The sequence below is a fragment of the Ambystoma mexicanum genome, chromosome 9, assembly GCF_040938575.1.
Source record: "Ambystoma mexicanum isolate Mex_15411 chromosome 9, UKY_AmexF1_1, whole genome shotgun sequence".
NCBI classification, from domain to species: Eukaryota; Metazoa; Chordata; class Amphibia; order Caudata; family Ambystomatidae; genus Ambystoma; species Ambystoma mexicanum.
Window position 1 is genome coordinate 938,202,656 of NC_090931.1, and position 288,358 is coordinate 938,491,013.

General features: G+C 45.0%; 1 long non-coding RNA gene across 2 annotated transcripts; it reads right to left on the reverse strand.

Moving 5' to 3' along the window:
- Positions 1-64,261: 64,261 nt before the first annotated feature.
- Positions 64,262-206,749, reverse strand: LOC138489761 (uncharacterized). 2 transcript variants are annotated; one of them, XR_011274889.1, is made up of 3 exons: positions 206,501-206,749; positions 174,652-174,846; positions 64,262-64,614 (listed from the first exon to the last, which is right to left on the reverse strand). It is a non-coding gene; the product is annotated as an uncharacterized lncRNA (long non-coding RNA). The 2 variants fall into 2 exon arrangements; XR_011274888.1 differs by lacking the exon at positions 64,262-64,614 and adding an exon at positions 65,296-66,213.
- Positions 206,750-288,358: the final 81,609 nt, after the last annotated feature.

Genomic DNA, 288,358 nt, shown 5'->3' on the forward strand with positions numbered 1-288,358 from the left:
TGCCCCACAGTGCTGGGGGGTGGGGGTGGTGGGAGACATGAGTTGGACATGGGTGGGGGCCTACTGGCAGGTGCCCCACAGTGCTGGGGGGTGGGGGTGCAAGGGGACATGTGTTGGTGTTCAAGGAGACATGTGCCTTTGCTGGGGGGCATGCCCATGTTGGGTGGGCTGCCTGCGGGACATGACCAGGGATGCAGGGTAGTCCCCTGTGGTGTGGGCTGCCTGCAGGGGCCGTGGAGGGTGTACAGGGTACACCTGGGAGGACCCACACTGTCAAATCACATGTGGGACTCCCCGGCACCCCTGAAATACACGTACCGTGCAGAAATCGCGTGTAAAACTTCCCGCGCACCCCTGAAATACACGCGCCCAGCCTATTCGCGTGTGGAACTTCCCGCGCACCCCTGAAATACACGCGCCCAGCCTATTCGCGTGTGGAACTTCCCGCGCACCCCTGAAATACACGCGCCCAGCCTATTCGCGTGTGGAACTTCCCGCGCACCCCTGAAATACACGCGCCCAGGCTATTCGCGTGTGGAACTTCCCGCGAACCCCTGAAATACACGCGCCCAGGCTATTCGCGTGTGGAACTTCCCGCGAACCCCTGTAATACACGCGCCCAGGCTATTCGCGTGTGGAACTTCCCGCGAACCCCTGTAATACACGTAGCCCGCTCCCCCAGGCCCGATCGCGTGAGGAACTTCCCGCGCACCCCTCAAATTCACGCGCCCAGGCTATTCGCGTGTGAAACTTCACGCGAACCCCTGAAATACACGTAGCCCGCTCCCCCAGGCCCGATCGTGTGAGGAACTTCACGCGAACCCCTGTAATACACGTAGCCCGCTCCCCCAGGCCCGATCGCGTGTGGAACTTCCCGCGCACCCCTCAAATTCACGCGCCCAGGCTATTCGCGTGTGAAACTTCACGCGAACCCCTGAAATACACGTAGCACGCTCCCCCAGGCCCGATCGCGTGAGGAACTTCACGCGAACCCCTGTAATACACGTAGCCCACTCCCCCAGGCCCGATCGCGTGTGGAACTTCACGCGAACCCCTGTAATACACGTAGCCCGCTCCCCCAGGCCCGATCGCGTGTGGAACTTCACGCGAACCCCTGAAATACACGTAGCCCGCTCCCCCAGGCCCGATCGCGTGAGGAACTTCACGCGAACCCCTGTAATACACGTAGCCCGCTCCCCCAGGCCCGATCGCGTGAGGAACTTCACGCGAACCCCTGTAATACACGTAGCCCGCTCCCCCAGGCCCGATCGCGTGAGGAACTTCACGCGAACCCCTGTAATACACGTAGCCCGCTCCCCCAGGCCCGATCGCGTGAGGAACTTCACGCGAACCCCTGTAATACACGTAGCCCGCTCCCCCAGGCCCGATCGTGTGAATAACTTCACGCGAACCCCTGTGATGCACGTACCCTGCAAATCGCGTGTGACACTTCCCGCGCACCCCGGTATACATGCACACGTATTTTTTGTCAGCGGGTGTCCGTGTTTGTGGGTACCCCTTTGCACGTCATTTTTCCTGGAGGGCCACAGTATGGGACATTCATCATGGCAGTATATAGGTGCTATTTGTTGGCGCACCTTTTGGCGCACATTTCTTACAGCCGCAGAGACGCTACCGCCTCCTTTCTTGTGGCGGTCGTGTTTGTGCCTGTGCGCTGGTTTGAGCGTGCGCTTTTTTCCCCTATTCTATTCCATGAATACGTGTTGTAGGCGAGCGTGTGGGCGTTCCGCGCACTTGTGCCCTGTACTTCCCCCGTGACGCCCACGTTTTGGCAAGTTGTTCCCCATTCCGAGTGTTACGCCCGTGTTCCGCCTACTTTTATTGCGTGCGCCGCGCTATGTGCGAATTTCGCTGTGGCCTGTGCGATTTTCGCTGTGACCTGGCGCACGCTGTTAGATGGCCTGTGCGCCAACGTGCGCCAACGTGCGCCGCACACTTTTTTTTCGCACATCCGCTGGTTTTCTCGCGCACGGCCTTCCATGAATCGACGTGCGCTGCTTTTCGTGCGATTTTCGCACGTTCACTGCGATTTTCGCTATTCCACTGCGATTCGCACGTTTTTGCCCACTTGCGCCGCGCTAATTATTCCATGAATCTCAATGTCTCTAGAGCTCTGGTCCTCTCCAGGCTTGGCTACTTTAACAGCATCTTCCTCAACCTTCCACTTTCCTCTCGTTGCCCCCTTCAACTAATCCAGAATAGGGCTGCAAAACATATCCTTGGCCCCATGCCCAGGGACTGCATCTCTCCAGCCCTAAAATCTCCCCACTGGTTTCTGGTTGCTGCGAGGATCAAATTCAAGACCCTCCGCATCTATAAGGCTTTCTGGGGCCTGGACCCTGCTAAATCCAGCTTTCTTACATTAAACACCCCCTGCTAGATCCCTTCGGTCCTCTAGCTCAAACTTTCTGCAGGTCAGACATTTCTCCAAGCAGAGAGTGGGGGTAGGTCTAGCTCTTCGGCAGGTGCCTCCCTTTGAAATAATGTCCCTGCCCCTCTCAGATTTGAGCCAGACCTCCTTAAGTTCCAGAAACCTCGCAAGACCCTGCTTTTATCATCTTCTTTCCCCCTCTCTCTCCCTTGCTAAATCCATTTCTGTCCCTCCAACTAGCGGCCTGGTCCCCTATAAGTCTTACAGGCTACCAGGCTTTCCTGAACCAGTCTATACCAGCACTCCCCCTGATCAGCACTTCCCTCCCTGACCAGCCTCCCTCCCGTGTCTGGCCTTCCCCTGTCCTCGCACTTAGTTGGTGAACTACACCTCCGGCATCCCCTGGTACTAACCATCCTGGGCTTCCTTCAGCACTTTAGCCCCTGGGCCTCCCCTCCCCACCTTCTGCACAGTACGCAGTTCCCCCATCCCTCCCCACCTCCTCTTTGCACTTCTTTTTCTGCACTTGCATAGCCCGAATGACACAAGGACTAGTAGGAGCGTTATTGTTTTTCATTTCCCGTTCCTTACCTTTTTGACTTGTGGTGCCTGGAAACACCATTTGTTGTATAGGCACCTTACAACTATTCAATAAATAAATAAAAATTAAATAAAAGGAAACATATTTTTTGTTGATTTCGCAATCACTGTTTGTATATGTGTGCACTACACAACCTGACATGGTTTTATTGTGAGCAGAAACGTTATAAAGGCATATTTGCAAACTAAAATGCTATGGATTTCAAAAGGAAATCAAAGTAACATGAGAAGAGCATATCAAATGCTGTACCAAGCTGTCCTTGCAAAAATGCATTGCGTCTGAAAGGGCAGCAAAAAGCAGAGCAACAATTAGCTTGCGAAGTGAATACGTCCTGCCCGAGATTTATTGGAAACAAAATGAAGAAATAAGTAAATTAGCACCGGGACCAGTTCTTCCTTTTCCGGATGGATATTTTGAAATGCTGCAGGGAAAATTCTAATTAAAACCATTTCTGTCAGAAGCCTTTGAATTATACACCTCCAGCCTGCCTGCTTGAGCTGCAGTGACAAATCTCCCCTTAATTGGTTCTGATGATGGCGCAAGTTTGCTGTGTTCTTCACAATCGGGAGGGGATGCATATTGCAAAACGCCATCTCTTACCAACACTAAAGAGACTTTTCTGTGCTCACCATTTCACTTAGTACCGAAATGATAGGCCAAAACCATGAAAATATAATGGAGCGTTTTACTCTTCAATAAAACCTAAATAAATCAATGGCTGTAGCTAATGTTTGAACTAATGTACTTCGATGTTCTGTTTTATAAGAATATTCAGTCAGGGGATTCAGCTTTTTTCCTAATTAGATTTCTGGTATTTTACAAATACGAGTTGCATTCAGGATGCAAGTTAAACGGGATGTCTTGGGGCATGATTTACAAAAGTGTTTTTCAATGGGAAAATCGTTTTTTCAATGGGATTTTCCCATTAAAAAATGCTTTTGTACATCAGGCCTATAGTCAGTGTACCTTCGAGCAAAACTATCCATGAAAGCATGTGAAGCCTTTTGACTTTTTTTGTGCGGGGGGCGGAGGGGTTGTAAAGGCTCCATAAAAAGCAAATATCTACTTAGTGAGAAAGAGCACCACTCTTATTAGACACATGCCATTTTGACATGTAATTAAAAAACGACGAACAGGTCTTAGAGGTGGACGCAGCAGATCCATGTATACTCTCTTCTGGGCGTGTCTCAACTTACCCATCTGTTTACCAATGGCGCTACACCAATAGTTCAAATGAATTCGACTAATCAATGTATTTTTTAAATGACAAATACACTTCCCAAAATTAGTGAATCATGTTTTAAACCCCATTATCAACGACCACATCAAAAAAGGCACATATACATACAATAATAAAAAATAATCACCAGGTTCCTGTCAATTGGTCCAGTGCATATACATATATTAAACAATTATTGAAAGCTGAAATCAATGACACATCTTCCCACATTAATCTGCACCAAAATACACTAATTGTAAATACCGAGTCACTGCAGCCTTTGTCCTTAAAACAACTAAGCCTGCTTTTAGTAAAAAACGAGCAGTCACCCAGTGCTTCAATGTTTCTTTCATATGAGTATCAATGCAAAATCTGCAATGTAAAAAGGTGCTCGGGCCTGTGGGTTTTTCCGGTATTTTACCCTTTCACTAGAATGAAATTGATTCAGCCGGAAGCTTAGGAAGGTGGCCCGGACTCTACATCACGTGTTTTAGCTTTGACTTTTATTTTTGGTACAAACATACTTCGTATTGACCTGATGAATCACGAAAACATGAAACAGGTGTCGGATACATAAACCCTGACACGTTTCATTTACTACTTTTGAAACCGAACGATCCAATGGAATCACGCAAAGTCTGGGCAATGCTGCAGTGCCTCACAAAGCGAGGCAGGGTAACTGCTGTTACCATCAGCAGGCCCGGAGAGGGGCAGCACAACCTCTCCCCCTCTCTGCTCCTCTCCTCCCCCTCTAGTCAAAGAGACACGCAGTCTGTCCAGCACAATGCTGAGGAAGGGTGAGGTGTGAGCAATCACCTCACCCTTCCTTCATGCAACTAGGTGCTAAGCACCGAAGGAAACCAACAGGCAGGCAGGGATCAGGTTCAAAGACCTGCGCCCCCAGGGGGCCAGATAGTCGGCTATCTGGACGGGGGCTGACACATAACAGCCCCCACTAATATACATATAAAAGACCCAGGGATCCCTTGGATCTTATAAATACAGAGCGGTATGCTATGAGAAAACACAATCAGTTTGTGGACCCTGAACGGGGACCCAAACACACAGGAGGTGCACTGTTTACTCAGTGCCTTCCAAGCCTTTGCTTCTTTAGCCCCTTTTAAAAGTTTGTTGCATTTCGCCGCGTCTTTTTTCTCTTGAACATTGACCTGTTCAACCCAACGAGAGCAAGCGGCGAACATTGACTAAGAAACAAAGTCTCCCGGGAAGAATCGCGGAAAGCATCAAGAACAATTACCTGAACAGAGCGGAAGAAATCCTGCAGCGCAGCTCGGCGTAGGCAGCGTTTTCAAGCATACATCTTCTTTACAAGGTAAGCTGCCACGTCGGGCCCCGTCAAGCACATTAGATACTTTGTTTTCCTACAAGAGTAGGTCAAAGTAAACATCTGCAGTCAGCCACTCCCCCGGCAAGACGCGGGACACGCGCTGCCCGGCTAAACTTACATAAAGTAAGCACAAGAGCTAAGGAGGAGAGCCCGGCCCGGGAAATCAACAATTTTACGGCTAAAGAAATGTCAGAAATAGCCTCAGCGAGGGCCTTTTGTAATTGTCAGTCTAACAGGCAATTTTTATCAGCTACATACTGAGCTAAAGCGAATGGATAGCCAGTCGCAGTGACACTGTCAGTAAGTGTCATGACTCATACTTGAAAGGTTTCGAACCAAGCCTCCAGCTCCAACATTCTGAATGGGTGGTCACAATTTTTCTTTATGACATCACTAGACACTTTCCCAGCACGGGAGACAGCAATTTGGGCCAAACTCAGCCTTTCATCCTTCAGAGGTCGATAAATGAGCACCACACACAGTGGGTAATAATAAGCAGCGCCCAGATACATGAAGGTTCGTAGCGCTATATAAAGGCCACATTATTCTTAAAAGACAACTATTACAGACAAACAAGAACAGGAAGCTCAATAGTTTGACAGCAGTGCAGAGTTTGCTGTCACAGCAAGTATCACTCTTTAAAATGTATCTTTACAACCGAAACAGGTAAAAAGAAGACATGGGTCCCAAACGAAAATCACGGGATGCCAACACACCAGCGCAAAAACCCAAGTCCCCACACCTGTTGGCAGCCATAGAAGCAGCAGAGCATTACGGTTGGGCTTGGGTGAGGGAGAATATTTACGGCCTGCCAAGGGATGAGATATCCATGCCACTCACCCAAGATGACGTCACTACACCGTCAAAGAGACAGAAAGTGACGGATGGCCCCAGAAAAGGTAACAAAAAACTGGCGAAATTGTGTGAGAACATGTCTGAAAAATAGAGCAGTTATTATGGGAAACGAGGGAGAAACAATTGCCTCAAACAGGGGAACAAGGGGCAGCAAACCTCAACATACCTTTAGAACCTAGCATATTGATGACCCCCCCACACCAGCAACAATCCAAGCTACCCCAACACCAGCCACAGCACAGCCACAAGTGCCAGCTGCACCAACAACTGCCCCCACAGTTGCCCCAACAGCAATCACGGCAGAACCAACAGGGGCCCTGAAGGCATGGTCAACTCCCAATACAGTTACAGTAGGGCAAACGGGGGAGAGCAACAACAACTCAACAGACAAAGCAATGATCTGCAATGCCCAATTAGATTTAAAAATGAAATCTTTCCAGAATGAAATACTGAACAAATATAAAAGATGCCTTGCATGGAATATCGATATCACAATTAAAGAAGCCATATGGGCCAAAGAAGTCATAGAAATCTTTTCATTAATAGAAGCCCAACGCAAAAGAAAAGATGCTTTTAGAGACCCTAAAAAGATAGAAGAGAAAGCTATAGCCAGAAACGCCCAGGTAGAACAGAACTGGGACAACTGGCTCCAAGTCTTTGCCATTTTGGCAACAATCTATGAAGAGAAGTTTCCCCATGATGGGAGAAAAATATGGGCCTACATGAATAAAATAAGAGAGGTGAAAGTCGCACAGAAGGGGAAGACCTGGCTAGCATACGACATCAGATTTAGGAGAAGCATGTCAGAGAGACCAGCCATAGAATGGGACGAGGTCCAAAACGATTTGTATATGTTAAATGCTGAACCCCCAGCGGAGGATGAGGCCTCCCCGACCCCCTCCAAAAATACCAAAAACACAGGTCCCAGAAATAGCAATAATGAGAAGCATAAAAAGGGAGAACAGCCTTTTCATAAAAAACAGCCTGGGCGGCTAAGTCCAATACCCAAAGGCAAAACAAAAACCATAGTTCAAAAGCCAACACTCCGTGCAGGAATTTTGGAAAAAACCAATGCTCTTGGGGTGAGGAATGCTAGTACAAACACACTTGCACAAACTGCAATGGTGATCACGCAGCAAGCAACTGTACCAGACTACCAGCCAAAAACCCAAAAAACTAGTGCCAACCACGTTTTTTCAACCATATTTTTGGCCCCAGGTAGTACACCAATCAACCCAAACAATTTTAGAGATGCGCTATTGAACTACCCAGACAGAGAAACCAGCGAAAATATTTGGCGGGGTTTCTCCAAAGGTTTTATCATACCATTTCAGGGCACAGGGTCACAGAACATCCCACTGAACCTAAAACCAGCCAAGGATAAACCACCAAATAGTGGAAAGCAAAATCAAGAATGAACTGCTTTTAGGCAGGATCGCTGGACCTTGGGACCACATGCCGCTCAAAGAGTACATAATATCACCGCTAGAACTGGTCCCCAAAAAAGAGCCAGGAAAAATGAGACTAATCCACCACTTATCCTACCTCAAAGGCCTATCCCTAAACAACGGCATTCCGCACACAGAATCTGCAGTATCCTACACACACTTCCTGGAGGCGGTAAGACTCATACAGGAATGCGGCAGGAACGCCCTGATGGCCAAACTAGACATTGAATCCACTTTCAGATTAGTGCCAGTCCACCCTGACTCCCAGCAATGGTTAGGTTTCACTTTTAACAAATCTATGTGGACAGATGCCTCCCAATGGAGTGCGCAGTACCCTGCGCCCTATTTGAGCAATTCAGCTCCTTTTTTCAATGGGCTTTTCAAAAACAGAGACCAGGGACCAAAGTAGTTCACTACCTAGATGATTTTATGGTTATGGGCCCAGCAAACTCAGAAGAATGCAACAGGGTCCTGGCAAAACTAGAACGAATGGCCGCACACTGGGGCATACCCCTAGCAAAAGAAAAAACGACCAAACCAGCCACCAACATAATTTCCCTGGGCATTGAAATTGACTCTGCACAAGGACTATACAGGATCCCGAAAACAAAAATCACAGAACTCTTAGAGAAAACACAAGCCCTGATAACTAAAGACAAGGGCACAGTCAAAGAAATTCAATCTTTAGCAGGCAGTCTCAATTTCGCTGCCAGAATAATCCCTCAAGGGAGGATATTTCCCAGAAGCCTGGAACTGAAAATCAAATCATTTACCAAACCCCACCTACACATCTGAATAGGCACAGAGGTGAAACAAGATCTGGAAATTTGGAGGAATTTCCTAAAAAATGTCAATGTGTTCTCACTTTGGCGAACACCTTTGAATACATGGACAAAAAGAGTCCTTTTCACCGATGCAGTCGCGAGCAAGGGGTTTGGAGCCATACTAGACACAGAGTGGGTGGCAGGACACTGGCCTAACTCATGGCACCAGGCAGGGTGGACAAAAAACATCACCCTCCTAGAAATATTTCCCATCTGGCTAACATTACACATTTGGGGCAGGCAGCTCGCTAACACAGAACTCTTGGTGTGGTGCGACAACATGGCAGTAGTAGGCTCTATAAACAGAAAGTCTACCAAATGCTCCTTAGTGCTAAAAGTCCTATGAGCCATCACAGCAGTCACATTACAAGAAAACATTGTGATCAAAGCTAAGCACATTGCTGGGGCAGATAATAACATGGCGGATGCCTTATCTCGCTTTCAGTGGCCAAGATTCCGGGAGCTAGCGCTGCACGCCCAGGAACAGATGACGCCAATACCGGCGGAATTCTGGGAAATAATGGGAAAACAAAAATAACGGCATCAACGCCATAGAGCTCAGGCCGGGATGCACAACATGAATCAGGCACCTCAAATAAGGGCGTCAAATAATATAACGGCATCAAAGCCAGTGCCAGAGAGCCAAGGCCGGGATGTCCAACAAGAACCAGGCACCTCAAATATGGGTGCCAATAATATAACGGCATCAAAGCCAGTGCCAGAGAGCCAAGGCCGGGATGTCCAACAAGAACCAGGCACCTCAAAGACGGGTGTCAACACCTCTCTAGGCTTCCTCACGGAGATGGCAGGGAAAGCACTGGCAAGCACCACCGCAGCCCAGTACAGTAAGTGCTTACAAACAGTTTTTAAAGCCACAGGCATAAAACACGTAGAGTTAATAACGATTAAAGACATAGAAACATTTTTAAAATGGGCACATGAACAAGGCTTCAAGGGAGACTGGGCTAAAAAACATTTAGTCGCAGTCTCATACTTTTCTCAAATACGGGGTGATTCAGACCCCACGCAAAGTCCCCTCATTACTTATGCATTAAAAGGTTGGAGCAGAATAGAGGGCCCACAGGTAGACACCTGCCGCCCTCTTGAATTCTGCAAACTGGTACAAATTGCAAACCAGCTGGAAGCCATATGCTGGCATCCATATGAGATCTTACTGTTCAGAACAGCGTTTTTCCTGACATACTTCGGGGTCTTCCGGGTGGGTGAACTCATTGATTCCAGAACCAAGGCCAGCAACGGGCTGGGCGTCATGGAAGTCAGGGTCAGACAGGAGAGCATCAACATAGAAATACAACAATCAAAAACTGGGGCAAAAAGAACCATCAGCATTTCTTGTATCAATGAGGCAGTAAACTACCCGGTATGTATCACCAACCTTTACTATGCGCAAAGACCCAAGGTTGGGGGGAGGTTCTTGATCCATAAGGATGCCTCGGCACTAAGCCGCTACTAATTTAAAGGGGTGCTGATGAAAGCAATCAACAATGCCGGGTGGGACCCCAGGGGTTTCGGCACCCATTCCTTCAGAATAGGTGCCGTAACCTCAGCATGGCAGGGAGGTTTAGCCCCCACAACAACTGAAAAACATAGGGGGCTGGAAATGAGATTGTTACAAAAGATACATGAGACCACACGTAATCTAGCCAACCACCCTCACCCCCTTTTCTTTCTCCCCACCATACAGAATCACCAGGCGAAGGGAGAACCACGCTTCAATCAGCATGGATAGTCGGCCACTCTTTTATCTTCAGGACGGGGCGATGGGTAAGCAGAGACCAAAGAAAGGCCACCGTTCACGAACACCATTTCATCATGGTGGGGCTACAGAGGCCTGCGATGGGCAGAAATTCATGAAACATTAGCAGAGCTGGTCGCATACAGAGACCCGCCAGAATTTCTGATCATACACTTAGGTGGCAATTACCTAGTATCAGTGGGGAGGAGGCAGTTACTCAAGGACATGTGCGCCTCCCTTGCAGGCATTGCACACAATTGGAAAGGAATGGAAATATATTTCTCAGCCATCCTACCTAGAATGAAATGGCAAGGGGCCAACTGCTACAAATCTGTAGACATTTCCAGATGGAGAATCAACAGGGGGCTAGAAAAATTCTGCACAGCAAGAGGACTGGGCTTCATAAAGCACCCAGCCATTACACTGGGTGATCCGGACCTTTTTCACAAAGACGGCACCCACTTATCAATCAAGGGCATGCAACATTTCTTTCGAGAAATTACAGCAACTCTAGCCTCCAGGGGTTGTAAATAAGAGATACTTCTGGGGGAACGCGGTCAGCCGTCAACCTGCCCACGTGTGGCGGCACAGGCCAGAGGGGGTAACCCCAAGACCCGGTGCCCAAAAGTATTGTTTATTATCTTATGATATGTGATTATTGTTATTGGCATAACCATATCTGTACAATAAAAAACCTACGGCCTTTTACTGCCAACACTTGACAAACAATGTGTGAACCAAATTATTCTGGGTAAGGGTATGGTTTCGGCAAAGTACAATGATGCATGCATATGGGTTCAGCAGTTATGGGCAATGCTGCAGTGCCTCACAAAGAGAGGCAGGGTAACTGCTGTTACCATCAGAAGGCCCGGAGAGGGGCAGCACAACCTCTCCCCCTCTCTGCTCCTCTCCTCCCCCTCTAGTCGAAGAGACACGCAGTCTGTCCAGCACAATGCTGAGGAAGGGTGAGGTGTGAGCAATCACCTCACCCTTCCTTCATGCAACTAGGTGCTAAGCACCGAAGGAAACCAACAGGCAGGCAGGGATCAGGTTCAAAGACCTGCCTCCCCGGGGGGCCAGATAGTCGGCTATCCGGCCGGGGGCTGACAGATAACAGCCCACACTACTATACATATCAAAGACCCAGGGCTCCCCTGGGTCTTATAAATACAGAGCGGCATGCTCTGAGAAAACACAATCAGTTTGTGGACCCTGAACAGGGACCCAAACACACAGGAGGTGCACTGTTTACTCAGTGCCTTCCAAACCTTTGCTTCTTTACCACAAAACCCTCCCACCCTACAAAATAAGGGAGAAGAAAAAAGGAAAAGAAGTACAAGGCACTGTACGGTTCCCACAACAAGTCGTGGGTCATAAGAAGGCGGGCAGGGGCCAGAGGGGGTAACCCCAAGACCCAGTGCCCAAAAGTATTGTTTATTATCTTATGATATGTGATTATTGTTATTGGCATAACCATATCTGTACAATAAAAAACCTACGGCCTTTTATTGCCAACACTTGACAAATAATGTGTGAGCCAAATTATTCTCTGTAAGGGTATGGTTTCGGCAAAGTACAATGATGCATGCATATGGGTTCCACAGTTAAATGAATAATGACCACATTAAAAAAAAAGTAGCACAAACCAGTTGAAACAGTGTAATGTTTGCATTGGCAGGAGCCAGCACCGTTCACATCCTTATTCCAGGTTAAGAAAGTATGCTGAGACAATGGCTATAACAAGAATAGGTGCAAGCACCTTATGCTGCTGGTGTCAAGCCAAGCAATCCATTTTGGCACGTTAATATGCAAACCAAACAATAAATAGAAAGGAATACATAGTTGATGTGTTGCACGCACTATAAAAATGTCACACCTTTACACCTATGCTAAATCAATAATTTGTCCAGGCAGTTATTCCCGCAAAGTCTGTTTATAACAGGGCTTGAATTCAAATAAGTTGATTTCAGACCTCCCCATAACATATTGCAAGACAGGCTGATAGACCAGAGCACTTAGAGCAACTCATATAAGTGACTTGTTTACTGCTGGACAAGAGAGGCGTTTAGAATATTGTTGGCGAGGATAGAGGAGATTGGAAGACGACAACCTCATAACCTGTATCACTCAGAAAAGTATTGAGAATATTTGCAATGCTTGAGTAATCTCCAAATATGGCATGATTGGTTAGGCCCATGGTGTACATGTGTGGAGATAAGCCAGTAATGATTATGAGCCCACAATGCAAATTGGGACGCCCACAATTGGTTATCTGAAGATAGGTAGATTTGAACTTCTGAGGCTAAGAGTCTTTAGAGGAATATAGATAGCACAGGCCTACGACATTTCCTAGAACATTTGTGAAATAATACATGTAATACATTCCAGCAATCCAAAATACAAAACTCCCCACAAGTGTATGGTCATGACCTTGATTAAAAATAGGAAGATGGAGTTTAGTACTTGGCTGGTGAGGTACCTGAAAAAGAAAGAGACAAATGGCTGGCATTAGCCGGACATGCCCAAAAAAATGAATCTATGTTATTCTGGGGCATTGTGAAGGCCAGAAGAGGTGGGACCCTTATCATTTCTGGTGTACCTAAGGTTGCCTGGGAGGAATATATTAGAAACACCCTAGGGAGTTGTCCAAATGTCACCGTGCCTACAGGTATCCTGGATGCAAAATGAGAATATGCAATCTCCATCATGGAACTAGAAATTATTGTAAAGAAATTGAATAGCTCTCGTGCTGCAGGAACAGACAGCAAATACAATGCCCTGATTCTGGTATCTCGGAGGGACAGTTACATTATACTAGTGCATAATAAAGGATGTTGCATCCAATTATCGTCTCCTGGCTATGCTGGATATTTCGGCAAAGATATTTGCCAAAGTTTTGCTTCATCAACTCGCTGCCTTCAGTGGCATTAATGGAATCTTCCCCAAAACCAAACCAGCTTCAGGAAAGGTTTGTGTACAACATACAATTTATATACGTTTGTATCCCTGATTGAATACTCCTGGAAGGTGAGAGAACTGCCGGTTTATGCTGCCTATATTGATTATAGTGTAGCATTTGAAACCATGCTTCGTCATCAGTTATGGAAAAAACCAGTTGCTTGTTATAGTCTGCGAGGTCTTCTATCCTTGATCATCAGGCTATATTCTGATACACAAGTCAGAATTAGGCTTGATGCTACTGGTAATTCTGCTAATTGGATAAATGCAACATAGGGTGTTAAACAGGGCTGTATCCGTGCGCCTATATTGTTTAATCTATGCATGGCTAATTTGAAAGAGGCTTTAATGATACCTGCCACATATCCATAACATTTAGTAGATTTGTGGCATCTTGGTTTGGATATGCATATGACCTGCTGATCTTAGACTACACCCCAAAGGGATGGCAAATCGAACTTGAAGCGTTGGGGGTGTATCCTGAAGTAAATGGTCTAACAATAAATGCTGATAAATCAAAGATCATGGTTTTTAGACCCAGGAATATTGTCATAAAGAGATATTGTTGGAAGATCAATAATAATAAGAGTGAGCAGGTAACTAAATATAAATATCTGGGAGTCATTTTTGATGAAAAATTGAAGTGGAGTGACCACTGGGAATATGTGAGCAACAAGGTTTGATCTACCTCACAAATCCTACAAGGGGCAAATGAAAAATCTACTAAATGGTTATGATAGGAAACAGGTCACTCGTTGTTTATCCACTGAGGGTCATTGTTGTATATTTTTGGATTATTATAGACACAATCACCCTAAATACATTGAGGCTTATCTTCATGGTAACATTGTAGGATGTTATATTCATATCAAATTGAATCTAGTGTTTAATCTTGTGGATGCTCTTGAAATCATAGGTGTACCAAGGGGCTTGAGCAGGTCTTCTAGAGGCTGTAGATTGTGTGGTGATTGTGTACTTGAGACCATCAATCATTTGCTGATGTATTGTAACAGTTTGGATGCTATACACCACCAATTTATGAAAAAATATTCTTCGGCATGGAGGGACAACAGAATGAATGACCTATGGGTAGATTTCATGGCTGGAAATGACTGTAATTTATTATTTTATATGGTTAAGAATTATTAATTTGTAAGGGGTATCCTTAAATGATTGTTTTTAATATTTTGTGTTTTTAATTTTTGGGGATTTTAATGGTTGATATGTAGTATTTTGATGATATTGTGTTATTGATGTGTTAATTGTCTATAAGGTCATTTATATGACTATATGTAGGCAATAAAATACAAAAATAAAAATACAATAAAGTGTAGTAGATGAAAAACAAAAAGGAATATCATTTTTCTGCCTTGCTAGCACAGTGCCAACCTCTGTTTCGTACATGAGACATGTTCCTTGCTTCAACCAAGCTTACCCGATAATTCAAACTGCAAGAGCCCATAGCTAGGAAAAATGAAAAAGATGCAAAATATTAATGTTTTTCAACTTCAGTCCACGTGTCCTTAAAAAGGCAATACCATCAGACACCAAGGTACTGCATAGCAAACTGCAGGGGTCCTGGCATAAACTCTGTGTATGCCTGCCGATGCAGAGAACATGTAGGCACTGAAGAATCTAGCATGTCTGTCATGACTAAGCATTATCACATCTTCCCTAATAAGATGCTGAAAGTGGAATTAAGTCTTAATTGGTCTATAGTAGACTGAGGCAGCCATACCAACCTCACTAATTAGGCCTCCAGTGATAGAAAAGTGGAAAATGTTAGAGACATGAATTGAGAGATATAGAGAGCTGGTATAAAATAGGAAAATTGATGGAAAAAAAGAGAGGAAGGAAATGTTGAAAAATGATTAATGGGAAAAACCTTTGTTAAAGGTTGAATGGAAACAAAGATACAAGAGGGAAGCTAACACATATTGTATTTATTTATTTATTTATTTATTAATTTAAATTGCACCGAAGGCCGTAGGCATCAGGGCGCATACATTTAGACAAGGACGACATAGTAATAGTCTCGACAACTGTGTGCTATTTATTATCCTAAGGATCTGCTACAGCTATCTAAAAATAGCTGTCTTCAGCGCTTTCCTGAAAACTAGGTAGTTGCTCTCTAGTCTAATTGCCTTTGGTAATTATTTCCATATTTGGGCAGCTTTTACTGAAAATTATCTGCCTAGACAGTTTGAGCGCTTGAAAGATGGGCAGACAATCTGTCCCAGCGATTCAGATCTTAACGAGTGGCCAGGTGTGTAGTGGGATATATATTCCCTCAGGTAGGCAGGGGACCGTCCATTGAGACATTGTTGGACTATGGTCATGGCTTTGAACGTGATCCGTTCCTTGAGTGTCAGCCAGTGCAGGGCTTTTCTGTCAGAGGTAATATGATCCATTCTAGTTTCTTCTTGACAATTCTAACTGCACTGTTCTGAATAGTCTGACATCTAGCAATGCACCCCTTATTTGCTCCCAACATTAGAGTGTGTCCATAGTCCAGCCGAGATAGAGTCATAGCTCTGGCTATAGTGGCACGGTTCTTTTCATTAAAAATGGTCTAATGTGGTTTAGCAATCGTAAGCAGTATTTGCAGCTTCTGTTCATGTTACTTACATGGCCTTCTGCGCTCAGTGATGCCTCCAGAAAGACACCCTGGATCTTCACTTTATCAAAGGGCCGTATGTGAGAATTTCTGATCTGTAAGGTCTCGTATTCCTTGCCTAGTTTGGCACGTGCCTGTCATGATCCAAATATCATTAACTCTGTCTTACTCCCAATTAGACACATACAATTGGCTGTGATCCAGGTCTCTATGATGTTATAAACTCTGTCTCATAGTTACCACTCTGCACCATCACCAGCTGAGTGTAATTGTGTAGTTTGTAAAGAAGGCTCCAGTGTTTAACAAGCACTGTGCAGAGAAATCTAAGGTATAGATTGAAAAGCAAGGGGGACAAGCTAGCCCCCTGAGAGACTCCACAGTTAATGGGTGTCAGAGGTGAAAACATTTCCCCCCAGTGTATTTTTGATCTTCAGTTGGCTATGAAAGAGAGTACCCATCTAGTTGCCTTTGCCGATCAACCACCCATATGTTTCAGGGACCAAAGGAGTTGATCATGATCTAATAAATCAAAGGGCGCAGACAGGTCAAGCAGCACCAGTATACCTGACCTGCCTTTGTCCATAATGCTAAGCATGTGTGTCTGGTGATCCAGCAAAGCTGTTTCTGTGCTATGAGCCGTCCTGAAGCCCAATTGTTGCTTATGCAGAATGTTATTAGTTTCCACAAATGCTTGCAGCTGCAGCACGGCTGCTTTATCAAGGCTCTTCAATAGGAAGTTACAATTGGTAATTGGACGTAGATTACTCGGGTCCCTATTGTCCAAACCTGGCTGTTTTACTAGCGGGGTAACTGTGACAATTTCGATAGCATCTGGTATATGACTGTCTCGAAATTATGCATTTAGCAGTCATGTGAGGAGGGGTATAAAGATGTCTCTGTTTTCTAAGACAATCCTCAGGGGTAGTATATTCTCCCCACAGGATGTGGGTCTCATGGATGCCAAAAGAGACCTTAGGTCCTCTTTTGTAATGGGTAGGAAGTCAAATGTTCTGCCTTTCCTTGCTCCTGTGGGTCTATCAGGGGGTTTTGCCAGATGGGTACAGTGACATGGGTGATCCTGATTGCGTCTCTAGCTTTTGAGATTTTAGCAATGAAGGCCTCCTGTACTTTTACACACTCATCCTGTGAGGGTTGTGCCAAGGGGATAACGATTTAGGTTTTTCTAAGAATCTAAGAATCTTGAAGAGTTTACTAGTAGAGTTTGATGCTGTAGTTATTTGCTCATTATACTTATTCTTATTTTCAGTAGTTGGCTGTTTTACCCATCAAGATTGCAATTTCCTCTTATCTCTGTTTAGAATGGCTAGTTGGGTGCTAAATCATTTTTGACGGTTTGTGTTTGCCCTAACTAATTTCCACCTGGTCGGAACCACCTGGCCAACAAGTTCTGAACTAATATGTTGTGTATCGAGACAAGGTTTTTGCACAAGTCTGCCTCTATTGTTCATGCCATAAGTAAAGGAGAGAGGAACAATAAGGGAAAAGTGCAGAAGGAAGTCAATGAGAAAACAAAAACAATATAATCAAAGGCTCAGAGAAGGTCAAATATGATCTTGTATCCATGCAGGATCACCATGAATCCATCTGACCACCACTAGACCAACATCATAGAAAACACTGTGAATTGATTAGAAGGAGCTCAGTTAAGAGAGTGAAATCTTATTTTGCCTCTCCAACCACACCAATTATCCTGCTTTAGTTTTTGTCTATGTGGACAAAACACAGCAGGTGTTAACACCCAAAGTATTTAAACACTATCAAAGAAATATTCCAATGACAACGGCATACATCTCTTTGATGGTGAACTGCTCTTGCATGCCCAGCCTTTGAACATTAATCCAACTATGACAGGTGGGGACTGGCAGCTGGATTTATCTAATGAGCTTTTGGCTTATCTGACATGAGGCATGTGGATATGTGTCTACAGCACACAGTACAGTAATACACTGGGTTTACTTTGGCCTAGTCTGTAATACCCTCAGACCTACTCTTCAAATGCATAGTAAGTGGCTGTGGGGTCATGTCCTCAACTGCATTAACCTCCTTATCATTGATAGTGACCCTACCCTTCACAGAGTTTATGTCCTCCCCTGTATCACACTATGGAGCACCTCGATTTGACAATTGAGTCACAGATCCATTCATTGCCCACTAATGAAGCAAAAGTGTAAAAATGATTAAAGTGATGGGGAATATGGACATAAGCATGTGGGGAGCTCCTAAGGCAAACACAAAAGAACTATGGGGTGGGAATGCACAGCTCATGTAAATCAGGATAATTGATGTGGAGTAGAAGCACACCAAAGGTGTTAGTTCACACTATTAAATAAAGAAATAATGTCAATGAATTTTATGGTAAAATTTCGGGTGCAGGCGGGCTAACGTCACAAGACCACTTGGGACAAAATATCTAAACAACCTAAACTACCTATTGCTAGGCAGTAAGCCCAAATGCACTCCTACCGAATCTTCGTTCGGGAGTTAAATGTTGGCTCTTAGTTGATCAATTAATACTCTCATGTGGAGAGAGTGTTAATTGAGTCTTGACTTTAACATATTACAAAATAGAAAATAGATAACATCAATAAAGGATAAATCAGGCATGTAAGATCACTTATGTAACCAATTATACAGATCTGGTACTGACCAATACTTTTTGATACTTTTTAATAGACCTCTCAGGGTCTGTTTTTTCAAACAAATAAACAATGTACAAAAGAATTATTCAGACAATGGTGAAGCATCCAGGAATTCTCATTCCAATTAACAAACAGAGTATAACCTGGTTTGTAAAGGTACATAAATGTAACAAAAGCAGAAAGCAAGTAGCTCAAAGCTTAGCCTTATTATTCACATCCTATAAATGTTCAAAGGGACATGTATACATTTCATTAACAAATTGTAAACCAGCGATATAAATTTAACAAACAGCAATAAATTCACTCTTAGGGTTTTTGTATTGTGAAGTAACACCATTCAGGGAAGCCCCTTTTAATAGGTGACATAGGTAACCAACGCGTTTCGGATCGAATGATCCATCTTCAGGGTGGGGACTTCACTGTTTCTGTATGTAGTAGAGTAGTGATTGTTAAATGCGTTCTAAAAGCCTTTCCTCAATCAGAGGCTGATAAAGTTCCAATTCAGACCCAGTCAACAGCTGAAATGCGCCGGAGGCCGGGAAGTGACAGAATGCGGCCAGGACACCCTGCTCCTGCCGTCTCCCGCTCAGGTGCCTTTCCACGTTCCTTCACCGGCTCTCCGGAGGTTCTTCCCTTCGGCCTATATTCCTTGCTCCGTTAACCAACCTCTACTACTCTCGATCTGCTGTTTAAGCTCCACAGCAGATCGAGAGTAGTAGAGGTTGGTTAACGGATTAACAATCACTACTCTACTACATACAGAAACAGTGAAGTCCCCACCCTGAAGATGGATCATTCGATCCGAAACGCGTTGGTTACCTATGTCACCTATTAAAAGGGGCTTCCCTGAATGGTGTTACTTCACAATACAAAAACCCTAAGAGTGAATTTATTGCTGTTTGTTAAATTTATATCGCTGGTTTACAATTTGTTAATGAAATGTATACATGTCCCTTTGAACATTTATAGGATGTGAATAATAAGGCTAAGCTTTGAGCTACTTGCTTTCTGCTTTTGTTACATTTATGTACCTTTACAAACCAGGTTATACTCTGTTTGTTAATTGGAATGAGAATTCCTGGATGCTTCACCATTGTCTGAATAATTCTTTTGTACATTGTTTATTTGTTTGAAAAAACAGACCCTGAGAGGTCTATTAAAAAGTATCAAAAAGTATTGGTCAGTACCAGATCTGTATAATTGGTTACATAAGTGATCTTACATGCCTGATTTATCCTTTATTGATGTTATCTATTTTCTATTTTGTAATATGTTAAAGTCAAGACTCAATTAACACTCTCTCCACATGAGAGTATTAATTGATCAACTAAGAGCCAACATTTAACTCCCGAACGAAGATTCGGTAGGAGTGCATTTGGGCTTACTGCCTAGCAATAGGTAGTTTAGGTTGTTGGGAGCTCCTAAGGCATTCATCACAATGGACAGGTGACACTGGGGCAACAATGGCTTTACAATGTCAATATGCTTACAGGTTGCCCTTGGGTATGTCAGCACTTCTCTTTCCAAAGAGGGATTGGTTTCTTCTTCCATGTATTGTTTGCCAAACCAACATCTGCCTCTGTGTAATTTTTGCACCGGCATTCCGGACTTTCCATCTTTTTTCACAAGTTCAGGCCTGTGTACATATATGTTCTCACAATTTGCTTCATTCATTTTCTACTGCCAGATTTTGGCTGGATCAATGTTATTCTCCCGGTCTTCTTCAGGCCCATACCAATGGTGGTAGTGGAGGCATACAGACTTCACTATGTTGGCTATCTCTCCCATGCTGAAGTTGAGTGCCCTGCCCCCCTTACGAATCACTGTCTTCATGTAGGGTAATTGTACAATGGATGGTGCTGGCTGTAGGAGACATATGGCTGTGGGCTTTGAACAATTGGTGACCACACAGTGGATTACGTTTTCAGAGTTTTCTCTGAAGGAACATGAAGGATGCACTGCATCATACGTTATGCAGCATGCAATGGCATACAGTTGAATTAAGAACAGCAGTAATGCAAGTGTGCAGTGAAAGTCCCTGCATCAAACGCACGGGTGTACCTTCAGTTAATATTCTGTGTACAGGTGGCATATGTGTTTGGAGCAAGTATGTGTGACATCAAAATGTGGGATCCATATGAAAAATGCAGCCTTGTTATGCATTTGCTAGCTATGTGAAGTCATTTTTGCTGATGTGTTGTACTCATGTGTGGTCCAGCAATATTTGGTGATGCATGTGTGCATGTCACATTGTGGGGCATGTGCTCGTATGGGTTTTGCCCTTCATATTCGAGTGTCTGGGCAGCTATGTGGGGTTCAATCACAGCCCAAAGAAATATAACTGAAAGGCCCACTGGAAAAATGGCTGGCAAGCCTTCAAAAACATCCACACTGAAAATGGGGCAGATATTGCACTCTGTGTGTGAGTTTCTGCAAGTAACATAAGGAATAGTTGTGATAAAATGGAAATGTTCTGTAAATGGTAAATGACTGGAAATCAAAATGCCTATCTTTCATAACAAAGGAATAGGTCAAACTGAAAAAAGAAGCCTTACATTTGCATATGCAAGAGAAAATGAGGGCCGCTTCTACATGAAAAGCAGGGGTTTCAAATACTGAAACTAAAAAGTCCTTCGATGTGCATTTTGCAGTTTTAAATCAAGACAGGAAAGGAAAGGTTCCCCTGCTAAAATAAATATATCAGGGAAAACACTTGGTGTGCATTGGCAACATGCAATGTATTTAAATGTATGATATGCTTCAATGCAAAATACTGGCAACAATTGAAAAATGCTATTTTGTTTCCATAGGTCACATGTAAATCTCATTTAGGCCCGAGACAGACCATGTTTCTTGTTGTTGGGCAGATTTTCAAGGACTGCCTGGATCCTTACCTGGAAGGAAATTCTCTGTGAACCAAAGCATTTACAACAAGGCCAGATCAATACAGAACCATCCCTGGATGGGGAAAATGCTTGGACATCTAAAGGTTGACATCAAAATTGTGGTCAACTTCAGATAACAGGACAAAATGCTAGGTGTCAGCATGGCATCACAGGGCAGAGGTGAACGGTCTGCTGCATGATAAAGATCTCTTCAGCCCACCAACTTTCAAAGAACAAAAAGCTAATGGCTTTTACCTCGGCCTTTAACAAACATCAATCTCAAGAGGCTGTAGCAGGTCCAGAGAAATTAAACCTATATGGGGAAATGAGAGTTAAACTTTGTATACATGCTGAAGATTTCCCATTAGTTTAAATGGACTATCATAACTAGTGCCTTTCCCAGCAACGATAAGTCACATTGCATCCCTTCATATGTCATTTTAAATATAATTTCATGGTGATTTTGTTGGAATAAAATGTATCCACATGTGATTTATGGAATTCCAATAGCAAGCTAAACTGTGTTTCTGGCTGCCTCAAAAAGTTCCTGAATTTAAGAATTGGCGAACTGATGGGTCATAAAATTAGGTATCTGGGGATTAAATTGCATGTTCATAACTATTAAAATATTTGTGAAAAGGGTGAATAATCATAGTGTGCCTGTGCAATAAGGTTCCAAAATGAAAGTAAGCTTCATTGATCCATCATGAGGAGAGGAATATTAATATCTATATATCATGGCATGTATTGGTACATTACAAAATGCTACCATGTAGGGACCTCTCCGTAAAAATGGACATGAAAAAAAAAATGTGAATCTCAAAGGGGAGTTGCACAATTTATTTTTTAGACTCCTGAACCAATCCTTAGAGAGGGGCTGGATTTGGGGGGTGAAGAAAAATGTAAATATCCAATCCTGGTTACAAGATCATAAGTTAGCACTGCCTAATGTTTACTTTCCATGGGAGGGGCTTAGAGAGTAAAAGGTCTTGCACCATGGAAAAGGGACAGCTGCTAAAAATCACCAATGGGGATCGGCCAAAAAACATCATCTGGGTGGAAAAGAGGGCTGGAGATTTCCATTGTTGGGAAGACAGGAAAACAGAGGCCATGATACTTCCTTGGAGTCATAGAGGGAGATTTCCAGTGTTGCGGGATCCCATTGACTGAAGTGCTGGCCAGAATCATGTTTTTTCCCTAACAGCAAAGTCTTGCTTGGTTTCCATGAGTGTGAAGCCCAGAGATTTCTAAAAGTAAGTAGATTGTCCAACAAAATGTCTGCATGGGGATCTAATTAATTAACCCATTCCCTTTCATTAGTGGGTGGGGGTAAACGTGTGTAGACCCTTAGCACATGTGACTGTATATTAATTTACTTTTTTTTTTTTTTTTACAATTTTATAATCAAATAATTGATTTTTTTGCAACGTTTGAACTTTGAGTTTGTACAATCCTTTCTCTTTTGTTCTTTTTTATCTTTCGGAGAGCACGTACACAGATGTTTTGAGGTATTTAGGTCTGGGAAAAGAAAGTCTTAGTTGTATTCCTTTTGTTTGAGCTCTAGTTTTTCAGTTAACTGTTGTAAGATCTTAAAGGTCGCCAATTGCCATGATGTTCGATGTCCGCCAATCATCCGAGCCCACCATATGTCTTCATCAGTCGTTAATGAATGTAGCAGAAGAGTCCTCAGGTAGGGCAAGCATAACTCCTTTGTGTCTGGGCATGAGAGCATTAAATGGCGAAGTGTTTCCTTTTCTTTATTACAGAATCTGCAACTATTTGATAATGACAAGCCTCTAATGTATAGTATTTCATTAGAGTCAAGGAGGTTCAGTCTTGCTCGCATTATCAAGTTACGTGCTGATCGGCTCGGGAATTTTTTAGATGTAGTTTTGTAGGGTGTTCAATTTCATTGCCATAGGAGGAAGATGCGAAGTAAGTTTATAGTTAGTTGCTGTATTTAGCGTGTTGATCCAATCCATCTCTTTTAATTTCTTAAGTATCCTTGTTGGATTATTAATCAGTTCTTCTTCAGCACACTCTATTATATTTAGCAGATCTACATTTTCTTTTTTCCACTGGATGAGCATTTTGCAGCTTGATATTTGAAGTTCTTTGAAGATCAGACCGTGAATGAAAGTACCGTCTGGAAGTATGCATTTCCTATAAAGCATGATTGAGTTGCAGTCAACCATACTCTGGAGGGATAGCAAACTCAATTCTCGACGAATCAATGGTATAGGAGTTAAGTTTGGTAGGTAGAAAACTGACCTCCAAAAGTAGGCTTCCAGCTTAGGCCAGAGAGTTTTGGGGAGGTATGGCATGGCTTCCGCAGCATATGTCACAGTAGGCACCACCTTTGCTTTATAGAAATTTAAAAGAGGGATTGTCGAAAATTTCCCAAATTTTCTCTCAATGGCTTTTCCCTTTGTGGCTAAGCTGTGAATTTTGTCCCAGAGGTGGTCTTGCATTGCCGACTCTTTTGTTGTGGAGTCTAGGACCGCACCCAAGTATTTAAAGTTCTTGACTTTTTCAATCATTGTTTTATCGATGGTCCAATTGAATTTTTCCTGCTTTTGTGACGAGCCTTCCAACACCATTATCTTTTTCTTTTCGATGTTAATTTCTAAATTGTTTTCGGAACAGTACTCATGTAAGTTTGAGAGTTGTCGTTGTAGGCCTATTGGGGTCATATCTAGTAAAATGAGGTCGTCCGCGTAGAATAGTCTGCTGATGTTCGTTTTTGCAAGTTTTGGTGGAAAAGATCTGATCAAGGGTTCTGTGTATTGATAGTCTCCCATCTAGGCAAGGAAAAGTGCTGGGGCACGAGGACAGCCCTGTTTCACACCTCTACTGGTGGCAATTTCAGAAGAAAGGCTTCCTAGTTGGTTCAGCCGTATCTTAATGTTGGTATCTGTGTGCAGGGCTTTAATAGGGTTTAGAATAGCACTTGGGCATTTCCACAGTGACAGTTTCTCCCAGAGTCTAGAACGGTCGACACGGTCAAAAGCCTTAGAGAAGTCGATGAAAGCCATGTATGTTCTCGGGTTTCCCTCCTTTACCTTGGCTTTCAAAGTGGATATCATAAAGATGTTAATGGCTGTCCCCAACGACTTCTTGAAACCTGCTTGGAAGTTGTCGTTGCATGGCGCGCTGGCTATTAATTTACTTAACGAAGTGGGAGCTTGGAAGTATTTGAAATGTTCACCCTCTCTCCTAGGTACAAGATAGTCATTTAAAGTAAATGTGGTGCCTTGATTTTTCCTGTTCACCCCTGACTTCTCTCATAAAAAGGGGTGAGCTTCCCTAAAACGAAATGCCCAACTGAAATTCTTACCAAAACATATTTTAAACAAAAGATATACTTGCCACCAAAACAAAATTCCCAATTGTCACCATCCCCAAACCTTGCATTTCACACCACTTAAAACGAAATTCCCAATTGAAATGTGTTCCCAAAAACGTGCTTTTAAATAACAGGTATACTTATCTTAAAATGAAATTCCCAGTTGTCACCACTCCTTCAACATTGTTTTTAACAAAGGGTTCCCTTGGCCCCAAACAAAACTCCTTAACTGTCCCCACTCTGTAGAACTGGGCTTTAAACAGCGTGGTGTTGCATATCACCGCTGCACAGGTTTTGGGACTGGGTAGAGAAGTGTTTTGCAAAGTAAAACTAGTCTAATTCCCAGTGATCAATATGCACTCTCTCCTGAAAGTAATTGACCCTGATAGCAGAATGATTTTGCATTGCTTTTGGGGGAAAAGGAAACAGGGTGCTATTTGTCACATGCATTTGTTCAAATCTATGTCTCCAAAACTGCAAGCAATTTTAAGTGGCAGGGAAATTAACCTAACTAATATTGCTGTTAGATTGCCTTGAAAATCTAAATGTGTATGTGATTCAAAGTATACTGTAATCAAGAAGTGCTGATGGTTATGCTCTAGTCATTTTACTAAGTATTCTTAAATGTGACAAAAGGGGTTTGTGGGACAAGAGGATTGAACTGGATATTTAGCCTGTGTTCCATGTTTGTGAGACAAAAATAACTGTAGAAGAAGTGTGTTTAAAAGTAGCATCCTAAAAAGTGTGTTTTGTAATTCAAAGCTTTGTTTTCTAAAACAGTGAAGGTGGCGTGTGTGTGTTTGAATAACTTACTATTCATTGAACTTATAATTTAAATAAATAAATATACTTTCTATACCCGGGCCTGGTTCTTGGTTTACTGTTGGCACAGGGGGGAAATTTAGGTGGCTCTATTTGAGTCGGCAATAGGGCCAGCGCTAACAATATATATGCAAATTGTTGTCAGGCTCCTTGATTGGGGGGGACTCCCCAGGTTAAGCCTGGTCTCAATACTTTTTTTTCAATTGAATTAGCTGATAAATCAGCTTTTCAACAATAATACAATGCATTTAGCAATAATAAAATGAATTTAACAACAATACACATTCAAATTCAACAAATTAATAATTTCACATACATGTTTACATGTTATTAACCACAACACAAGCATTCATATTCACTGTTATTAAAAACAAAAATTGTTATTCGCTATTGAATGCCAATAAAAATAGTAGTACAACTAATACAAATGATCTTGAAATTATAATTAAAAGATTCAGCTTTCTTCAGAAGTATGATCAAAATACATCAAAATACATCTATACATTCAATCACAATCTCAAACATTTCATTTCAATGATGATAAAAACTCAACTGTAGCTATTCTGATGCTCACTTTGGGTGTTGAAAAAAGTAACTTCCAACGGACAGCTGCACACAACAACCCTAAGTTCATGTAATGTTTACCAAAGTGCTTTTGTCTTATTGCTATCAATGCAGCACAGTCCATTATTAGATGTTCCAACGTTTCTTTACACTCTGCATCGTTGCAAAATCGACAAATGTTTCTATCAGATGGTATTAATCTTCAATTTGCCATCATATCGCAGGTCGGCCAAATGTTCAATCTAAATCGAAGGATTGCTGATCTAATAATAGGCGTTGGTGATTTATTTAGATATGGTTCCACAATTCCCAGTTTTTTTTTTAATCTCAAATGGATTATTTGCTATATTTTAATAGGTCAAGCAGCTTCTCCTCATTTCAATCCAATCTGCAATGTAGATTTCAATTTTGGCCCTTTCTGGATTTAATAAGAGGGTTTCAATAGAGACACCTGCATTGGCCAAAACGTTATAAATACTAACTGTCCATGATTTAGGAAACAAATGGTTTGACAAGAAAATATATTCAGACAAAGTTTTGAGTATTGTGTTTGATTGATTCTCAATTAAAGATTTTTGACATAAAACACATAATCTCTACGGATGTATGGCATTCAAAGAAACAAGGCCCAATTCATATTGCAATAGAGCTACAGGGATGCACTGCAGAAGTTGTAGCACCTGCCTGCAGAATGTGCCCTCCAGTCTATTAAAGACAACCCTTGGAACAATGGATCTTGCATCCATTCCATAAAGGAGAGCAGGGGTCACTTTTTGTTTATAAAACATTATTGCCAGATTCAGAGAAAACTTACCATATCTATATAAGATGATTTTTGTCTGGGATATGGCAGTTGAAAGTTTACATTCTAAATGTAGAAGATGACTTTTATGATGAACCTCCTGATCTATGAGCATCCCCAAATAGGTATAATCCAACACAACATCAAAGCGAACATTATCAATTGTACATGACATTTTCCCACATTTAAGATTGCGGCCAGTGCATGAAAGAACCTGGGTCTTCTTTAGGTTAATCATTAATTGATTCAATTCAATGTATTTGGCTAGGCAATTTAGTAGTTTTTGGAGCCCTATTGGAGTTTTCAAGATCAACACCAGATCATCTACGTAGAATAAAGCTTGAATTTGAAAGCCATTCAATTTGGGTGAATCAGAGTTAATAAGCCTGAATTCCTCTCCAGCATCATGTACAAAGAAATTGAAGAGGGCTGAAGCAAGGATACATCCCTGCTTCAGCCCTCTTGCTGTGTGCGCCGATGTTGAGAGCAGAACCTCTGTAGTTAATCTTATCTGGACAGAGGTATTAGAGTGAAAGGCTTGAATAATATCACACAATGTTGATGGGCAATTTGCTTTCTTTAATTTGGACATTAGTAGGACTCTGGAAACTGAGTCAAAAGCTGAGTGTAAGTCTATGAATGAAAAATAAATTGGTTGCTTTGTTGACAGGGCTTGTTCTTTTGTTGCATTAAGGCATAAAAGATGCATTCCTGTCCCCATTCCAGCTACAAACCCTGTTTCATTGGGATGTCTCTGCTGGTGCGTTTTGGTCCATGCATTTAGATCTCGTAGCACAATGCGTGCAAAAACTTTACCCGGCGCATCCAGCAAAGCTATGGACGTATAGTTTGTGAGGGAAGAACGATCACCTTTCTTGAAACCATGATAGTGGAAGTGATCACTCTATAATTACACTTTGGAAAATGTTATACAGGATACGTGCCCAATTTACAGGATCTGCCTTAAACATAAGTTGCTCAGACCGTCAGGTCCCATAGCCCTTGACCCACTCAGTTTTTTAATTATGTCCTCAATAGTTTCTTCAGTAAAATGCAGATTCCAAACATCATGTGGTTTATAAAAAAAGTGTCAAATCATCATATGCTGAATCTGCATATAGATTAATATAATGTTCTAACCATTGATGTTCAGAAATGCCATTCACCTGACTACTGACTTGCATATTACATTGTGTGTTATTCAAGAGTTGCCAAGTTTGCACAGAGTTCTTATTTTGCAGTGATCTCAGCATGGTCTCAATGTCATGCTGATACCACCACGTGCGTCAACCTCTTGTCCAATTACGATAGCGGCATTTAGCAGATTTCAAGGCCCTAGATCTCTCTGTAGTAGTGAGGTTCATTATGCTTTTTTTCTCCTACGCCATTCTGCCTTTCTAGCTCTAAGCTCCTTGTCGAAAGAATGTTTGTGATAAAAGGTATTAGAGGGAGCTGACATCAGAGAATACCTAAAATCATTCAAAATTTCGCCTCCATTCAAATTCCGTTGTCTAAATTTGCTGCTTAACACTTGTAAATTGTCCTCACACCAGCAGAAACGTGTTTTGGCATTGTTGACAATCAATAATTGCCCATAGAATTCTGACTGCACCACATTAGGTCCCTGGTGCCAAGACCAAGTTAAGAAAAGCATACGGTGATCACTATTCGGTTGTTGTATAATTTCAAATGTATCCACTATCGTGAATAAGCGATCTTCTAAATAGATGTAGTCAATGATGCTTTGAGAGTTCCCTCTCCTCCATGTGTTTTTGGGTGGCACGTCGCCTAGGAGGGACCCATTGGCCATTTTAAAGTTATGATCGTTTATTAACGCTTTCCATCTAGTAACCTCTCAATTTCTTGCCCTGGGACCAGGGTTGATGCAGTCTAAATTCAAATCATCCATGATTATGGTAGTGGAGATACTGGTGGTCATAGAGATGGTGTCAAGCAATACTATCAATGCTTTATAGAATCCATCGTCATTTATGCCTGCCGGATTTCTGTACAGATTTAATAGGGCGATTTTTTTATTAAAACAATCTATTTGGACTAATTGCATATAAATGTTGGGACTCGCCCATGTTTGAATAGAGAATCCCGCACTTCTTTTACTGCTACCAGTAAACCAGAGGTTGTTCTACCTCTAGGAGAAGCCTTGGCTGGTGATAAAATTATATGATGATTATCCCATATTGGTGTGGTCATAAAATAAGTCTCCTGGAGGACGACAGTGTCAAATTGATCTATTTTATTTTCACTGGAGCATTGTAAGTGAGAATGACCGCAAGTATTCCAACTCGCCAACCGTATCTATTTTTTATGGTTCTCTACTGATGGTTATGCTCTTTCATGTTGGTGTGAGGTTTGATGATGAGCATTAATATGTTCATACGTTAAGCAGCTCAATTTTGTTTCATTGCTTTGCTCACTTATGGTAGGTGTTGGCTTCCATTCTGGATTTTGTGCTATACTAAATCCCAGTCTGAATAAATCCATCTTCAACCGCCAAATGGCATTCAAAACTAGCCCTGATGGAATCCACAGCCTAACTATGGATAAATCCATATTGTCTAAGAATTCGACTTGTTCTGTATCCACCGTTGTAACATCCTCCAATACTGGTACCTCTACAAAGATGTTAAAAATACTGGTCCTGCAAAGATTATATTTATTATTTGGCAGATCACGGCACTTCATTATCAGTGCATGACTTTGACGCTGATTTTTATCTTTGCACTTGATATGACATGCGTTACTTTGTTTTTTCTAGATTTGTATTTATATTTGATTTATGGATGGAAATAATATCAGTCCACTTAGGTTCAGATATCACATGATCCTCTTCGCCAATTGATGGATCTCTGCTGTAAACTCTCACAATAATCAATGCTGTTGATTCAACTACTTTTTTAACTCCTTCGGTGTTTAAACTCAGAGTTTCATTATATTAATGTTCCATCAGGTAGGCATCTACAGACTGCCTATTAACTGCTAGATCTCTTTCTTTTTCCAAAAATGTATCTTGTTTCTTTGGTTGCGATGGCTCTGAATTTACTGATTGTCTAGACTAGTCTTCTATTACCGTAATTAAATCATCTAAGGGTTTATGCACTGGAGGATGTTCACTGTGAGTATTCAACAGTGGAATTGAATTTGCTGTTTCTTTTGGCAACTTTTTATGCCTGACTCTTTTAAAGACTCCTTAGCGCCTTACAAAGAACTCGAAAAAACGGGTTAGCACTCTTTATATTGGTCGATTTCTGGCCTCGCATATTTTTCGATTTTTTTGGAATCATGATTCAGTAATTTAGATTTTACCGGATGTTGTTTTCCTGTTTTAGATCATTTTTTGCCAAATATCTTGAAGGGATTCACTTTGATGTCAATCTGTTGCACTGTATTATTTGGCTCAATGCTTGTCCAAGATTCATCTATTTTCACCACTGAGTCGTTTTGCAACTGCTCACCTATGGGTCCAATTACATGATAAAATTGAGGTAGTACGGACAGGTGAGCCATTCTCTCTATGACTGTTATTTGAGTAGGGGAGCATGAAGAGGTTGGACATTCTTTGGATTGAATGCCAGGGATTGAGTCTGGTTTACTATTTAATCCTTCCCTCATAATCCAATCTGCTATTGTATGAATTTGAGCAGATTGTTACGACATTTTACTATTGAGAGATTCAAATCATTTAAATAAACTTAGTATGGTGGTATTAACTGTTGTTAAAGTTATCTCGACCATGGTGCTCATATTTGTATGGGTTGAAGGCATTCCTACTTGTGACAAAATGCGCTTACGTGGTGTAGGCTTAACATAAGATATTGAGTGAATACTGGAGTCCATGGAACATCTATCATAATAGTTTGGAGAAGATGACTGACTCATATTATCAGACATTTCACTAACGCTCGCATGAATTTATATGTCAGAGATTGCATGATGTGTGCTTGGTGGGGCTATGTCTGATGCAATCGCCGCCGGAGGTGATGGGGATTTTATGGGTACGAGGCAAAGTGGGTGGAGCCAAGAATAGCAACTGGTAAATCCGATAATAATTAGCGCTCTCCTAAGGAAAGTGAGGAAAGTGTAAGTGGTTGTAAAGAAGTTCATACAGCAATAGTTGCAGTCTATAAAGTTTGTTTACCACTGCTGTATAGTCGACGATTCAAATCCAAGATGCAAATCAGCAGGCAACAACACAACATGAGCAGCAAAGCCGTGCTTCCAGGTGCTTCTCACTGGTGGTCTCTCAATATAATGTTTCAGCTATATGTCTTGGGTCACACGTATTGAACTAAAGCCGGTTTCAGTAGCAGGTGCCTCGAGTTCTGTGATGTTGGAATTGCATTACATTGGGTTTCGTGTGGCTTGGGCCAAGTGCATACGCACATCGAAGGCTTCCAGCAATGCCCTGTAGAAGTCATGGCACAACTCATCATTGACAAGAATACTGCCTATCTCCAAACCATTTTAGTTTGTGTGTTGCCTGGAACTGAGCACCATGGGTCTGAATGGGCAAAAAGCAGTTGGTTCCTTATGTTTGTTGGCTTATGCTCTGACCCACTGCTCTTGCAGAGAGGGGCTGTGGGTTCAGTCCACCACGCATTGCCATGTTTTGCAAGATGCAGCAGGACAGTAGTATCCGACAAATCTTTTGCGGTTGATACAACCGCACCTCTCCACTGTGGTCTAGACAACAGAACGTACATTTCAGGATTCCAAATGCATGCTCAATACTCCCCCGCTTTTATGTGTGTGCTGAGTTGTACCTTCTCCAGGTATTGTTGGCCTTCAGATGGATGCCATAAGGTAGCATCTTAAGGGGTAACCAGCATCATCTGTTGTACAGAAGGTCAATCGTTTTATTTGTTTAATTTTGTATCATGTTGAATGGCACTGTTTGCTACGCGTGTGCACTTGTTTTTTGTTTATTTATTTATAAAGCGCACAAAACCCAGAGGTATCTTGGAGCTTATACCTGAGAGATTGGTTACAGTGCTTATGGTTACAGAAAGGAAGCACAGGAAGTGATTACATCACAAGCAAAGTGCAAAAAGAGTTCAAAGTGAGCACATTCATGGAGCCTAACCCCATGTTGCAGGACGGCAGCGACACAGAGATTCAAAGTCAATCAAGTGGACACATTAATGGAGCCTAACCCCATGTTGCAGGGCAGCTGCGACACTTAGATGCAAAAGTCAATCAAGTGGGCACATTCATGGAGCCTAACCCCATGTTGCAGGGCAGCTGCGACACAGAGATGCAAAAGTCAATCAAGTGGGCACATTCATGGAGCCTAACCCCATGTTGCAGGGCGGTGTCAGGTTTCTTTTCCTTTATCTCTTTATTATTATTATTATCCCTGTTAGATTGGCCTTATGTGGGTGGGAAGTTTTCTATTCTAGTTGGTTTGGCCTTAACTTCTTAATACTGAGTCCTGATTCTGACCCAAGGGAAGATGGAGTTTCTCAGTGACTGCTCTGATTGGCTAGAGAACCCTGCAGAACAACAATGAACATTCTAAACTGTCACTCTTTGCCTTTCATCATCTAACACCCAGCTGAGAGGACGTGTGTAGTGGCTGCTCCTGCTTTAGTCTTGGGGCTGGTGGATTTTATCCTTCAGGCGCTAGCAGTTGAGCGGCTACTCTCTAGAGGGTGTCAGGAGAAGATCTTTGTTTACCTGGAAAGTGATCTGAAGACAGGAAACCCTGAAGATATTTAGAAATCGTTTTGGAGATAAGTGACTATTTTTTGAGACTTTAATTCTACCGCTTTGCCTTCATCTTGAAGTCGTTTGAGAGTGAATTCGTAAAATGTTTTCTTGGAGCCTTTAACTTTGAATTGTTTAAGTGCGTGAACTTTGGTGTTCATTTGAAAGTAAGCGCGAGGTTTAACGTGTGTTGTGCGCATGGGCTTTCAATCGCGAGAATTCCTCGGCGCGAGAACTTGTCTGCGCGAGAACTCTACTGCTCGTGTGTAACCAGCGCGTGTGTTTTAGCGCGTGAACTCTGCAGGGCGTGGACTCTTCAGTGTGTGGGATTTTAGTGCAGGTTTTCTTCAGCGCGGGTGCGCTTCAACACGTGGACTTTTCAGCGCATGTGATTCTAGCGAGGGTATTCATCAGCGCGGGTACACTTCAACACGTGGACTTTCCAGCGCGTGTGATTTTAGCGTGGGTGTTCTTCAGCGCATGTGCATCTTTGCGCGCGTTTCTTCAAGAATCTACGTACTCAATTGTTTTGTAAATAGTTTGGAACTTAAGAAAAGAATGAAACAAAGACATTACTAAAGACAATCTTACTGGAACAATTTGTCAACTTTGAAAAGGCAAGAGCAAGACTTCTAAGGTTTGCCATGAATAAGAAGTTGCTGTAAATTTCAAAAGACTCAAGTAAGAAAGATTTTCAACTACTTCTGCAAACTTCTCTAAGAAGTTTTAGGAGAAGAACCAGGTATGATTCTTAACTTATTAGTTATGGATTTTGAAGTCAATTCTAATCAGTGAAGTTAAGAAAGTAATGAGAGGATTTGCATCTGTTTCTTTGTATTCTCTGCAGGTTCAGTTTCGGTTAGTCTTGACGCAGTCAGCCTGGTGTTTTTATGTTATCCACTTCCCCCTTTCCCTTAGGGGTGTAGTTAACAGAGCTGAGTAGTATTTCTGGTTCTGAGAATTACACTTCAGGGGGATTGTCGGGGGTTCAGCAGCTTCCGCGGACACAGGAACTCTCAGCCTGACAGTCGGCTGCGACACAGAGATGCAAAAGTCAATTGAGTGGGCACATTCATGGAGCCTACCCGCATATTGCTGGGCAGCTGCGACACAGAGATGCGAAGGTCAATCAAGTGGGCACATTCATGGAGCTTAACCCCATGTTGCAGGGTGGCTGTGACACAGAGATGCAAAAGTCAATCAAGTGGGCACATTCATGGAGCCTAACCCCATGTTGCAGGACAGCTGTGACACAAAGATGCAATAGGTCAGGTGGACACAAGGGGACAATGAGGTACAGGGTTCAGTCACACAGTCACATGCATACAACAGGGGGGACAGTGAGGTAAAGGGTTTCACCTTGGAACGTCCGGGCAGCGGACAGGGAGAAGACAGGGGCCTTGGGGTGGGCCTTTGGTGGGAGGGCTGGCCAAGCCTGCCAGCCTTCTGATAGGCCCATTTGATGAAGGCCCAGGCCAATACCAGTCCAGCTGCAACCTCACATTTAGCACTCCGGTGCTTGCGATGGAAACAGCCATCTTGATATGGCTAAGCAGCACAGATTGCAAGATGCAAAACAAAGAAACATTGCCCAAACGGGCACGAAAACCAAGCTCAAGCAGCTCATGTGCATAAATGCACAGGATGATGGTGCTGCATGTCCCAGTGGAAAATAAAGCAGACATCAATTCCGAAGTAGCGCAATCATGTGTGTGCTCACTTCAGCTGAGGGGGGGTTTACCTTTGTGAGGGAGATGCGTTGAGGGGCTCCAGATGGAGGGAGGAGGTAGTGCAGCAGCCGCTTCGGCGGCTCCTCAGTAGAAGAAAGGCAGTGGGAAAGAACCTGCTGATTGCAGGGGCCAGGAGTGGGCCTTCAGTGGGAGGGCCATCCAAGCCTGTCGGCCTTCTGATAGGCCCATTTGATGAAGTCCCAGGCCAATCCCAGTCCAGCTGCAACCTTGCATATAGCACTCTGGTGCTTGCGATGGAAACAGACATCTTGATATGGCTAAGCAGAACAGATTGCGAGAGTCAAAACAAAGGAACATTGCCCAAATGGGCACGAAAACCAAGCTCAAGCAGCTCATGTGCATAAATGCACCGGATAACGGTGTCCCAGGTCCCAGTGGAAAATAAAGCAAGCATCAATTTTGAAGTAGCGAGGTCATGTGTGTGTTCACGGCAGCCCGGAGGGGGGGGAGGAGGGCGGTCACCTTTGTGAGGGAGATACGTTGAGGGGCTCCAGATAGAGGGAGGAGGCAGTGCAGCAGCCGCTCCGGCGGCACCTCAGTAGAAGAAAGAGGAGTTTGAGTAAGTGTTGTCTTGATGTGTCTTGCAGTCCAGTACATGCACGGCTTGGACATATGTGTGCGTTTATAGTGTACTTGTGTGAAGTATGCAGCATCTGTGACTAACCAGTGGGCTGCATGTTGTGTTATTGTCCTTTCTCGAGCTGCGCTGCCACAGTTGACTGCATACATATATATACAGCAGTAAGCGATTGATCCTGCGTAGTTTACAAAAACCTTACGGTGCAACTCCTTGTCATCCCAGTTGAACTGCAGGTTTATAGACTACAAACTGTGCCTCTTGTGATACAGATGTTACGTTTGTTCGGGCGGTTGCAGGGCCATGTAAGTGCAGGCTATGGCACTCAACACTCATGGAAAATTAGCTGTATGGAACAATTCTGCTGCTGTGCATTGCATTTCAGCATGAGGGTGCAGCATGCAAATGTGCTGCATGCTCAAGTAGTGATGCAGCATATAATCTGTGTTATGGATTGTGGTTGGCTTGGCTGTAAAAATCCCTTTCATTAAGCTACTTGTCCTCTGGAAGTAACCAGTAGCGAGGAACTGCAGGGCTATCAGCACCTTGACCTGCAGAGAGTAGGGGTCCCCGCAATTTGTTGAGGCCTGTAATTCTGCACCCCACTGACCTACCATTTGTAGTATGATGTGAGGGGGAAAGCTGTATACCTCATCCTATGGCATTTCAAGTAGGGTTCTTTGTCCCCTGTACATGCAGGGCCGATAATGCCTGCAATATCGGTTTCCTAAGAAGGTCGACAGCTACACGTGAATGCAGGGCCGCTGCAATGGCTGGACTTGTGCTTGCTGCAATGCTTTCCTAGAATTAGTCCTGCTCTGAGTAGGTGTAACTTGCATGGGTGTGTCACATAGGTTTGTTATGCGTGTCTTGCCATTCACATCTTTAGAGTAGAGATGTCTATTTTTCTTAGTATTAAATCTCTTCAGTCCCATTTCTCCACCCACTTTTTGGGATTGTTACTTGTGGTATCTTAGTAGTCAGAAGGTTACTTGGTCATAAAGTACACTGCAGTATTGAGCATGAACTGGACATATTTTATGCCCACTGTTTAGAGCATAAGTATACTTGTATTCCGGTTACTAGAATCGGGCCCTATGACCGGCGGTATAAAATAAAAATAAATACATTCCATAAATTAATATTATTCTGTGTGTGCACTGAAGCCTATGGGTGTGTTGTGTGTGCTTTGTGTTAAAAATGAACAATAATAATAATAATAATAATAATAATAATAAATGCATAGAATGATATTAATAAGAATAAGAATATTAGCATGTGCCACACTTAGATAGAATTGTGAACATTAGCCTGCGTCACATCTAGGTAGGACTGTGAAGGTTAGCAAGTGTCAAACTTAGAACCGTGAATATTAGCATATGCCACATTTAGATAGAATTGTGAACATGAGCCTGCGTCGCATCTAGATAGGACTGTGGAGGTTAGCAGGTGCTGCACTTAGATAGAATTGTGAATGTTAGCAAGTCCCATACATAGAACTGTGAATATTAGCATGTGCCTCACTTAGATTGAATTGTGAACATTAGCCTGCGTCACATCTAGATAGGACTGTGAAGGTTAGCAAGTGTCAAACTTAGATAGAATTGTGAACATTAGCCTGCATCGCATCTAGATAGGACTGTGAATGCTAGCAAGTGCCACACTTAGAACCATGAATATTAGCATATGCCACATTTAGATAGAATTGTGAATATTAGCCTGCATCACATCTAGATAGGACTGTGGAGGTTAGCAAGTGCTGCACTTTGATAGAATTGTGAATGTTAGCAGGTCCCATACATAGAACTGTGAATATTAGCATGTGCCTCACTTAGATTGAATTGTGAACATTAGCCTGTGTCACATCTAGCTAGGACTGTGAAGGTTAGCAAGTGTCAAACTTAGATAGAATTGTGAACATTAGCCTGCATCGCATCTAGATAGGACTGTGAATGCTAGCAAGTGCCACACTTAGAACCATGAATATTAGCATATGCCACATTTAGATAGAATTGTGAATATTAGCCTGCATCACATCTAGATAGGACTGTGGAGGTTAGCAAGTGCTGCACTTTGATAGAATTGTGAATGTTACCAAGTCCCACACATAGAACTGTGAATATTAGCATGTCCCACATTTAGACAGAATTGTGAACATTAGCCTCCAATGTCCAATGTCATACTAACGTGAACATTACCCTGCGTTGCATCTTTATAGATTTGTGAATGTTAACAAGTGCCAGACTTAGAAATGTGGACATTAGCCTGCATCACATCCACACTGCAGTATTCTCAAATCTAGGTGTAGATGTAGCCTCCATCTCTGTCTATTATGTGTTAAAACCCACTCACTGCGGAAGCTAGGCCTTTCCCCCACTATACAGGACACTCAATCCAGGTAAAGCATCCATCGTTGTCTACTGTATGGTGTAACGTATTGTGAGACCTAGGCCTCTCCCCAACTCTACAGAATCATCAAATCCAGGTGTAGACTCCATCTCTATCTATCATATGCGGAACCCACTTACTGTGGAACAGGTGCCTTTGCCCACTGTACAAGACTCTCAATTCTAGGTATAGCCTCCATCTTTGTCTATTGTATGGTGAAATTTAGTGTAGTGTGAGACCTGGGCCACTGCCCTACCATACAGAATTCTTAACCCTAGGAATTTAGCCAAAATGTGAAGGTCAGCTGCGAGACATATAACCCACTAATCAAAAAGCTCAAAACTTCTGCATACCTAACTCATACAAAAACCTACAAAACCACCTCTCGCACAGCAAGCCACATGCACTTCACCACACCACAACAACAAAAAAACAACACATAAGCTGCACCAACAGCACACGAGGCCTTACATCGATCTGATACTCGCACCAAAGCTCAGCGCACAGTGTATACCAAACTGAATCCGCCAACCGGACACCACTTCTCTCACTATCCTACTCCTTCTTCACCTTTCTAACCAACCCTGCCTTCTCATTTACAGATCCGCCAGAGCACCTGGCAACCAATTCCGTTGGTGATGGTGCACGATACAAATACCTTTAACGTTAACATTAACATGATCTGCCGCCCCTAACACACTGTAGGGACACCATGGGGCTCATTACGCATATGCCGGTCCGAAAACAATGGTGGCAGTAAGCTTACTGGCACCATTGTTTCCGGACCGGCATACTACAGGTCTGCCTGCCGGAGCCGCCGTTCCCGACAGGTCTGACCCTGCCGGGCACAGCGACCACGGTAGGCAGACCATCATGGAAGCCTCTGGGACTCTATGGTAACGGGGAACAACATTTTACCGGCGCCTGACTTTCCAGGCCACAGGGGTTGTAATCCCACGGTGGCACTGGGAAGTCAGGCTCAGGTAAATATTTACGGGTCCATCAGCAACCCACCGGTAGCACTAGCATGGTTACCGCTGGACCTGTAATAAGCCCGCATATGTGCAATATGTTTGGAGGGAATAAACAAAATGCAAGACATCCAGGACACTGAAACTGTAGGGATGGACTTTTAGCTTTTCCGCTTTACCCAAATTAGGCCCACCTCTAGAGTTAGTAAATGTACCTTTTGTTCATAAATCAAATTTATTGTACAATAGGCCGAGAGGGGGCTTAGATGAGATCTAACAATCAGACTAAACCTGGTCTCCCTGAACCACACAAAGAACACATAATACATACAGTTTTCAACAGTTAATACACTCCCCAGGTACCGTTGCAAAGGCATCCCCCAAACATGATTGGTTGCCCTGTATAGAAAAATCTAAAACTTACATAGTTCATGGACACAGATATTATAATACAATCTCCTAAAAACTTATCATTACAAGATTTACATTTTGAACACACCCCTTCCCAAAAACCTCTCCATATTTGGTAAAAGCCTTGCCTCTTAGTTACAGAATAACAGAATTCCTATTAATGACACACACAGAACTGGTCTAAAAATACCTAAGCACATGAAGATGAGAGAAAGACACCTAGATTCCCTTTTGACCTATTCGTGTTTGATAACCACATTGCCCAAAAATGTCCGGTGTCTGATTTTTATGATGACTGACCTTTCCTATTCAAATGAATTCCGCCCACTCTATGACAACACAATCGCTCTCCTGAAATCTATTACTACTGATCTCCGAAAGTGCCCTGGGAGAAGCCACCTGTTCCAAATATCCCCGCTAGTTCACAAGATGCCTATCCCTTATAACAATGAGCTCTCCTGTTTACCAGAGATCATATCTTCACTTCACACTCCAGCAACCTGACTGCAGCCACCCTGTTGACCGACTTACAAAACCTGTTTCCTGACTGCTGATGGCCCTTTACAAGCCTTTGCCGCAAGCGCGAAAACACCCTTCTCATTAATCCACAATATGAAGACCCATGATACACAGTGAAACCACACCTCATATATTTCATATATTTTACTAAATTCAAAAAATACTTCCCATGCACGTATACCATTATGTGGTAATTTTATACTTATTATGATCTCCTCTCATGACCGCCATTCATACAGCTAAACTTGAATTTTATACCTAATATGATCTCTTCTCATGACCACCATTCATACAGCTAAACTTGAATTTTACACCTAATATGATCTCTTCTCATGACCACCATTCATACAGCTAAAACCCACGTGCACATATTGACCACCTGCTTTACCTGAGTGGGGAGGGGCCCTCCGTGTGACAATGTTTCATCGTTATGTTTCTGCACGCATGCAAATATACAAATGTATCGCCTCCACACAAAATAACACAAAGTAACCTAAATGTTACACTTATCACATTTAACATAAATACTGCAATATGTGTGGCAATTTGCAAAAGTGACAGAAATGACGATGATGACGTATCCAACCTCAGTCAGTGGTTTGATGCGCAAAGTTCAAACGTTTCAAATTTCCCAACAACAAAACATATTCTGCAAAACACACAAAAACATTGGTAGCCCCAGCACACAGTAATTCCAGTTTCCACTGTTTCTGGACTAAACAATAATGAAAAACAATTTACAAAACAATGTTTGTTCTGAAAAGAACATAACATGATCACTGCACCCAAAATATATCTGCACATTACACAATACTCCCTAGAAAAAAAAGGAAATCAGAGATATCTCTAAAAAAAAACAATGTACGGTTACTACCTATAGAAAGTTCAAATCTGTCACTGTTCGGAATTCCAGCAATAAGATTTAATGTATTATTAAATATTTGGAAGATGGGGCAGGTGTGAGAGCTAATCAGGTTGTTCAGAATGTGGACTGAACATCAGGATAAAATCCCATGGTAGCCTCTCCCAAAATGACCCATCGGTTGCAGTGCAGCTGAGCCGCACTGCTCCTCTAGAAGCCTCATCCAACATGGAAATGGGGCTTGGCAACGGGCCTGGCTTTAGGACCTCATTTCACTCGGTTTGTTTCCAGCCAGTGAAGCCCACGGAGCAGTTTATTATTGCTTAAACAGATATGAACATAAAATCAATATTGTTGGAAACTTTACTCACCCTCACAAATGGCAGGTAAAAAAGTAACATCAGCAAATATGTATTTCTTCATAACACACACCTACAACAAATCAACATACATAGCAAGCATTCAAAATATGTTTTAAAAAAACACAGGCTACCATTTAGGTTAATAATTTTATATACACCTTAAATTAAATGACCGAAACATTCTCCCATGCTTACTCAGAGTTCAACATTGCTTTAAAATGAGAGCTTAGTGGCTCCTGCTTCTAGCCTAGGGCAGCCTGCTTAGGTTGAAACCAAGAGAAAACAAGAGGTACTGCTACCAAATGCTGCAATTCGCTGTATGTCCGGGAATTTAAAAACAGGTACAGTAGGAAACTCATAGAAAGTATTTAAAGCGTGGTGGGTCATATGCACTGGACTGAGTTAAGAAAGCATAATTTCTTTCTGTCTCTGCATTACTTTTTATCTTTTGCTGGCTCATTCTTTTTTGTTTTTTACAATGGGTTGCTCCCATTGAAAAACACTTTTGTAAATCAGGCCCATAGACTTAATAGCATCTTCATAACACATTTCACAAGAAACTCACATTCACATTCTAGTTACAAAAAAAGCATTCACGCAACAGCAATATAAAAAAAAAACATTTCAGACACATGAACGCATTAACAACAATCCAAAAGAACAGGGTAAATTAAGGTTTCAGCAATTTTTGTTTTATTGTATCTTATGTTTCATCTTTGATAATATGTTAAACCTTAATGTTGTCATTCCCCACTGTCATAGATTTGAACTTTTTGCAGGTAGAAACCTTAACTTTTTTTTTTAAATATCCCCATAGTATAGACAGAAATATACGAAATACAACATACCAAATCCATCTCAATTCAATTAGGCCTATTAATAAATATTGCAAATGTAACCTGTAAAAGGTAGCATCCACAAGAAAGAACGTGAGCATCCTTTATCTCTACTTACATTCCTAAACACGCTGTTCCGAAAACAGTGGAATTGTTTCCAGTGGAATGAAAAACCAGGAAATTCTTTCAGCTGAAACAGTAGTAGCAAAGGTCATAATTGCACCGGCAAGTGCGAGAAATGCCTGCTTTCCTGTGCTAACAGCCGGATGCCACATTATTTACAATGGCACTCAGCCAGTACATCTTGTTAAGATGATAGAGCTAACATGACAATATGGCTGATCATGTCTTTCATCACTCTCCGGCCCCAAGGTATGCACTGTATTGTAAGGGGCAAAATAAAGTCGAGCGCCTGCATTTGGAGGGATTAGTGTAACTCGTACTACAGGAACTATTTAGAGAAATGCAGCATTATATTTTGCAAATCATTTAACTCAATTGCTTTCCACCCACGGTAGCATCAATCATAGAAAAAGGTACATTATAACCATGGTGTACTTTGATTTAAATCTGAAATAAAGTACATCTGCAAACCTGCATTAATCCTATTCTGCACTGTTACTTTGCTAATGCTTTCAAGGTCCACAGACCATTTGCCACAAACACACGCCTTGGGTCGGGTCACATAAATTGCACCAGTGGTGGACAATTTTTACCATGGACGGGTAAGTTACCACCAATATTAACGCAGATCAAAAGTTCAAAATGTGATTCTTGCAGTGGCCACTCAGAGCAGTTGTCAATTCTGCAATGGCCATCCAATTATTGCATGCCAATTTGGAGTTCTTAATTCAGTGAAAATGCCAGGGTAAAATTGCCAATCAGTTGGGCAAAATTGCCCCTCAACTGCGATAGATTGCCCATCACCGCTGGACTATGTGCTATCCAGGCCGTAGTCGACAGTGATACAAAGATTAAACATCTACCAACAGTATCACAACTCTAAATTCTGCATATTCAGAAAAAAACAATGTCTGGAATGTTCTGGTATGCATCCGTTACACATAACATAACACATTGTTTTGGTGATGTGTCACCTAAGAACCAACACTAAAAATAAATAACAACAGGTTCAGTGTGCAATAAGGAGAGAATGTACTTTAAGGCTGTCCCCAGGCTGTGCCCAGCTAGCCTGCAATTCCGCTGATGAGCAAATGCATAGTCAGCATGGCAGGAAACTGGTGTCTGCCCAGCTCCTGCATAATTAATTGGCTACAAGAAGTACAATGCATTCAATGCACAGTGTACCCCCTCAATGTCAACAAGTCCCTATATTAAATCATGATGTGTGCAGGGACGCAATGATGTTGTTTAATAACGATGGAGGACACGCGCGTCTGCTACCATGGAAACAAATTTGTTCCACAGCTGGGCAGACGCACGGTTCCTCAGAGATAGCAACGGTTCAGGTGAGGTATTGAGCCCAGTAAATCAAAGTGAGACCCGATCCCTTCTCGTCATCCACAATGCCAATAGGCTACACCAGTTGTGGAAGTGTGAACACATCCACATGGATAAGCAAGGACCAAAGGGCCACCTAAACTGATGTTGATTGCAGAAAGTAACACAACGTACACAAATCTGAAATCTGGAGAAATTAAAGAGCATAGGTGAATGAGCTGTCACCAGATGCCTCACATATCTCTGCCCTGTGGAACATCTGGCCAGACACCTAAACAAATGAGTACCTATACTCAATGTGAGACCCAAACATCATAATAAAATATGCCTCTCATCTACAAATGCCTCCCCACATTGCCACCAATAGACACCCAATCCAAAACATACTCAAACAACAATGATACGCCGACAGCAAACATGCATTGCCCCTGCATCATGAATGGCAACCGGCAAAGATGCCTTGCTATCCCCAACCTTGTGATGGTCCCCTCCCTACATCGGAAACACATGTCCTATTGACCATATGGGCAAGTCAATCAAAGTATGACCACCATACCTACATCAAATAAACCCCAACATGACTCAGAACCCATGAAAACATTTATAAAGGAAGTGCCATTCCAACCACAGCCTACATGGTTGACACACCCGCGCATAACATATCCATTAATGACCAACATGCTTGTTGGTCCAAGTAACAGGTGTGTATGACAAACACATGAAACACATGCAACTGAAAACATGTCATCTCCCTACATCTACTATTGTCCACATACGTACATTGGCCGTGATGGCATCATACTAACATCACGCTCACCTGAAACATGTACACATGTCTCTCAGCAAATATGACCCACAGAGTGTGCCCTAATCCCACATGATAGCCATAGGACATACTTAGTTGGAGATCATGTTTAAAAAAAAGGTGCACATGGACAAAGAAGCACAAACTCATGCTTACACCAGAAAGCCAAGACATGCTGCACATGGCACAAAGAGATGGCAAATGTTGTGTTGAATATCAAAATATAAATGTATTCATGCTAAACTATGTACATATATGCAAACAAAATAATACTCATGGAAGAAATGAATAAAACAAAAGGACCTACAACTACTGATCTATATACAAGAGTCAGCAAGGTAGGCCATGCAAATCTCTGACAATGCTTCAGTCAAGACTGATTCCCCATCCACATCTGCCTCTTGGAGGCAGGCCTCTGTTGTTTCCTGAAGGGCTTGCAGGACCTCCCTCATCCTCGACTAAGTCTCCTTCACTGCCCTGCAAAACTCCTCCAAGAGGGCAGCACGTGCCAACCTCTCTGCAGCCTCGGCATTGCCCTGGAATTTGCTACCTCATGAGGCTGCTGCCTCTCCTTGTCCTCCATCATAAGCAGGCCTGCCAACTTTTCTTCCTATGATGCTGCCGAATCAGGTGCGGAAGGCATATTGAGGGACGTGGAGGAGGGGCCACCAATTTATAGTCCAGATGCATTAGACCTACTTGAGTTCCTAGAGGCTGCTGAGTCTGAGGAGGAGAGCTAGGAGACCCTGGGACTTGCAGTGGAAAGGGTTGCTTCAATGGTGGATTCTGTGTTTGCCTCCTACAATCATGGAGTCAGCAGTGGAGGCTGATGTCTGTCAGAGGGTTATAGACTGCCAGCCTATGACAGCACACTCACTGTGATGGGCCCGGGCTTTGGTATTCCAGCTTGGAAGGACATGCCAACCAAGCAAGTGGTGGATGTGTGCCTGCCAGACACTTGGAGTGTGAGGAGGACTTGCTGTGGACAAGTGCCCAATGGGGTAACATCCTGCGAAAGATGGCCAGGGACATTCATCGCCTGGCGGAAAATGTCATCTTCTCAAATGCTGCACTCACTGCCAAACTACGCCTATTGCAGCAGGAGAGCACAGAGGACAGACAACACCTGAGCCAGCGACTCATGATGCGGGTTCTACCTCTAGGAAATCCCTGCTTAATGAGATTTTGGCCTCAAGGGATGTCTTGTGGCATGAGATGATCACCTCAAGGCAAACCCTGCGAACAGAGCTCTTGGCCTCAAGGGCAAGCCACCGATATGACACAGATTCCTTGAGACGAACTCTGCATGAGGAGATGTTGGCATCAAACAAATTCTGCCATTAAGACATGGATTCCCTGAGTCAATCTCTGTATGATGATTTGTTGGCTTCAAGGCCCCTCCACCGCCAAGCGATATCTGCCTTCCGGCAAACTCTCAACATGCAGTTGGAGATGTCAAGGGTCACCATGCACGCTGATTCTATGGCCACTTGTGATAGCCATCAGCAGGACCTTGTTTCAATTGGGGCCCTCATGCATGCATCCCTCTCACGAGTGGCCATAGCCGATGAGGACCAGGAATTTTGTGGTCAGAGTGAACCATCCGAGGGCTTCCAAGTGAACCACACAGGAATGCTATTGGCCATGTGCCCACTTATCCCTATCCATTTTTCCTGCACCTGGGTGGCCTGAAGCAGGTGGGTGTAGTATGGATTTTTCTATGATTTTTCCATGTCCAATGTGGACTGTTTGTATTTTGTACGAATGACAGGGACATAGTGAGTCAGCTGACCATTCTACTGTGCACATTATTGAGCGGAGGGACTGAGAATGCAGGCATGCACAGTGAAGTGAACTGACATGGTATCATTTATTGCTACGGCCTCCCACATACAGGTGAAGATACCATTGTACATTGATGTGTATATGTGCAGTCTGTCAGACAGACTCCTTTAGCACGCCCAAACAAATGTCCAATGTCATTTCAGATACTTGCCTCATTCAGTGCCCACATTTCCTGAAAGGGCATCCCGATTTTCACCCGATTTCCCATTGTCCCTGCTGGACACTGAACTTCCTAGCACCGATGGAGGTGGTGAGGGATGCACAGTAGCACAACAGGAGTACCACCAGGTAATGTTGTGCACTGTCAAGCATTGGAATGGCTGGTTATATATGCATCCCTATTGTGGCATGTTGTGGCACAAGTAGGGTTCAGCATTTCAATTAGATGATGGTGATAATTGGGTGATGGCCACTGTCACTTAGGTTGTAATTGTCCTACCTGATTGTGTGTGTGCATGTCTCCTTGATCAGCTATGCATATGCTTTGTATTACTGGTTCCAGCTCCACAACTTACTGCTTGGAGTCAGTCTACTCAGGATGCTCCTGTGCACATGTTTCTGGTGAAGGGCAATGTAGTAAGTTCCTGTTTGTGTGGCATTTATTTGACACTCCTTTTATATCAGCCTTGTATGCCATATCCTGACACATGTCATGTCAAGTAGCCACTCCAGGATTCATGTGCATGCAACACACCACATATGAGGATGATCCAGGATGCATGTGGATGATGTGTGAAGTGTGCTGTGCATTGCTGGTGAGGTGCAGATGTCAGAGGCCTAAACAACTTTCTCATCTCAGATGTGAAATGTTGCTTCTGTGTTCACATTAATGTGTACCAGAACTTTTGATTGTGAGTGGTTTGCGACATTACATCATTTGTCCACATGTATGTAGTCTGTGAGTGGCTACCTTGCATTGTGGAAGATTTGGAGAACACCTTCATGATAGGACAAAGGGCATGTTGAGGGTATCATAGACATGCATGAGTAGGGGATGGGTGGGTTGGGTGTGTAGTGTATAGCCATGGAGTGGTGCCACACCAACCAGGGGAGGTAACAGGGGCATGCAGCTCACACTGTCTCAGGTAGGGTGGTGGGTGGAAAGTGTGTAGAGGCAGTTGTTATGGTATGTCCTTATCTTGTAGAGGAGGGTCAAATGCTCTTACAGGAACTGTGAGTCCACTGTTGTAGGGAGGTAGTATGAGAATTTTCTTAAATGGGCTAAGTTCGCCTGTCTGCTGGATTTCTCATTAATGTCGTAACAGAGTAGTCTACACTTGTCCTCACTTCAGTTGTTGTCTCGGCCAGTGTTCAGGGGTGAATTGCAATGGAAGGGGGGCATGGACCTCAAGAGATGCAGAGGGAGTGCTTTTGTCTCATTGGTAGGGCATGTATGTGCCAGCTGAATGAATTGATGTCAGCCATGACAGGTCAGGTGGGGCAGAGGGGCAATGCCTCTGAGGTAGGTGTGCTGTCACAGGGAGTGGCAACGTGGTAGATAGTCGCACCATAGGAAGAGGGTTAAGACATGTGGATAGAGGGTAAGGTATAGGAGTGGTCGGAGTAGCGGGGGTTTGACATGGAGATTGGTACTGGTGAGGGCCTTGATACGGTGCAAGTGTGCTGACAGAGGTCATGGGTCCTGTGGTGATGGGGCATGGGGCAGGAGAAGACACAGGGAGAAGTAGGGGTTGAAGTTGGCAGATGTGGGGGTGGAAGGGTTGTACCTAAAATACATGGTAAGGTGTTATAGACACATGTGCCACAATAATTTATAGAGTAGTGGGGTGCGCTTGGGGAAGCAGGAGGGAATGTGTGTGCATGGGAAGGGCTCCACCAACAAACATGTCCACTGATGGCAAGCAAAGTGGTCCAGCCCTGCCTGGAGTGGTGGCAGGGCAACAGAGGCAGAGTGGGGCTACACCATGGTTGGAGGCAGTGGTGGGGGCATGAGGTGGTATGGCCACACACTCCATGTACATCAGGGTAATGGATATGCCAGTATCCACTCAGGTAGGAGCAGCGATGTGTTTGGATATCTGCCCACACTGGGGAGATATGATGGGTACAGTAAGGGTATGGGGGGTGTAAGTGGTACAGGGTGCTGCAGGAGTCATAAGGGGGCATTGATGGTTTTATGGACAGTGAATGATGATGACTGGAAGGAGCAACAAGACATTGAAGTGTGTTAAATGGTGGGGATGGGGTGAGTAGATTTAAGTGGCAGGGGTAGGGATGGTATTGGAGCAAGTGGAAAGATGGAGATGTAGGTAAACAGGTATGGTGGTTTGGCAGCTGTGGATTTTCCTGAATACAGTTGCACGTACATGGCAGCAGTGAGTAGAGGTGAGCAGGAACAGCAGCAATGTTGCAGTGGGACCCAGCAAGCATCAAGATGGCTTTCTGGTGAGAGTATTTTTTTTTCACTTGATGTATGCGACTCGGTGGAACACATGTGACAGAGACATCATGGCAAGTTCTGGCTTTTCAATATCAAGAATTTTGAGCATGGAACATGGACAATTTTCCTCCGACTTGACATACGCGTGGATGTGGATTTTGCACTTAATGTATTGGATGTCAATGAGTTGGCAGTGTACTATTGCTGTCATGGGGCACACTGTGTTTGCCAATCCATTACACACATTCTCAGGGTGGTAGTATGGGCAAGCTGGATCAGCAGAATTGCATCATTAATAGCCATCAGGGATGTGGCTTTACTGTGTGTGTTCCACAGGGGTTATAATTCATGTGAAGTTGATTTGTACTACCTAGTTGTGTGTGCCAAGTCCCTGCACCCTTTGGCCTGCTAAGGGAATGGGTGGTACCTGTGGATGAGAACGGACACCATCCTGCACCTCTACTGCTATGCCACTATATGTGGCAATATTATGCAGGACGCAACATGCCCCAATGATTTTGCATACTACAGGGGGTGCATATAGCACAATGCACTTCAGTGGTCAAGGGAGCAGAAGTGTAACTTAATCACTCCAAATATATGCTCCACTATGCCCCTAATGGCTATGTGTGCTCTTTTGTAGGACAGCTCACGTCGGGTGACTGGATTTCTTATCGGTGTCAACAGGAATGGTGACAGTGGGTAGGCACTGTCCGCTACAGAGGAGAAAAAGATCATTAATGGGATCATTCATGTATATGTGTTTTCTAGCCCTTCAGACCTTCCCTCCTATTGCCACTCATCGCCAACCATGCCACTAACCAGCAACATCCTGGATACCACATCACAGCAGTCTCAACCAAGTTAACGTATACCTCATCACCACTTTGGCATCCACCACTACACGAAAAGTGATGCTTGCCATTGTCTGCTCAGCAATGCAGCTGACATCACCGACCTCGTCAGCACACATGACTTGGATGACATCTTCATTACTGAGACATGGATAGGATCTTCCTCCACCCATATCATAGATGTCCTGAACCCTCAACGGCTGTAGATTTGTGCAACTGGACCATCCGAACAAGGTCAGCAGAGGCCTCACCATCACTCATGAGTGAGCATAGCCATGAACCTCTTTTGTTTAACAATCATGTAATTTCCTGCTCTGCCCAGTGGAAACAATCACTTTTCACCTCATCTGCAGACCACCCAAGCCCAACAACTCATTGATGGAATACTTCAAGAATTTGATGAACACTGTATCTCTTATAAATACCAACCACATCTTCATCAGTAAATGTTACTTCCCTGGAACCCACTAACAAAGTCAATGAAGGAAGGTCTGCCCTGCCTACTTGGCACACTGAACCTCACACAGCAAACATAAGTCCAAACTCACATGAAGGGTAATATTCTTGACCGCATCACCAACACCAGGCACACCCCATCACAGCTCCCCTATTTCTGTTGACTGTTCGGCCCATTGGTCAATCCTGTTTGACATTGGTCACACAACACCTCTCAGCCATACCCATTGTTTACCTTGTAAACATGCCTTGTAGTCCTCATGAACTTCCCAGAGACAGCTCCCATGGAAGACCGAAATCCACATCACATTGGCTGATCTACCTCTCACAAGCCAGGACTGTCACTTGCTTCTCCGAGAACTCAACACCACCCTCACAAATGACATCAACCACCATGTGCCTGTAAACCGGCACACCATGCAGCATTCACCTTCTGCACTCTGGTACACTAAAGAACTCAAAATCAACAGATTATTGCAACTTCCTTTAATACAGCGGTCTCAACGTCTGAAGAATACAGCTGCCCGGGTTGCTACTGGCTCCCCCTATGGGTGCCATACATCTCTTGTATTGCACTCTCTGCACTGGCTGCCCATTGCCCATTGTATTGCCTTTAAGGCAATCTGCTTGGTACATCGGGCCCTGCACCCCCGAGGTGCTGAATATCTCAGCAATAGGTTTTCCTGCTACCTTCCTACGCGGCCTTTACGTCCTGTTACCGCGGCCCTACTTGCCGATCCACTATTTAAACGTTCTCGCATTGTGGGGCGAGCCTTCTCTGTTGCCTCTGCTCGACTATGGAATAGCCTTCTATTGATCCTGAAAAATTCTTCAAATCATTTTATCTTTAGAAAGATATTGAAAACCTATCTGTTTTAAGATTGTGACTGTAGCCGAGGTTATTCTCTCTCCTTTCAGTGTCATGATGCCCTCGGGCGAACGAGCGCTTAATAAGTGAACATAACAAAACATAACAGAGTACCATCAGTATACAGGCATCACATTGGAAAATTATGCAGCTGCACATCTGACCTCAGCCTGCTCAAGGAACTCCATGCTGCACTCAGACAATTAATTGACCCTCATAAGGGCCACTACTACCAAAACACCATAGCCAAGGACAACTATGTAAGCAGAACCCTCTTATAAGCCATCAGGCACTGCATCAACCCTGTGCCTGACCCATGCGTAGCAAACTCCATGAAAAGATGGACCACCATCCACTCTTTCCTCGGCAACAAGGTCAACATGATCCGTCAATATATAGACATGAACGTCATGACTGACAGCACACTAGACATCCGATTTACCAATAACACAACTACCAAGTCAACTTTCAAACCACTAACTATGTAGGCCCGCACTGACACCTTGGCAAGCCTCAAGGACACATAGTATGCAGATGACATCTACCCTGCTTGCATGCTCAAGATCCTTCCGACTGTGGCACAACACTCTTGCCTGGCAATCATTAACTGCTCCCTAAGTGAAGGCACAATCCACTTGACCCCTCAAGACCGGACAAATCCTCACACATCTTGAGGAAGCAACAATGGACCCTGACAATCTCAGCAAATATCACCATATCCCCACTCTTCCATTACAAGGTATGATCCTTGATGAAGCAGTAGCCAAACACCTCCTCCAACACATCAAAGCCACCGTCCTCCTTCAGTACTACCTATCTGGCTTCAGATCTCGATACAGCGCTGAATTGGCTAACATAAAGGTGATCGACAATGCCCTTTAAAACATCATTGTTTGCATTTTTGCCTCCTAGTTCTCCTTCACCACTCAACAGAATTTGACACAGTAGACCACTACACACCCACAGACAATCTACAAAGCTGCATAGTGATTTGCAAGATTGTCCACTGCTGCTTCACATCCTACTTTGAAAATCAACAACAGTTCAAGCATATGGATTCTTAAACATCACCAAATCTACCCATTTCCTGTGATATACCACAAGGTGCCATCCTGTAGTCCGTGAACTTTGATCTTTACATGGAACCACTATAGACACTCCTGACTCCATGCAACATCCACTTCCACCAATAGGCAGATGACACAAAGATATACCTGTATCTCTCTCCCATCACAGACATCCTCAGACTCAAGGCCTGGCTCACATTGATCCAGTCCTGGATGCCCAGTGCTTACCTGATGCTCAACCTCTCAAATACAGATTTCATGAAGCTCACCAACACCACCAAATACCCTGACATCCAGACCTGACTCTCGGCTATGAACCTCAAAGGGCTTCATGCAACTACACTGTCACCCCTAAGATGTGTCCTGGGTGCAGCAGCAAGGCTCATCAATGGACTGCAAATTCATCAACATCACACCATCTTCACCTTTTTATCATGTGTGCCTGCATATTTAATGTATTGCGCTCTCAGCATTGAAAGAAATAATAATGGACAGATGTGATCCAGTTATGGAGGTTTAGTATTAAATAATAATATTAAATAAACATAGTATTATGTTTATTTTCAAAACGATAAATCAAATAATGTCCCCAGACACATGCCCTCAGATTCATGCCCTCTACGCGTGTTTGTTTAAAAATAAATGGATGCTCCTGCACTTGCCCAATTGTGGTTTTATGTGCTTTTTAACAATTGCTGATGTGCAAAAGCTTCAAAGAAAGTTCTATTTGTACGTTGACTCTAAATGGTTGGAAGCGCGGTCACGTGATGATATACATCACGTGGTCGCAATTTCTCCATTTTGGTTTGGGAACAGAAACATTTGAATTTTTGTTGATACCAAACATGCCGGATAAGGCTTAGTTATGTTATACAAGTCCGAAAAATAGACTTGATATTTCCTCCTGAAGATCTGTCACAAATTAAGGACAGTGAAACACGTGTAGAGGGCATGAATCTGAGTGCATGTATCTGAGGACATTGATTGATTTATCGTTTTGAAAATAAACATAATACTATGGATAAACCTCAAGAACTGGATCACCTCTGTCCATTATTATTTCTTTCAACGCTGAGAGCGCAATACATTTGGTTTTTGTCTCTTCTTCACAGAAAAGACAAATAGTTACATTAAGTTTTAGTCTGATCAGCTTCAGACCCAAAGAAAACCATGGTGCAGCCCAGTGACCAAGAGCACATTACTTAACGTTATCAATCATTGGAAAAATATGGCTCGCCAAAGAATTGTATTAAGCTGAAAATAAGCGACCAATTGGAACCTAAACATTATAGTGCTTGCATATTTACACCTTTTAATCAGCAGCTGTTTTTAGTATTTTTACATCACTGCTCATTTCTTTTGTCTATTAGCTTTTTTATTTTAGCTCATCTCTTTTATTGTATAGATGTTTTCTCAGTGTTCTGCTTCCTAGTTTTTATATTTGTCTGCAGCGCCCATTTGTCTTTGGGACTAAGGTGCTTTGCAAATGCAAAAATACATCAATACATATATAAATTAAAACCAGATCAAGCTGATGTGGCACCTGCTGCAGGAACTTATCATATTCACATCCTGTTGCATTATCTACAAGGCTGTGACTATCTTACTGAGAATCTCAGCATCTCAGGAGGTCTGCAATCCACAAGAAGTGAGCTAATGTTCAGATTCCAACTCTGACAGTGAAGGGAGAAAAGATACAGTGACCAGGTCTTCTCTGTTTACACTCCAAGACTCTGGAGCCTCCTCCCCATCGACATCAGACTTGACCCATCGCTTTGTGAGTTCAGGATAGAGCTCAAGACCTTCTTCTTCAAGGAATATCTCATCACTAAGTTGTGGGTCCACACACTCTGCCTTCCCTGGCCTACCTGGGACTATGTGATCTGTTCCCCATTCTCTCCTCTCCTGGTTGCTTGTCACTCCCTTGATGCGAACTGCCTACCCTCACAATCCCATGCTTGCTTCCCCGCTCCCTTTGTCTCTGCTTCCCTCACTGTGTTGTTCCTCCTATGATTGTGAGGCATTCCAATGCTTCCTGAACCTACGTCCATGGTCAATTGATGCTCTTATGACAATTGTCATGGTGATGTTGATTCATTTCATGTGTTTCTGTTTGCTATGTGACTGCTTGTGTGTGCATTATAGTTGTCACTCACCAATGAGCCAGGTGTTGCCTAGATGCCAGTGTCTAGTATATATGTGAATGATGCAAGATGTAGCTATCATGCATGCATCCTGGGTAGTTTACATTCACATGCATGATGTGTCCTTTGGCATCACAGATCACCTACATATATGTGGAATGGCAAGGTTTCCAGTTATGATACATGTGCTCTGTGTCTCAGGGGTGTGGGGGGGGGGATGCAGCGCTGCATGGGTGCAGTCAATGGCTCCCAGGACCCGTGAAAATGTGCAAATGCATAGAATTCCTGGCACACTCTCTGTCTTACAATTACAATGTGTCTATGCACATGTGCTAGGATGCAGCTCAAGACCTGGTGGAGGCAACTTAATTGTGTGGGCTGTGATATACACTCAACAATGGCTGTGGTACGCTGGAATGATCCAGTGGCCAGGAAGTATAAGGCTGATAACACTTTGACCAGATGTGTTACAACCTCTGAACACATGGTGTGAGCACATGGTGGGTGATGCAAGGTCATTCTCCCACTCCCTGACCATGTTTAGGATGACCCGCGGAGAGAAGTGGTATCTTCTATGCACCTCCTCATCCGGCATCCCAAATATTGTTATTTGGAGATGGACAATTCTGACCCTCCACCTCCATATTCCACAGCACAACATCCGATGTGTGAATCAGAAAAAGCCATTTAGCGCAGTGCAAAGTATACTTTTGCACACACAGTCACTTTGTGCCACGCTAAATGTTTTGAAAAATTAGTCCCAACACATTCAGCTTTAATTCACATGAGGGCTGACTGAGATGGAGGCCCAGGACTTTCCGCAAGCAGCTCTCATCCCCACAAGAATGATTGATGAATGGAACAACAATAATATCACCTTTTTAAAATAGTGGGTCATGCTGGATTCCCCCCACTTCTAAACACTGTTATTCTTACACAATTTAATGAGGGTGAGTTTATTGACCTCAGAAGAATGGATGGCTGAATCATTCCTGGTTGTAAAGTGTGGTCTGCTCCCTTCTCTGGGACAAGCACTTAGCTTGCCGAGCTACCTAGCAATGGCTTGGAAAATACAAAGGATTGGAGGAGAATGCGAGGATCTAAATTTCAAATTTCAATCATCTTGACCGTGATAGCTGCTTCATCTTGAGTGAGCTACAGGTTCAGTAGGTACTTCAGACCTGGAGAACCACACAAGTGACAGCTACAGAGTGTGAGAAAAATAGCCCCAATGTGTCCATTTGTTCTCTGATGTAGCTGAATGACTTGGACCAGAGGTGGGTTGTTTTCTGCCCCTGTAGATGCCTGCAGTGTATGTAGCTGAGTACTGTTACTCACCATATTGAACATGCCCTACATATCAAGGTTGTCTTTTCCAAAGGGCAGTTTGGGTTTTTCCCTTGAGGTGGAAGTCCAGGTGGAACGGAGGTAGGCTGTGATGTGTTTCCATGAACTTCTTGTGTTGGGCAACTACCACTTTTTCTTTCACATTCAGTGATAGATTAATTTGGGAGTGGCCCTGGCCAGAATGGAAGGGGTTCAACTTTATTTATTAAAAGAGCTGTGAATACAGATTTCCTGCTGAGCAATATTTCAGAAATGAGTGATTGGTTTAAGAAGGGACAAAGGCCCTCATTTTAATTTGGCGGTCTGGGAAAGATGCTGGCAAAAGTGCTGGTAAATCCATGACAGGCTTTTTTTTCCAGACCGTCAAACCACAGGTTTGCCAGTGGGTATTAACTCATTTACCTCCAGCCAAGAGCTGGAGGTAAATTAGGTCCCCACCGGCAAAATTTAGCCTGTATTTCTGGCACCCGTTTTACCGGTGGCGGAAATATCGGAAATCTCAGAGAATGGGGAATTACCACCCTTTCCACCACCTGTAATATCCTGGTAATTCCGGGATATCAGGCAGTGAAAACGATAAGTCCTTTTTCTGGTATACCACCGGCATTATCAGCGGTGTACCAGCAGCCTTGTAATGAGGGCCCTTGTCTACGAAGAGGTTGCGGAACTCTGCCATTACAGGAACATGGACCTAATTTAACTAACACTGAAATCTTTGCCTCCCCAAGGACACAATGAGTGAAACATGTTTCAAATCATGAAACTAGATTGGGTTACTGCAAGAACATTTTAGTTTGAAAGTAATCACTGAATCCAAGATGCTACTAGCTATGTGGTCGAGTAAAAACAATATTAAGGAGAAAATAGAAAAAAATGGGAAAATCAGAGAACGCAGAAAAGTGTTAAGTGCCCCACTCACCATGAACACATCACATGATTCAAGAGTCAAATAGCATATATGATTTGAAAAATGACAAATGAAGACACATTTAAAAACTGTAATAGACAGATATTTGACATTGGAATTTCGGCCTTATCACGTTTGCAGTTTTTATACGAACATTTTAAAGTAATAACAATTATGATCTACTGTCTCCCCATGTTTACATAATATGGCTTGGATAATTTTGAAGAAAGTAGACATCTGGAATCACGGAATGTGTGTAAAATAACATTGAATTTGCTACATTTAACAAGATTAGTAGTTTCAAAATGAAGTACACTAACTGGGTTTGCATTCTGCAAAGCGACGTTTCTTTAAAGTAATTATTCTGCTTTACAAAGTGACAAAATAAGTCAATTATAGTCTCCTGTGCCAGAATCTTTTTAGGAATATGTTTGATTAACAAAATCATGTTTATCAATGCATAAATGCCCTTTTTTCAAGCTATAACTGGGCATCATTATTTATGCAAGTGTAGAAATCACACATGTAGGATGAACCTTAACCGAACCCACGGAACCCTCTTTTATCACTGTTCCATGACCAGCACTCTCTGTATATGCTAACTATTCTCTGTGCCCTCGGCAGTGTGCCAGCGGTAAATGCTATGCTGCACAGACCTTCGCTCTCCCTAGCCATTTGGGGCCTGATTCACGTAACGTTTTCCTATGGGACTGCACCATTATACAACACTTCTGTGAATCAGGCCCAAAAAGTACACTTTGTTATATCCCGGAGCAAGGTTTATGCTCATTAAATGCTCATTAAATACAAGAAATAAAATTAAAACATTACATTTAATCAATCGGATGTTACATTAGACAGTAGCACAGAAATACATGTGATAATGTCTATCCTATGCCGATTCATAATTATGTTGGAAACCACTAAGGATTTCTGCAAGGGAAAACACTGAGTTTGTTTATAAGGGCATAGAGCATTTAAGTGTCTGGCAGTATCATAAGGAGGACTGGATTCCTTGTAATGAATGAGCAGACGTAATCCCCTCTCCTAGCTTTATCCACTTCAATATTGTTGTTATGCGCCCTATAATGCACAACATCTGACGGGTGGAGGTATGTAATACAAATTGTAAAGTTTACTCTGGAAACAACCAAGATTTTTTGCCACAGAAATGTGTTAAGTAGTTTAACTTGGGCTGGTTGGAAAGCCCAGTTTATAATTTATTTGCGGCATTCCAGACTGTTATGAGACGACACCAGGTCTATAGCTCTCTCTAGTTCGGGAGGGCAACTGTAGAAGTGTTTTTATATTTTCATAATCATGTACCTTGTATGTTAGATTAGGTTGTGTACATAGGGAGAGTCTTATCCCTCTTTTCTGTTAGACAGGCGGCACACCACTGATGACCTAGGGATAGCATCCCCTGACAGGGACAGAGTGTGCCTCTGTCTAGGGATAGTGGTAGTGGAACAATAGATTGATTTCATATATATTTATATGTGCTCCATACCCATTATTGTGTGCTATAAGATGTTGGAGATATAATGGTGCAGTGTATACCCGGAGAGGGTTCTAAAATTACTCTAGTGCCTGACTGTTTAAGTGGCACTTCTACATGCACCACCTGTAGTATGCAAAATGATTGCATCATGTTGTGTCCTGCATAATATTGCCACACGTCTTGGCATAGCAGTAGAGGTGCAAGAGGGATTGCGCCCTCATCTACAGGCACCACCCATTCCCTTAGCAGGCCAGAGCACAAGGGTAGTACAAACCTACTTCTCATAAATTACATCCCATGTGGAAGACACACACTAAAGCCACATCCTTGGTCACCTTCACTGATGAAATCTGCCAACTCCAGCTTGCCCATAACAACACCCTGAGAATGCTTGTCTTGGATTGGCAAACATTGTGTGCCCCATGACTTTAAAAGTACACTGCTACCTCATCAGCCTCATTGCGATAATGTACACAGATAATGGGCAAAGTAATTTCAAGTTGAAATAAAATGTTCCCTGTCACAGCCCAAGCATACAAATATAGCTAAGCTTGCCACTGGCACATGTCTCCATTACATATGTTCCCCTCTGTTGCGTGCATCAAATGCAACCACAAAGGCTCAGTGAGGGCCATGTAAGACAACTACGTACACAGAACAAATTCCTGGTTACTGTTTGCACGCTGTCCCTTTCCCCTTCCCTCCCTTTCAACCTTGATGGACCACCTTGCCTTGTCCCTCCATGTGTTCCCCTGTCCTTCACCCCTCACCCTACTATCGCAGTCTTCCCTGCAACATCCACCCCCTTGCGCTCATCCCCCACCGGCAGTTCCACATCAACATACTTATCACCAGAGGACCCTACAAATGCACCCTCCTCCTCCCTCAACCCCCTGGTGTCCCACAAACGACTTCACAAATCCTTGGTTCACCTAACTCCACCTCATTTTACATGCCATTAACAACTCAATTCCATGCTTACCTCAGTGCCACCCTGATGTCCGATCCTACTGCACTATTGTTGCTGGTCGTGCTTACCTCCAGTCACCTATTCCATGATTGTCTGAGGGTAGCCAATATATTGACTCTAGGCAATTGTAGAACATGTATATTACATGGAATGCAAATGTTGGCAGAATGCAGCCTCTATAGTCATTTTGGTTTCAGAATGATGGCACCTTAATGTATCTACCCAGATGTTTAAATTCTTGCAGAATGTACCGATTCTAGGGATTCCTTTGAATATAACCATTGCATTTTTCCTCTTGCACCCTGCGTTTATGGAATTAGCCAAAGGTGTGGCCACACTCCCGAATGGATTTGCTTTCACGCACAACTCGAATTATATTGTGCACAACACTTCTACAATAAGAATGCAGATACCTTTCATGACAAAAATTCAAACTGTAGCTACACACATAAGTGACTATCCTCTTGCGCACCCCCTCCAGTTTATTTCTCTAGTGTACCTCTCTCCACCCATCAATATGCATTTAGACATGGGTGGCTAGCAGGGACTTGGCCTCCCCTCATAACCTTTAATGGCCATTATGCACACACGCATAATAAAACCTCCCAACTTCCCATACTTTGGACTTCGGTCCCTCCAAGGGTGTTCAACCTACAGCGTAGTGGGACCAAACCTAAGGTGAAAGGCGCTTTACAAATGATGAAAATTAAAAATGAATGAATGAATGTGCATGCTCCTGCAAGAGGAAAATCATCTGACCATCCACCGTACCTGTTAACCTTCCTCTCCCTCTCCTCTCTTCCCCTAATCCCAACCCTATGCTTACCAATTACATCTACTTACCTCATCTCCACTACATATCCCTCTTCAATGCTCTGTGCCTCCCCCCAGTCATCATTATGTCTTTCCTCCAAATCCATCAATATCCCCTCATACCTCCTGTAGCACCCTGTAGCACTTTACATCCCTCATACTCCTAGTGACTGCCTCCTCCACATCTTACCAGTGGGGGGGGACACAGCCACACATCTCTTCTCCTACCTGGGCGAGGCCAGGCCATCCCACTACCCTGCTGCTCATTGCAGGTGTGGGCATACCACCGGATGCCCCCACCTCTGTCTCTCACCATGGCAAAGACCCACTTCTCCTCTGCTGCCTTGCTGCCACAATTGGCAGCGTTGGACAAGTTTGCCTGTCAACTATGGCCACGTAGGTTGATGTAGCACTGCCCATACACCCACTCTCCCTCCTGCTCCCCAGTGAATGCCCTTTACCCCTTCCATGGACAGTTGTGGAATAGGTGCTTACACCCCCTTTCCACGGCCCTCATAAACCCTGCATCTAGTGGGTTCCAGGTCTCATTACTCCCCTGTCCCTCTTCCTTGTCCTGGTACATAACAATACAGGTGACTCCACCTCTGCCACAGGTATCATAGCATGTACAATCGAAGTTGCCACTTAAGGGGAATTGCAACTTAACTCACACAATGTGAGAATGACCTCTCCTACTACATCAATGCTGACTCCCAACACGTGTTCAGTATCTGTGCATGTGTTTGGCAGTACAGGTATGGTATGTAGGCGATCTATGGCCCACCGCATATCAGGGTGGATCCCACTGTGGCTGTCAGATGGTATGTAAGACGTCCCTGTTGCCTGTGCTGCATTACGCACCTTCAATGCCTAGCATCAAGTCACTCTGAAATGACCCAAAAGCACTGGTCTTCACAAACTCCTGGCAGGCAGGTTGCAGTTTCCTTGTGTTCTCCTTGTCATTTGCAGATATCTCACAGATGTGCACTATGTTGCCTAATGTGTCTAGTGACATATCAATTTTACCCTCGCAGCAGGCCCTACATGCTACACCCTCTGATTTTTGTGAATGGGATGAGGAAGAAGGAAGAGTGCGTGACATGCCAATAACCCAAATGCAGCCCAAATTCCAACCAGTGCTAACATTACTCTGCCAAGTCATGTGTCCCAGGCTGCCCTCCCACCTGGGTGCATGCCACAACACTATATAATCCCTTCAATGCACTACCCTCCTACCCCTGAGATGTGCCCTGCAAGTAGATGTACAAACCATCAATGGACTCTGCAGTTGAGGCCACATGAATATTACACACATGGCCTTGTGCGGTCACCGATTCCATGACTTTATTAACTTCAATTCCTGCTGAAACTTATACAAGGATGCCAGCCTGCAGTCTGTAAACATTCTCAAATACAAACTCAGGATCTCTGTATGCCCATGTTACACCAGCATTGGGGTCAACAGTATACTACTTCTATGCTGGTACATTCATGTAAGATTCAACAGAAAGGTCTTCTTAACATATGTCCAAATATACTTATACCTCGTCCCCAAACACTACACTCTACACTCATTGCCATAGTTCAGTTCCTGAAAGAGTATTTTAGCCTCCTCTGCATAGTAAAGACAATCCATGACACCTGACTCTATACACCGCCCACTCACCACACTACTTGAGACAGTGTGAGCTGTTTCCTCCTGTTACCTCCCCTGGTTGGTAGCGCATCCTTTGATGGGCATACTTGGCCACCCCCTCCCATGCCACCACCTTCCTCATGCATGTCTCAACTACCCTCAACACGACCCTTGCCCTATGCTGAACTTGTTCTACATATCTTCCAGGAAACTGTGTTGCCCCCCACAAAATACACAAATATATCAACATGAAGAAAGATCTCACACCTATGGCTTTCATCAGTTCTTGACATTATTGGCAACACAACAGCAACATTATACATAACACATGAGAAATACACTTTGCCCTGCAACATCTACACTTCACCAGCAATGCACAGTGTACTCCACTCTTCATCTACATTCATACTTGTCAAGATCACACATTGGGCTGCGTGTATCTGGATCCACCTCTTACGTGGATTGTGTTACAGGGTCATCCTGCTCCTCCTGATACCAGTGCTCATCCATCTCCCCCATGCCACCTCAAGCATTCCAGGCACTGGGCACTCGGACACCAATAATACACTAGACCAGAATTGGGGTGAAAAGCAATGTAATGCAAACACCCGCCAGTGTATAGGATTGCTGCACTTTGCTCTGCCCCTCCCAGGCCTGGCTCATCCTTATGTACAATGGAGTAGCTAGATCTATTCTCCACCCATTAACAGCACATATGATAGCAAACAGGTAATTTCGCCGAACAGGGGGAAGAAAGTACATTCTGCAACGGCAAGCTGTTTCTGTGAGGCAGGCTCTGGGAGCCTTGGGATTTTAGCCAGCAGGGTCATCACTGTGTACTCCACAGGAAGGGCTGTGTGTGCCCGGCAGTTTGAGACATCACAGCAATCCACAGATCAGCTATGCTCTGCGGCATCTCTTGCCATGGATGTTCAGCTGTTAGGCCAGTCTCTTAGACCACTCCATTTGTATCCGATGAATCTCAAAGAAACCAAAAGAAAGTGCAGAATCATAAATTTAACATGTGCCCAATTTATTTCCCTCTCTTCTCATTTCATCTATGATTTGCTGACCGAAGCCTTGCACTACTTCTACATAAAGCACACTGCAATGAAACTATTCTGATACATACAAACTCAATAAGGAAGTAAAAAATGAAACTGATCATCAAACCAAGGCAAAGCCATTAATTCCTGCATTGGACTGCATAAACACTGCCCCACTTATTAGCATCAGCCATAATCTATGGTGCATCTAAAATAACAAATACAGTTATAATTACATGTCCCTCCCTTTCTAGCTCTGAGCATCCCAGTCACTCTGACAATCAGCACCACCGCCTTCATGTGTCTGTCAAGTTTATTTGCACTGTCCAAGTCAAAGACAATGTTTCTCTTATTTTCTAGTATATAGTCAGACTCTAGTACCTCCCAGTCCCTAGGTGCACCCACAGTCAGTGTCAGCAACAACTTGTCATTGCTTGTTATTTTTCTCCCATATAGCATCTTGCATGGTGAATACCCGGTCGCTGACCGCTCTCTCAGTAGTCCATGGAGAACAAACGACAGCCAGTCTTCCCATTGTGTGCTTTTCACATTCATCTACTTGAGCTGCTCCTTCTTTTGCTCATCTTTCTGTCTTTTCTTCCAACAAGTCACACAAAAGTGCATGTGCTCCTGCCAGCCTTCTTTTTCTGTGGGCCTCCAAGTCATCTCTGTCGGGCACCACTACTCATTGTCTTGCTCTTTCTCTGCATTTATATATTGCATGATTTGTTCATCCTCCCCTTTTTGATTAGCCAGGAGCCGCTCACATTTCCTTTGATCCTCCTTCTTGCTCTTCTGTACGATAATCTTCAATGCATCAAACTGTGGGCCCTCTGCCACATGCCACTCCTTATCTTCTATGGATGCCATTAGCTGTGGCTGTAAGTCATTGTCAGATGTCATGGACAACTCTTGCTCAGATGCATTGATCTTCTTTCTTCCTAGAGTCAACACCACTGATTGTAATTCCCCAAACTGTGCTCTTTGCCCCCCAAATACTATTGAGTCACGCTGATGCTGACCACTTCCTTTATATGTGGGTCAGTCAATGTCCTTCTCTGGTGCACATGCCCTGAAATAATCCTGTTGTGTTTTGACAGTCTCTGACATGCATTCGCCTGACACTACCCCTTTCACTGGCATTTTGTTCACTGCCCCGTCTAAGTTGCACACTGCACAGTCATCGATTCTTCTGAAATCTAGTTTATTTCTTGCCCCTTTGTAAGTGCAAGTCTCCCACCATGCTGCCAGAACCCTGTTTGTGTGTGTTAGAATGTGGGTGGTAGCTGCCGTAACCAAAACCATTGGAACTACTAGTAACCTACCTCCCTCTCCCTGCAGGTCCGTATTTGGCAAATCTGTCATTGCACACATTTTTCCAGAATGTCTTACCTCTCCACTGTTGCACACTGTTGCCTGCCCTGGTACCTAGCCATCGAGTGTCTCCTCCCTCTTCCTCTTCCTCCCCTTTCTCCCTGTTCTGCATCATCCACCCCAACCACAGACACAGGTGCTAGTACCTCACAATCCTTCCCCTCTATATGTTCTCCTTCCTCCCACTCCTTGCACTCCTTCACCGGCACTGACTTTCTCACTGTCAGCCATGCGTCATCAACTGCATTCAGAAGGTATGCCCACCACCGGGTGGACCTTAAGTTTCCTCCACATCCACATTCCATTCCACCATCCTCATTATCTCGCCTGGCAACAGTCGCCATAATGTGGCCCTCATGAATGTTTGTGTAAGCATTACTGCAAAATCTGAGGGTCTCTGATCCTTCCCTATCTTCATCCCCTTTGTGATGTCTTTGTGCTTCGCATGTAGATGAGCACTATCTCCCCTTTCCCTTACCCGCTGTACCCTTTGTAACTGCTGTTCCTGTGCGACCCACACCTTCGTATTCCTTTGTACCAACTGGGCGACCACATCTCAATTGTCCACCATGCTCCTCAACCTCTCCAGCACTGACCTCGACCCTAACTTACATGACAGCTATACTTATATATAAGACAGATATACTTATACAACAGATATACTTATATGACAGATCTGCCCCCTTCTCTGGCCTGCTCAGTTGACCAGCATCTGCCATATTGTAACCAATACTGTAATCTGTAACTGTAATCCCAAACTGTAATCTATTCTACTGCATGCTAACTCAGGCTTCTGACCTCACACTCAAACCATGTGCCCTTTACAGCATCAACCCTACACTGTCTCTACACAACAGGTGACAGACTATATTACAGGTGCCTAAGAATGCTCTGAATTGATTGCAGTCTTGTAGTTGCCCTTGCAACCCTACACTTTATCACTGCTGCATTCTGACACATCTCCTTTTTATTCCGAGTCCCTATAGACTCCAAACTCCAAAAACACGTTTTTCACTTACCAGTTGTATTGTTGTAATTCCAATTCATGCACATCAGGGAGGGGAGCTCCCGGGGATCGGCACCATCTGTTACAGGCTTTTCCTGCTCCCCCTGATACCAGTGCTCATCCAGCTCCCCATGCCACCTCAGGCATTCCAGGCACTCGTCATTCAGACACCAAAAATACACAAGAGACCAGAAGTGGGGTAAAAAGCGCTGTAATGTAAACACACACCAGTGCATAGACACCAGTGCATAGGAGGGCTGAATTCTGCTCTGCTCCTCCCAAGCCTGGCACATCCTTATGTACAATGGAGTAGCTAGCTCTAGTCTCCACCCATTAACAGCACATATGATAACAAATAGGTCATTTCACAAACAGGGGGACAAAAGTACATTCTGCAACTGCAGGCTGTTTCTGCGAGGCAGGCTCTGGCAGCCTTAGGATTTCAGCCAGCAGCGTCATCACTGTGTACTTCTCAGGAGGCGCTGTTCATGTCTGGTAGTCTGAGGCATCACTGCATTCCACAGCTCAGTTGTGAAGTGCTCTGCAACATCGCTTTGCATTGGTGTTCAGCTGTTAGGCCAGTATCTTAGGCCAGTCCATTTGTATCTGATGAATCTCAAAGAAACCAAAATAAAATGCAGCATCAGAAATGTAACAGATTCAGGTGTGTTGCACACTCATGCCTAATGGAGTGTCCACTTGACATGACATATTTCAGGAGATGGCGTGTAAGTTTTACATGAAAGGAGTGAAAATGAAATGCCATTCAACAAATACGTATCTGCATCATACCTCACTAAAAATGTGCACATAAACATCCGGAGGAGACTGACTCCATGTAGTATTTAGCTGAGCTGTAACCAATATCAGAAATTACATGCATAGCTGATCAAAGACACATGTCAACACTTAATGATGTAGGAGAACTCCCATCTTTGGTAACAGTGACCATCACCCATAATTCACCAGAGTGACATATTCATTCTCAACCCATACGTATACCATATCATGCCACCATTGGAATGCATACATAAACACCCATTCTAATGCATGACAGTGCACTACTTGACCTGGAGGTAGTTCTGGTGTGCTGTGAATCCCTCAACATCTCCACCTAAAAATGGGCCTCCACATTAGTGCTAGGAAGTTCAGTGTTCAGCAGATTAAATGGGGGCTTGGATTAAAAGAGAGGGCTTGGTGTGTTTTCTCAGGGAGTGTGAGTCCTGGATGTGCTAAAAAAACTGAGATGACATTGGAAATTGCTTAGGAATAACTAAAGGAGAATGTCTGACTAACTGCACATATTATCCACAGCATTGTTCAAAAAAATGTTCACCTATATGTCGGAGCCAGTTGCAATCAAAATGACCACTTCAGTTGACTTTGCTGAACATGTCAGAATGTACAGTCTGTGGCTAATCTGGACCATTCCTCCCTTCTCCCTAGAGCGTAACCAGCCCCTTTGAGGCTAGGGATGTAAGCCCTCTAGCCAAGACACTCCCTATGGGTCTGGGCAAGTGGGATCTCACTGGGAGTGACTCCCCTCTCGAGGATAAGAACTCCCATTCCTGAAAGTGACTCCCTTTTTGGAGCATGCCAACTACCTACATGGGAATCGGGAAACTGATGCTAACCCTGTTTTGGATTTACCAATTAGTGACATTTTTATAATCTCTTTGACTTGAGGCAATGCTGGACTCTGCCTGAACACGCCATAGTCATTAAAGAACGACACACCCCTTTTGTTTGTGATGACGTACATAAGACCTTGAATGGAGGAGAGTGAATCCTATGCAGAGATGAGCCTCTGACAGGAAGATTTACCTGGAGGGGCGGAGCCATGCTTTACCACTGAGCCAACTGTAGTGTGTAGAGTGAAAACTCCTGACAGCTGGCATCCTGACCACTGAAGAAAGAAAGCTAAAGAAGGAGATGGAGAAGGTGAAGTGACAGACTCACCTGATGACGTGGCCACACAGAAGCTGTACTTGGCCTGGTACACATTAACCGATGCCGAGACTAGATTGCAGTGGAGAGTCCAGATCCCCGAGCTCCACACGAGAAGTGCATTAGCTGACGAGCCGAGCAGCAGAAGGGAAATGAGGCTGGTAAAGCCACAAAGGTTATGGGAGCTTGCCAAACCCAAGCGGCAGACACCCTACCGGAACCAAGCTAATGAAAGCTTATCAGAGAGCCAGAGGGTTTTGGCGAGCCCTGGAAAAACAGGAGACATTAACAGTCAAAGCACCAAAAGGGTCACGGGAGATGGTAAAACCAGAGCGGGCAGACAGCCCACTAAGCTGAGATAAAGCATGCCTACCAGAGGACCAGAGAGCTTTGAAGGGCACAGACAAACAGAAAGACAGTTTGAGCTGGAAAAAAGGGTCAGTTGACAATATGTTCCACCGGGCAAACCCATTGTCTCTAGGTTAACTCAATTCTTGAAACCCTTTCCAAATATGTGAACAAATATCTACGCCCCTTTGTGTTGAAGATGCAAAGCTAAATACATGATGCTAGAGATTTGATAAATAATATTGAAGGTCTACCTTTCAACTCCAACAAAAGGTGTTGCTATGTCTGGATATTCAGTCTTTATATACGTGTATACCCCAACAGGCTAACTTGCAAGTTAATGAAGAGGTATTGCTTAAAAAAGAGGATGATCATCCTGTGAGCAATTCTTTCATCACGTGGTATACTGAAACCGCATTGACTAATACCATTTTTCAGTTTCGGTGACAAATATTTGTGCAAATAGAAGGAACTGTGATGGGGGGTGCTATGGCAACGAATCTAGCAAATCTGTATGTTGAGATGTTTGATGAGACTACGATGTATGCCATGTGGCTCCGCTACATAGACAATATCAGGTGTTGTGCGAAGGAACCAATGAAAAAGAAAGGATACGCACAGTCTGCACACCTGGTGGTATCAAGGAAGTTCTGTGTGATTCATAGATATTTAGTGAGGTGCAGAGGAGAAAAACATTACCTTGACACTAAGTAGTGGTACTAAGAACAGGAAAAAAGAGTCCACAGGCTGTGGAACACTCGCGTCCCCTGCACACTCGGGTCAATGCCAAAAGCAATCAGTAGGTTATGACTTATAGTTATGTCCAACTCGTGGTAATGTGCTTCAGTGTTCTATGTGTATACTGTAGTAATTTCTGTTAGTAAGGTAAAGCGATGTATCTAGGTTGGAGCATAGGGCTGTCTCCCCAGAGAAACACTATAAGAGTTTTTTGTAGTAGTCTATGCTTAGAAAATATTTCCTTGGATCCTTTCTTAGTCTGGGCAAATAACAATAATAATTCTCGATTGATTATCAATCTCAACAGACAGAGTCAATTTTAGTACTACATGCCATTCTATATTCAACAATATTATGCAATGTTGTTCTTCATATAGTGACATTTCTCACAACAAGTAAAACATACATCTTTGGTACAGTAGAAGCCTGACTACTGTTTTTTTATTTTTATTTTATTTAATATTTGTAGTGCGCCGGTAGCTCGCGAGCCTCGGGGCGCAGAGATAGGAACACGATAGACAGACTGACAGTGAGACGGACATATGAAGACGGGAGGGAAATACAAGGATTACACTGTTCAAGTGGCTCAATGCGTTTCGGGAAGTCAATTCCCTTCTTCAGGAGCAAAATACTCAATTACTAACAGTTTTAACAATTGTACAAGTACCAGATCCAAAAAGTTCTTGTGGACTGTCTGTTTCCGACTAGAAAGAAAATTACAGAAAGTAGACCTTAGACCTTTTAGAAGCATATTGATGTACAATGCCCCACACCGATTGATGGGGATTGCTTTTGATGTGCGCATGAGACAGATTTGAATTAGTGATGCATTCCACTATAGCATGTTATCTGGTTTACTCATTAAGTTGCGAATGCCTATAAATACCAATAATATTTTTTTTAACACCCTGTTCATGTGTTCCCTCTTTTATTAGATACTGAGGGTAGATTTTGCTTTGAAAATCCAAGGTCTCTTCACAGTTCATTATGCTTGTGAGAAGGCACAGGAGGCCTAGTAGGTATGCAGTCTTTTGTTTTGTACTTCTGTCCATTTAATCTGGACTTTAGTATGATCAAAGAATTGATCATGTGTTTCAGCAGATAGACTATTGAAATGTGTCTTGTATATGTTTGTTTTGGGGTGCAGAGCATGTGTTATGTCTGGTCCTGGTCCCTGTATGCATGGTCTAGTGAGTGGTAAGTGTGGAATGTCAGTGTGGATCCTTGTATGTGTGAGTAGAATGTGGTGTGGTTGGAGTTCTGATCCAGGCAGTTGGTAGCGATGTAACCTGGGTGGTGAGAGCCAGTGGGCTCTCCACAATATCTTCCTAGCTTCTTTGGTATTACCTGATGAAGCCTGTTAACCTAAAGTGGTTGAATAAACTACCTGTGAAGTAACCTACACCAAGTGTATCCTTTTAACTTACCTAGACTGCCTTGGGCTTGTCCGGTGTGACCATGACCAACAGCCGTCATCTACTAGTGGTGACGGAGACATTGGGGCACATGTGAGTCAAGATTCAAATGTGTCTTGCTCTGGTGTGTTCACAGCTGCAGGGCCTGCATCTGGTTCCACATCACTGCTAACAATATCAGTGGAGTCTGCAGTGCTGTAGGGCTGTAGTGCAGTATATCTGGTACAGGACATCAGCCACATGGTGTTGGGTCCATACGATAAGGCAGACTATTTTCATCACACTTGGCTAGGTCAAGCACACATGGGGGTCCCTTGGCTGCCAGCCAATATGAGTTTGAAGAGGAGTTACTGAATGCGAGCAGAAGACAGGGACACGTCCTGCATGTGTTGTCTCAGAATATGACCCAGATGGTGAATACAGTGGTAGCAGACACGGGTATCTTCACCAGGAGATGTGTGCATTGAAGTAGGATATGCACTAGAACATGATGGCAATGAGGGAAAGCATGCAACAGCACATGACGACATTGAGGGAGGGCATGTAGCACGACAATGCATGACTGTGGCAACGCAGGGTCAGACTTTGGCCGTGCATGTTTTGAGTGGTCTCTTGGTTCAGCATGATGGGTTCCAGTAACTGCAGACATGTTCCCTCTCCTAGATCGGCTTGCTTGTGGTATGCATGCTATTTGTTTGGTTGAGGTTGTTGTTTGGAATGACTGCTTGTGTGATGTGTCTTGTTGGCAGTGGAGAGGAGGTGTATTTGTGATGTAGTATGCTTTTGGTGTGGCCAACATATTTTGTTATACAGTTTGGGTTTGTTCCTCATATGAAAAGTTACCTTCCATGGCACAATCATGACTGTGATCCTTCACCTGAATTCTGTTTATTAGGTCCATGCACCATTATTGGCTTCTTCAGTTACGTCTACCCTGCTGGCATGAAACTGAACTAAGAAAATAATATTATAGATAGGAAGATTTTTTGCACAATGTGAAAGATTCCATAAAATTTCCACAATTTCAAAATATTCAGATATGCTAAATGGACTACAACAAGACAAATGTGACATTCAGTCACAGCGAGGGCACTGCTCTGCCACTTGTACACAATTAGATGTTGTCCTTTTGCAACATCTGTGTGGGTTATGGACTCTCACACAAATGAACAAAGTCTTCTACCAATGTGATGTCTGATTATGTGTATTATTTTCCATGTTCACAGGCTGTGGTGGCCTGGCGTTTTGGTGGGTGTGTATCCTTAACATGCTGGTTGCACTTTGTTATCTCCTGATGTATGTGGGTTTCTGAGGTTTCTGCATGGTGCTGGTATTGTTGGTGATGGCGATTATGTGATGATTGCACAAGTGTAGATCTTGTCTCTAGTTACTTTTAAACAACCTGTATTTTGTTCCTTTAGAATCGCAAATAGTTATAATTACGTTTGCCCTTATTCATTTGTTATTATTACAGTTTACATAGAAATAAACCAAAACGTTGTTTTTATCGCATTTTTTTTCCAAATCTGTTTTTGTCATCAGATGTTTTCATTGGCATCTTCAACACAGAACCATCTGTACAAGGGGTTTATAGCATACACACCAACTGTGTCGGGCTTGTATCCTTCAACTCATATGCCTGCTGCGAAAAAGGGAAAGTGCAGGCCCCAAGGTAATGTTAGATGTGGATATATTAGATTATTTATTAGGTTTTTTGGTGAGCAGGGCTGCAATTGAACATGAATCATAAGCAGCAGTTCTACGTTGCAAGTGAGTTTCCCGTACAAAGTGCACTATATTCCTAGAGCACTAGAGCTACAGAGGTGCTGGTGGTTCAGCATCTGGGCTGAGTATGGTCACAGAGAATAGCCAACAATTAGCCCATCCTCCCAGGACAAGTGGCTATCAGGAAATGTTTTGTGTTTCAAGGAGCAATATGGTCAATGGCTGGCCAAAACAATATTACAGTATAGGGTCAGCTGTTACAGAGTCATGTATGGATGCTGGCATGGAGGTTGTTAGCTGCTCCATGAATTCAGAAATTCAGTATCACCTTAGTAGTGCTGTGTTGGTGAGAAAGAGGTGCAGGCAGTGAAGGGGCTGGGAGTCCTACCACACCCAGCATCTCTAAAGTAATGATGGCACGTAGAATTCTGGGGCCTTGCATAATGGCTGTCAGTCTAAACCTCCCGAATGAGGTGTGCTTGTGCAACAATGGAAGAGAATGTCCATTAGTAAGGAAACAAAATACAAAACTCTTGGCCTGGGGTTGACTTTCCATCTAGAAGCAGATTCAAAGGCAACGTACTTCCAGGTGTTGTCAGGTGGTGCTCCAGGGTCCTCTGCACAGGTTACAAGGCGCCTTAGAGCTCTACACGTGGCTGCAAGTATCTTTTTTGCGATAATAGTGTCAACATCATATACCTTACTGCTTTTGGAAATTGGTGGCAGATATCAGTACTGCTGGGAGGTATTGCACCTCCAGTAGGTATTGTGGTGTTGCTCTTATTGATGAGTTTCCAAAGGAGAACATTAAACTATAGAGGTGCACTTTTGTTTTCTTTTAGGGATTGGCACAATGGCAGCACTGGATGCTCTGATGGCATGAACATTAGTATATCGCCAACATTCTAGGTTGTCTAGTGTCGTATGCCTTTTAGAGCCCCTGGTGTAGGTTTAGGTATGAGGGGTCAGACATTTATGTATAAATGATGCCCTTTATACAGGGCTACATTTGGCCATAGATCTATAGTGCTATGTATGGAGGTTGGTGGCAAGGCAAAAATGCCACTTTAGGATCAGAGGCGCTTGTCTCATTGTGTGAAACAGTGCATGTTGTGGCCTCTCTGAATCCTCAGGTCAGGGTATTTATGATGTGCTTTCCAATTGTAGTTTCCCCTAAGCCCTCTGTAGGGTATATTCTTTAGATATCTGCAAATATGCATGTAAGCATGCACTTAGTTGAGGTGTATGTTGGCAAGTCATGACTTTAAAGTATAGCTATTGTTAATTAGTCAATCCATTTGTTTTTATGTTGAACGTTTTCTATTTTAGGTTATGTTCCACCCCAGGAGACACTGCACTGTCGTGTGGGTGTTGTAAGAGCTGTTGATACTAACAAGTAATGGCATTGGGAGTATGACATATAGTTTATGAGTGTATGTAATTCAAGTTCATGTCAAGTTACTGTCAGGCATATACGTATATGATGTATGGGTGTATTAGCTTATGAGCATATGGAATATGAGCACATGCTCTATATGTCATATGAATGTATTTTGGATGGGTGTATCACAAATAAGTTATGGTGTATGAGTGTATGGTATCTGATGGCATTGCATAGGGCATATCAGTGTATAACATATGTTGTGTGAGTGTATGGCTTTTGCCTTTATGTCGAATGTGAATATGACCTTTGTTTGTATGGTGTATGAGTATACATCTCAGTCTATGGCATATGGTGTATGGCTTTTGTTATGTTATGTTATTTTGCATTTATATAGCGCCTTATATACCATTGGTATGTTCTGAAGGCGCTGGTAGGTTGAACGCCCTTGAGAACCGAAGTTCAGATCAGTAGAGAGAGTAGAGAGATTCAAAAGGTGCATGTGAGCACCGGGTATGTGTGCAGCTCGTGCGATATCCGTGTAGTAGCTGCTTCATAGCGGTAGGTGTGGTGGTTGAGAGATCAGGAGAATGTGTTCGTTCAGGCAGGTTTTATCCAGAACGGCTGTGGCTGCGTTAGGCCTGAGGAGAACGCATGGCTGGGGGTTGTGAGACCAGCAGTGTCAACTTAGAATGATGTGGAGTGAGCGGCGGATGTTGGTATGAGAACAGTTATACCGAATGGTGTCATAGTATCTCTGTGTTCTAGTTGAGTGGTGATGTTAAGGAGAGAGTAAGCGTGGTGGTATGATTTGATGAGTTATATGCTCTTCCAAACATTCTTTGCATTCTAAGCCAACCGCTCCGTACATCCATTCGCTCCTTACACCGATCCGCTCCATACACCCATCCGCTCCATACACCCATCCGCTCCATACACTCATCCGCTCCATACACCCATCCGCTCCATACACCCATCCGCTCCATACACCCATCCACTCCATACACCCATCCGCTCCATACACCCATCCACTCCATACACCCATGTGCTCCATACACCCATCCACTCCATACACCCATCCATTCCATACACCCATCCATTCCCTACACTCATCCACTCATCCGCTCCATGCCCTCATCCGCTCCATGCCCTCATCCGCTCCATGCCCTCATCCGCTCCATACACTCATCCGCTCCATACACTCATCCGGTCCATACACTCATCTGGTCCATGCACTCCTCTGTTCCATGCACTCCTCCGTTCCATGCGCCCATGCGCTCTATACACCCATGCGTTCCATTCCCTCGTCCGCTCCATACACTCGTCTGCTCCATACACTTGTCTGCTCCATACACTCGTCTGCTCCATACACTCATCCGCTCCGTACATTCATCTGCTCTATACACTGATCCATTCCCTACACTCATCCACTCCCTACACTCATCCGTTTCATACCCTCATCCGCCTCGTACATTCATTCACTCCATACATTCGCCAGGTCTGTAGAATCGTCCGCTCGGCGACAAACACACTCTCCGTACTTCCGCATTCATCAGCTAACCAGACTCGTTGGCTCTACATACTCATCTGCTTCACATACTCATCTGTTCTACACACTCATTCTGTATTTTGCTCATCCGTTCTGCACATTCATCCGGTTATCAGTGTATAGTGAATAAATGGCACATTAGTGTTTGGTATACAAGCACCTGGCATATGAGTATGTAGTGAGTAGGTGTCAGGATTGTGGTGTATGTGCATATCGAGTATGAGTATATGGCATATAAGTAGCATATGAGTGTTTGGTGTAAAATCATATAAATTACACATGTCCTACATGCCTCATATACTTGGAAATGCACATTAAAGTGAGGTTTGACTTTGAAATGAGTTTGTATACGTATATGAGACCTATAGCAATATTTCATTTCTTACATATATGCAATTTATATCTTGTGTACGTCTCATACATAAGAAAACTATCATCAAATATATATCAGTGAAGAAACTGTGTTAAATGAATGTTGTGGTTAAGTTGCACTAATAAAAACTTATCAAATTCAGTGAAAATACTTTGTTAAATGGACGTTATGGTTACAAGTAAAATAAAAAAAAAGAAATGTGCCAGTTATGGTAAGGTAAGCAACCATAACTTGTGCCACCACTGTGCACTGCTAAGACTGACACCCAGGACATCAAAGATGACATGTTTCATTTTTAAAGTAGACTAAAGAACAGTGTACTAAACTGAAATCTTACTTTAAACTTGCAAAAAAGTAGGCATTTTGTTTTCCCGGTGTTTCCATGCATTTCTTTTGCACCAACTGAAAAATACTTTGTATATTTACCAGAACTGCTTAAAGCATTCTAAACGTTTTGAAGAAAAATCTGATTACCCACATCAGTAAGATGTGCTCCATTGCTGCTGAAAATGTTGGCACGGTCAAATTTAATATTTTCATTGTGGAAAGACGTCATGCCAACATATCCCAAAAATGCACACAGAGCCTTATTGACATTGCGCCTCGCTTTCTCTGTTTTTGGAACGAATGAGCTCGAGCGCATCCACATCTGTCTCTGGGCAATACGAGAAAAAATCACTCTTGAATTGGGGACCATTTCCTTCAATTTTCCAAATGTCTCCTTTATTGCAAACTACAATGAATTTCCAGTCACATACCCTAAACTATTCCCTCCACAATGAACAATGATAATGTCTGGATGTTTTAGAGTGACCATCTTTACACAAAAAGGGAGCAAGTCCACCCCTTCATGTTGTGCACTCCATTCTACATGGAAATCATCAAATCCAAGATTTTCAGTCACTCCACAGTTCCTGACTTACACCTTCAGCCAATGGATCCACAAGTCCCCCAGAATCCATACACTCTGCCTCCTGAAAGACAAAGCATAGCCATCTGCAGTCATCCCAGGAAAAAAATCTTTTGCCAGCCTCTCTCCTTGTATACCACACCAAGGAAACCTGATTGGCTAATCCCCTGGGCTGCACAGTCCCATTTCCATGCCAGGCATCCTAAAATAAAAACAGCTGTGGCACGTGCCGTCCACGGACTCCCATTGTGTGCGCGGACAGAATGCCTAATTCAGGGGGTGGGGAGGTTTACACTTACTTTAAAGAATTTAGTGTACAATGGTGGCTCTTCATAGAACCTTTTTTTTCAGTTTTGATTTATTTAGAGGGCTTTTAAGTTTTTCTTTCATACAACTACTTTTCACATGCACTCTACATCATTTTTACAGGAAATTTCTGAGTGCATTTTGAATGTTTTGGAGAAAGATTTGATCTCCAAAATCAGCAAAAGTCATGCCATCACTCAAAAAATATGTGCACCATCCGGCACAATGTTCTCGTTTGCAGAAGAGATGTCATCCCAACACCATTCATAAACGTACATACCTCTTTGTTTACAAGGTGCCTTCCTGCTTCTTGTTGGGGACAAAACACATTGGTGCCTCTCCATACTGCCCTAGAATGTATTTGTGAAAAGTTCATCTTTCCACGTGAAAATAGTTCCATTAATGCTTGAAGCATATATTTCAATGCAATCTGCAAAGATATTGCACTAATGTAGCTGAAACTATGTCCTCCACAATGTACCACAATCAAATATGGACATTGACAATGAGACACACTTTTCCAAAATCTTAATAAACTCCCCCAGTGTTGGCTAGGCACACTATACCACTCCTCCAATCCAATGTTACCAGAATGCCACACATTTCTGTCTATTTTTTCAGATTAAGCATCCAAGAATCTCCCAACATCCACACAGTAAGCCTGCTCATTACAAAAACCACTGTCATCTTCCCTACACACAGCAATGAAAAGAACTGCTACCCTCTCTTCCTATAAATCACAACCAGAACACCTCATTGGCTAATCCCCACAGTCCACTTTCCATGGCAGGCATCCTTAAAAGACCCAGATGTGGCACGCCCTGTCCACGAACTACTGCGCTGTCCGCAGACCCCATAACACCGGACAGCCCTTCTTTCCTTTCCACTTTAATCTTTGTAGCACTCCCTCATTGGCTGCTTTCAAGCAGTCACACACCCATCCATCAATCACATCCAAAAACTCTACATCTAACTCTGTCATCTTAGTTCAACACTTCAGATGTACTGTTGAACTTTCAGAGTACATATCTCCTGTTACTGACAAGCATCTACATTAAGAATTACTGCAGAAATCTCCAAGATTTCTATTTGCAGATTCAACCCCATCTGCATCTCTCAAGACAAAGTACAGGTATACTTATGATTTTAACATTATATTTCCAACTCTTTTACAAATGCATCTAAACAGGGTTCCTGCCACTTATCCTGCATTAACCTAGTCAATAATCATACTCTCTCTTCTTCCACATCCTGACATCAAATGGCAGTTACTTACAATGATGTATGGTTACAAAGTTTTCTTTTAATGAGCATTTTCATAACAGTTTAAAAATACATATTTGTAATTCTAGCAACACTGGCTATGTCTTTTTTGTGAAAGAAAAGAAAACCACAATTAAAACATGTTGACAGCATGCATACTGGCCAACATGACCCATAATAATCTACGAAGTGTTATTTTTTATTTTGATTCTGTCACTTGTAATACCACTTCTCCCCGAAACAAAGTTACACTAAAACTCCCGCAATGCAAAGTCAAAACAAAAACTGCATGTATGTTACTGAAGCATGGCCTGTACATGGAATGAAAAATGGCAGAATGCAATGTGTTTAAAAATATTTATTTCAGTGCCATTTCAAGTACAACTAATAAATGGAGCTATACATTTACAACAGTACTGTGTGTAATTTTTTATGAAAAGAAAGAAAATGGAAACAATTTGTGCAACATTTTGAAATAACACTCAGTGTGTGCAACATTCTGAAATAAAAGTGTTTGCAATTTTATTAACTTTAATGCACATGCATACTTGCTTACCATTTCCCTTTCTAATCTGTATGTTTTTATTGGCTTGTAAATTTTTTCTGAGACTTATAGTGCACCTATTGTAATGCAAAACGTGCAACCACAACTCCCACAATACAAACAAAAGAACCATCATTTAATAAGCAACTACACATTGGAATGCATCACATTGGCAAGGATGCATATACTGACAACAGGATAAACTTTCACACAAGTGCCACTTAAAAGTGTGCCACAAATATTTTCCATTTCTGCTTCGTTTTTATATGAAAAAGTTACGCACAGTGCTGCTATAAATCCAGAATTTTTTTTTTTTTTACTTTCATGTTCAGCTTTCCAAAAAGGACAGCTTTTTAAACGCTCAGCATTTTCCAGTTTACACTGTATAAAAATGTCACACTTTCCTGCTGCAGCACCGTTAGGCATACTCATCACGAGACTACCGGCACCAATAGCAACAGTGCCAGTGCTCACGTGTCCCTATTCCCGTAGAGTCCCATGGGACTCAACAGGAATAGGGCCTAACATTTTCCGGCTCCTGACTTTCCAGGCCAACAGGACTTGTAATGTCCTGGTGGCACTGGGAAGCTAGGTGCCGAAAAATTAGTAGTTATCTGGTGGAAACCCGTCTGCAGCACCAGCAGGATTACCACAATACTCGTAATGAGACACAATGTTATTAACTCTTCTTCCCAACATCTCCTCCTACATACATAAATAATATCTTCTAGTATTAAAATGACTTCACCATTACAATATGTACCAACTCATTTTCTTCTTTCGCAATTGCAGTGAACAACAACCTCCAGGACTTCAACAACCTGAAGAAAACTACTCTTCACATCCTACAATGTAAGTGCATTAATATAGCAGTATTCTTTCTGTTACGCATACAGTCCAGTTTAGCTGCATAGATGCCTACAAATCTCCTTTCAAATCAAAAAACGTTTCTACCTTGCTAATTCCACCCCGGCATGTACACTCTTGTATTCTCACCTAAACACCATTATTATAGCACCCACTATTATCCTGAAAACATCATAATGTCCTCACTTATTCATTCACACTACCACTCTCTTACACACTAACCAAAGCCCTTCACAAATGTACACACACAGCTACACTTACATCTTTCCCAACCACAACTATCAACCTATTACAAAATCACACAGCTCTCTTTTTATGTCTGCCATCATATTCACACACTCATTCCCAATACACGCATATATATTCCACAACTTTCAAGCCCACACTTTCCTTTTTTTCCAACAGACGGAGCAAAATGCCCACTGAAAAGCAACTCCATAGAAAACAAAAAAGAATAGAGCAGATAAAAATAAAAGCATTCCAAATACTCATCCACCTCTATCAGAATGTATAGCAAATATTCAAACAAACTGATGATACAATCAGTCAACAAAACTAAACCAGCAACCACTAAAAAACGAGCATCTGAAAAATAAAAATAGTATAAAGAAAAAGAAAACTGCTAATGACCCATCTAACAATGTTAACGTAGCCACAGTTAAGCATTCCTAAAATTAATTTTACAAACATTTTTCCACCGTTCAGTACTTCACAATTCTATGAAAACAGCTGAAATGTCATGCTCAACCTTTAAAAATTACTCCAGAAGACTAATCCTCAAAGCTCTAATTGACAGCACAATTCTGCTGAAAAGGAAATTGTTTATATTAATTTTAAACATAATAAAACCACTAATAATATTAATCAGTAAATTACAAAAAGTACTTCTAAAAATATGCAATGTCAACATAGATACCTTTTCAAACTTCTGTGAAGGTGAATGGATTCACAGAAGCAGCACAGAACCATATTTCAATGAAGTGCCTTATAAACAATTATAAAAAAAAACAATTTCCATACATAGTAATGGCCAAGGATATGAAATAGTAGAAAACACCATTATGGCACAAGAAACCCTTATCGAAAAAACATCCCCAACAAACTTTCAATCAACGGTTACTTTTACCCAACCAATCCGTCCAGTCTACAAATGGCAATGGAGCTGAATGTGTAACGTACGCCAACAACCCTTCATAACTTTATGATAATTCCTCAATCAATATGTGAAAGTAAAAGACAAAATTAGAATAAAAATGTTACAAACCATGGACTCCTGTCCAGTGCGCAACTACACTGGACAGTGACGACATTCATTAGCCTGCATTTTGGGAACTGCTTGAAAAAGCACCTTTCACCAAATCAAAATGTTAGGAACACACCATTCCACTATACAGAATCTTCTGCACAGACTGTACTATGCAAAAAGTTCTGCTTTACAACTGCAATATTTTAATAACATTCTCCTACATGGAGCAGCCAAAGAACTCCTTCAACAAATAGAACACATCATATTTTGGAAGTGAAGATGACATAGAAAATTCAGTAGCTTTAGAAAACATTAGCGAAAACTTTATAAACACCAACCTTCTAAAAACACATACAAAAAAAGAAATAACAAAGTTTAAAAGCACATCTGCTCAAATAGAAACCAACTATGTATCTGTTGTTGTAGAACCTTTTATAAAAAGAACACAAACATTGTAGATATGATTTACAAAATAGAGGACAATGAGGAATCCCAATGGTTCCAATTAGCTTTATATCTTATAAACGAAAATAAAAACAAAATAAGTGACCCCTCAATACTTTGCACATACTGCAATACAAAGCTTGATAATAACCAAATTCCAACACGTGCTGTCTAATAACTTGAAAATATTCCCACTTCCAAAAGCTCTCCAACAACTTAATTTGTATGAGAGCATTATAATCCAAACAGTACACTAATAGGCATTTGTGGCAAAGTAGTATATTTGCAATTAGATCTTAACAAAAATGTAGAAACGCTGGGAGTACAATGGCCAAAAGAGCAATATTTGATTATCCTAGTTAATGGTGTACCAACAAAAGACAAAATAATTTGGCAACAACTAGTAAACTTAAACAAAGTTGGAAAAGCCCTAAATTATCGAAAAGAAAACAATGAATGCTACACAGATGTAAACAAAGAAGAGAATGCAAGAGAAACCACCCAAACAAGTCAGCATTCATCACCAACTGGCCAATTTGAACCTGTAGTTCCTATTACTGCAGCCAATATTCAGGACCAGTATACAATTGAGCCACTACACTGCAAAGACACCATAGACGATGCATTAGAAATGTTCAAATGCGTCAAGCCAAAGGAACTGCACTCAGCATATGGGAGAAAAGTATAGAAGCTCTACTCTTTCCTACAGGAAAAGGAGGCATATATGATGAAAGATCCATACAAATAACAGCATTGGAATATCGCTCTTCACAAATGTATTCTGAAGACCACAGATTCAGACAAAATGTAGAATACATATTCTACCTCTTGTTCGAAAATGAACTAGCAACTCTATGTTACAGAGTTGCACACACATTAAAAAACAGACTCTAATTTTTTAAACTAGTCTGCTACCCAACTGTTTCAAAAGATAAAAGACAAAGATGAAGTTTTGCAGTCAAGTATCACAAATCTCTTGGCAAACATCCATGGTACAAAAGAATACTGGTTCCAACGTCATGCTCATATACGTTGCATGCAAAGGAACCTCGGCCCACCTAAATGGTTTGTTACTTTAAGCTGGGCAGAATATGCATGGGATGACTTGCACAACTTCTTATGTGTAGCAAACCAAAATAAAGAAAGAATAGACATAAAAACACCGGGAGAACTCAGTTCTCTGCACCCTGCAAATGTATCAAGATATTTTCACCATTGTTTTATTGCCATGCTCCAATTCAACTGCAATAAAATTACCCTTCACCTCGGAGAAGTGGAACACTTCTTTTGCAGAAAATATCAATCCACAGGAGCACCACACAGCCACATGTTTTTTTGGATAAAAGATGCTCCTAAATTTGGTCATGACAGTGATGGTACTCTTTTAAAGTTTATTCACAAATACATATCCTGTGACATCCCTTCAGAAGCCACACATACTGATCTATGTACACAATTGTTATGCTTCCAAAAATGTAAGTGTGGCAAATACTGCCGATGTAGATATACTAACAAAGGTAAATAACACACCAAATGCTGCTTTGGTTTCTGCAGACCAATTTCAGCAAAAGGACAAGTAAACAGAATGATGTCTTCTGTTAGACACAGTGTGAAAGGCAAATTACAGCATTAAAAGAAACAAAGCTTCAAAGCACATCAATGATTACAATGCAATCATTGCCCTCTTGGGCAATGCAAACATAGATATACAATATATTGCTGACAATTCCACTGCTGTTGCAAGATATGTCACAGCCTATCTCACCAAAGCTGAGAAAACAGAGCTGAAAGACCTCTGGATGACATTGCATCTGCCAAAACACGTTCACAAACATTTTACAGCTTTGGCCTAAAAATGCTCTTCCATAGAGAATGCGGATGCTACGAAGCTGCAGACCATTTTACAGGCAATGCCTTATATGGCAAATCTGAACACATAGTCGACTAAGCCTTGGACTAGCTGTACCCAGAAAAAGAGTGATGAAATGATATGATATGATAGTTTATTTATTTAGCGCCCATACACAATATGTTTCAAAGCACTTCAAGGCAAGGGATTGAACAAGGGAAAATACAAAGACATTCTTACAGGCCATGAACAATAAGGATGTGAAATTAACTATCATACTCGGCCAGACGACATTTCAGATAGTGCAAGAGCTAAGACATAGATAAGGAAGAGAGGGGGAGAGTGGGAATGAAATGGAAACAGACATTTGACTACCATACTAGGCCTGATGACATTTGTGGTAGAGCCAGAGAAAACAAAAGGTAAGGGAGAGGGGTGCAGAAAGGGAGGGGAGGAACAAAACAAGTGACTATCATACTAGGCCTGACGACATTTCAGATAGTGCTGGAGGGGGGACAAATAAGGGGAGGAGGTAGGGAACAGATGAGGTTGCTATCATTCTAGGTCCAGGGACCATTCTGATAGAGTAAGTGCATATAAGAAAGTAAGGGGATGAGGGGAAGAGATAGGAAAAGGGAGAAAGGGAGAGAAAGAGAGAACAAAGAGTAAGCAGTCTAAAAGAGGGGAAAAGCAAGAGGGGAGAGCAAATACAATTGCAGAAGTTAGTAGTAACACATAATGTTGCAAGCCTGGATACAAGATGAATATGGAAACAGCATGATACAGGGCCACCATAAGAAAGGGTGATGCACCGTGAATCAACGAATTCCATAAAAGTCAGATCCAGCATTGGCCACAAAAAACAGTGATGGTGAAAGCAGAATGTATCAGGACAAACTCCTGCAGAGCTAGGCTGGAGGTGGGTTAGGGGGCAGGGTAAAAGAATCAAGCAAAACAGGCAACACCTGTGTGTAAGAAGGGGGGCACAAGGGAATATCACAAATATCCTACCAAGACAAAGAAACAAAAGCCAGAAAGTATCCCAACAGCCAGGACGTTTAAAAAGAATTATTAGACACATACTACCCAAACAGAAGTACTGCTTTGGAAAACATGTGCCTATACCACATAGCCCAAAACTACTCCTACAAAAATAATGTCAAACCAGATGAAAAAATTGGAAAATATGTTGTCTCAGCTCGTCAAACTTAGCAAACCCAGCCTAATTAATCATACATAATTATCATGTAAAACTCCTCAACATAGAGAACTTTATCACATTACCTTACTGCAATTGCAACTTTTTAAACCATGGAGAAAAGAAGAACTATTAGGTAACCATGACTCATTTGAAGCTGCATTCAATGCAAATGAAAGCAGTATAACAAATGTCAATTTCAAGCAATACAAACATGTTTTGGACAATGAACGCCAACAAGAGGAAGAAGTTCAAGCACAACAAAATGAAGACAATCCTGAGGGCAGTCAACCTTCTCTTACAGGAAAACAAGAACCACTTGGAGAGCCACTCATTCTAAATGAAGCAGAAATAGCCATAACTGAAGTAGAAAATGCCATGTATCAATATAAACAATCAGAAGAAAACTTGTCAGTGCTGAAAACACAGCTAAATGATGAGCAACTTACCATTTACCTAGAAGTGACTGAAGAAATTGAACATGGTTTGAAGCATGAAAGTAAAACTTGTAGCTGTCAAAATTATAAACCTCTGTTTCTCTATGTAAGTGGTGAAGCTGATTCTGGAAAAATATTCTTAATTAAAATCATCAGCAAATTCCTACAACACTTAACAAACAACAACCTTTCAGCTGTTGTAGCAGCCCTCAGAGGTTTAGCTGCATACAATATAGGAGGTGTAACTTCCAGTAGAACACCAAACAAATTAGAATACTACAAACTATCCGCAGAGGGTGCTACTGAAGTATGCATAATTCTGAAACAAATGAGAATGCTCCTAATACATGATGTAAGCATGGTTTCCAACCATATGTTGGCTTTAATTCACCTCAGATTGCAAGAAGTCCTAAAAAAACATATTACAAACAACTCTTTGGAGGAAAGCACGTTATTGTTTTTGGAGATCTCCTAAAGTTAACACCAGTGAAAGGTGAACCCATTTTTAAAACCTTAGGACACACACAGTGGCACAACACACTTGACAGCATAGAAAATATAAATCTCTGGCAACATTTCTAATACAGAGAACTAGCTCTAAACATATGTCAGTCTGCAGAAGTCACCTATGCCAACATTTTAAAAAGCATTAGAATTGGCCTTCTTTCTAAAGATGCACAATCCATCTTCAATAATAGACTGATCCATGAGCTATATGGGCGTAATACATCGGCTCCTGATGTCATGGAACAATTAGCACAAAAAAATCAAAAAGGCATGTCCTTAAGGCCAACCCTAGCAAGCTGTACTCAATTCAATGAGACAATGTTAAAAAAAAAATGCAACCAAAATTGCATATTAGCTCCACAGACAAACTGGAAGTGCACGGCATGGCACTCCCTATGTGTCAACAAGCACCAGCTCGACTAAAAAGCTTAGCAAAATCTATTTCCAAAACAGCTGGATTGGAGAAAATAGTAATGTTGTGTTTAAACTGCAGAGTAATTCTTAAATGTAACCTTGACGTAGAGCAAGGATTAGTCAATGGAGCAATTGGTACATTTGTTGGCTTCCAGACGTATCCACATGACAACATTCAGTTTGTCAACATCCACTTTGACAAATTTCAGAATTTAAAAGGATAGAATGCTCAACAGCACGATTCCTTCTTTTCAAAGACATGTATGTCTTCAGAGAAAAATTCTCTCTTTTTATTGCATATGCAGTCACCATTCACAAACCACCAGGTTTAACCTTAGATCAAGAACTGATTGACATTGACAGCACAGTCTTTGAAGAAGGTATGAATTATGTAGCACTTCCATGTCTATGTACACTCGAAGGACTATTCCTAGTCAATTTTGAAGCAAAGTCAAGGCTGACATTCCTTGCATACTAGAGTACAACACACTATATGCACTCTACACACCCAAACTAGAGATTAACCCTGTTACTCAAAAAGGTAAATTATTCAAAAGAAAATTAATGCAAACAGAACGTATAAGAGATCCACCAACAACACCACCAACGAAACAACAAACAACTGCTACTCCATCAAGCAGTACAACCACAAAACGTTCTAGTGCAGTCACAACTGCACACCCATCAGCAGATATAAAGAGAAATATTTATTTAAAAAAAAACAAGTGGAGATCCAGCAAATGACATAGACACAGAACTGTAAATTGCTATACAAATGTAGCAATCAATCTTCTGTTCCAGTTGCCACCAACTGTTCAAAGCATTTACTTGAACAGCTCAGACCAGTTGTGTTTGCAAATGTTCATCCTTCACTTTCAGTGTCTCGGGTTTAAGGCAAGAGTTGGACTACTGAACAGGAATAGTAAAATTCACCACAAACACACAGGAATATCTACAATAATTTCTAATGTACTGTCCTTTCTGTGACCCTTTTGCTCCCACTTCACCCCTTGCCTCCACACTCTCCTCAACTGAGCTGTTTGAGTCGAAGCTTTCGGAGGACTGGTTTCATCTGGAGAGGTAGTCTTTCTCCTTCTTTGATGGTAATTGCCTGTCACAGAGGGAAGCCACAGTGAACGCTGATGGAAAAGCAAGCCTGTGGCTCCCTTTCCGGGAACAAGCCGAAACACAAGGGAAAAAGCCAAGCGGCAGAAAAAACCTTTGTCAGGCACCGCAATGCACTCTATCCGACTCCAAGTAGGAACCTCCGAAGTGGTGTTGCAGACGGGAAGGAAGACTGGAGTAGGAAGCAGCGCAGACCCAAACAGCGAGGATCCGTAGCAAACATGGAGCCAGAAGGCGTGGCTGGTATCCAGTGCAACCAGGCAGGACACAGGGAGCACAGGACTCAGGTAAGAGAAGGAAAAAATGAAATAGGAAACAGACCGGGAATCCAACTGGAGAGGGGACCAGAGGACGGAGAGGAGAAAGCAGAAAGAGAACAGGCACCGGGGCTCGAAGGAGGGAGACGCGACCCGGGCGAAAGGACCGGCGGAAGCAGGTAAGAGGCAAAGTAGCGAAGAGAAGGAAAACTTCATACAGAGGACGAAGTCAGTAGCAGGAAAAAAAGCACTGACGATCCGGACGGAGAGTCAGCAGCAAGCATAAACCCGGAAGCTGGGAATACTATCCAGAGGGGTTGCAACGCAGTGTCCACCGGGAGGAGGTGGAATAAATACTCCCGGCGGGCTCCGTGCTGAGGGAACTGGGACGGCAGCTAGAGCCGTAAAAATAGAGGAAGGACTAACAGCCTCTAAACCCATACTGCAAGCGACACCGCGCAAGTATCCGCCAGTCTCGGAGGCGGCGGATGACATGTACTTACTGCAAGCACTGGCAAAAACATACCTATAAATGAAATCTTCCAGATTTCATACATGTGGAAACATACATGCACTCTCTGCAACCATTTTTCACAAGAGCACATCCCTAATGAACGATTTATTTATGTATCTATAGTAAATTGTGAATCCATTCCATTTCTTCAGCTGTTGCAAAATGCAAATCATGGCATAAATGTGCACTTTTTGCAATTCAGACAATCGTTCCTCCATGCACATAAACTCACATAGCCAATATCAGATACTAATGCTTTTACGGTACAACACAGATTTTACCAAAAACAACTGCATGCTTATTAGCGTCACACACAGGCAAGAATCTCTTGCCAAGAAAACCTTCACAACCGTAGGCATAATCTTCCACATTGGTGCCAAAACCACTGCAGGTCACTATGCTGCATACATTAAAAAAAGGAGTGGTTGGTTGGAATGCAACAACACATCAGTTTCTCTAAAACAAATCTAACAAATGCCTACCTAATATTCCTTAAACCTAAATTTAGTCACTGACCTACCTGTAAAACTATAAACAGATAGAATTCGACAACTGATATCTAACTGCATCCATAATACTGCAGTGCTACTTTTGAATAGCAAAATAGTTTCAATACACCAACCGGTATCTAAGTACTTCAAAAATACCTTTAAAAAAGAATACAATGGTACTTTTCAAAAACAGTTAGAATACGCCAACAAGTATCTAGCTGGTTCAAAAAATATCCTTCAGAACTATAAAACTATCAACTGTTAGAAATACACCAACTGGTACCTACCTAGATCTATACTATTGCAATGCTGCTTTTAAAATACAAAACAGTTTCAATGTGTCAACAGGTATCTAAGTACTTCAAAAATACCTTTCAGAAAATAGGATAACGGTACTTTTGAAAAGCAAAACAGTTAGAATATGCCAACAGGTATGTACCTACTTCAGAAATCCCCTTCATTACACCTCATTTCAAATGCACAATCGCGATTCTTCTTACTTCAACACTGCTTGCAACAACAAATACACTTATCTGTGGACTTTAAACATTCCCTGAAGTACTGCACACTACAAACAAACATAGGGCCTGATTCACATAACGTTTTCCTATGGGATTTCACCATTATAAAATGCTTCTGTGAATCAGGCCCATAGCGTCAAACTTAAACTCACATAAATGTAATATTCTTTTTTAATCCTGTATGGATTTCTTTTCCAAATGACCAACTAATTATGCAAAAGGAAACAGCAACTGTGCAGAACACACAGTAATGTTATTTTAAACATAGTGCTTACAATGTACTGATTATGAGGGTCAAAAATGTACATGAATATGTGAGCTTGTATGCAATGAAACATTTTAAACTTTCCTGCCTAACATATTATACTGAGGTTTTTTTTCACAGAGAAAGAAGCAAAGATTTCTCCTTCATTACCATGTACAACAAACTCAACGTATACATTCAATGGTACAGCAGTCATAAGTACTAGTTGCACTTCAATTTTATTATGTCACCATGTTACACATATTCTATACTGCCCCTACACTATCAATAATTACTATAAACATATTATTATAATGGTTGTATCCAGTGGGCGGATTACATTTCTATACACATATTATTATAATGGTAGTGGCCAGTGACCAGATTCTTGGGTGCATGGTCGTAATATGCTGGGGTGATTGTGGCCAGGGGCCAGATTCTTGGGCGCATGGCCATGCACCCAAGAATCTGGCCACTGACCACATCCACCACACCATAATTAAACCATACATAACAAGAACATAGAATACATATTAGAATAACACAACCCGCCCTCAACCTCCACTTCCCAATTCAAAAGACATCTGCAGACATCGGAATGGACAGCCAACACTATTTTTCACCTATGAAAACATCCCCATATCATCTATATTCCACTCCCCTACCCTGAACATGACTCTGTCCGCGGACTACCGCAGTGTTTGCGGACTACCACGCCACCCATATGCTCTTTTTCCACCTATACAAAGCACCATATCATCTTTTTTTTCCATTCCCCCACCCTTTCCTGCCCCTCTTTACAACAACAAATGACCCAAAATATGTTTTCTAGAATTTTCCCGCACCAATCATCCCACGGTCAGTTGCGGCTGTCCGCAGGTACAACATGGTGAATGCTTCGGAAAATATGACACACCTCATATTTTTTATTGACCAACCGGCGGGTTCACCCGATGTCCGCTGACTTCATGGCGCCCTCTGAACCAATCATTGGCCCGTCCACGGAGCGAGCAGGGAAGTGAGAACCTGGACCGATCCCAGATATCACACATATTTCTAACCTACTTTGCCCCATTTTTAAACGACAACTGGGCGGATTTACACCAAATTTACAAAAGCAGGCTTTCGGGACCAAGCTGCCGCTCCTGCCACAAATTTGGTGAAAATCTGTCCAGCGGTTTGGGCTGTAGACGTGAGCAAAATTCATTTTCCATTGTGTCTATGGAAAAAACTGAAATTGTTTCACCCCCTATAACTTTGCCCCCGTTGATGAAACCTCACCAGACTTTGTAGAATCAATCTGGCAGGGCCATATATGTGTTTTGCAAAGTCTGGTGAGGATTCGTTCAGGGGGGAAAAGTTGTAAGCCATCCAAAAAGTGCTCTATTTATGGGTCGAGCAACTTAACCATAACTAAAGGGCCGCTGCTGCAGGCACTGTAATATATATATATATATATATTTGAGTTAACATGTACGAAATCTACATCTCTGGCATGTTTGTGTACAGTTTAGAAGATGCACACCAATTACATGCATGTCACCTTCTATAAGTATGAAAACTCACAATCAAGAGAGGCCTAACCATTTGGTGAATTTATATGTGTAGAAGTTGTACAAAGGTTATACATTTATGTAATTTACATCTACTTTAAATCTCATAAATATATGAAAACTTGCATGAAAATAAGCCTGACTTTCGTGCAAGTTTTTTATGCATAGTAGTGTGCAGGTACAAAATGTACTTCTTTTAAATGTATGTGTACGGTACGAGCATGTGGCATAAGAGCATGTAGAATAAGAGAATGTGGTGTTAGAGTGTGACATAAGTTTATAGCATAAAAGGTGTAGTCCGTGTGCATGTGGCATAAGAGCACATGGTGAAGGAGCTCATGGAGTGAATGTGTGTGTATGTGTTGGGGAAGAGCATGTGGTGTAAGAATATGTGGCATAAGAGCATGTGATGTAAGAGCACGTGTGACATAAGAGCATGAGTCATAAGAATGTGTGTCATAAGAGAATGTGTCACAAGAAGACATGTCAGTGTATCATAAGTATGTGTTGTGTGTTGCAAGTGTGTGTGTCATGCAGGCATTTGTCATAAAAATGTGGGGCTTAAGGGCCTGTGTCATAAGACTGTGTAGCATAAGAGTGTGTGCTGCAAGTCCATGTGCCATAGAATTGTTTTGTGTAAGAGCACATGGCATAAGAGCATTTAGTCTAAGAGAATGTGGCGTAAGAGTATGGGCCTCATTACATGTTGTGCGGTAATGGAATACCGGTACCGGTAAAGTTTTACCGGTACCGTTAATTCCCTAAGCCAATCACGACCCGGACCCACCGCTGTCTGCGCACCCGTTAATTACGGTGCCACTAATAGCGGCAAGGCCGCGGGCGCGCGACCCCCAGGCCGGAATTAGCGGCATGGCGCTAATACCAGGACATCACAAGCCATGCGGACATGGTATTAGCGGCATGTAAAACACCCAAAAACCCCTTACCGGCATGGCGCTAATAACGGCATCGAAAAGCACCCGTTAAGAGACCTCAGCAGTGTACCCATCAACTACAGGTGGACACAATCAGCACAGGTGCATGCAATGGAGACAGGCAACACAAAAGAGCACACCACACCCCTACCCACACCCCTTCCCACACCAAGATGGTCCCAATAGCAGCAGCATGACATGACAGCCTTGACTACATGATAGCAGTGCAGCACCAACAACAACAGGCCACACCAGTGGTGACCCGTAACAGGTACCCATTCCTCACACCATACAGGCAATGCCAGCGATCCACTGAGGAGGTGGCTCCCAACCCCTGTACGGAACCCACAGAACCAGCAGGAAGAGGACAACAATATTGCACATCCCCGTACCTGCGTCGTGATAGAGCTGGCAGTCAGACTTCCAATGACAGTGCTCCGCTGCCTAAGCAGCCTGTGTGAGGCACTCCTGTACAGCCGTGTCAAAGTGGCAAAGATAACCAAGCCATGTGTAGAGCACCAAAAAATTTGCATATGATGGAATGTGCCAATGCCACCTGAAATTGACATGCAACCACCAGAAGAGCATGATGGGGATGTGGATGAGTACGGGTGGAATGCCCCAGCAGGACATGCAAGAGGCAATGCCAAGAGGGCACAACGATGTGCGTCAGCATCTGATTCTGAAATCCCATCAGGCACAAAGGTGAAAAAGCATGGACGGAGATGGATATTGTTGCCCTGGTGCATGTTTGGAGTACCATAAAGGACCCTGTCCGAGATAAATGACACATACGCAATGATGGAGATCACGCTTGGGTTTCAACTTCAGAACAACTGTGTATTGAACAGAATGTGATAATAAATGCAACACCCCAAAACACCCAAATGCACCCTTACCCCCCTCCCCCCCAAAACACCCAAATGCACCCTTACCCCCCTCCCCCCCAAAACACCCAAATGCACCCTTACCCCCCTCCCCCCCAAAACACCCAAATGCACCCTTACCCCCCTGCCCCCCAAAACACCCAGGTGAGTCTTATGGTGTCTATAATGTTTCCTGCACCACATGTGCCACCTGGTCCTTGGTGGAGCTAAGCATCAGGGCCCCCACCGACATTGGGTTGCTGTGATGCGGGGCGCCTCAGGTTGCGCAGGGAGCGGCGCAGGGGGCTGGTCTGCTGGGAACTCGCTGAGGAGGAGGTTCCCGGTCGATCCTGTGTTGGGGGTTGGTGATGCTGCTCCATGATGTCCCCAATACGTAGAATGGCCTGGCGGAGTTGGCCCATCTCCTGGCATATCCTGTCAGTGCAGGCCTCCATGGCCTCCTTTGTTTGCCCAGCATATTTTTGGAGGTCATCCCTTAGACGGCCTGTCTCGGCCACATGCTGGGCGACCAGCGCAGCCATGTCTTCCTGCCTCCGGCTGATGGTTGCAAGGTCTGCCAGGGTGGTAGGTGACGCTGGGCTGGACGGTGCTCCCTGGTCCATGCACCCGGCATCCGGTGAGGACAGCTGAGGGCTCCATGCACCTTCTACAGTGAGGGTGTCATGTGCTCCCTGGGTAGCAGATCCGGACGTTGCCCTCGGACTCCCCTCAATGGACCATGTTGGGCTGGGGTCATGGATGAGTTGTAGGACGTCGATTGCGTCCTCCTCGTCACTGGCCGGTGCGGTGGCTGCTGCCTCCCCAGTGGAGCTGGTGGCTGCGGAGTGCATGCCCTCCGTGCTCATCTCAGCAGTGATGGGGCACACTTGCGTGGGTTCGGCTACAACAGGAGCCGTGCCCTCAGGCTGTGATGCAATGGTGCTCCTGCTGCCCTTGGCCCTCTGCAGATGGACTGTCCTCCCACTTCCCCTGGAGGTGGTGGCGGTGTCACCCCTCTCATGCATTCTGGCTTTTTTGGCTTCTGGTGGAGTACGTGCTGCGGTGCTTGTCTCTCCAGTGTCTGTCGGTGATCCTGTGGAGGACATAAATAGGGTACATCATTGTTAATGGGTCTAGGTGCCTCATGCAGAATGTTCACATCATGCTGCTCTATGCATTGGGGCCTATTCATCAGTGATTCTTGTCATGGGGATGTTGGGTCAGTATTGCACGTGTATATGGTGATGCATGCATGTATGTGTGTGGCAGGACCAATGGCCTGGTCATCGACACGTGTTCGGGGTACCCCCTCACCCTTCACTGTGCATTGTTTGACGTATTCACTCACCTCCATCAGATGAGATGGCCACACCATGCTCCATGTCTCCGACCCCCTCTATGGCTTCGACTCCGATGGTGGAGGCACATGTCTCCTCCCACTCCTTCATCTTCAGAGGTGATTCTGCGCCTCCTCCTGTGGCCATTGCAAGGTTGCGGTTGACTGATAGGATATTCCGCACACGTAGCCGGAGGTCGTCCCACCTCTTGCGGCAGTCCTTCACGCTGCGGGTGGTAGTGCCCACCGCACTTACTTTGCGGGCTACTTCGTCCCAGATGGCCTTTTTCTTGATGATCGCCTCCCGCCGCATATCATTGGCGAATACGACCTCCGCATAGGCTGCAAGTGTGCTAGTCAGCATTATGAGCTCCTCTGGTGTGAATTTCTCTTTCCGCTGTCGATCAGAGGATTTTTTCAGGGCCTTTGACATCTTCAGGCAGTCCTGGATGGTTTTTGGTCAGAGTTCTCCGGTAAGATGTCCTGGATGAAGAGGATGGCACTGGATTGTGTTTTTAAAGATGGCCGCAGTTCTCTTTCCCGTTCCTGTGCGATGACGCTATTTCCGGTTCCGCTTTTTAACGGTGTCCGCTAATAGCGGTGACCGCTATTAGCATGTTGCGTGAGGGCGGAGGTGCTATCAGCACTGTGGTCGAGGCCGGTAATGGGCATTTTGTGGACTTTTGCGGCATGGCGGTAATGACATTTACGGCATGGCGCTATGCTCGTGTCTGCGAACTCGTAATGGGACGCTATTAGCGGTCTTTTGCGAGGGCGGACATGCTAATAGCGCCATGCCGTAAAATTCCGATTTTTACCGCACAACGTGTAATGAGGCCCTATGTGTCTAAAAAGTGTTTGAGTCAGAGTGTGTGTGATTAGTGTAAGGCGTTTGCGTTTTCAGTGTGTAAGTGTCTGGCGTGTGAGTGCATGGTGTATATGTAGCATATGAGAGTTTTGGTGTAAATTCAAATAAAATGTGCACATCCTATACACCTCATGTATATATGAAAACTCACATTAAAGTAGGCTTGACTTTAATATCCGTTTTAATATTTATACGAGGCATATAATAGTTTAGCATTTCATGCAGGTACTCAATTTACATCTCCTGTATGTCTCAAATAACTATGATAATTGGCATAAAAGTTAATCCTGACTTTGAAGTAAGTATTCATATGTATATTAGTGTACCTGTATGAAATGTCCATCTTCTACATGTACATGTACAGTTTGTATAACAAATTAATATTCATTGCACACAAGCATGATATATAGATGAATCATAATACTTGAGTGTCTCAAGATTGGCATGTTTGATTTTTAACATATTTTGAGTGCACCAAATCCTGATAAGATGTAGGCGAATGACAAACATCTCAAAAATCGAAGCTGCCAATTTTAAGATATTTGGCCCACTAAGTTCTTTCCATTTTCTATTGGTAAAGCTGTTCAAAAGGCAATAAAAACAACATTTATTTTATAAAATTAAGACATCCTTGAAAAAACAGAAGTGTTCCAAGTTGGGCCAAATGCCTTTAAAATGTACAGTTTACATTTTTCAGAATTATTCATGAAATTATATGAAAGTTATTTTAAAAGTCCAAAGAAAATCGATAGCCACCCTATAGTTAAGGTGAGTTGGGCTCCCATAGGAACCTCTCAAAATGTTATCGTTAATAACTTTTGATTCGGGAAACTGATTTGACTGATATTTCAAAGGTGATTAGGGATGCATCCCCCACATCACCCCGGCCGTCCGCCCCGACTGCAAAGTTCCATAAAGATATGCTAAAAGAACTGCCTACTTTCCCATTCATTTTCCCACATAGAAAGAATGTCAATTTGTGCCAAAGCGCACAGCCCAAACCGCTGCACGGATTTGGACGAGGTCTGAAACAACTTGGGCATGAAGCGCTGACTCGCAATCCATGCATGGTTTGGGGTTAAGCCCTGCAGTAGTTATTTAAAAATTTGAATATTTGATGGAGAAGGGGGTACCCCCTTCTAAAAAATTGTTTGCTATATCTCCCATGGTGCATTGCAGGATCATGATTTTCATAAATGAAACCACCGCCATCTTGTTTTTCTCTCAATGCTAGAGATATTTGAGGTTATAGCCCAGGATATGGAAAAATTAAAGGCAGGAAAAAGCTATTGGCAGGTCAAAAACATGTAAAAGCCATCAAGCTAGATGTGGGGGTGGCTAGAGGGCACCAAGTGAACCTTGGGAGTTGGAGGGGGTCAAGGGACTGAGTTTACAACACAAAGCTTTCTATAGCCTTGGCTAGAGCCACGAATATCCCACATCTCAATGCAAACTTCATCAAGGAAACTGCATGTGTTGTGGGGGGAAAGGAAGAGGGCAGGGGAGGTGAGGAGGCCATCTGGGGTGTGGGGGGAGCTGTCTCAGATAACGGGGGCACTTGGTGATGGGCAGAACGCATTTTCTTATCCATTTTTCTGATATTCGCAGGTATATAGGACTACGGATAGCCAAGGTTATGTGTAGTTCAGTACCCACGGTTACAGTTTCTTTTTTATTTTTTTAAAGATATCTTTACAGCTATAGTGATGTCTGGGGTGAACAATCAGTGACTCGATTGCCATCCAGGTCTCCCCTCCATGCAGTAACATGGACAAACTGTGCTTAGCTTCAAAGTGAGGAAGGTGCCAGCCTCCTCAGGATATGTTGCCCGATTAATGAGTCAAAGTTAAAAAAAACACTTAGAGATACAGGCCAGCCCTTTCCTTGCTATGCAGCTATGCTAGGTCAGTTTCCGCTTTGAAGCTAAACAGGGTCAGTCCCTGGTGACCGAATGGGTATCCAAATTATTCTTTTTTTTTAAACCGTGCTACTGTCAGTCCTTCAAAGTTTTGCACTCAGAGGCCATTGTTTGGCTTTTCATGAGTTGCATTCTTTTATTTGTTGTCTTCCAGTCAATAATAATAAAAAAAAAGAAATAGATATGTTTACAGCAACAGTTTCAAATCCCTGTGGTAACTGGGACAAACCCAGGTTAGCTTCAAAGCAAGGAAGGGGGTCAGCCCCTAAGGCCATGTTGCCTAATAAATGAGCCCACCTTGCAAGACCACTTAGCGAAAAATGGTCTAAGCGGGCTGGATCCTTCCTTGCTTCGAAACTAAGCATGGTCGGTCCTGGTTACTGCACGGATGGGAGACCACAGTTCGGAATGCTGTGTGTTTTCTTACTTTTAAATATTTCATAACACACAGCATCTGCATTATTTTTTAAACCATGCTTTGTCAGTCCTTGAAAGTATTGCACTCAGAGACATTTAATTTGCCATTTGCTGAATTGCATTCTGGTATTTGTAGTCTTACAGTCAAGATGGGGGAATCATGACACAATTGTATACTGTTTGTCTAACATAGTTCTATAAGCATTTGACACTATGGTATGTGTACCTTTCAAGTTATCTTTATAAATCAGAGTATTGTTGAAAACCAGAAATGAGGGTGATGAGGGGAAATTATGAGAGGGCAAGTACGTCATGAGTGGTTGCCCACAATGTGGAAAGATAGTTTGTAATCCTGGACACGGGTGCAGTTATTCTCCCCTGATTGTGGCTGCTTTTCAGGGCACTAGTAAAAGACACACAAGGGTGTGGGGTGCTTTGAAACAGTATTTATCTATTTTTTTCAGAGGCGGATGCAACACATGATTCTTTTTAGGTTGGCAAACATGATCAGATATTTGGCTACCAGGATTGTGCTCAGGATGTCATGTTACCAGTGCAGACGCCTACCTACAAGACCACAAGCACTTGTTTCATATTGGGATTTTTTTTTTTTTACCAGGGAATATTTCACAAAAGATTGCTGGGTTTAAAAGGTGAGAACCTTTTATACTTTGCCAACATATTTATTGGACCTTTTCCTCCCTGAGGTTATTTTGCCGGTGTTCATTACTTTTTTAAAAAGTCCAACGCTATTTTGTCTTGCGTACTTTCTTCTAAGGGGAAGGTCAAATTAACCACATTTGTATATTTCACTTTAGGATATATGTTTACTTACTGTATGTATATTCATGGGTGCCAGCTTTTGATTTTCGCTTTGGGTGCAGAAAGTGCCTGAGCATATGTTATTCTTGCAGCCAGTCATTTATTCCCCGTTTTCTGTGCTGCTTAAATGTGGTTAGTTTGGGTTGTGCGATGTACCACAACAGTCACCAAGAGACTGGCCATAGCCATAAAAAAAGATGCTTGGAGCACGCTGCTTAGCAAAAGTGTTTGGTCCATGGCAAATAACTTGATCTCCCTGTGCATTGCCTAAAAACATTGTAAATTCTGAAATCTTTTATACATAACAATACTGCTGTCAAAACAGGACAAAATCAGTTTGTGATTAATGAACATCTTTGAGCAATGGGTTGCAAGTGTTTTAAAATATACAGTGGCTGTGCTCACCGTCCATGGCCAAATGCCATGTCTTGTGTTCTGGTAGTGTTTTAATATGGACAGTGGCATGGCCAAAGGCCGTGCCCACAGACCATGGCCAAAGACCATGATAGTGGTCCGGAAGCATTCCAAAATTCTATGGAATAACAAAATCCTTGAAATTCAAGGAAAAACATTAGTTTCAGGGACGTTAACTGAACAATACATTGTAACAAAACCTTTGAAATTCAAGAAAAGAACTTTAGTTGCGGGGACGTTAAGGTGAGAACTTAATGAAACAAAAAAATTCAGCGAAAGCCACCTTAACTTTGCGCCCGCTCTTCTGCAACCTATGACCACAATGATGACATCACAAATCACATCACGGATGGCATCGGCATCACCAATTACATGTTGTATGAGAACACTGATGACATTACAAATGACATCACTGATGCCATCACTAATGCCAGCACAAATGTCATTACATTTAACTGATTACATCAATAATGGAATTAGACCTAACATCGTTTACAAGTTAGCTCATGGAAACTTTGAATACCTTAATAACAATTTAGGCAGTGGACTTGACCATGACAAAGGCTGGGGTCACTGGCCATCACCAAAGGTCAAAGTTAGTGGTTGGTGTGAGAAACCAAAGGGTGTCTCACTTGCTAGTCCCCGGGGATCGCTCTCTCAGGTGGCCAGGGATGGGTATGCCCAGACGTGGGTCCCGTGCCTGCTGGGCCTAGAGACCCAAGCTACTCCTCACTGATGAGCCCCAACAAGGGCGAAACATGTTTGGGGATGCTTGTGGTCTCGTGCAGAAGGGATGTGGCCTAGCAGTTCGGGCTGGACCGCCCCTTTTGGGGTGGGGCCAAGCCTGATTTGCATATGGTCTTTCCCTTCTGTAATGGCTTGGCAGGCGAAGAACGGTGGTCTGGAGGGTTGCCCAGAGCATTGCCAGTGGTTAAGATTAATTCTAAACCTTCCAGCCATCACCTCTTTGTTTTTGCCAGGGCGCGGCCATCACCTTTGGATCGAGACCCTGGGGGTGGACTAGTGAGGGAGGATCACCTGGGTGAGGGATCTTCAGGGAGTGGAGGTGAGGCAACCGATAGTGAGATGCAGTATCCCCCTTTTCCCATGCACATACCTGATCTGATTTTATAGGATTCTCCAGTGTTCCAACTCCCCCCTTTCTATACAAACACTGGGCCACGTAGAAGGACTAAGAGTAAAGAAGCTAACATTTGCATATCTCAGTGGACATGTCTCATTAATAAGGTCAGGTAAACTCAGGCACTTGACCTTAATTACATACAGCTGATAACCATTAGCTCCCACCACAAAGATAAAAGGCGGAACATTGAGACACACTCTGAGCAAGGTGAGACACGTGAAGAGCAGATCTTTTGGAGCAAAGGCGAACCGACTGGAGCAGGACAGCTGATTGAGGAATCTGGGCGAGGGGTAAAGAAACCCTAAAGATCCCTGCACGAGGTTGTTGCCTCCTGTAAACCATGAAGGATACACAGAGAAAGCCAAATCCCAGACAAGAAGAAGACCGCATTGTGTTTCAAGGACGCCAGCGACCCTCGCACATGAAAGACAGCATTGGGGAGGTGAGGCCAAGCCTGTGGTATCAACCTTGGCTCGTAAATCAAAGCCTCAGAAAAAGAAAGGAATTCACACAACCAGTGAGTTAGCGAAAGACATGCGTCAAAGAAAGATTGAAGCCACAACAGTGTAATTCTCAATTGAAGGTTGTGCGAGTGCTGATGAGAAGCAAAAGAAAGCAAACCAGTAGTGAACTTTAAAATTACCAATAACTGTGAAGCCAGTGATACATAGTAGCGGAGTGGTCCAGTGAAAGGAAATAGCCCACTCTAAATATATATATTCATGGAAAAATCTTTAGTTGCAAGGATGTTAAGGTGAGAACTTAATGCAACACAACCCTGGTAATTCAGCTAAAGCCACCTTACGTTTGTGCCCCCTGTTGCGCAGACTATGGCCACAATGATGACTTGACAGATCACATCACTGATGACATGACTAATTACATTACAACAGAACTGGCATTAAGCATGACTTTCAGCCATGGTCAGTGTGCATGGCCAAATATATTTTAACACATGAATGGGTACTAGTCATGGCCTTCAGCTATGGACAGTGGTCACAACCTTCATCCATGTGCACTAACAGCCTACCAACCATAGATTTGGGCCTTTACAAGCTCTCAACCGGGTTAGGCACTAGCCATGCACTTCAGCATAATACTGACCACTGGCCACAATCTTTGGCTATGCCCACTATATAATCTAACATATAAATAGGCCATGACATGGCCTTTGACCTTGCATAGTTTGTACATCTTTTGGCCATGTCCATTGAATATTTTAAAATAATAAAATGCAATAAGCGATGACCTTCGGCCATGCCCACTGTGTATTACACAACACTAACCAGCCACTAGTTATGACTTTTGACTGTGCCCACTGTACACTAAACAGCCAGTAGCCATGGTCTTCAACACAATACTAGCCAGTGGCTGTGCCTACTGTATATTCTAACATATCAATGAGCACTAGCTATGGCCTTTAGCCATGGCCAGTGACTGCAGCTTTCAACGTTGACCAGTGTATATTTTAAAACATTGATGGGCTACTAGGCATTGCTTTAACCATGCACATTGGTATCTCTGAACATGGTATGGCCTTTGGTGCTGGCCATTGCCCTCAGTCTGTGTCATGGCCAAGTCCAAGCCCTAAATTGTTATTAATGTAATCAAAGTTTTCATGAGCTAACTTATAAATGATGTGTTGTCTAATTCCATTATTGATGCAATCAGTTATATACAATGCAATTAGTGTTGTCATCAGTGCTGGCATCCATGATGTGATTTGTAATGTCGTCATTGTTCTCAAACAACATGTAATTAATGATCTTATCAGTGATGTGATCTGTGATGTCATCATTGTGGTCATAGTCTGCACAACAGGGGGCATGAAGTTAAGGTAGATTTAGATGAATTTCGAGGGTTTTGTTGCATTAAGTTCTCACCTTAATGTCCTTGCCACTAAAGTTTTTTACTTGAATTTCAAAGGTTTTGCTACAACGTATTGCTCACCTTAACGTCCCTGCAACTAAAGTTGTTTCCTTGAATTTCAAGGGTTTTGTTATTCCATACATAATTAACATTAATAATTCAGACAATTCGGCAAAAAAAAATATGTGTCTAGAATGTAAAATAAAAAGCAGTTGTGCAACCACATTCCCCCAAATAAACCTGTTGTGACAAAAAATATGTACGTAACTTTTTAAAGTAGTCACATAAAAGTGAGGCTACATGCAGCAATGACTGGGGAGGTTACCAGCTTGTGTGAAATGTGAAAATAGACGTCGACATCCTTCAACGCGGCAAAGTATCCTCACGTATCATATGCCAGCCAATCATATCACACACTGCAGCTCTGCACCTACACTTGACTTTTATGCCGTCTGACGTAACCCGTGCCTGCAAAATGAGACAATAGTACATCGAAACTCCTTTAACGCATCTACCAATATTCGCACATGATCCACCAACCACTGAAATCACACGCTGTGGCTGCGTGCCTACACATGACTTTTATGCGTGTCAATGAACGCGCCATTCAAACTTTGCAATATGGTGACACGGCTTCGCCCATGCCATTTGACAACATCCACGCGTACAAGACTGTCCAATGAGGCAGCAATTTGTAGCTGTGAATAATCACACACCCACAAAAAAGAAGTTCACAAGTACCATTGCTTTCCTGTATTTTTTGGAAAATGTAAGTATTGTACTGACTGATTTTTTCAGCTTTAATGAGGGGACGGGAGTGTCTTTAAATTTAAACACTTTGTTTAGTTCATAGTCAAGGAAGATGCCACATTTCACGAATGGCAGAAGGTAGTCGCACAACACCATATTACCTGTCATAGGTAGTTTTTCTTTTTAGCGGCAATTTCTTTTCCCCCGTTTCTACAAAAATACAAATAAAATACTTACAAATATTTTAATTCCCTTTGTTATATTTTTCATCCTTATGTGTTTTCCTCCCCATTCCACCCCACTCTTTCTATCTCCCAAAATGGCTTTTTAAGGGCCATCTTTTACGTTGCAAAAATGTATTCGAATATATATTGTCATTTATTGTATGCAGTTTCAGTACTCATAATTCCCAATTGTTGTCTGTTGCTGCAGTTAACAGGGGAAACCGTTTAGCCACACATAAAGGTACTCCAGTCATTGCTCAATTTAGCCATGCAAGAAAAATTCTGCGATTCATTGGCTAATAATGTAGCCGCGGCTAGAAATAATATTATTAAAAAATATATAACTGTCTGTATGTACATATATGCATACCACATATATATTTCTCAAAAGTCTTACCAAATACCTTAATAAGTGTTCGCCTCTTTCTTCCAAATTACCAACTAAATAAATGTACTTAATATAAACGTTAAAGGCCATTTATACTGCACACTGCACACCGACAGGCTGAAGCCTGCAAGCGGGAGAAGGCTAGGGGACAAGGCTGCTGTTTGCGGCTGTGCGCCGAAGAAGCTGGAGACATTACACCACGAGATTCTAAAGACCACAGGCGACTTTTCATAACATACCTATTTGCGATGCTCGTACTACTCCGTTGCCCATATCCATATGATAGCTCCAGACTTATCCAGAAACTCTGTTAATGCACCAGCCACCTTTGTTTGATGATACTTGTCCACTATTCATAGCATAAACGCACTCAAGTACCAACCAAACGTCGGCCCAATGGCTGCCACCTATGATAATACACATCATGCCGCTCGCGTGGTCACGTGACACAGTCCTGAAAGTCAGCGATGACATTGGACGATCGCAAACATCGGTGAACACGAAAACAGTTGAAAACGTTGTAAAAAGTGTATAGAAGTGTCGAAAATGATGCTAGAAGGGGAATGGCAGATTTTTAAGGTCAAACTTTCTAAATTGGAGACAAATATTGCTATATTTGCGGAAGGGGTGGTGGTGTACTGGTGGCGACTAGATATAGGGCCAGGAACCAGTCTCAGTAGCAGTGGTATGAGTTTGCAGGGAGGGATTTAGTAAAACATGACCATATCCGCAGGAGCAGCGCCTTAGTCTTGAAAGAGTGCTTTTGTAAATTTGGTGTAAATTCGTCTAGTAGTTTTTTTAAAACAGGTAAAAATTAGGTAAATGATAGGGGTAGCTGGGTCTGGTCCATGGACTCACTTCCCTATTCGGTCCACGGACACTGCCCTGGACCAATCAGGGTCCGGCGTGATGTATGTGGACATCGGATGCGCCCGCTGATATTTGTGATGTCATTTTTGATGTTCTGGTTGTTAGTGTTAGCAGTGCACGCTGGTGGCATGTGTTATACAGCTGCTTAGCTTAACATAACTGGTGAATTTCTGGGTGTTTTTGGTTTTACTTGTAACCATAACGTTCCTTTAACAAAGGTTTTACATTGAATTCCATAGTTTTTTGTTAGTGCAACTTAACCATAACATCACTTTAATATTTATTCATTGAATATATATATATATATATATATATATATATATATATATATATATATATATATATATATATATATATATTATAGATATCAAAATCCTATTGTTAATAACTTTTGATTTGGGTAATGGATTTGACTGACATTTTGAAAGTGATTAAAAGTCTGTGGCTCCCCCCCCAGACCCCTAACCCTCGCCCCAGACTGCAAAGTTTTGTAATGATTTGTTAAAAAATAATAAAGTTATTAAGCATCAAAACAGAAATTCCAAAAATGCAGCCTACTTCCCATTCATTTTCCCATAGACAGAAAAGGTACATTTTTGCCCAAACACACAGCAGAAATCGCTGGACGGATTTGGACTAGGTCTGAACAACTTGGGCATGAAACGTTCAAAAGAATGCTTTGCTTGGTTGGGGTTATTCTGTGCAGTAGTTATTTAAATATTTGATAGAGAAGGGGGTGCATTGCAGGATCAGAGTTTTCAGAAATGAAAGGACCGCCATCTTATTTTTCTCTTGATGCAAGATTTATTCGTGGATATAGCCGAGGTTATGGGAAACTGAAATGCAGTAGACAGCAATGTGTAGGTCAAAAAACATGGAAATGCCATTAGGGTTGAGGCGGCGGAATGGCTAGAGAGCGCTGAGTGAAATGTGGGAGATGAAGGGGGTCCAGGGTCCGAGTTCGCAACACAAAGCTTTCCGTAGCCTCGACTATAGCCACAAATAGCCAACATCTGAAAGCAAACGGCGTCACAAAAGCAGCGTGTGTTCTCGCATGAAAGGGAGAGGGCAGAAGAGGTGAGGAGGCCAACTGGGGATTGGGGGGAGCTGGCATAGATGAGGGGGACACTTGGTGATGGTCTGGGGGATCAGGGAAGCATTTTTTCTTCCAGCTGTTTTGCCGATATTCACGGCTATATCCGAGGTTACAAAGGACTAGAGATACCCGCAGGTAAGAGTAGTTCTGGGTTTGCGGCTATATGTTTTGGGGCGCCTGTGTTTTATTTAGGTTTGAAAGTTATTTTCATCTGTATAGTGACGTTGGGGGTGAAAAATCACTGGGCCAAAAAGGCCATGGTCAGTGACTCAAAGGGTATTTTAGAGTGCTATTTATTTGTGTTGTGTGTTTTTAGATTTTTGTACACGTGAGACTGTGGAGAAAAACAGAAGAGAATTGTTTTGAAAAGTTATTATTAAAAGTATGTTTTCTACTGTAGTTTTAGACACCCCATATACTGTAGTTTACTCTGTGTATTGTTTCTCATGCCATCAAATTTTGTGCATATTCGTTTTTTTGTGCTTACTTTATTGACATTACTTTTAGCTTTATTTAGTTGTCTCATACATTACTGCTTGAGTTGTGTTGAGGTTTATTGATGTTTTAAGTTTGTATTTTTAAATCTGAAGTGAGTCCCTCTCTTCTCGAGCAAGGTTTCGTAATCGCGGCTATGATAAAAGTCAATGAATTGAAGCCGCATGTATGGGAACAAATATTTTTTTGCATATTTTATTGTATTTGCATATTCATATGTCATAGGTCCTTAAAAGGACTGTTTTGGGGTACACTGAGTGCAGTATTTTAGTAGATCTGGAGCATTGATGTTATCAAGGAATTCTGCATTTCCTTCATCGGTTAGGTGTACTCTGTCATGTCTATAGAAATTGGCCATCTAGAACTGTATGTTGTTGGTTAATATCCATAATTGGTTGTGGCCTCTCATGAATGCTGAAACTGATTTGCTAACTTTTCTCAATGTTACCATTACATGTGGTGGTCCATCTCCATGTTTGCCTCGGAGTCAAATTGGAAAAGATAAAGATGGTGTGAGGAAATAGTTCTATTAGTTTTGCCATGTCTTGTTTCATTGTTAAAAGCAACACTCCCCGTACATTCCGTAAATCATTGCCTCTACAGTTAATTAGTATGATGTGGTTGTCCTGTACTTCTTAGACCATTTTGGAAAAACCTGGAACCAATGCATTCCCCGCAATCCAAACCATTTAATTGTAAAATCTCTCAACCCTAGGACCATGTTAATATTTACTTTCTCACAAAAAAGGGTTTATGGTCTTTTCAACAAAGACATTTCATCGAAAAGGAAATCCATCCAAGGAAATGCATCAAATGTAAATGCACCAACTTGCTATCTTTTACATGTAAAAGTGCATATCCATCGAAACTTGTCCATCGAATAGAGGAATGGACAAGTTTGTATGTACTTTTAAAAGTAAAATATAGAATTTCCATGCATTTATTTTACACGTTAAAACGTTACATGCAGCTGTCCAGTGCTGAAAATTTCAAAGTATTTCGGCACTGGCCAGCTTCATGTAACATTTTAGTGTTTACTATTTGATGGGGGTTCCGCCCAACCCTCCCAACCCCCAAGGCCACCCCCCTAACCCTAACCCAAACCCTAACCCTAACTCTAACCCAAATCCTAACCCAAACCCCAACCCTAATACTAACCATAACCCTAACCCTAACCCAAACCCTAACCCTAACCCAACCCTAACCTAACGCAAACCCTATTTCTAACTCGTGCCCTAACCTTAACCGTAAGCCTAAAATCCATTGAAAATGCATTTTGATGGAAAGTATTTTCAATGAATAAAATTTGATGGAAATGAATTTGATGAATTCATTTTCGATGGAAAGTCCAGATACCTACAAAAAGCCAGCAACCAAAACAGCCAACTGTCTCATTTGAGCCACACAGTTTTGAAACCAGCCATGATATCTGCAGGCTTTCTCTGCGTTCATGAAAATGATTCCTAGCTTGAATTTTGTAGTAGTTTGTATGAGCAGGGTGTATTTAATGTGTATGTTTTGAAGCTGTTGATTGGCTGATGGTACTGTTGTGATTATCCACGGCTATGCAGCAGCTACCTGGTACTCCTGCGATTCATTGTCTGATGCTGTAGCTGCAGCCACAAATAATAATATAAAATAAATATACAACTCTGTGTCTGCACATATGTGCATTTAACGTACACATATTCAAGGAAAAAACTTTAATAGCAGGGACGTTAAGGTGAACAATACATTGTGAGAAAACCTTTGAAATTCAGGGAAAAAACGTCAGTTGCAAGGGCTTTTAGGTGAGAACTTAACACAACAAAACCTCTGAAATTCAGCTAAAGTTTGCTTGACTTCACGCCCCCTGTTGCGCATCCTATGAATACAATGATGACATCACAGATGACATCACTAATTACATTACAACAGTAACTATCTTTAAAAATGGCCTTCAGCCATGGGGAGTGTGCTTGCCCAAATTTATTTGAATACATGAATGGGTACTAATCATGGCATTCATTTATGGACAGTGGTCACAGCCTTCACCCATGTGCACTGGATATTAAAAACACTAGCAGGCTACTAACCATAGCTTTTGGCCTTTACCCGTGGCGACAGCTTTCAACCAGGTCTGCTGTATACTATATACACTGATCAGGTATTAGCCATGGGGTTCACCACAATACTGACCACTGGCCACAACCTTTGGCAGTGACCACTATATATTGTATCATATATATGGGCACTAGATCTTTTGGCCATGTTCACTCTATATTTTAAAATAATAAAATGTAATAAGCAATGACTTTTGGACGTACCCACTGTAAATTATGTAAACCAGCCCACCACTTACCGTGTTCTTCAACAAAATACTGGCCAGTGGCCATATCTTTTGGATGTGCCAAATATATATTGTAACATATTAATGGGCACTAGCTACGTCCTTTCGCCATGGCCACCTACTACAGCTTTCAACGTTGGCCATGGTATACTTTAAAACAGTGATGGGCCACTAGGAATGGCTTTTAACCATGCACATTGGTATGTTTAAATACTAACAACTAGCTCTGGCATGGCATTACCTATGGCATGAGCTAACTTATAAATTATGTTATGTTATGTTATGTCTAAATCCATTATTGATGTAATTATTTTTATTCAATGTAATTCGTGTTGTCACCAGTGATGGCATCAGTGATGTGATTTGTAATGTCATCAGTGTTCTCATACAGCATGTAATTAGTGATGTAATTTGTTATGTCATCATTGTGGTCATAGGATGCGCAACAGGGGGCGTTAGCTCAATTTCAGAGGTTTTGTTGTATTAAGTTCTCACCTTAACGTCACTGCAACTAGTTTTTCCTTGATATATATCTATATATATATATATCTATATATATATATATATATATATATATATATATATATATATATATATATATATATATATATATTAGCACGGTGGTCGCTGCACTATAGTTAAGTATTGAGCTACATAGGAAACCAGATATATTAATTGCTAATAACCTTTGACTTGTCTGACGGATTTGGCTGAGAATATGAAGACTAAAAGTGTGTTACAGGCCCTATCAGACTGGACATTCTGGGAACAATCTGTTATATATCGAAAGGTTATTAAGAAAGTAAAACAATGTTGTTTCAACCTAGTCCCCATTCAATTTTCCGATGGAGAAAAAAGTACAGCATTCTGCACAGTGCACAGCAAACACCGCTGTATGGAATTGGACTAGGTACGAAACAACTTGGGCACAAATTTAACTGTGGCTTTCAACTTTGGGCAATGCTTAAAGACTAGCATACATATATAACTACTGTTTAGTATGTGTTGGTCATTCTGTAGTGTATGGGCCTAATTGTACATTGATATTACTCCACTCCTAAGAGTGAATCCAGAATGTTCTACTAGATTGTAAAGCACTCTTTTGCTTCTCGCGACTAGGTCTGCACTCAATAAATACCATAATAATAATAATAACTCTTACATTTGACTTCATTGGGGTGCAAGTCCCGTCCTCTTTCTCATTTCCAGGCCTGGACCAAGTTGATTTTGATTTTAGAAGAAGGGCAGAGAGGCTAAGAGCCCTGGAAGGTGCAGTCCCCAATGCACAGGAAATAGATGTATATCTGGCTGAACTTAGTGGAAATCCAGGTAGGTGCAGCCAGGTATTACCGAATTCCACACTTTGCTATGAGCCCACACACCTGTGGCAGTTCTGCTCTTACAAAAAACAAAGAAGCACAAAATAGCAATGGCATGGCTTTTTCTTCTCTTTTTCCTAATCTTTATTTCTTGTGTTGTTATGGAACTGTGCTACTCCCTTGTTGCATGTCCTTATGTCCTCCCTGTGCAATGTTTAGGCTGTTCCTTGCCATTCTAGGGGTGGTGTGCTGTTTGCGAGATACATTCTAAAGCCTGGATTTCCTTGAACATGGACTTTCTCCTACTCCTTGTGTTCTTGTACATGACAACCAAACATGTATTGATGGTGGCAACTGATAGTACATCATGTCATCATACTATCTGTAATGCATGCATGTGACTTTTGTAAAACACTGCTTTATTTACTGCCATCCTCTGTAAAAACAGTGCCCAGATGCCTCCGGGTTTGGGGCACTATACAAATTGCACAAATAAATAAATAGTGTATGGTAGTGTTTCATGCCACTCCTGCATTTTTTTTAAATGCACTAAGGGGTACTTTTGTCCCTAGTATTCATTACACAAAGGTTCCGAGCGTCCTCATAGGCTGGGAGACCACATGACCCTCCCACCCATGTCCTAATACATTTTCCTGGTAATGTCATTTATTTTTTACAACTGGGGAAAAGTGAACTCCCAGTTAGAATGCAAAAAGAACATTGCGTAGATATTTCTTTTTATTATCATTGTTTAAATAAAGGTGTTGTCGGCTTCAGTTTACCAACAGAAGATTGATTTAAAAATGAACACCATGACATGATCATGGATATTTGGTCTGTGGAATTAAGGGTACAGTTTGGCATGTAGTTGCAGAGTCGGCTGGTGATAGGTGTCTTTGTAAGGCGTACAGTGTCATTTAGAGTGGATAGATGTGGCATCAATACGTTCTAAATAAGCAGTTACTCATCCCCTCGTTAGGCATGATAAGGTTCACACAGCACGGGGGAGATTTCATCTGGTGAATTTATATTTCGACATAACATCATGATTTTATCTGCAGTGGTGTTTAATTGAAGATGTACTGACTATTCACAGACAATTATTTTTCTAGCCTCTAAAATGTGCCATATATCTGAGATGGGCGCCCTAACGCATATTACATCTTTCTGTCGCATCTCGTGACACGAAAGGCGGCAATCAGTCTCCCGTGTCAGGCGCTGTTCTGGCTGCATGACAGATGGGACTTTCAAAATGAAATGTACCTAGGACTGCTTGCTACTATATATATTAAACGTCTCATTTAGTCTCATCTGTGATTCTCCCAGAAGCGGATGTTTCCAGAAGCCATTTGTCTTAGTCCACGTGACTTTGCGTCATTGAATGAACACGGGGAAGCAGCTCTCTGACTTATTTTGAAAGGCACGTTTTCTTATTTTACAACAGGGTTTACTTTGAGGCCATGGTGGTTTCAAAGCAGTGGTAAAAGGACCAACATGAGACAAATGATGGCAGTAAGACAGAACTCTGTTTTCTGTTGTATTCTCGTCTTTTTAAGTTGTAATGAGAGATACGGTGGAGCTCGCCTTCTGTGCAGTTATTTGTGGGCAGTTGTGAGGATTCATGGCTCTGAGCCGCCATGTTCCTAATTCACGCATGAAGATGACTCCGGGATGCACGAGTTGATGATCTGCCTCGCTGGTACAGCAAAAGGGCCCATTTTCGCCATGAAACCTGATTTATTTGGATTTGATTGATTTTGCGATTTGCATTGCGCATATCCCTAAGGAACCAAGCAGGAAATGCATCCAGACACAGGTGGAACCCCTTAAGTGCCAAGGACGAGTATGCTCATCCTTTTTGCATTGACTTGCATAATCAAATATAGAGAAAAGCATAAACATAGTAAAAAATAGAGAAAAACTGTCAGTCTAGGGAAAACGTGTTATTGAAACAGATAGGTCTTAACTTTTCCCAGAACAAGAACAGAGAATCTAATTTCCGGAGTTCAGCAGGCAAAGAATTCCATGCGGGCGGACCGCCGATAGTTAAACTTCTATCTCTCCACGGTGCACGCAACGCGAAGATGGAACAGTCAAAAGATACTGACTGGCGGACCGAGGTGAGCGAGAAGGGCAATGAAGAGCAATGTCTGAGGCTAGGTAACTGGTAGCAGTGCCATGAATGCACTTATGTATCAGACAGAGGCTTTTCAAAAGAATGCTCTGCTGAACTGGGAGCCAGTGGTGATTTCTACAGAACAGTGATAAGGGGGCAGACCTAGGAAGACTGTAGAGGAGTCTAACTGCTGCGTTCTGCGCTACCTGGCAGTGTTGTATCTGGTTGGTTGACGTGCCAAGTAACAGGGCATTACAATAGTATAATCTAGAATGGACCAGGGTTCTGACAACAGCTGGCCGGTCAGATTCTGCAATCAGAGGCAGAATAGGTCTCAAAAGTTTAAGGTGATAGTACGTTGATTTATCAACATCACTGACATATAAGTTACAGCTTACGATCACCTGCCAGATACCGCCTAGATATTTTACTTTAAATGAAAAAGTGGTCAGCACTTCTGATAGAGCTGGGCAGGACACAGAGGAGTGAAAATCAGTCAATTTATTTTTTAGGACCAAACGTGATAACCTCAGTCTCGGAGAGATTATATTGCAGTCCGTTTTCGAGCATCCAAATGTTTTTTTTAGCACAATCTAGCAGTTGATTAATTGCTTCTGAGGGAGATTTAAGCCTAACTAAAATGTGTGTGTCATCCGATATTGCACAAGACTGGGGATATGAAGGAGCCCTAGACAGTCTGGAGATGAGGATATCAAAGTCTACCATGTCAAATGCCGCTGATAAGTCAAGCATGATTAGCATGCTCACTCCCCCTCCCCCAATATCAGCAGCCCTATGGACCTCATGCCAGTATCCCACAAGGGCAGTTTCAGTGACATAACCAGGCCTAAAGCCAGATTGGTAATGATCAAGGATGCAGTGTGCCTCCAGGGAATTCTGGAGCTGCGCAGTCACTACTTTCTCTAGAATCCTAGCAGGCCAAATCAGGCCAGTAATAGGTTGATAGTTGGAAAATAGGTTAAGGTCTAATGATTTTTTTAAAGAAGGGGGATAAATAAGATTGTTTTAGATCAGCAGGCCAGAGACTTGGTACAGTGAGGCATTGATAAAAACAGTAATAAAATAACTTTAAAAAGAAGCACGCTGCTTTGCAAGGCAGGTCGGAATTGGGTCATATTTGTGGTTAGTAGGCTTTGTTTTAAAATCAATTCCTCAACTTCCTCTGGAGAAACCGAATTAAACATGAATGAAGGTGAGTTAGGTAAGTGGGAGGTAGCCGCATCAGTATCTCACAAAAACGGTTGCAAGTTTGTAGCTGAGCATCAATGTTCTGCCTAATAAAATTGACTTTATTTAATAAAAAATGTATTGATCTCATTCACCAGTTTAGACGACGAAGGCAGACTAGAGGAGATACCAGGTGGGTGACTAGATTCTGTATCACAGTACAAAGTTATTTTGGTTTGTCATTAGCATGAGCAATCTGGCTTTGCTAAAACCAAGATTTAGCTAAAAGAATTCCCTTTAGTGGCCTGATGATTATTAGGCTCTCTGGACTTCAGCCAAATCTTTTCCTTTTTACTTTAGTCTTTCTTCAAATTCCTTAGTGAATCAGAATACCATAGGCTGTTTTTATTTTAGAGATGCAATTGCGTTGCAGGTGTTCTGTAAAGTGGACATATTGGCCTAATAGTAATCTTCACATTTAAGGTCAGGGGGAGAGGGTGTCAGTCCAGAAATTAAATGTGGACCTGTAATAGTATTAAGAGCGTATTTACTGTAGGAAGATTCAATTCAACACTACAGCTAAGTCAATGCCTAGTCTGGGATACTGAATGGAAACCCTTATTGATATATCTTTATGTCCAGTTCATGAGTTCTGGATGACTACCCCTATATAACACCCCTCTCTTAGAATCCCCCTGACCCCACTGAGCCAAGAAGTAGTTCTGTTTTGCAAGTTTAAAAGGTTTATTTGAGAAATAAGACAAAATATAGATACCACGCTTTTATAATAAATTAATAATCGATATCGCCCTTATAAATATAATGTTAATCAACAATGGGTAATCTGACACTAGCACACTTCTTTACAATCAATGAGGAGTTAGTATAGGATGGATAAAGTAGCAAAAATACTTTTATGATTTCAAGGGAAAAGCAATGAGGAATAAAATGCAGTACAGAAATACTTGAGATGATTTTAGCAAAAGATAATATAATCACTTTTTCTCTGGCAATTCACCCCCCTCCCCTATGCAATGTAAGACATGGAAGTAGATGGAAAGAGGAACACACAGTTCTCAGGAATGCAATCAAATACAATACGAAATTCAGTTCCCCCCCAACAAGCTTAGAGAAAACTGGTGTGAGTTTTAAAACACAGGCCCAAGTGCTTTGAATGTGGTGGCAATGAAGTGAGAAATATGCTAAAAATGCTTTTAATTCCCTTTAGGAGGTTCAGGGTGAGTGAGAGATACTTGGGATGAGTTCAGGCTCACTTTAGCAATGATTCAGTGATGGTGATTAAGAGGCAACAAATTTTTAGCAAGGAAAGAAATGAGTGCTGATGGTTACGCGTGGCTGGATTTTTAACCAAATCGCAAATCGCAGTAAAATTCGCGAGTGCGTGAATCGTGATTACGGCAAAAGTATAAGGAGTAGCAAGTCGGTTCTAGGTTCGTTGGAAAGCTGAGATTATAAGCTGAAAGAATTTCGTACCAAGCCCAAACGGTTCCAGAGATACGGACGATTAAATAAAGGTAGTTTTTCAGATTTAAAGTAAACTCAAAATGACAGCTTGCAGCTTCAGAATTGACAGGTGACAGTTGTGCAGCTTTACAAATGACAGATGACACGATTTCTAGGAGGCTGTTCTACTTAGGTTAAAATAGTTTGGATTAGATTATTTTAACTAAGAGATTGGTTCTGCACAGTTCTGCTAGGTACTCACAATATAAATTTGAAATAGGCCTCGCCACGGATCTGGTCAGGTTTTGGACTGGACTCCGGTTCTGGTCTCGGCACTTCACAGTGATCTGGGTCAGCTCTCTGGTTCTGCTCACAGCGGTCTGGGTCACTCTGGATCTCTGGTCTGGTCTTTCCGGATACAGCGGTCTCTGCACGGCTCCTGGATCTCTGCACTGGTCCTGGCAAAAGTTCTTGGCAAGGGATTCAAGCAGCTCGCCCGGCTGTGAGTAGCTTGCAATGATTTGAGGCCTGCTGCAGAGAACTCAGCTTGTGGTTTTAGGCCTCTGATTTAGGTTCTAAAGTATAAGTTCTAGGTTCTGGAGTATGTAGCTGGAGTCAGTCTGGAACTGGTATCTTCTGGATGTTGTGTGGTCCGGCAAAACGCTCCGCAGCAACTGGATTTGAATGTCTCTACCTGTCCCAGCAGTCTCTTTTTATGTGTTTTGAAAATGGGTGTGCGCCTGGGCCTAGCTAAGCCTGCCCCTCTCTACTTGTCATTGGCCCAATTCTCCCCTCTCCCATGATTGGGGGAAGGAAATGTGAGTCAGAGTGATGCTGTAGGTTTTATGGGTCAGAGGATCCTCCCCTGGTCAGTTTGCCCACAAATCTATATTTGATTCAAATACATCCTTCCCAGATATACAATTTGTTGAAATTACATGTGCACATTATATATTCCTTATGGTCCATGCTTGTCCGCCTCTGATCTTCCTGGGGGCTTGCATTCAAAAATGACAACATTTTGCGCTTTTTAACTGGTTTTGCAATATCGGACATTTACCCAAATTTACACACAGGTGCGCAAGGAGTATGGACATTAATTGATGAAGTGTCAGATTTTTAACATGCAGACATTTGGAGTGAGACCCTATTTTCCGCTAGCAACCCCCCAGAATACACCACAGGGTCCTAACACATCTCAAAATGTTCACAGAAAAATCACAAAAATAATGATATTACTTATATAATTCTGACAAGTCCGCACTTTGAGTTATCTATCTTTTTAAAATTATGCCCTGGTCAAAAAGGGGTGTGGCTTCCCACATCACAGGGTGAAATAACTGGTTTATCCACTTCCCCCAAGCTCATCTGCTAGCAGAGGCACTGCCACTCCCAGTTTCCCCTAAGAGGAAGACACTTTACGGCCCCCCAATATAACATTTGCCTGAGTCCAGGACAGGCCTTTGTTCAACTCCCTGTAGTCCCCAGCTGCTCCACCCCTAATCTAATCAACAGGGCCATGTGACCTCAGGATGCAGCCAGGCCTGGCAGCCAGGCCTGGGAACACAGCTGTTGATCCAGTATCAACTCCTGTCGGGGGTAGTTGTCAGGCAGAATTCAGTTTCATTAAGCCAGGTTTCAGCTAAATGTCACTTTTTGTTCCCAGTTTTCTACATTCAAATCAAACTGACAATTTTTACATATACATTAAATAATTACTTCCTTCAAGTTATTTCAGAATATAGTTTTACATTGTATCCACCTCTTAGCAAGTCTTTCCTTGGTCTGGTTTTGTTTCATTTGTTCAGTTTTACACAAAAGTCTGGTGGTTTTAAAACACCGGCTTTCTGATAGTGGTGAGTACTGGTAATGCAACCATTTTTGGGATTAAGAAAATGAATTTCCCACAAGAAGGTTGTATCTTTGGAGTGGTCTCGTGCCAACTGCACAGTTCTCCTATTCTGGCGTGAATGTGGGCGGCGATAGCTCATCCCCATATCCACCCAGTCAATTGATTCAACATGGGTCAAAACCCATGACATTACTAACTGATAGATTGGTAATGGTTGGAAGAGGTTCTGGGCCTACGTGGTTTATCTGAATGGTAAAGGTCACAAATAACTGGCATATTTTCCTGATGAATTATAGCCTCTGGAAATTACCAGAGCCAAACAGTGACCACACTTATGAGAGACAGAAGCTGATGATAGGGAAAGATCATGAGAATGAAGAATCGCAGTACATTTAATACAATCTGGGTTGTTTGGAATATGGCACCATGCATTAACAAATCCGAGGATTAGCAAATTAGAGTGGCATAGAGCTTCAGTGACTAGAAAAACCTCAAAGTTTTCTAAAAAAGAACCAGCTGGGCCGGGTGGACGATAACAGCGGACTAACTGGTAAGAATCATTGGGCGAAACAGAGAGGGTACAGGCAAGAATTTCTGGGAGTTCGCGATTAAACCATTTAATTTGGAAATTACCAGGAACAAGCAGATGGAATTGTGTAGTGGAAGTAGAGGTAAACCATGTTTTCGCTATAAAAAAAGCACATCTAGGTTTGAGGACAAAACTGGATTATTAAGTGCAATTGCATTACTCATCGCAGATCTGTCGTTGATCAGTGAGACACGCAAATGTAAATTACGGTAGTTTGATGTTGGGTGTGGGGGCTAAGAGAAAACTTTTGTTTCATAGATTTCAGCATCTCTAATTTTATTAATAGCACAGGGATTAAGTGAACAATGTCAGTTATTTAAATCTGAAAGCCTACCTTTAGGGTAATAAAGCATGGTTTATAAATGAGATACAATAGGATAATATACTGGCAAAAAACTGAGGAGAGGCACCGCAGAACATAAGAGGGAAAACCAGTAAAAGGGGAGAAACGTTCTAAAGCAGCAGTGCACAGCAATGTTATCGAATGGAATCCCCCGCCGACCGCCGAACTACATGAACAGGCACAATTAGGCTTTGCGTCAGCGCTTCCCTGTACCTGATCCTTTCTGTAATACCATCACATTAGAATGAGATGACAAGCGCTTTAAATTAATGTAAAGTGGTCGGCATGGACGAGGCAGTTCAAGTAGTTGAATTTTAGAACTGTTCCTGAGGCTCAAGGTCTGAGGTTCAACCTCACAAGTATACAAATGGGGGTAAGTAGAAAATCAGGACACTCTGTAGTTGGTATTTGAAGAGTCAGGAGCAATTCCTCTGAGTTGTACCTAGTTAGTGAAGGGATTAGGCAGTAGTGCAGGCTTAGTAAAAGTGTAGGTCATAGTAGTATTAAATCAATAGTACCACCGCCAGCGGGTGTGTCCAATAATCAGATTGCTCCAAAACGGGCTGAATCTTATGATACAAGCCTGGTTTTGATGCATACGGAACAGCGGAGACACCTGCTGACTTCTTCCCTCCCACTCCCTGCTCTCCCTGTCGGCCAGCCTGGCACCACCCCGTCCCTGACCCTGTCGCCAATCAGCACCCAATCACCTGTTGTTGCAGTGCCGTACCTCACCTGCCATCCATTGCCACTATGGAAATGAAATAGGGGCTCTGCATAGAGTCCCACCCTCTATTTCTGTGGCAGCCATGCTAGGTGAGGAATTGGATTCCTTTGTGTGAATCAGCAGGTTGCGTTCTTATGCGACCCCCTTGAGTAACACAAATGTACTGCTGTTCCCACCTCAAGGGTTAAACACAGGGTATTAATAGCAAAAAGCACCCATACTGGGGGCTTCACTGGGTGGTAACAGCACCAGGCCCAGCATTAGGGTCCTTGCTTTGCTCAGGCCTAAACCTTGGGCCCCAGGTCAGTTACAACCCGGTGAAGCCCCCAGAACAGGTGCTTAGCTCTATAATAGGGTCTGGGTAGAGTTAGGGAATTTTGGGGACATATGATTTGCAGGTGGAGGGAAACACACAAAAAAAGAGAATGCCAAAGTAGGGTAAGGCATAGGTGCATTTAGTAGATGGGGAATGCCAAACAGAGAGGACCACACATACGATTTGTAGGCATGGGGAATTCTAAGGCATTGCTAGGTATGCATGCACTTTATAGGTGGAAACATCCAAAAGCAGGGGGATCCACATGGGAATGTTTTGGGTGGAGGAGAATGCCAAACCAGGAAGAAGCAGATATGCATTTTGCAGGTTGAGGAGAAGGGCATAGCAATGGTAAGTGATAGTAATTAGGGAAAGAAGAACGTCAAGGCACTATTAGGCACACATGTATTTTGCAGGCAGAGGAGAATGCCAAGGAAAGTTTGCTAAGTAATGCTTCATGTAGCTGCGCATACCTGTGTATGCAGCACCTGCATACACAGTTATGTGTATTCGCAATCTGAATGACACAAGGCCTAGTAAAATCGTTGTTTTGTCCTCCTCTGTCCCCCCTCCCCTGTCTTGTTGCGCCTAGAAACACTTGTGTACAGGCGCGTTCTAAATGACCTATCATATCATATCATGCCTTGCCTGGTGGACTCCATAATGACTGCACAAAGATTGCAAATCTGCTAGTTATTTAGTGATGAGTAGAGCCAGCCTTGACCCATTACAATGATAAGGAATGCTGCAAAGATCCAGAATCAGCTCCTTGCTTTATGCAGCAGCACCCCAGATTACCATAGTGCAGGGACATGGCAAGCACACTATTTGCTGTGTTGGGAAATTCCTTGATGGCTGGGAACTGCGATGGCAAGAAGTATTAGCTAGATGGCATGAAGTAAGAATAGAAGAAGGATGCAGGTGGTGGAAGAAGCGTGAGGGAAAGGCCCAGCAAGACAAAAGGCAGTGGATGCCAGAGAAAGATAATGGACCTCATTACGACTTTGGCGGTAGCTGTGCCGGTAAAACCGGCATGGCTGCCGCCGGAGTCGTTTTTTACTACTGCACGGGAATGGACAATTACCAGGTCATTACGACCCTGCCGGACCCGGTATTTGCCCTTTCCGGGACACCAGTAAAAAATGCTCCCCATTCCCATCCGAGCCCCATAGGGCTCAATGGGAATGGGGAGGCCAGATGCACCGGCACCATTCAGAATGGTGCCGGTGCATCCGGCATGGTCTAGTTGCAGGTGCCAGTCCGCCCGGCAGGTTAGTCCTGGCGGGTGGGAAGGCACCAGCGAGCAGAACTCCTAGTTTGCCGGTACAGTAACAATGGTACCGGCAAGCTTACCGGTATTGTTGTTACTGTACCGGCAAACTTGTAATGAGGCCCAATGTCGAAAATGTCCAAAGATAATGTCCAGTGGCATAACAAGACACAAATGCAGTCATTCATAACCTACAAAAGCCTAAGACTCACAACAATCTAGTTACAATGTTAGCTCCACAACTCAATAACAATCCAGGTACCACAAAAGGGTCCACCCCCACTATCCCAACTCAACTAAAGTCACATATGTCAGACGATAGCTAAAAAATGTCACACAAATGCTTACCCACTTACCAAGATCCCAGACAATGTCAATGAGACCCTACATTAAAAAGGTGCTCTCATCAATGCCAGACCCATCACTGCTCATCAAATCCAATGACCTAGACTTCATAGCAGTCACAGAAACGTAGCTCCACACAGCTTCAGGCCCTCATCTTTCCCTAGCCATTCCAGAGGGTTACTCTATCTTTAGGAAGGATAGAATAACAACAAAAGGAGGTGGAGTAGCCCTACTAGCCAAGAAGGCCTTGAACATAAGAACCTCTATTGAACCCCCTTCATAACAGGTGAAATTATCACACCAAAAATCTCTCTTACACATTCCTGCACTCTCACACTACATATCATCTATGGGCCCACAGGCGCTATTTCCACATTCGAAGACAACATCACCTCACTTCTGGCACATAATATGAAACCTCACTCTAAGGCCATCATTCTGGGCGACTTCAACTTAGGCCTGAACGACCCACAGGATATGCATGCAGGCCTCCAGGCCAATTCCATGAAAGCCCATGGTTTTACACAAAGAATGTGCTCCCCTACCCATGAAAAAGGACATACCTTAGACTGGAGAGCTGACACTAATTGTGTCTCTAACATCCTCTCTAACACCCCTACGCCTTGGTCAGATCATAACACCATTATCTTCTCTACTACTCTTATCACTAAAACTGCAAAACATGCCCCACCAGTAACCATGGCTCCATCCAGAAGTATGACAAATATTGACCGAGATAACATGCTACCTCTCCTAACACCTTTACTAGACTTCACGTATTCTGACAACGACCCATCAGCATTGGTCAGTCAATACAATAAAGTTATGCTTGCGGCTATTGAAAAAATAGCCCCTTTGAAAAGCAAAAAAGTCAAACCTATTGCACACATTAACTCTTGGTTTAGCCCTGAGTTCCATACCATGCATGCAACCAAAAGGTCAGCAGAAACAACTGGCTAAAGTGACCAACACCTGTGAACAAAACCCTCTTCCAGACACTAGCCAATAATTACAAAAAGGAAATTATTGAAGCAAAGAGTGAAGTATACAACCAAAGAATGTTGAACGCCCAGTTTAATTCCAGAGAATTATTTACCATTCTCCGTGAACTGGAATCACCAGCACCTACCCCAGACCATACTATCAAAGATGAACATTGGTGTTCCAATATTCAAAATGCCTTAGCAGACAAAATCTCATTACTACAACAGAAAATAGTACTAAAAAAAGCCAAACTCAACCTCAACCCTACCTGCCCCTACCTTCCCAACAACACTTCCTTCAACGGAACTACTTAAGGTTAGCAAATTTGCCCTCATGCCACTGTCCACCTTAGACACAATTAATATTATTAAAGGCCTTAAACCTTCAAGATGCAAAGGCGACACCTGCCTTGCAACCTTGGTAAAATCATGTGTGATTGAATTTGAACCTTTCGTAACTTGCCTTATCAATAGCTCATTTGCCACTAACACAGTACCGAAAGACCTAAAAGCAGCCTGGGTTCTACCATTACTAAATAAAACTACATTAGACCCCAACATCCCCACTAACTTCCGTCCTATCACCACAGTATCTTTTTTACTAAAAACCCTTGATCGCGCAGCCTATTTGCAGATGCAGAAATTCTTGGAACACAATAATCTCTTGGGCCTAAGACAATCGGGATTCAGACCGGGTCATGGAACGGAAACAGCCCTTCTAGATTGGAAAAGGCAAATGGACCAATATAAAGATAAAGGTGACCTGTGCATCCTCCTCCTGCTAGACCTCTCTACAACTTTTGATTTGGTCAATCATGATATTCTGTGCCAACACCTTGAAACAGCGGCCCATTTTTCTCCTGAAGCCATTACATGGATCAAATCCTTTCCCTCCAATTGGACCATGAGGGTCTTTTCTGACACCTCAGCAGCAACTCCCCGCCCTGGTGACCTGTTGCGTAACGCAAGGATCCTGTGTGTCGCCTACCTAATACAATGCATTTACTAAGCTCTTATTCGACAAGCTTGACAAAATGGGTATCACGTATACAAATTATGAGAATGATACACAAATAATCATACCGATTACTGGATGTTATGACACAGACTCCAAAAACCTAAAAAAAACTACCTCGCAATCTAGGCTTGGATGGCTCTCAACGAATTGTGTCTTAATGACGACAAGAATGAGTTAATTCTAAGCTAAGCAATCTCCCACAAGAGTACAAATCATTCCACATCGACAGCAACACTATCACTGTCACAAACTAAATAAAAACTCTTGGGGTCTACATTGACTCTTCCCTCTACTGAAATAGACAGGTCATTGCCATAGTCTCCTCTGCTGCTTATACGGCTAAATTGATAAGAGCTAGTAAACCTTTCCTTTCTATGGGCAACTCCATCATTCTGACCAGAGCCTTGATACTCTCCAGTATTGATTATTGTAACTCTCTATTTGCTGGGACTAGTATCAGAAATATAAAAACAACTACAAACTGTACAAAATAACGGCATCAGAGGGGCACTGAATATTGCAAATAACGAACACATTTAGACCATTAGACGGAACATCCATTGGCTCCCAGTCCATGACAGTATCAAATTTTAAATTGTCATGCTCACACACATATGTACCTTGAATAATGCGCCAGTTTATTTTAGTAACCAGATCAGCAAAACCCAATCTAACAGACCTACTCGGTCATCATACACCAACCTGCTTACCACACCTAGATATAGAAGACAGAAAGCGGGAGGTTCAAGCTTTCCGGTGATAGCAGCTAAATTGTGGAACTCCCTCCCCACACAACTAAGAAACGACACATCCCTCTGGTCATTCAGGAAAAATAAAAAAATAAACCACTATTTAGGCCTGACCTTACACAACAGACACCCTGCCTTTCAGCTCACAGCCTTTATCTTGACTCCTTCACTGCCACCAGGACTAACACTATGCATACCTAGACTCTAGACATTGTAACTGTTGTTATCTTCGGTTTCTAAGTCAGCATGTCATTTTGAATGTGTAACGTATATGTGTTCCTATCATGTAAATGTATTTTCATGAAGTTCCAAAAAACTTTTAACCATCTTCTTAAGTCTCTGCACCTAGATGCCTTTGGGCTTTGCACGCTTTACAGATGAACAAATAAATAAAATAAATAAATAATAAATAAAAGCAGGAACGAAAAAAGGAACTCTGTAGATCTGGAGAAACGAGTGCGGAAATGCTTGGGAAAGCATAAGCACTGAAACATGCAGAGTCAAGGGAAGAATACTCTTTGCGGACAGCAGTTACCAATGTGGGTTCAGCCCCAGCATTGTTGATGTCTACGCCTGTGCTCCTGGCAGCAGTCCTGAGTCTGCTCCAGGCCGTGATACTAAACATGCTTTTCTTTCCACTTGATGCAAAATGATAGTGTCCATGCACAGAAGCAGCAGGGAGATCAGAATACACAGGCAGGGAGGTAATTTAGGGGACGAGACACACCTTCTGATTGTTTCCCCTATGACCATACTCTTACGGTGAACCACGCTTCATCTAACATGCATACTCAATCATTGAGCATGACGCTACACTGAACTACAGGATAGAGGTGACTGTAATGTAGTGACTCTTATCAGCCACCAAGGACGTTTCACCGAGACATAGATACGGTTTGGTCTAAATGCTCGAATTCTACTAATCAGAGAAGAGCTTGTAAAACTAGTTACACTGCAACTGTTCCACTGGGGACACACACCAGCAATGTCACTTATTATCTAAACACCTGATACCCGCAATCCATAGTTGGGTGTATCTGGAACCACTGAATGTTGTGACCCTTCGGGTCTACACCTCGGAAATGTTATGCCCCTGAAGAAGTTCCTGAGCTAACATCAATATTTGTAGGAACGAAACATGTAGAGTTTACCTCAACACTAATGTTAAGTGTCCTGAGTGGGATCAATAACCACACTTGTTGTTAACAATGCATTAGATAGTAGATGCACCAACCATAGAGTTACTTCTTAATCCAGTACCCTATATTCTGTTTTCCTTTTTTCTTTCCTTATTTGTGTGGTTTACAAACTTGTTAACTAGGATTCTGAGTTTACAGAAACTAGTGGTGTACATAATTGTGTTCATTTTTGTGTGTGTTGTAAATAGGTGTCTATATCATAACATTAACTTTGCATTTTGCACAGTTAGACACCCTTGAGGTGTCTTCCACACCATATTTGTGAATGCACGTGTCACTTTGGAATATTTTATAATTATTTTTTATGATGTTTTACTAAATTGTTTTTTATAATTGTTTATTAAAGATGCTATTGATTTTTACCAGTTGAAGTGCAATGTGGGTTCAGCCCCAGCATTGTTGACGTCTACGCCTGTGCTCCTGGCAGCAGTCCTGAGTCTGCTCCAGGCCGTGATATTAAACATGCTTTTCTTTCCACTTGATGCAAAATGATAGTGTCCATGCACAGAAGCAGCAGGGAGATCAGAATACACAGGCAGGGAGGTAATTTAGGGGACGAGACACACCATCTGATTGTTTCCCCTATGACCATTCTCTTACGGTGAACCACGCTTCATCTAACATGCATACTCAATCATTGAGCATGACGCTACACTCAACTACAGGATAGAGGTGACTGTAATGTAGTGACTCTTATCAGCCACCAAGGACGTTTCACCGAGACTTAGATACGGTTTTGTCTAAATGCTCGAATTCTACTAATCAGAGAAGAGCTTGTAGAACTAGTTACACTGCAACTGTTCCACTGGGGACACACACCAGCAATGTCACTTATTATCTAAACACCTGATACCCGCAATCCATAGTTGGGTGTATCTGGAACCACTGAATGTTGTGACCCTTCGGGTCTACACCTCGGAAATGTTATGCCCCTGAAGAAGTTCCTGAGCTAACATCAATATTTGTAGGAACGAAACATGTAGAGTTTACCTCAACACTAATGTTAAGTGTCCTGAGTGGGATCAATAACCACACTTGTTGTTAACAAGGCATTAGATAGTAGATGCACCAACCATAGAGTTACTTCTTAATCCAGTACCCTATATTCTGTTTTCCTTTTTTCTTTCATTATTTGTGTGGTTTACAAACTTGTTAACTAGGATTCTGAGTTTACAGAAACTAAGTGGTGTACAAAATTGTGTTCATTTTTGTGTGTGTTGTAAATAGGTGTCTATATCATAACATTAACTTTGCATTTTGCACAGTTAGACACCCTTGAGGTGTCTTCCACACCATATTTGTGAATGCACGTGTCACTTTGGGATATTTTATAATTATTTTTTATGATGTTTTACTAAATTGTTTTTTATAATTGTTTATTAAAGATGCTATTGATTTTTACCAGTTGAAGTGCAATTTGGTTGAATTTTCCATGTACGCCTATACAACTGTGTATGATGTTTAGTGACCAGAAGTGACATATACTCCAGAGTCTAGCGAGTTCCCTCACCAAACCTTATGAGTCAGGGAGTTTGCTGTGCATTGGTAAGGTATTTGTATCAGGTTTACGCCCGCCTCTCTTATACCTGATATCCCTCTTTTTTGAATAAGGTAATTTAGGGGGCGCCAGTGGTCGGACTTGCGACCCCTGAGGTCTGTCTCCCTTGCTCCCCTAAAAATATAATTTTTTAAAAGTGTTTTTTTTCTTCTTTTTTTAACAAATTGAAGCTTCTGGGCTGTGGCCAATGCCATGTGGCTCTTTGTTTCTTGAGTGGCTGGCTTTCTTGATCAGGCTTCTTAAAAAAACAGGGGAGTTCCACAAGTGTAACACTTTAAGAAGTGACCCTAAATAAGAAAGAATAAAGAATAGCAAATAATTTGTCTTTCTGGAATTCTATACAATAATTGCTAGACTCATTAAAGGTTTATTTCAGGTACACTTCAGGGGATGAGTCACTGAATTAGTCTGTTCTTAAACACCTCAAATTCACAATGCATACAAAATATTCCAAAAAGCATTAGGAGTAGAATAAGCATCCATTTAGGACTATGTATTTTGCTTTTCGCGAGTTGCTGCTATAGCATGTTTTTTTCTGCCGATACATATGGTGATTCATTCTTGTATGAAACGTTACAGCAATGTCGTAACCATATTTTTCATAGTGTACTTAGGAACAATGCTATGTGATGGCACTTCCTGTTTTGTCAAGGGATACAAGGTTGTGTTTCATCGCTTCCCATGATGTCACTTCGGGGTGGGGTGAAATGACATAACTTCCTGTGATGTCATCAGAGGTCAAGGGTCATGTGATGTCACTTCCGCTAACCCTGGCATTTTGGTGAAATGACATCCCTGTACGCAGGGTTACTTTGGTGGACAGGTACCAATGTGTGTACCCCCTCAAGTTAGGAGACTGATGCCAGGGTGGCAGAGTAACAGTGGTATGCACATGTGGTTTATATGCAGACGAGAACCTCAAAGCAGCCTCTTAAAGACTACTTTCTGAAACAGGTTGTGGGCAAACAGCAACGTAAACACTATGGCGTATTTCGGCTTCACAATAGACGTGATTACATGATGCTGCCTTCTTGCATCTTATCCTCCATCTTGTGATTAGCTACTTTATAACCCAGTGCTCGACACTTGATGATTTTGTGTGTGTGGTCTAGGAAGTCGGTGCCACTTTTGCTGCTCTAATAGTGCCCAAATGTGTTAGGAAAGATGCAGTTACACTCCCGCTCCTAACTGAAAACTGCAATTCCAACTCAGTGGAATTCAACCCTTCTAATGGTGGAGCATTGTGGTAACAGTGCAATGCAGTGACCAACTACTGCAACAGAAAGAGCCAGCAAATGAGTGACGTCTACCAAACACCTAGCCAGTGGAATATGTTGGGCAATGTTTATTCTTTACTGCACCCTATAAATAGGCCGCCCAGTTTGTTGTCCTGTATGATGCATCACTCATAAAGGTGCTGCTGTCACCTTTTAATCTATTGGAACTAAAACTGTCCAACCTAATACATGAACATGATATGTCTGGCAATACAGAATCAGGGTAACTGCTCACGAAACTGTTCTCTATCTTGCATTGGGATCGGAACATTATTGCGATGACCCAAAGCTTAAAGTCAAGGTGCCAACTTTTAAACATCTGTATAGGAAAACTGTGAGGGTTATCAGTGAGTCAGTTGTCAAATATCTTTATTTTGGGTGCACCATAGCTCACATAAAAGCACCCAAAAATAGAATCAACTGTCTCCAAAACATAAATACATTTGCATCACACATATAAAGCACACAAATACAAACAGGACTAAAGGCAAAAGAGTCAAGAAACAGGTACAAAAATAACTATTTCATAATAAGAAAAGCAATAAGCAGTAATAAATTACAATTGAGTTGTCATTAGCAAGATAATGTGCTATCCTTGTGTAAGCATGCACAAAAGAGAAGTTTAAAAGACCAAATGGAACAAGGAGTGCAAGCCAAAAGTCTCATAACAGCCACCTAGCCCAGGAATCCCAGTTTAGGCGTAAGTGCTATATAACACATTATCATTTGGCCTTGGACGTTTGCTAGCATTCACAGTAATGTGGTAATATGGGCCTATACACACTGATATTAATGATATATATGTTGAACTTGTATGAAATGTATATCACATTGCAGTGGTATCGTAGCCATATTTTCCGTAGTGTACTTAGAAACTATGCTATGTGATGCCACTTCCTGTTTTGCAAAAGTTGAAAGATTGGGTTCCACCGCTACCCGTGATATCACTCCGGTGTAGTGTCAAATTACATCACTTCCAGTGATGTCATTAGAGGTCAAGTTGTCATGTGATGTCACTTCCACTACGCGTGGCATTTTGGTGAAATAACTTTCCTGGCGGGTCCCTTGTGACAGTGTAATGGTCATGGAGCCGGTGTGTTATATGACACTCTCATGATGCTGTCAGAGCTAGGGGAGGATAATGCCTGACGTTTCAGGGTCTGTGGTGTATAGGTGCAGACGTACACATCCACAGGAGATCCTACCCTCCTAAATCCCCTGTATTGGAGATATGAGATCATGTCCTGTCTACTACCAGATATTGTACCAATACTGCAGCGAGTATTTGCAAGATGGTATCCATTAAGACAACCATATTGAATGTACCCTCGAGTTGATGACAGCCTGCAGGAGGAGCTTCCTGAAGGAATATAAGGAGCTAAGAAAATGGACTGATAACGTCATAAGAAGGTGTGCACAAGGTCCTGAAATACTGAATGAAGACAGTGGGCCTCATTACACGGTAGGCGGTAAGGGTTTACCGGTACCAGTAAGGGCACCGGTACTGGTAAACCCTTACCGCCTTACTACGAGTTCCCTTTGCGGGACCCAACCTTAACGGCTGGTTTTACCAGCCGTTAAAGTAGGGTGTCGCAAAGGGACCTCGGTGCTAATTACGGTACCGCAATTAGCTCCTTCCCCATTCCCATTATGCCCTATGGGGGCAAAAATGGGAATGGGGAAGTGCCTTGGTGAATGGGGAATTACCGCCCCCGCTCACCTTGGAGTAGGGCGGTAATTCCGCCATCCACCAAGGTGGACACAGTAAAATACAGGCGCAACCATGGCGCTAATAGCGCCATGGTTACCGCCTACGGTGTAATGAGGCCCAATGTATGAATCCTTGAGAAAAATGATGAAGTAAAGAATCAAGTGAAACTTAAACGTGCAAAAGAAGAACATTACACAGTTAAATGTGTTGCAGAAATCAGAAGTATAAAGAATGTACGTACTCTGAAATGCAAGATAGATCAAGTCATTGTATAGGCTAGATACAAGTAGTGAATAGAATGCAGGTGGAGCATTGTTTGGAAACTGGACATTGGTATCATAAAATTATAAACCAAAGAATCATGAAGAGAAAATGGAAGCCTGTGTCACAGTAGAATATCAGGTTGTTGGAGCTGCGTTGGGAGTATGTCTGGCCTGAAGTGAAGAACTGAGAAGTTAAGAAGCTATCTACGCTGAATAGGAATGTGTGTGCAGAGGATGAATGTTCACTCTTTAAGGTGCAAGAAACAACACAGAAGATGCCAAGTCTTAATTCATGTTAGCAGTCAAGGCTGAAAATAGGGCTCAAATTTGGAGTTCCAGACATTACAGCGAGTGCCCTCCCTCCCGTTGCGTTCCTAGGACAAGAATAATCTGCAAAGTCAAGCACAAAGAGAATTTCATGGCAGAAGGCATGGGTGATGTGAGATGCTGGGCTAATTGGGTGGGAGGGCAGCTTCATGTCCTATCTACTTGTACCTGGGTCTTGGCTTACATGCTGCTAATTGAACTGAATGATCCAGACATGGCAAAAACATGCCAAGCCAATTGCATTAGTCCATATAACGAAGGAGCTTATAGCTTGAGAAACCAATGGAACACTGTGTAACTGATTTTTCTTAAATGACACATATGAAGAGGTAGGCATAAGTTGTCCACCTGATATTGGACACCAATAACAAACCTAGCTCCTATATGATTGTATATTTAGATGTGTCCCTTAACCAATCCAAACCCATGATAGGTTTTTCATTATTGCCACATAGCATGACATCATTTAGACGCATAAAGGAGAAAATAATTGTATTTCATGTGGAAAATGCTGAGAGAATGAGTGTATGTTTGTTGATGTTCGCTGTAACCTGACTGTTTTAGATAATTGCTAATAAAATGGCAACTTTCCATATTCTTGTGTTTGTCCGGTTATTTGGACTCAGAAATATTCTGGTGTAATCCCATCCAGATCCACATTGCCAAGGGCCATATGCTCAGTGGCAGCTGATGTGTGCTCCCTGAACACATGCATATGCCACACTTTGCAGTGCGTGCGCATCATTGAAGTGTCCAAGGTGCTCTTGTTTGGGTTAACCTGCTCAACTGTTTCCATCATTCAGTGCCTGCATTGCAGTGTTATATGGGTATTTTGTATCTACATCCACTGATTTGCTATTTCAGAGTAGAGAGTATCTTCTTCCTTACCTCCTACCATGTCTATTGCTATCTGGAATTAATGCTCATTGTGCAAAACAACCCGTTCCACTCTCAGTCCTTTCTTTCCTCTTATTGTAACATTTATTTGCTTTCTGAAACTTGCATTTCTCCTTTTAATCTTGTGAGAAGGCCAGCAGCCAGGCTTAATGAAGACCGAGGAGGTGTCCCTCTGTAGGTGTGTTAGAGATAATGTGGGAGTCAAAGCTCGCTCTGGAGCTGAAGTGATTAAACAATCCCCAATCCCTGTTTTTCCTCTGTGTGCAATGTTAATGTGCAGGCCCTTGAATCCAACTATGCATCCTTCACACAATACATGCCAGTGTTTTTCTGATGTTGGCAGATCTTCAAAACTATCAGAGAGCAAATGGAGTGTTGGAGGAGCAAGGAGAAATAGAGTAAGGAGGAGTGTTGTGTATTGCCCATTTAACTGTGGGTGTATTGCCCCTTTAAGGAAACGAGTCATGACCTCCTCATGACATGTCTTAATAAAAGGAGGTCTGCTGGCATGTGAGGGTCACTGCAGCAGAGCCCCAGAAAGTGGCAGCTCAGACTTGTGTGTTTCATTGTTTCTGTCTTGCCGTGTGACCACGGTCTGTTGCCGCTACCCCGGCCTTGGTGCCACCTAGAGCCTAGGCTGCTATCAGCTGGATAACCCCAGCTAAGGTGTCCAAGTCTGGTGATCTGGACTCTGCAGTGTGCCCTCTTTGGTCGGTCCGCTGCGTGATCGCAGCTACATTGTTAACACTGGGTAATCACGGTATAGTGTGCGACCCACCCTGGTGTCTGTGGGCGGGGCGCCACATTGGTGACGGGGTGGTCCAGGACCCTGTACTTTGTTATAGTGCAGGCTGCTTGGTGCCTGCGAGGAGGAGAAACAGCATTGGGCCACATAACAAGAGGGCGTGGCCTGGAGTGAGCCCGGGCCTGTGGCAGTAAAGAAAGGAGCGCTCCGGCCTGGCAGACGACTGCCTGCGGTACCTGGAGTGAGGGACAGAGCAAGGAGCAGCTGTGGGTCGCAGCATGCCCGCTCCGCTCCAACAATGAGGAGGTTGAGGCCGCATGTGTGCGGCGGCCTCGGTAACTTCTAGCCGTCCCGGGGGTGAGGGACAATATAACAAGGAGGAGACGAAGTAACCCACACACTTTGACAGTACAAGGTGAGGCGGGGGCGTGCCCATCACAGGTGGAGCCCCAGTGGCTGTTCTTCCCCAGAGCATCAGACAGGGGCAGGGGTGGTGACCCCCAAAAGGCACACGTGTACTGGTGCAGCAGCAACGTGAGGGCCTGTGTCCCTCATGGACTACGTGCAAGCAGGCCAGACAACGCTTCTGCATTGCCGAGGCCCCCCATTACATGGACAGTGGACAGGGGTGGTAAAACCTCCCCAAAAGTGAAAAGAGATACTGGGGCTGGTGCAGGGGTGCCCAGCTGTCCCTGGAAGGAGAGGAAAGACCAGAGAGGTGCTGTACTCATCAAGTAGGGGCAAAGGACAAAACAGCCCCTCACAGCCTGTCAGCTACCTTTCCCCAAGAGGAGTGTCTGAGAAAGAGGAAGACACGCCTACTGTGGCACGGGATCCGGGCAGTAGGGTGCCCCCCCACATAGAGTCACTGGTGGTGCGACCAAGGAACCTGGAAGGGTAGCAGCTCCACAAGGAGTGCTCATGCGCCCTCAGAGGCACCCAACTCGATGAGCCAAGCCAGGTGCCCATCAGCAGTGAGCACCAACTGTGCTATGTCAAGCAACCATCATGGGGGATGAGGAAAATGAAGGGGCGTATCAACAGAATGGTCAGCTTGTACCCCTGTATCCTATCAGTGTTGTGGGTGACCCTGCCAGTCTAGGACCCCGGTGGACGACCTTGAGCTATATTTCGAGGCCGACGAGATCAAGGTCAGGGCAAAGCACCCAACTCACCTATATTCAGCCGGCCAGGATGTCCAGAGACTGTTCAAAACCTTGCGGCCCAGGTACCAATCGTATGACACAGCCATGGCAGTACTTTATACCCATGGTCAACCGGGGCTATGAACAGTTCAGGATGAGATGCGCCAGACAATAGGAAGGGGAGAGCCTCGATGCGTTTCATGGCAAGCTTCATGGCATCATGTTGTCTTGCGCTCTGGGCAACTTCGAGAGTGGCGAGATCAGGGCTCAGATAATTTACAGCTGTAGCTCTGCTAAGGTGCGGATACAGATCCTCAGGGATCGAGGGCTGGGCCTCTACCGAATCCTAGAACTGGGCCATGCCCAGGAGCTGGCAGAGGTGCATGCCTCTGCTATGGACCTCTCCAGGCAACAGCTCTAGGTGGAAGCCCACATGCAACAGGTGAAGTTGTAGGAGGTTTTGCATGTGGACAAATAGCAAGGAGGTAGGACAACAAGAAAAGGGGAGTGGCCACACAGAGAGTCAGGTGCCACACTATCCCCTCAGTGCAGATGGGGCCTCCCACATATGTATGAGTCTCCAGCCAAAGGATATATGTGCGGGAGGTGCGGAAAAGAGGTTCATTTTGCATGGGTGTGCCCAGCCCCGACACCTGCCAGCATGGTTGGGCCGGCCGCAGGGAGTACGTCAAAGGAGGCTACGGGGAGGAAGACCCCCGAAACAGTAACGGTCCAGGTGGCAGAGGACTATAGGAGGCCAAATGACTACACGGAGGATGAGGAGGACAAGAATGTGTTCTTTCTGTCCTGCAGCAACTCAAGTGGCCACAAGTACCTTCAGCGAAAGCTCAGGGACCGGAGTGTGACTCTCCAGGGAGGACAGTTTGATCCATGCATATTTTGATACCAAAATGGGTCACTGGACATCAAGTGGTGTGTGAACTGGAGTGCACCATAGTTTGCTGTGATTTCGTAGGTGATAGGAGTGGTGGGCGGACTGGAATGCACCATAGTTGTGGGCCCGCGGAGGGGGTCATTGTTTTGATGTTTGTTTTGGGTTTTGTTATAATAAAGGAGAAGTGTTGTGTATTGCTCATTTAACTGTGGGCGTATTGCCCCTCTAAGGAAACGAGTCATGACCTTGACATGACTCGTCTTAATAAAAGGGGCTCTGCTGGCTCGTGAGGGTCATTGCAGCAGAGCCCTAGGATGTTGCAACTGTGACTCATGTGTTTCTTTGTGTCTGTTTTACCTTGTGACCACGGACTGCTGCCGCAGCCCCAGTCTGGGTGCCCCCAGAGCCGAGGCTGCTCTCAGCTGGTTGCCCCAGCTAAGGTGTCCGAGTCTGGTGATCCGGACTCTGCATGGTGTGCCCTGCGATCCGTCCGCTGCGTGATCGCAGCTACATTGTTAACACTGGGTGATCCCGGGAAACTGTGCGACCTGCCCTGGTGTCTGTGGGCGGGTCGCCACACCAAAAAGAGTCAGCGAGGAACAAACAGTGCTGAGCCACCATTAGAACGGGACCATGAGAGAGAACCAGAGTGGAAAGCAGCTGGCCTGTGCAGTAGCATGTAGAGAGAGAGGTGCTGGGGGAAACCGCTGGCCTGCACAGCAGAGCCAGCAAGAGAAAGAGGATGGGGGAAAAAGCCAGCTTTCACAGCCATGAGATGACACAGTCCCGGAAAGAAACATCAGCGGGAGTCTGCATACAGGGAAACACCAATTAAATCATCATGGAGGGGTAGAAACACGTACCCGAACCAGACGGGAGGAGGTCAACCAAAATACAAACATTTGCCGAGGGCTAGGAACAACACCATTGAGCAGCAAACATTGTCGGGGCCAGTAGAGGGGCTTAATCCCTTTTGTAAAGATTTTACCTGCTCATTCACCTCCCAAGGTGGGCAGAGCCGCCCAGATTGGTTAGGGGAAGCGAACAGCTCTGGAGAAAGGGAGTGATATTTAAAGCAGGAACTGGAAATAGGGGCTCTGCGCTACCCCGGCGAGCTGTAGGTGTAGGACCAGGAGTCCAGCAGGAAGAAGGAAAGAGCAGTAGATTTTGGAGGCTTTGTTTTGAGAAGGTGAGTTATTGGTTTTGTGAGAACAGAGGTACTGCTATGTAAATGAGTGTGGCTGGAAAATGAGTGAATGCAGATTATTTTGTTCAAGGAGTGTTTGTGACGTGACTGTGCGAGTGAAAGAAGAATGTGAGAGAGGGAGAAGGAGTGTAGCAGTGGAAGGAAGAGCAGAGCAGTAGGAGGAAGTGTGTAGTAGTTTGAGAGGGAGTGTAGTATTGGGAGGAGGAGTGTAGTAGTGGGAGGACGAGTGTATTGAAGTGGAGAGAGAGAACTGGTGACATCAAAGGGTGGAGGCAAGAAACTTGGAGAAGTGGAACATCAGATTGATAAAGGACTGGCACGAGGAGTAAGAGGAGAGATGCATGGGTGTGAGTAGAGAGGAAGAGGAGTGCATGAACATGAATGAAATATCTTGAGTGCAAATGATTAAGTGCAAGGCACAGCCCCAACCTAAAAGCACATTAGAACATTATCCTCTTGTTAGAGTAGGGACAGCTAGAATGACCCTGAGGGAGTATAGATAGACTGTACTTAGGGAACAATCAGTAGCTAAATTAGGCAGTAGGGGTTACCGATCAGCAGAACTAATATGGGATTACAGGTGTCTGGGTAAGGGAAGAATTCCAAGGGAGACGAGAGAAAAAGGAATGGCCTAAGGGCCCACAAAATTACTTAGAAACCCTTGGACTGTTTCTGGTCTCTCCAAGTATTTTCTCTAAATTATTCAGACCATTTGTGACAATCTATAGATTTGACTTCTCCTTCTACTTCTTTTTCCAATTCTCCTTGTCTCTCAGGCTCTCGTGGAGGCACCACTACTGTATTTCATTCTGTGTGGCCTCTCCTACCTTCTCCTTTTTCTCATTCTACTTGTATTCCTTGTGAATGCCATTTGCATCCTTTCCTAAACCATATCACCTTTCCTTCTAAATTGTGTATCATCCACCTGGATCTATCATCTTTCTGTGGAGATAGTGGGGGTCATTACAAGTGGTGCGGTCCAGAAACAACGTGCCAGTAATTCTAATTACCAGCAATTTTTCTGGTCCGCACTACCATGAAAAGCAATGCCGGTAACAACGATGGCGATAACAGTGTACACTGTGCTACCATCGCCGATAGCACAGTAAATGTAAACTATGGGACCAACCGCAAGATGTGCCAGAAACACAGGCACAACGGTAATAAGGTGGTAACATGACAGCTTTTTTTCCGCAAAGACCCGCACAAAAACGCCAGTACTACAGGGAAAACTGGTGCTGAAAACACTAGCACCCTGGGGCAGGTGCTATCCAGGCCCCGGTGAGGGAAGAACAGGTCACTTGTGCACACAATGCCCCCAGCTGCATATAATAAGCACTAAGACCGCCGCTCTGACTCCCTCGATACCTTTGAGATGCAGCACAGTGCCATACCTCTCAACCTTTTTTGATACCAAGGCGGGTGAAAACCCAGAAAGGCCATAAACATAAAAGTAGGACTGCCGTAAAAACATGAAACGGCAGTCCTACTTCTATGTCGCTGACCTTTACGGGTGGGGGGTTGGGAGGAATGCTCCCAAGCACAATCCTCTCATTGGAGGAGAGCGCCAGGAAGGGGAAGGGGGAGGAAATGGGGGCGTGAAAAGCATGACACTTGCTTTTCACGCCTCCATTCGCGCAGGAAGAGTCGCGCCGTGACCCGATTTCGGGACCTCGAAATCGGGTCCCGGCAAAAATATGAATCGTAGCTCCCACCTTTGCCAAGGCGGGTGAAACAGATGAGCTGGCGGGTGGGCGGGTGTGTAGATGCTTTGGCGGGTGACACCCGCCAAAAACGGGTGAGTTGAGAGCTATGCAGTGCTGCATTTCTTCTCCCAGAACATCAACTTTATTGGGGAGGCCGTCCCGCCTCCAGTTGCCATGCTTTCCCTCTTGTGGGCCGAGAACAGGTTGTGGACACTCAGGCGGAGGTTGTCCCACCATTTGGGGTACGGGTCCCACAGCCAACACCTTCTCTGTCACCTCCTCCCATATTGCAGTCTTTCGCACTTTGCTAGTCCGCCTGTGGTCTGTTGCAAATAGTTCCCCAGCATTATCCACAATTGTGTCCGTTGGCACTGACAATTCTTGCTCTGTGAAGCCTGGTTTCCTCTGTCGGACATCTGGGACACGTGACTTCAATGCTGCAGATAAGATGTCGGTGTTACAGTGACCAGATGGCAATAGAAAGTGGGAGATTTTATATGGAATGTGTTTTTCAAAATGGCCACCAGTGAGCTTCTAGTTCCTGCGATGATGCTTGTATCTGGTCCCGGTGTTTCGGTTGCCAGTGTTTCCATTGGATGCATGCCGGATGTGCTGCCACTAGCATTTTTACTGATGGAAACACCAGCAGAAGTGGGCACCGATTGTGCTTCTGTCATGCCTGTCACACCATTTCTGGCATGTCAGTTTGCATGCTCCCGTGGTGATGTGCCAGTGATTCCATGGTTGCAGTTGGCGGAAACAGTGCTACCAATGTCATGGAATCACCTGCATATTACAGTGAAACTCTTAATGAGAGCCATTGACTCTTTATTGTCTTTTCTTCTTCCAGCTCTTCATTCTTTCTTCTTGATTACTTTAACTTACACCTTTACTATTCACACTCGTATTACTCTTTCTTTTCTATTATTGACTCTTATCTTCATTTGTCCTAATTATTGACTTCTCCTTCTCAAAATTGGTCCTTCCTTTGATCTCATTTTTGTCGCCTATTTCACGGACTATTCTGTCCCTGCATTTACTTTCCTTCCTCATCTTTGTCTCTTTCCCTTATATTATTCCCCACATTAACATTTTCTTTCTGCTCTAATGTTCCTTTCTGCATCATGATCTTCGTCACTTTGACACATCTTCCTTTTCCTCTCATGTTTATTCTTCACTCTCTCCTCTGGGTGCAGTTTTTTTCAACTTGACACTTCTTCTTGTTCTCTTCATTCTTCAGTTATGTTCAAAATGAAACATAGGCTGGTGTTGTGTATTTCCTGTTTCAGGGTAAAAAGTGCCAAATCTTTAACAATCTCTGACAGGATGTTGGTTGAACAGCAACACTGGTTGCAGATGGAATTTTAGATTTGCTGATTTCAACATTCCTGAAGTTTACTCCCGATTTGTTTTGCAATTTTTAGGTGTTAATTGATTTTTTAATGCAGTTCATTGTGAAAGGGTTAAAAGGGTGGCAGGACCAGTCAACAATAAGGGATTATTGTAGGTTTGGGTAGGATACTCCTTTTTGCATGGTGGCTTTAGGTATTCTTGGATGAGGTAATCATTGTTTATAAACGCAGTGAAGGTGGCCAGTTCTGTGTCTAATTTATGGCCACAATATAAAATGAAATAAACCAGGAAGATATTTTTCTGTTGGGTGGTCCATGACACATTCTATGAAGTGTTTGTTATATGTATGGGGATGGTAAAGGCAGATTACAACTGATATTATGTGACCTATAGATGGGGGTTTGCCCCTCAACTACCAGGACTTTAAAAGATGAGAAGGTTTAAGATCTAGTCTGTCCACAGGGAAGGTCGGTTTTAACAGTGTGAACCCCTCGTCCCTTTGTTTTCTTGGTTGGGTGCATGATAGAAAAGCACTGGGACTATTTGCTGTCCCAGAAGGATTGTGTGGTCAGAGAATCTTAGCTTTCAATGAAAAAGAGTTGGTCTGGAATGTACTATGCAATTCTGCCCATCAGTTCAGTGCCATTGGTGGGAATGGATCTGCAGTCGTGAAGCATACGGAGGGGTGGAGAGTTTACTGTGTTAATGATTTGTTTTCCATCATGTAAGAACTTTGGAAATCTGCATGTTATTTGTGGTGGCATGTCTGGTACTGTGAAATATGCATGGCAGTGGCTATGCTATGTTTGCTTTGGGAAACATAATTGATGAATGTGTGTCTTTTTTGTAGGATTAAGTTAACAATATTGGTCCTTTAAGCAAAGTTTTTTGTACTGATGTGCTGCGTTGTTATTGATATACACTAGCATACCTACAGTAACCACTTAGCCCTTTGGCCTTAGCCATTCCCTGGGCGCCTCTAAGTCGCCCATGGTATTCTTGGGGGTTGGCTTTTGGTGCCACAATAAACCAGGAACATGTTCTTCTTGCTCTGTAGACCCTTATAGTGCCCTCGTGTTGTATACAAACCTTGAAAGGTAAGTTACAAATATTTGTATTGATAATATAATATATATGTTTTACAACAGACATGAATTCCATTTATTGCTCAGCACACTGCTCTTACCTGTCTGCCTATTTCCATTCTAAGCCATACGGAATATTTACATCCATGCAGTGATGATAAATACACTCACACAAATTGCTCTTGCAGTACCCCATAACTAGATCTTATTAAATGAATATATATTTTCTTGACAGTGATGTTAGAGTGGTTCCTGACATATTTAATTCCCAAAATGGCATTCAAAGATTCGTCCTGAGGTCTATTGTCAAACACTGTTTTTGGTCACATACTATTTCTTATGGATAAAAATATCAAAATAAAACAATTTGTTAGAAAAAAGAGTTCAAACTAAAAGGCTTGTTTAAACCCAAAGCAGAGAGATATTTACAGTTCCCTAGACTAGTCTCGACTGAATGACATGTTCATCTTTGGTGCAGTAAACCACTTCATGTAACCACAGGTCATGCCCTGGATACCTGTAAGCCATCCAACAAGCCCAGCAAGCATGGCATGCAGCCATTGGCACTTTAACCATTCACCAGGCACCCAACAAACACCTCTTATGCCTAATGGGCATGTCCTGGGGTCATCACTAGCCATCCACATGCCTATGGCATTATCATCTGCACCCTGGGACCCACAAGCTACTTGAGGTGTACACAGTGCATGGCCAAACGCCATTCCTAGTGGCCACATTGCATGGGGCACAGAGTCGGCCTTGCTCTGGCTACCCACCAAACAGCTGGTGTCCCCAGTAACTACTTTGCCCAGGAAATAGCCTGCTTCCACGACCAGGAACCCCAAGCCATATGATGTGCCCTCTGCATAAGTGCGGGGTACAGTCATAGTGGCCATGTTGATTGGTAGATGACGTTAGGCCATGCTCCAAGCATCCCCGCACCATGCCATAAGCTATGCCCATTGGCCATTTTGTCTAGGGAATGGCACTTGGTGCACCCATGCCAATCAATATGCCCTCTGGCCATTGTCCCTGCGACTCAAAGTGTCAACTGTGCATTGTCTGGGGCCAGACCGTGCACCATATTTTTGTGGCCATACTAAATACTTGTTGCTGACAAAAAAAAGCCTTTACTGCCCCATTAGTCCCAACAGTAAATGAAGCGCGGAGAGCCACCAAGCCTCAAAAGTCTAATAAAAGCCCGGGCCAATACACAATACCAATCTACCTCTTTAAAGGTGAGGTGGGCATATAATACTATTTTATCAATTTATTTTGAAAATGACATGCAAGGCGAAGCACGTTTGGCACACAAATGCTTATACATCCTTTTAACATTAATTTACAGAGTAGACGACCAGTGACCTTAACAATAGGTGAGAGGATGTACCTATAAGCGCAGATGATGCAAGGGAGATAGGAACATGAACCAGGGACAAGGCAGTAATAATAATATAGGAACGGGATAGTGGAGGAAATGCTAATTTTTAGGATGAAGGTATGAGGGATAACTGCTTGGGGTTGTCATAGAGAGGTAGGTGGTGTGGAGAACAGGGAGATGTGGTGGCATAGAATGCTGTGCAAGTGGTTCTTCAGAAAGGAAGAGAGGTAGGAGGTTGGATTTAAATAGAGATAGAGCGGGAGCAGTGCAAAGAGGGAGAGGAAGAACATTCCAGAGTAAGGGACTGAAGAGAGGAAGAGAGCGTAAATGAGAGGGAGCGCAAGGGGCACGAGAGGTGGCAAGGAGGTGAGCCGAGGATGATGGCAGGGAGCGGGGGGGGAGTAGGGAGTGATATGGTCCATTAGGTATGGTGGGGCAAGTCTGGGTATAGTTTTGAAAATGATGAAAATGAGTTTATACTTTTCCCTGTATCATAAATAACCAGCATTACTGACAACGGGCTGGGGAGGTGGAGGTGAAGCCGGGAAGGTTGAAGAGTGTATGGACAGCAAAGTGGAGGACTTTGTCAAGAGGTGAAAAACTATAGTTGGGAAGGCCATAGAGTAGACTGGCACATTAGTCAGATAGAGTACTAAAGAGGAGATTAGGTGCTTAGCAGTGATGAAAGGAGGAAGATGTCTTGTTTTTCTGATATGATATTCAGGAGATTAAGTCTGGCTTTAATGGGAGATTTGGAGATAAAGAGCGAGAAGTTGTGAGATGGGTCGAAGATGACACCAAGGTGGTGAGCAGAAGAAGAGTAGGGAAGGTAGTCAGGAGAGAAGAGCAGAGGAAGAAATAGCCTGTTTGGATGGGAAGTGCAGAACCTCAATCTTAGTAGAGTTAGCATGAGCGAGTGAGATGCCATCCAGTATTTGATGGCAGAGAGACAGTTGGACATTTTGTACTGTAGCTCTGCAGATAAGGATGGAAAGGAGAAGGAGATCTGAGTGTCAACAGCGAAGAGTTGATAGGAGCAGATCAAGGTGCCAAGAGCAGAGGTATAGAGAGTGAAGAGAAGCGGACCCAGAGCCTACTGTTGGGGAGCTCCAACAGTAAGGGGTGAATGGGGAGGTAAGGCTTTTCCAGGACACCTGGAAGTGTCTGCAGGTGAGATATGAAGCAAGTCAAGTGAGGGCCTTGTCACTGATGCCTAGGAGAGATTGTGTCAAAAGAATGTCAGAATCGTTGATGGTATCAAAGGCAGTAGAGAGGTTGAGAAGTATGAGAAAAGGTGAATGGTTAGCATGATGAGTGGAAGAGATGTAGTTGTTGACATTAAGGAGAACTGATTTATTAGAGTGCAGAGGTTGGAAGCCAGATTTAAGCGGATCACAGAGGTTGTGTGTGTCAAGAAAACCAGTGAATCAGTTGAAAACTACACGCTCTATTTTGGAATGGTGAGGTAGAAGAGAGACATGATGAAAGTTGGCAGGACAGTCAGGATCTAGGCCAGGTTTCTTAAGGATAGGGATGTAGTAGCCAACATGTAAGATGACAGAAAAGTGGTACTGTCAAGAGCGCAGTTGAAGAGGGTAGTAACATATGGAGCAACAGGGGGAGCTATGAGTTTCACTATATGTGGGGATAAAGGATCTATGGGGGCACATGAAGGTTTAGCGCTGAGGAGAAGGTCACGCATCTCACCAGGGCTAGTGGGGGCAAAGGAAAACAACTTCGCAGTAGGGTAGAGGTGATAGAGAAAAGTGAGCAGGTGGGGGACATAGAAGGAACTTTGCAAGGGTATTTTGAATGTTGGACATTCATTAAGCAAATTAAGGAGCTAGATCATAAGCAGAGAGAGTAGAGGGGATGGAGAAGGATTTAGGAGGAGAGAGAATTGAGTTCAGATATTTTGGGAGATGCCTAGGTTGAGATGATTGAGACAAAATGAGAGCTAGAAGTTGCATTTGACAGAGCGCAGAGCAGAGGAGTAGTTTTGAAGAGCAGTGAGGTAGAGTTGGAGTGCAGAGGAGTGTCTAGATCTTAGCCAAGCGTCCTCTTAGCGCGTCCTCTCCCAAAAAGGATAAAAAAAAGGTAAGTGGGGTTGGGAGGGCTAGAGTGGGACTGGGGAAAAAGAAAGAAAAAAAAAAGTACCTGCGTCCCGCAGGATGGCCCCGCTCCGAGTCTCCACACGGCTGGAGGCCTCCCTCGTCCCCTGCCGGGGACGCAGGATCAAGAAGGTAAGTTTGGGGCGGGTGGGAGGGAGGGGAGGGAAGGGCAGTAAAAAAAAAAAAAACAAGACTTACCCGAGGGCCCCGCTTCGAGCCTCCTCATTGGCTGAGGGGCTGACACGCCCCCTGCCGGGGACAAAGGCCGTGGAATCCTGACAGAGGGATTCCCGGCCGGGTAGGGACCTGGCGAGAGCCAATCAGAATGCTTGTTGCATTCTGATTGTCTCTCGCCGGGGTACTAATTAATGTTTGCCCACGAATGGTCTCATATTACTCTTTGACCATTACATTCTAAACTTTACACATTTCTGTATGCTAAATCTTCAATCGATAATGTAGCATACAGAAGTGTGTACATTTTAGAGTTAAATAGAGCAGTATACATTTTGTAGCATTGTCAGTAGATCAAGAAAGAAAGCGTCCTGATGAAGCCACTGAAGTAGTAGAGCAGGGTTGAAACGCGCATGTAGATGTACGATGTAGAGGTTTTTGTAATTTTTGTACAGATAGTATCAACATCAAGCTATGTAGACATTTACACCTGTGACGACTTTTTAATGTGTGACGCTGTGAAGTTATGTGATTTGTTTTCGAGCACTTAGATGAATGATGTTAAGGCGCAGAACTTTACCCGCACATCCATTAAATCTCCTTGTTAAAATATTTAGCATACTAATAAACAAATAAAATATAAAAGTTGTTCTATGAAAGAGTACACTTTTTTTGTTTACTGGTTCCCATGGATACATGTCTGCGGCAGCACATTGAAGATCAAGCTCTAGGAAAAAAGAAGCCCGTTCCGCTTCACAATCAAACAGGTGCATCCCGCACCTGCATTGGTATTTTTTAGTATAAATTGCGTGGCAAAGATGTTTGTATTAACCATACCGCTTTCAAACAAATCATTATGAAATACAGACCCTGTACCTCATTAACAATTTTGTAAGTGTCATTTTCGTAGCAAAATATTCTATTTAACAAGTAACACGTATGTTCGTCCTGGCTGGAAGCTGAACATGTCAGAGTGATAGTGAATAGTGTCCCTGAGGCATGCTTCTTCCTTGCTAGGAAGAGAGAGTTAGAGACAAAATGCCGAGCATAGAGATTTCCAGAGATTGGACATATCACTGGGTTGCTGCAACCTTCTTTTAGCTCATTATTTCCAGGGTCATCTTCCAAACCATTGTGCAGTCAATTAGGGCTTAGAAAAAAAGCACTGCAGGCTTTAGAGAAAAATTTGACCCCAAAAATATCGATGGCGCACCAACCAAAGCCAAACAGCGCAGGCTCACTAAAAGGTGTGACTGAACAATATAAAAGGAGGATGTGGGAATTGTGTAATTATCCACAAAGGGACGGTTTCACGCTCAGACCGCAGCCACATCTGTCATGAAAACGGAGTTAAAGCAGCAGCGGCAGGGGAGTTAAGAGTTTTACATTTAGGGTCTATGTCCCCAGAGAAGGCACTTTGTAGGTGATATTGAGTCCTAGAGCGGAAGCAAAGGAAACGCATGCAGTCTAAAAGGGAACTGAATCACTGTCGCATGGGCAGTACACACCATCGACATGAGCCCGTGTTCTGCGCTTTGCCGCAATACAACACCTTGTATCTCTGCAAGCCGCCTTTCATGCATTTATTCCGACTTCGCCCAAACAGCAATATATATGCTGCACCTGGTCATCCAGGGACGTCATTTCACCAAAGTGCCAGGGGTAGCGTACGTGACATCACACGACCCTTGTCCTCTGATGTCACTTGACCACACCCCAAAGTGACATCACAGGAAGTGATGGGCCCCACCCTTTCCGCCCTTCACAAAACAGAAAGTGGCCTCACATGGCATTGTTCCTAAGTACACTACGAAAAATATGGTTACGATATCACTGTAATGTGATATACATTTCATACAAGAATGGATCACCATATGTATCATTAACATCAGTGTGTATAGGCCCTCATTACCAAATGTGAATGCAAGCAGACGTCCAAGGCCAAATGATAATAATATGTTATTATATAGCACTTACTCTTAAGCGCTTTATATAGAACAAATATACATACTATATCACCCAGCTTGTGTTGGTACTCATTTATTGACCTCAGAAGGATGAAAGGCTGAGTTGGCCTTGCCGGGATTAGATCATGCAATATGCATATCACACACACATCGCAGCAGCTAGTGGTTAACCCACTGAGCTATCTTACCGGCTATTGCTATTTTACTGGCTATAGTACAATGAGCAATTACATGTCTGAATGTTCTCAAAGTCAGAAAGCAAATTACACTCTAGAGTGTATGCCATTAAACTGGTAACAGATTTAACACCAGGCCAGTTCATCTGGGTATCGTACAAAAATGTTGCCCTCATTTGTGTGCCCCCACAGTCACTGCGACTTTGGAGGTGCACAAAATGAGGGTGACATTTACTGCACCCAAGCAGAGCGGGGGTTGTCCCCCGCTCTTCCTGGGTGCAGCAATGGGGGTCGAGGGTTGCGGGGGTGTTCCCCGCTTAACATTTTAGAAAGCGGGGTACACGTTAAAAAAATCTTTAAAAAAGAAGAAAAAAAAAACGAAAAGCACCTTGCGGCGTCAGCACCAACCCACGTTAGTGGGAGGAGCTGACACTGCAGGGATCGCAGAGTGCGGGTGGCACACTACTGTGTGTGCCGCCCTAAAGGTAAGTGTGTTTGTGTTGGGGTTGGGGGAGGTGGGAGGGGCACAGTGATCCATATGATCACTGCGCCGCGCTGTAACATTTTCACAATTGTGGGCGGCGCAGTGATCACATAGATCCGTTCATCTGTAGGTCTGGTGCAAAGTTGATCACGTGTGAAGCCTCTGTGGATCTACTTTTCAGGCTTCCAATGAACCATGCACAACGGGGGAGGTGGATACGATAAGTCCTTTATAACGCTCCTGTACACGTGTTTCTAGGCACCATAAGACAAGGGAGGGTACGTAGGGAGGACAAGACAAATGTTCCTACTTGTCCTTGTGTCATTCAGATCATGCAAGTGCAGAATTCAAGGTGAAGGGGAAGCGGAATGGGGGACATGCAACGGGGAGTGCAATCAGGGCAACATTGCTCTCAGTAAGTGCAGCCAAGGCTGCGCGGCTCTGGGTAAGTACAAGGAGGAGGGGGACTACAGAGGTTACAGTTACAACCCCTATTGCGTGAAAGGCCCGGAGGCAGTGTGGGGGAGACGGGTCAAGAGAAGCCACTTGCCCAGTGAGACAAAGCAGATGAGAAAAGGAATGTTTTGAGCTGCTTTCGGAACTTCACGTGGGCTGGCTCAAGTTTGAGAGGGGCAGGGAAGACATTCCAGAGGGAGGCACCTGCAGAGGAATGTGATCAGTCCCCTACGCTCTGGCCCTCAGTTGGAGGCAGAAGTGCGAATGGCTTGAGAAGGAAGGTATTTAGGAAGAGAGTGTTGAATTTAGTGCGGGTCCTGGCCCCAGAAAGCCTTGAAGACTATGCAGAGGGTCTTGAACTTGATCCTTGCAGGCACCAGTAGCAAGTGGAGAGATTACAGAGCTTGGGAGATATGGTTACCTGGCTTGAGGCCAAGGATAAGTCTTGCCGTCCTGTTCTGGATAGGTAGACGAGGACAGAGAGTAGAGGAAGGCAAATTGAGAAAGAGACTGTTACAGTAGTCCAACCTAGAGAGAACCAGGGCTCTGGAGACGATAAGCTTCTGGGAGAAAGTGAGAAAAGGAAGAGTACTTATGAGGAGGTGCAGCTGGCAGTGGTCCTTCTTGAAAGATCTGTGCTTTGAAGAGAGAAGGAGGGAGTGAAGTCAAAGATGACACCAATTTTTTTTTGCCTCACAGGAAGGCGAAGGAAGAGGGCCCATGGAGGGCAGCCAGAGGGAAAAAGGGGAAGAGGGAGCAAGGGTCCCTGATGAGAAGGATATCTGTTTTACTGGCATTAAGGTAGAGATTGTTCGAGGTGCACCAATCCTGATTTATGGATAGACAGTATGGAATGTGCGAGAGAGGAGAGGAGGCTGTAGGGAGAAGGAAAGATAGCTGCGTGTCATCCGCATAACACTGAAAGTTAGAGCAGAAGGTGGAATTAAGTGGGCCAGAGGGGCCACATAGAGATTTAAGAGCCAGGTTGAAATGTCACAGCCCTGGCGAACACCACATGTGGAGAGAGAGGTAGTGGTGAGAAAGGACCCAAGTTGGACTTGGGAGGGTCGGTCCAGGAGGAAAGAGTTCAGCCACTCCAGGGCCTGATCTGTGATGCCCAGGTTCTCACAGAGTCAGTTGATCAGGATGGTGTGACTTACTGTGTCAAAAGCAATGGAAAGGTTAAGGAGGATGAGGACAGCAGGGGTGCTGGTGTCGAGATTGGACAGAAGATCTACGCAGATGTTCAGAAGAGCAATTTCCGTGCTTCTGACTGCTCTGAAGCCAAACTGGTGGTCATGGAGACAGCCAACAGTTTCAGTGTGGTGAGTAAGCTGGGACATGGCCAGATTTCCCAGATGTTTTTGCAGGTAAGGAGTGATCGACATCAGGCGTTAGTTAGCCGGACAGGTAGGAATGGCAGAAGGCTTTATAAGGAGGGAGTGCACAAGGGAGTGCTTGAGGAGAGACGGAAAAGCACCAGTGGTAAAGGAGTGATTGCAGAAATCAGCCAAGGCTGGAGCGAGGATGTCAATGTGGTCCTTGATGGTCCTGGAGGAGCAGGGGAGCACCTGTTTGGATGACACTTTCATAGATCGGACTTGTCTAGAAACATCATCAGGTGTAATCAGAGAGAGAGAGGAGAAAGGAGGACGAGAGAGAAAGGCGGCCAGAGGGGGGATGAGAGCGGTAGAGGGAGAGGAACAGGAGAGCGAGAACAGGATGTCTTGAGTTTTAGTAGTGAAGTGAGAAGCAAGGGCCATACAGAGGGCCTGGGAAGGAACAGGAGAGGCGGAGACTGCAGAAGGATTGGCCAGCTCCTTGCAGATTTTAAAGAGTTTGGCTGTGTTGTTAGAGGCCGCAGAGATGCAAGCTTGTATGTGGCCTCTCTTCTTGGACAGGACAGAGAGTTTGTTTTGCCTTTGTAGCAGGCAGCAGGCAAGTTTGACAGAGGATGCACCGAAGCCCTACACTTTCTCTCAGCCACCCTGCACTTGCTTTTCAGGGTGGCGAGGTCGGAGTAATACCAAGAGTTGCACTTGGAGGTAGGCTTCACATGGATTCTAATGGCAGGGGCAAGGATGTCAACAGTGTTTTAAAAGGCAAGATGTCAGGGCGTGAGATAGCCCCAGTAGTAGAAGGAGCAGAGAAGGTGGAGGCAAAGGCATCAACTGACACACTCTTCATGGGCCGAATGACCAAGAAGGTAGGTGGCAGTGCTGGGGTGGGTATAGACTGGAAAGAAGAAAGTGGTCAGTCCAAGAGAGAGGAGTAGTGCGAGGGTTAGAGAGAGGGATGTCTGAGGAGATCAGAACATCCAAGGAGTGTCCAGCAGTGTGTGTCGGACCAGAGGGTAGGATGGAGAGAGAGAGAGAGTTGCAGAGGTTGCGGAAGAGCCCCGTTGAGGGATCAGAAGCATCCAGGTGGATGTTGAGGTCTCCGATGAGGAGAAGTTGAGAGGTAGAGACATGGAGAGATGTGGAGAGGTCAGCCAACTCTGAGCAGAAGAGGGCAGCCTGGCTAGGTGGCCTATAGATGGTGGCCACAGTCAGAGAGAGGCCAGGAGAGATAAATGGCATGCAGACCAGGCATTCAAAGGAGGAGTAGTCCGCATAGGAATGACACAGGCAGGGTTCACTCCAGAAAGATGAGAGCTACTCCCCCACTGGGTCGGTTGGTTCTGGGCATGGAGAGGCTCTTGTAGCCATCAGGGAGGAGAGTATCAAATCTTGTGACAGAGGTGGCTGTGAACCATGTCTCAGTAAGAGCAAGGACATTCAGCTCAAGCTCTTTGAGGAGGTGGCAGATGTCAGAGGAGTGTTCGACAGCGGAGTGAGAGTTGAGAGTTGCAACGTGGAGCAGGTTGTCACATTTGAAATACTTCTGGGGAGGGGTAAAGGCTTGAGGTACACCCAGCGGAAGTGGTAGGGGTGCCCGAGTGTGGGCAGAGGTGATATAAGGATGTGCCAAGGTAGCCAGAGAGGATGAGGCCAGTGCCAGAGAAGAGGCAGAGGAAGGAGGTGGAAGACAGCCAGAGAGGTGCTAGTAGGAGTAGCGGGAGAAGGAAGGAAGTTGATAGGACGCAGGAGACACCTATGAAAAAGGAGGCAATTGCATTGATGGCCCTGGACCAAGATGGTCCCATTCAAGTAGACATTAATGATGGTCTTGGACCAATGGAAGAAGGCCAAGAGGACCTCCCACTGAGTGCCACCATTAATGGGGGAGGAAGAGATAGGACAGAGGGCCGAGACCATATGAGGGGTCCATATGTCCGGTGAGGGAAAGACAAAGAGGATGTCGGTGAGAGTCTGCCTGGAAGCACTGATGTAGGTATCAGTGATAGGAAGGCCAGGGTTGGCAACCAGGATGTCCCTCTTGAACTTCATCCATTCAGACTTGGTGAGAGGGATAGGATAGGGGATAGACTAGCAGTTAGAGAAGATGGGAGAAATAGAGAGCACCACAGAGGGTGCAAAGGAGGAAGGTGGGAGGAGAAGGGCTCAAGAGAAGAGAGAGACGCATAGTCCAGCTCCACACAACGCAGGATGAGCAGAAGGGAGGGGGGTGCCGGGGTCAAAACCAGGAGGAGAAAACAAGTGACTCACAACAGTACCACGGCACCCCTTGCACGGTGTGGGACCTAGAGAGTGGGAGAAATCCAATGAGACACAATTAACAGTAGCACAGTCACCACAATATAAAACACCTACATGCAACTTTCCTAAAAAGGGAAAAATGGCCCAGTGTTTAAACACAGCAGCAATATAAAACATCCAGATGCAACTTTCTTTATTTGTCTTAGCAGGTTGGCGGCTGCAGACTTCTTGCTTCTACGGCTGACACCGGCAGACATCCTCTGGAGCTGCTTCGACTGAAGATGCCCTTTGCCTCTGGGTCCTTCACCACAGGGGGCTGCAGCAGGCAGTGGGGCAGCCCTGGGTGCTGCAGTCAAACAGGGGCTAGTGCTCAATCAGGAGGGTCGGGCGGGAAGAGGAGAGAGGAGTAGGAGGGACAGCGGAGGAAGCAATGGCAGCAGCAGCCGCGAGGCACAAAGGAACCATTTCAAAAAAGTAAAAGCTAGCAAGAATGGAAAAGGCCCCTAACCAATTCGGAGCAAGCAAAGCGCTCAGCCACCTATCTTGTGCTCAGGTTAATTGCATGGAGGGTACGTCCCATGTTCACGCTGTTGTGGAAATCGGTCCCCTCCTTGTAAAAGTGTTGACATAGGCAAAATCAGCTTTACACCTTTTCCCCACTACGTTTCTGAAAAAGTGTAAATGCCTCCCACAATGAATGATCGCAGAAGGCTATTACAATGGATTCACGGGGAACCTGTCGGTTTTTAACAGGTCCCAATAACAGGGGGATTCAATCGGAATCCATTGGCTTTACACCAGGTTTAGTAACACTGTTGTAAAAACACACCATGTTTGCAGGCAGAGCATTTAATGCACAGGCACTAAAACTGTGTTAAGACAACTGTTGCACATTAACCTGACTATGAGCCCCAAATTATTATGTTCATTTTTCAGGACAATTTGCGAACAACCAATAACCAGATGTTTTATTTGCATATTGCAAAACTCAGCCAGCAGTGCTCTAAGAAGAAGCCATGTTTATCCATCTGTGCCTGTTTTCCTATAGTTTAAAGGCTGTTGCCTTCCTCGTCTAATGTTTTTAAATATCCAATTATTTGGGGGTTACGTTGTAAAAACAGGGTCAGAAAATCGCAGGTAATTTAATACTGCCGACCTTCTGATCGGTCTCTCAGTCACTGCCTGTGATGACATTATCCCAGGGAAAAACGCTGGTCAATTATCAGAGACAATTAAGAGTGGGAAAGCGCCTGCTACTGCAGCCCAGTCCCTATAGGACAACGAACAATGGGCACCCCAGAACAATGATTATTAAAAAGAATGACGCTTCGCCCACGAAACGACAGTGGCTCCCCCGCCAGGGAATATGACTGAGCTTCAAGGGGAAAGATGAAAGCATGCTTGTGGTTTCTTTCTGCTGGAGTTCAATGCTTTCATGCACTCGGTCAAAGGTTTGAGAGATAATTCGGGTCTCTAAAGCGCCTCGGTTTAGCAATTACAGCTGGACTGCGCAGGTACTGTGTGTAAAGGTCATTGATAAAAGCTTTTTATGTTTGCCTAGCGCCTAAAACCAGCGCGTATCCATTGTTTAAGCATTCAAGCACGTTGTAAATAAGGATATTGATTGGATAGTGTGACTTTACTGTAGTGGGCTCAGTAGGCTGAGATTTACAAATAAATAATGAAACGTTCACAATGCGTGAAATATGTGCTGCTGTGTGGTGCGGACTAATCTACATGTGCACTGTACGCACGTTACACCACTTCTTTGCAAAGTACATATGGAAAATGTACACACACGCACACACACTATATGATCCACCCACAAATGCATGGCAAGTTAGAGGAGCTGACGAATTCATCTAGGCCCAAATAGTATGTTCTTGAAATGTGCTTTTGAACACAATAATGTATGCTTGATCAATGCCTTAGGTTTATCTGGAGTGAATTGTTAAAGTATTTGTTGCATTATAAATTGCCACAAGACCGTATAAAAGCGATATTGTGGCTCTATTCTAACAATGTCACTGTAGTTATATGGGGCGAGCAAGGGGAATGTACCAACTTGTTTAATATCGAAAAAGGGGTCAGACAAGGCTGTGTTCTGGTCCCTACGTTATTTTCCATTTATATAAACAACATTGATTTTGCTTTTCCCCTAAAGATGAACTCATCAACCAATTTCTTCAAAGGGCTTATAGTTTTGGATACTAATACCGCGTCATTGGCGAGCAATAAGATAGGCATTCTATCTTGGCTGAAGGTTGGGGCATCTGCATGCAAGGACATAAAATGGGTTATGCCCTTGGCAAAAGGCCTTGATCTGAACATTTCTAAGTCCAAAACTATGGTTGCTAAATGGAACAAAAAGCTAAGTTCTAGGAAAATCAATCAATCTTTTCATTAAACGAAAGCGTCCAGGAGGTTCAAGCATTGACTGTCTCGGGCATGGGTTTCTCTACCAATGGGACATGGAAGTAAAACAAGGGAAATCAGTCTGCACTTGTAAACGGCTCATGGAAGTGATCCTGTACTTTCCAGGCCAGCATGGCCAGAGAGCAGTTGGGCCTACTTTGTTGTTAAGTCCAAGGCCAGACTGGCAGCGTTTTATGGTGCTGAAATGCGGGGTTGCACAGGGGAAACAGGTTTTGGCACCTGTGAAAACTGCTTCTTAGATAAAGTGTTCTGTGCCCGCAAAGCAATGCCTACCTCGATTCTACACCTAGAACTTAACTGACAAGACCTGTTTGTTATTGGATTTGTTTCCGGTCATCTCCAGCTCTTGCCAAATATAGAGAAGCAAGCCTAGACCTGCTGAATACCCAAAACAGCGGGACCTTACAGTGGCTGCAACACATCAAATCTCTATGTGAGATGTTTGCAGGGTAGGTTGGTGGACTTCACCCAGCACTATAGAGGTTAAAGCAAGGGCCCTATTAAAATCTCATATAATCGAGGGGATCCTCTGCTTGCTGCTGAACAGGCCAGGAAGAATTAGTCCTCTGATAGGTTACAATCTTCTGATAGGTTACTGGCATGAGGTTGACATAGAGAAATACCTAGATCTTGTTCAAATTCCATTTGCACGCACCCTCCTTTTCAAACTAAGGGCGGGCATTCTGCCCGTGGCACATTTACATGTAACTGGAAGGCAGGCGGCTCACATAGCTGTCTCTTTTGCCCTGAACAGAGAGAGACTTGATCCCATTTTTTTACTAATCTGTCACGCTTTTGATGAAATCAGACTAATACATTTAAAACCTTGACCCAGAAATTATCAAATTGGTGTCATTAGAGAAGCAGAAATGTTTTGCAAGAAAACAGAATCCACAGATGTAATTTTTGCTGTGGCACATTTTCTAACCAGGACCTGGAATAAGAGAACCAAACATGTGACCATGGCCAACACTAACAATATAATTGCTGCTATGCAGCCCTTAAATCCCACTGAATTAACCATCTAAGTCAGAAGGCATGTGTGATGCTGATTATTCTGCCTCCTGTATTTTAACCTAACTTTTGAAAATAAGTGTTTTATTTTGATAACCTAATTAATTATCGCCTATCTTGTGCTCGTACTAAGGGAATTTAATCTACCAAAAGAATGCATAGATAATGATCTAGGAAAACTGTTCATTGTATCTGTTCGACCTGAATAGAATTACTCTACCTGCTCTAGACCTAGTTATTTTGGCAATATGCCCCAAGACTGCGGGCTATTACCTCATAATGTAATGGCCCTGGGGCCCAAAATTACAGGCCTGAGCATAGTAAGGGCCTTAACGAAGGTCCTGGGGAAATTATCTATGCGGTAAGGGCCAGCAGTCGAGGCGCATATTGCCATTAGTACCCCGGCCCATAAGACCGGGGTACTAATGGTTTTTTTTCCCAGCTGTGAGACGTGTTGCGTTTTGGAGCCGGAAAAAAAAGTTAAAAAAGTATAGCCCCTAACCGTCCTAGATTACCACTTCCCACCCTCTCTCATCAACCCATAACTCTGTTGACTATCAGTTTTTTTCGGGAATTTTATTTTTGATCAAATGGGTTCATTTTCCTTTGATCAACCTGTAAAAGACATACAGCGAAAGTTGAGCAACGCAATTCTGTCAGTGACTGTATGGGGCACAGTCAGGTACTACAACGGGTGATGTGTGGTCTGTAATGGCCTGGCCCTCCATCACATCCCCATGTGTCAAATTAAAAAGGGCCAATGATCAGCAACAAACCCAAGCTGAATTCTAGCAGGACATTTGATGGACATGCACCTCTCAGGTCACACAGCAATTACCCGCAGCTCACTATGTCAACAGTATGTTTTCTGACACTTAAAACATGGCACATGCCAATAGATGTGCTGTCCTTACTAGGTGCAATTCTCTGATATGCATCATAGATGCAATACAGCATATAGTACATTATGTCAAGCAGAACTTTCCAGTGCCCTGCCTATTTGCCTTTGTGCTGAATCATAGCTGTAAACTGCACATACCATGAGCAGGAATGCATCTAGGTCCTGTGCACAGAGCCTGGGCAAACCCATACATTTGCCACATAAGCATTGTTTCCCCTCAGCAACCCCCAATAACCTAGTCTAGCTACGGCTCCCAAGCCTCAACTCGTGTGAGGTTATGTGTGGCGTCAGAAAGGCAACACAGCACTTTATTTTGTCGGATAGAATGCTTTATCTGAATTCAGGTAATGAATAGCTGCAAGAGCAGATAAGGAGTTCCTGCTAAATTATACAGTGCAATATATATGAATAGTCTTTAGATCAGTATGGGGTGACACAGGGTAACCATCAAGCATAGACGACCAGAGTGCTCCTATTCAGAGTGGACATCAAGCCGAAGATTGGCCAATTCCAAGCAAGCTCAGTGTTAGTGTTGCAAATCATCAGGCATCTCTGTATGCCTGTAGTGTTCAAAAATAACAACTCCTTGAAATGGTTGACGGTTGCTATTTTAAGTGGAGGCCCAACTGGTGGTCCCTTTGTAGGGTAACTCACGCTGCAGCAGACAAAAATAAATAAGTATAGATGCAGTCCTTTGTTGATAATCCTTTTGTGCTACAAGTCAGGTGGAGGCTTTTCAGCAAATAGCCCAGAGACCCTTAGCTGAATTCACAGTGTAGGTTATTTTGCCGTGTTTACACTGAACTTTTGATCCAAGTTCTTAATGTAGCAATGCAGTGCTCTGCTGAATACCATTCACTAGAACTCAGGCTGAGTCGATTTCCCATTGATGCACAATGGTATAATTCAACAGATGGTCCTAAATCTTCTTGTATCAGCACACATCTCCACTTTGGAACCTTTATTATTTATTTATTTTATTGTTTAAAATGCAAACCAAGCTTAAGAGTAACAGGGTGCTCTACAGGGTGAGGGTGGCCATCTTTGCACAGTACTGTGGGCTGTGGATCAGACTGGCCGTCCACTGGGATTAGTCAATGGTCAGGTATTGATGAACAAGCCATAGTTTCAAAACTTTGAGGAATTAGTGAATAACCTTGTAATTGGGTTTACTTTAGATACATCTGTCAAACAGGATCATATGGTCAAAGTGGTCTTGTTATTGAGATTGCAAAGTTTTTCATGAACGCCTTTGAAGGGTTCTCTGGCAGCCCCAGTGGCTGATGCAGCAGTTCCCTGAATCTCCATTTACTGTCTGATCTTGGGTCAGGATGCATGCAGAGGCCACAGCTATTTGTCTCAGCGCAGGCACTCTTGTGAGCTTTCAACTAGGCTTAGCCACCATGTCAAGGGACAGGAGCACCCCACCAGGCACCTCTTTGGTTTTAGAAGGGCTAATGTGTAACGAAACTGGCATACCTTTGTCTAAGTCTAAGACATTTTAAAACTAAATGCATTCGATCAGCATCTTCTTCTTCTGTTATAGGATTCGTCCTCAGGTGTACAACCCATTGATGAAAAATGTTGGCATGCAGACCTTTGGGCTGGAAACAATCTTAGAATCTGATTCATAAGGCAGTTCCTAATCACAGGCTTGCATTCATTCAAACCTTCGACTGCCACCCAATCACTGGGACTCACCGCATTCCAACCTAAGTGGGCGTCTTTTGGCCTTCCACTATTATATGGTACCGTCAAGGAATCCAGAAACCATTAAAGTAAGCAACCAGGTCTGGTGCTGGCTTTGCAGGCCTCACTCCTCTTACGCAAGCAGAAACTGTGACAATGTATGGCATCACCCATGTCCCACTCACCATTTCTGGATACAACGGTAGGCTTCTGGGCTCTGCATTGGGCTTTGCTCTGTGTTTCCCAGTAGAGATCCCTGCAGTACTGCACACTGTTCCCCATTGGGATAACACAGACGTATCATCGGGGACAAGTAGGTTACTCTGCTAGGATAAAATGAATGAACTTACAGCGCTTCTCTCATTACTGAACTTCAGGATGTTGAACCTAAAAATGGCAATGTCAGAAATCACAAGATATAGAAAGGCATACATGCCGACACTTGTGCCAATAGTTAGACAGTTCCCAGGTAGAAAATATAAAAATTTGAAATTCAGTTGAAGGACAGGCATCTAATCTGAATCTTAACAATGAGACCCTGTGCTGATGGAGGGATGAACACCATTCCACAGAATCACCTCAATAATGTGACAGCCACACAAGAACACACACATTAACATTCAGAAATATGTCACCTGACCACCATACTGCTAGTCCTGGACCTCGATGACCCAAGTATCAATGATCAGGAGCATGCCAGTTTCTAAACAATACTGCGCCTGGGGTGAATTACCATTATACCCGTACCCCAACAACGTTGCTCCTCTACTGCGACACCCCACTGCACTACCTCTCCAATATCATTAAATCACTGCAATTTAAATAACATGTAATTGGCTTTTACTTAAAAGTGATAAATAGACAATGTATACAACAATATTACAAATAGGAATTCATTTTCATTAACCCATTTATATGTTCATTGTTTGTTGTTTGTTTGTGTATTCATTTCTAATGTGCTCCAGACCCGTGGGTAGCGGGGCGCAGCAAAAGATAATAATAATAATAATAATAATAATAATAATAATAATAATAATAATAATAATAATAATAATAATAATAATTTCGCATTTATATAGCGCTACGAACCCTCAGGTATCTGAGCGCTGTTTATTATTACCCACGGTGTGTGGTGCTCATTTATCGACCTCAGAAGGATGAAAGGCTGAGTTTGGCCCTGCCGGGATTCAATCGTGCGTTAGCAAGCTCTGCACGGATGTCAAAGCGAGCGCTCTACTCGCTGAGCCACTTGACCGGCTGATAATGCGAGGCTTACAATGTTGCAGATTATACAAGTTACAGTAATGTACAGGAATCACAGAAATTACACACATTACACATAGGTGGTACAGATAACATGTCATAGTTCACCAAGGAGAATAGGAACAGTATCAGGTGTCAGGACCTGCAGATAAGGTGGGCAAGTGCAGCTAGGGAAATATGGTGACTAGTGGTCATTGGAGATGATGTGTTGGATGGCGTTCCTTCTGAATAGTGGGTATGGTTGAACTGCTCTCAGATTGTTTGGTAGTGAGTTCCAAGTTTTAGCAGCCTTCACTGGGAAGCCATTGCCACCAATAGTGGTTAACTTGAATCTGGGTACTACTAGGCAGTTGGCGTTGGCAACTCTGGTTGGTCTTATAGAGGTTTTTCTGTGTATTTTGTTCATGAGGTAGCTAGGGGCGGCATTGTTTAAAGCTTTGCGTGTCAAGGAGATCATTTTTAGCTGTATTTTGTTCTCTGTAGATAGCCATTTATGTTGGCATCTAGCGGCGGAGATGTGTACTCGTTTATTTTTGTCAACCACTGCTCGCAAAGCATTGTTTTGTAGTGTTTGTCATTTCTGGATGGTAGTTTTATTAGCGCCACTGTAGATGGCATTGCAGTAATCGATCCTGGAGAGAATTAATGCTCTGGGAAGGATCATGCAACTGTTGTTGGGGAGGAATGGCTTACCAGCTCTCATCAGCTTGCAAGTATAGGCAGTGGTGGAGGCCAGAGATTTTACCTGCTGGTCAAATGACAGAGTGGAGTCTAGGTAGAAGCCAAGGGTTTTTACTTCCTTGGAGACCCTGATTATGTTTCCGTCAATGTTTAAGGAGGAGAATTCCTGGCCTAATTTGTTAATATTTACATGTGATCCCAAGATTATTAGCTCTGTCTTGTAGTCGTTCAAGCACAAGCCATGGGTGGCCATCCATACTTGGACTATAAGATATATTCTATTCACCAACTCCATGTCTTTAGTATGATCCCCAGAAAGTGGGAGGAGAATCTGTGTATCATCTGCATAGTTAGTGTAGGTGATACCCAGAAGGTCCAGATCGTCGAACAAAGGCTTGGTAAATATGTTGACGAGACGCAAGGGCCTTGGGGAACACCACACAGGATGGGGGTGGGGTCAGCTGCAGCCGAAGGGGAGAATACTCTCATTGTTCTCTCACTCCGGAATGATTCCAACCATCTGATAGCCTCAGGAGAGAAGTGAGCGCCCGAGTCCAGGTGTCTGCAGAGGGCCTTGTGGTCGACCAAATCAAATGCATCTTAGACGTCAAGTAAAAGCAAGAGTGCTGTCCTTCCACTATCTCTCAGCTCATCAATTTGGCTCTTTAAATTGATTAGGGTGGTTTCCGTTCCGTGTAGTGGGCGGAAGCCAGATTGTCTAGCTCTTAGGGGGGTTATGCAGATCAAGGTGTTTTTGAATCTGGATATAGGCGGCTTTGTCAAATATTTTGAGGAGGAATGGTACCGTGGTAATAGGACGGCAGTTGGTCGGAATGAGCGGATCCAGGGACTGTTTTTTGAGGAGTGGGAGCACCCAGGAGTGTTTTAGGTTAGCTTGGATAATGCCTGATGCAAAGGAGGCATTAATCAATTTTGAAATGAGTGGTGAGAGGTCTCTGGCCGCATCTCTTATTAACTGTGCTGGGCAGATGTCGCATTTACAATTAGACGGTTTGAGTGCGAGTATAATTTTTTCTACCTCTAAAGGAGGTCACTGTCCGCTATCTGTGAGGGCCGGGTGGAGGAGCAAAACAACTCATTTACCGTATGATTTTTTCCAGGTTTACCTGCGTTTCAAGGCACCAATTTCTCAAGCTCACGAGAGCACAACGCTACGAAACTAAACTGCAGATAGATTTAAGATTAATGCAGCACCTTCACATGTGCAGCAGGCTGGCCTCAAGCCTTTCACACCCATTGAAGACAATGTGAGACGTTGATGAAAAGCTGGTCTCTGGTGCGACACTGCACATTCTATGCCAGAGGCCACAAAGAACGTACAGCGACACATGCAGTGATTTTGGTAGGAGGTGGGGTTGTTGGGCTAGGAGCAGGCACACCAGGCAAAACTAAACAAGGAGCAGGGCCTTGCGCATGGGAGCTGTGCTTCGTCAGGATGTAGTGCCAAGAAGCAGTGGGCATGCCACTTCTAAATAACACGCACAGTTGCTCTGTGTTTGAACATCTGCCCATGCTTTACACTGTTTCTAGTCTAGAGCGGGTGCATAGGTGCGTGTGATGGCCTGTGCCAGCACATCATATGAACCTACATAGGGGTGCAGAGCCAGTCCATGCCGTTGCGGGTGCTTTTTTTTTGTTCTTCTTATTTTTTAACTCAAATCAGCCCAGTCGTGGCCAGAAAAACCAGCCCCCAGGGTCTCGCCTACATACAAGTGATTTCAGCCCGGCCATGGGCCGATTGACCGATGGGCCATTCTGACCCTGCTGTACAGATTCCATTTCTGTCTAATGTCCTTGCTAAGAAAGGTAATGAGCCAGAAAAATGATGCATTACCTGATTACCCAATAAGATGTAGCCATTACTTGGCTTTCAGGAGAAGCATTCTACCTCCTAAAAAATAAACTCTTTTTGACCAACATATGCAAGTGCCTAATTCGTAGAATCTGAAGGCTTACAAGACCCTGGTCCCAATGACTCAGGAGATGTCTCTCTCTTCAATAATGGTTGATGAATGCAAAAATCCAACTAGTCCCTTCAATAATGATAAAGACAGACTTCAGCAAGACTGGCTGGAGAGAGACACTGGCACAATCCACAGTAAAGCAAAGGTGGAATCAAATAACGTCTAAGAGGTCATCCTGTTGGAGGGAACTGTTTTTCATACTTTTAGCCCAGCAGAGTTCTTTTAAGGAACTGGGAAAGAAATCTGTTAATGTGGTGGATCAACAACCTGGGAGAAAAAGGCTACATCAATCGATGAGTAGTGACACAGAACACTGATGGATCTAGACCAAATAGTCTGCTCCTCCTCTCGACTGCTTCTTGCATTCAATGGAATGGAAGAAGAAAGGAAAAGCAGATTATATGAGCCTGAACTTCGTGGCATAGAGAGACCTCTCTACATCCACAGTCATATTTGAGAAAATCTCCTCCCAAAAGGGAACTCCTTCTCATTCTTCCACAATACTGCTTATTGATCAACGATCCCAATGCTCGGGTGGTGGTTGCATTATCACTGACCTGTCTGGAAGTTCTTCTGGACATATTTCCAACAATTGCACTAATCCCTGGAGTCCTGTCAAACATGCACTGGGAAGGGGCAAATGTTATTCTAATTGTATCATACTGGAAAAGGAAACATTGGTTTACTGTGCTGCTTCATATGTCAATCTAGGAAGCCTGGATCCTTCCAGCACCTCCTTACCATATGAGTTGGCCATGGTTGAATGTGTTAGCTGTGCAGAGACTCAGACTCGTGGCCTGGTTGTTGAAAGGGAAGTACTAACAGAAATGGTGATAACGTTGGAAGCAGCCCTTGCAATACAACAATATAGGTTGTTTTCCACCCTCAAACGCCATAATAGATAGTGGGGTTAATTTTCAGGTTTGTGCCATAAATTAGTTATTCTCCCTTTGCTTGTGGCCCATTTAAGCTCTTTGATTTTCTTCAAAGCGATTTCTCTATTGGTGTGATGGTTTAGAAACCCATGGCTCAATTGGCTGCAATAAGAGCATTTAGACAGCCCGCCACACAAAGATTTTGATTAATGCTTCTCGATTGCTGAATCCTTTGCTCCACTCACACACGTATTCAAGAATGTTTCTGCTTTCCTGGAAACTTCCATTGATCTTAAATGTTCTACAAAAAGCGCCTTTATACCAATATGAAATATTCCCCTGAAATCTCAAACTATTAAGATGCTATTTTTATGGCTACAACATCTGCCAGACATCTGAATGAATAGGGGCCTCGCTAGGTTCATCCTCTTACCTTCGGTTTGCCAAAGAGGGCGTTTTGTTCCTATGCTTGCCTCCTCTTTTCTTCAAAAGGTTTCCATGCCTTTTCACACAAAGGGAAGACAGCCAGTCCCTACATGGGGGTAATGTTGTATACATGACATTTCTCACACAATCACCACCTCTTAAGTGGACTCTATATTTGTAACTTTTGACCATGTCTTAAACTATCTATTGCAAAATTAAGCCAATTAAGCCAATTGAATGCACAAGTCATCTTGACGGCATATAATATTGAGCACACCCCGGCTCTAGTAGGTGTTGGGGAACATCAACTAGAGGGATTGTGGCAAGGCCATCAGAAACCTGTAAGCTGCCACCTTGGCATCCCAGTTTACCTTTATTCTCCACAATGAATTTTTATGTGGAAACAGAGACCCTTGAGACATTCTCTTTTGGAGTCCTAATAGCAGTCAAAGAATAAGTATACAATTCACACCTGAATACATTTCATTTGCACTGGTATTTTGAGTGGCGATGTTTCAGGCTGAAAGTCTACTTACTACTTGCCATATTCTCACTGTTGCTAGTACCGCAATGAGGAAGAATGGACAGTGAGGTAATGCCCTGATCATTTTCTAATAATATTCTTTAATCTGTGTCCATATGTTCCTCATCACAGTCATCTCCCCTTCCTCCCTCCCCTGCTATCAGGGGTCGGTCTGAGGAAACCGAAGCCAAACATTTATTCGGCTCATGATGAGGCAGATACAGGCCAAGAATAATGAATGTTTACAGTAAGATTCAGGCCATTAGCTTGAACAGTTGCTATGTTTTGGGGGGCGGGTAACCAGAGAGATTTACTATGTCAATGAATTAGTGATTGCTGGCGTGAGGGGTGGGTAAAGTGAGCTACAGCGTGACCTTCAGTCGTGAAGGAAGTGATTGCAGTTGTGGGCTCTGCAATTACATGATAAACTGTACATTACCTCACAGGTAGATAGCACGGTCACCTGTACATTACATCACAGGAAAATAAAAAACTGCTTTGGTAGAGATGACATCATGTTTAAGAGTTATTTGTGCACAACAAGTACTGTATGTCTATGCCAAAACATCTGATTGCAGAATAGTCCACAGCTGTTGTTGATATGAATTCCCAGCACCTCATGCATGTCTGAAAGTGCAGTTGATGTACAGATCAGGGTTCCTGTACAAAATGGTGTGTGTGTTACATGAATGTCACCATACAACGATATGATTTGCTTATGGCTCGCAAAGGGATTTATGTGACTGCAGGACCAACTCTCACTGCTGAGAATGAGAAGTGGGGACGGAGTCTTTGCGGTGTAATCCCAAAAATGTAAGCACCGTTGAACCAAAAGGTCTGCACCATAGGACCTCTGAACCTAGAATGGGCAATTCCAGAGAGGGGGTAAGTGGGTGACCGTGAACGCTGAGAACACATCCATGAGGCTGCTGAGCAAGTAGCCATTGGACCCTGCCAGCACACTTTATTGGAATTCCTGAGGCATTGTGGAGATTGGGCCCCATTTAGGCAGCAGCTGGCCTCCTCTGGGGATAATCTGTATATGTGACACCACTTTTAAACCACTTTTCTCTTCTCCCGTTCTGCAGTTCTGTTGTTAGGTTAACAAGTCGCAGGATGGGGGACACAGATAACTTTGGGGAAACAGCTCTGTTTACTGGAGAATCCGGTCTTTGTACAGCAATGAATTCGACCAATGCCTGAGCTTCTATGATAAAGCAACATTTTAGAAATAGGTAAGTGTGCACAGTGGTTGGGTTCTTGACCACCATAGTAAAATAGGCTGAAGTGTGGAAGTGGATGAGCATATTGCACTAAATCACTGGGAATACTATGGGTATTGAAGTATCTTCAAGTATGTTCCAAATGAGCAGAACAAATACAGTCGCGGGCATAAATTAGATAAATTGAGATGATTGAAACACACATGAATTTTCTGCAAAATGGATTCAGACATAAACACCTTTTCCCAGGAAAGAGAACAGTGAATTGGTCAGTTGACACGCTTGGTAACACGTTTAAAGATATACGTGATTGCATTAAAACGTTAAAGATTTGGGACTTTGTCAGCATCATGAAAATGGTGATTTTGGCAGTTCAAAAACGTGTAAACCTCTTCACAGGTGCCTCCAAATCACTGATGTAATTGATTAAAAACGGTGAGAGCAAAAGATAATCTGTTTCAAGATTGACTCCTGAATGAAGAACCTTCCACAGAAGGAGTAAGGATTGTATGTTATGTTCTGAGGCGTTGCTGGGGGGGCTAAAGGGGCTATAGCCCCTGGTCGTTTGGTTGTAGGCCTGGATAGAATCTCAGGGGCTACAACCAAAAGGCTAGCTAGCCCCCAATCCCGATAGTTCTGACATTAGCGTAGCCCCGGGTATTTTCCAGACCTAGCAACACCCCTGGTTATGTTTCGTGCCATATGTAAAGTGCTTAACTGTCATTGGTCGGGCCACGAAATGTGGAGGTAGTCTGGACTTACATTGCATTGCAGAATCAAGCAGCACCTTGCATAGTATGAGTGAGAAGCCGCACATGAGGACAACAAGCAGCATCCATCTAGAGATGCTGCTTGTGAGAATGATGCATGCATGGTCACTTCATACTGCATCGAGCTAGCCCAGTGCAGCTGATTGCAGCTGAGGGATCTGCGCAAGAGAGAAATCCATTTAAATTCATTCAAAAGATGTCCAAACCCTGTTTTGCTTTTAGGGATTTCTGAAAAGGGAAAAGGGGAGCACGCTGGGGTTTCTATATTTGGTGGATTAAAATATCAGGGGATTAAGGGTCCACAACCACCCTAGCAACCCATCAAAAAACAACACACAAAAACACCCTCAACCAACCAGTGGAAGCTAACTTTGTCTTCAATTCAAAGTGATATATCCTGACTTTAAGGGAACAAATGAGGGTTCTATTTGCACTACAAATATGAGGATGCCTAACTGTCAATTTGCAATCAGGCTGGTCATTTCAATAGATACACAGAATGAAAAGGCAAGGAGGAGTAGAAATGCACACCGAAAGACGCGGGATGAAACACGATACTGTCACCCTGACTATTTCTGTAGCATCTGCTGCGCTCTTATGCTGCCTCAAAACACTGAAGGTGGATGGTAGCAAGAATAGGGGAACAGAAAAATATAAAATCTGCATTAATATTGTTCATGTTTTGTTATGTTGTATTATTTTAGATAATGTTATGTGATTTATGTTGTTATGTTGCTATGTTATGTTATGTGACTTTTGTCTAGTGCCTGGATGACATTTTTATGTCCGTGAGGCAATTAGTGTTTTCTGGGAATTTGGTAGGCCGAAATCTGAACATTACATAATAGACTGCAAATTGCACTGTAAGAACATAACAACTGTTTTGACAGCGATGACTAGAACTGTAACCAGTACCTTTAGCAGTTAAGTGTAGGGCGGCGCAGTGTGTTTAACTATGTCAGGGAATTAGTGATTACTAGCATGAAAGTCGAATTATAGGGAGTGTTTTCAGTTCCCTGTGTCTGAAGAGATTTGGGCGCTTTAGTCATAGTAACATGTTCCATATATTGTGGGTGCAGTCAGTGAGAGGGTGAAGGGTCTGAGTCTGACATGCTTGGTGCAAGGAAGAGGTCCAGAGCCTTCGGCTCATGCAGGATATGGGACAAGGGTGGCTGTAGACGGCCATTCCCTGTCTTCCTTCAGAAGCTCTTCTAGACTTGTCACTGCATCCAGCTGCCGTTCTCGTTGCTCTCTCCCATGGAGTGCCACACCGGGCGTGGAGTCCCATGCAGAGTCAATGAGAGAGGCCCAGAGGACTTCTGCAGAGCTGTCTGTGTGGCCTGCACGTCACAGGTTCACGCGTCGACAGCACGTCACAGGTTCACGCGTCTGGATCGTGAATCAGAGGGCTGGTGTGCCTGCTCTGACATTTGTCGTGTGGTTGGGGGTTGCATGCCACAGGAGTGCCTCAGTGGTGAGATGTGTGCGTTCTAGCGAGGAGCTAGCTACCAGCCAATCAAGACACGTTTAAATACATTCCTTTTGGTGGAACATTTGTCTGCGCAGGCAAGGGATTTGAGTCCCAGCGAGACGGGTCAGTGTGTTGCTGGGATCACTGTAGGAATGTGTGCAACATAGGGGGGAGGATTTGGGTTATGGTGTAACAGCATGGCGTGGGTGCATCCAGTGCGATATTTGCATTTGGTGTGCACTGAGTAGGATTAGGTCCCAGCAAGGCTGACTCAGTCGACCACCCTTTCAAAGAAAAGTGGATTAAGTAGGGTGTGTTAATTGTGAATTCTGTGCCTGCAGGCTTGGAGACCCTGTGGGTCTCATTCACAGAGCATCTTCCCATGGGATTGTGCCATTATAAAATGCATCTGTGAATCAGGCCCTATGTTGGGATGTGCTATTCTTGATGTTGAGCTGGAGCATCTCATTCTTCAGGGAATGATGAAAGGAGTGATGGTGCCAGCTACTCTTTTCCACAGCTTACAAGGAGTGAGTGGTTTGCGCCCACAGGGGGTTGGGGGAGGGGGTGGGGCACAGCAGGATATAGAAGGCCAGAGAGGCATGGAATCCAGGCACCTTCTCTCTGGCAAAGGGTCCCTCAGGTCACACACATTTGGAGGTTTACAGGGGGTGAATGAACTCTTGTTAAATTGGGGAGAGCTCATTGCACATTCACTCAAGAATAAGGATATGCATAACTGCTTGTGCATTTCATCCATGCTTCTAGATATGTGTGGTCCACAAACATTGTGTGTTGCATATTTATGTATCATTTAGAATTTCCAATTATCATTACAAATGGCACACAACTAAATTGAATGGAAATGTTCAATAATGTTTTGGCTATAAAGGATGTGATTTCTCCCTGTGCTGCATTATCTTGTAGCCGCAGCTACATTTTGGCCTTATATACACACAGAGGATCCCTGCCCCAATCCTCACCACTTTGTAGCTTGGCAATCCATATCCATTTCCTCCACCAGGCTTTGCCTACACAGGAATATGGCCATGTCTTTGACATCATCTATTCATGTGAGCTAGACCTTAAAATGACTGCACAAATGGAACTGTCATGGTCTGAACAGCCCGTGTGACTGAATAAATAGGAGATACACAAGCATTCCATTACTAATATAACCAAAAAGGACAACCAAATACACCATATCCTTATCAGACACATAGACAACGTCAACGGACAAAACTTCGACGAAAATGTCACACTACCCAAGGAGGGCAATAAAGGCAACTGCAACCCCTCCCTCCTACTAGAAAAACTGAACATAGAAATCACTAAGACACTGGACATTTTTGCATGAAAGAAACTGAAAAGAATAAAACTATAACCAAAATCAACAACAAATGGTAAGATGATGGACTTGCCTCCATTTAAAGGGCAGGCTTCGAATCTAGAACATGCGCAGAGGAAATCAAAGTCACATAATGACAAACTGGCATGCAAAATTCAAAATACATATGCTGTAGGACTGTTGTAAGAAGGAAAAATGTATACCCACACACAATTAGATAGTAATCAGCCCAATCTATCAGAGGAAATGCCAACTCTCCTGCAAGGTCCTGTCAGGGTCGAAGTGTCAAAATTCATGCAAATATTGATCACCAGAAATGATCAGATGGACAAGCCACTATAGATCAGGGCCATATGAATACGTATATGGAATTCAACTCATTGCACCGGAAGAGCTGATGAATAACACTAAGAAACTAAACTCCTCCGCTGAACAATCTGACCCATGCCCAGCCACCCTGATCAGGGAAAACCTAGCTAAACTGGTGGAACACCTGACCTAATTATGTAATCCATAACTAGCTTCAGGCAGTATACTGACAACTCTGAAGGCTACCACCATAACTGAGTGCAGACCCAGTCTTACTGCAAAAATACAGACACATAGCTAACATTCCAGTCAGTGATAATATCATGGAAAAGAAAACTACCACCCAACCATGCTTCCACAGTGAAGAGAACCTCATAATTCATGAGAACCAATATGGTTTTCACTCAAACAGGAGTACAGGAACAAGTTTCCCGTTCATGAAAGAGGACATTTTGAAAGAACTTGATAAGAATACACCAACGACTCTTATACTCTTTGCCCTGATGGCTGCCTACGATACACTAATACAAAGATGAAATGTTCAAATGGGAATAGATGGCACTGCCTGGACCATCATCTACCTTGATGATCTCACCCTGAGGGTTAAAATGGGACACTTCAGCTCAACAATTTTCTCTTTAAAGTGTGTTGGCCCACAGGGATCCATCTTATCCCCCTGGCTACTTTATGGTTAATTTAAATTATGTTTGAGTTGTGAGGTTAAGAGTTTTCGTCCTCTAGCTGGGTAGGCACAGTTGGGGTTGGAATGTGTGTGGCACTCTGTTCATCTTTGGGTTTTGAGTGATTGTCTGGGTACTGTTATAGGGACTAGATGGAGGTTTACAATGTTTTTATTTTACATTAGGTCCCTGCGGAGGGGGGAGGTGACAGCCTCCCATCTAAGGAGGGGGTTCAGAGAAGGGGCTTTACCACATCCACATGGGGAATTCCCTGCTCCAAGCCTCCTCAGAGCGGGTGACTGTCATCTTCCCTCACCGGGATTTACAGGTAAGTGCTCTGCCATGCTTCCCCGCACACCTGTTATGTGTCATGTTACGTTAATAGATGTGTATTGCGCCAAAGCCCAAAGGCACCCCTGCATCCTATCCCCCACCGTCTCCCCTTTTCATCCCCCAGGCCCTCCCCACTTACTTTCTTGCTCCTTGTTCGTTGGCTGCACCGGGAACAGTAGTTTTACTGGCACAGCACTGATGTCAGCAAGGCAACCATGGAAAGGGAGAAGGGACTGCGTACAGTCCCTTCCGCCCAATTCCTCATAGCCATCTTTTTTTTTAAATAAAATGAAAGTTGCGGTTTTGCAACGTACAAACCGTTTGTACCCCAGTGCATCCTTCGGGGGTAGTAATAGCAATATTACACCGGCATGGGTGGGCATAACCAGGCCTGGTCATGCCCCAGGCCTTCATTAAGGCGCTGGATTGACTCAGGACTGTAACTATGGCCCTGGGGCATTTCCTGGCCTGGTAAGGCCTCCTCTGCCCATTTAATATTGCTTAAATATATTGGGATGGTAGGTGATCAGAAATGTATCGTGGACCGCTGGGAGAGGAGGGTGTTTGAAGCCATGGCTCATTCTGCCCCAGCCCTTCCTGCAGGTGCTGCATGACCTCCCACATGATACTTATTGGCCAGCTATAAGGCCTCACTTAGCCTGCCCTTATCTCTGCCATGATACAGGTAGGCCTAAAGTAGGCTATTTTTTAAAGATTTGTATTGTATAAACTAATCACATAACCTCAACTGCGTAACCTCATATGTACCGAATGCGCCCTTTACACATAGTGTACGTACATCTAGCACACAAGATGTATTGATTAACATGTAATGCTTATACATTGTGCATTCAATATTTCTATTTTTAACATACCGTTCATGACCCTTCTTTATCTAATAGGATATGTTTTGAAAGCAGAAAATGTACATTGCCTATTGGTGTTTGGAATTTCCTATGTATTTTATGAGTTGAAGGTGTGTATGGTTGTTATTTTCGCAGTTGTTGTCTTTTGACTCTCACACTGTGGCACGCATCACGCTGTAATGGGACTGTGGCAGGTGATCTAAAACCAGTGTGCCTAGTTTTGATGTCACCACATGCACTAGCGATATAGTCTTCTTATCTAGCTCACGCACACTTTAGTTGTTTGTACATTCAATAGGCTTGGGCTAGCCAGTGGGTTAGTTGGCAGGGTACCTATGATCTATGCCCTGGAATATCATTGCATGTGTGCATTCTTATTGATGCCCTACAACATGGTTAATCATTTTGTGGTGCTCTAGATGTTTGGGCTACACATCCCATGATCCTTCATCCCTGGCTATACTTGCTAAAGATAATAGGACTTGAAGTTCAAAACATACGGAGGGCTACAATGATCTAACTGTTTAGAGAATTTACTGATTAGGGGCTATGCTGCACTACTTTTTCCTTGACTGGTATCGAATGTAGTACAGATGACACATGACATTGAAGTTAAGTTGTCAGAACCCTTGGGCATTTAGGTCTGACAGTGACCTTTACCTCACTATCGTGAGTCAATTGCTCGAGGCAAGATCAATGGCATGTATTGATCAAGACAGCTTCTCACAATTAGGTGTGCCAGGCTTTCAAATGATACCTGAATGTATCCTATGTATGTATGTATTTATTTATTTATTTATTTATTTATTTATTTATTTATTTATTTATTTATTTATTTATTTGTATATTTCAGCGCACAAAGCCCTAAGGCATCAAAGCACAACTTACAGTAAGTGCTTGTGTAAGTACATAGGTATTAACACAATGTTTTTGGGAGTCCCGGGCTCCAGTGGCGGCACCGGGGTGACAAATTCCCCTACTCAGGAGAGCCACACTGCTGGTTTTCCCCCTCCCCCAATTGGGGATTTAAACTGTGTAATTGGAGGGTGAGTTGGTTCCTGGCTACTTGAATTGACTACAGCAATCAGAATTACCTGAAGCCATAATTGGTACTAACCATTAACACCTGAACGGACTGCCTCCCTTAAGATTGCAAGAGGCATGAAAGCGATTGGCGGAGAAGATCTACTGGACTGTGGAAGGTAGATCAAGCTGGGAACCAGAGTGCGCCCCTCAGCCCCTTTCTTTCAAAGGTATTAATACATATTATGATTTCAGCATAGTGGAGGTTTATCGACTGGCAAAGTCTTGCCTCATGTTACGGGGGCTACATCAGGCATGTATACACAGGGGCAATATAAATGCAGGTTTACAGACTAGCAAAGCCTCGCCTCATGTTACTGGGGCTTCCTCAGGCATGCATACATAGGGACAATATAAATGCAGGTTTACAGACTAGGAAAGCCTTGCCTCTTGTTACAGGGGGCTAAATCGGGCATGCATACATAGGGACGGTACAGGTGCAAGTGTACAGATGGGCAAAGCCTCACCTCTTGCTACGGGGCTACATCAGGCATGCACACATAGGGACAATATAGGTGCAGGTATACAGACAGGCAAAGCTGCACCTCATGTTATGGGGGGCTACATCAGGCATGCTTGAATAGGGACAACATAGGTGCAGGTGTGCAGACTGGCAAAGACTCACCTCATGTCACGGGGCTACATCAGGCATGCATACATAAGGACAATATAGGTGCAGGTGTACAGACTGGCACTTAAACATGAATGAGGGAAAGATAAGGTGTGGGAGAGGGGAAGGGACACGCATGATGAGGAAAGAAGAGGTAGGTCAGAAAGAGAGCAGAGGGTACAGGGAGACAAGCAATCAAAGTCCACAATTAACCTGAGGCAAAACTATGCAACAGGTGCAGGTTATAAGAAGCCCCAACCATATAACTAATACAGTACAACTGAAGATAGCACAACGCGGTTCTGGTTTGCATAGGAAGCACAAGCGTCAATATGATGTCACACCTAGATTCGAATTTGGCCAAAACATCAGCAATTGATACAAATTGAGCAGTGCACAGATGGGGCATGGCTGGTGAAAGACTCCATGTACGACCGATAAAGTGCCCTGTTGGTTTAGGCATCAAGTCAGACTTTGAGAGAGTCACAGAGCAAACTAGAGGAGAGACAAAGCTCATGGCTGGTAATCAGAAGAATGCTCACCGAAGGGAGTCACTGATGTAAAGGAACAGCTCCTGCACACCTGTGTAAAGTCAGAAGAGGGAGCATGCCTGCCCGTGCCGGACAGGGCCAGACAGGGAGATCCATGGCCCTTAGATGAGGCCCTTTGAGGGGACCGGCGTTCGTCTGTTGTCTCTGGTGGAGCTCCGTTGGCAATGAAAGTGCCCAGCCAATGAGGGCATCAGGTGGCAGTCACGCTGCCTGCTCAGGTCAGCTGTGGCAGTTTGTAGATGCCAGCAGCCATCAAAAGAAGGCCTGGCTGTGCATGATGCCCAACTGGAGGATGGGAGTGCAGCCGAGATACCGGTGCTCCCTGCACCTTGAATAAAGTAGAAAAAAGAAAGAGCATGACTCCTATGCCTTAAGTAGGTCGGCCCTGGAGGAGGTTGGCGTTCGCCTGTCATTTCATTTCATTCAACGCAGCCCTTTCTACCATCTTGCTCTGCAGCTACATTTAGCTTTGGCACAGTCTAACCTTACCTGGGCCTCACCTAGTACCTAGGTCTGGCATTTCTATATTTACTATTGCAGAGTGTGTCCCATAAAAATGTAAAACGACAATCCTCAGTGATTTAACTAGGTCGTTTGACCACACCTTGAGCCCATCATGCAGCTGAATACTACAAACTAGCTACTGCTCTTCCAAACTGCCTCAAACGCGTGAGAATATACCTCCCTTCTACAATCCAGATCTATGGTCCAATTCAGTGGATCCTCACACATTCACAAACCTATAATTTCACCTGCTACATCCCCTTTCCATACATCTGTGGCATCCAAACCCTCTTTCCAATCCTCCTCTTCTAACTACTACTTTTTCCTTGCAAATTAAGGACTGGATACTTTAGGTGGGGGAAAATATAGATAATGTGCTACACTATGGAGGAACCCTTTGGGCTATCCTAGAAGAATTCACATTTATCCAAGACTAAAGTAGAAACCATTAGCCAATGAGACAGCAGGTGTTGGTCTGTGGATCTTCACCAAACCTTTCTGATGGAGGGTTGGTGGGATCATCAACTCTACAGGTTGGCTTTTGTCTCCTCCACCCACCCTCTTCTCAAAGCGGGCATGCTGCTCCTTACTAAAGGCAGGGAAGATTCTGCTGAGCCCTATGTATGCTATTGACATTTGCGATGTGGTCCATTGGCAGAGCCCCTCCAATGTTGCACATAGATATATTCTGGAGAGAGAAATCAGACACAAAAATATGAGGTCGAAAATCTTGGACCTGTGGTGATATGCTCCAATTGGTTCTCTCCTACGATAGTGTCAGCTCAGCACTTCTCATGCACTCCATGTCCCACTGGTATGGCAAGGGGTAAGTGTTGAAAGTGTTCAGAGCCACAGATAAGTTATTCTGACCAATTTACATTAATACTAATGAGCCAAGCACACATAAAATTACATCAGTTCGGCTCTCAGCTACATGTTGTGAACTGAAAGGCTGCAAGAAAGAGTCTGACCAGTGCACTGTTGCATCATTGACAGGCTTCTCAACATTTGGCCAGTAACGCTCTTGCTTGAATGATTAATGCTTAAGTTAGTTTGTGGGCTGTCTGAAGGTATTGCCCTTCAATGCATCCAAACGGTTGTGTATTCATATATTTGTTTCTGCATTCCAAAAATGTGATGTTGCTCTATTTATAAAATATGTCTGAGCTGCAACTGAATCACAGTGCCTTCTCCAACCAGAGTGATCGTTCTCTGGCGAGATTATCTTAAGTTTGTCCCTGCACAACATTTCTTTTCTGTCAATGTCGTTAAAATACATATGAGAAGGGTGGGGCATTTTAAGTTCACAATTCCTTTCACATTACATTACATTACATTAAGTTATTTGTTAGGCGCATCCAAAGTGGCCCAGAGGCATACAGCGCCGAAGATAATCTATGCCAATTAGGTTACAGCGGTCTGATCAGACCCCATTATTTGAATAGGTGAGTTTTGAGTTTTTTCTTGAAGGCATCTAGTGTCTGACAATTTCTTACATCTGAAGGTAAAGCATTTCATTTTTCCGGGGCGGCAGCCCAAAAAGCAAGCCTTCTAGACATTTTGAGTGATGTTTTGGGGATTTGCAGATTTTTGTCATTATTTGAGCAAAGAAGGGTGCGTGCCACCGGTTAATTTGTCAGTCTTTTCGAGATATGGACAGGAAAAAAACTATTGAGAGACTTATAAGTGATGGTAAGCAACCTAAACGCTATCATCTCTGCAATGGGAAGCCAGTGCAGTTTTCTCCTCACCTCCGACACATGTGTGAACCTTCGTAAACCCATGATCGCTCTAATGGTGCTATTCTGCACCACTTGGAGTCTTGCAAGTTCAGTTTTCGTACTCCTTTGAGAAGAGAACCACAATAATCGTTTTTTGAAGAGATGATGGCTCGTCAATGGTTTTGCAACCCTTTTGGGATAAGAAAGGGCGAATGTGCGAATGAAGTCTAACATAATAAGCCGATGCAGCTACCAAGCTGTTGACATGGGCAGACATGCCTATGGTCTGATCGAATGTGACTCCTAGAATTTTTATTTTTTCCTTTGTCAGAATGTCATGCTTCCGCAATGCAGAATGATTTCATAATCTGGGGGGAGTTTAGCAAGTCTGGGTCTGGAGCCAATGATCATAAGCTTGGTCTTGCCATGATTCAGTGCCATCCCATTCAGGTCCATCCAATCATGTATGAGGTTGTATACCACTGACACCACTATGGCGTCCTTCTCATGGTCACCAGTGAGGGGGATAAGGCATTGTGAATCATCGGCATAGTATCAAAAATAGATTATTTTTTTCTAACATGTAAAAGAAAGGGGCTGTAAAGAGGTTGTATAATACAGGGGAAAACAAAGCCCCTTGTGGAACACCATAATTAACTGGAATAGGGTCCGCTTTCACTTGTTTACTACAAACATGTATAGTCCTTGTCCTTAGAAAGGTCTGCATCCAGTCCTTTGCTTGCTCACTAAAATTAGCTAAATGTTGCAATTTATCCAGAAGCAGAGGATGATACACTAAATCGAAAGCGGCCAAAATGTCCAAGGACATCAGCAACATTGTTGTACCCTTATCAATATTAGTCATCATGTTAGACTTTAGTTCCAGCAGTGCTGATTCAGTACCAAATCCTGGCCGAAAACCTGACTGTTCTTCATTCAGGAGAGGATGATCTTTTATGTGGCAGAGAAGTTGTTCATACGCCACCCTATCCATTATCTTCAGGATAAAAGGAGGGTTAGAAATAGGCAGATAATTAGTGGCAATTTTAGGGTTACGGTCATGTTTCTTCAACAAGGAAGTAATCCAGGAGCCCTTCAATCTTGAGGGACCCTTGTCTTCTTTAAAGGAGGCATTCACTATCCTGGTAATGGAGCTTATCAGGAGCTCAGAACAAGCTTTAATGGCGGTAGCTGGGAACTGGTCCCCTTTAGTGGTGGATGGCTTAAGTTTAACTAAGATAGTATGAAGTTCTTCTTCTGAGATACTCCTGAAGTTAAACTTAGGTACAGACTGTAAAGCAACATATGTGTTTTCCTGAGGAGCCTTCACAGGGTCTAATAACCGTCAATTCAAGGTTTGTTTGATAACATTTTTAATTTTTTTAGTCTTGGTTATCATGGCTTCTTGGGTTTGAGTGCACCACTCCTGATCTTTGTCAATAGCTTCCTGATATATGACATCCGGCTTCTGAAGTTCTCTAAGGGTTGCAAAAATATCTTTGGAGTCATGTTGAGCATTATGAATACGAGTTTCATATGACTCTCTTCTAGCTTTTTAACAGCCAATTTAAATCTATTTACTGCTCCCAGGTAAATAATCCGCTCCTTTTCATCTTTCAATTTTCTCCACTTGTAAAATGTTTTCCTTTTTTCTATTCTGAGTGTCTTAAGTTCCTCTGAAAACCAATTATTTTTAATATGGCTGTTTTTTAATGGGGCTATGACATTGTGGCTTTGGAGAGGGTATCCAGGAGAGAGTTGGTCAGTCCCTCGACATTCAAGGATGGCAATGTTTATTCATGGATGGTGAATGGTATTGTAAGGATATTTGGCGTGTTACAGCACAGAGTACAGCACTACTGCACAGGTAGCAAATTTTTTTTATGCAGCACCACCACAAGGGTGCGGTGCATTGCTATATGTGTTACCAGATTAACAAGGAAAGACAGGCTATTCAGTCAAAAACGATTTTAACATATAAGATGCAAATCTATTTTTACAGTTAAAAGCACACGTGCACATTCAAAAATGCACACTATTTTTCACCTGAAATGCCTATGGTGCAAGAGACACATTTGAAGATAGTGAGCAAGAATTGGCACACTTAAAAGCATTAGTGGATCACATTAGACAGGATAAAGATGAGATTGTTTCAGAGATGCAGATTTTACAAAAAGAACATTGTGAAAAAGAAGGTGATCTCCAGAGCGCAGAACAAGAAATGATTAAAATGATTCAAGAAAGAGACAAGAGAAATAAAGAGTTCAATGAATGCCAAATGCAAATGTGTGACATGCAGGAGGTGATTAATAAGATGAATGGTGAAAACAACTATTTGCAAGATGAAGCCAACAGACTCCTTAAAAAGTGTAAGGACTTAGAACAGCAAATGTGCATTCCCAGGTCCCAGGAGAGGCGGCAGGGTACCACATTCAATGGAGTGGAGGTGAATTCTAGCTCTGCCCAAAGAGCTAGTGCTCCAGTGACTGAACCGGTGACTGAACTTGGTTGCAGCGCCCTTGGGGGATTTGATACTCCCATTGGGGGCAGCCACCAATCTCATACACCTGAAAACAGGATTGAATCACAAAATAGTGCAATTCCATGCATTGCAACAAGTAGCCCCATAAAAATAATGAAATCCATTAAATCCCTGATCAAACCATTTAAAAAGGGAGGTGAATGCTGCATTGAGGATCACTTAGAAGCGGTGCATGACATTTTTAAAGCACTCCAGATACCTAAGGAACAGTACAGACAATATTTTCATTTAACTTTAGATGCCCCGACGGCCAGCATCATAAGGGGATTAAATGAACAGCAGAATATGACATGGTTGGAGTTTGAAAAAGAAATTAGGCGTCATTTTTCTCCTTTTCAGTCATTGCAGGAGGCAAAGAAAGTGGCTTACACAATTACTGCTGGACCTAATACATCCCCTCGCCAATTTTTACAAGACTTAAAAAGAGCATTTTCTCGCTTTGATGTATCTTTTGACTCAAATTCCAATGAGTTTAAAACTGCATACTTCTATGGGCTACAGAAAGACATCATATCCCAATTGGTCCGTGAATTTGACCGTGACAAGTCCCTTGAGTCTGCTCAAAGCCAAGGTAAAAATAATGTGACACCTGAACAAAGGGGTAATCAACAAAGATCGCCATTTCCTGTACCAATGTTCCAATCACATGATCCTAGTAGTAGAGAGAGCTACATCAGCCTTAGGTATTTAGGGGACAGACCCCGGGTAGGATACCAGCCTGATATGGCAGGTATGAACAATAACCAGAGACAAAATCAAGATCAAAGAAATGATGGTCCCTACCAGTCATTGGGGACACAGAGCAGATTTGATCCCAACACCATGATATATGGTAATCAGGATAGGCCCCAAATCTCCACAAAATACCCTACAGTATCCATTCCCTCAGGCATAGCATTGGTCTGGGTGTTCTACTCTTCTTCCTCAGGGATCAGAGGTGGGAAGCTTTTGGCTCTGGATTTCCAATTCCCACAAGATCTTTAGAGGGGCTGTTATGCCCTTCTGGTCAGCCTTCTGTGGTATCCAAACAAATGAACTCTGACCACAGTGTTCACTCTGCTTATTGAACTTACAGAGCAATGGCTGCAGCTATACACTGCCAGTCCTAATCTCACCGCCAACTCCTACAGTTACGGTTTGATTCACATTCCACATTTCATCTCCAGATATGAATGGAATGTGGAAGGTGACAACGTCATTCCACACATCTCCCCTCTATGGAATTTGCTAAACAACAAGTAACACACATAACATTGAAATTCTTGTAACACACCTAAAGAGCATGCAACATAGCACAACAAATGAACTGAAGAACTACAGAGAAACTTTGCATAAAATAAATAAACACACTTAATTTCGTAATATAATCCTTGCTCCACACTGGTGGCTTGATGGCTCTTTTCTTCATGCACTCTTATGTACTCCCTTCACCAGCACCGTGAATCAGAAGCTCTTCATACCTGTGTGTCAGGACACACTCCAGACGATCATCCAAAACACATACATTGGATCCATTTACGACTCCATCCCATGTAAGAGTTGACATGTTGCTAGGATACATACTTTGTTATTTCCACCTGGTTTTTCTATCATATTGCCACTTGCTCACCCTATCCAAATTCCAAATACAACCATCTGCTACCTTAACCCCATTCTCATACACCTCCTTGACTTCTAGTGGGTCCAAAAATGTGGGCAACCCTTTATTCACCTCACACCCTTTCTTGATTCCCACCCAATCCCCTATTTCCAACAGCTTGATATAAACCGTTTTACTCCCTCTTGTCCCTGCATACTTTCCTTGACATTTCAAAACATGTTCTCCTATTTGTTCTTGGTTCACCACATCACTGCTACTCACCTCATTCACCCAAAAGTGGAATAAAGTTTCATATTGGGTTCTCGGCCCTGCATCAACTTGAAAGATGACACTCCTGTAATGCTGTTAGCATGCATCCCAATACTCCTCTCTCTCCCAGCAACCACCACCTTGACATCATTGCCATTCCTGACTGCCTGTTCTATAGTCTCCACCAACACGCAGCTATACCTTTCCACAAACCCATTGGATTGAGGATGCTATAATGCAGTACATTTTCACTTAATTCCAACCACCTCTGCATACACACTAATCTGCATCCCTTTGAACTGTCCGTCATTGTTACAACAACTTCTGGGTATCCTTCTCTTATGCTTGCTCACCTGTTTTAAGAACTGTATCACCTCTACTGACCCTGCATCTCCCACAAACTTCACCTCTATCCCTTTCATGAAATAGTCCACCATGTCTAGCATAAACCTCAAATCTGGCTTCAAAATGTGATATGGTCCCAGCACATCAATTCTGATTTGCTTCTAGGCTACACCAGGAGTCGAAACAGGTTTCACTTCCAATTTCTGGCCTTACTGTTTTGTCAGAGTTCTGACACTCATAACAATACCTTGCGCTACTCTCGCTGATCGCATCCATACCAGGCCTCCAATATCTTTCTCTAACTAGTTGCTTAGTTCCTGTTATCCCCGATGGCTCTCATGAGCATTCCTCTCAACAGGAAAGCGTGTTCTACCGATAATTCTTCCTGACCTCCCAAAATGAAACTAAATCGTCTCTGACCTGTTGTTTTGATGGCCAACCCAATGAAACAAATTTTAAAATGTTCTTTAAAAATGTATCCCCACCAATCTCTTCCTCCCATATTTATTTATTTATGGCCTCTAAAATCACTGCCACAATCTCATCCTGTCCATCATCTTCATCCAGAAGTGCTTGTGATACTGGGAATCTTGACAAAAAATCTGTCACCTTATTAATCGACCCTGGAACATACCTAATTTCATAATCGTAATCTTGGATCTTCAACGAGAATCTCGCTAATAGGGGCATAGCTCTGTACATACCCATAACCGCCAATACTTCGACCAAAGTTTTGTGGTCAGTGTTTATCACAAAACAATTTCCCGACACATAATTCTTATAGTGTTTTACACCCCATTTTACACATACCAGATAGTTCTCTATTCTCCTTCTAACCACTGTGAGAACAAAGCTCCCAATCCTAACCCACTGGTGTCCAATGTAACACTTGTAGGTGTAGGGGCAGACCCCAATTGCCTTAGCCCCAACTGGCAGCCACCATCTGAGGAACAGGTGCATGTTTTGTATGTAAAGCAAGGTTTATTGTACAAAAATCCAGGGAACAGTTGGATAGTCCCGTGGAACCAAACCAACTCAAGTCTTAACGAACTACATCTATTGTTCCATTTTTATACATTTTAGAAACAATTAAACCACTCCCAGATATGTTATTACCACCCACCCCTCAAACATGATTGGACAAAACATTTACAAAGAACCTCCAGCTTTTACAAATTCATTCTTTCTCATTGGTCATTGACAATATGTACGACCATCTTCAGATCATATTCAAAGTCTGCCTTTGCTGGGGATTGGTCTGTGGTAGGTCGTGGCATCATGGTACAATGAAACATTCAAATACAACATAGTTCATTACTTAGTAACAACTGGCCTAGAGCCTTTAACTAACTTTAAGTGTGATGTGCACATGGTCCACTTGGATATTGTACCAATACGAGGAAGGCCACAACAAACAGGTTTTCTTTGAACTATAGACTGGGATAAAAATGCATTGTGTAACTGCCAACTGCAAAGTCTGAGTAAACTCACAGAACCCCACTGCATACAGATTTATATACACATATACACTCCTTATTAAACTTCTTCCATGTATTTCTCTGTGTGATACAAAAGCGCAAATATTGCACAACCACATGGATGGCTGCCACAGCCTAGAAATGCTGCAAAAACAACCTGTGCACACGTGGGGTAAAGTTACACATGTGTTAGTTTAATGATGCACAAAATGCGAACAGACCCACCAGAATGTCCAGGGTCTGGTAAAAACATGGAAAAAGTACATAATGATACCTTCAGGCAGTAAAAGAATTGCTGTGTGTTCCACCCGTGATTTGGGCTTTCTTAGGCCATGTGCCATTTTCGTTTGCTCATATAAATAAAGTTATGGATCTTTCACTTCCCATTCTCCTCATGTTCATGTGATGATTTCAGATCAATCAATCTCAACAGACTTTTAGGTCCGCCATCTTGGACTAGTGTCTGGTCCTATAGGGAAGATAAATAATACAAATGGAATGAAGATAACAACTCCTCAAAATCATATGTGTTAAAATACTGATGGGGATAGATAACTCACATTGGGTGAATCGTTAGTTAGACTTCAAAAATATTATACACATGTACAGCAATATCTCTCTTTGTATTATTGTTTTATAAATGTAATTCCTTCTTTACCTCGGGATCTCAGGACAGGCCCCATTCCATATGCGCATTGAAACCCTTTCCGTCCCTAAGGTTCCATGCACTTTTGAGCACCCTGTGTAATTTGTTTTCATGTTGCATTTTCGGTTTTAACATTGTATCTTTCGACGTGCGTGTACCTCTAATATGTACCACTTCTGCACAAATAGTAAGACCAAAAAGTAACATATCCCATCCATAATTGACTACACTTGATACATATAAATGTGTTACCTCGTGCCCAGTTCATTGCCACCCCCAGTCATTAATACGGTGCATGCAACATGAAGCCCTCGTAATCATAGGGACCCTTCCTGACCACCCCAACATAGGTTGACCAAGAACAAAATCTTCCAAATTAGGCACCTTACACACACCATCCTTACTCCGAAGTTCATGATGAGACAAAAGGCCAGAAATGCTTGCAACCACCCATCTTATTTTGGACAAATCACTGGCACACCAATGATTGACAAATACACTGAAAGGTATCATCTCAGCCAGTCGTACAGACCGAATACAGTGCAAATCTTTCCATATGTAGGAGAGCCGTGGTCATGGACAGGGAAACCTTTATGGACAGTCTCAACTGAGCACCAAGAAGCCATGGTACTGACGTCATTAGTGACACGACAACATAGCTGCATTAGCCATGAAGCACATGTGCAGTCCACAATGCACCACACAAACACACACTTGTATACATGAAGAACATGAGTGTACAGTTCTATAGCTTGAGGACAGGTACACATACAAACCATCAATGATTTTATTATTTTGTCATTAGCCAAATGCAGTAATGCAGAACCGCAAGGCACAAGAGATCCTGAGCAAGCTTTCTGAAGCTTGAAGCAAATGTTCATGTGGACATACAGGAGTATATATGGAACCTGATCGAACCACATATAGCTAACCCATAGGGAACATAGTACAACACAGACAATGTAGAAACCACATTATAAGGTTTAGGAAAATTACAGCAGGCCTCAAGACACAAAGCATGAGATGCGCTGAGCTGAGAGCAAGACACGTGAGACAGGCCCACAGCCAAGGTCAGAGATATGAAGACACATTCCAATACCCAGACAACAAAGGGACCAGCTGCAGAGAAACTGAATAAATCCTCATAAATGGGAGCTGCAGAGCTCAAATTTGTGGTCTCTAAACACGTGATGCAGCCAGACAAGACAATGGACAGTCTTCCGTACTGGGAAAGGGGAGTCGGTCCCAGCAGACAAGACGCAGACTGCAACAAGTGTTGCCATGGATGGAGAATATTCTCATAAGGCAAGGGTGGTGTACACAAGTTACAATACAGACACATAATCGTTCACATCACTTTGAAAACATGCACAGCGAGCTGAGTACTCATTCGAATCCCAGCCCTGGGGGCAGCAGCTCTGACCAATCACAGTTTAGTATTCCAGGGTGGATGGCAAGGGGCAAGAATCAATGGTGAGACCACTACTCTGCAACAATGTAATAGATAGTCTTGTGGGGATGGGACAAGGATGGGACAGCAAAAGAAAATAACACAGTTTCACACCTAGAAGATGGTTCTTCGCTGTAGTTAATTTCAGGATAGCAGTGAGGTGCAGAGGAGTGTAAAGCAACCCTAACAATAGGTTGCAGTAGTCAGAAAACAGAGAGAAACGGTTTCCACAGGCTGTGGAACACTTGTGTCCCCTGCACACTCTAAATATTGTCAAAGCGGCAAAAAAATATTGTGTGCTCTTATCTAAATTTCGAGAGATCAGTTTCAAAGTAGATTACATTTGTAAAATATCATGTTATATACATTAAAAAAAAATCAAAAATCCAGACGTGCAACAAAAAATTCAACAAAATGTTCAAGAAAAAATTCACATTACAGACATATTTTCCACAATATTTAGTTTATAGTGTCCGTTGCATATATGTCTATACAGTTGATATCACACATATTTAGCCAAGGGCTGAACACATTTCAGGAGTATAGTTCCCTTCTTCAGGAGCAGTAACTTCAGTAATGTTCATAATTAGTATGATTTCTTCGAATTCGTTCGACACAATGTGTGTGATAAGAAGTCAGAGAAAATTGGTATTAACTGAGGACCTTGCATTATATAAGTCTAAAGTCCATACTTCACATGTATTACATTATAATGCCCTACCTCTCATGGGTGCCCCTGGGAGACCCTGATCTGGGTACTGCAGGGTGGGCGTTTAGCTAATTCAAATTGGTGCAGTCCTCGTGGTGATGTCGCTTGAGGGATGAAAATAAGGTAAGTGCTGATTTAAAAGAAATGTAGAGGGTGAGGTGGGTATTGCTATTCGCGTAGCTCTAACAACCTATCTGCTGATGAGCTGTGTCGGTTTCAGGATCTTCTGTGTTCTATACTTGGATAGTGGCCTATAGGACACACAATGTCTTATTCTGGGTTGTGGCCAGGAGTGTTCTGTCCTCAGCATCTACCTAATAACAAAATTCTAAAAGTGCCAATATGTGACATTCTGGGTTACTTGTGTATTCAAGATATTCTAATTAGCCTGAGGCTAGTGTATCTGAAGTTTACCTTAGAAGGGAGGCTGTCTCTGTAGTGTGAAAGGAGATTGTTCTCCGAACATGTGGATCTATGCTCTCAGTGTCAATTTGGAGAGTAGCTCTCTCTACTGTTGGGTGGTTGTCTACATGATAGAAATGAATGAGAAGTGCAGCATTCTTTTGTTATTGTTCTCCCAAGTGACTTACCTTCAGAGTTACGGACTTCCTCCATGTGCGTGTGAACAGAAAGTAGTGAAATGATTGCGGCCATGACATGCCAATGGTGCTTCTTGCTGTGGAGACCGGATTGGTGACGCATCCGCATGTCTGCGCAGTGATGTCATATATAAACAAATTACGTTATCGCGCGGCGGTCGTGCATGTGCCTTAAAGCAGCGGCAACTGATAATTCCAAAAGCCTTCAAAGTGATTGATGTATTTTAAGTTACCCGGGAGCACCCATGCTCACAATCGATTACATGGGCATTTGTTCAGCCAAGGAAGGGACAGGCCAGCAACCTGACATGCGAGGACCAGTAGGTGGTAGAGACTCTCAATGGCAAATCACCCATGGTGATAGGTTTTTGGGGAAGGGCCCGAGTGATAACGCAATAATGCTAGAAAACCGGCCTGCGTGCCGTGGAACCTCGAGCTGTACCTGACTCCTACTGTGTTCGTGTACTGATCGCCGTTGGTTTTATTTGCAATAAACTGTAGTTTGTACTTGTTTGTACTTGCCACCTGACTGACTCCTCCATTTATTCCGGGGATGGTGTTAGGCCCTCCTTGTCCGTGGACCCAGCATCGCTCTGGCATACCTGGGAGTCCTACCTAACAGTTGACCAAGAACAAAGCCTCCCAAATTAGGCACCTCGCACACACCATCCTTAATGATTTCAATGTCATCTTCCCACCCAGAAGACCACTCAAAAGCCACACCCTTTTTCATTTGTTTTCGCAGTGGTTCTGTGATTCTCACAAAAACATTTCATAAACTTGTTATAGTATTCTCCTAATCCTAAAGAGGATCTCAATTCTTCCTTATTCCTCCGTTCAGACAATTCGTTAATAGCTTTGATCATATCATCCTAAGGCTTATGACCTTACCCACTAACTATATGGCCAAGATACTCCAATTTTTCCTGTACTTGCTAGCTTCTATTTTCAACCCCGTTCTTGTAATCTGTTCATCACCAACTTGAGTCTCTCATCATGTTCCTCCTTATTCTTACCATACACTAAAATGCCATCTTGGTACGCCATAGTTTCCTTTAAACCTTTCAACACTGTTGTCATAATGCTTTGGAACACTGCCCCTGCAGATGCAAGTCCAAACTGCATCCTACAATACCAGAACAATTCTTTTGTTGTGATAAATTCGGTAAAGTCTCAGCAATTCTCAGTCAAGGTGATCTGGTGATATGCAGATGAAAGATCCAAAGTAGTGAACATGTCAGTGCCTTGAATGCTGTTTAGCATTTCCGATCTTATGGCAAGCAGATACTTATCTACTCTAATGTTCTTGTTCAAGTCATGCAAGTGCAAACATAATCAAACTATCCCATTCTTCTGCTTTGCCGCCACAATGGGGCTTATCCATTCCGCCAATTCAATGTTCTCGATTACCCCATATTTTATCCTGAACAATTCTCCCTCAACTTTTTCTCTCAGGGATATTGATATAGGTCTTTGTATATGTGCAACCGGTATCACTGCCGGCTTGAGTACAATTCTATGTGCAAACATCTTAAGTTTGCCCATACCTCCTTCCTGTTCATTTCTGACAGTCACCTGTCAATCTCCCCTGTTTGCATTAACGATCAATGCTGGTTTCGCTAAACACGGATCTAATCTGATCTTTAATGCAGCTTGATCCTTCTAACCCAAAACATTTACTCCCTTTTTGCCACATACATATTTATCCCAGACATTCTGTTCTTGAATTCGACCGAGGAGCTGAACAATCCTTCTGTTTGTATAACAGCCCTTGAATCCTCCTGAATTATTTATATCCGATTTCTTCAATTTTCCTTGCATACCTTTGTGCCTTAATTGTTGCCATTTCTGATGAGTTATGATGGAATATGGCCAGCAACTGTTAACTACAACTTAACCAATCATGGCACTTTTTATCTCTTCGACATTCACCATTACTACTCATCCTTCCTTTGAATTCTCCTCTTCCTGATATCCTGTCTTTATTTTGCCACACTACAAGAAGGGGCCCCGCCTCTTGCCTAGCTTACACATTTGATTCAGTGCAGGGCAATATTGTGAGCTGGCGTAATGTGCTATCCATCTGCATCTATAACATTGGTTATGACCAATTTCTTCTGTCCACCTTGTTGGGAAATATTGTTTCTTCCAAACATCTTTAGATTGTTCAACTTTCGTTGTCTCCTTTTCTTTCACAACACTCTTCTTCTCTTGCTCCTTCCTCACTCCATTCACTTGCTGGGTGCTACTCTCATTCCTATTCACTTCACTTTTTCCTTGAATTGTCTCCTTCGAACAAAATTGCGCATGTTCTATCTTTTTTGCTATCGCAATAGTTTCCTGCGATGAGTGATCTCTGCACATCCATAGGCTCTCCTGAATTGCCAAATTGTTGGGGTGTATCATTATTTGGCCCCTTATTAACTCTTCTGTGATAATGCCATTGCCAAATCTACATTGTAGCTCTAGTTATTTTAAGGAGGACACATATTCCTCAATTTGTTCTCCTTCCATCTGTGTACAAGAATACAAATTGAATCGGTTAATAGCCACATTTGTGTCAGGGATGTAATGTTTGTCCAATTGCCTGATAGTCCTTTCGTGCTCATCCATGTCTCCAACCTCAATTTCACTCAATTTCGGTAGCTCCCTATATTTGCTTTGACCTTCAGCTGCCAAAGCCTGCAACAGTAATGAACTGCTCTTCGGTGCATTCAAGCCTCATGATCTATTGCTCTTATGTAGTGCTTCCAATTGTCCTTCCATTCAAGCCACGGGATAGGCAGGTCTGCAAAGCTGGGCAGAAAATTACTTGGGTGGATGTATGGCAATGGATTGTATTTCTGTTAGATCAAGGGGATTTACTGGATTAACTGGATTTCCTCAAACTTGACTACTACTCCCTATTGCTTCTTCCAGTCTACTGTTATGCAGCAACTGTTCTGTTCTGTTTTTGTTTTTCCTTTTCTTTTGTCAACAACCAAGCAACTGCTGCCTGGCATCCCCACACACGTTAATTCTCTGTGTTTATTACATGTTGTTACGGCAACCCAAAATTGCCACCATACGTTATTTCAAGTTGGCAGGTCCTTTTCTCTCATTTTAACTGTGGCACAAACGTGCCTACCTCCTTTCAACTCACTGCTGTGTCAGGGCCTGCTCCTCTTTTCATCCCACTCACTGGATTATCATAGCATGGAGCCAATGGTCGAAGTGTACGAAAAGAAGTAGTGGAATTATGTTCCCTGCTGGCCTGCACCCACTCTCCTCAAACCCCATCACCATGCTCCCTCCCAAACACAATACAAACGCCCTAACACAGCCACTTGCTTTTTAAGGGAACGTTCAGTGTAGTGCACTGAAAGTGCAAGTTTCAACTTCTTCCTACACTTTTATTTTAAAATGAAACCATTCCGGAATGGTTTCTTTTTAAAATAAAAGTATAGTAACAGTCAAACTAAATTTAAAAAAGTAGAGGAGCACCGCTCCCAACTGCTCCCGCTCACTTCGACCACTGCATGGAGCAGTCCACTGGTGGCAGTTCTCTGGCCTCATCTCCTGCCCACGTTTTGTCTCAGGAATACCCTGACGCTCCACTGCACGCTCTTGGGTTCCTCGCCGCAGGCGCTCATAATGAAAATATGTGGTATCCGAAACAAATGGACTCCGACCACAGTAAGTGTTCACTCTGTTTATTGAACGTACAGTGTAATGCATGTAGCTATACACTGCCAGTCCCCAGCCGTATGTGCATCAATGTGGAATGCGACACCTTCCACCTCAAGGCTTCCTGGGCCGAGCAGCTGTTCACTTCTTCTTCCAGTCTTTCCAGGCTTGCACTGCCTTTCTCTAGACAGCAGACATCCCAGTGCTCCTCTCTGCAGCACTCTGCCCTGGAATGCAGGGCGCCTCAGCACATACGTTCAGTTTCACTGTCAAGGTGGCATGATGCATTTTAATAACAACTTGTTGATGTGCAGTCAAATACAGATGCTTCTAGATAGCTAATTAAATGTACAAAACGTCCCTCTCAAATTGGGTTTTTTCCTGCTGCTGTGTTTTCAACAGGGAGGATGTGTAATCAGCAGGGTGGCCCCCATGCTTCTGACTGATAATAACAGCCACTGTTTTGTCCGTAGTGAACGATCACATATAGAAAGAGTGATGGTGTTCAGAGTGGAAACAATAGAGCTAACCATAAAAGCTGACTTTAATTTTGACACAGTCTTTTGCCCTCAGTAAGTCATATACAGGATTTGGGAGCTCTCGAACTAGGGGATGGATGCGCAAGATCAACCCAATACTGCCAACACATTGTGCAAACCTGTGAAATTGGGACGATAAGGGCAGATCTACAATCTCTCTCTCAGCCTCACCTCTCGTATTCTCTTCATTTCCAGTGAAATCACCGACCCCAGTAACAACACCTTGTTCTTTCTGCCTGCATTTCAGCTTTATTGATCTTGAGAACTCCCCTGCAGAGTACCTGGAAAACCTGAACAGCATTCTGTCCATACTCATTCTCATCTGTACCGGCAATAAGAATGCTATCACCATATTAGGCCACATTGCAGGGGAACATAATGCCTTTCAGAATGATCTTAATCTGCTTATTTAAAGTGTAAGGGGAATCAAAGATCCCAAGGGAAATTCAAACTCCAAAAACTGTTAGACACATCAATGCAAGTATAAATAGTAGCAACATGTGTGACCTTGGCCACGACCTCCAGAAAAGAAGCAACAACCCAAGCCATTTTTTTGTTATTTATTTTATTGGGCATTTGTAAGCCGCTTATACATCAAGAAATGGTGTTTCAAAGTGCCCACAGGGCAAAGGGACAGGAAGGGAACAAGGGAACAGCAAGAAAATTGAACATGATAACAGTGATGAGCAAAAAATAAAAACGGTCCTACTATGCCTTGTGAACATTTGGATTGTGCAAGTACAGAGAGAGAGAAGGGACAGGGTAAGGGAGTAAGGGCTAGAGGTTCCAAAGAGGATTGAAATGCCAGACAGCCAATTGCAATGGCAACGGATAAGTGCCAGAGAGCCAGTTGCAAAGGCAACAGGTAAGTGACCGCTAGATGGTAGAGGGTTCACCAACCAATAAATAAGTGCAGGCCTGTGGGACAACATAGGCCAAGAGGTGCCGGAAGGCAAGTGCAGGGGGAGGGCGGATGCTGCGGGAGATTGGACAGAAGGCCAGGACCCAGAAGGAACACATAAGGGCCCAGTCCACTAATCACAGTGACTGTGGGGTTTAGCATGGCAGGGAGAGAGGGAGAGAGGGAGGGAGTAGGAGAAAAGGAAAGTCTTGAGGAGCTTGCAGAACTTGAGGAGATCCAGCACAAGACGAAGAGAAAGGAGGAGGATGTTCCAGCCGAGGAAATGGAACGGCCGTCCGCTCTCTGCTTAGAGAACCACTTGACAAGCAGAGAGTTGGAGGCGGAGGATCAGAGGGATCTGGAAGGAGAGTATTTGGTGAGAGCCGGTTGCAGATAGTGTGTTCCCTGGCCCCAGACAGCCTTATGGATGTTGCAGAGGGATTTAAATGTGATCCTTGCAGCAACCGGGAGCTAGTGGAGGGATTTTAGGGCTGGAGAGATACGGCCCCTGGGCTTAAAGCCAAGGATTAATCTCACAGCCTTATTCTGGATTAGCTGGAGGGGCAGAGAGAAGAAGAAGGTCGGTTAAGGAAGAGGCTGTTACAATAGTCCAGCCTGGAGAAAACCAGAGCTCCAGAGACATTGAGCTTCTGGGGAAAAGTGAGGAAAGGGAGTATGCCTCTGAGGAGGAAGAGTTGGGTCACAGGTGTTCAATTTCCATGCCGCTGGATGCTCAGAATACAGATTGATGGTTGTGCAGGCAACCAACAAGCCCAGTATGTTGGGTCAGTTGAGTGAAGATTTCAATTTCCATGCCGCTGGATGCTCAGAATACAGATTGATGGTTGTGCAGGCAACCAACAAGCCCAGTATGTTGGGTCAGTTGAGTGAAGACCAACTTGTCCAGAAATTTCCCAAGGAAGGGTATGGGAGGGATGGGGTGGAAATTAGCTTGACATGAAAGGTCGGTGAAATGCTTTTTCAGGAGGCGGTGCACAAGGGAGCGATTGAGGGAAGAGGGGAAGTCCCAGTGGCAAGAGATTGAATACAGAAGTCCACGAGTGCAGGGACAAGTGAGGCATTATTGCCCTTAATAGATCTGTAAGAAGAGGGGGAGACCTATTTGGAAGAAACCTTCATATGTCGAAATCGAAATAATATTATACCTCCTATCGCATTGTTTGGATGTATGTTGGCCTACGCCAAGTTGTCTAAAAACATTGTGTAAATAGATTCCGCAGCAAGGTCTTGACCTTAATGTACTGTGTAAATCGCCATCTTGGATTTAGCCGCCATTTTAGGTTCTCTTGTAGTATGGAAGTCACCCTGAACAACAAAATGGAGGCCGAATGACATTTTGAGTGGGATTCTGGCCGTTGTGACCTCCGCACACATGAATAAATAATATGCCTGCAAGCCACTTGTTGGGGTCGCACACTGAGACCTTGACCTATCCCTGACCTATGTGTAAATGAACAACTGTATCAGCGAAACTGATCGAAATGCATACATTATGGGATTGACCTGGCAACGAACTCTAGGCCTGGTTCTAAGAATGGTTAACCCGCGAGGGAGTTGGCCAGAGCTGGATAAAAAGTATAAAAACCTGAGTATCCCAATGTACGCTCTCTCACACTTTTTCACACTGGGAAGGACAACAGTTATATCGAGTGGGGAGGAGTTTGCCAAAAAGCCTAATTAGCTAATTGCGCTTTCCAAATAGTCTCTTGTGCACATGTGCTGTGCTAAAAAACACATGCTCTACCGCATTGGTTGTTGCATGTGTTAGCTGTCATCCAAATGAAAAATGAACATTAATTTTAATAGGTTTTCTCTGGATGAACAGGTGCAGGTTGAAACACATCTATCGCGCGCGGTCCGTTATGCGAACAGAGACGAACGCTCCAAGGTTCCGGGCCGTCTCACCCACCGTGCTAAGTTACCAGACCACACGGAGCGGGGAGTGTTTTTGAAGAGATACAGACGTGATTCCCAGCAGGCACATACCCAGATGCCCTGCGAAGCCCTGATGAATGTGGCCCACTAATTTGTTCCACAGAAACCGGTCGGCTAGAGAACGACCATACCTAGTGCACAACATGAACTACACAGGTTATGCTCGTTCGGATTAAGGACCCCCTGCCTAAGTATTCAGGGGTCTTTCCTGTAACTATCTTCAGAGAGAACATCGCTGAAGAAAAATTCTTCATTGTTTTTACAATTTCAACCTGCACCTGTTCATCCAGAGAAAACCTATTAAAATTAATGTTCATTTTTCATTTGGATGACAGCTAACACATGCAACAACCAATGCGGTAGAGCATGTGTTTTTTAGCACAACACATGTGCACAAGAGACTATTTGGAAAGCGCAATTAGCTAATTAGGCTTTTTGGCAAACTCCTCCCCACTCGATATAACTGTGTCCTTCCGAGTGTGAAAACGGTTTTGGGCAATACACAGTTGAGATACCCATAAGTAGTCCCCTTTGACTTTGTTGAGTCGCTCTCTCACACTAACACGGCGAACTACCGTTGATAGTTCGTTCTGTTACTCTGAGGGACGAATAGCTATCCGTTTGTCAATTGACTTTTGGTAATTGTTGTATCTTTTGAATAAAGCGCTTTGTATGTTCTTTGTAACCTGTGTTGGTGTGTTTCCTTTGGGCTTCCCGGCCTCATATCAATTTTTCTGTTTCCACAGTTGGCGCCCGAATAGGGACCCTCAAGATTGATGCCGGATCATTGAAGGTTGACGCAGACTATCGAACCGGGATCGGACGGTGTGATTCTGCGGGCCCGACCGATCGTGACGCGATACCTCGGCAGCGCTGCATGATCCGATCCTTGGACGATAGTCGTGTGGTCTGACACGGCATCTTGACGAGGGTCCAATTTTGAGGCGGGCAGATTTGCCGAAACCACCAAACACAAGGTAAAATTTGTTAGGTAAGTTCTTTGGTAAACCGTACGGTCCTCCTTAGGTTTGGTCAGGTGCAGTCGTGACCCGGCTCTTAATTTAACCCTGACAATTTGAATTTGGCGTATTGTATCTGCAGACACAATTATTGAACCAGGTAACACCAATTTTTTGTGAAATGCCTGGGAAATTGTCTAGCTGCTTTAGGGCTCTGTTCCGCAGCGATCGACAATCCTTGAAATTTAGCCGCCCGGCACCACAGGAGGGGTCGCCGGCGTGTACTATGTACTGTAAGTATGGCATTGGAAGTATAGTATTTAATGATATTTGGCACAGACAGACCAGACATGCCTCCGAATTTCAGTGGCCAATCAACGGTAGTTTTGAGATCCCCCGTATTGAATACTTAAAATCGATCTTGTTAAAGAAAAAGGCTACACCAGCAGCCTTTGACGTGTTACAGAATTGGAAGAAAGAAGCATTACAGCAGCTTAAAAGTACGGATAAACATGCACGTCGTCATAAAACAAACGCTGAAAAAGCATTATTATATGATAAAGAAAAGCGGTCAGAATCAGTTAAAAATATGGATAGAGCCTTTTCACTCGGGATCCAGAAAATTTACTCCTCTAAAGATTTCCATGTTTCTGATGAATTTATTGAGAAGTTATTAAATGAACGCAGGCCCGATGCCTCAGCGCCACCTCCGTATGCTCCTATTTTGGGCGCTCTGCCCATTCCTGCTGTTGCTCCTGTTGTTACTCCTATTCCCCCTATACAACCTATTATTCCTAGTCCTTTTGTTGTTGTTCCTCCGCCTATCGCACCGCCCCTTCCCTCTGCACCGATAGTTGCACCTTTGTTAAATTTACCTATACTTCCGCTCCCGAGTGGCCCCGTATTGACTGAAGTCGATCCAGGTGCAGGATCAAAGATTGTGACTCGTAGTACTGTTTCTGCAGATAAGAAACAGGAATTGTTTGCATGGGCTAAGCATTGCATGGAGAAAGGTGATCAAGTTAATGTTTTTTCCACATTATCTAATTTGAATAGTTTTCCCGAGAAAAATGTTTTTATCGAAGGACTGGGGACTCATTTGTGTGTAATGTGGGGTAGATTACAAAATTCGGATCTTCCACAAGGGGTGAGAGATCTGAATGCTTTGGCACTTTCAAGGGACACAGAGCAGAAAGTATATGGACATGTTGAAAAATTGTTTGAGTTTAGGAAAGACTTCGAAAGGTCGCGAGATGAGGACGACGAAGATGATAGAATATATGTACAGACACGGTTCCTCCCGTGCCGTAGAGCGACACCTGAGGAAGTACGAATTTGTACTAAAGACGCGGTTCGATGGATCTCGGATTCATCGATACCGCCAGACGAAGTGTATGACACGTATAGTCAGTATACAGTAGAAATGCAAAGAAAGGTAATTCAGGTGATGGTACAGCACCTGCAAGAGGAATGTGTAAGGAAGAGGGTTAGTTTCCCCATAGAATTATTGGGGATTTGTAAAAGGGCTTTTTCGCCCGACACTTCTACAGCTGCCTTAGCGCTCGACCTGGCTCTATTGCTTAGTAAGCGGCCGGAGGTACCTATATCTCAGTTGCCTATGAGAGAGGTACCTCCGACCTTTGTCCCAAAAGTTGAGATCCCCGCCAACCCTGGGACTGGTTCCCCCGCTGTGGATATCCCTGCACATTATGTATCGCAATTTGTTCACGTCCCGTTTTCACGACAGGAAGTGAACACAATTAGACAATCAGCCCCCGATATCAGGAAAAACCCGACGGGGTTTTACAAAGAAATAGAGTCCGTTTTACAGTCCTCTGTTTTCACCTTGAGTGACATTGACTTGTTATTCCCTGTACTCCTACCCGTAGATGTATGGAAACAGGTTCGGACAATAGACGATGTGCCGGGGTTGGGAGATACGTGGGCAAATATGATTAGAATTGATGGAGAAAGACCAGCTGGTGAGAAACCACCACAGGTAATACTTACTTTACCTGATAGGATTGTCGCTAAACTAAAAACTATAATTCCAGAGAAAAGGATTATTTGAGACAAGTTTATGGCCTGTGTCCAAGGGAAAACTGAGGGCGCCACCGAATTTTTTAATAGATTCGAGCAGGTATTTTCTGACTTCAGTGGACAGGATTTAGGTACAGAGTCGGGGAAAAGGTTGTTCGTGGACAAATTTGTACGTGGATTGTTACCTGACATCCAGTCACAGATTATGTCCTCTGAGAGCGCTTGGCAGGCAAAATCTCAATCTGAGGTTTTGCACATGGCTCAGTATTATGAGAACCGTGTTAATAATGAGAAGGAAAAAATTGAAAAGAGAAAGGGAGATTTGAAAACCAAAGTAGTATTACAACAAATTGTTAGAAACCCCAGAGGAGGTATGACACAGACTAGAGGTCAGTACGTCCCAAAAGGAAATACTCCTTTGAGTCCTGTGAATATTAATCAATGTGCTTATTGTCGCCAGGAAGGTCATTGGAGAGCACAGTGCCCTGTCCTTCGCCAGAGGTCAAACAGTGCGTTTGGGGGTATGGGTAGACGACCTAGGGGCCGCCCTGGAGCAGGGGGCCCTGACAGAGGTCAGCTTTTACAAGATTCTCAGCAACCTTTTTCACGGGAAAATCAGACCTCGAGTATGGACTCGAGAAACATATTTGATCACCCTTCTGCTGCCTACCTTTCTGAAGAGCTTCCTTCTGACGAGGCTCTGTTTCATTAGGATTGCCCGAAGCAGGGTTTGGAACCTTCGCCTATTCCCATTAATCAGAAAGGCCCCTACGTTGAATTATTAGTAGGGAATAGGAAACACCGGTTTTTGATTGACACTGGAGCACAGAAGTGCTCCATCGATCATTCTCGGGTTCCAAACATCCCACTGTCAGGGCAAACAAATGTCTCCGTAGGGTTTTCTGGTATACCAACTGTCTGTCCGGTTTCTGCGCCGGTATCCGTTTCTTTGGGTCCCTTTACGGACCATTGTCCTTTGCTTCTCACTTCGAACTGTGGAGAGAATTTGCTGGGGTTGAATTTATTAAAGAAATTGAACGCAGTAATTCATTGTTCTTCGGATGGAGTACGGCTAACGGTTTCACCACAGCAACTTCCTAATTCCCAGTTTTTGATTCGACCTTTAGCCCCCGAGTTTAGCATTGTCACGGAATGTTTGTGGGCGGTGGACGACAATGATGTCGGAGTGTTACAGATTGAGCCCGTTAAAATAGTCCTGAAACATGGGGTGAAACTGCCACGCATTCCGCAGTATAAAATATCAGTAGAAGGCGAACGTGCTTTGAAATGCATTGTCTCCGATTGTGTACATCGTGGGGTGATCGAGGAGATTACAGGTAGTTTGTGTAACAGTCCGATCTTGCCCGTATATAAGAAAGGAGACAATGCAATTCCATACCGGTTTATAATTGATCTTCGTGCCATTAACCGAGTGGTCGCCCCACAATTTCCTATTGTACCTGATGTGACGACGATATTGACAATGATTCCTGCTACGGCTACGCACTTCAGTGTAGTGGATTTAAAAAACGCTTTCTTTAGTATTCCTATACATAAAGAAAGCAGATATCTGTTTGCGTTCACCTTGGGGGGACGCTCATTTACATTTACAAGGGCACCTCAAGGGTATACTGAAAGTCCCAGTATTTATAGTAGAGCTTTGAAAGAGCAGCTCGACACCCTTGAATTGCCACCTACTTGCACGCTGCTTCAATATGTTGACGATTTGCTTTTGGCTGCAGATTCTGAGAATGCCTGTAAAGAAGGCACTATACTGTTGCTTGTTCATCTAGCAAAAAATGGTCACAAAGCTTCGCTTAAAAAATTTCAATATTGTTGTCAGGAGGTTGCCTATTTAGGCTACCTCCTGTCAAAGGAGGGGAGAAGATTGACACCTGAAAGAATAAAACACATTTCTGGCATGTCTGTTCCAAATACACAGAAGGAAGTCAGAGCCCTGAGAGGTATGGCTTCTTACTGTAGATTGTGGATCCCAAATTTCGCACTAGTGATAAAACCGATGTTGGCTTTGACGAAGAAGGGCATTTCTCTGCCACTGCCATGGGAATCGGAACATCAACGATCATTTGAGCTTCTCAAAACCGCGCTATATTCGGCACCGGTTCTGGGTACTCCAAATTATGACAAGGCCTTTGTGTTGTTTGTGCATGAATGTGATGGATGTGCTTTGGCTGTGTTAACACAGGAACACGGAGGGAAGAATAGGCCGTGCGGCTACTACTCCTCCGCCCTTGATCCTGTCGCATGCGCTTTGCCAAGATGTTTGCGCACTGTCGCTGCTGCTGCCGCGTCTGTAAAACAGAGTGAGGGAATGGTCCTAGGCCATGATTTGATTTTGATGGTACCTCACTCTGTTGATATTCTATTAAACAAAACCCAAACGCAACACCTCACTTCAGCGCGGTTAACAAGGTATGAACTAATTCTGTTTGCCCCTCACATACAAATTAAGAGGTGTTGTGTTCTTAATCCGGCTGAACTCTTACCTTTCCCACAAAACACTGTTTGCGGTGACAAAGAATTACATGACTGCCTGTATACCACTGAACAAGAAACGAAGGGCAGGATAGATCTCATAGATACTCCTTTGGATAATGCAGAAGGGGAGCTGTTTTGCGATGGCTCCTGCTTCAAACTTTCGAATGGTACATCTACAGCTGCTTATGCGGTTACTACATTGAGCAAAGTTGTTGAAACTAAGAGAATTTCGCAAAACTCTGCGCAGGCCGCAGAGATTATAGCGTTGACCCGAGCTTGTGAACTTTCCCAAGGGCATAGAGTCAATATATATACTGATAGTCAGTACGCATTTGGGGTGGCTCACAACTTTGGAAAGCTTTGGTCGGAAAGAGGGTTCCTGACCTCACATGGGACCAAGATTCAGCATGGCCCCTTGATAGTGCAATTACTTTCGGCACTCTCACTCCCTAAACAGTTAGCGATCATAAAATGTGCAGCACATCGGAAAGTTATAGATGATGTGGGCAAAGGGAACGCTTTTGCGGATTTGATAGCCAGACAAACGGCCACAGACCTTAGCACGGACATGTATGCCTCAAGGGAAATGAGAGATGCTTGCATAATGGATGAAGGTATTGGGTCTGTGCGAGATATTCAAACTGATGCCACAATAGAAGAATCTAAAAGGTGGGCTGAAGGAATGGGGAAACTGGATGACGAAGGGTGTTGGGTGGATACATCCGAGGGGAAATGGTTGCTTCCTGATTCTTATGTATTGGCAATGGTTACGATGGCACACGGTCCTACGCATGTGTGTGCCCAGCAGATTACGAAAATGTTAGAACAAGTTTGGGTAAATGACAAGATTCTGGACACTGCAAAGAGGCACGTGCAGAACTGTATGATCTGCCTGTAGCACAATGTGGGTAAGGGGACAGTGACTCCAAGGGGAAGTTTCGGGCCCCCTTCTGTCCCCTTTGAGGTTATTCACTTTGATTTTATTGAAATGGAGCGATGTAATAATCTAAAATATGTCCTTGTAATTATTTGTGCCTTCAGTAAATGGGTCGAGGCTTTCCCCGTCAAAGATGCTACCGCCATGACCACTGCAAAGATTATGGTAAAATAATTCTTTCCTCGATTTGGGCTCCCGAGGATAATCTGGTCGGATAATGGTCCTCACTTTATCGCAGCAGTAATTTTGCAAATATGTGCAGCCCTATGTATTGAGAAACGATTTCATTCAGCTAGACATCCTCAAAGCGCTGGGTTGGTGGAAAGACACAATGGTATTCTAAAGAATAAACTTGCAAAAACATGTGCTGATACCAAACTAAAATGGCCAGATGCCTTACCTATTGTGTTATTAGCTATGCGTACCACACCTCAGACTAGAACTGGGCTTTCTCCATTTGAAGTAGTGATGGGGAGACCTGCTAACATTTGGGGTCTCCCGAAACCTAAAGCCCTGAGAGAGGTGGAAAATGTATTGCTTGTAGACTACTGTAACCAGTTAACTAAAAACCTGTATTTCATTTATCACCAGATTTACCCAGCTTTACCTGTACGGTTCACGGGCCCAGGACACGATATACAGCCCGGAAGTTGGGTCTTAGTGAAGGCCTACGAGAGGTCTTCCTGTCTCGTGCCTCGCTGGCGGGGACCCCATCAGGTGTTGTTGGTCACCAGGACAGCAGTGCGGGTGGCTGGAAAGAAGAACTGGATTCACGCGACGGAAGTCAAGAAACTTCCTCACCCGATGCCACACGTTACAGAAGAAGCGGAACCCCTCACTGACGCTACAGTCTCTGATCTTGGAGTAGCAAACAGCGCTGTGAGTGCGTTGGAGAAGTTCTCTGAGCCCGAGGAGCTTGGGGAACAGTCCATTTCGTCTCTGCACTTTTTTGAAAAATCACTTCCGGCAAACACTGTTTCGAGCTCTGCGACTTCCGTTGCCACCGACACGTCGCTTCCCTCAGGAAGTGACAATACTTTGCTTCTGGACCAGACAATTTTGGGTACCACCAGGTACAACCTTCGACCAAGGAAATAGAACTACGGCACGAGCTTCGTGCATCTGGAAAAAGGAAGTGATTGGAAGTTGTCTTGTTATGAGAAAGTTTTGTTGAACAAAAGGGATTCTGCTGGCTAGGGTTGGAAAGGACTAAGAAATCGCGCGACCGTAGCGTCGCCAGCAACGAACATTGGGGCCGTCAATTGAGAAACTACGATGCCTGCCACCTTCACCGCTGCTCCCCGCACTGGACTTGTAAATAAGGGGGTGACCAAATCGAACACTGAACAATGTGCCTGGGCCCCGAAAACGTACTGTTGTGTATTGATAATGATAATTGTTATTTTTGCAACTGCTGCTGTAGGACTTTGGTATTTCGAAGAAATCTATCCTTTGAAACCTTTATTACCGACCGAGATCGTACCAACTGTTTTGACTACCTCTGTACACCTTCACACTCTGTCCCCTAGAGACTCCCAACATAGACAAAAGTATCTCAATAACACTCTGATGATAGTAATGAATGCTACTCATGCCATTTTTAATAAGAGTAATTGTTGGATTTGTACTCATTTACCGCAACATGGGAACAAGGGACTAGGATGGTATATACATCCTCTACCTTTAACGACTGCTTGCTATGCCTCTCTTAGAGCACTATTCTTTGGCCGATGGAATGATAGCATCTCAGGGAACTTTGATGGAACTAATTTAAATGATTTCGAGAAACGTGAATTGACTCCCCTGGGATGCTCGCTTATTGCAAATAGAAGTAAACCTAACGTCGCTTCTATTAGGCCGTCTGACAAACTATCTCTTCCTTTTCAAACTCTGATTTCCTTTAAAATGGCTCTGATAGGCAATAAGGACGCTGTACCTCCTTCTTATTCTATAAATCATAGTCCTGACTCAGTTCTCTTCTGTGTGCAGAGAAATGGCACTAGGCCAATGGGAGATTTTGAAGCTTGTAAAAACGTTGTAAATTTGACTGGGGAAAACAGGCCTCTGTATGTAGGGGGGCCTGTTTATTTTGTTTGTGGTAGTTTAGCATTTCCCTGATTGCCTAAGGATTGGCAGGGAACCTGTTATTTAGGAATATTGTTACCCGTGGTATTTGTAGCAAGTACATTAGAGATTTTTAAGGCTCGCCCGCGGCGAGACGACAACAGAGATACCCCTGGGCAAGTATTGGGGGACATAGCTAAATCAGTTGTGCCCTTTTGGGGACAAATAGCAAACTCAGAGAACATTAGGGGATTAGCAAGAGTACTGGAGAGAACGATCAACCGGACCACGGACATACTCTACAATATGACCTTAGAGCAAAAGGCAATAAGATTGGTAGCAGTTCAAAATCGGATGGCATTAGATGTCATTTTGGCGGAACGAGGTGGAGTATGCAAATTAGTGGGGTCCGCTTGTTGTGTTTTCGTACCAGACTCCTCACCAACAATTTTTAAAGCAATTCAGAACTTGCATACTCTCAGTTCTAAAGTCCATATCCCTGTAGGAGACTGGAACCTTAGTACTTGGTTCTGGGATTCTTTGCGATCTTGGGGTTGGAAGGTGCTTTCCGTTATTCTGGTTATTTTAGGGATTCTGTTATTCCTTTGTTGCTGTTTTCAATGCCTCCCAAGTATGTGTGGAATGATAGGGGGGTGTTGTGCTCAAGCAGTGAGCGCAATAGGGCATAAAATATATACCCCAGATACAGCATCTAAAGAATTCATGTTACAAGAGGTTTTTATGAACGACCTTATGGCTATAGACATTACAGACAATGATGCGGAATCTATGGATGATAATACATGGAGTTATTTTCAAAAGTATTAGGAATGATGTTTAGCACTTGGCATAGGCCAAAAGGAGGGTCTGTCGAAATTGAAATAATATTATACCTCCTATCGCATTGTTTGAATGTATGTTGGCCTACGCCAAGTTGTCTAAAAACATTGTGTAAATAGATTCCGCATAAATCGCCATCTTGGATTTAGTCGCCATTTTAGGTTCTGTTGTAGTATGGAAGTCACCCTGAACAACAAAATGGAGGCCAAATGACATTTTGAGTGGGATTCTGGCCGTTGTGACCTCCGCACACATGAATAAATAATATGCCTGCAGGGCACTTGTTGGGGTCGCGAACTGAGACCTTGTCCTATCCCTGACCTATGTGTAAATGAACAACTGTATCAGCAAAACTGATCGAAATGCATACATTATGGGATTGACCTGGCAACGAACTCTAGGCCTGGTTCTAAGAATGGTTAACCCGCGAGGGGGATGGCCAGAGCTGGATAAAAAGTATAAAAACCTGAGTATCCCAATGTACGCTCTCTCACACTAACACGGCGAACTACCGTTGATAGTTCGTTCTGTTACTCTGAGGGCCGAATAGCTATCCGTTTGTCAATTGACTTTTGGTAATTGTTGTATCTTTTGAATAAAGCGCTTTGTATGTTCTTTGTAACCTGTGTTGGTGTGTTTCCTTTGAGCTTCCCGGCCTCATATCAATTTTTCTGTTTCCACACATAGAGCCGACAACTCTAGTGACCTTATTGGATGTGGTAGGAGAAAAGGAGGAAAAAGTGGATGGGGGACATGGGGCCGAGGATGGCAGGGGGATGGGATCAGGGGAGAGGGAGGAAGAGAGCATACTCAAGATGTCCTGAGTTTTAACAGTGAAGTGGGAGGCCAGTGCAGTGCAGAGTGCATGGGAGGGAAGAGGTAAGGTAGTGACGGCAGATGGGTTGGCTAGTTCCTTGCAGATTTTAAATAGTTCAGCCGTGTTGTTAGAAGCTACAGAGATGCAGGCATGGATGTGAGCCCTCCTCCTGGAGTGAATGGAGAGACAATATTGCCTTTGGATAAGGGGACAGGCTAGTTTGTCAGAGGATGAACTACTTGCATTTCAGGGCTGCTAGATTAGCATTGTACCAAGTGTTACGCTTGGTGGCAGGTTTCAGATGGATCCTCATGACAGGGGCTAGAATACTGATGGTGTTAGTGATAGTCGAGATCTAGATTGTTGAGAGCAGAGTCAATGGTTGAGTCAGAAGTTGGGGGGGTGAAGGTGGAAGCAAATCCATGAACTGACACTCTTTTCACCGGACAGATGTTCGCAAATGAGGCTGGCAGAGCCGGACGAGGTTCGGTCACAGGGCAGAGAGGTCCTAAGTGGGAGGAAAGGAGGGTGTGTTCAGACCAGGAGAGCAGGGTAGAGAGAAAAAGATTGGTATGGCTGAAGGCATTGAGGGTGTGCCCTGCTGAGTGGGTAGAGCCAGAAGGGAGAATAGAGAGGGCGAGAGAGGTGCAGAGGTCACGGAAGAGAGCGGAGTGCGTGATTGAAGAATCTAGGTGGATGTTGAAGTGACCCAGAAGGAGGAGGTGGAAGTCAGGAGAGAGCAGGAGAAATCGGCCCATTCTGAAAGAAAGGAGAATATAGGGTGAATGGGCCTGTAGGTGGTGGCAACGGTCAAAGAAGAAGTGGGAGAGAGGCCAAGCTTTCAGACCAGGCTTTCAAAGGAGGAGTAGGGCTCGGAGGGTATGAGGGAAAAAGGGACCCACTCAGAAAAGATCAGGGCTACTCCACCGCCAGCACGGTTGGGGTGAGGCTTTGAGATGATCTTGAAGTCATCAGGGAGAAGGGAGTCAAAAGCAGTGACTCAGCTGGCATTGAACCACATCTCGTGAGAGTGAGGCAGTCGAGATCAAAGTCTTCGAGGAGGAGGGAAATGTCAGAGGAATGTTTGACAGCGGAGAAAGCATTACGTGTGGCTAAGTGAAGCTGGTCACCACCCTTAACGGTTTTCCGGGAGGGGTACAGGTGGGTGGTAAATCCATCGGGGGTGGTGAAGGAGGTGCTGAGAGAGAGGAAGGAGTGACAGCAGGAGCAGGAAGGAAGTTGATGAGAGATGGCAGGTGCCGGTCAAAAAGGATGAGATTGGGTTGAAGACCGAGAGCCATGATAGTGCCATTGTGATAAACATTAATGATGCACCTGAAGCATAAGAAGCCAGCCAAGAGAACTTCCCATCTAGTGCCACCATTAATGGGTGAGGAAGAGGATGGGGAGCGCGTGGAAATCAGATGTGGAGTACATTGGTCTGGAGAGGAGACAGAAAAAAGGATATCAGTGACAATCTGTCTGGAAGTTGCGCTGCCATCGGGGTCTGCGATAGGTTATCCAGGATTACAAGAAAGGAGATCTTTTTTGAACTTTTTCCTTCCAGACTTAGTGAGCGAGGGAGGACAGGTGATAAAATAGCAGTTAGAGTAGATAGAAGAGATGGAAAGAGCCATAGAGGAAGGTAGAGAAGGGAGTGAGGGACAGGAGTAGATACAGCACAGACCCAAGACAACTGACCAGGCGTTTAGCCGCCGGGGTTAGTGGGTAATTTAAAAAGCACGCCTAGATTTGACTTTGCAAAAACCACTAGAACAGCACAAAATGGAGGATGTGAAAATTTGAAAAGCACACCTAGCTTTGACTTTGCCAAAAAACACTAGAATAGTACAAAATGGAGGATGCACCTATTTAAAAAACACACCTAACTTTGACTTTGCCAGAAGCTCCAGTGCAGCATAAGAAGGTTAGGCACAAGTATGCAGCAGAAACAGGTGAAAAAAGAGATGTACAGTAGGTAACCATTGCAAGTTGGGGCAAGACACAGTTAGCAGTGAGGCTGTGAGCCAAGAGAGGCATGGGTCAGTAGGCAGCCAGGTGATCCGGAGTGCTTACCGTGGCAGGGTGGTGGCCCATTGTTCATGGTCTTGTATACAGGAAACTAGTTGGTGTATTCTGTGAGCAGTGAGGAATGGGTGGAGCGAAGGAGCGGGGCATGGCAGTGGGCCAGCTTTCGTCTGCTGTCTCACTGATTGGCTATTGATTGATTGGCTATTGATTGCAGAGCAAGACAATCCTGCGGCAGCCCCAGATGGATGTTATAGAGTCACTTCGGTGTATGGGATTACTGCAATAGTCTCAGCCATATTGAAGAGAGAGGGTCACAAGCATGAGAAACAGCCCCACTGGCAAAAAGCAGGTAAAAAGCAGCGCCGACTCGCATATGGTGTTTAACGCACACACGTAGATATTGAAAGCCCAGATGTGCAATTAGGGACACATGTGCACTCATGGCCAGGAGCGCATGTAAACGTTATTTATAAAGCACAGCAGAGCCCTGGGCTTACTTGGCGGTGCAGGGGAGTCCGAAGGAGGATGCTGCCTTGTGGTCCGGTGAAGGAGAAGGGCAAGCACAGGCAAGCAGGCGGCCTAGCAGCAAAACAGACACACGTGAATCAGGTGCAGGTCATCACACAGGACGCCGAATCAGGGGGGGTTGGAGGTGCCTCAAACGTCTTTCGGAGGTTGTGTTCCTTCAGGTCACTCTCAACAGGATCTTTCAAGCTGCCTATTTTGCTGCTTTTACTGGCCTTGTCACCAGACTCTTCTTCTGCACCCAGGCGGCCTAGCAGCAGACAGATGTCGATAAGACAGGTGCAGAAAATGTCCTTCAGGACTCTCCAGGGCCGCCTCAGAATACAGGTAGGTATACTTTCCACTCCTGCAAGGCCTCAAGGGAGGTGAAAGAGTGCTGTGAGCGTGATGTCCAACTGTACACAGTACATTTGGGCCCCATGCATTGATCTAGCTTCTGCTGATGGCGTTGTCCCTTAACCATGATGAATATTTTGCTAATGTTACACAGCCAGCCTCTTTTAACAGACACACACCATCCATTGAGACAAAAACCTCATTAAGATTACAATAATCTATACATAGTCTGTAATGAGGATGATATCCATCTGTGGTTTGACTTCTTCTGAACAGGCCATGCTGGGATTGTGAATCTGCATGGGTCCTACAAGCCCAAACCCCATAAGTCTAGTCATCACTTTGTTAATTGAGGACACACTGGGCTTCATTACGGGTCTAGCAGTAACCCTGCCGGTGCTACTGGCAGGTTGCCACCAGACCCGTAATATTTTACTGGCGCCTGACTTCCCGGTGCCACCGGCTCATTACGAGTGCAGCGGCCTGGAAAGTTAGGCGCTGGCAAATTGGAATTCCCAGAGTCCTATGGGACTCTACAGGAGTATGGACACGGAAGCACCGGCACTGTTGCTAACAGTCCTGGTGCGTCCGTGACTGGTCTGCCTACCATGGCCGCTGCGCCCAGCAGGATCAGACTTGTCGGGCACAGTGGCTATGGCAGGCAGACTCAGAGTCTTCCTGTCCTTAAACAAGGATGCCGGTGAGCTTACCGGCACCCTTTTTTCCGGACCGGCGAACTTTTAATGAGACCGACTACTTTTGGGATGGGAAATAGCTTCACATTCTTGATGTTACGCAGAATCTTTATGTTACCTATCTATCCATCTTCCCCACATCAGTCAAATTTGTCTTTTGCAAAAATATTAGCCAATTGTTCAATCTCATCACCTCACCTGAGCGCTGCAGGCTGGCATGTATTCACAAGATTTAATTTGTGCTTGTGCAGTGCAGGTACTTTGTGAATGGGCTGTTCCTGAGAGCCAATGGGCACCTGCCACAATTCTTGATATATGATATGCAACAATAAGTGCCATTCACTCACCAATGGGACACGCCATATATTGGCAGACCCCCAGAGGTTACAGAAGCCAGACCCTCACACTCATTTCCTATAGAGACAGGAAAAACCTTTTCTTCCAAAGAAAACATCAGGCATTTCAGCCCTTGAAGGTATATACTAAGACTTGAGGGCACATCATGTTGGGTAGTTGTAGTCATTCATACTGCAGACTCTGTATTGAATAGAAAATCAATTACTTCAACATGAGCCCTCACTTCATCCTGGACAATCAGCCTCCACTGCACACCACATTTAATATCAGAAATGTTTCAAATAGTGTGTAATTCTATGATATCTGTAAGGTGCAGAGCTTGCAGTTTTTCCTGTCCCAATGATCCACATGCAAATCATCAACCTCATCTGACACTTTCCCCAAAGCTGCATTAAATGGGTTTACTGGGGTAATGACCTGCCTCATCAATTTGCTTGACGTTTTCTGTTCCTTTTGCACATTAGCTACTGCTACCCATATATTTTTCTCCAATTACAGGAACACTCCATTACTTTCCTGATATATGAACCTTTCTATCTTGGCATCCCAAAATTGGCCTACATTTCCATCATCTAGCTTCTTCTCCAGCTCTTGTCCTCAGCCAGATGCTGCTGGAAACTTTCTGCCCTGATTCTGCCTTCCAACCTGCCAACTTCTGCGGGGAACTCAAGACTCTCTCTGGGATTCGATATTCCTCTCAGGAGTCTCAATTCCCCTAATTATCTGATTATTGGTTGAGGGCACTGATGGGTTCATATTGTCATGGCTTCTATTAGGGTGTGATGGGAACGGCACAATTCTATAAGGATCTGTGTAATGTGGTGCCATCTTGGAAGACACTGGATTGAGTTGTGTGGTTCTGCAGCATTTTGCAGTCTTCCTATCCTAGAGGTCTGTTGTTCCTGCCAAGGGTACCCTTTGTTCCTGTGGTTGAATGACAGGTTGTGTTACCCAAGGAAGAAGTTAAGCACATCTCTTACGGACCCCAGAGCATGTTTGAGATCCTGTGGTCCAAGCGTGAGGCATACACATATTGTCTCACCCGTAGGTGGGCTTGTAAAGACTGGAGAGGGGTACCTGTACTTCTGCCTTCTATATAGCAGAGCATAGGCACAGAGCACCCCAGTCAAGGTTCTCTACAGGGTAGCAATGGACTAGCAACCAAGGCTTAAGCTCTCAGGAGGTGATGCAGGCTGGTTCTCAAGCACAGTGTAGTCCCCAATCCCCCACAAAGGAATGTCCACACACTATGTTATGTGATGACTCAGTTCTATATATATATAAATTAGATTCAAGATATTTAAATCAATTAATAACACACTTTGTACTCTGGTAATTCTAATATGGCAAATACTACAATGTCTATGTGGTACCACTCGTAGCTATTGACTCCTTTAAAATGCATCAACTACTGACAGTTATAATGGCATACAAATCATATAACACATCTGTATCAGCATAGATCATGGGAAGGAAGGCAGGTTAGATAAACAATGGCAGAATGGTTCTCTAGCTACTAAGTCACAGTTCTGAGTGAGAATCCCCCCACCTGGGCAACCTGTAATAAAGAGTATTAACTAGCCCAGACCATTAATGTTGAAATAGTCTTGTTTCCTGGTTAAAATGTTCAGCTACCCCAAAGTACCTGAGTTAGAAGTGTTTCTTTGACGGCTCGCCGACGGATCCCTCCAGAGTGGACTCCCTTTAAAGCAGGAGCCACAGAGTGTCGAGATTCCTCGAATAAAGATGAACACAGATGGCAGCTTTGACCTTCGCAGGGCTTTTTGACGATCGATCGTGGAAATCCTGTGAAGATGAGGCATGTGTTTCACCTCGGTGCAAAGAGTTTGGTGCCGCAAAGAAGACTTGGTGATGAACGAAGGCCCAGCAGTGGGTGTCTGGATAGCTTCAGCGATCGTGATTCGACCACGGGCTGGACTTCGGATCTTCACTCTTCAGCATCTTCGTGGACTTCGGGTGGTGGGAAACCCACTGGCGGACTTTCCTCGGTCGTCGACGACCTCCACTTTCTCCGGTGGGACAAAGCAGTCGATGATGATGGCAAGGGAGCCCTTCGTTCAATGTTCTTAGGCAAGGTGGAGCATTGCGGATTTGCTCGTCGAGCAGCACAGCGTCAAGCTGTCCCCACTTCTGGGCAACACGACTCGACTGGCTTCCAGCGGGTACGGAAATCCTCCAAACCCCAGTCGACGGCAGTGAACTTTGACTGCCTCAATGTCTTGGTATTTTACTTCAAGATTTCTCGGTGAACCCCTTCTTCGGTCAACAGCCTTTCGGTACTGGCTTCCAGGGTACCTCGATGAAGATCAGCTTCGGCATGATGTTCCCTCCTAGCTCGGGGAGAGGTCTCCTAGCCCGGTCCTCTTTCAGATCAGCCCTTGACAGACTCGACAGCTTTTAGATTTCGTCAAAGGAAAGCAGCAGCAATTCTTCTTCTTCCAGCTGGGCTTCAAGGATAAGCATCTTCAACTTTCAACTTCAGCTTCTGAACAAATTGGCATGTGAGAGGTCCCCAGATATACAAATCTGTCCCTCATTAACTCTGCTGAGCCAAGCTCAGTCAGCCAATCAGACAGAAGTGCATTCATGCAGGCAGGCAGCCAATCAGGCTCACAGACATTCAGGCTATTCACTACCACTCAGACACCCATAACAAGGAATGTGGATTGGGGCAAACACCCAGCCTTTCAGCACACCACACTGATTTCATGTCAGTTTCAGGCAGGGCTGTCTCATTCTTTGTGTCACACACATAAAACAGACACCTATAACATAGAATGCATATTGGTCACACACTCTATTCACACAGGTCCCACCCCAAGGGTGTGCCCACAACATACAGTCACTGGAAAGGCTCCAGCCAGTCTGGACTGGACTTCCCCACAATACCATATATTGTTCTTCCACCCAACAGCCAGTCAGGGGAAGGGGCAGAGTCAGGACTTCCCAGGACTTTGGTAAAACAAGGTAACAGGCAATAGAAACCAAGAGGCCCCCGGGGTCATCTTGCCTTCTATAAGGAATCCACTGATTAGAACGTACACTAGGGGTACAGGGTTGTACCCCCACCCCTGGGTGACATACGGGTATCACAAGGGTCTCTGTTCACCATGACCAAAAAGAGGAAGAGCTGCACATCACAGAACACAGATGATAAGGGAGTACAGGACAAGCAAATGAAGGCATCACAGGGCTGCTGGGAGATGTAATGTTCTGTGGCAAATACCGTCTGAATACCACAACATAGGCTCAGGAAGTGAATTGAGCACACTCTCTCTGTGTGGGAGACCAGGCGCCTGTGCGAGCCCGCCCCAATCATCTGCTGGTGCAACAGCCAGTAGTGGCCCAGTCAAACCCATCCTCTGTGTCTCGTTCCCACCATACCATACAGAAGCGTGGAGAGCTCCTCCAACCCAGTGCACCTCCTGCTTTCTACTAACTTATTGTGATAGTTCCTCTCATTCTTCTCCAATAGTCATCTGCTCTATGTATGAATGTGTGCCATCTATTCCTACCACCTCCTGCTGAATATCCTTTATCCTTTGTATTCACCATTTGGCCCCTCACATCTAACAGCATCTTCAAATATACTTGTAACATTCAATCCTTATTGATGCAAAGCAACAATCCCCACTGGGGGTACTCAGGTAAAAGGACATGGGGTTTCCCAGGGTCCCCAAAAACTCTGTTAAAGTCTGTGAAACATAGCCATAATTCAATACCTATCAATGAAATGTACCTGCAAACTATCAAAACACCACTTGGTAACCTGAGATCCTGCACTCTGCCCCTTTACTTCAGGAATATATATGTTTGTCAAGTTTTCATGTTTCAGGTCTGTAAAACATATTATACAGTTGCTTTGGTAACACTGCTGCTGTAACACTGCCCTCAGCTTTTTCGGCTGTAGTAAATCTTGAACTCCACCCACCCAGGGCACCTGATATTGCAACCCCCATACCAGTGGCTGGGGTCTCATCAGGCGCGGTGTCTTGCCACATTTTGGGGCCAAGCTCACAGGAAGAGTGCTTGTGCATGGAGGCATCAGGGTGTAGGAATGATAGGGGATTTTATCACCTGATATGTCCACTAGTGAACTTTGATCTGGGAATTCCATGCAAGGCTGAGGATCCCCCCACACACACAAAACCAATGCTATGTGCTTCTAATGTATCCAGATACCTTTGTACCCTCTGTGTGTCTTCTTCGATCTGATACTTACAGCACTCTAAGCCCCCATTCAGGACACATAAATAATATAGCCAATGATCATCTTGCTCCTTTAAATCCCTCTTCTTTCATGTGCACAACTCCACCTCTTAAGCAAAGCTGGAGCAACACGCCCGTTACTAATAGTCCGCTTATCCACATTCTGACACCAGTCCTCTGGTTCCCAGATTACCTGTCCACCCAATTGCATCGAACCCGGGGCATCCTTGCAGCCACGTCTGGCTGGTAAAGAGGAGGTGTCTCAGGGAGGCTGTACGGTTTAAAGGACCCTGCCCTGTGGACACTGTTCCACTTTGAGACTTCTCCATGACCTGAGAAATGCTCTGCAAATGATACTACATAGTCCCTTCAAGCCTAACTTCTACTTTTTTATCAGATGCCTCCACCTAAATCTTCTTCAAGCACCTCTACTTTATCTTTCATTCATCGTATCTCTTCCCCTAACTTCCTCACTTGTATCGATATGTGTTGGTAAGCTTAATGCAAGGACATCAGTATTATTCCTTCTCCAAACTTACTTCATCGATGTCTGCAAAAACATGTGCATGGATCATTTTAACCTTTGTACAAAGTGGTTAATATTTTTGGCTCGCAATACTCACCTGTTTTAGTGATCAATTTTCTGGTAATCCCCCTCCCTTCTATTCTTTTTCACTGGATGATACAGCAGTGGCAGGGACTCAGATGTTTGCATGTCCCTTTCTATGCCCTGAAGTGGAGCCAATGTCCCCTCAATAATGTTCACCACAAAGGCCAGTCCCACCTCCCTTGGGCACACAAGATAGGGTCGTACTTATCTCTTTACACACTTACCTCTCCCTCACAAGGGCAGGACACTTGGCACACCGTGCCACAACAGGTTCTGTCAATCACAGCCAGACTACAGGAACAAGCATCCCTGGAGACAACAGGCTACCCATACTTGCTCTGTGGAACTCCTCCTGGCTTGAGGTGCTCCCTCACAACTTTGATTTTTCTTTTCGAGAGAGGGTATTGCGCCCCTCATCCCTGCTCTACTGCATCTCTCATGACACTACCTGTCCCGAGGGACAGCTATACTAGTCTCCCAAGTATCGCAAATGATGTCAGGCCCTGAATAAGCACAGCGCCTGTGTTATTACAATAAATAAAGGACAATGTGACATGTGTGTAGCCCAGATGCAATGCAATCGAACTGTAACCAGAAGATAATACTTATCCTCTTGATCGAAAAGTAGAACGTTGTAATATCACATGTTTATTTGAATTGTGATTACAATATACAAATGAAAATGTAATAATATTGCAAGATTACAGTAAGTCAAATTAACTGCATATTTTGCCTCTGGTACGTCTCTTATTTATAATGTTTATAACTTTGAAAGGGGATTCTGAAACACTAAAATAAGTAAATGCTCATATATCACCTCTAGTATATGTTTTACTTACATTGTACATAGTCTTGCCAGGTGAGTTAAGTTATTACTGAGACCGGTTTGAAGTATTAGCGTTAAGCATGAAATACATGTGAATTGACATTAATCAATTAACATTTTGTGCACATGTATCTCCGAATAGGAAACTTTATCCAATCATAAAAATTGCCTGGGATTTTGCATATCCTCGCTGCACCCCGACAGCCCCCCCAAGGTATCCAGTCATTAATTTGCAATGGAAAAAGTAGTTGTTACAAGATAAGGGGATTGGAAAGAGGGTTATGGAAGGGCGGTGTAGCAGGGGACATTCTATGTTCGTGAAGGGGTGAAGATCCACTGAGTTGGACCATAGATCAGGATTGTAGAAGGGAGGTATACTCTAAAGGGTCTGAGGCAGTTTTGAAGAGCAGTAGCTAGTTGTTAGTATTCAGTGTATGATGGGCTCAAGGTGTGGCCATGCATCCTAGTTCAATCATTGACGGAGGATCGGCATTTTACATTTTTCATGGGGCACACTCTGCAATAGTAATTCTAGAAATGCCACACATAGGTGCCAGGGGAGGACCAGGTAAGGATAGACTGTCCTAAAGCTAAATGTAGCTGCAGAACAAACGGGTAGAAAGGGTTGCATTGGATGGAATGATTCTTTTAAGGATCATTTGCAAGTCTAGCCCTCCTACATGAGAGAAGCTGCCATGATCAAAATATGCCATTGATCCTGTCTCGAGCAACTGACTTGCGCAAGTGAGGTAAAGGTCAGCGTCATTCCCAAGTTTCAAGATAAAGCAAAATCCCACTTCTGACAACAAATGTTAGTGCAAGTCACCACAGCCCAGCCAACCCACACTGGTTCATTGGATCTGAGTGATGGGTGACCTCTTGCTCCAGCCAGCGCTCTCTTCTGAGTCTCACATTGTATTTATGGGAATTATAAAGCATGAACCTCGCTGGGATGCAACAGAGTGCGCTACATAGGGCACACACGCAGAGGATTACAAGTAAGGGTAGCAGAGGAGCAGGGGTGGATCGCGTGTCAGGGAAAAGAGCGAGCTCCAGAAAGGGAGAATTAGTGTTCAGTAGAGCGATCAGCGATTTGTGAGGTGTTCTTTGAAGAAAAGGGTTGTCCGGGCCTTCCTGATATGTAGGATAGAGTAGTAGAGTCCTATCTGCATTGGTAACTTGTTCTAGAGACAGGGTGCATAGAAGAAAAAGTCCTGTTGACTGTTTTGGTCCCTATTTATAATGCGCACTATACAGCTACAATTGTGTTTCAAGGCACATCAAGACAAAGGGGGTGGGAATAGGGATGAGGAAGAGGGTATAAAATAAAAACAAAAACGTTCTTAAAGAAGTTGAACCATTTGGAAAGTGCAAGTGCTATAGTATGAGGACAGGGAGAGGGGGGAGGAGGGGAAGTGAAGGGGCGGGTAGAGGTTAAGAAAACAAACAAAACATTCTGACTAGGTCGGGAGACGATTTGGATTGTGCAAGTGCTGAACATGATAAAAGGAGGGGAGGAAGGGAGGTGAAGGAGGGGAGGAGGTTAGAAGTACATTAAATACAAAACAAGTTATCAAAGTGCAGGAACAAGTGGGTAAACTGCATTAAGGGGAGAGCAGATATGCAATTGTAACAAGCAGGTATGAGTGACTGCAGCCTGTAAAAGCCTTGTCCCAGGGAATGAGGGGCTACATCAGGCATACAGGGAAGCAAATGAAACTAAGAAAACGACATTGGAGTGGACAGTAAGTGCAGCAAAGGAATGTCTCACCTCAGGCACAGGGGGCTACATCAGGTATGTAAGGTACAAGAAGGTACATAGCAACTTTAAAAAACCAGACAATCAAATGTGAAAGGTCAGTATGCATTAGTGCAGCTCTAAAAGACTCACCTCATGGCCTGAGGGGCTACATTAGGCATGCAGACGAAGGTCAGAGGAAGGGTTCAAGTCAGTGAGTTGCAGTAGGGTAATGAAGATTCCGCTCATGGAAGAAGAGAGAAGGGGGTCGACAGCAGGGTGCACAGGCAGCGCAAGTCCACTGCAGAATAGCATTTGTGGATTAGACTAAGTAGATTGTGGGAGCTAGCAAATCTCCACAGATGAGAGCGAAGGAAGGGAGGGAGTGTAAATGTCAGCGCAGGTCTGATGACTTGCCCTGCTCAGATATTCGGGAGGCAGGTAAGGCAGAGGAGAATGCAGCAGTAGAATGCTGCAAAAAGGGGGGGGGGTGCTGCAGTAATCAATGAAAACCAGAGGGAAAGAGAAAGTACTGCAAACGGGCAGGTTGAACAAACAAACACTGGAATTTACGTTGAAGAATTACAGTTGGAGTTATTGGTTTCCAGCTTGAAGATTGAGCAATTTATGGTGATGCTCTGGACTCCAGATATAGTGAGATTCTTGGTGAGGTAGAGTGGTGTTTTCTCTATAGGTGATGCAGTCTGTCTTGAACATGATGCTTTCTTAAAAGGTTAGCCAGTGCAGCTATGTGAGGATTTAATATTATTAGCGCTGTAATAAGGTGTTCTGCAGCACGCTAAATGGATTTCAGAGAGGTCAAGCTGGCATCTGGGGCTCTTGTGAGTGGGAGGATGCCTCTGCTAAGTTGGGAGATGACCAGGGCTTAGACAACTGTACTAAAACCTGGGCCTGGGGTGATAGGCGTGACTTTGTGGAGAAGCACAAGCTAGAACCATACTGATTTTATCATAATTCATCTCTGGATCACCTGTTCCCACCTTGCATTCCCCAAACGTCTACACAACAGAAAGCCCATAAAATGTGTGGCCACCAAGACTGACAGTCAAACTAAAATGGTTTGCATTTCTAGCGGGGCATGAATTTGGCCATCATAGAAAAATACACATTTCTCAGAGGCCTGAATAAAAAGCATCAGCCAATAATGCCCTAGTGCCAGTTGCTGAGCCTTCATTACAACATCGGAGTGGGGGTGTTATCAACTCTCCAGTTTGGCTCATGTTTACTCCACCCTCCGTCCTCCCAAACCTGGCATGATACTCCTAACTTAGAGTAAGAGAACCCTTGGCTGAGCCTTGTCTATAGTATGGACATTTTCAAGCTCCATTGACAGAGCCCCTGTAATACTGCACAACAGGGATAGGAGGGGGGATGTCCTTCTCGATGGACTCAGAGGGAATCCAGGCACACCAACTCACAGTGCCCAGTGTGGGGGATGTGGAGGGGTTGAGGTCTTGGCATTCTTTTTTGCTTTACCCTTTATCCTGCTTCAGGAATACAGGAAACATGGTAAGTGGTATTATGTGGCTAGACTGGTATACATAGAATGTAGGCCAGTCTAGCCACATAATAACACTTAGTTTTATTTACCCTTGATGCACAGTACTGTGTATCATGGGTAAAGTAAACATAATAATTACTATTATGTGGCACGACTGTCCTACATTCATTCCTCCCTTCTTTCACTGTCATTCCTCCTTCTTGTGCTGTCAATCCTCCACCTTGCACAGTCATTCCCCTGTGCACTGTCATTCCTCCCCTTCCACCGTCATTCCTCATTCCTTCCCTCTGCTAAAAATATAATGCAATAAACATTACAAATGACAAAACTATTGTCTTTACAAATGCTTGTTTCACAACAGGGCTGGTTTTCCAATTATTTATTTGATTAATCAATAGCTTCCTATTTTTTAACACATACAAATAAAGAAAGGAAATAGCTGTATTTATTGCCTTGCAAATAGTGTCAATGCTTGTAAAAATCTTGTAAAATCATATCCTAGAATTTGTAGTGGGAAAACCACACCTTGATAAAAAAAAATAGACAAATGCTAAATGCATTACCTTGTAAGAAAGTGTTGTGTGGTTGAATACGTAAAAAAACAAAACAAACGTGTATATTTTATTACAATATTAATTTGAGTTTATTGGAGTCATTCTGCCTCTTTCATTATTTATGTCTGGATCCCAGACTACGAAACATCAAAGGATAGTGCAGCAAAGTAGCTCATTGGAAGTGCACTGACTAAGAAGTCAAAGCGGACAATCACAGAATGTAATTGATGAAGACAAGCATAGACAGAAGCAGCTACACTTTCCTATTTCCCGACACAGATTAGTTTACATTTGGCGGTCAATCCTCTTATCAGGAGAGATAAGTAAATACATTAAACACAGTGCAGCAACAACAGCAGGTACATTAGGGGTTTGCAATATTTCAAGATTCTTCCTTTGTGATGGGCTCCACCGACAGGACACATGGTGCTTCGAGGACACCAACTGAGCAGGAAACTGCTTTCAGCGGCTCTAAGTGATTTCATTCTATTAATGTCCAGATGATTTGTGATAGCCATTAAAAAAGCCGTAATGTGATGGCAAATATTCACTACGAAAGGCATGCTTTGGCGTGTTGCAGAACTTGCATCAAATGTTGGAAGCAATGTGAGCTCTGCAGTGAGAGTGCATTGAGTTACATTCAGTTGGAGCATTATGGATCATTTCTGGAACACAATGCTCACCCACCTTTCATTTGCAATCCTTTGCTATTGCAATGGAGTACTACAAATCAAGGCAGGGACAGAGTTCTCGAGGAGGTTTGGATTTCCCTAAATGGGAAAGATGGCCATCATACATTCAAGCATGTTGCACCCTCTTATGTCACATCAGTAAGAAGTGCAAAATCTATTTCCAGTTCATTCTTTCAATTATAAATGATGTGGCTGCATGTCCAGTGGGCAGGGCCACAGACATTAACACTATTGAAATGATCTTATATATCCTTTAAAAAAAGAAAACAAAATCACTGAAAAAAAAAACTTTGTTAATTACAGTTATGTTTAAAATTCTTAAATAAAACAATACAAAAACAGGTAACGGAACAATATGGTTGCAGTGGAAAAGCATAGAAAACACAGAACTTCACCAGTTGTGGCTCATAAAGCAACCATAACTCGGCCAATGCCATTCTCTGCTATAAACTACACATGACATCATAAAAGGCACCCACAGGCTGACCGCTCCTACAGAGCACCAGGAACGAAAACAGCTACGGACTAACAGTGGTTCTCCAGTACTCCAGGAGGTTTATGTTGAGTTTTACTTTTTTTTATGAGGACCGATACACACCAATGCTAAAATGAAGGTTGTCTTTTCAAGAGGCTATTTTTCATGTGAGTAAGTGCAATGCGTATTGTCATAAGCGGTGCATGGCAGTGTCTGGTTTATGGTTACTGCTACCATAATGTTCCTTAAATTAAAGTTTTGGGGTGAATTGTGAGATACACCAATTTAAGAAACACCCGTGAGCATGTGTTGACTATTATTTTATCGACATTTACACAGTCAGTGTGTGTAGTGGATGTCTGTCATCTAAGCATGCTAAAGCGTATATGAGACTTTGCCGAGGGACGCTTAACATTTTCAAGGTTAGCAACTGAGGGCTATTGAATAGGAGTTATATTTAGCATGCAAGCCAAAACACTGCAATTGGGTTGTGATGACCTGGTTTCTCTCCCAAGAAAAATCATTTGGCCATTCCAACTGTTGGACTTTTGATTCTGAGTTTTCCTGATCTTAGATCCAAGATAAAGCAGAATATCTCAGAATGGGGTTCTCTGTGCTATATCACCAAATGGCTTTAGCTTCACCCAACCAGCGGGCAAACCAAGGGTGATCAGTACCCACAATAATGGGTTCTAGTAGTCCTGACATCTCCGCACATCCTAAGAGCCTCCTCTGCCTTGGGAAACTCCTTATTGTCCCCATGATTGCAGGTGATGTGTTCCAAGCAATCAATCTGGCTTTGTTTGGGATACACAGTAACTGCCATAATGGTTGTCAGTTTGCTGCCAGCGTTTTAGAGGGCTGAGATGATAATTCCCGGGTTTATATTGATTATATCGAGAAAAAAAAGGATAGTCAAGCCAAACCATAAAAAAAAAAGCATCTAATACCAAAGCATCGACAGGCTATCTTTTACATGTAAAAGTGCCTTTCCATCTAAACCAGTCCATCGAAAATATAAATGGACTGGTTTCAATGGAAGTGCACTTTTACATGTAAAAGATAGCATTTCAATTCTATTTTCTGTAACTTTAAAACGTTACATGGAACTGTCCAGTGCTGAAATTTCGGCATGGGCCAGCTCCTTGTAACTTTTTTAAAAAAAATTGTATATTGGGGTGGGGGGTTTCCCGGAAAAAATCCCCCCTAGCCCCACGCCCACCCCCCAACACTAGCCCTAATATAACCCTTAATCTAACCCTACCCTAACCCTAACCCTAATGTAATCCTTAAACTAACCTTAGCCCCAACCCTAACCCCTAACCCTAATGTAACCCTTAATCTAACCCTAGCCCCAACCCTAACCCTAATGTAACCCTTAATCTAGCGGTAGCCCCAACCCTAATCGTAACCCTAAACCTACTGTAACCCTTAATCTAACCCTTGCCCCAACCCTAACCCCTAACCCAACCCAAACCCTAGCCCTAACCCTAACACTAACCCTAACCCTAATGCAACTATTAATCTAACCCTAGACACAAACCCCAACCATAACCCTACCCTACTGTAACCCTTAATCTAACCCTAGCCCAACCCTAACCCCTAACCCTAACCCAAACCCTAGCCCTAACCGTAACCCTAACCCAAACCCTAGCCCTAACTCTAACACTAACCCAAACCCTAACCATTTCGATACTACCATCGAATTATATGCAACGAAATAGCCATTCGATGGAATGGCATTTCATTGCTTATAATTCGATGTTATGGTGTTCGAGGCTATGGTGTTCGATGGATTGACCGGATACCAATTCCCGGGGGTGTGGGGACTGTGGGCATGTGATGCTCTTACCCATAATATAAGTAAGGGTTGGGGTTATTCTTCCTTTGGTAGAGAGTTTAATATCCCTGTCAGCCATTAACCTGTGTTGGGACATTTTCCCCACATAGCTACAAGGATGCTTCAGCTCCTGAGGTTGAGCCTCAGGACACATCCTAGCTTTGCCTGTCTGACCACAGGCATCGCAATATGGTCCACTGGTACCAAATAGTATACAATCTGGTTGCTTGTCTGAATCTCCCTGGTTTGGTTTTCCCTCAACTTTATCTTTCACTCGTACTTAATGGGTTGTTGGCCATGGCTGAGTATTCATTTGGGTAGATCCCTGACTATCTAAATTGAGAGAGTGGACAAGACTTCCATGACTTACAGTTGGCATCTCTGCCCCTAGTCTGTTTTTAGAAGCCATTTTATGCCTGATAACTGTTTGTTTGAATGTTGAGCTCTCCAACATTTGTTTAGCATACCCTTTGTAAGAGAATTTCCAGGTAGTTAGAGTGAGATAATGTTGCTAATGATAATCAGGATCTTGTCCAAACTTCATTAATGTGCTGGCTTTCACATCAGCATAAGAGGTGGTCCTATCTGGATTGAAGATCTGAAAGTCAGTTTGCATGTCCCCTGTTAATAACGGGGCAATGGAATTTCTCCAGTTAACTAACGCCCACCCTGGGCTATCTGCCACATGCTTGAAATGAAAATAGAAGACATACATCTTTTTCCTTCTTGGTATTTTTTGAGAACCATAGTGGATATTTGTGATATGTGGGTGGGTTGAGTCACCACTGATAGTAGCTCCTTCATGTCTTTAATTGGCCTGATACCAACACCTGAAGGAAGTTTTCTAAGATGGTTTTACATGGCCTCTTCTGTTCCGGGATGCCTCACCTCCATCATGTTGAAATGGGAATAAAACAATTGTCTCACTAGTTCATCAACCTGCAATGCACGTATATCCATCTCATAAAATGGTTAAAGGAGGGTCAGCTATATCTTAGTTTGGGTAGTGCAGGTATTATCCCATGTGTTTTTCTTGGGTTCACAAGGGAATCAATTTGGGTGTTATTAACAAGCCAACTTTCAGAGAAGATCAGAGTTCTAAGGTCTAATTGATCCTTTTTCACAGGAGTATAGAGAATATATATCTGATATCACTCTGTAGGGCTGATCTGACAGAGGTTTGACTAGGGTAGAAACCACCCAAGGGGTTATGGTTTCATGTGGCTGCTCCATGGTAGTACTTAGAATAGCCCCTGGGAATTGGACCTTTGGGGATGGCATCCACTGAGATAGGTCATAGATGTTATCTCCTGGTGGGCTGGACTTCTTCCGACATATCTACTACTTCTATCACCATATTGTAACTAAGAAGTGGATTAACACAGGACTCTATAGAAAAGTGACTGTCTTAAAAACAGGGTTTATTGTGTACAAAACAACTGAAGAAAAAAGTAACAATGTTGGACACATCTCACGTAATGGTTAAATGGACAAAAGAAACAGTGGCTGTACCCCCATGACACCCAGTCATGCATCTCAGGGGTTCTTTCCTTGTAGACATAGTTGAAACAATGTTCATCAGAATAGTTCAAAAAATATATATTGTAGTAATAGCCAAGTTCCAAACATAAAAGTCAATCGCAATTCTCGGGTCACCTCTCCATTCCTAAGAACTCACCACTGTGAGTCACATCATATATGAATTTCAGGTGACTACATTTCTTCTCTGTCAGTTGTGGATGGATTGTCAGGCCATCATCATTATAACCCCCTTCCAAGGGCAAAATTCTGATAGAATTGGATTCCACAAGTCCATACCTGGGCACGATGTTTGGGAGCACCTCTTTGTCCTGGGCACTGTAGGGAGTCTGGGTAGCAGTCGTGAACCTCTTAAATGCAGGGCAAGTATGGTTAGCATTCATATTCTTAATGATCCCACCTCTCTCGCCAGGTTTGTTTTGGGCATTAGCAGTTAGCTAGTCAATCTCCCAGATTTTCCCCTCTAGGCTTTCATGAATGGAGTCCCACAAGCTCTCTGGCCCAGGTGAGCCAAGCTGTCATCAATACTAACCCAGATGCTGGAACTTGGGCAACCTGCCACCACAGAATACTGCTGCTGTTCTCTGGCGTGTATGGTGTAGCTAGCCTAGGGTTCTGTCTGATTGACTTTCTTCCCTCTGAGCGTTCTCTGCCAATCCTTTGCTTGCTCACTTCGTGGACTCTCTCCAGCTCCTCTCTGATGGTTCTCTTTCCTACCCATCACTATTCCACTCAGGTGATTCTCTTTCCTCGTATCCCATCCTCCACACTAATGCTTCTATTTCCAATTATCCACTCCTCTACTCAACTACCCCTATCTTGCTATCTCCTTTTGACAGGTTTACGGGGTTTAATGACAGCCCTAGCACCCAAAAGGATTGAAATACATGGTTCTGATGGCCAAGGCACACTGGAAAAAGGACAGGCTTAAAACCTTAACACAGTGTGGGGGCCTGGTGAGTGGAAAATATGTGTCTTGCTGAAAATGACAAAATGAACAGTCTATCATGGAAAATATTTGTCCTACTGAAAGATGACACAAGGATTATGTGAAGATGGAAAAGGCACATTGTTGGCTGAGAGACAAAAAAGCAGCATTTTTCACTGTAACTACCACACATCAAAATGCTGTGCGCCATGAAAAGTGAAAAGCGCAAACTGGGCCTTCCAGGCGAAATGAAAGCCATGTTCATAGTCTTCATGTCACATGACTAAGTCCCACTTTTAAACACAGAACCTGACATCATTTTAAATAAAAATGCCCATTGTGAATGATCGAAATGAACAGCAGCCTTTTGCTTTCAGTTTGACACCTTAATAAACAAAGTGCTGCACAGGGAAACAAATGCAATCCTTAAAAAGGCTATTTTGTTTTCAGATACCACACGTAAATATCTTCTAAGCCCGTGGAAAACATGCATTTATTTTGGCTTGCTGGGCAGATCTCTCATTTTCCTTGAAGGGCAAATGGCCTAGCTGATGCTTGTCAGGTATTTATTGCACACTGAATCAACATTCCCACAGACCTCTACAACATGTGGTTTCAGGGAAACAGAAACTAACAGAGCTAATGGGAAATTAAACTAACTGTAAGGTAATAGGGGAATATGTATCATGAATTTTTCCAATGAATTGCCCATAGGACCAAATTTACATGAGTTTCTCCATCATCTTGTATCAGGCTTCCTCCGATCCCACCATATAAAAATAATGATAAAAAAGGAGAACACACCGGGCAAGAAACAGCGCTGTTTATTACAGCTGGGGGAGCAGAAATCAAACAGAACAGTGGACTGGAACTTATTGATGAGAGCTGACATCTGGGCATTCAGCAAACATTCATTTTATACTACAAATACAATGGTCAAGGCATTAGAAACTCTTGCGGCCCAGCATGTTCCAAATCTCCATGTTTCCCAAGAAACTCAGTGGTTAAGCTATGTCATATTCTTAGAGCTAAACGTATTTTAGTGAAACGTGATGGGAGCAAACAGGTCAAAGTATCCCAACTCATTGACTCCCGATGTGGTGCCACATCGCTTCTCACCCCTCTTGGGAGCAGTTTGCAATTATTAAAATAACAAATTGTGTTGACCACTGGGAATTTATTATTCTGCTATTGGGCAGTACCATTGCGAAAGGAACACAAGACACCCTTCTTCTGGTGGGAAGGGAGACTTTCAGACGGTACCTGCTCGATAATGGCCTTTGCAAACCTTGTGGTGGATACTCTGAAGGCCTGCCACCTCCCAGAGACATAGAAACTTACCGTTTGATTGGTCCTCCCAGGAACACCACTCTGTTCACCTTCCCATTCCCATAAACACCCGCCGACAGGCACTCGTAGCTATGTACCTGGGATTTTTCCCTTTCTCGTGATACTATACAAAATCTCCCTGGGCCAATGGCATACATAGTGCATCCCTCCCCCGCATTTCCCCACAAGGCCTTCTTACATGATGTGACTGCAGTTTGTTTGTGTACCCCTTTTTTTCCCAACTAGGAGGTGCCCCTCTGTGCTTGCTTACTCCCATAGGTGGTAGATGTGCCCCCTATCTGGCACTGAATTAGCACCTTTAATACAATGTTAAAAAAAAGAAAACATTGTCGAGACTTCTTTAGGGGAATCCTCATGGATACCCGAATCTTAGAACTCTGGAACCAAGCTAATAATTGTGCACAGATCCCCTGAAAGTGTGATGAAGCTGAAACTTGGAGATATGTTCACCTAGGGAATTGCGTTACTGTGTACCAGATTTAGAGATACTGACTTTTATAATGTTTTAATAAATTAGGAAACACTACCATTTGCTCATGCAACCTTGTGCAAACATGGGAATCATGTCATTAAGTCTGCCATTATTTGGGGAACATAAATATATCTATATTATAATATTTATTTGTAAATTGCAAACATTTGCCATGTTGTGATGTTTGGGTGACAAATTTGAAAAGTTAAAATGACTACTCTAAAAAGTGTGTTCCTCTCTCCCACCAATTTAACTTCACTTCAATCAAGGCCACATCGGCCTACAGGGGTGGGCTCTAGGGAGGAGGAAGAGAGGATAATCTTCCAATGAAAAAGTTAGCACCAATAAAATGGCACCTTCTAATTGTAATAATTGGAGATGTGGCTCATACATTAAAAAACATCAGTTCTATTCAGAACCAAAAAGACAAAGGGATATGGAGAAAAAGCAAAACCTGCCTAAAACCATTATGGTGTAGAGGCCTTAACATTGGGTGGTCTTAACCTTTGCTTGGGAGAGAAAAACTGGGGAAGCCAACAGCTGACTGTGCCCTGATTCTTAAGGATAGCCAACTGAGGGATGGATACCGGGATTATCGTTGACAGCAGCCTGTGACCAGACCCGAGCGGATTCCCCAGAGGAGCCTGGCTTTCTTCCCTGAGTGCCCCAAAACAGAGTTCTAATGTAAGTAGAATAGATCAATTTGAAACCAAGGGTGTGGGTATCTGCCTGCCTTAATATCTATCCTTCGTAGTGGGTGGGGGAGCAAATTGTTTAGACCCTTAGCATATTTGACTGAATATTAATTAAATCAACTCCCAAATGGATAGACAAAGGGGGAGTTTTGAGGAGTTTGAAACCCCAAACCTCTTCCCTAGCGGAATTCAAGTTATAGTCACATAAAGTAATTGGGGTGATCTTGCCACACAACAAAATTGATCATTGTCACCATTCCCAAACCTTGCCTTTAAAAAAAAAAGTTCCTTGCCCCAAAAATGAAACACCCAACTGATACTCCTTCCCAAAACTTCATCTTAATCAAACGGTATACTAATCCTAAAACGAAATTCCCCATTGTCACCGCTCCTTAAACCTTGCATTTAAACAAAGGGGTGTCCTTGTCCCCAAATGAAATTCCTAACTGTCCCCACTTCCTAGACCTAGCCTTTAAACAGAGGGGTTCTGCATATCACTGATACCTGTGTTTTTGGTGCTGGGGGGAGAGGCGCTTTGAAACGTGAATCTAGTGTAATTTCCATTGCAAAATATACACTCTTTCCTGAGAGTGAGGAAGTGACCCTGAGAGCAGAACGATTTTTGCATTGATTTTGGGGTGAAGAAAGAAAGGTGCTATAAATAAAACATATCTTCAAAGTCTGTATGTTTCCAAATGGCAAGCATTTTCAAGTGTGCAGAGGAACCCCATGTATCAAGCACAGCATCTATAATGTGTAACTTGTTTTAAAATTAAAACTGTGCTTTTTTTCACTCCTATTATCAAGTCATATTTGCCGGTTTATTATGAAAAGGAAAGTTCATTGTGTGTTGAAGCCTTGTTTTGTTCCTCAGAGAAGGTGACGTGTGTAACCATTAAAACATATATTGAACATATACTTTAAATAAATATATATTGTTTCTATACCCCGGCCTGGTTCTTGGCTCATTGTTGGCACAGGCGGAGGGATCGCCGTGGCTCTATATGAGTCATAGATAGTGCTTATTGAATCCAAACAAATAAATCCTCTATTGCAAGTTCTCTTATTTGAGGGGGAGTCTCTATGTTGACCGGGGTCTCCCAATATATTGTTACCCAGATGTTTATTTCTGTGTTCTTCACCTTCTCTCCCTTCAAGTGGAGATGTCCATCTACTACTTCTCTCCTCCACCTCCTGTTCTTTCCATGTAGCCTCAACACCCTTGCTATCTTCTTTTTTCTTTTTTTATTCCTTTCACATATCTTCTTGTCCCATCCTCCTCCTCTCCTCTTCCTCCATCTTGCTGTTCTCAACGCTCCTTAAATCCCAATGTCTCTTTTCTCCTACTTGCCGTCTGCCTCCAACCTCTCATACACTCCCTTCTTTACCTACCTTTTTATAACCCTCCCTCAAACACATTGGGATTGAAATGGGAAAATTGAGAGCGCCTCTTTGGAAGAGGGATCAGGCCCTCTTATTTGCTTGGGTCCAATCAGACCACCCATTCCATTGGTGTCCTTTCGTGAAACACTTTTGGTGGGCCCTCTACTAAGGTGATAAAACCACAGACATCCATCTTGCAGTCAGGTTTTCTTGCACCAATATTATACAGGACTCAAACATGGTGCTGCCAAAGTCCTCCAATGTGGTGCCACGCTGTCCTGACCACTGGCAGGGACGTCATTTCACCAAAATGCCTGGGGTAGCAGAAGTGACACCACACGACCCTTGACCTCTGATGACTTCACAGGAGTGATGTAATTTGACCCCACCCCAAAGTGATATCACGGGAAGCGATGGAACACAAACTTTCACCCCTTGACAAAACAGGAAGTGGCATTACATAGGATTGTTCCTAAGTACACTACAAAAAATATGGTTACGATATCACTTTCATACAAGAATGGAACTCCATATGTATCAAGATCAGTGTGTATAGGTCCATATTACCAATTTACTGTGAATGCAAGCAGACGTCCATAGCCAAATGATAATGATGTGTTATTATATAGCACTTACGCTTAAGCGCTTTAAATAGAACAAATATACATATAATATCACCCAACCTGTGTTGGTACTCATTTATCGACCTCAGAAGGATGAAAGGCTGAGTTGAGGTGTTTAAGAACAGACTAAATCAGTGACTCACCCCCTGAAGTGTGTCTGAAATAAACCTTTAATGTGTCTAGCAAATATTGTATAGAATTCCAGAAAGACAAATTATTTGCTATTCCTATTCTTTTTTTATTTAGTGTCTCTGCTGAAAGTGTTAAGACTTGTGGAACCCCTGTTCTTTTTTTATTTTCTTAATATTTTTTTAAGAGGCATGAAAAAGAAAGCCAGCCACTCCAGAAGCATAGAGGCACATGGTGCTGGCCACAGCCCAGGAGCTTGCATTTATTTTAGATGTTTTAAGGGTAGCAAGGGAGACCACAGGGGTAGCAAGAGAGGCATCAGGGGTCACAGTTGCAACCCCTGGTGACCCCTAAATGATGTCCTGGACCACTGGTCTTTCTCTGCTCCCTTGGGCAAGCTTCATGGTATCAATAGCGACCTGGGCACCAAACTCTGTATTTGTATCCTCTATATTAGGGGTAAATAGCTGGATGTTTCCACAATAAGCAAACATTTAATGCCAACAGAACAGAAACATTAAAATGCAGCACTTAAGGGCCCTACACAACATATATGTCTGTGCTCCCGTTCATGGAGACTGTCCAACTCCAACCAACCAAGTCCATAATTTCAATCTACTATTTCAGAATAACCTCAGTCTTACTTCCCAGTTTTCAAAAGCAACCCATTCATTCATTGAACATTTAAAAACTGCTACTTTTTGTCTCCTTTTCCCAACAAGTCAGCTCTGCAAATGCCTTTATAGCAGCCCATTTTATAGTACTGCAATGCTGCTAATTCAAGGCCTCTCTTTTGCGCCATCAAAACACACCAGTGGATCCAAAATCTTGATGTCCATATATATCTTTCTTTTTCTATTTCTATTTGTTTATTAAGCGGCAAAAGCCTGTGGTGCTCAGGGCGCTAACACAACGAACAATGAAAAACTAAAACAGACCAACAAGTACTAGGCGAAGGGCCAAGGCAGCAGCCCCGATGGCAACCTTCCTAGGCGAATAGCAATGTTTTCAAACCTTTCCTGAATACGAAGTTATTCCTTCACTTTGCATGTTTCTTGGGATCTTATTCCATGCCTGAGCCATCAAAATGGGAAAGGAGCGTCAAATCCCTCTGGTTCTCTTGAACCGGTGGTTACAGAGGCTTAGTGTTTCGGAGGACTGTAAAATACGGGCTGGTTTAAACATTTCCAATTTCTCTTTTAAGTAGGAGGGTGCATTTACAAACAAACATTTATATCCTACGGTGAGTATCTTAAACTGCACCCTCTCCACAACTGGGAGCCAGTGAAGTTCTTTCCTTGCCCCAGACGCTCGTTCTTGCAGAGCAATGTTACACACCAATCGAACTGTGTTGCTCTGGATCCTCTGTAACCTACTCATACATTTGTTGCTTGACCCTCCAAGCAAGGAATTTCAGTAATCAAGCCTGGGTAGGACAATTACTCAGACTAGCTTTTTTTGTTTTGTTATGGGGAGTAACCAGGGTGAAGCTCTGTCTCAAGACCCTTAGATATTAGAGTTCTTGACCACATAATTCACATGGGCATCAGCATTAAACAATGCATCCATGTTAAGGCCCAGAGATTTGACTTTATCCGCCATGGTGACACAACCACCGTCTACATCAAAACACTTATAGGCCGCACCCAGCACTTCTCTGGCATGTTTCTACCCATAGACCATTAGTCCTGTTTTGGTGGCATTTGAGCAAAGTCAATTGGTGGGCATCCAGTCTTTAACTTATAGATGTTGTTTAGGTTTTCTTGATCCGTCTCGAAATTTCCACTGAGCTCCATGGTTAGCTGGAAGTCATCAGCACAATTACAAAATTGTATCCCGAGGTTTTCCACTTCAACAAATAAAGGCTTAATGTTCATGTTGACTAGAGAAGGAGACAAACATGTTCCCTGTGGTACCCCGCAAGAAATCTGGACAGGCTCAGGTGAGGCATCTCTCCAGCACACACTCGAATTCCGACCAGAAAGAAAGGAATCCATCCATTTAATAGCATTTTATGAACAATGCCTAGTATGAGCCAGCACATTAAGCAACAATTCATCATCAAGTAGGTAGAAAACTGCTGATAAATCCAACAGGATCAGCAGCCCCGACCCACTTCGTTCCAATGCTGCCAGCATATAAATACACAAATCCAAGAGGGCACTCCCTGTTCCATAATTACTACACAACCAGACTGTTTCGTATAGAGAAGACCCACATCATCCATACACGGATGCAGTTGAGAGGTGGCCATTTTATCAATGATTTTCAAAAGAAACAAAGTGTTAGTAATGGGCCTGAGATTGGAGGGATCCTTAGGGTTCAAAGCAGGATTTATTTTAATGGGGGTCACCACTGCATTCCTAATACTAGGAGGAATAGCACCCTGCATAAAGGAGGCATTTATAAATCTCCTTAAGAGAGGCGTCAACATTTCTTATTCTCCAATATCATTTTGGAGCGGAAAGGATCTCCAGGGCAGTTGGTCGGATGCATATCCTTCAACGAGCCAACAACATCTGGATTGGATACTGGGCTAAAGTTGAAGAGATGCTGAGGGACTTGACATTGCTCAATCCCAGTGGGGATATAAAATTCCAGCAAAGTCTGTTTGTCCCGATCTATACTGATCTTAGCGTGCGCAGTAGCAATTTTGCCCGCAAAGGCATTCTGGTCCTGAGTACAGTCTTCACTAGAAGGCTCAAATGATATATTCATGGCATTGTTTTTTTTTCCCAGCTTTTAAAAAGTTTAAACCGTTCTTTGGTTTCGTTTACAGCAATGGCAGTTTGTTCATTATAATAGTTTTTCTTGGTCTCCGTAATCTTGAGTTTATAATCCTTCTCACTACATTTCCAAGCTTCTTTGCTTGGCTGTGATTTTCCTTTGAGCCTGTTTCGCTCTGCTTGCCTCTTCGACTGCTTTAGCAGGATAAGGTCAGGAGTAAACCAGCTCTGGTGGTTAGGACAATCTCAAACTGTTTTATATGTGAGCGGGGCAGTTCTATTCAGGCAGGCCAATAGGTGAGTGTTATATCTCTCAGCCAAGGAATCAGGAGAATGCTGATCGGCTTTTATCAACATAAATTCTGTCAAGCAGTTTGCCAGTTTGCTAGGACTAATCCTTTGGAAATTCCTCTATGAACCTTGCGGGAAGTACCATGTTTGCATTGGTGGGGAGATGGTAGTTCAGCCTTAAAGGTGATGAAAAAACTATTTGACCATATACTTGGAGCGGTGGTCACATCCATCACCTTCATGTTTCTTATGGCTAGCCAGTCTAGTGAGTGGCTTTTTATATGTGATGGGCCTACATTTTAGACATGGATATCTATGTTTTTAGTGACCGTTCTAGGTCTATGGTGAGTTTATCTCTAGCACCCCCCTTCCAATGGTTGAGATCGCCCAACATGGTCGTAGAGCAATTTGGTTTTTGTAGTGGGGAAAGTAGCTGAACAATATCATATTCTGATGAATTTGGCCAGAAGAGCCCACATTGTGCCTGCGCCTTGTTCTTTGCACAGGCTTTGTGCTTCCAAGCACATACATTTGATTATTATACCTGACCCTTAAAGCCCAGCATTCAACTGCCCCCATCATTCTGAACACAAATAATAATATATTGAAAAGATGATGAACCTCTGGTGAGCTGATAAATCTTCTTTTATTAATAGTTACAGGTTAACCCCACCGAATACAACTGAATACATCAACAGCTCACACTCAACTGACATAAGAAATGCATCTTTCTCCTAACACAACACTCTATTATAGTAATATACTACGGATCTCCATATAAAACAATGACCTGGAAAGACACCTTTTTAAGAAATAACCTAGAGAAAATTTGGTAAACAAAATCACTCTCAAATATTTACAGACTCACAAACAGGTGAACTATGCACATGGAACAATACTATGAGAGAGTACATCCTTCCAGCTGCCCTGGAAAGATGCCCCCCTCTACACCATGGGACAGGCTCTGCTGTTCAACCATCAGTCTGATGCAGAGTTCGCAGCTCCATTAAGATGGCTGCCGCATTTTTGAGGCATTTTCGACCTGCCTGGAGTGCTGGGGGAAGCACCAACAAGATGCAGCCATCTGATTGGCTCTCCCCTTCAGCAAATACTGAGGCCCGGCTTCAAAGGCCCGCTTGAGCTTCACGCATGCGAGAGGGAGCTGCAGGTCACGTTCTCAGGGGAGAGAGTAGGCGGATCTCCAGTCACTCTGCAAGCCTGATTCCACTGCATCTGGGAGTGCGGGAGGCGAGGAGGCCCGAGTTTGCAGAGAAGGGAAGACAATCGGGCACGGGAGGAGGAGCGAGCACTTCCAGGAAGAAGGGTGAGGTGCATGTTTGTTTTGTTGCTAGAGGGGCTGTGTGTGCCTGGTGTTGGGGAGGGTGAGAGTGAAACGATAGTTGGTGGTTGGTACATGCGTGGTGGGTGGCCCTGCCTGCCGTTATGAGTGGGCAGGGGAATACTCTGGAGACAGCGGCTGCGGGTGGTGGTGTGGGGGTGCAAGATGGCATTTGTCCTGCGGCTGGGAACAGTGATACATTGAGCGGTAAGGGGACCCATGTGTCTGCAGGGGTTGGTGGTGGTGCGACTGACAAGGGGTCCCTTAGGAATACAGGGGGGAAAGGTGGGAAGAAGAATGGCAAGAATGATGGTGGGAAAGGGAAGTTGGGTACAGGTGGTGGTCACCAGTCTCTGGTGGAGGGTTTGGCAGGTGTTGGTGTTGATGCCGGGAGGAGTGTTGATGTTGGGAGGAGGAAGTTGGGGTCTCTTGGGGATGATAGTGGGGCACTGCTTCGGAGTAGATCACCTGTGGATCGGAGGGTGGAGGGCAGTGGGTGTTCTGGTGGTGGACAGCAGTATGTGAATAGGAGTGAGGTTGCGGATGAATCCATGGAGGCAGAGTCAGGATTGCAGGTGGTCATAAAGTCGGCAAAGCCTGATCAAGATCTTAGTGGTGTGAGCTCTTTTGTAGTATCTGAGTGGGTTTGGAACGGAATTGGTGATGTGCAGTCTGTTCAGGTAATTAGTGGGGGGCGTTTGTTGGTTAAGGGTGTGGGTGAGGTGACCAGGAACAAGGCGTTGGATTTGGGATGTCTTGGGAGACATTCTGTTACTGTGTCAGAACAGGGTGGTGCGGTATGTAAGGGAGTGATTTATGGAGTACCTCTTTGTGTGCATGATAGGGATATGGTGAATTCCTTGCAGGAGGTGGAGGTTTTGGAGGTGCGGAGGTTGGGGAGGAAAGATCCTGATGGTGGTGTAATTTCTACAACCGTGGCTATTCGGTTTAGGGGGAGTGAGGTGCCGAAGCATGTGTATTTGGGTTTTCAGCGTTTTCGGGTGAAGCCATATGTCCCAGCCCCCCTTAGGTGCTATAAGTGTCAGGAGTATGGTCACGTAGCACAGTCTTGTAGAAGGGAGAGGAGGTGTGGGAAGTGTGGTGGGCCCCATGATATTAAGGAGTGTGTGATGGAATGTACACCCAAGTGATGCAATTGTGGTGGAGATCACGTGGCTTCTTTTAGGGGCTGTGTTGCACAGGTGGAGGACTGTAAGGTTGTGAGCACTAAGGTGAGTCAAAATATCAGTTATGCAGCAGCAGTTCAGAAGGTACGGGAGGAGCAGGTGATGGTGGTAGGTAGTCCTGCTGCAGTGGTGAAGCAGGTGGAGGTAGGGGAAACTCAGACTTTGGTGGTTGAGGGAGTGATTGGAGGGGGTGTTACTATCAGAATGGCGGACTTGTTGTGTTTTATTATCGCAACTATTACCATGACAGCTGGTTGTCAGTCGAAATCAGACAGGTTACAGGCGGTGGTGAAGGAAGCAAAGATGTATTTAAGGATTGGAAATCTCACAGATAAGGATGTACATAAGATGATGAGTGGTGGTGATGTTCCCTGTGAGGGTTCAGGGCTCGAGGTTGTGGCAATGGAATGCGAGGAGTTTGTTGGCGAATGGGGAGTTGAAGAAAGAGTTGGTGAAAGTGGGTGATGTTGACGTCATATGTGTTCAGGAGACATGGTTGAGAGAGGGTATTAATTTATCCGGGATATGTGTTGTTTAGGAAAGATAGAGAGGCGGGTTGTGGGGGAGGGGTATGCATTTTGGTGAAGATTGGTATTCAATGTTCTGTCCTTGAGTTTGGAGGGGAGTTGGAATTGATTGGAGTGAGGTTATTTACGGGTTCGTATGTGTTGGTGATTTTGAATTTCTACAATCCGTGTAGACCTCTTGACGAGGGGGCTTTGCAGCAGGCCTTGGGGCAGCGTGACATATATATTCTTTGTGGGGATTTTAACTGTCACAATACGTTGTGGAATAGTGCTGTGACAGATGTTAATGGGGCTAACTTGGAGGTGCTGGCTGATGAGTGTGGACTTGTTTTATTGAACTCGCCAGGGCATACCAGGACTGACATTCATAACGGCATGTGATCTTGTTTGGATTTGACATGGGTATCAGCATCTAATTGTGTTTGGAAACTGAGGATGGATGGGGAGATGGGGAGTGATCACGGGTCTATATCCGTAGAGGTAGGTGTCAGGGTGGTGAAGTCGGCAAGTCCAGCCCAGAGGGGGTGTAACTTCCGTAATTTGGATTGGGCGAAGTTTGAGAGGGGTGTAGCAGGTTGATGGGTATGATGGGTTTGGGTGATGCTCAGGGGGTGGGGGTGCCACCCACTGTGGATGCAATGGATTTGGCTCTGCAAGATATCTTTCGGAGTGTTGTGGCAGAATTGGCCCCGGCTCGAGGTAAGATCTTTCAGAAATCTGGGGTCCCGTGGTGGTCATCAGAATGTACAGTGGAAGTTCAGGATAGAAAAAGGAAGTGGAGGAAGGCCATGCGCACTAAAGCAGTGGCGGACATTGTTGGATATAAAAAGGCTAGGGCACTGGTGCAGAGGGTGATTCGTTGTCATAAGCGGATGTATTGGAGATATTTTTGTAGTACTCTCTCTGGTGATACATGTTTATCAAAGGTGTGGGCAAGGTTTTGGCGTATGTCTGGGCAGGCGAGAGGCGGTAATCGGATTTCAGTGATTACAGATGCAGGGTGTGACATGGTGGATGATAGTGGTAAAGCAGAGGCATTGGGAAATATTTTGCGGGTGTGCATAGCACGGAAAATTATTCCTTGTTGTCCAGACGGAAAATGGCAGAGTTCATGGCTGTTAATCAGGGTGCAATGAATGTTGTAGACAAATGGACATCCAGTATGGATATGTCCTTCACTTTGAGTGAGTTGCAGGCTGCGCTAAGGGGCCCACGGGATTCAAGTCCGGGGAGGATGGGGTACAGTAGATTTATTTGCAGCATTTGCCGGATGTTTGCTTGCTGGAGGTGTTGCGGCTGTTTAATGTTGTGTGGGATCACGGTACATTGCCTAATGGGTGGAAGAGGGCTGTCATCCTTCCGATTCTGAAATTGGGGAAGCCAGCTGGTTTGTGCTGGTCCTATTGACCCATTGCTCTGACATCCGTGTTGTGCAAGGTGATGGAAAAAATGGTGTGTGGCCGTCTGGAGCACTTTCTGGAGTCGGAGCAGCGACTGAGTGTGTATCAGCATGGGTTTCGTAAATCTAGATCCGTGATGGATGCGGTTGTGGCATTGGCAACAGATGTGGAGGAGGCATTGTCCTGTCGGGAAATGGTGGTGGCAATCTTTGTTGATATGGAGAAGGCATATGATATGGTGTGGAGGGATGGGTTGCTATTTGTGTTGCGAAAGAAAGGTGTTGAGGGGAAGATGTTTCCCTGGATTAAGGATTTTCTGATGAATAGGACGTTTCGAGTGCGTGTTTGGGACGCGTTGTCCTAAGAGTTTTTGATGGAAAATGGGACGCCTCAGGGTAGTGTTATCAGCTCTATTTTGTTTCTTGCAGTGGTGGATGGCCTTATAGAGAGAGTTCGGGAGTGTGGTTGTCAGGTGGGATTCTATGCAGATGATGGAGTGATTTGGGTTGGGGGTAAGGTCGGAGGAGTGATTCAAGGAAAGTTGCAGGAGGCTTTGGAGGTAATGGAAAGGTGGTGTCAGGATTGGGGATTTAAGGTGTCCTCCTCTAAAACGGTATGTATATTGTTCAACAGACGACGTAGCAGTGTCAGTTTGGATCTCAAGTACAGCGGGGATAAGGTGGTTCGGGTGACGGAATTTCGGTATCTTGGTGTGCTCTTGGATCAGCGCCTGTCATAGAAGTTGCAAGTGGAAAAGACGGTGGCAAAGTGTAAACAGCATCTTAATTTGTTGAAGGCAGTGTCGGTTCAGGAGTGGGTTGGAGGGCAGAGGAGTATGAGGATGTTGTATGTGGGTTGGTCAGGAGTGTGCTGGAGTTCGGAGTTCAGCTGCAGTGCAGTTATAGTAGGACTTAGCTTAATGTGTTGGGTGGTGTCCAGGCAAGGGCAATGAGAATTGTGACTGGGACTGTTCGGTCATCCCCCACAGAGGCCATGCAAATGTTGGCAGGGATGTTGCCAAGGGGTTTGAGAAGGGAGGAGCTGAGTGCTAGGTATTGGCTGTGCTGTAAGTCCCTCAGTGTGTGGCATCCTGTGAAGAAGTGTCTGGAGGTTAATTGGATGCATGCTTATAAGAGTGCGATTTGGGAGAGGAAAAGGGGGACTTTTGGATTCCATGCGGACAGGCTGGTGAAACGATTGGGGCTGGAGGGGTTGTGCATGGTGGAAGATGTGGATAGGTTTGTAGGACCAATTTGGATGCAGCATGATCCAATTGTTTGTTTCGACCTGGCCAAGGTGGTGACCAAGAAGGGTGGTGATAGAGGGGTGATTAAGAGATTGGCTGTGCAGTATGTGGAGGGTAAAGTTGGTGCTCAGGTATATACGGATGGTTCCAGGGACCCAGAGAGGAACAGGGTTGGTATGGCTTGCTATTTTCAGGCGGATGAGGAGTTTTGGGTGGCTAGGTTGTCAGATGATGTATCCATCTGCACGGCTGAATTAATGGCTTTTAATATGGCAGTGCTTCGGATTATAGGCAAACAGTTGGCTAGGGTGGTGGTGTTTGTGGATTTGATGAGTGTGTTGTTGGCTATCAAGGAGGGAAATTGTGATAGGAGAGATATAGTTGTGCTCATTAGACAGCGATTAGAAGAGTGTGTTGCAGGGGAAACTGTGGTGGAGTTGGCTTGGGTTCCCAGTCATTGTGGGGTCTTGGGTAATGAGTTGGTGGATTGGGCTTCGTATAGGGGCCACATTGCGGGGGGAGGTGGATGTGAAAGTTCCATTGAGTGTGGCTGAGATACAGGGGATGATGCGTGGAAAAATTAAGGATATGTGGCAGGATCAATGGGATATGAGTTCAAAGGGACGGCAGTTGTATGCAGTGTGCAGGGAAGTGCGGGCTCGGGCGTTTGAGGGAGGGCAGAGTTGACACAAAGAGAGGAAACTATTTTGAATCGCCTTAGGGTGGGTCATGCGGGGTTGGCGGGATGGAAGTGTTTAATGGGTAGAGTTACATCAGCGGCGTGTGAGGCTTGCGGATGCCCAGAGACTGTGCCTCATTATATGTTGGATTGTGTGAAGTTTGATGTGCAGCGGGAATTACTCAGAGTCCGGATGGGTGGCATTGGGGTAGTTGTACAGGGGTTATCTGATCTGTTCAGTTGGAAAAGAGAGGTGGTGAATGAACAGTGTAGGTTCCTGCTTCAGTTTGTGCGGGAGACTGGGAAGTGGGATGAGATCTAGTGGAGGTTGATGGCTGATTGGTGCCCTTTTTGGCGAACATCATCTTAATAGATGGAAATCGCCGGCTTCAGATTTCTGAAGTCATCCTAACAAGATGAAGAACAACAAAGGCCCGCATGTAAGGCTCTCTGTCTTTTCCATGTCTTTGCCAGGACTTGACACCATTGTGCTAACGTGTGTTGGACCCGCTTTCCACAGCCTGTCTGCACCCTGATTTCCTTTCTGCCTTCTCCCCAGGTAAGAAGTTCAAATGTTCTGGCGTCAGTCCATTTCATACCTGTACAGCGGTCATGCTGCCCAGACTGCTCTCCTGTGAGAGCTCTTCTACTTAACGCACTCTACGATCTCATGCAAGTGCATTTCCTACTTTGCCTGCCTCTGTGCGTGCTCATGCAGTCAGCGGTCTTTCTGCATTTGTCACCCTCTCCGTCTGGATCACTACTGCAGCCATCAAAGTCGACAACATTGCCTACTTCCCACACCTAAAATTTGCCTCCACTGGAATGCTGCCCGTCTCCTGCATGTCATGTGGAACGCCGATTACAGATACCCAACCTTTGTCATAATCTCATTGTCTCAACCTAGGTATCCTTGTCTGCCGTATTCACCTATCGACAAACATGAGACTCAGGGTGTGCTCCACCCCCTCACATAACCTTCACTAACTTGTGAAGTACTCTGCTCCCTTCCCAAAGGGTTAACCACCTAGGTTGTAACCTTTAACTTTGAATGCTTCCCGCATATCTTTGTTACGACTTGCATGCCTGCCACAGTAATCGCCTCCTTTATGTGACCTATACAGATTGTACATGAACCCTTTAGACTTACTTGGACCTACCTCTTAGCATAAATCACATGCCGTTTACTGTTAGCCACTTGTTTTGTCTACTATCACTGTTGCCTGATTGACCGTTATTCCCTAATTTTTACTAGTTGACTTGCCACCACTTTTCTCTTGTGCATCTCTCACCATTTCTCTGCGCCTATGTAGGTTTAACATGGCCCTCATTTCAAGATTGCACCTTCCAGAGCACATATACTCCTGGTACTAATACCATGTCCTTATACAAAGGTAGCGGGCGCCCCTCTCTCGCAAGAACAGACATGATAACCTGTTCAGTGGTTATTAACCACTTGAGAGTTCGCAGCCACTGCTTTTACTCACTGTGCCTTTCACAGATGGGAAATATCCATTTGCATATCAGTCTTTGTCCTGCCCAGGGGCAGTCCAGCACCGAAATACAATGGCAATTCCAATCTGAACGAGAGTACCACCAGCAACCCCATACACATGTTTCACCCTTGTTGGGGATCATCAGTGAGGTGAAGCTGATGCCTCTCTAAGCACAGTGAGAGGGAGACCACGTCTGGTTGCCCCCAGGAGACCTAGGGTTACCAATCCCAGGTTCCTTAACAAATAGTTATACAAAGGTAGCGGGCGCCCCTCTCTCGCAAGAACAGACATGATAACCTGTTCAGTGGTTATTAACCACTTGAGAGTTCGCAGCCACTGCTTTTACTCACTGTGCCTTTCACAGATGGGAAATATCCATTTGCATATCAGTCTTTGTCCTGCCCAGGGGCAGTCCAGCACCGAAATACAATGGCAATTCCAATCTGAACGAGAGTACCACCAGCAACCCCATACACGTGTTTCACCCTTGTTGGGGATCATCAGTGAGGTGAAGCTGATGCCTCTCTAAGCACAGTGAGAGGGAGACCACGTCTGGTTGCCCCCAGGAGACCTAGGGTTACCAATCCCAGGTTCCTTAACAAATAGTTATACAAAGGTAGCGGGCGCCCCTCTCTCGCAAGAACAGACATGATAACCTGTTCAGTGGTTATTAACCACTTGAGAGTTTGCAGCCACTGCTTTTACTCACTGTGCCTTTCACAGATGGGAAATAACCATTTGCATATCAGTCTTTGTCCTGCCCAGGGGCAGTCCAGCACCGAAATACAATGGCAATTCCAATCTGAACGAGAGTACCACCAGCAACCCCATACACGTGTTTCACCCTTGTTGGGGATCATCAGTGAGGTGAAGCTGATGCCTCTCTAAGCACAGTGAGAGGGAGACCACGTCTGGTTGCCCCCAGGAGACCTAGGGTTACCAATCCCAGGTTCCTTAACAAATAGTTATACAAAGGTAGCGGGCGCCCCTCTCTCGCAAGAACAGACATGATAACCTGTTCAGTGGTTATTAACCACTTGAGAGTTCGCAGCCACTGCTTTTACTCACTGTGCCTTTCACAGATGGGAAATAACCATTTGCATATCAGTCTTTGTCCTGCCCAGGGGCAGTCCAGCACCGAAATACAATGGCAATTCCAATCTGAACGAGAGTACCACCAGCAACCCCATACACGTGTTTCACCCTTGTTGGGGATCATCAGTGAGGTGAAGCTGATGCCTCTCTAAGCACAGTGAGAGGGAGACCATGTCTGGTTGCCCCCAGGAGACCTAGGGTTACCAATCCCAGGTTCCTTAACAAATAGTTATACAAAGGTAGCGGGCGCCCCTCTCTCGCAAGAACAGACATGATAACCTGTTCAGTGGTTATTAACCACTTGAGAGTTCGCAGCCACTGCTTTTACTCACTGTGCCTTTCACAGATGGGAAATATCCATTTGCATATCAGTCTTTGTCCTGCCCTGGGGCAGTCCAGCACCGAAATACAATGGCAATTCCAATCTGAACGAGAGTACCACCAGCAACCCCATACACGTGTTTCACCCTTGTTGGGGATCATCAGTGAGGTGAAGTTGATGCCTCTCTAAGCACAGTGAGAGGGAGACCACGTCTGGTTGCCCCCAGGAGACCTAGGGTTACCAATCCCAGGTTCCTTAACAAATAGTTATACAAAGGTAGCGGGCGCCCCTCTCTCGCAAGAACAGACATGATAACCTGTTCAGTGGTTATTAACCACTTGAGAGTTCGCAGCCACTGCTTTTACTCACTGTGCCTTTCACAGATGGGAAATATCCATTTGCATATCAGTCTTTGTCCTGCCCAGGGGCAGTCCAGCACCGAAATACAATGGCAATTCCAATCTGAACGAGAGTACCACCAGCAACCCCATACACGTGTTTCACCCTTGTTGGGGATCATCAGTGAGGTGAAGCTGATGCCTCTCTAAGCACAGTGAGAGGGAGACCACGTCTGGTTGCCCCTAGGAGACCTAGGGTTACCAATCCCAGGTTCCTTAACAAATAGTTATACAAAGGTAGCGGGCGCCCCTCTCTCGCAAGAACAGACATGATAACCTGTTCAGTGGTTATTAACCACTTGAGAGTTCGCAGCCACTGCTTTTACTCACTGTGCCTTTCACAGATGGGAAATATCCATTTGCATATCAGTCTTTGTCCTGCCCAGGGGCAGTCCAGCACCGAAATACAATGGCAATTCCAATCTGAACGAGAGTACCACCAGCAACCCCATACACGTGTTTCACCCTTGTTGGGGATCATCAGTGAGGTGAAGCTGATGCCTCTCTAAGCACAGTGAGTTTGGAATTGCCATTGTATTTCGGTGCTGGACTGCCCCTGGGCAGGACACAGACTGATATGCAAATGGATATTTCCCATCTGTGAAAGGCACAGTGAGTAAAAGCAGTGGCTGCGAACTCTCAAGTGGTTAATAACCACTGAACAGGTTATCATGTCTGTTCTTGCGAGAGAGGGGCGCCCGCTACCTTTGTAAAGCTATTTATTAAGGAACCTGGGATTGGTAACCCTAGGTCTCCTGGGGGCAACCAGAGGTGGTCTCCCTCTCACTGTGCTTAGAGAGGCATCAGCTTCACCTCACTGATGATCCCCAACAAGGGTGAAACACGTGTATGGGGTTGCTGGTGGTACTCTCGTTCAGATTGGAATTGCCATTGTATTTCGGTGCTGGACTGCCCCTGGGCAGGACAAAGACTGATATGCAAATGGATATTTCCCATCTGTGAAAGGCACAGTGAGTAAAAGCAGTGGCTGCGAACTCTCAAGTGGTTAATAACCACTGAACAGGTTATCATGTCTGTTCTTGCGAGAGAGGGGCGCCCGCTACCTTTGTAAAACTATTTATTAAGGAACCTGGGATTGGTAACCGTAGGTCTCCTGGGGGCAACCAGACGTGGTCTCCCTCTCACTGTGCTTAGAGAGGCATCAGCTTCACCTCACTGATGATCCCCAACAAGGGTGAAACACGTGTATGGGGTTGCTGGTGGTACTCTCGTTCAGATTGGAATTGCCATTGTATTTCGGTGCTGGACTGCCCCTGGGCAGGACAAAGACTGATATGCAAATGGATATTTCCCATCTGTGAAAGGCACAGTGAGTAAAAGCAGTGGCTGCGAACTCTCAAGTGGTTAATAACCACTGAACAGGTTATCATGTCTGTTCTTGCGAGAGAGGGGCGCCCGCTACCTTTGTAAAACTAATACCATGTCCTGTTTGCATACCTGACGCAGCTCCTTGTAGAAGAAGTGAGCATTCCCAGGTATGTACTAATTCCACCTACAACGCCCTTATATGTATGCCTGATGTAGTTCCCTGAAACAAGAGGCGAGCTTTCCAAGCACATATTCTGTGCACCTACTACGCCCTTATATGTATGCCTGATGTAGTTCCCTGCAACAAGAGGTGAGCTTTCCCAAGCACATATTCTTTGCACCTACTACGCCCTTAAATGTACGTCTGATGTAGTTCTCTAAAAGAAGAGGCAAGCTTTCGCAAGCACATATTCTATGCACCTACTACGCCCTTAAATGTACGCCTGATGTAGTTCCTCGCAACAAGGGATGAGCTTTCGTAAGCACATATACTATGCACCTACTATGCCCTCATTTGTAAGCCTGATGTCGTTCCCCGCAACAAGAGGCAAGCTTTCCCAAGCATATATTCTATGCACCTACTACGCCCTTATATATACGCCTGATATAGTTCCGTGCAACAAGAGGCGAGCTTTCCAAAGCACATATTATATGAACCTACTACTTCCTTCTATGTATGCCTGATGTAGTTCCCCGCAGCAAGAGGCAAGCTTTCCCAAGCACATATCCTATGCACCTACTACACCCTTATATGCGCGCCTGATGTAGTTCCCCGCAGCAAGAGGTGAGCTTTCCCAAGCACATATTCTATGCATCTACTACGCCCTTATATGTATGCCTGATGTGGTTCCCCGCAAAAAGAGGCAAGCTTTCCCAAACACATATTCTATGCACCTTCTACGCCCTTATATGTACTCCTGATGCAGTTCCCTGCAACAAGAGGCGAGCTTTCCCAAGTACATATTCTATGCACCTACTACACCCTTATATGTATTCCTGATGTAGTTCCCCACAAGTGGCAAGCTTTCACAAGTACATATTCTACGCGCCTACTAGTCCCCTTTTATGTACTCCTGATGTAGCTCCCTGTAACAAGAGGTGAGCTTTCCCAAGTATATATTCTATGCACCTGTTATGTCTCCTGCATGTATTTCTGATGTAGTTCCTTGCAACAAGAGGGTAGCCTCTCCAAGTATGTATCTCTGCACTACCCAGACCTCATGTATTGTCTGGTTTGAAACTATTGTAACCTGTTGCCTCAAGCACTTATTGTAACCATATCCTTAAGCTGATGCGCCTAGATGCCTCTGGGCTTTGTGCGCTATATAAATGACAAAAATAAATCAATAAAAAATAAAGTTTGCATGTGTATACATACAATCAGAATTTGATTAGCATGAAACAGTTATGGAATATTCTGAATGAAACAGTTATGGAATATTCTACATAATCTCTAAAATACGAGGGTCTTCCACACCTGGAGCACATTTGTGCTGAACCTTCTTTTTATGATCATTGACCTTTGTCTGATCCCTTGTTAAACTTGCATTTCTCTTTGTTCAACGTCAAACCAGTGTCCATAAAAATATCAACCACGTTCCTCAATCTGACATCATGCTCCTCTTGACTTCACCCATAGACCAGAACATCCTCTTGGAAACATAGAACCCCTTCCATGTTGTGAAACAGTTGGTACATTATACGTTGAAAAACGGCAGCAGTGGACACTAAACCAAAAGGCATACGCCTACATTCAGTAATAAACACTGTAACACTCGTAGAAGATGGGTGTAAAACAATCTTGTGGTTTGCTGATTTCAAATCTAAAGTACTCATCACTTTTGTCCCTGGCATGGTTCCTAACATTTCTGATATATTGGTTAAATTCACAGACCTAAGAACGATATACAACCTTAACTTTGCATTGGATTTGTGCACTACTACTAAAGGAGAAACCCACTCGGATGCCTCAATTCTCTCGATAACCCCTCGCCTTTCCATAGTTTCTAGTCCTTCTTTTACTGAAGCTCTAATCGCCAATGGTACAGGCCTCAGTTTTGGTACAATTGGAACTGAGTTGTTTTTCACTCTAATGTTGTGAATGAAACCTTTCAAATTACCTAATTCTTCACGAAACACATTGTGTTGGCAGAGATCATATACACCTTCTATTGCATACACTGCCTCATCTGCATTAGGATCAAGTTTTATCTTTAATCTTTTTTGGTGTGAACAGCTTAAAATTGGGTTCTTACCTTTTTTTAAATGTACGCTTTCCCTTTGGCTGACCTGTTCTTAAATTTCATAATCGCCCAAAAAAACCAACCCTCAAGTTCAATTCTTTTGCCACTGTATGCTCCGGGTTTGATATCTATTGTATTGAGTTAGACCCTTTTTTCAAAAATCTGCATAAAAAATGGACTTGGGCAGTAGAGTATATTTTGCTCCAGAACCAATCACCATACTAATATTCATTCCTTTAATCTCAATGGTGGACATAGGCTTCTACATGTCCGCATCATCATCTCCAATCAGTGTGATATCTTCTAAGGTGATACCAAAGTTTTTCCTATCCTTTTTTGAGCAACCTTTTATCACTCCACACTCCCTGTCAAGACAAATGGCTTAACAACAGAGAGTGAGGACTTGTTCTTTGGCTTTGACCTTCTTCCAACGGTTTTTGCCTCTCCCGAGACACACCATTGAAACTAGGCTCTTTTTTAACCCAAGTACCCCTAGGGTTATTCAGATAGTCTAAGGGCTATTAAATTACTACGTACACACATTAGACTACTGATCATATTCTTTAGGTGTTCTCTTTTAACACTTTTTGTCTCTCAGGGCATTCATTAGCCTGAAAGAGTGTGGTCAATGTAGGACAAGGTTGAATAACTTACAAATTGATTAAAACATCCTGTGTTTTCATTATACTGTCCCTTTTGGATAAGCGGCACACCAGCGCAATCTAGTAAGAGACACGGATGAGGCAGTTTTAGTGAGAAAATCGCTCTATCCTTTCTGTCTTCTCCTACAACCTTGTCCACCTAGGCCACTTGGAGACTGAGCTTAATCTCTGTGCTGTAGATAAAAATTGTATACGCAGATGTGATGTGCCCCCGTGCTGTGTTAAACTGTCTACAAGTTAGGGCATTACCCTGTTTACTTGAAATATAGTGCCCCCTTGTCTTTGTGACTACTGTACTGGGCCTGACGACATTTCTGGTAGAGCCGGAGAAAAGTAAAAGGGGAGCGAGTGGGTTGCAGAAAGGGAAGGGAGGAACAAGCCTGACAACATTTCAGATAGTGCTGGAGGGCGGGGGGGGGGCAAGTAAGAGGAGGATGGAGGAGACAGACAAGGTTGCTATCATACTAGGATCAGGGACAATTCTGATAGAGTAAGTGCATAGAAGAAAGTAAGGGGAGGATGGGAGGAGATATGAAAAGGGAGAAAGGGAGAGGGGAGGAGAGAACAGAGAGTAAGCAGTCAAAAAGAATGGAGAAGCAAGGGGGGAGAGCAAATACAATTGCAGAAGTCAGTAGTAACACATAATGTTGGAAGCCAGGATACAAGATGAAGATGGGAACAGCATGATTCTGGGCCACCACCAGTACAAGATGCAAAGGAAGTCCAGCATGAGTGTTGAGAAAGGGTTACGCATAGACCAGAACATCATCTTGGAAACATAGAACCCCTTCCATGCTGTGAAACAGATGGTACATTATACGCTGAAAAACGGCAGCAGTGGACACTAAACCAAAAGGCATACGCCTACATTGAGTAATAAACACCGTAACACTCGTAGAAGATGCAAAGGAAGTCCAGCATGAGTGTTGAGAAACGGTGACGCACCGTGAATCAATGAAGTCCATAAAAGTCAAATTCAGCATTGGCCATAAGACGTGGATGGTGAACCCAGAATGTATCAGGACAATATCACTATCTTTCGGGTTTTTCTCTCTGGGTAAAAATAAATATTCCTGTTTTGATAATAATTCAAAACAACCACACTCATTTATTCTGTTTAAGTATTAGATCAATAGAATATCATATATTGAATGAAAAAATTGCATTTAAGTAGTCTGCAATAGAACTGTCACAGAAAAGACACAATTAGATCAAATTATTTTTCCAGGATAACAGAAATTATTTAAGTGGTGAAGCTGTCATTGAGCACTTAAGCACATATAGGCCCCATCACGAGTGGGCAGTATCCTGGTGGTAAATCCACCAGGATACCGCCCAACGCAAATAGCAATACCGTAACTCAGTCCGGGGCTATTAGGGGCTGACCAGACCTGGAACTTGCAAGAGATGGATCCCGGAGCAGCACGTTTTAGAAGTGGGGGACCTGGGAAGGGAGGGGCAGTCGGGAATGGGGGAATATAACATGGAGGGTTCACAGGAGTGGAGAGACAAGGAGTACAAGGCATGCAGGGGGAGGTTGGACAAGGCAAATGGCGGGTGGGTGCCAAGTATCGGACATTTGGGTGTTAAACCCCCATATAAATGCCTATTCATGTCTCATTTGAGGATGCTCTGAGGTGGTTAATAAGGCAGCCTTTTTAGGAGTGGGCTCAAATGGGCAGGATGTAGACATAGAAGCCTGCATTTTGTTTTCTCTCTTCACTTTTGGGTAATTTGAACTTGGCACTTGGGCTGATCAAAATGAGGGGCCACTGAGGGGCACATGAGTGTCTCACTCCTGGTGTGCTTTTGGCCATTGTTAATCCAGAACAAATGAGGCTCTGATGTTCTTCTGCTGCTTTTAATGCTGCAAATAAGAGGTTTTCTTGGAGTTACTCAATAATGGTGATCAAGATGATCACATGGGTTTCCAGGCCTACCAGGTCATTCCTGAGTGCCAGCGACCACTGAAGAGGGGATGATGGTCTCACTTTGTCTATTACTTTGGCCAGAAGGCAGGGCCAGCAGGACTCAGATGTTCCTGGGCTGCACCGCAGCTGAAAATAAACTTTTTTCTCTCTTCACCTTTGAGGTAATTTGACTGCCCACAGAGGCCCACAACAGAAGAGGACGGAAGAGAGGTGAGCAGGCCTGGAAGACAGGATAGGAGGTTGCTGGAGCAGGTAAATGGTTTGAAGGGGAGAATCAGGGAAGAAAGGGGCAGTGTGGAAGTGGAGAATGTAACATGGAGGGCTGAGGGGAATGAAGTGACAAGGAGTATAAGGCCTGGTGGGGAGGCGAGGCGAGGCATAAGGTGGCGGGTGCTTGGAATGGAAGTTTCACAGAGTGAAACGATGGATGTCTGTCCATTCATGGTCCACTTGAAGCCGCTAGCAGGTGGTCATAAAAGGTGGCCTTTTTTGGAGTGGATTCCAATGGGGGGATACAGACACAGAACCCCAAATATTATTTTCTTATCAATTGTGGGGTCATTCGAGCTTGGCACTTCAGCTGAGCACATGAGTGGAATGATCTAATCTGGTCGCATATTGTTACTGGTTTCTTTTTGGATATGATGGACCACTGTGGCACAGATAAGGAGATCTCATACCTGTGATGTTTTGACAGGGTCAGCCCGGGATAGATGGGCCTGTCATGTTCTTTTGCCGCTGTCATTGCTGCAAATGCAAAGTTCACGCTCTTCCCTTCTTTGAGCCATTCAGAATTGGTGGACGGGATGACCATGTGGGTCTGTGGGGCCAATCAGGTGATTACTTGATGCCAGGCACCACTTAGGAGGGGATGGGGGTCTTGCGCTGGCTATTATTTTGGCCAAAGGGCACATAGAGCCAACAAGACTCAGATGTTCTTGGGACATACTGCAGCTGAAAGTAAATAGTTTTCTTCCCTCACCTTTGAGGTCATTTGAACTTGGAACTAGGTACAGTTACGTGGGTCTCTGGGGCCAACAATATTGTATCTTGGTGCTGATTTCTATCTGGATGTTTCCAGCCATGGGGGAGCTTATGATGTCCCCTTCTGTTGATATTTTTACCAGAGGGCCTGCAAGGCAAAGGTGGATTCAGATATTCTGTACCTCTGATGCAAGTTAAATGCTTTTTCTCTCTTTAATTTAGGGTCATTTGAACTTGGTGTTCAAGCTGGTCACATGGTCAATAAAGTATAATCTTGTTGCTGGTTGGTTACTGGATATCTGGGGCCACTGTGGGGCAAATGGGGGTCTCATGCATGCAGTATTTTGGACAGCTGGTACCTGAACTGACATGATTTGTATCACCTCTCTCACACAGAGCCTTTCCTCCACGCCCATGGCAGTGTCCTAGACCCCTCCCAATATGGGCTCTGGTAGGAATAGAGATAGACAAAGCATAAACCAGCATGTATCCATCACTGTGCATTAGGTGTGTAAGTGACTCCAATCAAGCAATCCCACTAAGTCAGTGCCTTGTCTGGGATGCCCAAGGGAAGCCCTTATTTATATATTTTTATGGCAAGTTATAATCTGGATGATGAACCCTTGTATAACACCCCTCTCTCAGAATCCCCCCGACCCCGCTGAGCCAAGAAGTAGGTTTGTTTTGTAAATTTAAAAGGTTTATTTGAAAAATTAAACAATATATATATATATCACACTTTTATAATAAATTAATAATTGATATCACACTTATGAATATAATGTTCATCAACAATGGGTAATCTGACACTAACACACCTCTTTACAATCAATGAGGAGTTGGTATAGGATGGATAAGGCAGCGAAAATACTTTTATGGTTTCAAGGGAAAAGCAATGAGGAATGAAATGCAGTTCAGAAATAACTTGATATGATTTTAGCAAAAGATAATATAATCACTTTTTCTCTGGCAATTCACCCCCCCCTATCCAATGCTTGAAATGGGAGGAGGAGCACACAGTTCTCAGGAATGCAATCAAATACAATACGAAAGTCAGTTCCCCCCCAGCAAGCTTAGAGGAAAACAGGTAGAAGTTTGAAACACAGGCCCCAAAATGCTTTGAATGTGATGACAAAGAAGTGAGAAATGTGCTAAAAATGCTTTTAATTCCCTCTAGAGGTTCAGGGTGGGTGATATCTAGTTTATATTAGTTCAGGCTCACTTTAGCAATGCTCTATGTGTAACCAGCAGGTTAAAACGAATTTTAGCAAAGGAAAGCAAGAAGCTGCTGATTTTTACACGTGGCTGAAATTGTGCAAAATGTCAAATCGCGGCAAATTTACTCGCGCGCGTCGAGCGTAATTACGGAGGCACTATAAGGAGTAGGAAGTCGGTTCTAGGTTCGTTGGAAAGCCTAGAATTTTAGCTTTACGATGAAAGTTAAATCTCGTTCCTAAACGGTTCCGGAGATACGGACGATTTTGTGAAAGTAGTTTTTCAGATTTGAAATTTTAAAGCTCAGAATGACAGATGATAGTTTTCAGTTTTAAAGTTGACAGAATGACACGATTCTAGGAGGCAGTTCTAATAGGCTAAAATAGTTTGGATTAGATTATTTTAAACTAAGAGATTGGTTTTGGCACAGTGAGTACTCACACTATATTTTTGAAATAAGCCGTCAAGGTCTGGTCAGGTTGGACGGGACTTCCGGCGGGTGGTTCTGAACAGCGGTCTGGTCTCTGGTTCTGCTCTCAGCACTGCACAGTTCTGGTCTCTCTGGATCTCTGGTCTCTCTGGTCTCTCTGGATCTCTGGTCTCTGGAGGTTGATGGATTTGAAGTCTGGAGTCTCCCGGCAAAGCGTCCCGCAAGAAAGTGGAAAGTGAATCCCCTACCTGGGTTTCAGTGGCCCTTTTTATGTGTTTTGAAAATGGGTGTGTGCCTGGGCCTAGCTAAGCCTGTCCCTCTCACTTGTCATTGGCCAAGCTTTCCTCTCTCCCTTGATTTTGGGGAAGAAATGGAGTGTCAGAGTGATGCTGTAGGTTTTATGGTCAGAGGAACCTCCCCTTGTCGAATTGCACACAAATCTATTTCTGACCCAAATACATATTTATCTATGTACCATTTTTCTCATATTATAGGTCCAGTTAACATATTTTCTGTAGCACCAAACCATCCGATCCCTGTCTTTGTACGATGTTGTGTGCACTGATGACAGAATTCTCCCCTTTTCATCCAGATAACGACCTCTAAACCTTTCCAGATTTTACACAAATGTGCACCAGGGATATGGGTTACAGATGATAAAGTGTCAGATTTTTAACATGCATACATTTGGAGTAACAACCTTTTTTCCGCTACTATCCCCTAGAACATACCACAGGGTCCCAACACCTCTTAAAATGTGCACCGAAAAATCCCAAGAATAATGATATTATTTATATAATTTTGACCAGTCCGCACTATGAGTTATCTATCTTTTTAAAATTATGCCCTGGTCAAAAAGGGGTGTGGCTTCCCACATCAGATGGTGGATTAACTGGTTTATCCACTTCCCCCAAGCTCAGCTTGCTAGCAGAGGCACTGCCCCTCCCAGTTTCTCCCAAGAGGAAGCCACTTTACGGCCCCCCCAATATAACATTTGCCTGAGCCAAAGAAGGCCCATTGTTCAGTTCCCTGTAGTCCCCAGGTGCCACTCCCCTTTCAATCAACAGGGCCATGTGATCTCCTTTTGGTGGGGCCAGCAGGATGCAGCCAGGCCTGGGAAGAGTTGTTGAGCCAGTTCAACTCCTGTCGGGGGTAGTTGTCAGGCAGAATTCAGCTAAATGTCACTTTAGTTCCCAGTTTTCTACATTCAAATCCAACTTACATGAAGCTATTTTTTATATATACATTAAATAATTACTTCCTTCAAATCATTTCAGAATATAGTTTTACATTGTATCCACCTCCTAGCAAGTCTTTCCTTGGCCTGGTTTCGGCTCATTTGTTCAGTTTTACACAAAAGTCTGGTGGTTTTAAAACGCCAGCTTTCTGATAGTGGTGAGCACCGGTACTGCATCCATTTTTGACATTAAGAAAATGAATTCCCCACAGTTCTGGGTTGCTTTTGGCAATCAGCATTGCCATTCCGAATGGTTTCAGGCTACTGTGTGTGTAGCCCAATGGTGGTTTTAGGCAGTGTCCTCCTGTGCTCACAACATAGGCAAAAATGGGTGGCAGCCTATTCTTCATGTTTTCCCTGTGCACTCTCTGGGGAGTTCTGGCATTCATGATGTTTTACATGTCAGTACTGCACAGTTCTATGGTAGGGCTTGGATGCATGGGTAAAAACATCCCACAGGTGCACCAGTAAAGAGAATAGGCAATAACCCCCTGCAGCAGGAAGCCATTAACAGTCCTCTGCAGAGGAGTGGTTTGCTAATCTCACATGTATTGCACTGATGGTCCACTGCTCAGAGCTTCCAGTAACCCTTTGTGTATTAAGACATGCACCATATATAGCATATCAGTAAACAACACTTCAAATAGATGCCCCACATATAATGCTCATGTTCAAATGCTTCTGAAAATATACTCAGTGATGAACACCAAATGAATGCTCTTACATTCTCATGTTTATTATACATCTTCTTTTAATGATAAGAAATAGGTAATAAAGAAACATTGCTACCATTATAGTCACTACACATAAAACACTTAAAATGCTAAAAGTTATTAATGAATATGCAGCTATCATTGTCTTTTGCCTCTATGTCTACTGTAGACCAATCAATAATTTTTAAAGCATGATAGCCAGTTCAATAGTAACTGTCTACCTTAATAGATCTTGATTGGCACCATCATAGAATGACCTGCCCCCTCTTTACCTCTCCTCTTTCACAATGTGATATTAAATATGGATACACCAGGTTTTCATACTGACTGCTATCCTTAGAAGGTAAGGAGATGAGAGGTGGAGGCGGGATGCCTGGATGTCTGTGGTCTGCACAATCCAAGAAGAAAATCCAAACAATATCAAAAACCACCTATCAGAAGGACTGCGGTCCCTTCTAGCAAAAAGCAGCAATAATAGGGACAATAATAGGGACAATGCTTTCATTTAAAGGAATTGGTGTCAGTTGGAAATTACCATGGTGTATGCAATAGTCAATTTTGAATAAGGTATGTCCGTTGGTGGTGAGTGGATTGCCAGGGGTAGGGATTTTCCACATACAGCTCAGTCAAAAATAGTAGTGAACAGGGGGGTCCTGCTTTCCATCCCATCAGGCATCAAGCATCAGGCATCCATGAACACTTCATTTATCAGACAGAGGAAGCAGAAATCAGACGCCTGGGAGGATTTCATCGTGTCTTTATTGTTGGAATAACAGGGCACACTCAAAGGCATTTTTGCCTCCAACCAATTTTTATAGCCTTTTAAGATTATGCAACAATGATATGCTAAATAGCACCTTGAAAACTGGTCTGCTTCTGATAGGCCACTTTAGTCAGAGAGACAACATTCCTTCAGTATCATTGGATATATTTCTCACATGTACAACAAGTCCACATTACCATATCTGGCATCCACATTTTTATCTGATGCACGAAACTGATATGACTATTTTAGACTTGGCTGGACACAACTATGACAGTGATCAACTCCTTGGGTCAGTACTTATTCAGTCATCATTTGCTTTTTCCATTACCAACAAGTGTAACCCTAGTCTATCTTGCCCTTCAACCCCACTAAGCTAAACCACTAGCTTATCTAGGCTGAGTACCTAGATAATAATAATTTGGCATTTATATAGCGCTACGAACCCTCAGGTATCTGAGCGCTGCTTATTATTACCCACGGTGTGTGGTGCACATTTATCGACCTCGGAAGGATGAAATGCTGAGTTTGGCGCTGCCGGGATTCGAACCTGCGTTCGCAGGCTCTGCACTGATGTCAAAGCGAGCGCTCTACTCGCTGTGCCACTTGACACTTAAGCAGAACAATCAGCGCTACCAAGAGATAGAACACACAAGGGTTTAGCTTGATGTGGTTGAAGAGCAAGATAGACTAGGGTTACACTTGTTGGTAATGGAAAAAGCAAATGATGAATGAATAAGTCATGACCTGAGGCTTTGTTGTGTGATAATACGATTAGGGGAGTCCCTAAGTGTGAGACCCAGAACAGTCCAAGACGTGTCTGTATTTTAGTGCTCAACTCCTGCCAAGAATGTCTCCACGCACCAATGCCCGGGCCTTTATCTGTTTGCTGAGGTTCTGCCAAGTTAGTTTAGTGCTTTATACCCTTGGAGCATATATACTGTATTTTATGGTTGCCAAAATAATACAGCTGGTCTCTTAGAATAGTTGTATGACACCCGTTGCAACCTTTTCCATAAGAACATAGATAAATGTATCTAAGCTTCTATTATTTGTTGCCTTATATCAAACTTGTCTGATTTCTTTGCCAATTTCCATTTTTAACCTAACAAACCTCATTATCTCACTGCGAGATGCTCCAATGCATCAGCCTATGTTACTTGTCTGAAAACTCTTGGCATGGTTCCTAGTCCTCCAAACCTGGGTTCAGACTGGAAACCATTTTGCATTTCAATATTCTTTCTAAAATAAATGTTTGCCTGACACTGTACCTTTCTTCGGGGAGCTATATTCTTCATTTAATAAAGCATCTCTCACTTAGTATCCTTGTGCACTTATGGAGTGTGTGTGACATTACAAGTACCCTTCATTTCATGGGCCATCCCAACCCAAATAAGCGCACTGCAATGTACACTTTTTACTTTTAATAAAGGCAATCTAATCCTAATTTTAGCAAGGATGGATAGGAGAGTGAATTTATTTGATCTGCCTATCATGTTATCTATATTCAATTGAGGTGTAAGGGTTGGCACACCGTACACAATAGTTCTTCTAAAAAATAGCAGGTCTGTTCAAAAATCAAAAAGCCCAAAAATGCAATTGCAGAGGCTTCAAAATCCAGCCAGAAAAAAGGAGAAAGATTTCTCCCTCCCTCTACATTGGCTTGCATGAAGGGAGTTTCAAGTCTGCTTCTGGGTAACCGTCCTCCTGCCTCTGTTCTGCCTCCTCATTTTCGCCCAGCTCCATGAACCGCTCCTCTAGCCTTTGCAGAACTCAGTATTTTTATAGTATTGAAGCATCCTGCCTCACTATCAGCAAGAGTAAAATATTGCTTAGGTCATACCTCACTGTCAGCGTTTAGCAGGAGCTAGTTGCTGCTTAGGTCCTGCCTCACTATCAGGCTTTAGCAGGAGCAGGTTGCTTTTTATGTCTTAAGCAATGTCGACAGTACATTGCCTCAACCTTTCACCCAGTTGCAAGTTGCTTTTCTTATTGTATTACGCTATTTCCCTCATATTCGTCTTCATCGGAAACATTTTAGTTCTTCATTGTGGTTCGGAGTGCATCCCATGAATATTGTTTACTCAATCTGCTACGTGTTCCATAACAAAGATAAGATTGGCACACAGTCCAGACATCCAAATTAAACATAATTCTCTTTTCATAATTTTTCATTCTTTGGCATCGCCTTAAAGACTACATGGCTTGAAATATCACTCAGACATCAAGCACTAAACATGGCTAAAACTAAAAATACATATCAGGACCAAACGAGGCTCTGATGTTCGTGTGATGCACTGATGCTGCTTATTAAGTTCTTGGTGCATGGGTCTGTAGAGCCAATCAGGTCTTGTCCTGCTGCCTGTTTCTTCCTGGATGCCAGGGGCCACTGAGGAGTGGATGGTGGGGTTTCATGCCAGCTTATTTGTTGGTCACCGTTTTTCTCTTACCTTTGAGATCATTCGAACATGTCACTCAGTCTGATCAGGCAAAACCAACTCCAAGATTCTATCTTGGAGTTGATATTGCCTTAAATGCAGGAAGCCACTGAGGAGAAGGTGGGGATCGCACATCAATTAATGTATTGCCAGGTTGAGTCCAGGGCAAATCTGGGTTTGGATGTTCTTGGGTCTCACTGCTGCAAGTATAAACAACTCTCTCTACACAATTTATTTGAAGTTAGCACATGGGCTGATCAGCCGAGTCCAGAGGACCAATGCAGTCGCAACTTGATGCTGTTTTCTTCCTGGATGCTAGGGGCCGCTACAGCACAGATGGGGGTCTCGATTATAAAATTCTTTGGCCAGAGGCTCGCTGGACAACGGATGCTCTAATATTCTTGTGCCACTCCGGTGGGTGCTGCAACTTAGGTTTCTCTCTTCACTTTTTTGGTCATTTCAACTTTGTGCTCAGGCTGATCACATTGGTTCAAAGGACCAAACAGATTGTGCCATCATGCCTTTTTCCTCCTGGATGCCAGGGGCTTCTGAGTAGTAGATGGGGATCTCACTCCCGATATTTTCTTGGCATCGGAACACCTGGGTTAGCACATCTCTGATGGCCTTGGGCTGCTCTACAACTGCAAGTTAACAGTTGTCTCTATTCATTTGTGAGGTCCTTTGAACTTGGCAATCATTCCGATCACATGGGTCCGCAGGGTGAATCATGTCATCAGTTGTTGCTAGTTTTTTCTTGTGTGCTCGGAGCCTCTGGATAGCATATTGGGGTGTCCAGTGTTTTTTTGCCGAGGGCTATCAAGGGCAAAAGAGGGCCGTGATGATCTTGGGTCGCACCTCTCTTGCAAGTTAAAACCATTTCATTCTTCACTTTTCAAGTCATTTGAACTTAGCACAGGCATTGTAACTAAGCTTCAAGACCTCTTGTACTGCTGTGCCCAGCTACGCAAGGGTTTGGTGCGAATTATCAAATCAATAAACAAACATATACAAACTAGGACTAAACACATGGGTCCACAGAGCCAATACGCTTACATACTAGTGGCAGTTTTTTCTTGGATGCCAGTGGCCACTGGGGAGCATTTGGTGGTCTCAGCATTGCAATGCTCTGCACAGAGGCACACAGTGCAAACGAGGGCTTGCATGTTGTCAAGCTGGTCCACTGCTGCAAGAAAAATGGAAGATGATGTTGCAATCAATGTGGTTCGGTGTAGTCCAACGATTGTGCATGTGTGTTATTCTGTTAAAGTACCATGGTGAACTGAATCAGTTTGCATTTCATATTTCCCCTTTTGCGATGCCCGGTCACATTGAGTTCACATTTTCAGTCGTCCGTCTTGCTTTTTCTTATGATATTCCATTTATTTTCAAACTCTGGCACAAACTCCTCCTTGATCAGCAGGGAGATTAAATTGCTCAGCATCAATCAAACATTTCGTAGAAATGCCAGTCCTGACAATTAAATTCCTATTTATTCTGGCAGATTCATAATGCCTATTTTTATTTTCATTGTATTGTAGCGCGCATCCCTAATCTGCAGTTATATCATCTTGTTCATCATTTATTTATCGGACTGATTATAGCTATCATTTCATAGCATATGAAGGCCATCTACAACCACATAGAAAGCTTACTAAGGGAATAAGATGCTTTCACATTGCGATTCAGAAAAGGCTTTATAAATGCTTAGAATTTGATGCATAACAGGCATGTGCGTTAAACCAATATATCAAGAGTTTATATGCGGTATTGAAATATGAATACGTCTTTAATACTATAAAAGATACAGCTAAGCGTGCACAAGACTCACCAGCCTTCCCAGGCATGTAAATATAGACAAACGTAGAAATATAATTCGTTGCCTCACATAACTCAGGCTGGAAATGGTTAGGATTGGGCACAATTATGAATAAATAGAGTTATTCACTTATGTTGCATATTACGTTTTAATCCTAATTACATTCAGTTTACATGAAAGGAACGCGGTTAGCTTTATGATACCATCTTTCAGTGAGGATGAGTGGTCTATGCAGACATTTTTTAATCACACACACACACACAATACATGTTTTCATGCTGCCATGCAGATTTCACAGAAACCTCTCCAATATATTGCTTTCTTATTCTCCTGCATTGTTCAGTCAGATTGATGTTTCTCCACCATGTGCTGTGTTGGCTTTTTAGAACAATCCAGAAACCGTAACTTCTGCGGACAGTATCTTGGTTAATGAATTCTAAATAATTTCCTACCCGAACTAGAAAAACAAGTATTCCTTGTCAGAGCTACTCTAAAGCTATTCTATGTACTCTCCCTCCAAACCCCCCCTGGGCTGACCGTCTTTCTGACCCATTTCCTGTCCTTGTTCTACTGTTAGTTTTGAGCAGTGACCAGTGAGTGTGTGTGCTTCTTACAAGGCGTTGTAAGTGTGTGCAATGCAGTCTCCGCACACTTTTGTTTACCTTAAAGCTTTGCAAACTTCATGAAGTTGCAATGTTTTTGCAGGTTGGCGATTAAATGCCCACAAAGTGGGTTTTACTCGCATTTAAGCACCTTTGTTTATTAGCGTGATCAATGGTGCTTTCTTACCTGCGCAGACAAACCCAAAATGTCAAACCACCGATGTGGGTGTGGGGAAACATTCTGACAAAACACTTTTTGCTGAAATAATTTTTTGCAAACCAAGTTCCTTGCAGGTCTAAAAAGGATGACAGCAGACTGCACTATATCACTTCCACTTGCTGTGTTTCTCCTCAGACTGCCCTGGGAATAATGTTTCACTAAATCCTCGTGATTGGAATAATCTGCTTGCATCCTTTGGTCTAGCATCACATTTTTTCATAGTACAAGAGGTACATTCTCAGTTACATTTCTTAGAACGAATTAGTTCGTTTTTGGTGATCGTTTCCTACATGTCTTGGATGGAAATGTGCAAGTGAGATGCAACTATAGTTACGTGCCTTTTCTTTTCCACTAAATGTTCTTGAACAGTAATAAACTTCAGCAAATGTGTGTTTTGTCTGCTGTTAAATGTACTTTAGTCAGTAATACACTTCAGAAACGGAGAATTGCCTTTCTGCACAACTGTATTTTGTGAACTTCGTGTGCATGAACTTCATGCACTATATATGTATGCAATGATTTTGTAGCGTGAGCTGGCGGGAAATTTGACCAGAGAAATGAATGACGTAGGCAAAAACGTTGCTGTCAGCATACTCTGGAAAAAAGGCAAATTTGGCAACTTTGCATAGTTAAGTCGGGAATTTCGCACATTGACACCAGCGAAAAAGAAAAAGACTTTGCACATCCCAAGTGTCTGTCTGAAAGGAGTACCAGGACTGTATATCTACATCTATTTTCTTACTCATATGAAACAACAGCGATGCTTTGTATGGAAAAACAGCATGAAGTGCAAAAAAGGATAATTATATGCATGCATACATGAATACATTTTGATTGACTATTTTCTGCGCAAGTCTTGATAGCATGTAATCTTTACCCTAAACCCTTCTCTTCGCCTCTGCATTTCCGAAAGGATCTCAAGATCCTCCTCTTCAAGGAATGGCTCCTCCCTAACGCCTAGGTTCGCAACCCCTCCACTCCCCACCTAACCAAGACTGGGCCGTCTGCTCACCCCTGTTTTCTTACAGTCTCCTTGCTGCCAAATTTGCCCACACAGACTCATCGTTTGATCTTCGCTCCCTAATTTGTCAGTTTCCCTCAATGTGTGCTTCCTCCTATGACTTGTAAAACGCTCTGTTCCTTCCCAAAGCTAGGTCTATGCTCAATATAAATAAACTAATAGCAAAGAAGAGTGGCACAAAGTTTCTCGTGCCGGTGTGTGAACCTACTGCGAATCGAAAAAAAAAACAGCATGAAACTAGTGCAGATTGAAAAAAGGCCAGCGCAAAGTTTCTCGTGTCGCTGCGTGAAACTAGCAAGGATCAAAAAGAACTGCACAAAGTTTCTTGTGTTGCTGTGCTCAAATAGCACAGATCACAAAAGACCCACATGAAGTTTGTCATGTTGCTGCATGAACCTGCAGCGCATGGGTGTATGGAGCGCATGGGTATATGCAGCGCATGGGTGTATGGAGCGACTGGATGTATGGACCAGATGAGTATATAGAGAAGATGACCGTGCAGAGCAGATGAAGGTATAGAACAGATGAGTGTATGAGATGAATATATAGAACAGGATATTGCTGCTGGATGCGTGAAAAACACGAGTACTTAAAGTGGATGAATGCGGAGAGGGAATGAGTGCATGGAGCGGACGAGTGCGTGAAGCAAATGAGCGCACAGAGGAGATGAGTGTGCAGAGGGAATGAGTGTGCAGAGGGAAAGAGTGTGCAGAGGGAAAGAGTGTGCAGAAGGAATGAGTGTGCAGAGGCGATGAGTGTGCAGAGGGGATGAGTGTGCAGAGGGGATGAGTTTGCAAAGGGAATGAGTATGCAGAGGGAATGAGTGTGCAGAGGGAATGAGTGTGCAGAAGGAAAGAGTGTACAGAGGAAAAGAGTGTGCAGAAGGGATGAGTGTGCAGAGGGGATGAGTGTGCAGAGGGGAGGAGTGCATGGAGCAGACGAGTTCGTGAAGTGGATGAGTGTGCAGAGGGAATGAGTGGGCGGAGGGAATGAGTGTGCAGAGGGAATTAATGCGCAGAGGGGATGAGTGCGCAGAGGGGGATGAGTGCGCAGAGGGGATGAGTGCGCAGAGGTGAGGAGTGCGCAGAGGGGATGAGTGCGCAGAGGGGATGAGTGCGCAGAGGGAATGAATGCACAGAGGGGATGAGTGCGCAGAAGGGGTGGATGCCTAGAGGGGTGGGTACGTAGAGGAGGTGAGTGCATAGAGAAGGCGAGTGTGTAGAGAGGGTGAGTGCGTAGAGAGGGTGAATGTGTAGAGAGAGGGTAGAAAGGGGGAGTGCGTAGCGCGGATGAGTGCGTAAACCTCGGAGAAGCGAGTAGAATGCAGGAATGCGCAAACCAGATGAATATGCAGAACGGATGAGCCTAAACTGGATGAGTGTGTAGAACAGATGAATATGTGGAGCGGACAAGTATGTAGAGCCCACGAGTGTGGATAGTGGATGAATGCGGAAGTGCGGAGAGTGTGTAGATCGCCGGAGCAGATGAATGTACAGACCTGGCGAATTTATAGAGCACATGAGTGCATAGAGCACATGAGCGTATGGAGTAGATGAGCGTATGGAGTGGATGAGCTTATGGAGTGGATGAGCGTATGGAGTGGATGAGTGTATGAAGTGGATGAGTATATGGAGTGGATGAGTGTATGGAGTGGATGAGTGTAGGGAGCGGATGATAGTAGGGAGTGGATGATAGTAGGGAGCGGATGAGAGTAGGGAACTGATGAGAGTAGGGAGTGGATGAGGGCAGGGAGCGGATAAGTGTAGGGAGCGGATGAGTGTAGGGAGCGGATGGAGCGGATGTGTTGATGGAGCGGATGAGTGTATGGAGTTGGATGAGTGCATGGAGCAGATGAGTGTATGGAGCGGATGGGTGTGCACAAGAGTAAAAGCGTGGGGCGGACAAAAGGGCATGCATGGAACGGACAAGAGGGCACGCGTGGGGCAGACAAGAGGGCACGCATGGGGCGGAACAAGAGTGCATGTGCGGGATAGACTAGAGTGCGCGGGGCAGACAGGAGTATTGGACCGACTGGAGCGCATAGAATTGCATGACGTATATATTATGGCTTAGAATGCAGAGAGCGTTTAAAGAGCATATAACCCATCATATCACACCACCACGCGTACTCTCTCCTTTACATCACCACTCAACTAGAACACAGAGATACTATGACACCATTCGGTATAACTGTTCTCATACCAACATCCGCCGCTCACTGCACATCATTCTAAGTAAACACTGCTGGTTTCACACACCCCAGCCAGGCGTTCTCCTCAGGCCTAACGCAGCCACAGCCGTTCTGGATAAAACCGGCCAGAACAAATACATTCTCCTGATCTCTCAACCACCACACCTACCGCTAAGAAGCAGCTATTACATGAATACTGCACGAGCTGCTCACATACTCGGTGCTCACATGCTCCTTTGACTCTCTCTACTCTCTCTACTGATCCGAACTTCGGTTCCCAAGGGCGTTCAACCTACCAGCGCCTTTAGACCATACCAATGGTATATAAGGCGCTATATAAGTGCAAAATAACATAACATAACATAACCTAAAACGAATTGAACACCTGCACAAAGTTTCTCGTGGCACTGCATGAAACTAGCATGGTTTTGAAAAACCTGCACAAAGTTTCTTGTGTCGCTGCACAAAGCTAGCATGGATCAAAAAAAGACTTATGCAAGTTTCTCATCTCCCTTCACAAAACAAACATGGAAACAAAGAACCACACTCTGCATGAAACCAAACAAACCCAGGCAAAATGTTCAGTGGCAGCGGAACCGTAATGCTGATTTTGCAGAACAGGTGGAAGTGGATTTCAGTGCAAATTCTGCACTTTTCACTTCACAGGCAGACTTTCACCCAACCCTATTCCCAACCACCACCAGTACATAATGCAAATGAGACATTCTCCCTGGTTCTAACTTGCATGATATATGATCCAGCCACACACTGGCATGTGCACTGGCAGCATTCAGAGAGTGTGGTCAGTGCTATTGTGTTTTCATTTATCAAGCCGGGGCACTTCCATTAAGTACAGGCATTCCTCCGGGGGGTCGGGGGGGAGAGAGAGGTGCAGTGCTTAAAGTGGGCCAGGGCCTGCCGGGGCCGGGCCCCGGCAGTCTCCAAAAAGTGAGACTGAGCCGGGGCCCTGCCGGGGCCCCCCGATCCCACAAAGCCACGGCGGGTGCATCTCCCACCACGGATGCGACGGGAAATGAGCCGCCGGCCGCCCATCAAGAGGTCAGGCATGGCAGGGTCAGGCAAGCCTGTGACTGACAGACTTGCCAGCCAGTCACAGCTTGAGCGACACTGTGACTGGCTGACACTTCTGCCAGTCACAGCTGCCTGCTGCAGTGCTGCCGGAAGAGCACCTTGGAAACTAACTTCCTCTGGCAACCCCTCGCGAGGGTTACCAGAGGAAGTTAGAGTCCAGGAGGGTTTGACATATCTTACCTGCATTGCCACTGGATTCTTCGACGACGACCACCATCCGAGGCACGTACGCACGCATTTTCTTTCATTTATTTTCCTTTTTAATAAACAGCAGAAAATTTGGAACGGAGAAAATAAATGAAAGAAAATGCGTGCGAGCATTTATTTTCTTTGTTCCAAACTTTCTACTGTTTGTTCCCTCGCATGCGAGAAGGATCGCATACTTGCCAACATTCTGTGACCAAAAAGATGTGTACGATTTTTCAAGTTTCAAAAATAATAATTCCCATAACAATGACATCACAGGGAAATACAAAACATGCAAACAGCACAACATGGAAAGATGTTGAAATGTAAAAATTGAATAATTGTGAATGGTAACTTAACACCAAATAGTCAGCAGATGCTGTGTGATGGTGTTACACTCTGCCACTTGCTTTCACTGGTGGTTCACCTAAGAGTTGTCCCGGCAAAAGTGCTGGTCAGAGTCAAGTAGCGGTCAGTTCAGTGGATTGGTCTGAGTCCAATTAAAGTAATCACCTACCAGTCCACTGTATAGACAGACCAATGTGTTGCATGCTTTGTCCTGAAGCCTGCCTTAGAGTGACAAAAATTCCATGCCACCGCTGTAAAAAGCAGTAGGATCTGTCACTGAAGTCTGTAGGCAGAAGGCCCCGCCCACTAATTAGCCCACGCCCATCATGTCTTTGGCCACGCCCCTAAATGAGGGCCCCCCCCCTCAGTTTCTTACCCCACTTAAAGCACTGGAGAGGTGTGTGTGTGTGTGTGCGTGCGTGCGTGCGTGCGTGCGTGGCCGTTGGGCTCCTTTCAACCTTTCGTACCTGGCACGCCAAAGGGATGCAGCCTGCATTATTACATTAGTCTACCGTACACATCCCATGTTACTGATGGGCAGCACAAAATGTGTATTGTAAAGATACCACCGGTATGTATACGGTAGACTAATGTAATGATGCAGTCTGTATCCCTTTGGTGAGCCATGTACGTTTATTGCAGCCAGGGATGTAGTTATTCCTTCCCAATATGGCGTCCGCAACATTCGCTGAAACTGGCGTAAATGTGTGCTGGTCATTTTAAGAGCTATACTACTTCTGGGTTTGCACACGCATACTTGCATGCGCTTTCACACCCGAGTTTTGCTCTAAATTGGGGCAGTCGCCAACGCGAACAGGTAGGCTTTTTCCTTTTTATGAATTCATTCATGTGCATATAATATTCGTGACATCGCATGCTGCCACTGCGTGTTGGCAGGCGCCGGTATTCGGGCATAACTCCATGCTCCTTATATAAATCATTGCATAGTGTCTCTAACAGTATCTTGCCTAAAACGGGTTTGAAAAACCCAGCAGAGAGATAAAAAGTTAAACAGTGTTCCGTTCCTCGCTTCTTTTTAATTTGTATTGGACAATGATCAATCCATCTCAGACGACCACATGGACGTAAATCACGTAACTGGCTCTCGCGGTAGATGCTTAACTCTGGCATTGCAAGCCGAACAGCAGCGCTAATTAAAGAACTGTGGAAGGTAACAAACTAATAGATTATTTATTTATTTATTTATTTTATTGTGTGTAATTGCGTTAGCAATTTTTACAAAAATGATGCTGGTCATCTTACAAGAGCCACACGATGAAATGGAAAGTACGACAGTCAGACAATTGAGGCTCTGACGGGGGGCGGTTTCTCCTTGACCGACCGATCTCCCCTGTTAAAGTTCATGCTGTGTATCAGGGACCTCATAGTCGGTCATCATCGGGGTTTTTGAAGAAATTAATTCAAATGCACTTTCAAATATTTTTACAGTTGCTATCGTCCATTTTGTTTTAGATTATTTCGATTGCTCAAATATACATCTGGTGGATACACTAAGGTCAATTTTGCCTCACAACTCTCGATCCTTAGCAACATGGATTGCATCATCGAATGATTACCCGATGTGCCACATGTACCTTCCAGCCCTACACACGTAGAAGAAGCGGTAGGTGGGTAATGAGAAGTGTGGTCCTTCTTTCTTTCTCATCAGATTAATGAGAGGGGTCAGTTTTTAACCTTTTTGTATCTTATTTTTATTTTTTGGTTAATAGTATTTGACGCAAGATGAGCTTTTCAGCGTCCACACTTTATCAATCCTCACATGTCCTGAAGATGGCTTAAAGGGCTTAAGTACACCAGGGACGGATGTTAATTACACCACCCCCCACATTAAGCCAGAAACACATTTTGTGTTGACACTATTAGTGGACTGCTTTTCGATATACTTCATGAATTGTTTTTCCACTTACGTTACTAATACCACTATCAATGTGTTTATGCAGTATTAGAGTCTGCACGTAGCACTGAGGATTTCTACACAAATTGTGTATCCTGAACCAATGAAACTGCTGAGTAACACATAGCAGGTCTGCCATTGCCACACTAGGTCTGACCCCTGAATGTGTCTAAAGGCATGGCAGCTTGTGGGACTTTGTGTTAATTCTCCTCCCCTCCCTCTACTCACAAGCCCCTCCCCCCCACCCCCGGTAACAAAAAAAGAGGATTTCTGGCTCAAGTGTAGATTATACACGGACGTGGAGGGAGTCAAATGGCTAGAAAATAAAGTTTTTTCTGACTTTGAAAGTGGGAATTGATATGATATGGCATTTATAACGCGCCTATACACAAGTGTTTCAAGGCGCGACGCGGCAAGGGAGGGGGAACAGAGGGAAGACAGAGACAACGATCTTACTAGGCCAGGTGAAATTGAGATCGCAGGGGAGAGGGAAGGGGAAAAGCGCGAGGGGAAATGGGGAGGGGCAGTGCAGTACATAGGATAAACAGTAAAATAAATAAAAACAATAAATAAGAAGTGCGGCCAGCTGGGGGCAAGTGCAAGGGTAAATGCAGACATCAGGTGTTAAGTGCTCGTAGGGGGCTGTAGGGAGGCAGAAACAGCCCCAGAGTGTAAGGGTTGCCATGGGGGCAGTGCAGGTGTGCAACTGGTGGGGAGGGGACCTGGGCCCGAGAACAGAGGGAAGCAGGTGACCAGTGCAGTTTCAGTTCCAGCTAGGAGATCAGCAGGGGAGAGGATTACAGAAAGCAAAGAGGAAGGTCATGAGATGCTTCCGGAACCGGAGATGGTGCTCCTCAAGTTTCAAAGAGGCAGGGAGGCTGTTCCAGAGGGAAGCCCCAGCAGAATAAAGAGATCTGTCACCAACACATTGCTTGGAGAAGCGACTGACCCTAAGGGAGTCGGATGAGCGAAGAGCTCGAGAAGTAAGATATTTAGGAAGAGAGTGTTGAACGTATTGAGGCCCCAGGACCCAGAAGGCCTTGTGGACAATTCAGAGGGTTTTGAACTTAATCTTCTGAGCCACTGGGAGCCAGAGCAGAGATTTCAGTCCTGCAGAGATATGACTGCTGAGCTGCTGTGTTGCCCACTTTCAAATTAAGATAAACTTTTGTTTTATAGCCTTTTGAATCCCAAGCTATACTCTGTCACAGGACCTTGAAAACCTCTGCTTCTCACATAAACACTTGCACCAAGCACATGTTGTACTGCATGCATGCACACATATATGCAGACACACAGACGGAGGCACAGAACTATATCTTTGCTCAGGGGGCAACTGGAAGGAGAGAGCCACTGGAGATGCTACGGAGTGTGTGAGAAAAGAGAGGGTGGGTTGGGAGGTTAGGAGGTAGGAAGAATATTTGGGGGATGGGGTAAAGGAACAAAAATTTGGAGAGTGAATAATTTAACAAAACCATATGGTGAATGTGGGGTGGGGAATCAATGTGAGAGTAGGGAAGGAAGGACAGTGTGAGCAACCTGAGGACTTTCTCACTTATGGACCCCAGGGATTCTTTATTCAGGTGGCCATCACCTTTGGAACCAGACCCTGGAATTGATCGGTGCGCGAGGGTCACCTAAGCAGGGGTTCTTGGGGACAGTTGGAAGAATGCCCTCAGGAGAGACGTGGTATTCCCCCTTTCGGAAAAAACCCTACCCAACACTTCCTCCACATTTATAGGTTGCTATGAATCCTATCCCATTGCCCCCTCCCCAATTCCAACCGGTATTAACATTAAAGGGAGGCGTAGGAGAAAAAATATATCCCTATCCGACATCCCCACATTCACTATGGGACATTATCATCTAAAACCCATTCACCTACAACCACACATCTGCCCCCTTCACCCTGACAAACACTTACAGAGGTTTCCCTCCATCATTAGAGAAAACTGCAATTCCCATACTTGCTCCCCATCACCTTCTGTCAAAACCACTTGGTCGAAGAAGAAGAGGAACAGAGCTATGAAGATTGCCCATAGGAACCAATGTACAATGGATACTTACGGGCAGTCTCCATCGTGTCCTATTAACGAGGGCATGAAGAGTCAGGCCTCCCTTTTCAACCACCCACACCTGACTCCAATTAACACTTGCTGTCAGTATAAAAGGTGGAGCACTGAGGCACACCTTGAGAGAGCTGGAGATGCAGTGTGGACCAGAGGAGCGTGCTTAAAGAACCCTGGGGAGTCTGGAATGGAGCTGAGGGCCAATACGCTGATCCTTTGTTGTTGAAGGGCTGCAGCTGGGCTGAGGATCTGTGCCTTCCAAATGCCAGAGAGGGTAAATCATATCCTGCTGATTTTGTCCACAGAGATACTTGTTTCCCCTTGGCATATGAAGGGAAGCCCAGGTACCTGAGGGGCAGGTGGTAAAACCCTGACCTCGACCCAGAAAGCTTCAGAGAAGTTGCTTGCCAGAGCTGTGCTAACCGGGCGTGTCACATGGCAAGAGATAGGAAATCCTGGTGAGCGTGTGTGGGGATGGAACTGGAACCTGAGCAGTGAATTTGAGAAAGAAAGCAGGAACTAAAAAAACCATGATAGGCAATATGGGACTTGAAGTTCTTTTTGAAATTAAGTGAAATTGAACTGTAAGATAAAGAGCAGTTGTCTGGCAGAAAACGAAAGTACACCCATTCGAAAACTCTGTGCACTGTGTTTAGGCTCGAGCCTGAATGAGGGAAGCCTAAAGGAATTGAACTGTTGTAATCTTTTGCGAACCAAACAGACTTGAGCCTGACAGAGGGAAGCCTACATGAGAATTGTGTCTGAAGATGTTATATGAAAACTGTGTTTGATTCTGACAAAAGCTGAGAAACTGCATCTCTGCGAGGCCCAGACTTGGGTAAAGAAAACATGAGGGGTCGGGTGTGAAGAAGGGTACATAAACTGTGCGTAAAGTATTGAGGCAAAGCAAGGCTGAAGAGAGCCTGAGAAGATTGTGTGAACTGTTGAATCTGGTCAAATATTTGGAACTGTGTGAAAAGCATACGAGTACCATAAGGCATAGCAATCCCTCAAGAATAAAGCTAGCAGAAGGTAATCCCAGGAAAGTAAGTTGAAACAGTTTGAGCCAGAGAGAGAGGGGCCAAGAAAGAAGTTGAAAGTGAGAGGCTGAGGCCAGGTTGAGGGGGCCTATAGAGACTGAAAAATACACTTTTCTTTGGAACATTTGTATTTGCGCTCAAAAGCTTGGAGCGTTGGTGTTCGTGCTGAAAAGCTTGGAACTTTTGTGTTGGTTCTGTAAAACGCAGGAGATTGGCCTGGACTGGGGGTAAAGGGAGACCCTAGAGGGCAAAACCCCGAACTTTGAGACAGAGTATGTGAATGCCAAGCAGGCTCAGGAGGACTGAGCCAGCTACCCCAGGTGCACTTGCATAGCAGAGTATATCCATACGTCAAGTACTCCACCCTACCCACGTGCTATACAACGTGGGCAAGAATCTTTATATGCCATTCTGACATCCTTTTGTTTCCCACTGATTTTCCATTTGCATCACATTTCCCTATTTCACTTGTATGGTATTAGAGTGAGTGCAGGCAATAGGTTTTCCAGTTTAAGTGTTATTGTTTTTGACCTAGGACGAAATAGAACTGTTTCTTTTTCTTTAGATGGCAGAGTGTGCGCCCATCTTTAGTGTAAGGGCAAGACAGGAGTTCTTCTCTATGGGATATAACACAGGAGTTTCACTCTATGGGATACAACACTGGACTTTAACTTGTTCCCACTTGTTTGCCTACAGAGTTTTGCTAATGGGAGATAGGATTCTGATGACACTGCTGTGCAGCCAGCACCTAAAGAAGGGCCTGCTAATGACTTTTTGCAACATATCTCTCTGCTATCAGCAACTCATGTTTGTGAATGTTTAGGAAATAGGAACTCTAATCCAACAATTAAAACTGGTAGTCTACACGGCCAATTCGGGCAAAGACAACATCAAAGTTCTTACATGGGGATTCTGGCCTGTATTGACAATGCCAGCTTGTACATGTTTTCTAATAGCATCAGTACTGTCATTATGGGCAAAGCAAACATGAAAATGTTATTTTTATTTATTTATTGTTTGCCAGTTAGGCACGTATACAATACGAATATACTGTTTCAAAGCACCCACAGGGCAGAGAGGGAGTGTGGGAAATGTATTACAACATTACAACACAATATTTAAGAGCAGAGGAGGAAGAGGGAAGGTGACAAACCTAATATGTCTTGTGAGTATTCTGAACTTGCAGGTGCAGAAAGGAAGAGGGAAGGGGGTTAAGGGCTGGGGAGTACAAGTCTGTGGGTGAGCCATGGACGAAGTGCTAGAATGTTGAGTGCTACACAGCCTGGGCCGCGGCAGGTGTAAGAGCGACTCTCCAGAGCAGAGGGTGTGCAGATGCAATGTGCTGTGGAAAGACAGAAGCTGGGAAGAATTGGTGTGTGAGGTCAAGGCCCTGAAGATGCATAAAGGCCAAGGACACCGATTCAGCAACTGTGAGATTAGAAGAGGAGAAAATGAGGGAAGGAAGAGGAAAAGAGGAAAGTCTTAAGAAGCTTCTGGAATTTGAGAAGATCCTGCTCAAGGCACAAGGGGACGGCAATGCTATTCCAGAGGAGGGAGTTCACAGAGGAAAGTGAGCGACACTCTGCCCTCTGTTTAGCAAAACGCTTTCCACACAAAGCGTTGGTGTCAGAGGAATGTAGTGGTCTAGAGGGAGAGTATTTAGTGAGATAAAGTTGAAGATAGTGTGGTCCCCGGGCCCAGACAGCCTTGAAAATGTTCTTATGTGGGGATTCTGGCATATATTGGCACAGCCTGTGATTGTGCAGTGCAACCTGCAATCATGCAAATGCACACTCCGCCATAATAAGCATGACTGTATTCAATACAAATTGTCAGATGTTCTTTGGAAAATGTATTGCATTTATATGCATTTACAGACATTGAACAAGAGCAACATTTGATTTAGTGAAGTGTTAAACATATCTACACCACATGTGTTGATTTTCTACAAATATTGGTACCTGCTGCAAGCAAGTGGCTGAGGTAGTATTGTATGTACAAAAAAGTATTTTTTTTAAAAAATCCACTTCCATTTCCAACAGTGTGAGTGGGTCGTTTGTATTTTCACCAATGAATGACCTGTACAATACTGTGTTATTGCCACATTAAAGCAAAGGTATCAGGAAACACAATGTGATCAAAAGATTCAAAAGCAAATGTAGGCTGTGGTGTGATAAAGGTTGTATTTCCAATATTACTTTCAGAAATTACTCTCTGAAGGAAGTTCTCGTTTGCTGCTCAATCATGGTCATTGCTGCAATAAGTCGTTCTAGGATGCTGCTGATCAGGTGCCATCATTTGGTGCTAAAAACATCAATGTTGCCCCTTTGTAAAGTCTGGTGCTGGTACCAAAATATGTTTTTTCTGGGAAACAATACAAGTTTCACAGTTCAGTGACCATAGGACCCATGCAAGTGCAATTCTGCATGTTTTTGAAAAGGTTATAACTGTTGTTATGCTCATGTCTATCTCACACATCATTTTTTGTTTCTATAGCAGGTGGGAATAGGCAATAGATTAGTGTCTTAAAACAATGTGGATGGTGTCCAACTTTTCAACAAATAGGTTGGATTCAGATGGAGCTAAGATGTCCCCCATCGCTCTTCCAGATATGTGTATATAGAATGTTCATGATAGCTGAAAAAACAATATTGACACGCTTGCTCGGCCAATTGTATGATCAAATATGTGGGCACATTCATGTTCTGTTCTGTGAGGTTTCTAATGAAGGTATGCTGGAGTACAGTGCAGAAATGCTGACGTTGTCTAAGGTGACTGAAGGTTGCTAGTCTGTATCAAAATCAATGTCCCCAAAGGGTTCAGAGCTATTCTTGCTTCCTTAAACAAGGAGTGCATCTCAGGCACATTTCTTGCATAAAAAGAAATCAATAACTTTACATAGAGCTACTAATAAACAACCTATATCCCCCAGCTGAGAAATAATCTGAAAGAGTACTTTGACATTAATGATAATGGAGAGCGCTAATAGTTGTTATCTAGGAAGCATCACATGATGGCATTAGAGGCTTAGCCATTAGGAAGGGCTCATACTAGACAAAGAAAGAGCAAAAAACTCAGCATAGTGTGGAAAATGACATCAAGGTTCTGGAGACTGAACAGCCACAATACCAAGTTCTAATTTATCTTCATTTGCCTCTTTCGAACATCGAAACAAAACTGACACATGTATGGAAAATTGTATTAGGTAACGACAAATGTCCAGACACCTCTCTGCTATTTGAACTAATTTGGGCCAAACAACTATGTATCAAAAAGATATCAACATCATATTCACCAATTTATGCAGAGCCCTTTACACATGAGAGTTCCATCCTAGAGGAGAGCAAAATGTTATGTTATGTTATGTTATTTGCCATTTATATAGTGCTCTAGTGGGTTGAACGCCCTCAGGGACCGCAGTCCAGTCGCAGTCCAGATCAGTAGAGAGAGTAGAGAGGGTTGTTGTCGGACAGTGCGTGGGTGCACCAGTTATGTGTGCAGCTGATGTAATAGCCTGGTGGGAGCTGCACCTAGTATTAGGTGTAGTGGTGGAGATATCAGTTTGATGTGTGCAGTCTGGTGGGTGGACATCCAGACTGGATTCTGGTTGCGTTAGGACTGTAGGATGCTTATGTGAGCAGCTAGGCCGGTTTATCATGGGATATAGCTGCGTTTTATTAGAGTGATGAGGTGTTTATGTGGTAGGATTTGTATGTGAGCAGCTAGGCCAAATTTATCAAGGGGTATAGCTGTACTCTAATTGTGCGATTCTGTATAGTAGAGAGTAAACAAGGAAGAATTTTTTAAGCTGCTATCCATGGGAGTTGAGCTTGATGTGTCGCCTGGCCTCAAAAACATGAAACCCAACAGGTTCTCTGATTTCATATCTCACCAAACTATTTAAACACACCACATCCTCTACAACCTTGCCAGACACCGCAAAGCAGGCACAAATTACTTTGACCACGAAAAAGAGCAGTGATCATACCATTTTCGACAAATGCTGACTATTATCACTTCTTAACACAGAGCTCAAAAGTTTAACAGAAATCATGATAGGCAAGGTATAGGCAAACATCTTACATAAAATACACACTGATCAGGTCCATTTTATAGCAGGGAGGCCCTCATCACGCCACTTGAGTATGGGCATGCACATTGTGCACTATATCCCAAACGTTTGCAACCTTTGGCTCTCTACAGCAGCTCTAGCCTGCATAGTCAATGGTGAGGTATCAGAAAGTGAACTCAGGAGCTGAAGGCAGCGGAGCTCTGATCTAGCCAAACTCTAAACGTAATGTCTGCTCTAATTCCAATTATGCAGGAAAGGTATTCAATTTCAGCACAAGTCAAACATTTTTGTGGGTTTGTGGCTTGGTGAAGTGTTGTTCCTTATACAATTCCACGCCATTTCACCAGCCTGAACCAAATTATGCATAGTTACCTGCTAGGACCGTCTGGACATTACAGGCTACATGACATTTGGACAACCCACCCCATACCCTGGATTTCAGCACAAGTCAAAATGTGTTTGTTGATTTGTGGCTTGGCAAAGTATTGTTCCTTATACAATTCCACACCGTTTCAACAATCTGTACAACATTTTGCATAGTTACCTGTTACGGCCCTCCAGACAATACTGGTTACATTACATTTGGACATTCCACACGGTCCCCCTGGATTTCAGCACAAGTCAAAATTTGTTTGTGGGTATGAGGCTGGGTGAAGCGTTGTTCCTTATACAATTCCACACCGTTTCACCAATCTGCACCACATTTTTCATAGTTACCTGTTAGGACCCTCTGGACATTACTAGCTACATTACGTTTGTACACCCCATGACTTCGCCCAGATTACGGCCCCTTCACACATGAGAGGGTTGCCTGAAATCAGCAAAACATCCATGTGATAGTAGAAGGACCGGTCCTGACACGAGGAACAAAACTCGAGGTCCAGGCCCAAGGATGCGCAGTTTCTGAGATATTTGCATGGCAATGCACCACTACGAACTGCAACACAACTGGGTGAGGCGACATGTGGGGAGAGAGCAAAGAAGGTCCCAGTATGCAGCAGCACACCAACTCTCGTCTCCCCCCAACGTGTGCTCTGGGGTATGTCAGCCAGCCACACATTCCAATTCTCTAGCAGTTTACTTCAGGGTGCAAAGCACATCAAGCGATAAGTCAATCAGAACAGCGACCTACAGGATCAGTGTTATCATGTCTGTCTACAGAACCCGTTCGGAGAACAGGTAATTCTGCTAGTTGATTTATAAATAAGCTTCCTGAACCTAGCAACTAAAAAACGTAGACAAACTATGGGAACAGAAGAGTAAGAACTTAAATAGCTGGGAAAGGTTACCAATGGCATTTGCGTGAAGGCTCTCCTTGTTTAAAATTATTACAACCCCTACATATTTAGCTGTAGTCTCGAGAAATTGATGCTTGCTTTGGTCAAAATTAAGTAAATAGTCTTATATAAAGACTACTCCTAAATGGGCAAAAAGCTGCCACATCTCAAATTGCGCATGTGGGTACCTACTTGACTTATCTTGCCAGAGTACAAATTGGGGTGGAAGAAACACCTGTATGGGTAAACTATGAGACATTCTCAGTCTCCTCCACATTTTTCAAGCCGAGAGTCAGATCTCACAACCTCACAACATAGCTATGCCTTAATGCATGCAACAGACAGTTGGAAAGGGGTTGATAGGATGGTAGGCTTGAATTTGACTCTCACACACAGTACCCAAATGGGGCACAATGCTAACTTAAATAATAAAGGCAAACATAGATTTTAGAAGTCCTGGTATGACAAAAAGATGGGCATTTATTATTATCCACCAAACTAAAATAACATTTCTTATCTCCAACTCTGTCGCTGTACTGGCCCCAGGGTCAGGGACTTAAACAACTCAGACTTAACAGACATGGTCATGGGTGCCAACATTTCATTTTCGCTATGGGGCAGAAATTCCACACTAAGCGAAGTGAGGCAGCAGTACCCAGCGCCAGGTCGAAAAAATCTATTTTACAGAACATTTTTCATCAAGAATTTGAATAAAAGGAGTAGAGTTCACAGGCAGGTCGAAAAATATAACATTTCAGCAACAGTTTCCTAGCCTGCAGAGCTGTCTTTCCTCAGCATCCTGCTTTTGGATGTCCACCTTCCCCCTACTTCTTCTGCCCCAGCCAAACAGCTTTGGCCTGTCGACCTCTCTCCTCTAACCGCTAGCCCACAATTAACAGGCCGATTCATGGAATAATTAGCGCGGCGCAAGTGGGCAAAAATGTGCGAATCGCAGTGGAATAGCGAAAATCGCAGTGCAAGTGCGAAAATCGCACAAAAAGCAGCGCACATCGATTCATGGAAGGCCGTGCGCGAGAAAACCAGCGGATGTGCGATAAAAAAGTGCGCGGCGCACGTTGGCGCACAGGCCATCTAACTGCGTGCGCCAGGTCACAGCGAAAATCGCACAGGCCACAGCGAAAATTGCACATAGCGCGGCGCACGCAACAAAAGTAGGCGGAACACGGGCGTAACACTCGGAATGGGGAACAACTTGCCAAAACGTGGGTGTCACGGGGGAAGTACAGGGCACAAGTGCGCGGAACGCCCACACGCTCGCCTACAACACGTATTCATGGAATAGAATAGGGCAAAAAAGCGCACGCTCAAACCAGCGCACAGGCACAAACACGACCGCCACAAGAAAGCAGGCGGTAGCGTCTCTGCGGCTGTAAGAAATGTGCGCCAAAAGGTGCGCCAACAAATAGCACCTATATACTGCCATGATGAATGTCCTATACTGTGGCCCTCCAGGACAAATGACGTGCAAAGGGGTACCCACAAACACGGACACCCGCTGACAAAAAATACGTGTGCGTGTATACCGGGGTGCGCGGGAAGTCTCACACGCGATTTGGCCGGGTACGTGGATTTCAGGGGTGCGCGGGAAGTTCCACACGCGATTTGGCCGTCTACGTGGATTTCAGGTGTGCGCGGGAAGTTCCACACGCGATTTCAGCAGGGTATGTGTATTTCATGGGTGCGCGGGAAGTTCCACATGCGATTTCATCAGGGTAGGTGTATTTCAGGGGTGCGCGGGAAGTCCCACACGCGATTGGCCCAGTGCGAGCAGGGTACGTGTATTTCAGGGGTGCGCGGGAAGTTCCACACGCGAATGGCCCCGTGCAAGCAGGGTACGTGTATTTCAGGGGTGCGCGGGAAGTTCCACACGCGATTGGCCCCGTGCAAGTAGGGTACGTGTATTTCAGGGGTGCGCGGGAAGTTCCACACGCGATTTCAGCAGGGTATGTGTATTTCAGGGGTGCGCGGGAAGTTCCACACGCGATTTCATCAGGGTACGTGTATTTCAGGGGTGCGCGGGAAGTTCCACACGCGATTGGCCCAGTGCGAGCAGGGTACGTGTATTTCAGGGGTGCGCGGGAAGTTCCACACGCGATTGGCCCCGTGCAAGCAGGGTACGTGTATTTCAGGGGTGCGCGGGAAGTTCCACACGCGATTTCAGCAGGGTATGTGTATTTCAGGGGTGCGCGGGAAGTTCCACACGCGATTTCATCAGGGTACGTGTATTTCAGGGGTGCGCGGGAAGTTCCACACGCGATTGGCCCAGTGCGAGCAGGGTACGTGTATTTCAGGGGTGCGCGGGAATTTCCACACGCGATTTCAGCAGGGTATGTGTATTTCAGGGGTGCGCGGGAAGTTCCACACGCGATTTCATCAGGGTACGTGTATTTCAGGGGTGCGCGGGAAGTTCCACACGCGATTGGCCCAGTGCGAGCAGGGTACGTGTATTTCAGGGGTGCGCGGAAATTTCCACACGCGATTTCAGCAGGGTATGTGTATTTCAGGGGTGCGCGGGAAGTTCCACACGCGATTTCTTCAGGGTACGTGTATTGCAGGGGTGCGCGGGAAGTTCCACACGCGATTGGCCCAGTGCGAGCAGGGTACGTGTATTTCAGGGGTGCGCGGGAAGTACCACATGCGATTTCGGCAGGGTATGTGTATTTCAGGGGTTCTGGGGAGTACAACACGTGAATTGGCCGTGTGGGTCCTCCCAGGTGTACGCTCCAAAACCTCCACGGCCCCTGCAGGCAGCCCACACCACGGGGGACTACCCTGCACCCCTGCTCATGTCCCGCAGGCAGCCCATCCACCATGGGCATGCCCCCCAGCCAACCCACATGTCACCTTGCACTACTGATCAACAATGCATGTCTCCCACCACCCCCACCCCCCCAGCCACCAGGGGCACCCACCACCAGGCCCCCACACATGTCTCCCACCACCCCCACCCCCCTGCCACCATGGGCAGTCCCCACCAGGCCCCCACTCATGTCTCCCACCACCCCCACCCCCCAGCAGTGCAGGGGCACCCTCCACCAGGCCCCCACCCATGTCTCCCACCACCCCAACCCCCCAGCCACCAGGGGCACCCTCCACCAGGCCCCCACTCATGTCTCCCACCACCCCCACCCCCCAGCCACCAGGGGCACCCTCCACCAGGCCCCACTCATGTCTCCCACCACCCCCACCCCCCAGCAGTGCAGGGGCAGCCTCCACCAGGCCCCCACTCATGTCTCCCACCACCCCCACCCCCCAGCAGTGCAGGGGCAGCCTCCACCAGGCCCCCACTCATGTCTCCCACCACCCCCACCCCCCAGCAGTGCAGGGGCACCCTCCACCAGGCCCCCACTCATGTCCCCCTGCACCCCCACCCCCCAGCATCCAGGGGCACCCTCCACCAGGCCCCCACTCATGTCTCCCACCACCCCCACCCCCCAGCAGTGCAGGGGCAGCCTCCACCAGGCCCCCACTCATGTCTCCCACCACCCCCCACGCCCCAGCAGTGCAGGGGCAGCCTCCACCAGGCCCCCACTCATGTCTCCCACCACCCCCACCCCCCAGCAGTGCAGGGGCAGCCTCCACCAGGCCCCCACTCATGTCTCCCACCACCCCCACCCCCCAGCCACCAGGGGCACCCTCCACCAGGCCCCCACTCATGTCTCCCACCACCCCCACCCCCCTGCCACCATGGGCAGCACCCACCAGGCCCCCACTCATGTCTCCCACCACCCCCACCACCCAGCAGTGCAGGGGCAGCCTCCACCAGGCCCCCACTCATGTCTCCCACCACCCCCACCCCCCTGCCACCATGGGCAGCCCCCACCAGGCCCCCACTCATGTCTCCCACCACCCCCACCCCCCAGCATTGCAGGGGCAGCCTCCACCAGGTCCCCACCCATGTCTCCCACCACCCCCACCCCCCAGCAGTGCAGGGGCACCCTCCACCAGGCCCCCACTCATGTCTCCCACCACCCCCACCCCCCAGCAGTGCAGGGGCACCCTCCACCAGGCCCCCACTCATGTCTCCCACCACCCCCACCCCCCAGCAGTGCAGGGGCAGCCTCCACCAGGCCCCCACTCATGTCTCCCACCACCCCCACCCCCCAGCAGTGCAGGGGCACCCTCCACCAGGCCCCCACTCATGTCCTCCTGCACCCCCACCCCCCAGCATCCAGGGGCACCCTCAACCAGGCCCCCACTCATGTCTCCCATCACCCCCACCCCCCAGCAGTGCAGGGGCAGCCTCCACCAGGCCCCCACTCATGTCTCCCACCACCCCCACCCCCCAGCAGTGCAGGGGCAGCCTCCACCAGGCCCCCACTCATGTCTCCCACCACCCCCACCCCCCAGCAGTGCAGGGGCAGCCTCCACCAGGCCCCCACTCATGTCTCCCACCACCCCCACCCCCCAGCCACCAGGGGCACCCTCCACCAGGCCCCCACTCATGTCTCCCACCACCCCCACCCCCCTGCCACCATGGGCAGCACCCACCAGGCCCCCACTCATGTCTCCCACCACCCCCACCCCCCAGCAGTGCAGGGGCACCCTCCACCAGGCCCCCACTCATGTCTCCCACCACCCCCACCCCCCTGCCACCATGGGCAGCCCCCACCAGGCCCCCACTCATGTCTCCTACCACCCCCACCCCCCAGCAGTGCAGGGGCACCCTCCACCAGGCCCCCACCCATGTCTCCCACCACCCCCACCCCCCAGCCACCAGGGGCACCCTCCACCAGGTCCTCACAATCCCCAATAATGTGCGTAATGGTCAGCCTCCACAGCCAAAAAGCCCTACCAAGTAACCCATTCACCCACATGGAAATGGAAATTACATGTTACACCCCCAATGTTCATGAAGCTAATGAACCCATGTCCGTCACACACAATGGTTGCAATTGAATGGGAAAACACCCAACATGACATGCATGAAACCAATGAGATGATACCACACAGAGAAGTATGAAAACAAAATTGTATTGAAAAAAATAAAGAATGCTAAAGAAAGGAAACAAACTACAAAGGGAATGAGAAAAAATAAGCTGCATGTCCGTATTAAAAAAATAAAACTGCAAATCAGAATCCAAAAAAATGTCGTCCAAAGTCTAATGTAAAAAAATCTCTATGCAATAAAGAACTATGTAAAAAACTACCAAGGGTCCATGAGCCCAACTGAACAAAGGAAACCTACTAAAAAACATACCTAAAAATCAACTATATACAAAAAGTGGAGCAGTGTCCGTCGACTCCAAATCATAATAAGAAACAAAGGAAACCTAAAACTAAAGAACTATATACAAAGGCGGCGGGCAAGTCCAGCGGCTCACTCCGTGGTGTCCCGGGCCAGGGCATCATCGAACTCCTGTTCGATGTCCCGGAGGCGGTCCAGTTCCATGGCCCCGAGGGTCCGCAGGGACGACGCCGTGTCCTCCTCCAACCCCCTGCGGATTGCCTCGAGGCACTCGGCCCGCCTCAGGGCCCTCCGCATGGAGTTCTCCGCCCTGACCATTGTGAGCCGCGCCTCTTCCGTCCGCCGCCGCTCCGCACCTATGGCGTGGCCCAACCGCTGCCACACGGAAGACACTCTCTGTCCTGGGTCCCCCTGCCCTCCGGCCGACGCCTGCCCCTCCGATGTCGAAAGCCCCGAGCCTTCATGTCTCCCACCATGTTGCTGCTGCTGCTCTGCCTCTGCCCGTGCACTGCCTCCTGCTGCCTGCACATCCTCCGCCGGCTGGAGTGCAGTCGTTGATGTGGCCACCCCTGCTGGACCTCCGACTCCCGACTGTGGCAGGGATGCCTCCTCCACCAGCCTGGCCGCACCGTCAGAGGCAGCTCCACAGGGCACCCAGGTGACTGATGGGTGGGAAGATGGCACAGAGGACGACTGGCGCGTAGGGGGTCCAGTTGAGGAGGGGGTCGGAGCAAGCCCCATCAGACGGAGGAATCCGGCCTGGGTGACCTGTCCCAGCAGGCTGACGTGGTCAACGAGCCATTCGAGATGACGTGCAGTCTCTCCATGAAAAGACTGCAGGTCACCTCGCATGGCCCGTTGACGCAACGCCACACCAGCCAGGACAGGCTCAACCCGGACCTGGATGGCCACGTCCACAGGCAGAGGAAGGCCAGTTGACGTCAGCTCATCCCCTGCCTGAAAACGGGTCTGGACGTAGGCATCCCTGCTGGTGCAAGATGATGCAGGGACAGGATTGGGGAAAGGATTGCACACAGGCACCTCCGCGGCGGCCTGTGCTGCCTCCTGTCCCTGGTCCTGCACTGCACCACTAGCACCAGTGGGATCCCCACCTCCAGACCCCGTCTCTGGTGCTTGCACGGCCTCCTCCTCCACCAAACCCCCCACCAACCTGGATGACTCCGTGCCATCTTCCCCTGTTGGGCCCTGTGGGGTCCCAGGTGCCCCTTCTGCTGCCGAGGAGTCCAACTGCAACCTCCGCCTCTTGGACCTCCCCCCGGCAGCTGCGGCCTGGGACGCGGCACCGGACTCCTCACTCCCCGACGAGATGACAACACGGGAGGGGAGCCGGGCCTTGCGTCTCCGGCTGGCGGTCGGATCCCCGCCGCTGTGCTCCACAGCACCTTCTCCGCCCTCTTCATCAGTTGACGCTGCAGACAGGGAGAAACAAAACACAGGCATCAGGGCACTGTACAATGGACACATACACACATGACAGTTGCACATGAGTGGCATTGGCAAACCTCAGACATGTCATCACAATCCCCAACACACATGTCATTGCAACTCGCACACATGAGCCATACCACAGCCATATCGCAACTGCCAGCACCATCCCTACACATACAACAGCATCAGCAGCCAAAGGGGAGCCAGACATCACATGCAACACAGGAAGTGCACCACACATGTACACACACCACCACACTTGCATGCATGTGTACACCTCTGCCAAGTGTCGCACTGTTCAGACGGGCATCCATGTCACATCTGCCAATCAGGCTTCCACATACCGCTGTCACATGCATCCATGTTGCATCACTGTTGCACCCTTGTCAAATACACACACATGCACATGTACACAGTGCTCATACATGCAGCCCAAAACAACATACATGCGTGACATCACGGACATGTCTACTTACATACACATTCATCCAAACATGTGTGCACGCACAACTGCATTTGCCATGCAAGCCTACACACACAAGCACCATCCATGTCTCACACATTACAGCCCTCGCATGTGTCAGCCCCACGGCCCTGTACACCCCCACCCATACTCGACCCCATACAAACAGATGTGCAACCTGCACAATACCGAATAATCACCACACGCACTGCTCACAATCAGGATGCATGTACACTCACCGCTCGACTCCAGACGGGTCTGCTTCTCTAGGACCTGGATGTGGAGCGCTGGGGATATGCGTTCCAGGACCCCCATCTATTCTTCCGACAAGTGGCCCCGGCGCCCCTTGGCATCCGCTGCCTTCAAGAGGCGCCGGGCCTTGTTCAGGGTCCTGGACCTGAAGTCCTCCCAGCGCTTCCTGACATGTTGTAAGTCCCGGACTGCCACCCCCTCCGCGTTGATGGCAGTCACGATGTCAGTCCAGATCCGAGTCCGTCCTTCCTTGTCGGCGCGGGAACTTCCGAAGAGGGCATCATACTGCCCCAGGACTTGCTCCACCAGGACACCAACTTCGGTGGCACTGAAGCTGGTGCCCCTCTGCCTCTCTGGCCGGGGGTTGTCAGTGGTCACAGATGGTGTTTGCCCCGACATGACAACCCCAGAGGCAGGAGTGGGTGGGAAACTGGGTCCTGGGGCTGGGCTGTGGAGCGATGGAATTCCAGTCGGGAGTCTTCGGTTCCAGCAGGGGTGGTCACAGCAACAGCACCCCTGGCTGATGTGCAGGCAGCAAATGGCAGTGCACGTGGGCAGCAGGCAGTCAGGCAGCAGCAGATGGTAGGTGGGAGCGTGCTCGGGGCTCTGGGGGGCAGTAGTTCGGCCTTCTGGGCAGGAGCGTGGTCTTCCGTGTGCTTACGCGTGGCCAGCTTGGTACGGAGTGATTTGGCACGTGAAAATCCTGCACGTCAGCGTGAAAATCGAGGAAAGGCCCTTGGAGCGTAAGCGCTTCAGCACGCATACGCGATTCTATTGGACCAAAGGCCCTCAGCGCGTAAGCGCGTCTGTGACGTGACCCGCACGGGTGTTTCCCACACAGCACGTGATGACAGAGCACACGTGGAAAGACTGCACGTCAGAGTGTCATCGCGTGTAATTGGACAGCACGTCAGAGTCTCATCGCGTGTGATTGGTGGAAATGGCCCTAGACGCATAAGTGACAAAGCGTGTAATTGGTGGAAATGGCCCTACACGCATAAGTGACAAAGCATGTAATTGGTGGAAATGGCCCTACACGCATAAGTGAAAAAGCGTGTAATTGGTGGAAATGGCCCTAGCGCGTACACGCCGCGTAAGTGACGCTGGACGTGTGGGCCTGTATAAAAGGTACGTGTAGAACACCATTTCCTTGTACGTGCTTTTCGTGGAGAGCGAGTGGGTGAATTCTGTACTTCTTGTCATTTCACACGCGATTTACTTCACGGCGTTTCAAGTTCGTATTCCCTGTTACCTCTGACAGCTTTTTCTCTTTTTTCTCTTTTACTGGTTTACCTGGGCCTGTTCCCTCAAACAGTGTTCCCTTCTACTGTTGTCCTGTCTCCTCAGACAGCGTACAAATCTTCTTTTGGCGGGGGTGTTGCCAACCAAACGCGCTCCTTTTTCACGCTCTTTTACCTGGCAGACGGTGAGTCACGCACGTATCTAACATCTGTGCTAGCCCCGTGTGTAGCCTACCCCTTCAGAGGTCATTCTAGGCTGCGTGTGACACGCATACGTTCATTCTTGTGTTACTGGGTGCCACAGCGTAGTGCAGGTTTTTCTTTCTGCACACATGGTCTAGGAGGGGTTGCGTGCACGTCATCTCCCTTTTTTGGGGCTCCTGTGCGTAGCGTGACCCGTCATCTTTCCCCAGGGGTTACAATCAGCCTTGCAAGAGCACTAGGGTACAATTACCATCTGGTACCCAACCCCTTTGACCCCCAATTGCCCAGGACAATAGTTTACAGCCACTCCCATACGCACATTTACATCAGTGCCATGGCTGGGAGGCGAGGATTCCGTAAGGGTGGCAAAGGTGGAAGAGCCACAAGTGGTGGCCGTGGTGGATCTGGTAGGGGACGTGGTCGTTACTTGCAGGGTGAGCCTGTCCCCCCATGTGTGGAGGACCAGTCAAGGGCACCCATAATCCCCCCCCCTCCCGTTGAGGCTGATGTGGCTGACACCATCCATGCTCAGCCCTAGTTGGACCAGCCCATTGTGGCACCAGACCTGGCTGACTCCATGGCTGACTTCCAGGTCAGCAGGCCTATGACACGTGCGCTGGTGCACGTTGATGTCACCATGCCACGTGCATCTGGGGCAGCAAGGTCATCTGCTGCACCAAGTAGGCAGGGCGGAGAGGCTGCAGGGGCAGCTGCGGCTCCATCCACCCCAGCCCTCACACACCCAGCCAGGACAGTGTCGGTCCTAGTCCATGCTGCTGACATTCCCCCTGACACCATCACACTCGAGCCAATGCCTGCACCAACTCCCATGCTGAGTGTCCAATCCCACACTCCTCATACAGAGTCCACCAGGGCTCCTGCCCCTAGTGTCCAGAGCGGCGCAGGACACTCAAGATCACCACCACCTTCCAAGCGGAAGAGGAAGAGTGCTCGTCCGGCACAGGCTGATGCCCCAGACACGGCTACACAGTCCGGCCCGTCCAGGAAGCCCAGCTTCACGGATGACGAACTGAATGCACTTGTCGAGTATGTGTCCGCACATGACAACGAGATGGTCATTGTTGCAGGATCCAAGACCACACCTGCACAATGCCAGGCACACTGGCAGACCGTTGCGGACATCGTAAGTGCCCTTGGAATCGTGAGGCGCACAGCCAATGATTGCTATAAGCGCTGGAATGACCTAAAGCGCAGGGCAAAGAGTAAGCTGGCCTCAAGTCATGCCGCAACTCTAGTGACTGGAGGTGGGTCTCCAGTAGTAGACATGGAACTCACTCCACATGAGTCAGTCGCTGGGACCTACGTCACGGAGGAACAGATCCAAGGCGTGGGAGATCTGGCTGATTACGAGGCATTGTCCGGTGAGTGCACATGCATGTGTGTGTCATCCATGTGCATGGTGTGTGTGTGAGGGCTTCTGTTTGTGTGCCAGGTGAGAGTGTGTGCGCCTGAGTCGTATGGGTCAGCCATGTGCTTCATGCAATACATCCTGCGCAGCTGCATTTGGCCATAGCAGTATCCCTTCTGCCAACAGTAGACATCTAGCCCAACTGCACGCCAGTTGCCCTTGAAGTGTCACCTTGCCACAACATTGTTGCTTATTTTTCACTGTTCATTCAGTCAGATTGTTTGCATTCCACCACTTTAACTAGGCATGTCGCAGTCCACTAGTCACATGTCTGACATGGCTATGGTAAAGTGGAGTGACTTTGTTACCTGGATATCATTTGTTCACACATGTCCCTGTGCAATTGGACCATTTCAGACTGGCAGCTCCAGGTGAAAAATCTGACCTGTTAGAATTAGAAAAGCTATTACATGCGGGAACTGGACTGAATGAATAGGTGCTGCCCTCCTCTCCATCTTCACTCAATAGCAATGGTACATGCCATCTGTGTGATGGCATGTGTGTTTCACCTGGCAATCACAGGCCAATGTGTGATGCCACTGCCAGGCAGCATGCAGAAAATGTGTTCATCTTCCATCTTGGTGTCATCAGTGTGTGCCATTTGCCTGCCCTTCATATGCAGTGAGGGTGCATGCATGGGAGGGTTTTAGTCATGTGGGACATGCGTCAATCAAGTACTGGTTCTCTTGCTTCTCAGCCCTCATTGTGTGCCATGGTGCTAATGCCTGTTTCCATTTCTTTGTTTTTATGTCTTTGCAGGGGAAGACGCACCTGATACTGCTGGGGTTGTGGAGATGGTGCAGACCCAGGAGGGGTCCGAGGGCCGACCAACCACCAGTGAGGGACGTGGTGTGGTGGTGGGTGAGAACCCACAAGTGCTGCAGGTCATGCTCTCAAGGGGTGTCTCTGGCTGCACCTCCCCCGAGCTGTACTCAGGTGTTGATTCGGATGAGACCTACGTGCCGTCGCAGGTGAGTGTTCCAGGGAGGGATTCTGTTCTGTCCCACCCACCTGCACCAGGGTCAGAACCCTCAATGGGGATGTCAGTGTTGGCAGCTACGCCTTTGGTGGTTACAGATGCAGGGTCACACTCCGCGACATCTGATCCTGTTCCTGGGCCAGCAGATCAGAGGGGGAATGCAGTCCTGCAGCCTGAGGCAGTGCCGGCACAGCAAGGCGCAGTTCTCCTTGCCCCAGACAGGTGTGGTGCCCGCCGACGTGGTGGCCGTACGCCACCTGGCAATACCGCATGGGAGCAATCCATTTACGGTATGGCAACACAACAGGCAGCATCATCCGAGATGATGGCTCAGGCCATGGATAGGGTGGCCACTTCCATTGTCCCCCCTGAAAGGCTGATGGAGCGACTAGAGCAGGCAACCGACTCCATCTGCCAGTCACACAGGGAGGACATGTTGGCGTCCAACAGGGACAGGCGGGCGGCACTGGCGACTCTGCAGGAGGCCATCTCCATTGAGTCCCAGGGCCACAGGGAAGCCCTGAGGCAGGAGCTCCTTCACCTCAGGACAACTCTTGTTGAGCTTGAGGCTTCAACACACCAAAGGACAGAACAGCAGCTGGAGCGTCTCACCCGTACGCTCTCAGCTGAGATGCAGGCAACGAGGGCGGAGGTCCGGACATCCCATGAGTTGTTGCATGGGGACCTCTGCACACTCATCCTCCAGAACCAGACCTACCACACCCGCATGCTTGCAGCCATGGAGGAGCAGACTAGGGCCTTGCGTGGGCTGCCTCCCATAGTGCAACCACCTCCGGATGCAGCTGCACAGGGTGATAATAGCGACAGCAGTGATACTCCCACAATAGGGTAGCCGTGTGGGCCATGAGCCCACGGAGGTGTTTTTTTTTCCCAGGACCCACGCAGGTGGGTTTTGGTGTGCACCCTGTCCTCGGACCTCCTGGGTGGCCTCCCAAACCCCCCCGGGCCCATCAATGGCCATTTTTGATTTTATTTTTATTTTTAATTTTTTTTTTTAATTTTTTTTTTTTATTTTTTTTTTTATTTTTGATTTTTTATTTTTTTTAAATTTTTTATTTTTATTTTTATTTTTATTTGTAATTTCTAAAAAAAAATTCCCAATTTTTTTGGGACAATTTGTTGGCTTCCGTGGTTCCTGTGGGCATACGCAGCATTGTGGCTGGGCACATGCAGGCTTGTCATGTATTTGGTTCAGATGCTTGGGTTTGAGTCACACACACCCCTCCTGCTTCCCCTTTCCATGGGCTTGCAAAGGGTGTGCCCAAGTGACATTGACGTACATGGTGACATTGGACTCCCACTACATGTGTGGGTAGTCTAGTCAATACTGTGTATACATTCCTAGTGAATATTGCTGTTGTGTTGTACACTGTATGTTGCATTGATGTGTAACTCATCATCTGTGTCTACCTCCCAATTTGCAGGTCCCTTCCTCATGTCTACACAAGGCCCTCTAGTCTGGAGATGGGGTCCATGTTGGCAGCAGTGCACCTACAACTCTACATGGCGCCAACACTGCACAGTTGGTAGTGGTGGGAGTGCAGGCATTTCCAGGTGGTGAGACTACTAATATATAACATTAGTGATGTCATGTTAATGGTAGTACCTGCTCAAGTTTGTTGTTGGTCCTGCATTACTGCGAGCATTTCAGGTGTTGCAAGTTTCAATTAGGGACACTCTACATTGTGACACTAGTGTCATGTTGTGGGGATTACTTTGTTTACCTGCAAATAGCATGACATGGCACGGTGTGTCCTGTGGCGGTGCTGGGGTTGGGTTGGCTGACATGGCACTGTCCTCTTGTTGCATTTTGCAAGTGGGTATTCATTTTAGCTGCTTGAATGTGTTACTTCACAAAACTGCATTGGTGGTGTCTGTGTGGGTAGGGATGCACACATTGTGACACTTCCAGGTGAACAATCTCAGGCTGATATGGTTTTCACGGTTCATTCTCCAGACATTCAGGATCAGTGTCAGGTTGAGTCATCATTGATTGTCAGATGGAATGTGTCAGGGCAGTGTGCACTCCACAGGGGTGTGATTTCTATGTGAAGTAATTAGCCACTAGCTGTGTACGGGCTGCCTCCCCCCGTGCCCTTTCCCCTCCCATGCGCAGCGGCTGTGCATGTGGTTGGGGATGTGGGGACACCACCATGTCCACGGCCAGGCCCCGGCATGTTGCAACGTTGTGCAGGACACATGCTGCCACTATGATCCTGCACACTACTGGGGGAGTGTACAACAGCTGCCCGCCAGAACGGTCAAGGGAGCGAAAGCGTGACTTTAGCACTCCGAATGTGCGCTCCACTCCGCCCGGGTTGTAATGTGGGCTGTGTTATATCTTACCTGGGGTGGCGTGGTGGGGTACCGAATTGGTGTCATCATGTGGGGGCTGAGAGGGTAGGCACTGTCCCCTGTGGAGGTGGTGATTGGTATCATTGGTGGGGTTGTGACCTTGCTCAGTATCTGACATGCATGCATGTGCAGTGGCATTCATACTCACCAAGCAGCCATGTATCGCCATGCCGCCCAGCTTCTAGGTCCCGGCTTAGGGTGGACATTCGGTAAATGAAGCTGTCGTGGGTTGACCCGGGATAGTTGGCATATACTGAGGTGATGATTCCCTTGGCATTACATACTACCTGCACATTGATGGAATGCCAGTGCTTGCGGTTCCTATAGATGTGCTCAGATGCCCTGGGGGGACGTAGAGCCACATGGGTGCAGTCGATGGCACCTAGCACTTTGGGGAATCGTGCCACAGCGTAAAAATCCAGGGCGGCAGCATGCCTTTCTGCAGGTGTTCTGGGCAGGTATATGTGCCTGCGGACTGATGGGCGTGCAGTGATGATGTTCAAGACCTGGTGTAGGCAGCGTGACTGGGTGGCCTGTGATACACCACCCACAATGGCACTTGTCCGCTGAAATGATCCAGTGGCTAAGAAGTGCAGTACATTGAGGACCTTCTCCAGGGGGCTGAGTGCTTGGGAGCACAGGGTGGGTGATGTGAGGTCATCCTCCCACTCACTCACCAGGTCCAGTATAATGTGTGGTGGAAACCTGTACCTCCCATGCACCTGGTCATCAGGCATCCCGAAAAGGCTGGTTCTGGGTGTGAATATTCTGGCCCTGACTATCCTCCTCCTCCTTCTTTGGTAGGCCACGCCCACTGCTGCTAGGAACGGTATGTTCATCCTGGGTCTGAGCTTGTTATTTTGTTAGCGCGCAAATTAATGCGTTGCGCGTGTTGTAGGCGAGCGTGTGACCCGCGCACCCCTGAAATCCAGTACCCAGTCCAATAGCGTGTGGAAATTCCCGCGCACCCCGGGATACAGGTGCGCTGACGTACTTGCGTGTGTAAGTGTCCGCGCACCCCTGATATACACGTACATAGGCCAATCGCGTGTACGCGCACTTTTGTCCAATTACACGCGATGACACTCTGACGTGCTGTCCAATTACACGCGATGACACTCTGACGTGCAGTCTTTCCACGTGTGCTCTGTCATCACGTGCTGTGTGGGAAACACCCGTGCGGGTCACGTCACAGACGCGTTTACGCGCTGAGGGCCTTTGGTCCAATAGAATCGCGTATGCGTGCTGACGCGCTTACGCGCTGAGGGCCTTTGGTCCAATAGAATCGCGTATGCGTGCTGCCGCGCTTCCGCGCTAAGGGCCTTTCCTCGATTTTCACGCTGACGTGCAGGATTTTCACATGCCAAATCACTCCGTACCAAGCTGGCCACGCGTAAGCACACGGAAGACCACGCTCCTGCCCAGAAGGCCGAACTACTGCCCCCCAGAGCCCCGAGCACGCTCCCACCTACCATCTGCTGCTGCCTGACTGCCTGCTGCCCACATGCACTGCCATTTGCTGCCTGCACATCAGCCAGGGGTGCTGTTGCTGTGACCACCCCTGCTGGAACCGAAGACTCCCGACTGGAATTCCATCGCTCCACAGCCCAGTCCCAGGACCCAGTTGCCCACCCACTCCTGCCTCTGGGGTTGTCATGTCGGGGCAAACACCATCTGTGACCACTGACAACCCCCGGCCAGAGAGGCAGAGGGGCACCAGCTTCAGTGCCACCGAAGTTGGTGTCCTGGTGGAGCAAGTCCTGGGGCAGTATGATGCCCTCTTCGGAAGTTCCCGCACCGACAAGGAAGGACGGACTCGGATCTGGACTGACATCGTGACTGCCATCAACGCGGAAGGGGTGGCAGTCCGGGACTTACAACATGTCAGGAAGCGCTGGGAGGGCTTCAGGTCCAGGACCCTGAACAAGGCCCGGCGCCTCTTGAAGGCAGCGGATGCCAAGGGGCGCCGGGGCCACTTGTCGGAAGAACAGATGGGGGTCCTGGAACGCATATCCCCAGCGCTCCACGTCCAGGTCCTAGAGAAGCAGACCCGTCTGGAGTCGAGCGGTGAGTGTACATGCATCCTGATTGTGAGCAGTGCGTGTGGTGATTATTCGGTATTGTGCAGGTTGCACATCTGTTTGTATGGGGTCGAGTATGGGTGGGGGTGTACAGGGCCGTGGGGCTGACACATGCGAGGGCTGTAATGTGTGAGACATGGATGGTGCTTGTGTGTGTAGGCTTGCATGGCAAATGCAGTTGTGCGTGCACACATGTTTGGATGAATGTGTATGTAAGTAGACATGTCCGTGATGTCACGCATGTATGTTGTTTTGGGCTGCATGTATGAGCACTGTGTACATGTGCATGTGTGTGTATTTGACAAGGGTGCAACAGTGATGCAACATGGATGCATGTGACAGCGGTATGTGGAAGCCTGATTGGCAGATGTGACATGGATGCCCGTCTGAACAGTGCGACACTTGGCAGAGGTGTACACATGCATGCAAGTGTGGTGGTGTGTGTACATGTGTGGTGCACTTCCTGTGTTGCATGTGATGTCTGGCTCCCCTTTGGCTGCTGATGCTGTTGTATGTGTAGGGATGGTGCTGGCAGTTGCGATATGGCTGTGGTATGGCTCATGTGTGCGAGTTGCAATGACATGTGTGTTGGGGATTGTGATGACATGTCTGAGGTTTGCCAATGCCACTCATGTGCAACTGTCATGTGTGTATGTGTCCATTGTACAGTGCCCTGATGCCTGTGTTTTGTTTCTCCCTGTCTGCAGCGTCAACTGATGAAGAGGGCGGAGAAGGTGCTGTGGAGCACAGCGGCGGGGATCCGACCGCCAGCCGGAGACGCAAGGCCCGGCTCCCCTCCCGTGTTGTCATCTCGTCGGGGAGTGAGGAGTCCGGTGCCGCGTCCCAGGCCGCAGCTGCCGGGGGGAGGTCCAAGAGGCGGAGGTTGCAGTTGGACTCCTCGGCAGCAGAAGGGGCAGCTGGGACCCTACAGGGCCCAACAGGGGAAGATGGCACGGAGTCATCCAGGTTGGTGGGGGGTTTGGTGGAGGAGGAGGCCGTGCAAGCACCAGAGACGGGGTCTGGAGGTGGGGATCCCACTGGTGCTAGTGGTGCAGTGCAGGACCAGGGACAGGAGGCAGCACAGGCCGCCGCGGAGGTGCCTGTGTGCAATCCTGTCCCCGATCCTGTCCCTGCATCATCTTGCACCAGCAGGGATGCCTACGTCCAGACCCGTTTTCAGGCAGGGGATGAGCTGACGTCAACTGGCCTTCCTCTGCCTGCGGACGTGGCCATCCAGGTCCGGGTTGAGCCTGTCCTGGCTGGTGTGGCGTTGCGTCAACGGGCCATGCGAGGTGACCTGCAGTCTTTTCATGGAGAGACTGCACGTCATCTCGAATGGCTCGTTGACCACGTCAGCCTGCTGGGACAGGTCACCCAGGCCGGATTCCTCCGTCTGATGGGGCTTGCTCCGACCCCCTCCTCAACTGGACCCCCTACGCGCCAGTCGTCCTCTGTGCCATCTTCCCACCCATCAGTCACCTGGGTGCCCTGTGGAGCAGCCTCTGACGGTGCGGCCAGGCTGGTGGAGGAGGCATCCCTGCCACAGTCGGGAGTCGGAGGTCCAGCAGGGGTGGCCACATCAACAACTGCACCCCAGCCGGCGGAGGATGTGCAGGCAGCAGGAGACAGTGCACGGGCAGAGGCAGAGCAGCAGCAGCAACATGGTGGGAGACATGAAGGCTCGGGGCCTTCGACATCGGAGGGGCAGGCGTCGGCCGGAGGGCAGGGGGACCCAGGACAGAGAGTGTCTTCCGTGTGGCAGCGGTTGGGCCACGCCATAGGTGCGGAGCGGCGGTGGACGGAAGAGGCGCGGCTCACAATGGTCAGGGCGGAGAACTCCATGCGGAGGGCCCTGAGGCGGGCCGAGTGCCTCGAGGCAATCCGCAGGGGGTTGGAGGAGGACACGGCGTCGTCCCTGCGGACCCTCGGGGCCATGGAACTGGACCGCCTCCGGGACATCGAACAGGAGTTCGATGATTCCCTGGCCCGGGACACCACGGAGTGAGCCGCTGGACTTGCCCGCCGCCTTTGTATATAGTTATTTAGTTTTAGGTTTCCTTTGTTTCTTATTATGATTTGGAGTCGACAGACACTGCTCCACTTTTTGTATATAGTTGATTTTTAGGTCCAGCAGGGGTGGCCACATCAACGACTGCACTCCAGCCGGCGGAGGATGTGCAGGCAGCAGGAGGCAGTGCACGGGCAGAGGCAGAGCAGCAGCAGCAACATGGTGGGAGACATGAAGGCTCGGGGCTTTCGACATCGGAGGGGCAGGCGTCGGCCAGAGGGCAGGGGGACCCAGGACAGAGAGTGTCTTCCGTGTGGCAGCGGTTGGGCCACGCCATAGGTGCGGAGCGGCGGCGGACGGAAGAGGCGCGGCTCACAATGGTCAGGGCGGAGAACTCCATGCGGAGGGCCCTGAGGCGGGCCGAGTGCCTCGAGGCAATCCGCAGGGGGTTGGAGGAGGACACGGCGTCGTCCCTGCGGACCCTCGGGGCCATGGAACTGGACCGCCTCCGGGACATCGAACAGGAGTTCGATGATGCCCTGGCCCGGGACACCACGGAGTGAGCCGCTGGACTTGCCCGCCGCCTTTGTATATAGTTCTTTAGTTTTAGGTTTCCTTTGTTTCTTATTATGATTTGGAGTCGACGGACACTGCTCCACTTTTTGTATATAGTTGATTTTTAGGTATGTTTTTTAGTAGGTTTCCTTTGTTCAGTTGGGCTCATGGACCCTTGGTAGTTTTTTACATAGTTCTTTCTTGCATAGAGATTTTTTTACATTACACTTTGGACGACATTTTTTTGGATTCTGATTTGCAGTTTTTTATTTTTATACGGACATGCAGCTTATTTTTTCTCATTCCCATTGTAGTTTGTTTCGTTTCTTTAGCATTCTTTATTTTTTTCAATACATTTTTGTTTTCATACTTCACTGTGTGGTATCATCTCATTGGTTTCATGCATGTCATGTTGGGTGTTTTCCCATTCAATTGCAACCATTGTGTGTGACGGACATGGGTTCATTAGCTTCATGAACATTGGGGGTGTAACATGTAATTTCCATTTCCATATGGGTGAATGGGTTACTTGGTAGGGCTTTTTGGCTGTGGAGGCTGACCATAACGCACATGATTGGGGATTGTGAGGACCTGGTGGAGGGTGCCCCTGGTGGCTGGGGGGTGGGGGTGGTGGGAGACATGAGTGGGGGCCTGGTGGAGGGTGCCCCTGGATGCTGGGGGGTGGGGGTGCAGGGGGACATGAGTGGGGGCTTGGTGGAGGGTGGCCATGGTGGCTGGGGGGTGGGGGTGGTGGGAGACATGGGTGGGGGCCTGGTGGGGGCTGCCCCTGGTGGCTGGGGGGTGGGGGTGGTGGTAGACATGAGTGGGGGCCTGGTGGAGGCTGCCCCTGCACTGCTGGGGGGTGGGGGTGGTGATAGACATGAGTGGGGGCCTGGTGGAGGCTGCCCCTGCACTGCTGGGGGGTGGGGGTGGTGGGAGACATGGGTGGGGGCCTGGTGGAGGCTGCCCATGGTGGCAGGGGGGTTGGGGTGGTGGGAGACATGAGTGGGGGCCTGGTGGAGGCTGCCCATGGTGGCAGGGGGGTGGGGGTGGTGGGAGACATGAGTGGGGGCCTGGTGGAGGCTGCCCCTGCACTCCTGGGCGGTGGGGGTGGTGGGAGACATGGGTGGGGGCCTGGTGGAGGCTGCCCCTGCACTGCTGGGGGGTGGGGGTGGTGGGAGACATGTGTGGGGGCCTGGTGGAGGGTGACCCTGGATGCTGGGGGGTGGGGGTGCAGGGGGACATGAGTGGGGGCCTGGTGGAGGGTGGCCATGGTGGCTGGGGGGTGGGGGTGGTGGGAGACATGAGTGGGGGCCTGGTGGAGGGTGCCCCTGCACTGCTGGGGGGTGGGGGTGGTGGGAGACATGAGTGGGGGCCTGGTGGAGGCTGCCCCTGCACTGCTGGGGGGTGGGGGTGGTGGGAGACATGAGTGGGGGCCTGGTGGAGGGTGCCCCTGCACTGCTGGGGGGTGGGGGTGGTGGGAGACATGAGTGGGGGCCTGGTGGAGGGTGCCCCTGGTGGCTGGGGGGTGGGGGTGGTGGGAGACATGGGTGGGGGCCTGGTGGAGGGTGCCCCTGGTGGCTGGGGGGTGGGGGTGGTGGGAGACATGGGTGGGGGCCTGGTGGAGGCTGCCCCTGCACTGCTGGGGGGTGGGGGTGGTGGGAGACATGAGTGGGGGCCTGGTGGGGGCTGCCCATGGTGGCAGGGGGGTGGGGGTGGTGGGAGACATGAGTCGGGGCCTGGTGGAGGGTGCCCCTGCACTGCTGGGGGGTGGGGGTGGTGGGAGACATGAGTGGGGGCCTGGTGGGGGCTGCCCATGGTGGCAGGGGGGTGGGGGTGGTGGGAGACATGAGTGGGGGCCTGGTGGAGGGTGCCCCTGCACTGCTGGGGGGTGGGGGTGGTGGGAGACATGGGTGGGGGCCTGGTGGAGGCTGCCCCTGCACTGCTGGGGGGTGGGGGTGGTGGGAGACATGGGTGGGGGCCTGGTGGAGGCTGCCCCTGCACTGCTGGGGGGTGGGGGTGGTGGGAGACATGAGTGGGGGCCTGGTGGGGGCTGCCCATTGTGGCAGGGGGGTGGGGGTGGTGGGACACATGAGTGGGGGCCTGGTGGAGGGTGCCCCACAGTGCAGGGGGGTGGGGGTGGTGGGAAACATGAGTTGGACATGAGTGGGGGCCTGCTGGCAGGTGCCCCACAGTGCTGGGGGGTGGGGGTGGTGGGAGACATGCATTGTTGATCAGTAGTGCAAGGTGACATGTGGGTTGGCTGGGGGGCATGCCCATGGTGGATGGGCTGCCTGCGGGACATGAGCAGGGGTTCAGGGTAGTCCCCCGTGGTGTGGGCTGCCTGCAGGGGCCGTGGAGGTTGTGGAGCGTACACCTGGGAGGACCCACACGGCCAATTCACGTGTAGTACTCCCCAGAACCCCTGAAATACACATTCCCTGCTGAAATCGCGTGTGCAACTTCCCGCGCACCCCTGAAATACACGTACCCTGCTCGCACTGGGACAATCGCGTGTGGAACTTCCCGCGCACCCCTGAAATACACGTACCCTGCTCGCACTGGGACAATCGCGTGTGGAACTTCCCGCGCACCCTTGAAATACACGTACCCTGCTCGCACTGGGCCAATCGCGTGTGGAACTTCCCGCGCACCCCTGAAATACACTTACCCTGATGAAATCGCGTGTGGAACTTCCCGCGCACTCATGGAATACACGTACCCTGCTCGCACTGGGCCATTCGCGTGTGGAACTTCCCGCGCACCCCTGAAATACACGTACCCTGCTCGCACTGGGACAATCGCGTGTGGAACTTCCCGCGCCCCCCTGAAATACACGTACCCTGATGAAATCGCGTGTGGAACTTCCCGCGCACCCATGGAATACACGTACCCTGCTCGCACTGGGCCATTCGCGTGTGGAACTTCCCGCGCACCACTGAAATACACGTACCCTGATGGAATCGCGTGTGGAACTTCCCGCGCACCCATGGAATACACGTACCCTGCTCGCACTGGCCCATTCGCGTGTGGATCTTCCCGCGCACCCCTGAAATGCACGTACCCTGCTAAAATCGCGTGTGGAACTTTCCGCGCACCCCTGAAATACACGTACCCTGCTCGCACTGGGACAATCGCGTGTGGAACTTCCCGCGCACCCCTGAAATACACGTACCCTGCTCGCACTGGGACAATCGCGTGTGGAACTTCCCACGCACCCCTGAAATACACGTACCCTGCTCGCACTGGGACAATCGCGTGTGGAACTTCCCACGCACCCCTGAAATACACGTACCCTGATGAAATCTCGTGTGGAACTTCCCGCGCACCCATGGAATACACGTACCCTGCTCGCACTGGGCCATTCACGTGTGGAACTTCCCGCGTACCCCTGAAATACACGTACCCTGCTCGCACTGGGACAATCGCGTGTGGAACTTCCCGCGCACCCCTGAAATACACGTACCCTGATGAAATCGCGTGTGGAACTTCCCGCGAACCCATGGAATACACGTACCCTGCTCGCACTGGGCCATTCGCGTGTGGAACTTCCCGCGCACCCCTGAAATACACGTACCATGATGGAATCGCGTGTGGAACTTCCCGCGCACCCATGGAATACACGTACCCTGCTCGCACTGGCCCATTCGCGTGTGGAACTTCCCGCGCACCCCTGAAATGCACGTACCCTGCTGAAATCGCGTGTGGAACTTCCCGCGCACCCCTGAAATACACGTACCCTGCTGAAATCGCGTGTGGAACTTCCCGCGCACCCCTGAAATACACGTACCCTGCTTGCACGGGGCCAGTCGCATGTGGAACTTCCCGCGCACCCCTGCAATACACGTTCCCCGCTTGGCGTTTGCTGTTTGCCAGCCCGGTGAACTGGTCCAGGGTTAGCGCAGCCCTTTGCGATGATTTAGCGATTTTGATGGCTTTTCCTTGCGTGAGGGAGTTCTTGGGGGCATTACTGGCGCTGCTGCAGGGTCGCTGCGATTCTCTGCGCCACGGCTGGTTTGGAAGCCTAAAATCCATGAATACGCTGTGCGCGGAAATCGGTTTTAGCGCACGTGCCTGGCGCAGTCAATCGCACGCGGACACTCTGCGCCAGCCGCTTGCGACACTTTTCTGCGAAATTCTATGAATTACCCTGTATGTCTCATGTGGTCCAATGATGAGACAGCCTTCCTACTTTGAAGTGAGCAGCTCTTGCTAATTTTGCAAGATGCATGTTAACACCATTGAGCTGCAGCCCAGCAAGAGAGGGACTAGAAGCCCTGTCACACAGAACGATTTAAAAGCACACAGCACCTAGGCCTCTATTAATAGAAAAAGCACTAAGTCGATTTAAAAGCACACAGCACTTAGGGCTCTATTCATAGAAAAAGCACTAAGTCGATTTAAAAGCACACAGCACCTATGGCTCTATTCATAGAAAAAGCACTAAGTCGATTTAAAAGCACACAGCACTTAGGGCTCTATTCATAGAAAAAGCACTAAGTCTGCACAAAGTACTTTGCACATAAAACAACTTTGTGTCAACCAGCACACAAAGGTATGTTTTGCGTGTTGCGCGTATTCATGGAATTCCAACTGCAAAGTAACCCGATGCTCAAAGAAAACCAAGTTGCACCTGGAATGCCCACAACACGCCCCACACAAACAAAAACCATTGCCAAAGAACAACCTTTGTGCCTACCTTTGCTCCACCATCAATCACCCCGGCACAATTGCTCACAGTCCCCTGTAAGTCAAGGCTGCACCCCTGTGAAACTCCACGTGCAGTCCACCTTAATTCAAGGTTGCACCCATGAGAAACTACGTGCATGGTCCCCTATAAGTCAAGGTTGCACCCAAGCAAAACTGCTTGTGGTTTTCCATAAGTGAAGCCTGCACCCCTGTGAAACTGCATGTGCGGTGCCATGTAAGTCAAGGCTGCACCCATGCGAAACTGTGTGCATGGTCCCCCGTAAGTCAAGGTTGCACCCTGGCGAAAGTGCAAGTTGTCCCACTGTAAGTCAAGACTGCACCCTGGTGAAACTGCACATGGTCCTCCGTAAGCAATGGCGCAAGCCCCGAGAAAATGCGTGCAGATTCTCCCATACCATAAGTCAAAGCTGCACCCCAGCGAAAGTGCGTGCGGTCCCCCAAAGGTCAAGGCTACACCCCGGCAAAAGTGCACATGGACCACCCGTAAGTCATGGGACCATCATCCCTACTCTCAAGGGACACCAAACTAATGGTTTACACACCTAAGTCATAGCAGCCCCTCAAGTCTTGACACCACCTACCAGCCCCCCTGACCTCCACCACTATCCCGGAAGCCTCCTTAAGTCCCGACAGCACCCACCAGCCGCCCTGGCCTCCACCACTACCCCAGGCAGCCCCCACATGTCCGAAAACCAGCCCCATCACCTCTGTCTCTATCCCAGGCACAGGCGCCCGCCTCAAGTCCTGACACCAGCCCCCCTCACCTACGCCACCACACCAGGCAGCCCCCTAACAGTACACCCCTCCCCATACATCCCTCACCTCTGCCACTAACCCAGGCAGCCCCCGCAAATCCTAACACTACCAACCAGCCCCCCTCAACTCTGCCACTACCCCAGGTAGCTCCCTCATGTCATGACACCACCCACCTGCCCCCTCACCTCCACCACTACCCCAGGCAGCCACATCAAGTTCAGACACCACCCACAAGCATCCCACCTCCGAAACTACCCCAGGCAGCCTCCTCAAGACACTACCCACTAGCCCCCCTCACCTCTGCCACCACCCCAGGGACCCCCCTGACAGTACAGTACACCCCCTTCCCACACCCACACTCGCCTCCACCACCACTCCAGGTAGCCCCCTGACAGTACACACCCCTCCCGCCTCCACCAGTACCCCCAGGAAGGTCCTGCCAGATGACACACTTACCAGTCCAATGTTGATCAACAACTTACCTCAACGACACCGGCCTGCCTCCAACATGAAGTACACAGAAATTTGTGCACCTCCAACTTGAACAACTGGGAGCACTGCTGCAGAATCCATGTCCATAGCTCATCACTGGACTCCCTGGTACATCGCACTCAGTTGCACATCAACAGCACATCAACAGGACAGTAGCAGCTACGCTCCGACCACTCCATGTACATGTCACATAGTAATGAATGCAACGAAGTCTGAGACATCGCAGAATGTACTGAGTCATATGTAATGTGTGTGGGCATATTAGCTTGTGCAAAGGAATGAAGGAAGGTAGCCAGGTAGGTAGGCAGGGGTGTCAAAGTCCCTGCAGATGACACAAGTAGAACTGACATGTGGCTGGGTGGTGTGAAGGCTGTCAGAGAATGTGCGAGTCAAGAAGATGGACAATGTGTACACCCAGAGTGAAAAATAATCCTAGACTTTTGCATTTCAGTGGCAGACGTGCAGCATGGTATGAGAGCAGGTTGTGGTTGATTGCAGATGGGTGGGGGCTATGCCTTGGGAGGATACAGCTACAGAATAACGAGTGCACAAATGATGAGTGTAGCCCACACATCCAGAGTGAGGCCCAGCCCACATGATAGTCATAGCCAAAATGCATTCCAAAAACTTAGAAAAAGTGATTTTGCCCAAGGACAAAAAGAGACTGCAACAAGTGTGTGATCATGATTCAGAAACTTGTATTAAACTATTAACACAACAAAAACAAAACATGGGGACGGGTAAAATGTCCAGGGCAGAAACGAAAATAAAAATCCAAAATGAAACCTAACACTAAGAACTATATACACAGGCAGCAGGCTCATATGTCCTTCAGTGCGTCCTCCAGAGCAGAGTCACATTCCTCACCTTTCGCCTGGAGGTGGGCCTCCTTTCCTGGAGGTCTTGCAGACCCTCAATCATCCTCCTCTCGTCCTCCTCCGCATCCCTTCAAGCAGCCTCCAGGATGGCTGCTCGCCCCAGGGACCAGCTCTCTGACACCTCTGCCCATGTCCTGGCAATCCTTGCCTCCGTAGCCATCTGCCTCTCTGCCATCAGCTTCTGGTGAAAATTTGCCCCAAACGCACACCAGCTGCCGTAGCTGCCT